The 254,449-nt window shown below is 37.3% G+C and overlaps 38 protein-coding genes, 3 long non-coding RNA genes, 1 other non-coding gene and 4 pseudogenes across 60 annotated transcripts; 27 read left to right on the top strand and 19 right to left on the bottom strand.

Moving 5' to 3' along the window:
* Positions 1 to 2,551: 2,551 nt before the first annotated feature.
* On the top strand, positions 2,552 to 5,941 carry LOC103941137 (cysteine-rich receptor-like protein kinase 15). 5 transcript variants are annotated; one of them, XR_007257668.1, is made up of 8 exons: positions 2,553 to 3,472; positions 3,852 to 4,016; positions 4,117 to 4,229; positions 4,362 to 4,572; positions 4,681 to 4,921; positions 5,085 to 5,233; positions 5,343 to 5,428; positions 5,560 to 5,652. XR_007257668.1 is itself a non-coding variant. In XM_048582405.1 (8 exons), the coding sequence occupies exons 1-8, from the start codon at positions 2,632 to 2,634 to the stop codon at positions 5,570 to 5,572; spliced, it is 1,824 nt and encodes a 607-aa protein (XP_048438362.1). In that variant the 5' UTR covers positions 2,553 to 2,631; the 3' UTR covers positions 5,573 to 5,941. The 5 variants fall into 5 exon arrangements, 4 of the variants coding, with proteins under 4 accessions (XP_009349604.2, XP_048438362.1, XP_048438361.1 ...); XM_048582405.1 differs by having other exon boundaries at positions 5,085 to 5,238; positions 5,560 to 5,941; XM_009351329.3 differs by having other exon boundaries at positions 2,552 to 3,472; positions 5,085 to 5,238; positions 5,343 to 5,941.
* A 1,491-nt stretch (positions 5,942 to 7,432) lies between these two features.
* Positions 7,433 to 15,266, top strand: LOC108865428 (cysteine-rich receptor-like protein kinase 29). The gene is made up of 17 exons (XM_018649339.2): positions 7,433 to 7,590; positions 7,687 to 7,790; positions 7,902 to 7,996; positions 8,100 to 8,238; positions 8,348 to 8,372; positions 8,669 to 8,734; positions 8,835 to 8,917; positions 9,035 to 9,097; positions 9,345 to 9,418; positions 9,966 to 10,008; positions 10,221 to 13,164; positions 13,386 to 13,520; positions 13,597 to 13,727; positions 13,809 to 14,019; positions 14,131 to 14,368; positions 14,485 to 14,635; positions 14,732 to 15,266. Exons 11-17 carry the CDS (start codon positions 12,342 to 12,344, stop codon positions 15,062 to 15,064), a joined length of 2,022 nt encoding a protein of 673 aa, XP_018504855.2. The 5' UTR covers positions 7,433 to 7,590; positions 7,687 to 7,790; positions 7,902 to 7,996; positions 8,100 to 8,238; positions 8,348 to 8,372; positions 8,669 to 8,734; positions 8,835 to 8,917; positions 9,035 to 9,097; positions 9,345 to 9,418; positions 9,966 to 10,008; positions 10,221 to 12,341; the 3' UTR covers positions 15,065 to 15,266.
* Positions 15,267 to 19,958: 4,692 nt separating this feature from the next.
* On the top strand, positions 19,959 to 22,925 carry LOC103941140 (cysteine-rich receptor-like protein kinase 44). Of its 3 annotated transcripts, XM_048582407.1 has the most exons (7): positions 19,963 to 20,911; positions 21,062 to 21,117; positions 21,194 to 21,324; positions 21,407 to 21,617; positions 21,729 to 21,966; positions 22,077 to 22,227; positions 22,327 to 22,925. In XM_048582407.1, the coding sequence occupies exons 1-7, from the start codon at positions 20,178 to 20,180 to the stop codon at positions 22,657 to 22,659; spliced, it is 1,854 nt and encodes a 617-aa protein (XP_048438364.1). In that variant the 5' UTR covers positions 19,963 to 20,177; the 3' UTR covers positions 22,660 to 22,925. The 3 variants fall into 3 exon arrangements, with proteins under 3 accessions (XP_048438365.1, XP_018501482.2, XP_048438364.1); XM_018645966.2 differs by having other exon boundaries at positions 19,962 to 21,117; XM_048582408.1 differs by lacking the exon at positions 22,077 to 22,227 and having other exon boundaries at positions 19,959 to 21,117; positions 22,327 to 22,468.
* An 18,866-nt stretch (positions 22,926 to 41,791) lies between these two features.
* On the top strand, positions 41,792 to 43,196 carry LOC103944171 (cysteine-rich repeat secretory protein 38-like). The gene is made up of 2 exons (XM_009354595.3): positions 41,792 to 42,514; positions 42,930 to 43,196. The coding sequence occupies exons 1-2, from the start codon at positions 41,980 to 41,982 to the stop codon at positions 43,037 to 43,039; spliced, it is 645 nt and encodes a 214-aa protein (XP_009352870.3). The 5' UTR covers positions 41,792 to 41,979; the 3' UTR covers positions 43,040 to 43,196.
* Positions 43,197 to 45,195: 1,999 nt separating this feature from the next.
* On the top strand, positions 45,196 to 45,690 carry LOC103944182 (AP2/ERF and B3 domain-containing transcription factor At1g51120-like). The gene has a single exon (XM_009354608.2). It carries the CDS (start codon positions 45,196 to 45,198, stop codon positions 45,688 to 45,690), a length of 495 nt encoding a protein of 164 aa, XP_009352883.2.
* A 2,856-nt stretch (positions 45,691 to 48,546) lies between these two features.
* Positions 48,547 to 51,602, top strand: LOC125468095 (annotated as a pseudogene).
* A 1,364-nt stretch (positions 51,603 to 52,966) lies between these two features.
* On the bottom strand, positions 52,967 to 53,347 carry LOC125476466. The gene has a single exon (XM_048582646.1). It carries the CDS (start codon positions 53,345 to 53,347, stop codon positions 52,967 to 52,969), a length of 381 nt encoding a protein of 126 aa, XP_048438603.1.
* A 1,614-nt stretch (positions 53,348 to 54,961) lies between these two features.
* LOC125476465 (B3 domain-containing protein At2g33720-like) lies at positions 54,962 to 55,465 on the top strand. The gene has a single exon (XM_048582645.1). It carries the CDS (start codon positions 54,962 to 54,964, stop codon positions 55,463 to 55,465), a length of 504 nt encoding a protein of 167 aa, XP_048438602.1.
* A 1,560-nt stretch (positions 55,466 to 57,025) lies between these two features.
* Positions 57,026 to 61,355, top strand: LOC103956842. Of its 6 annotated transcripts, none has more exons than XR_007257671.1 (5): positions 57,026 to 57,044; positions 57,261 to 57,327; positions 59,227 to 59,272; positions 59,441 to 59,585; positions 59,685 to 61,355. It is a non-coding gene; the product is annotated as an uncharacterized LOC103956842 (long non-coding RNA). The 6 variants fall into 6 exon arrangements; XR_007257672.1 differs by lacking the exon at positions 57,026 to 57,044 and having other exon boundaries at positions 57,051 to 57,327; positions 59,685 to 61,007; positions 61,142 to 61,355; XR_007257673.1 differs by lacking the exon at positions 57,026 to 57,044 and having other exon boundaries at positions 57,057 to 57,327; positions 59,685 to 59,814; positions 60,096 to 61,355.
* Positions 61,356 to 62,016: 661 nt separating this feature from the next.
* Positions 62,017 to 65,372, top strand: LOC103957019 (cysteine-rich receptor-like protein kinase 27). Its single transcript, XM_048582403.1, has 7 exons — positions 62,017 to 63,096; positions 63,285 to 63,422; positions 63,541 to 63,668; positions 63,896 to 64,106; positions 64,228 to 64,465; positions 64,591 to 64,741; positions 64,824 to 65,372. Exons 1-7 carry the CDS (start codon positions 62,247 to 62,249, stop codon positions 65,178 to 65,180), a joined length of 2,073 nt encoding a protein of 690 aa, XP_048438360.1. The 5' UTR covers positions 62,017 to 62,246; the 3' UTR covers positions 65,181 to 65,372.
* A 3,261-nt stretch (positions 65,373 to 68,633) lies between these two features.
* Positions 68,634 to 71,827, top strand: LOC125476380 (annotated as a pseudogene).
* Positions 71,828 to 82,244: 10,417 nt separating this feature from the next.
* On the bottom strand, positions 82,245 to 89,888 carry LOC125476381 (annotated as a pseudogene).
* A 3,720-nt stretch (positions 89,889 to 93,608) lies between these two features.
* On the top strand, positions 93,609 to 97,085 carry LOC125476379 (cysteine-rich receptor-like protein kinase 44). Its single transcript, XM_048582409.1, has 7 exons — positions 93,609 to 94,578; positions 94,766 to 94,903; positions 95,031 to 95,162; positions 95,388 to 95,594; positions 95,716 to 95,953; positions 96,083 to 96,233; positions 96,320 to 97,085. Exons 1-7 carry the CDS (start codon positions 93,735 to 93,737, stop codon positions 96,674 to 96,676), a joined length of 2,067 nt encoding a protein of 688 aa, XP_048438366.1. The 5' UTR covers positions 93,609 to 93,734; the 3' UTR covers positions 96,677 to 97,085.
* A 3,754-nt stretch (positions 97,086 to 100,839) lies between these two features.
* On the top strand, positions 100,840 to 102,919 carry LOC103956612 (sulfite exporter TauE/SafE family protein 2). Its single transcript, XM_009368666.3, has 4 exons — positions 100,840 to 101,786; positions 102,008 to 102,142; positions 102,324 to 102,470; positions 102,562 to 102,919. The coding sequence occupies exons 1-4, from the start codon at positions 101,013 to 101,015 to the stop codon at positions 102,868 to 102,870; spliced, it is 1,365 nt and encodes a 454-aa protein (XP_009366941.2). The 5' UTR covers positions 100,840 to 101,012; the 3' UTR covers positions 102,871 to 102,919.
* A 146-nt stretch (positions 102,920 to 103,065) lies between these two features.
* LOC103956530 (transcription factor ILR3) lies at positions 103,066 to 105,228 on the bottom strand. Its single transcript, XM_009368565.2, has 5 exons — positions 104,857 to 105,228; positions 104,136 to 104,198; positions 103,953 to 104,030; positions 103,695 to 103,857; positions 103,066 to 103,577 (listed from the first exon to the last, which is right to left on the bottom strand). The coding sequence occupies exons 1-5, from the start codon at positions 105,000 to 105,002 to the stop codon at positions 103,311 to 103,313; spliced, it is 717 nt and encodes a 238-aa protein (XP_009366840.2). The 5' UTR covers positions 105,003 to 105,228; the 3' UTR covers positions 103,066 to 103,310.
* Positions 105,229 to 105,761: 533 nt separating this feature from the next.
* On the bottom strand, positions 105,762 to 107,373 carry LOC103956444 (thioredoxin-like protein CXXS1). The gene is made up of 3 exons (XM_009368471.3): positions 107,071 to 107,373; positions 106,737 to 106,859; positions 105,762 to 106,231 (listed from the first exon to the last, which is right to left on the bottom strand). Exons 1-3 carry the CDS (start codon positions 107,356 to 107,358, stop codon positions 106,079 to 106,081), a joined length of 564 nt encoding a protein of 187 aa, XP_009366746.2. The 5' UTR covers positions 107,359 to 107,373; the 3' UTR covers positions 105,762 to 106,078.
* A 625-nt stretch (positions 107,374 to 107,998) lies between these two features.
* Positions 107,999 to 113,128, bottom strand: LOC103956359 (kinesin-like protein KIN-14D). The gene is made up of 17 exons (XM_009368360.3): positions 112,916 to 113,128; positions 112,460 to 112,702; positions 112,211 to 112,355; positions 111,848 to 111,957; positions 111,604 to 111,723; positions 111,287 to 111,490; positions 110,922 to 111,131; positions 110,746 to 110,820; positions 110,515 to 110,661; positions 110,306 to 110,444; positions 110,088 to 110,197; positions 109,591 to 109,752; positions 109,305 to 109,525; positions 108,967 to 109,048; positions 108,764 to 108,868; positions 108,559 to 108,663; positions 107,999 to 108,453 (listed from the first exon to the last, which is right to left on the bottom strand). The coding sequence occupies exons 1-17, from the start codon at positions 112,958 to 112,960 to the stop codon at positions 108,274 to 108,276; spliced, it is 2,403 nt and encodes an 800-aa protein (XP_009366635.2). The 5' UTR covers positions 112,961 to 113,128; the 3' UTR covers positions 107,999 to 108,273.
* A 382-nt stretch (positions 113,129 to 113,510) lies between these two features.
* On the top strand, positions 113,511 to 116,047 carry LOC125468191 (RNA polymerase II subunit A C-terminal domain phosphatase SSU72-like). 3 transcript variants are annotated; one of them, XM_048582401.1, is made up of 5 exons: positions 113,511 to 113,559; positions 113,657 to 113,900; positions 114,423 to 114,568; positions 115,525 to 115,643; positions 115,732 to 116,047. In XM_048582401.1, the coding sequence occupies exons 2-5, from the start codon at positions 113,689 to 113,691 to the stop codon at positions 115,786 to 115,788; spliced, it is 534 nt and encodes a 177-aa protein (XP_048438358.1). In that variant the 5' UTR covers positions 113,511 to 113,559; positions 113,657 to 113,688; the 3' UTR covers positions 115,789 to 116,047. The 3 variants fall into 3 exon arrangements, 2 of the variants coding, with proteins under 2 accessions (XP_048438358.1, XP_048438357.1); XR_007257667.1 differs by lacking the exon at positions 113,511 to 113,559 and adding an exon at positions 114,676 to 114,753 and having other exon boundaries at positions 113,757 to 114,360; positions 115,732 to 115,779; XM_048582400.1 differs by lacking the exon at positions 113,511 to 113,559 and having other exon boundaries at positions 113,566 to 113,900.
* Positions 116,048 to 117,781: 1,734 nt separating this feature from the next.
* On the top strand, positions 117,782 to 119,118 carry LOC103956260 (oxygen-evolving enhancer protein 3-2, chloroplastic). Its single transcript, XM_009368263.3, has 3 exons — positions 117,782 to 118,147; positions 118,511 to 118,806; positions 118,900 to 119,118. Exons 1-3 carry the CDS (start codon positions 117,844 to 117,846, stop codon positions 118,996 to 118,998), a joined length of 699 nt encoding a protein of 232 aa, XP_009366538.1. The 5' UTR covers positions 117,782 to 117,843; the 3' UTR covers positions 118,999 to 119,118.
* A 310-nt stretch (positions 119,119 to 119,428) lies between these two features.
* On the bottom strand, positions 119,429 to 121,667 carry LOC103956180 (putative F-box protein At1g50870). The gene is made up of 2 exons (XM_009368156.3): positions 121,194 to 121,667; positions 119,429 to 120,696 (listed from the first exon to the last, which is right to left on the bottom strand). The coding sequence occupies exon 2, from the start codon at positions 120,680 to 120,682 to the stop codon at positions 119,582 to 119,584; it is 1,101 nt and encodes a 366-aa protein (XP_009366431.1). The 5' UTR covers positions 120,683 to 120,696; positions 121,194 to 121,667; the 3' UTR covers positions 119,429 to 119,581.
* Positions 121,668 to 125,793: 4,126 nt separating this feature from the next.
* LOC125476426 (putative F-box protein At1g50870) lies at positions 125,794 to 126,879 on the bottom strand. The gene has a single exon (XM_048582603.1). It carries the CDS (start codon positions 126,877 to 126,879, stop codon positions 125,794 to 125,796), a length of 1,086 nt encoding a protein of 361 aa, XP_048438560.1.
* Positions 126,880 to 128,537: 1,658 nt separating this feature from the next.
* Positions 128,538 to 129,605, bottom strand: LOC103944190 (putative F-box protein At1g50870). Its single transcript, XM_009354619.2, has one exon. The coding sequence runs from the start codon at positions 129,603 to 129,605 to the stop codon at positions 128,538 to 128,540; it is 1,068 nt and encodes a 355-aa protein (XP_009352894.1).
* A 1,584-nt stretch (positions 129,606 to 131,189) lies between these two features.
* On the top strand, positions 131,190 to 132,674 carry LOC103956010 (probable transcription factor At1g61730). Its single transcript, XM_009367972.2, has one exon. It carries the CDS (start codon positions 131,287 to 131,289, stop codon positions 132,460 to 132,462), a length of 1,176 nt encoding a protein of 391 aa, XP_009366247.1. The 5' UTR covers positions 131,190 to 131,286; the 3' UTR covers positions 132,463 to 132,674.
* A 1,727-nt stretch (positions 132,675 to 134,401) lies between these two features.
* LOC103955921 (histone H2A.6) lies at positions 134,402 to 135,166 on the top strand. The gene is made up of 2 exons (XM_009367863.2): positions 134,402 to 134,698; positions 134,820 to 135,166. The coding sequence occupies exons 1-2, from the start codon at positions 134,510 to 134,512 to the stop codon at positions 135,027 to 135,029; spliced, it is 399 nt and encodes a 132-aa protein (XP_009366138.1). The 5' UTR covers positions 134,402 to 134,509; the 3' UTR covers positions 135,030 to 135,166.
* Positions 135,167 to 135,342: 176 nt separating this feature from the next.
* LOC103955838 (protein DESIGUAL 3) lies at positions 135,343 to 136,431 on the bottom strand. The gene is made up of 3 exons (XM_009367775.3): positions 136,219 to 136,431; positions 135,844 to 136,049; positions 135,343 to 135,769 (listed from the first exon to the last, which is right to left on the bottom strand). Exons 1-3 carry the CDS (start codon positions 136,315 to 136,317, stop codon positions 135,541 to 135,543), a joined length of 534 nt encoding a protein of 177 aa, XP_009366050.1. The 5' UTR covers positions 136,318 to 136,431; the 3' UTR covers positions 135,343 to 135,540.
* A 454-nt stretch (positions 136,432 to 136,885) lies between these two features.
* On the top strand, positions 136,886 to 138,355 carry LOC103944198. Its single transcript, XR_007257666.1, has 4 exons — positions 136,886 to 137,020; positions 137,104 to 137,148; positions 137,634 to 137,769; positions 137,854 to 138,355. It is a non-coding gene; the product is annotated as an uncharacterized LOC103944198 (transcript).
* Positions 138,356 to 139,624: 1,269 nt separating this feature from the next.
* LOC103957850 (anthocyanidin reductase ((2S)-flavan-3-ol-forming)) lies at positions 139,625 to 142,139 on the top strand. Its single transcript, XM_009370102.3, has 6 exons — positions 139,625 to 139,995; positions 140,460 to 140,626; positions 140,723 to 140,923; positions 141,070 to 141,229; positions 141,321 to 141,537; positions 141,800 to 142,139. Exons 1-6 carry the CDS (start codon positions 139,866 to 139,868, stop codon positions 141,942 to 141,944), a joined length of 1,020 nt encoding a protein of 339 aa, XP_009368377.2. The 5' UTR covers positions 139,625 to 139,865; the 3' UTR covers positions 141,945 to 142,139.
* A 1,691-nt stretch (positions 142,140 to 143,830) lies between these two features.
* On the top strand, positions 143,831 to 146,413 carry LOC103957769 (anthocyanidin reductase ((2S)-flavan-3-ol-forming)). The gene is made up of 6 exons (XM_009370007.3): positions 143,831 to 144,245; positions 144,706 to 144,872; positions 144,968 to 145,168; positions 145,315 to 145,474; positions 145,567 to 145,783; positions 146,044 to 146,413. The coding sequence occupies exons 1-6, from the start codon at positions 144,116 to 144,118 to the stop codon at positions 146,186 to 146,188; spliced, it is 1,020 nt and encodes a 339-aa protein (XP_009368282.2). The 5' UTR covers positions 143,831 to 144,115; the 3' UTR covers positions 146,189 to 146,413.
* A 308-nt stretch (positions 146,414 to 146,721) lies between these two features.
* On the bottom strand, positions 146,722 to 149,863 carry LOC103957676 (calcium/calmodulin-regulated receptor-like kinase 1). The gene is made up of 7 exons (XM_009369903.3): positions 149,413 to 149,863; positions 148,378 to 148,531; positions 148,049 to 148,175; positions 147,635 to 147,720; positions 147,467 to 147,538; positions 147,169 to 147,372; positions 146,722 to 147,087 (listed from the first exon to the last, which is right to left on the bottom strand). Exons 1-7 carry the CDS (start codon positions 149,772 to 149,774, stop codon positions 146,797 to 146,799), a joined length of 1,296 nt encoding a protein of 431 aa, XP_009368178.2. The 5' UTR covers positions 149,775 to 149,863; the 3' UTR covers positions 146,722 to 146,796.
* A 1,670-nt stretch (positions 149,864 to 151,533) lies between these two features.
* Positions 151,534 to 155,543, top strand: LOC125476377. The gene is made up of 6 exons (XM_048582398.1): positions 151,534 to 151,688; positions 151,894 to 152,884; positions 152,986 to 153,173; positions 154,334 to 154,370; positions 154,507 to 154,571; positions 154,667 to 155,543. The coding sequence occupies exons 1-6, from the start codon at positions 151,591 to 151,593 to the stop codon at positions 155,133 to 155,135; spliced, it is 1,848 nt and encodes a 615-aa protein (XP_048438355.1). The 5' UTR covers positions 151,534 to 151,590; the 3' UTR covers positions 155,136 to 155,543.
* An 825-nt stretch (positions 155,544 to 156,368) lies between these two features.
* Positions 156,369 to 166,782, top strand: LOC103957934. Its single transcript, XM_009370187.3, is given in 9 exon segments — positions 156,369 to 156,552; positions 157,137 to 158,243; positions 158,338 to 158,784; positions 161,727 to 161,867; positions 162,594 to 162,759; positions 162,928 to 163,671; positions 163,674 to 164,137; positions 164,181 to 164,920; positions 164,922 to 166,782. Coding segments are annotated over 9 exon segments (5,409 nt in total). The 5' UTR covers positions 156,369 to 156,489; the 3' UTR covers positions 166,459 to 166,782.
* Positions 166,783 to 170,010: 3,228 nt separating this feature from the next.
* Positions 170,011 to 173,210, top strand: LOC125476378 ((3S,6E)-nerolidol synthase 1-like). Its single transcript, XM_048582399.1, has 7 exons — positions 170,011 to 170,150; positions 170,572 to 170,827; positions 170,966 to 171,326; positions 171,416 to 171,634; positions 172,077 to 172,215; positions 172,303 to 172,557; positions 172,651 to 173,210. The coding sequence occupies exons 1-7, from the start codon at positions 170,100 to 170,102 to the stop codon at positions 172,978 to 172,980; spliced, it is 1,611 nt and encodes a 536-aa protein (XP_048438356.1). The 5' UTR covers positions 170,011 to 170,099; the 3' UTR covers positions 172,981 to 173,210.
* Positions 173,211 to 182,461: 9,251 nt separating this feature from the next.
* On the top strand, positions 182,462 to 185,453 carry LOC103958115 ((3S,6E)-nerolidol synthase 1). The gene is made up of 7 exons (XM_048582593.1): positions 182,462 to 182,622; positions 182,838 to 183,093; positions 183,232 to 183,592; positions 183,682 to 183,900; positions 184,328 to 184,466; positions 184,554 to 184,808; positions 184,897 to 185,453. Exons 1-7 carry the CDS (start codon positions 182,572 to 182,574, stop codon positions 185,224 to 185,226), a joined length of 1,611 nt encoding a protein of 536 aa, XP_048438550.1. The 5' UTR covers positions 182,462 to 182,571; the 3' UTR covers positions 185,227 to 185,453.
* A 1,875-nt stretch (positions 185,454 to 187,328) lies between these two features.
* Positions 187,329 to 189,791, top strand: LOC103958297 ((3S,6E)-nerolidol synthase 1-like). Its single transcript, XM_009370587.3, has 6 exons — positions 187,329 to 187,870; positions 187,988 to 188,375; positions 188,629 to 188,847; positions 188,923 to 189,061; positions 189,155 to 189,403; positions 189,495 to 189,791. The coding sequence occupies exons 1-6, from the start codon at positions 187,474 to 187,476 to the stop codon at positions 189,789 to 189,791; spliced, it is 1,689 nt and encodes a 562-aa protein (XP_009368862.2). The 5' UTR covers positions 187,329 to 187,473.
* Positions 189,792 to 189,810: 19 nt separating this feature from the next.
* On the bottom strand, positions 189,811 to 191,086 carry LOC103958209 (pentatricopeptide repeat-containing protein At3g13160, mitochondrial-like). The gene has a single exon (XM_009370488.3). The coding sequence runs from the start codon at positions 191,069 to 191,071 to the stop codon at positions 189,923 to 189,925; it is 1,149 nt and encodes a 382-aa protein (XP_009368763.2). The 5' UTR covers positions 191,072 to 191,086; the 3' UTR covers positions 189,811 to 189,922.
* A 964-nt stretch (positions 191,087 to 192,050) lies between these two features.
* LOC125476421 lies at positions 192,051 to 192,854 on the bottom strand. Its single transcript, XR_007257735.1, has 2 exons — positions 192,713 to 192,854; positions 192,051 to 192,603 (listed from the first exon to the last, which is right to left on the bottom strand). It is a non-coding gene; the product is annotated as an uncharacterized LOC125476421 (long non-coding RNA).
* On the top strand, positions 192,597 to 193,789 carry LOC125476420 (transcription factor DYT1-like). 2 transcript variants are annotated; one of them, XM_048582599.1, is made up of 3 exons: positions 192,597 to 192,853; positions 192,955 to 193,131; positions 193,210 to 193,789. In XM_048582599.1, the coding sequence occupies exons 1-3, from the start codon at positions 192,674 to 192,676 to the stop codon at positions 193,279 to 193,281; spliced, it is 429 nt and encodes a 142-aa protein (XP_048438556.1). In that variant the 5' UTR covers positions 192,597 to 192,673; the 3' UTR covers positions 193,282 to 193,789. The 2 variants fall into 2 exon arrangements, with proteins under 2 accessions (XP_048438556.1, XP_048438555.1); XM_048582598.1 differs by having other exon boundaries at positions 192,955 to 193,789.
* Positions 193,658 to 194,693, bottom strand: LOC103958543. Its single transcript, XM_009370852.3, is given in 3 exon segments — positions 193,658 to 193,909; positions 194,250 to 194,570; positions 194,573 to 194,693. Coding segments are annotated over 3 exon segments (483 nt in total). The 5' UTR covers positions 194,679 to 194,693; the 3' UTR covers positions 193,658 to 193,853.
* Positions 194,694 to 196,267: 1,574 nt separating this feature from the next.
* On the bottom strand, positions 196,268 to 197,699 carry LOC103958632. The gene is made up of 2 exons (XM_009370958.3): positions 197,540 to 197,699; positions 196,268 to 197,315 (listed from the first exon to the last, which is right to left on the bottom strand). Exon 2 carries the CDS (start codon positions 197,207 to 197,209, stop codon positions 196,268 to 196,270), a length of 942 nt encoding a protein of 313 aa, XP_009369233.1. The 5' UTR covers positions 197,210 to 197,315; positions 197,540 to 197,699.
* A 10,628-nt stretch (positions 197,700 to 208,327) lies between these two features.
* Positions 208,328 to 211,007, top strand: LOC103958722 (transcription factor bHLH112). 3 transcript variants are annotated; one of them, XM_048582590.1, is made up of 7 exons: positions 208,328 to 208,493; positions 208,617 to 208,677; positions 208,925 to 209,558; positions 209,682 to 209,807; positions 209,935 to 210,000; positions 210,116 to 210,181; positions 210,391 to 211,007. In XM_048582590.1, exons 1-7 carry the CDS (start codon positions 208,328 to 208,330, stop codon positions 210,592 to 210,594), a joined length of 1,323 nt encoding a protein of 440 aa, XP_048438547.1. In that variant the 3' UTR covers positions 210,595 to 211,007. The 3 variants fall into 3 exon arrangements, with proteins under 3 accessions (XP_048438547.1, XP_048438546.1, XP_048438548.1); XM_048582591.1 differs by having other exon boundaries at positions 208,338 to 208,493; positions 210,116 to 210,175; XM_048582589.1 differs by having other exon boundaries at positions 208,328 to 208,677.
* A 4,576-nt stretch (positions 211,008 to 215,583) lies between these two features.
* On the bottom strand, positions 215,584 to 218,774 carry LOC103958948 (NAD(P)H dehydrogenase (quinone) FQR1). The gene is made up of 4 exons (XM_009371303.3): positions 218,621 to 218,774; positions 216,942 to 217,035; positions 216,170 to 216,432; positions 215,584 to 215,992 (listed from the first exon to the last, which is right to left on the bottom strand). Exons 1-4 carry the CDS (start codon positions 218,641 to 218,643, stop codon positions 215,761 to 215,763), a joined length of 612 nt encoding a protein of 203 aa, XP_009369578.2. The 5' UTR covers positions 218,644 to 218,774; the 3' UTR covers positions 215,584 to 215,760.
* A 5,620-nt stretch (positions 218,775 to 224,394) lies between these two features.
* Positions 224,395 to 226,048, bottom strand: LOC103959033 (U-box domain-containing protein 8). Its single transcript, XM_009371400.3, is given in 2 exon segments — positions 224,395 to 224,738; positions 224,741 to 226,048. Coding segments are annotated over 2 exon segments (1,143 nt in total). The 5' UTR covers positions 225,840 to 226,048; the 3' UTR covers positions 224,395 to 224,694.
* Positions 226,049 to 232,531: 6,483 nt separating this feature from the next.
* Positions 232,532 to 237,447, bottom strand: LOC103944207 (G-type lectin S-receptor-like serine/threonine-protein kinase At1g11410). 3 transcript variants are annotated; one of them, XM_018650209.2, is made up of 7 exons: positions 236,027 to 237,447; positions 235,555 to 235,683; positions 235,247 to 235,443; positions 233,882 to 234,094; positions 233,434 to 233,669; positions 233,139 to 233,289; positions 232,532 to 233,056 (listed from the first exon to the last, which is right to left on the bottom strand). In XM_018650209.2, exons 1-7 carry the CDS (start codon positions 237,336 to 237,338, stop codon positions 232,748 to 232,750), a joined length of 2,547 nt encoding a protein of 848 aa, XP_018505725.2. In that variant the 5' UTR covers positions 237,339 to 237,447; the 3' UTR covers positions 232,532 to 232,747. The 3 variants fall into 3 exon arrangements, with proteins under 3 accessions (XP_018505725.2, XP_048438347.1, XP_018505796.2); XM_048582390.1 differs by having other exon boundaries at positions 233,434 to 233,659; positions 233,884 to 234,094; XM_018650280.2 differs by having other exon boundaries at positions 233,434 to 233,665; positions 233,884 to 234,094; positions 236,027 to 237,443.
* Positions 237,448 to 238,238: 791 nt separating this feature from the next.
* LOC108865432 lies at positions 238,239 to 241,186 on the bottom strand (annotated as a pseudogene).
* A 3,820-nt stretch (positions 241,187 to 245,006) lies between these two features.
* On the bottom strand, positions 245,007 to 250,153 carry LOC125467997 (G-type lectin S-receptor-like serine/threonine-protein kinase At1g11410). Its single transcript, XM_018650266.2, has 7 exons — positions 248,638 to 250,153; positions 248,053 to 248,187; positions 247,738 to 247,937; positions 246,324 to 246,534; positions 245,879 to 246,110; positions 245,634 to 245,784; positions 245,007 to 245,552 (listed from the first exon to the last, which is right to left on the bottom strand). Exons 1-7 carry the CDS (start codon positions 249,956 to 249,958, stop codon positions 245,244 to 245,246), a joined length of 2,559 nt encoding a protein of 852 aa, XP_018505782.2. The 5' UTR covers positions 249,959 to 250,153; the 3' UTR covers positions 245,007 to 245,243.
* A 2,003-nt stretch (positions 250,154 to 252,156) lies between these two features.
* LOC125476375 lies at positions 252,157 to 254,313 on the top strand. The gene is made up of 4 exons (XR_007257665.1): positions 252,157 to 252,952; positions 253,066 to 253,142; positions 253,226 to 253,381; positions 253,871 to 254,313. It is a non-coding gene; the product is annotated as an uncharacterized LOC125476375 (long non-coding RNA).
* Positions 254,314 to 254,449: the final 136 nt, after the last annotated feature.

Raw genomic sequence — 254,449 nt, 5'->3', positions numbered from 1 at the left:
TGCTAACAATGTTTGATGCCATATATTCAAACTTGGATGAAAATGTTTCTTCCTTCTTGAATAACAACTCTCTTGGTTTCATGAATTCGGTGGAATGATGCTTTCATAGAACTCATAGTATTTTTGGGACACATGAGTCTAAACACCTTCACCTGTTTGAAAAATCCTCCTCACACTATCTTCCGAGACCCATCTATAAGCCCTACAAATAACTTCATCTTCTTTTCGGGTCCAAGCTTTACCTCTCATTACAGATGAGGTCATTTGAAAATTATTGAAAAAATTGAAAGAAAGATTATTAGGAGGGGTAAGAAAATAAAATGTGAAGAATTGAAAAAGAATGAAGTGAGATAGTATAGAATAGTGAAAATTATGTGAGAAATAGTGTAGAATGACTTAGATATTTATAGGAAAAAAAAGAGGAATTTAAAAATAAAAAAAAAGGTCCAAAAAAAAATCATCCAACGGTAACTAACATCAGCTACCCATTGCTAGCTGGTTCCACGCTGATGTTAGCTAAGCGTTGTGTTTGAAATTGTGGCCTCCCACTCCTGTCAGATATAACTGACACTAAGAATTACAATGTTGTTGGATATAACCAACATGAATAATGAAAAATCTGACTCGGTCCGAGCTGGGGTTGGGAGCAAAGAAAATTGGGCATGGCGTCGAAAATAATTTATGAACAGAGGCTGCTTTTTAGGCTGCTATGGTTGTTTTCTTAATTTTATTCTTGAATATTTGGTTTATTTTTTATTATTTTAAATATTGGCAAGTTAACAGTGTTAGTTGTAGTTAGTAAAAAGACATGTGTCACTCAATTAAGCAAGGCCCAGAGGGGCACAACTGAATAACACAAGCTGTTGGATTTTGATCTAACGACTACAAATAGATGGTTCTTCCAAAGTTATAATAATTATAGCTGTTGGATCAAAATTCAACTACTTGTGTTAATGAGTCAAGAAGATCCCAAGGCTTTGCCTCAATTCCGCAAAAAATTTCAACTCCTCCAAAACGTCACAGCATTAGAGCAATTCCACCCCTAAGACTTTGCGCCAGCACCCAGCGCATTTATCCACTCAAGTGAACAGTAATCTACTCTAGTGAATAGTAATAGGCTAAAGCATCTCCATCCCTAAAATAAAATAGCCCAGTCAATTTATTAAAATATTATTTTTATTATTATAAAATAATAAAAAATAATATTTTTATTTTTATTTTCTGACTTTATAAAAAAAATATAATAATATTATTATTAAAATATTATTATTTTCCCATCTTCCACATTTCCCTTCCCCTCCATTCTTGCACGCCATCCACCCAGCACAGATAATCCATTCCCACCGCCACCTCCAAACCTCCTCTAACGCCGTTGCGCTCCTGTCCTTCAAATCCCAAGCCAACCTCAACAACAAGCTCCTCTACACCTCATGTCCTTCAACGCCGTCGCTTCATCCTCCTGCATCTCCACACCTCCGATGCCGTCGCTTCGTCCTCCCGTCCTTCTCCCTCCGTGGCTCCTTCCCTCTCGACACCCTCTCCCGCCTCGACCAGCTCCGCTCTTCACCTCCACAACAACGCCCTCTCTGGCGCAAGAAAAAAAAAAGGCTGACATCATATGCCGTCCGACGCCACGCTGACGTCAGATCGACCGGTCTCAAGGTCTGTCAATTTTGGGCTGGCCTGGAGACCAGCTTGGGCTGGGTGCCAGGCAATGGAACGGGCTGGAGTGGATTGGCTGAGTGCCAGTCTTGTTTTTTGGCTGAGTGCCGGCCTAACCACCTCCCGGTGGAACTGCTCTTACCGGCGCCTGCACCAAGAGCTCCTGGTCCTCGTCCACCTAAAGTTACCAATTGATTTTATCACTCAAATCATGTTAAAGTTTCCAATGAATCAATTTCTAAGAAGCTGCAATTTAGTAAAGCGTACATCAAAATTGATTGAAATGCATCGCGCTGTAATAGCACGTGCTTTGCGATGCATCCACATTAGCTGAAGGCTGAAGCCAAACGTGTTGGCAATCCCACATCGTTAGGGAAAAAAAGAAAATTTTAAATTTAAATATGATAACCCCACTTTAACTAATATTGAAGTTTTTTTTTGTAGTAAAACTCCACACCTGACAGATTAGGTATGTGGTAGTTATCAAATCTGGGACAGTTTCAGTGTCCTTAAAAAGGGGTTCACAAGGAGAAATTTTTAGTTGTGACAGGAACACAAGTGATACACCACATGTTTTAATAGGAATGGTGGGAAATTTTATTTTTTAAGTTATTAACTTTTTAGCACACATATCCCAATATTTGTTTAATAACACTTGATGTATCACTTTGTATGCTGATCACACTGAAAAATCTCTCGTTCACCAGGGATAAGTGTTGGCCCACATCAGTGGGGAATTTTTTTTGTGTTTAAATATGATTACCAGCGAGGACCCTTGGGCCCGTTGATCTAAATATTTCAACAAAACGTGTGCTAATTGTTTTCTCATGAATCACACGGTATAGTTGACTCGAGGGTCAACAAGCCGTGCTTGTGAATTTGCAATTGCCATCTAGTTACCTCAAACATTCACTAATTGTTAAACTTAGGAATATATGATCAACATTTGTAATTAAGAGCGAGGGGGAGATGATGAGGAATATGTCTACGATCCCTTTTCTGTTTCTCATGAGTTTGATCGCTAGAAGCGAAGCAGTTCGTTACTTCAGCCATAGGTGCCCAGACAATACCACTTTCACCCCCGCCGAAGTATACGAATCCGACCCCGACAGCTTCCAACATAATCTCCGTCAACTTCTCCAATTCCTTTCCTCGAACGCCACACGTACTGACACCGTCTTTTACACTGCTACCGCTGGCCGAAACTCAACTGAAAAGGCATATGGGATGTTTCTATGTCGCGGTGATGTCTCTACCAACGTTTGCAAAGAGTGCGTGGCCGAAGCAATCATGGAGGCACCACAACGCTGCCCAGATGGAAAAGAGGTTATCATATGGTACGACGAATGCATGGTACGCTACTCGAATGAGACATTACTTTTCTCCATGAACAGTTCGCTTGAAGCGGGCGTGTTGGACAACGTGGTTAATGAAACAGGGCAAAGCCGATATGGCCAGGTAGTGGCAACTAGTTTGCATGAGCTAACCACTGAGACTGCCAATAACAGCAAACACTTTGCAACCAAAGAAGCCAAAGTTAAAGGGTCAAATGAGACGGTGTACAGCCTTGCGCAGTGCACGCCGGACCTCTCCGCTACAGATTGCAAACTGTGTCTAGCAAATGCTACAGAAGAAGCATTATATATGTGTGAATTGGCATGCCCAGGGGCACGAATGGTATACCCGAGTTGTAATGTTTGGTACAATAATACCCTCTTTTACGCCATCAATTGGACCCACGCACAGCATCCTCCCACGCCAGAGGCTCTTCCTCCAGGTACTCTACAACCAAATTTGCGATTACCTATAGGTAAAGTACCTTGTGCGCGTAAAAAAGATTTATGCCATCAGTTGTAGTGTTCAATGATGAGAGTACCAATATCAGTTCTCTTGTTAATTCGTTTTTTATAGTTTTAAATCAAGATTTAGATTGAGAGTACCAATAACAGTTCTGTTGTTAATTCGTTTTTTATATTTTTAAATCAAGATTTAGATATACGTATGACCTCCGATCTTATCGGTCATTAGATGGATATTTTGTGGATAAGAGTAAGTATATTATAAAGGGAAAGAACACAGTATTCAGAAAACAAACATGTTCAACTAGTTAAATTAATCAATGGAAATTGTGAGTTTAAAAGCACAAAAAGAGCTTTATGACAAGAAAACTCAAACTGTTCTTACCGCAGGAAGAAAGAAACACTCCTCTGTAACTATCATTGTTGTTGTGAGTGTTGTAATTGCTCTTCTAGTTGTCTCTCTGGTCCTTGTAGCATTGGGCTACTGCCTCCCGGGCAGAAGAGAAAGAAAGAAGAACGATGAGGCTCTGCAACAAGAAAATGGCAAACAGCAAGGTAAGGGAAAACAAATGAAACCCAAAAGTTAGAACTGAAAATTTTGAATTTGTTTTGATGTGTCTGGCATAAGATCATAACTTTCTTTCCAATGCAAAAGATATGAGGACGGCTGAGTCCTTGCAATTTGATTTGGGAACTCTCGAAACTGCCACAAATAAGTTCTCCGAAGATAACAAGTTAGGCGAAGGTGGATTCGGTGCAGTTTTCAAGGTGATAACCCAACAAATATATAATGCATTAGTTCATGAGTCATTCTACTAATCCAACATTGCATAGTATATATGTTGCTTAGATCACAACAGAATTGTTGGATAAACTAAAGTACTATGTACCTTCTCACAGGGAATGCTTATTAATGGACAAGAAATAGCAGTAAAGAGGTTGTCAAAAAGCTCCGGACAAGGTGTACAAGAATTTAAGAATGAGGTTGTATTGGTAGCCAAGCTTCAACACAGAAATCTTGTCAGGCTTTTAGGATTTTGCTTGGAAGGAGAAGAAACCTTACTTGTTTATGAATATGTGCCCAACAAAAGCCTTGATTATTTTCTATTTGGTATGTGAACATCATTTGATGAATATACATTTACGTTTGTGTCTGTAAATATAATTCTTTTTAGTTCCTAACTTCAGTAAGTACTACTTGAACTTGATAAATTTACAGAAAATAAAAAACGAGAACAACTAGATTGGTTGAGCCGCACCATGATAATTGGAGGAATTGCTCGAGGAATTTTGTATCTTCATGAAGATTCGAGGCTTAGAGTTATACATCGTGATTTGAAAGCTAGCAACATTTTATTAGATAGCAACATGAATCCGAAAATATCAGATTTTGGGATGGCTAGAATGTTTGGAGTTGATGATCAAACTGAAGGAAATACCAAAAGAATTGTCGGTACTTAGTAAGTTTCAACTTATACAAATACCTCTATCTAATATTAGTAATCTTAAGTTCCAATTATTTGTTTCAATTTATGTACTTAACTCTTATCTTTAAATAGACAACAGAAAAGTATATATTTGTTAAACTCTAATATATGTCAACCATTTTTGTCCTGCAATTAGTGGTTACATGGCTCCAGAATATGCTATGGAAGGGTTGTATTCAGTAAAATCGGATGTCTTCAGCTTTGGAGTACTTCTGCTTGAGATCATAACGGGGAGAAGGAACTTTTTAGGCTTTCATCGAACAAATTGTAAACCTACTCTTATAGGTTATGTAAGTTCTTTACTTGAAATGCTTATTCAAAATATTCGTGAGCTAATTAATGTAGCTATTAAAACTGGAGTAGTACATACATCCCTGAGAGATATTGATTGCAGGCTTGGCAATTATGGAATGAAACGAAAGCGTTGGAGTTGATGGATCCCTTGTTAAAAGATTCCTGCATTCCAAATGAATTTTTGAGGTACATCCACATCGGATTATTGTGTGTTCAAGAAGATGCAAACAACAGGCCGACCATGTCCTCAGTTGTTCTTATGTTAAAAAGTGAAACTATTAGTTTTTCCAAACCTGAGAAACCAGCCTTCTTTACAGGAGGATATGTTGACCACCATGATCAAGTGCGTCCTCAAGATTGCTCAGGCAATGGTTTGACCATTTCCATCGATGTTCCTCGTTGAGACCGATGACAATAAGGTTAATATTTTGGAAGGCTCTTATGCTGCATTTAGAGACAATCCTATAATCTCTACAGCTTTTCTTTCACCTTGTCATTTGTATAGGGTAAATGTTAATTACCATGCGCTCCCTAATAATCTCGAATCTACAGAATTTTATATGACTAGCAGTATGACTTGAGTAGTGTTATTCTATGTATTTAATATGTTTCGAGTTAATTTGAATAATGGTCCATAACTTGTTACAATCTGTAACATTATTCTTTTTTGGTAATCACGTTAGAATAATTCCTTTTATATTTTTCTCTTTAAACCCTTTATTTTGGAAGGTATTATAAAATAATGTTTACTCAAAAGAACCATTACTATACGTTATGATCCGTTTAGCGACCGATGCTCTAATTTTGTCATATCTTTCAGTAGGAGTGTTATTTTTCATGTGATCTAACTATACCTCAATTTGGTGTAATTTTCTACTCAAATTAAAAAATCTATAAATTAGTGTCATATATATGCAGATAATTACTCAAGGAAATTTCAATTTTCTCGCTAGACTGTGAACCGAGTTTGATGACCAATTTGATCCATGAAACAACGGGGATTTAAAATTTTTACAACAAAAAATATCCACGACAACGATGTTTTAAGTGAGAAAATTTCTTCCTCGCTGTACGCCTGGGACAAACTCCCCAGCTCTATAAATCACACAGATCCCCTCCGGATCCATTATTTGAGGATTCTAAGATGCCCACGTATCAACCGTTCATCGTATATCGTGCAGTTAGTTTTTGTCAGATACTATTTGTGATTAATTTAAAATAATAAAAGTAAAATAATTTCTGACCGTACGATTTATGATGTACTGCTGAGATGTGGGAATTCCTAGGATCCCCATATAATGGATCCAGAGGGGATTGTGTTCTTCTGTAAAAACTATATACCGAGAGGCTGATGGTAAGAATCCCATGATACTGTTACAATCACACCTTGTATATATTTGATTAATTGTACAAACTTTAATTAAAGGAATTGTTGTTAGCACCCTTAAAATTTCATTTGGCATTTCAAAATTTTAATAATTAGAAAGAAAAATACATTTACGAAGAGTATACAATGAGATTTTTTTTAATATTAATAACAGTTCCCTTAATTAATACTAGGATAAATAGTAAAAAGGATTCTAATAACTAGTACACCTTCGACAACTCAGCTCAGCTATACCTAACTCCCTCTTGTTCTGTCTCTATTCAACTACAAGCAGAGAAAGTTGAGGTTTCATCATAACATTAATTGGTAAAATAGAGAGTAGTTTTACTTTTTATAAGCTTATGCAAGTTCCCTCCTTCCATTAAAGTGAGACATATTCTCAACACACTCCCTCATGTATGACAAATTTTCAAGCCTAACATGTGAAAAATATAACAGAATGATGCGGAGTGCGTATTACCGTTTAACTTCACACGTGAGATAACCTATTTTGATACTATAAAGAAAGTTAAAGTTCTATTACAAAACCAATTGACTAGAAAGTAGTCTCATGCAAATCCCTCCATCACACCGAAGATGTTCCCCAAGGTGATTATATAGACACTCCATTTGTATTTATAGGTGTATATGTGTTTATTTGTGGTAATTTTTGTATGAGATGTGATATCACACATTCTATTTTACTTCTCACACATCTTTTTAATTTTTCACCGTCGGATCAAATGAATTAAAGAAAATCAACAAACATAAATTATCAAGGGCTATGTGAGAAGTAAAATGAGATGGATAGATACCACATTCCTTTTTGTATATATAGGTCTCTGTGTGTGTTTGTATGTGCGCAGCCATTGGTGTTTGACAATTTGTCTCTGTAGATGTTTAGATATGGTGGATAGGAGGGTAGAGGCGGTGGCTCGCCTCAAAGCTCTGCCCTCTCTCTCCACCCCACCCCTCGCTTAAGGTTTGCTTTTGAGTCTAGACCCCTGTTTGGTTTCCGAGAAAATCACAAGCTCAAATTTTCTCGCACTTTTCTCAATTTTTGTGTTGGAATTGATAGGTTGCGTTGAAGGAGGTTATCGAGAAGGTTCTCGCTGAGCCGATACGGCTTCATTTGGTTGTGGCTAATATTGGAACTGGGTCTCGTATGACATTTGCAAGCATGTATGTGTTCTTACTCATATAAACACCTTAATCTTAATTAGTATATAATTTAGATAACTTTTTAATTAAGCAAGTTACGGATTTTCTTTTGTTGTTTGTTTGAAATTACAGATATAAAAAAAAAATTGGGGTCCAGTGTTCCATTCATCATTTCTACTTCAAGTGGAATTTTTGGAAGAGATGCTATTACCCATGAATTCAAAGAGGTTTCGTGGTTGTGTTTTTCGTGTATGCCGTGTTTTTGTTTATTAATTTGCAGCAAGTTCAAGTCTTTACTGATTTCAGATGAAATGTGATTGTTTGGGTTAGGTGGGGAGAGGTTTGTGGTGATGGAAGTGATGAAGATTGCTCTATACCAGCAAAGGATGTGACCTATGACATCCTTTTGACTGTTGGCTTTGTGCCAGGATTGAAAGTTGATGCCATCCTGCTATTACGAACAATAAAGGTGCCAAATTTTACATTTCTGTTACACTTTTCTTTGATATGCTTTCTTGGGGAATATTTACATTTCCTTGAACATTATCCTGATGCATCAAATTTTGTTTCTGTTACAGATATGGAACTGTTCATGTGATGAAGGTACTATAAATGTGTCCATCTTTGCATTAAATCACCGGATTCGTTTAGTTTAATGGTCAAATTATTAATTCAGACATTTGCTAACTGTTTGATCTGTTTTTGGATTGTTGTGTGCTATGGAATTGTGTAATATGTTGGATGTTGAGATGGCATTTAGAAACGCATGCTACAACTGATAAATGTTTTGAGATTACTGCTGAAACTTTACTTGCACTTTCTTATTTTTTCTCCTGCCATATTTTTTTTTTCTTTCTTTTAAGCATGGTCATGATTGGTTATCTACTTTGTTTTGACAGCCGATATTCGTGTTCATCAGTTCTTTAAAACATCATATTTCAAGACCGGGATTCACCCACTCCCAGGTGCTCATGAGACGATTCATAAGTTGTCAGATTTCTGTGACCTGTCTCCAGTTTGAATAATGGATTTTCTTGACACATAAATAGTTTCTAATGATATCAGGAACCTCGAGAAGTCTTGCTTGATAAATTCATCATGGATATTAAGGATTACACAGCCTCTGAAAATTGTTGCACAAGTTCTAGGTCCGTACACACACTCCTCTTTCTTTATACTTACCATTTCTTTCTCTTTAATTGGTACTATTTTTTAATATATATTTTAAAACTGTTTGAACTTGGAATTGATTTGTATGATTGCAGATAAGGAGAATCTAACCCCGAGTGGCTCCAAGCTTACAGTAACATGAAATAACAGAACTAACGGTAAGCTATGCGGTAACCTTTTTCCTTTTCTTCGCCATGACAAACTAACGGTAACTCCCTTTTTGATATAATGAATATTATATGCATATGTGGAGATATTCACATCAAAATGTCTGAACATAATTTGGGATCAAAGCATTGTGACAGAAACACTTAAGTTTACAATTCAGGTGTTGATATTGTTGTAAATTTGGTTTCTTTTCAAGAAATTTGAATTGGAATTTTCTTTTGCAAATTGTCTTTGAAGGTACTCATCTGAGATCAAATCGTTGCTTAGAAGGCTTGGTGTGGAGCCGATCGAGATTGACTTGGATGAACTGGGTACAAATTTTTTACTATCTATTACATGGCAATGGTTGGTTTGCAATTCAATATTTAGATTTAATGTAATTTGTTAATGGAGCTGCAGTTTTCTGTGTTTCACAATGTGGTAGAATAGTTGGAATGAAAATTTAATGGTAAATCAGTTGATTATGTATACAAGGTGGGAATAGTGAATAATATTTAAGAGCAACTTTTTACGTTCCTTTCACCTTTCGAAACAGAAATATTCTGGTAGTGTCCTCGCATTTTTGGGGATCTCAGAATGTTCAAAACAGTGTTTGCACAGTTAAGACTATATGTGTGCTTCAGTGCACCAAGTTCAAAGGTTTTTGTTCCCCCAATTTAACAAGTTACGCGTCTATTTAGTTTAGTTTTAATGTCGAAGTATCATTGTTTGATTACATCGTAGTATTAATATGTTATTTTAATGATTTCATATGCTTCTCATTACATTAATTGTGTTGGATTTCTACTTTTCTGGCTTTTCTTTTCTTTAATTAAAGTTTGTAATGTATCTTGACTGGTACCAATATTCTTAATGAAGATTAGAGCAATCAAATGGAGCTTCACAGGATAAGTGTGTGAGGGTGAGTTTTTTTGTTACTGTATTTTTCTCCTCCTTTGCATGCTTCTTGATGGTTTTACTTAAGTCTTCATTTCGGTTGCTTGCCCAGATTATACGGAACTCTAGTGGTGCAAACATTGCTGTGGATATATGGAGTCTTGGGTGCACTGTCTTGAAAATATCTTTAGAGTGATGGTTTTCCTAATACTGTTTTTCTCCCTCTTTGTGGTCCAGTTGTGCAGTAGAGGTTCCCATGCAGAGGAGGAAAACTGCTGCAAGTGGAGGATAGGTAACAGCTCAAGACTTGTGGTATGAGGGTGCAGGTAAACAGTACATATGCATCTGGAAAAAGTAAAAAGTAAAGGCCGGTTGGCTGTAGTTTCTCCTTCTTGCCACAATAGAAAATATTTTTGAACTGCATTAAGCTGTTAATAAATTAAGCTTAAGCTATATTTTACTTATCAAGAATGGGTAAACTGTTTTAAATAGGAAAATTAAGTGCTTATATCAAGTAAACTGTAAATTTAAAATTTTGTGGTAAATTAGATATATAGTTTAATTCGAAGAATTGAGTTGTCCTTTACTTATGTTAAATTATATAGTTTAATTGCTTTTCCTTTTTCCAATCCCTATATATCTGCTCAACTCTTCGGTCAATTATTTGCCAGTAGGAATGTTTAATTGCTTTATCAATGATGTCAATTCAATTTGAAGAAGAAATATGACTTTTGTTCAATAGGGATTGGCCTATCTCATGAGTAAGATGTCCCAATTGTTCATTTGTTCTTAGGTACTTCAATATCATTTTAGTTACTTTATGTGGAAACAATTCATGTATGTTGCGACTAATCTATCAACATCCCCGCAAAACACGGACGCATTTTTAAATCAATACAATTACAGTAATTTATGGAAATAAAAAATATCGAAAACTCTGAGTGGCTGAAAGTATGGCGGTGGGAGGGTCAAGTACGTTATTACATCATTACTTCTTTGTGGTTGGTCCAGTAGGTGCCAAAACATGAATTCCACGTATAATGATGAAAAGTTGAGAGGGACTTGGATCCTCTCCTTGAGCCCCAGGAGAGGATCCTCCTGATCAAAGTATTTGGACCGTTGGATGAAAATTCAACGATTTCAAACAGGAGGATCCTTTTAAAGTTATAATAATTATAGTCGTTGAATTTTCATCCAACAGTTCAAGTGCTTTGGTCAGGAAGATCCTTTCCTTGAGCTCAGGAGAGGATCCAAATCCATTTGAGGGGTACCCCTTAGAAAAAGTCCAGTGACACCTATGAGTTTATGTCACAAAGAAATTTAAAATACAGAATCTTTCTTTCTTCAAATGGAATTGGTCTCTTCGAGGTTTTATTATATATAAAAAATATAAAAAAAAGGGATTGGTCTATTTCTCGATTTAATACAAGATAGTGACCAACCAATGATTTGTTAAACTATGAAACACAATAGAGTCGCTAACCCTAAAACCATATTAATAGTTGAAGGCTAATCAAAAAAGAAAAATACAAAGATTAGAGAATGGCATGAAAGAAGAAGTGAGCTGAGAAAGAAGAGAGATGAATGTAATTGTTTGGATTCAATTCAATGTAATGAGAGTCATTTTACAACATGTTATTCTAACACATTTGAAAAACTAACAGACTTGTAACAAACTTAACCACTCTAAGTTGACATGGCAAGGACCAATACACATGAACCACATGCATAACTGCAATTCTACTCTGTTTATGCTTCTCAGTGATATTAGTCTCTATTTGATTGGAGGAGATCTCTAGTTATGACTGATATGAATTGTAAAAAGTGTGCATTTGTTGTGAGTTTGAAACTAAATTGTGGCTAGCATCATTGGAAGAGTAGCCGCAATTGAAGATGAGAATAGAGAAAATCGGTTAAGGTGATTTAGATATGTGAACCGAAGATCTATATGGTTAGAAAATGTGATTATGAGATAGATGCTCAGAACAAAAGAGCAAAGAAAGATATAAGAAGATTTGGAAAGAGTGTTTAAAAAAAAAACATGAAATACTTGAAACTAACAAAAAATTTAGTGCAAAATCAAGCATAATGACCTTATAAAATTATTTATATAGCCGATCATATTTAACGAGATAAAACTTGTTATTGGTGTAATGAGAGTCAAATCAAATACTATTCGCCATAATTGGTCAAGGGAACAAAACGTGCAATTCTAATTAAGGGTCAATAGTGACATTTGACTCAAGGAACAAAGGTCTTTTGTTTAATTTGATTTTTCTTAGCATCTTCCACCTCATCTAGTCTATGAAAACCAGTCATTGAAGACAGGTTGACAATTTCTGCACGGGCAAGAGAGAAATGGGATCCTCAAGATCATTGCTTATCTTCATCTTTCCAATTCTTTTCAACCTTATTCCTCCCACCGCTTCCCAAGATGACGGTATCTGCACATATAATCCTTACTACTGCTGGAAATGTTCCGATACCGGCACCTACACGCCCGGCGGCATGTACCAAAAGAACCTCAACAGCCTCCTCTCCTCCTTCACCACAAACACCGAAATCAGTTCCGGGTTTTACAATTTTTCCAAGGGACAAGACCCCAACAAAGTTAACGCCATTGCATTGTGCAGAGGAGACCTCTCTCAGGACGCTTGCCGTACACGTCTCAAAGATTCTATAAATGCTCTCTTGCAAAATTGTTCTACTCATCCAAAGGAAGCAATCATGTGGACAGAGCATGCTATGGTTCGATACTCGAACAACTTGATATTCGGAATTGAGAAAGAGGACCCTATAAAATTTGTGCCTGGCCCAAATCCTGCTAAGGATCCTGCACGGTTTGACCTGGTGCTTAACTCCTTGTTGAGTAGATTAATTGAAAAAGCTGCATCAGGGGACTCTACTAAAAAATTTGCAGCAGGTCATGCAACTGTCCCGGGAGGTGAAACTATATATGCACTTGTCCAGTGCACACCAGATATAAACGAACTAAACTGCAGCCATTGCCTTACAGAAGCAGTCGAAGATATTTCCGCATGTTGTGGTGGAAAGAAAGGAGGAAGAGTTCTTAAGCCCAGCTGTAACCTAAGGTATGAGGTTAGTCTTTTCTTTGAGTCCACAGCCGGTGTGCCAGTAAATATTCCACCTCCAGGTCCAGCAGCACCAGCACCCAAAGAAGGTACGGTGAAATTTTTTCATTTCCTGCCTTTTAGCCATATGCTCTCCAAACTGAGTAATTAGGATTTTTTTCTGCACTCACATGAGGAGCGCAAGAGGTTAAAAATAGAGGTTCTAAAATTATTAGCCTTGGTAATATTTCAGCTTAAAACGTAATAAATGTTTGATCACCGTGCAATTATACGGTGTGATTCTTCATAATCGCACCCTTGTGATTTTCAGCTGCAAAGAAGAGTAACACAAAAGTAATTATCATCATCGTGGTGGTCGTGGTTTTGATCGCTTTTGTGACCATCCTCAGCAGCATATGCGTTTACTTGAGAGTGAAGAAACGAGGGGTAAAACTTGAAGTTGAAGGTAAGTGCAACTCTTGTGTCACACTATCTCATCTGCTGTTGGAACTTTTGCCAATTTAATTAGTTTCCTTTTCCAGATAAGGATAACTCAGATGAAATCAGTTTTGTGGAATCGTTGAAATATGACTTTGACACTATAAGATCTGCAACGGATGACTTCTCTGATGCAAATAAGCTTGGAAGCGGTGGATTTGGAGCTGTTTACAAGGTAAACCAAAATAAATAAATTTTCACAAGAAAGAAGATTACCTATGAATTGTTTCCTTATTTTTCTCCTTTACACATTCAGGGAAGGCTACAAAATGGGCAACTTATAGCCGTAAAAAGGCTCGCTAAGAATTCTGAACAAGGCGATCGTGAATTTTCGAATGAGGTCATGCTACTTGCTCAACTTCAACACCGAAATTTAGTCAGGCTCCTAGGATTTTGCTTAAAAGCTGAAGAAAGACTCCTCATTTACGAATACGTGGCAAACCAAAGTCTTGATCACTTCATTTTTGGTATATTTCTTCACTTCAAATTCGGTATAATTCATAGTAACGTCTTATAGATAATATGACACACACGTGCACATGCACACACATGTATCATTCTAATGAAATAATATTTAGGCCCCAACAATCATATGCATTTGGATTGGGATACACGGTACAAGATCATAGGAGGCATTGCTCGAGGGATTCTTTACCTTCACGAAGATTCTCGTGTTCGAATTATTCATCGTGATCTCAAAGCGAGCAACATTTTGTTAGATGAAGATATGAACCCAAAAATTGCTGATTTTGGTATGGCAAGATTGTTTGCTATTGATCAAACTCAAGGAAATACAAAAGCAATTGTGGGAACCTAGTAAGTATTGTATTAACATGGCAAGCTAGCTTTTACACCTTAGTGTTCTGCTTTGTTTACACTAGAATTCAAAAGAAGAAAAACTTGAAATTTTAAATTGGAATATAATCATGCAGTGGATATATGGCTCCTGAGTATTTACATCATGGGAATTTATCTGTAAAAACGGATGTCTTCAGTTTCGGTGTCCTGATTCTTGAAATTGTTAGTGGTAAAAAGATTGGTCGCTTTCGACACAGTGAGAATGGAGAGAGCCTTCTAAGCTATGTGAGTAATAGTACAATCAAGTTAGTGGATTCCCTCTTTTTCCTACAAGGCAAAGTGGTAAAATTTATTTATTGTGTATATTTATGTACTTTTTAGGCCTGGAGAAATTGGAGGGAGTCTACAATTTCAAATGTCATAGATCCCATGTTGACAACGAGTTCAAGAATCGAAACGACGAGATGCATCCACATTGGTTTACTTTGTGTACAAGAAAATGTTGTCAACAGACCGACATCAGCTTCGGTTGTATCCATGCTTAATAGCCATTCTGTCACGCTTTCAGTACCCTCAAAACCTGCATTTCATATGCAAAACAACAGTGGATCGGACCTGACATTGGTAGAGTCTGAAGAATCCGAATTCAGAACCCCTTCGGTCTATGTGTCAACAAATGAGCCTTCAAATATTACCGAGCCTAATGCTCACTAGTTATGAACCATATGGTAACATACTTATTATTTATTTTGCAGCACAAGTCATCATTTTGTATTCTTGTTTCATGTTGCTTTAGATATGTAACTGTTTATCTCCATGGGGGAGTTATCTTTCTATTAATTAATTGATCTCTGCTTTCGAGCTGCAACCAAGTTACTCGATGAATAAAGCTGGAATTACGATTCATTTCCGAACATTCAACGTGCTGTTAAGTCATCTTTTTGTATTCTTGCTTCAAGTTGGTGTCGTTATTCTTATAACTTATTAGAAAACTTTTACGGTAAAACTAGTGGATGTCTTCCCTCTTCCAATTAAATACTATGTTTTCTGAATTAGTCATAGAAAAGAGAAAACATTGAATCTATCAACGCAAATTATGAGAGGCTTTCAGGGCCTCCTATTATTTATAGTCATGCATGCCTTTTGGACCACTAGCCTTCAACCATCGAGCAAACGGTTCGAAATATTTGTGATACGAATGCTACTTCTTCTACAACAAATCGTATCAGATAAATATTAGTAAATAGTCTTTCACATTGAAATATTAAAATAGATAAAACTAATATAATGATGACAAAATACTTATCTTTGGTAGGGTAGAAACCTCTTTTCGTCGATGCTTGATTAGAACAAGATTTTAGGTTGAGGCGTGTAATCATTGTTATTAAAAGTAGATTTTGTCCCTTGAAGACAATGCCTCGGTGTAGCATGTTAGTGCACCACTCTCCAAGATACAACAAGATCCTTGTAAGCATGCACTTGTAATACTTGGATCGAGTGAACAACTCGATTCTTTCCTTTTGTACAAAACAATTGAATGACATAGCAACACGTCAAAGTCTGAAATTCAAAGTTTTTTCAATCGGGGATGGATGTTGAAGTTTTGATTTTTTTTTAATTTTTTGATTTATTTATTTATTTTTATGACCGAATTGAATGAAAATGAAACTCATAATTTCAATTTGATATGTCCGAAAATTAGGCATGCATACATATGGAGAGCAGGCTAGGCAATGAAGTTTAATTCTAGTTGTGACCTATGGGACAATGGGACATGCTAATCTCATATGTAACATAAATAAATAAATAAAAACCCACAAAATCCAAAGCAAATGTTACTATTATTTGATGGTTTATGATGTCCAAGTCGAAATTAGTACGTTTCAAAAACCTCCACAGCCTGCTCAATTCATTGCCTTCAAAGTTCAAATCCTTCTGTTTCCAAGCTGTACAATACTTCGCTGGAAATGGACCAGATAGAGTTTATGGCCTTAATATGTGCCTTCACAATGTTAGTTCCAGTTAGTAGAAAGACAGGTGTCATTCAATTAAGCAAGTCAGAAGAGGCCATGGGCAAAAATGGTGCAAAAAATTTCAACTCGTTTTGGAGGTAAATTAAATGAGTAATAATAAGAAGATTAAATTTTGTAAATTAAATAACATTGAAGTTAATGATTTGATTATTACTTAAACGTTGATAAACGTGCTCATTTCCTATTGCTAACATATAATTTAGTTTGTAAATTTTATCTATAAATTTATTCTCTTTAACATTACCCAAATTAAATAGGTATGTATTAGTACCAAATATGATTGATATGTCTCAATTTTAAGGTGTATTAATAAATAAATAAATAAAATAATAATACTAAGTGGTCGTGTTCAAGGTGCATCGAAACATTTACCAGATATTATTTCAACACGATTATCATGCGAAGAGGAGTGAACAATAATTAGTTTGAAATGCTCAGCCAAAATTTAATGTTTGTAATTTAAACATGATTTGAATTAGAGTTGAAATTTTCTGCACCATTTTTGCCTGTGGCCCCTTTGTGCCTTGCTTAATTGAATGGCACCTGTCCTTCTACTAACCAGAACTGACACTGTTAAATTGACAATATCTAAAATAATAAAAAATAAACAAAATATTCAAGAATTTTTTGAAAAATACGTATCAGCCACTTTCATCCCCAACCCAGACGACAGCCACCACTCGACCACATCAGTCAGCCACCATACCCGCCGCCGTACTTCTTCCCCTCCACATCGCTGCCGAACAGGCCGTTTCCCACTCTCTCAAAATTGCCGCACCATATTTAAACTGTTGATGTTTACTCATTTTCCTTCTTTCAGTTCCAAAATAGTACTTTTAGCGGTACCAGTCGGCCGCCGAGGTTGATGTCGCAGCAGTCCGAAGCTATGGCCTGCGATTTTCAAACCTAATGAATACAGATTACAGAGCGACGGGGGGAGTACGAGAGGTAGGGCTTTAATTTTGCAGTGTCTCTGTTCATAAACTCACCGATAAAAATTTCGATGTGAAAGCTACGGACAATCTCGCCGGCAATGACCAGAGAAGAGGTCGACTTAAAACCAACCTAACGGTCATGAATCGCAGGAATTGCAGAACATGGAAAGAGAATTGAGCCAGAGAAAATTGCCCATGGCGTCGAAAATAATTTATGCACAGAGACTGCTTTTTAGGCTGCTAGGGTTGTTTCTTGAATATTTGGTTTATTTTTTATTATTTTAAATATTGGCAAGTTAACAGTGTTAGTTGTAGACTTGTAGTGAGTAAGAAGACAGGTGTCACTCAATTAAGCAAGGCACATAGGGACACAGGCAAAAATGGGTGCAAAAACCTTTTGTTAATTTATGTCCGTTACTCTTTTTCAATTCATCTGATCTGACGGTCAAAAATTAAAAAGATGTGTGAGAAGTAAAAAAATATGTGTGGATATCACATTCTAAAATTCAACTCCTCCAAAACGCCACATCATTACCGGCGCCTGCACCAAGAGCTCCTGGTCCTTGTCCAAGTCCTCGTCCTGGTCCTTGTCCACCTAAAGGTACCAATTGATTTTATCGCTCAAATCATGTTAAAGTTTCCAATGAATCAATTTCTAAGAAGCTGCAATTTAGTAAAGCTCAAAATTGATGGAAATGCATCGCGCTGTAATAGCACATACTTTGTGGTGCATCCACTTAGCTGAAGGCTGAAGCCAAACGTGTTGGCAATTGTCAATCCCATATCGTTAGGGGAAAAAGAAAAATTTTGATTTAAATATGATTACCCTATTCTAACTAATGTTGAAGTTTTTTTGTGGTAAAACTTCATACCTGACAGATTAGATATGTGGTAGTTATCAAATTTGGGTCAGTATCTCAAAGCTTTGTGTGGAAACTATTTATACCTGTTGTGACTAATACATTCAACACCCATACATTTACATATACATCATTATTTCCTTCTTCTTTGTGGTTGGCCCACAACTCAATATTCCTTATCAATCAGTCACACTAGGCCTAACTTCCCTTCAAAGTTCGATTAGTCCAATAGGTGCCAAAACATGAATTCCGCGTATAATGATAAAAGGTTGAGAGGTACCCCTTAGAAAAAGTCCAGTGATACCTATGAGCTTATGTCACAAAGAAATGTAAAAGACAGAACCTTTCTTTCTTCAAATGGAATTGGTCTCTTCAAGGTTTTATTAAAAAAAAAAAAAAAAATTAGGAATTGGTCTATTTCTCGATTTAATACAAGATAGTGACGAACTAGCGATTTGTTAAACTATGAAACACAACAGAGTCGCTAGTCCTGATACCATATTAACAGTTGAAGGTTAATCAAACAAGAAGAATACTAAGATCAAAGAATGGTATGAAAGAAAGAGAAGTGAGCTGAGAAAGAAGAGAGATTAATGTAATTGTTCGGATTCAATTCAATGTAATGAGAGTCATTTTACAATATGTTATTTTAACACATTTGAAAAACTAACAGACTTGTAACAAACTTAACCACTCTAAGTTGAAATGGCAAGGACCAATAGACATCAACCACATGCATAACTGCAATTCTACTCTGTTTACACTTCTCAGTGAGATTAGTCTCTATTTGATTGGAGGAGATCTCTAGTTATGACTGATATAAATTGTAAAAAGTGTGCATTTGTTGTGAGTTTGAAACTAAATTGTGGCTACCATCATTGGAAGAGAAGCCGCAATCGAATATGAGAAGAGGAAAAATCTGTTAAAGTGATTTAGAATGTAAATGAAAGATTTATATAGTTAGAAAATGTAATTATGAGATAAAGGCTCAGAATAAAAAAAGTAGAAAAAGACATAAGAAGATTTGGAAAGAATGTTTAAAGAAAAACGTGGAGTACTTAGAACAAACAGAAGACTTGGTGCAAAATCGAGCATAATGACCTTTTTAAAATTATATATATAACCAACCCTATTTAACGAAATAAAACTTGTTATTGTTGTAATGATCGTCAAACCAAATACTATACGCCATAATTGATCAAGGGAACAAAACCTGCAAATCTAATTAAGGGTCAAGAAACCAGCTGGGTCGATAGTGACATTTGAGTCGAGGAACCAAGGTCTTCTGTTTAATTTGATTTTTCTTAGCATCTTCCACCTCATCTAGTCTATGAAAATCAATAATTGAAGACAAGTTGACAATTTCTGACACGGGCAAGAGAGAAATGGGATCCTCAAGATCATTGCTTATCTTCATTGCTTAAAGTGTGCATTTGTTGTGAGTTTGAAACTTAATTGTGGCTAGCATCATTGGAAGAGTAGCCGCAATCGAAGATGAGGAGAGAGAAAATCAGTTACGATAATTTAGATATGTGAATAAAAAATCTATATGGTTAGAAAATATGATTATGAGATAGAGGTTCAAAACAAAAAAATTGAGAAAGACATAAGAAGATTTGGAAAGAGTGTTTAAGAAAAAACATGAAGTACTTAGAGCTAACAAAAAATTTAGTGCAAAATCAAGCATAGTAACATTTTAAAATTATATATATAGCCGAGCCTATTTAACGAGATAAAACTTGTAATTGTTGTTATGAGAGTCAAACCAAATGCTATTCACCACAGTTGGTCAAGGGAAAATACCTGCAAATCTAATTCAGGGTCAAGAAACCAGCTGGGTCGATAGTGACATTTGAGTCAAGGAACCAAGGTCTTCTGTTTAATTTGATTTTTCTTAGCATCTTCCACCTCATCTTTCCATTTCTTTTCAACCTTATTCCGTCTATGAAAATCAATAATTGAAGACAAGTTGATACTTTCCGACGCGGGCAAGAGAGAAATGGGATCCTCAAGATCATTGCTTATCTTCATCTTTCCAATTCTTTTCAACCTTATTCCTCCCACCACTTCCCAAAATGACGGTATCTGCACAGATAATCCAACCTACTGCTGGAAATGTTCCGATACCGGCACCTACACGCCCGGCGGCATGTACCAAAATAACCTCAACAGCCTCCTCTCCTCCTTCACCACAAACACCGAAATCAGTTCCGGGTTTTACAATTTTTCCAAGGGACAAGACCCCAACAAAGTCAACGCCATTGCATTGTGCAGAGGAGACCTCTCACAGGACGCTTGCCATACATGTCTCAATGATTCCATAAATGCTCTCTTGCAAAATTGTTCTACTCATCCAAAGGAAGCAATCATGTGGAAAGAGCCTTGCATGGTTCGATACTCGAACAACTTGATATTCGGAATTGAGAAAGAGGACCCTATAAAATTTGTGCCTGGCCCAAATCCTGCTAAGGATCCTGCACAGTTTGACCTGGTGCTTAACCCCTTGTTGAGTACATTAATTGAAAAAGCTGCATCAGGGGACTCTATTAAAAAATTTGCAGCAGGTCATGCAACTGTCCCGGGAGGTGAAACTATATATGCACTTGTCCAGTGCACTCCAGATATAAACCAACCAAACTGCAGCAATTGCCTTACAAAAGCAGTCTCAAATATTCCCGGATGTTGTGGTGGAAAGCAAGGAGGAAGAGTTCTTAAACCCAGCTGTAACCTAAGGTATGAGGTTAGTCTTTTCTACGAGTCCACAGCCGATGTAAATATTCCAATTCCACCTCCACCTCCACCTCCACCTCCAAAACTCAAAACAATAGTAATCATCATCATCGTGGTGGTCGTGGTTTTGATCGCTTTTGTGACCGTCCTCAGCAGCAGATGCGTTTACTTGAGAGTGAAGAAACGAGGGGTAAAACTTGAAGTTGAAGGTAAGTGCAACTCTTATGTCACACTATCTCATCTGCTGTTGGAACTTTTGCTAATTTAATTGGTTTCCTTTTCCAGATAAGGATAACTCAGATGAAATCAGTCTTGTGGAATCGTTGAAATATGACTTTGACACTATAAGATCTGCAACGGATGACTTCTCTGATGCAAATATGCTTGGAAGAGGTGGATTTGGAGCTGTTTACAAGGTAAACAAAAATAAATAAATTTTCACAAGAAAGAAGATTACCTATGAATTGTTTCCTTATTTTTTCTCCTTTACACATTCAGGGAAGCCTACTGAATGGGCAACTTATAGCCGTAAAAAGGCTCGCTAAGAATTCTGAACAAGGCGATCGTGAATTTTCGAATGAGGTCATGCTACTTGCTCAGCTTCAACACCGAAATTTAGTAAGGCTCCTAGGATTTTGCTTAAAAGCAGAAGAAAGACTCCTCATTTACGAATACGTGGCAAACAAAAGTCTTGATCACTTCATTTTTGGTATATTTCTTCACTTCAAATTCGGTATAATTCATAGTAACGTCTTATAGATAATATGACACACACGTGCACGCGCACACACATGTATCATTCTAATGAAATAATATTTAGGCCCCAACAATCTTATGCATTTGGATTGGGAAACACGGTACAAGATCATAGGAGGCATTGCTCGAGGGATTCTTTACCTTCACGAAGATTCTCGTGTTCGAATTATTCATCGTGATCTCAAAGCGAGCAACATTTTGTTAGATGAAGATATGAACCCAAAAATTGCTGATTTTGGTATGGCAAGATTGTTTGCTGTTGATCAAACTCAAGGAAATACAAAAGCAATTGTGGGAACCTAGTAAGTATTGTATAAACATGGCAAGCTAACTTTTACACCTTAGTTTTCTGCTTTGTTTACACTCGAATTCAAAAGAACTTGAAATTTTAAATTGAAATATAATCATGCAGTGGATATATGGCTCCGGAGTATGTATATCATGGAAATTTATCTGTAAAAACGGATGTCTTCAGTTTTGGCGTCCTGATTCTTGAAATTGTTAGTGGTAAAAAGATTGGTCGCTTTCGATACGGTGAGAATGAAGAGAGCCTTCTAAGCTATGTGAGTAATAGTATAATCAAGTTTGTGGATTCCCTCTTTTTCCCACTGTAAGGCAAAGTGGTAAAATTTATTTATTGTGTATATTTATGTACGTTTTAGGCCTGGAGAAATTGGAGGGAGTCTACAATTTCAAATGTCATAGATCCGATGTTGACAACGAGTTCAAGAATCGAAACGACGAGATGCATCCACATTGGTTTACTTTGTGTACAAGAAAATGTTGTCAACAGACCGACATCAGCTTCAGTTGTATCCATGCTTAATAGCCATTCTGTCACGCTTTCAGTACCCTCAAAACCTGGATTTCATGTGCAAAACAACAGTGGATCGGACATGACATTGGTAGAGTCTGAAGAATCCGAATCCAGAACCCCTTCGGTCTATGTGTCAAAAAATGAGCCTTCAAATATTACTGAACCCTATGCTCGCTAGTTATGAACCATATGGTAGCATACTTTTTATTTATTTTGTAGCACAAGTCATCATTTTGTATTCTTGTTTCATATTGGTGTGTATATGTTTTTAGTAAAATTGCTTGCTTCTAAAGGAGCGGAGCATGCTCAGGCTTTAGAGTTGTAACTGTTTATCTCCATGGGGGAGTTATCTTTCTATTAACTAATTGATCTCTGCTTTCGAGCTGCAACCAAGTTACTCGATGAATAAAACTGGAATTACGATTCATTTCCAGATATGCATCACTCAAAGAGATGCATGGCAGCGGGAGTCCTCTTGATTTCCATGCCCAAAATATAATGTAAATTGCCAAGAGCCTTCATTGAAAACATGTGGCCGAGTTGGGCAATAAGTTGGTTGAGGTGACGTGAACTGTTGCCCATAGCCAGGATATCATCAACATAAATAAGCAAAATAAATTATTGTGGTGCCATGGAAAATAGTAAACAATGAGGAATCTGCCAGAGATGCCTGGAAGCCCAAGTGCTCAAGATGTTGAGAAAAAGGTGAAACAAACCATATAAAGATTTATGTAAATGACAAACATGTGAGGGGTATTGAGGATCAACAAAGCCAGAGGGCTGGCGCATATACACTTCCTCCGTCAAAGAACCATGTGAAAAGGCATTTTGAACGTCAAGTTGGCGAAGGGGCCAGTTGTAGTGCAGGGCAATGGAAAGTAGTCTGATAGTGGCATGTGTGACAACGGGCTAAAAGTTTGACTGTAGTCAATTCCGATTTGTTGATGAAAACCATTTGCCACAAATCGTTGTATGGAACCATCCAAATGCCGTTTAATTTTGTACACCCATTTATTCGGAAGAACGTTCATGGATGAGTGAAATGGAACCAAGGAGAAGGGCATTAAACTTGTCTGCCATAGCCTGTCCGGCTGGGTAAAACAAGTAGGCTCAACCACATCATTAGTTGCATAGGCAAATAAATGCATATTTGGGATTAGGTTTGTGAATCCCCTCCTTGTCACGAGTAACCATGGGATGTGTAGGTAGAGTGGGCCTCTGAGATGAAGAGGTAACAGTGGATGTACTTGTATTCGCAGGGTGGAAAGAAAGAAGTGGATCAATATTAATTATGGCGTTAAGTGTGGAAGGTGGATTGTTGACTGGAACTGATACGGAGGAGGGAGTGGGGTTGGCAGAAGGGACGGTTGGAGTGGGAAGTGGGGTGTCAGGAGGGATTGATAGTAGGGTTGGCAGAAGGAGGGGTAGGAGTAGGACGTGGCGTGGGGTAGGATTAGGGATGGAAAAAGTAGGTGTAGGTGATGTCGGGGGAATGGGGGTGAAAGTGGGCATGTGGGGTCAATATTAATTATGGTGTTACGTGAGTAGGTACTAGGTAGAAGAAGAAAACTGAGTAGAGTTGGTTTCTATAAAAGTAATTTCTGATTGTAGGGTTGGCAGAAGGAGGGGGAGGAGTAGGTACTAGGTAGAAGGAGAAAACTGAGTAGAGTGGGTTTGATAGTAGGGTTGGCAGAAGTAGGTACTAGGTAGAAGAAGAAAACTGAGTAGAGTTGGTTTGATAGTAGGGTCGGCAGAAGGAGGGGTAGGAGTAGGACGTGGCGTGGGGTAGGATTAGGGATGGAAAAAGTAGGTGTAGGTGATGTCGGGGGAATGGGAGTGAAAGTGGGTATGTGGGGTCAATATTAATTATGGTGTTACGTGAGTAGGTACTAGGTAGAAGAAGAAAACTGAGTAGAGTTGGTTTCTATAAAAGTAATTTCATCAGATACAACATGACGTGACAAGAAGACGCGACCTGTTGACAAGTCTAGACGCCTATTACCTTGTAGATTTAATGAGTAGTCTAAAAAGACACAACGTGTTGAACGAAATTGTAATTTGTTGGAGTTGTATGGCTTAAGATATAGAAAACATTCACAACCGAGTACTGCAAGAACAGAAAGAGTTTTTGAATTGATGACTCATCATTCAAGACCTTAGTGGGTAAATAATTGATTAAATAATTTGCAGTATGAAAAGCATCATCCCAAAAGGATGTGGGTAAGGATGCGTGAGCAAGAAGAGTAAGACCGGTTTAAACAATATGACAATGTTTACGTTCTGAAACATCATTTTATTCGGGATGTTAAGGACATGTGAAACGATGATATATACCAAGATGGTAAAAAAGGTTTTGAAATTGTTATTAATATATTATCCGCCACCATCTGTTTGAAAGGATTTGATTGTGGTGCTAAACTTATTTTCAACTAATTTTTTAAAATTGACAAAGGTAGAAAAAAAACATCTGATTTTAGTTTTAATGGATATAACCATGAGTATCTAGAAAAATCATCAATAAACACAACATAATACTTTAAATCCAGTGATTGAGTTTGAAACGTAGTGCAAGTCTTCTCAGAATCTCTCCACTACATATGTTTTTAATTCTCCCTAATCAGAGCTTGTGGAGTTTGATGAATGGTCTTGTGAACAAGGCTGTTGGGAATACGACTCCAATTTATTTTGCAACCGGGGATGACAAGAAAGGCGACGGAGTGACGTCGATATTTTGTTTTGATGCAATGCACTCCGGACATAAATAGGGCTGACTGTCAAAGATGTTTGGGGGCGGCTGTTGGTGGGTATCACAAGACTTGTGAGGGAAGAACATGGGGTATGATTTTTTCACCAAGCTGTGAGTTGAGGTACGGGCCTGACCTTTTCTACGGAAAAGGCAAGCCAACCAAAAGTGTGGTAAGTAATGTTGACATATCTCACATCAATTGTATCTCTGAGAAAATAAGAGATTAAATATCTTAACTTTATTTCAACTAATACCAAGGTTCTTTGTGATAAATCTCACACATGTTGAATGAAGGAAGATTTGTGAAAAACAAGTTCATTTGAGCAACATCAACAACATGCAATTAACAATTAAAAGGCGGAATCATGTTTATATGCACTCAAAAACAAAACTTAACCCATGAACTTCAAAGCCTAGTAGATAGGTGAACCAAGACTCAACTCAAAACAAAGTGAGTTGAGAAATCAATACCTTTATAGATTCCTCTTTGCATAAGCAAAGGCTAATCACCCAAAGAGAGGGCCTTCATTCCTTGCATCTTAGATCTATGGATTTGGATGGATGAAAAGGTTTCTCCAAGTTCCCAAAATTGAGAACCTCTAAGTCTCCACACCAAGGCATATTGTAGAAGAAATGAGTGACCTTGAGGAAGTAAGATTACTAGATGTTTTCCTCAAGGTGGCCGGCCATTTCTAGAGAGAAAGGAGAGTTTGTGTTTCTCCAATTTCCCCAAAAAAAAACCCTTAATGAATTTTGGCTATTAAGTCACACTTATACCTTAATTCATTTTAGTGGCAAACTTGTAAATAAGTCAAAACCCACTCCTTCTCTAACATGGCCGGCCATATGGATTTATTGGGTTATTTGGGCCTTTGTGAATCATTATTCATTAAGTTGTCACACAACTTAAGTCAATGGACTTGACGTTCGAAGCCCATTGGGCCTTAATGTCCAAAACTATTCCGAGGTCTTTTAACGAACTTATTCGTTTGATTAATAATCATATTAATTAATCCTTACCATAAATAATTAAACCATTTAATTATTCTTACTCATCTCCGTTGAATCTTCAATCTCTACCTTACACGGTGTACGATCCATTAGATTCCTTTTAACGAGGCAGTGGGCGATTAAAACTCTTTCTAATCGATTGTGAATTGAAACTTACTTTCAATTCTCCCGTTAGTGATTATACACGTTTAGGGCTTCCACAAACCATGGTTGACGCCTAGCAGCATGTCATGGTTACCCAAACTAATCAGAAGAGGTGGAGAACCTATTCAGTTTTAGGATTACAAATGCAATACGGTCTTTCTCTAATACAATACTCTTGACCACATTGTTTGGTTTGATAGTTTATTCATGTCTACTATCCAATGTGAATCTTGTACTTATATGATTACCTTGAATGTGATCTGGAACGCATTTCAACATCTCATTCATACTCTGCCCAGAGATTCTAAATCATATCATAGAGTATTCTCCCTCAAACAGTTTGAAGGTTAGAGATCCCTTGTTGCGCATTCACTTGCCTCCATGGCTAAGTGGCTTAACCCCGACGATGCCGTGGACACCCTGATAGAGTGACTTTGACATAATCAAAGATCAAGTACCTAACCACAAGACAGCTGTGATGCCTCAGGTCAAAGGACTACTTTGCATTATCCCAACCATGAGTTCTCATATGACATGAATATGAGAACTCCTCGTTGATCGTGTTCAGTGAACTCATTCTCTATTGAGCACCTACATGCTTGTCTTGGTGTCACTCACACCAATGACTCGAGACTAGTCACTCTCCCTGAGAGAAGACACAGCACGTACTGATCTTAACGGACTGTCAATGCCCAATTGGCAATCTTATGATCAGGAACGTTTAGGATATGTCTACGAAAGAATGGTCTCATAAATCTAACTTCTTTAGATCGCATTCTCCCAATCACATATTTTTTGGACTTATCGTTTAAGCATAGAACATTTATATGAGACGGCTCAAACAATAATGTTTGCCCTTAATATTAAACTAGATTAGTTTAACATGTGAAATGTCCATAAAGTATCATCATATGATTGGTTTTAGGGCACATTTCCAACAATCTCCCACTTGCACTAGAGCCAATCAGCTTAGTCATCAGTGATGATACCTCTTCTGTAGTCATTTCATAAATGGCTGAGTAGTAGGCCTAGACAATGGATATCTATATGTTATCCATAGAAGCAACCTTGAGAATAACGACGTCACCATTATACATGATTCTCAATCATGTGGTTCAGTCTCTCATTTGAGTTCGAACCTTGATGAGACCTTGATTCCCTGGCTTGAGCTATCGCCCCATTAGTGTCATACACTTTCTGGTTGGAACCGAATGGAGAGTTCATAAATGAACTTTCTCATCCAAACAACAATGTTGTAAGCTTCTATATGGCAATATATTTTGCATACATGATGGAACACATTAAAGTCATTACTTTTAACGTTTCCACCCAAATATCTCTTTAGTCATAATAAAGAGATATCTCATTATCACTTCATTCATAATGAAAAGATATTCTATGATGGATTAGATTCATAATCTAATACATTTACGCTTCCATTACGTTACTCTAATTCTTCCTCATTCTTGAGGAATCCATCCCTAGTATTTCTTAAATACCTAAGGATTCACTTGACAGTTGCCATGGTTCTGATTCTGGGCTTGCACTGATATCATCTTGTACCGTTCTAGGTACAACTTATATCAATGTTGTAACAACCCGTCCCGGGATTTTCGTAAGAAAATGGGTATTTTTGTATTTTCACTAAGTTTGGGGGATACCTTTCTTTTTAAAATTGTTTTTGAGCCTTAATTGGTGAGCCCAGGGGACCCACCCTCTGTTTTGTTCCCGGTTCCCTTTTCCCTTTCCCTTTTCTTTTTTTTGAAAAGTCTCTTCTCTCTTCTCTCTTTCTTCCTCCATGCTCTCTCCTTTCCCCCCCTCTCGGTCCGACAAGAACACACCCACACACACACACACACACACCCATGCCCACGCCTATAACTCTTTTCTAACCCCGTGGAGGTGTTTTGGGACGTCAAACCACGAAGAAACCACCTCGGGAGACATTTCTCAGTTTTCCGGCGAGCACCGCCGCTTTCGAGGCGATTTCCGGCCAAACCACGGCGAGTTGGCCGGCGTGCGAGGTATCAATCTCTTCGTCTCGCTGAGTACTACAACTTTCCTTTTTGTTTCACCTAATTTCATTGAGTATTGAAGAAGTTATGCTCATTTGAATCTTACCCAGTTTCCGGCGGACACCCGTGGCTTCCAGGCTGTTTTCCGGCCAACTCCGACCACGATGACGGGAACCAAGGGTATATTTCGATTCCTTACCTTCGGGGCTTCATTTTGGTATATTGAATGACATGTTTTGGTTGAGTTTTGAGCTCCAACGGAGCTTGGGAATTCTCCGGCCGAAATCCGGCTTTCCCCCTCCTTGGAATCCGGCGACCACCAAACCCAAAGGCCTTCGGGCCTTGGTTGCAGCCCAAACCCATATTCCCTTTTTAATTAGGCCTTAGGGCCGTGTGAACCAAGCCCAAAACCCTTTTTAATTGGGCCATTGGGCCGTGAGGTTAAAGCCCAAACCCAACCCACCTAAAACCCAAACCCAATTATCCTAACCCAAACCCTTTAGGCCCAACCCGGATCCAACCCAAGTCCAAACCCAATACCCAAACCCAATTCACCTAAAACCTAAACCCATTTACCCTAACCCAAACCCGTGGACCTGACCCGTTGACCCGTTGACCCTGACCCGGACCTGACCCGTTGACCGTTGACCCGGTCAACGGGCAGCGTTGACTTTGACCGGTCAACGGTCAGCGTTGACTTTGACCTCCGGGTTGACTTTTTCGGTTTTCGTGCGGGACCCCTCCTAGGCTAATTTCGACGTCCTGAACCCGTTTCCGATGTCCGTTTTCCCAAATTCAACCGTTTGAGTAGAGTTTGACTAAATGTACCGTTTATGTGCTTAGGGGCAATTATCGATGGCGTTTCCTTCTTCGCTAGATGACGTGGCTTTTCGACGGCGAAGTACTGTGAGTGGACCCCTTCTAAAAATGCATGTTTTAATGGTAGAATTGCATACATAGAAAAGCATGACTTTACGATTATGTTTTATGAAACGTTTTGAGATAATATGCTTACTGAGGCTAGTTTGAATTATTACTATTTTTCCTATAACCCATGTTCTTATAGAATATCTGATGGATGACGATATGATATTTAGAACATGTTTAGAACACCTCTTTATAGTATAGATGATGGATGACTTTATACTATGAAGTTGATTTTCAATATATGTATGTTCACTGGTTTTGTACTTACCTAGTGGTCCTTTCCGCTACGGGACGTAGGGATAGATCCGGTCCGTCCCGGGCGACGGTTTGGTGTTGGCATAGGGCCTGGAGTGTGTTTTCCTCTGACTGTCTGCTCAGAGACGGGGAGCCGGCACGGGGCCTGAAGTGTATTTTCCTCTGACTGTGTGCTCAGAGACGGGGAGCCGGCATGGGGCCTGAAGAGTTATATCGGACATTCACTAGTGTTTATTATTTATGCGAATTATGATTTGAGACATTGCACGACATGCTAGGTTTCGGAAAACCTATGTTTATCATTATATATACGTGTTTTCATAAAACCTGGGGGTTAGTATGTTGATAACTGTTTTATTATATATATATATATCAACTTGGTCCACTCATGTTTGTTTTGCGCCCCCTTCAGGACTTAGAATCGAGGCATACAATCCCGACGTCCAGACACTTCCGCATCGGCATCTTCGAGTCCTCTCGGTGTAGGACCCACTTCTTTGTTTCATTCAATTTTATATATTATTTTCTTTTAGTGTTCTAGATTAGTGGTGTGCTCTGAACACGGTCCTTATTTGCATATTCATTATTCTTTTATATTTATAAACCTTATTTATCCTTTATTTTCAGCATTTGCACTTAATAAATGGCTTTCGTCACCCTCGGGTGTCGGCCAGCACGTGCCTATCCTGGTATTCGAGGAATATCGGGGTCGGGGCGTGTCAAATGTTTTCATACAATATGAAATACATAAATCACCTTTCTGCGTATGCATAAAGGATTCTATTTACGCATTATTTCTTTGGGAGTCAAAGGGTACATTCCCTTTGAGAAGAACAACTTCCTAGTCTCACTAGAATTGTCATTCTAATTGAAGTTTATCATCATATGAGAAACTTCCTAGCATCTCTTGTCTATTTTAGGGATTGATATAATCCAATTATATCTTGAAATCTATCATTATAGATTTCCATCCCATGTATATAGACTATGTCTCCCATATACATTCTATCATTATAGAATGTTTAAAGTCATAACTTTAATGATGAAGAATTCCTTTCATTTTCAAAATTAATATATATCATGTATATATATTCAAATTTAGGAATATGATTAACTCTTGTAAACCTAGTAAACAAAAGATTCATTTACATCTTTATGAGAAATCAAACGATTTGATCATTTTTCTCATAAGATGCTTATAGCTCCCACTAACTTGCTGAGATTCATGATGGATGGATCTCTACAACTTATATGTCTTGTGATTCTTAGTTTTAGACATATATTATCAAGACTATCTTGATAATGGTTTCGGAAACCCATATCATGTCCAAACATTGAATCACCATTTAGTTGTTTCTAGCAATCTTCGAATTAATTGAAACTAAGACTATGTCAAAGACGGTTTCTTCAAAGTCAACCATTTTCTTTGAATGTAGTCACCTTAAGCTACCGATTAGCCATTAAGGTTTCATTATTTCGATTCAAATGGTACTTTACCATTTCCTTGAGTATATATCATATATATACACTCAGTGTAGTCATAAGGATTTTCATTCTTATTTCTTTCGAATTAAGAGGTGTAACTCTATGACATAGTCATAAAATTCAAACCATTCAACTGAGACGATTTATAAATCCTTCTCGACTACCTTGGAGCTTGTGGTGTAGGAACTAGGTTGTTTGATCATATCAAACAAATATTGCTTATTAGCACACAACCCCAAATCTTAACATGTTTAAGATTTTTCTTTCTTTCCAACTACATCTTATGGAGTTATGAAAATTTTGGAAGATCTTCTAATTGACAATCATATTGATTTAGAAGTATATATATCCTATATATGGGTAATAGATAACATCCAACGAACTAAATTTTATTCAAGTTCGTTCTTCTCCTAATGGAGAAATTCATTATCTTATGATGCTATTTTCCTTGATATCTTTCAAGGAAACTCATCTAAAGTGTTATCTTTCCTTGGATCAAATCCAATGAGGTAAATACTTTAGACGTCTTACTCATCAACTTACATTTCTTGAATTCTTTGAAACCTTTTGCAAAGTATTCGGACTTGTGTTTATTCAAAATAAACTATAGTCCAACCGAGAGTGATCTTCGGTGAATGTCATACAACATGAGTAGTATTATGTTGTGGATAAGTGCCACTAACATCTAAGTGAATTAATCTCGACAACTTTGTGATTCTTTCTTCTTTCCAAAAGAATAAAGATTCGAACATTTCGCCTCTATTCAATTTTAACAAGAAGGTATTGGATCCGGATCTAACGATCCAAAGCATCCATCTATGACCAACTCGTAACTTATGTTTTAGAGGTATCACAACTCAGTTGGGATTAGTCACTACCTTGCAACCTTTTGGGTTTTAAGCATCATCGTATTCTAAACAGTTAAACTACCACATCATCTCTACTATAGAGACAACCAATTACAATAATCTAATTATTGATTAATAAAGAACAATGTTTTGTCAAACAAAACATTCATCCATCTCTACTATAGTGACGGATTTAAGTTCCTTAAAATTGGAATGTAAAGACAATCTTTAGTATTTTCCAATTTCTTTGTTAGTTCATATGAGGAAGTAAATACATTCTGCTTTCGCAAAGATCTATATTTTATTCACTTTCCGAATGTGAAGTACTTTCTCTTCTCTCATTAATCTTCTACTTCTTATTAGCACACTTTTACAATAATTGTAAAACATAGTTACTAATACAGAATCATGCATTCAAGTAGAAGAACCAACTGTTATGAACTTTTCAAGAACATTTTACAACACCTTCAAAAGGTGTGTTCTTGACACTTGCAAGACATTTCTTGCAAATACCCCTTCCAATGTCCATCCTTTCATAAAGAAAGTTTGTTCCCTTGGAGTTATTTTGCCTTCTTCATTTGACTTCCCTTTTGACTACAATAGTCATGGTCCCTAAACTCCCACTATCTCTCTTGAAACTTATTTCAAATGTGTTATACACATCAAACTATTTGGAGAGCGTGCAGTTATTGTTCACTATATAGTTTACAATAAACTTAGTGAACCATTAGGATAGGGACACAAAGGTGAAGTCCTTGCCTAGTTTCCGTCTCGTTAAGTGGTTTAACACTTCAACACTCAATGATTCAAAATCATCATAAGTCCATGTTGATGGCCTATTTTTGTCAACCAACCATTATGTTCTAAACATAATAACAAACTTTCAAGAGTTGTTCAAGGCAACTCTCATTTCTTCATACAACAATTCGTAAGTGAAGAATCATGGCACATAAAGCGTCCATGCCCTTGTGCTTACTTCAAAGTTCCTTGTTTATGTAACAAAGAAACAAGCGCTAAAGTTTGTGTTGATTAAGGGTTGTTCAAAGCAACTCTTATTTCTTCATACAACAATTTGTTTTTGAAGAATTATGACATTAAAAGTGTTGTTCTTCTCATGTTAGACTTATCTAACATATTCTTCCAATGATACATTATCAATAGGAAGATTGTGAGGATGAAACTACTTAGTTACATCTACAAGCCATTAAAGACAATCTATGGGATTGTAGAACTAAGTCCGGAAATTAAAGCATTCGGCTTTTCTTTGTCAAGTTTTGGATAGCATTTGCAAATATATTGGTAAACAAATACATAACGAATATAAATTGATTGATTTTAAGCCATTTGATTCGGGTCTTTAAATCAAATAGCACCACCCACTATTTTTGGCAAATTCCATATCCCTCATCGGAATTCGAGAGTTTTGGAGGAAACTCTTAGTAGGGTATGGGAGGCTCACTATTACCAAGCCCACCTCACGATGATACGATATCGGCTAGCATTAATAATAATGAGAGAGTACGCTTACTCATTTGCATCTCTTGCAAGTACCCATCTTATTTGGCCTATAGAGAATGTTGCCGCACAATGATATGATATCGGCGCCATTGCACTTAGTTAAGTTATTCCCACCATGCTTAGTTCATGAAGGGGTTCAAGAATAGCCTCACAATGATATGATGTTGGCCATCCTCGTTGCCTACACTCACCTCATTATATGCGTATAGACTCCTCCTGAATGTAAGCATGCACTTTGTACTCCCCCATGATAGGGTGAAGCCGGTGTACAAGTCACAAACGATTGGAGCCTACCACGGTGGAAGGCCACGAAGAGATATTCAAAGCATCTCTCGCTTATCAACTTAATATTGATTTGGTTGAGGGTTTTTAGGTCTCATCACATATAAACATACATTTTAATCCAATTAAAACATTTTGGTCCTATTACAACTATTGGTCCATATGATTGATTTAGTAGTATATAATACTCCCACTATGCTTTTAAAACGGTTTTTAAAGCAAGACTATATGGTACTACTAACACAAGATTTGCATTCATTGATGGACTATATAGTTGCCTTAGGGCCTTAGGATGACTATGAACCTTTGATTCGATTCAACACGAGCCTAGTGTTGAATCTCGGTCTAGGGATGGTGATTGATTTTAGTTACGCGTTTAATCACATTAAGGCGTGTTGTCTTATTGGGCGTTGGACCCAACTACTCCAATTTCATGCATATCGAATAAAACAAGAAAGTACTTCAAAGTAAATAAGAGCTTATGCTCTTTTACAACAATTGATCAAATCAAATTACTTTAAAGTAAAGAAGAGCTTATGCTCTTTTACAACAATTGATCATATCAAATTACAACCAAAATTTAATCTACACATTCCTATGGTTCAAACAAATTTGAAATGGCCTTTCACATAGCTCAATTATAGTAGGCTTAGGTTCATAATCACCATTTCTTTATTTAATTAACGCTTTAACTAATTAAACTTGAATGCAACATTTTCATTTGGTTTTTGTATCCATAGAATTGATTTAAATGGAGCTAAATGAAATGAAAATCCAATTCTCATTTAAAGAGACAAAACAATTTTGTTCTCTATCTAATTTGGGCCAAAATGCTATGACCTCAACTTGTTTGGGCCATAGTGCAATTAACCTCAACTTTTGGGCTATTTTGCAAAAACTTAAACTTTTGGGGTCACTTTGTAAAAACACAAAAGTCCACTACTTCATGTAATTACAACTAGAACCCAAAAATTTCCACAAAAAATAAAACTTCATTAAAGGAGGAAAACAATTTGTCCTTTTAGTGATTTTGGACCTTTACGTAAAAACGTAAACTTTTGGGTCAAAATGCAAATACACAAAAGTATCAAAACTTTATATAATTGCATAAAAGCCCCACAAGGACCCTAATTGAGTAGGGTGGTCGGCCACTTGAAACAAAGTGTATAAAAATTTCTAAGTTTTTTGTAAGTGGGGTGTGTGTAATGGAATAAATCATTACACACCAACCCACTAAAATTTCTTTAATTTTTCAAAATAAATATCTAATATATTTAAACATAAGAAATATTTCAAAACAAAAACTTTATGAAATAAATCAAAACTTTGAATCAAAACACCAAACCTTTTGTTCTTGGCAAGAACATATCAAGAACAATGAAGAACATTCATGAAAACCCATAAGAGCTCCATGAACATTCTTCACCCAAAAACATACCAAAACCACTCAAACTTAAGGGAAATAACATACAACCATACTAGGGTACATAGGGGTTCCAAAAGTCACTTTAAAACACTTTTAACAAGTCAAACAAGAACCCAAAAATCCACCCTTTGGATTTGTCCGAATTTCCCCAAAAACATGGCACCAAATTTTAGCTCCAAAATTCATGCTCATATGAACTACATCTACAACATTTGAGATGGCAAATTTTCTAACAAAATTTACATTCAAAGAAGCAAGAATAAAGCTTGTAACAATTACAACATTCAAATCACAAACTATGAACTACAAAACCCAAAAGGATTCACCAACTACTAGACTTAGGCTCTTGATACCACTTGAAGGAAGATTTGTGAAAAACAAGTTCATTTGAGCAACATCAACAACATGCAATTAACAATTAAAAGGCGGAATCATGTTTATATGCACTCAAAAACAAAACTTAACCCATGAACTTCAAAGCCTAGTAGATAGGTGAACCAAGACTCAACTCAAAACAAAGTGAGTTGAGAAATCAATACCTTTGTAGATTCCTCTTTGCATAAGCAAAGGCTAATCACCCAAAGAGAGGGCCTTCATTCCTTGCATCTTAGATCCATGGATTTGGATGGATGAAAAGGTTTCTCCAAGTTCCCAAAATTGAGAACCTCTAAGTCTCCACACCAAGGCATATTGTAGAAGAAATGAGTGACCTTGAGGAAGTAAGATTGCTAGATGTTTTTTTCAAGGTGGCCGGCCATTTCTAGAGAGAAAGGAGAGTTTGTGTTTCTCCAATTTCCCAAAAAAAAAACCGTTAATGAATTTTGGCTATTAAGTCACACTTATACCTTAATTCATTTGAGTGGCAAACTTGTAAATAAGTCAAAACCCACTCCTTCTCTAACATGGCCGGCCATATGGATTTATTGGACTATTTGGGCCTTTGTGAATCATTATTCATTAAGTTGTCACACAACTTAAGTCAATGGACTTGACGTTCGAAGCCCATTGGGCCTTAATGTCCAAAACTATTTCGAGGTCTTTTAACGAACTTATTCGTTTGATTAATAATCATATTAATTAATCCTTGCCATAAATAATTAAACCATTTAATTATTCTTACTCATCTCCGTTGAATCTTCAATCTCTACCTTACACGGTGTACGATCCATTAGGTTCCTTTTAGCGAGGCAGTGGGCGATTAAAACTCTTTCTAATCAATTGTGAATTGAAACTTACTTTCAATTCTCCCGTTAGTGATTATACACGTTTAGGGCTTCCACAAACCATGGTTGACGCCTAGCAGCATGTCATGGTTACCCAAGCTAATCAGAAGAGGTGGATAACCTATTCAGTTTTAGGATTACAAATGCAATACGGTCTTTCTCTAATACAATACTCTTGACCACATTGTTTGGTTTGATAGTTTATTCATGTCTACTATCCAATGTGAATCTTGTACTTATATGATTACCTTGAATGTGATCTGGAACGCATTCCAACATCTCATTCATACTCTGGCCAGAGATTCTAAATCATATCATAGAGTATTCTCCCTCAAACAGTTTGAAGGTTAGAGATCCCTTGTTGCGCATTCACTTGCCTCCATGGCTAAGTGGCTTAACCCCGACGATGCCGTGGACACCCTGATAGAGTGACTTTGACATAATCAAAGATCAAGTACCTAACCACAAGACAGCTGTGATGCCTCAGGTCAAAGGATTACTTTGCATTATCCCAACCATGAGTTCTCATGTGACATGAATATGAGAACTCCTCGTTGATCGTGTTCAGTGAACTCATTCTCTATTGAGCACCTACATGCTTGTCTTGGTGTCACTCACACCAATGACTCGAGACTAGTCACTCTCCCTGAGAGAAGACACAACACGTACTGATCTTAACGGACTGTCAATGCCCAATTGACAATCCTATGATTAGGAACGTTTAGGATGTGTCTACGAAAGAATGGTCTCATAAATCTAACTTCTTTAGATCGCATTCTCCCAATCACATATTCCTTGGACTTATCGTTTAAGCATATAACATTTATATGAAACGGCTCAAACAATAATGTTTGCCCTTAATATTAAACTAGATTAGTTTAACATGTGAAATGTCCATAAAGTATTATCATATGATTGGTTTTAGGGCACATTTCCAACATTGAATTGTGTAGGTGGTAATTAACAAGTTGGGGGTCTTTGGCCTATCTGAAAGTAATATGATTGTAATGAAAGCTATCAACCACCACATCATGTAATTTATAAATCATATGATATATCATCAATAAAAAATAAGTTTCTTAATCAAGAGCTTAAGTAATAACTCAATAATTAACAATTACGTCACGTGTTTTACAAAATGTATATATATATGATTTAAATAAATGGTTGACACACCCCGACCGAGATCAGGGCATGCTGGCCGTCACGTGGAAGTGACGTAGCCATGTGCACAGTGTGGAAGCTAAAAGAAGTAATATAAAAGTACGAATAATTTAAAAACTATCATACACAATGTGATAAGATAAGTGCTAGCGTAAGTGAGACGCTGAATTCAGAGCATAAATACTACAGCAGTCCAAAGAAAATGGTACGACAATAGTACACCCGAAGGTGACCCTACAATGGTGAGTGTCTGTCAGAAATGCCGAGACGCCCTCTTGGAAAACCACCGAACCCGCTAAGCTACTAGAACCTGGAGGGGCGCAAAACAAAAGCGTGAGTGGGCAAAAACAAAGCTCTTTGAAAACCATTTCATAAAATACATTCTAACCCCTCGCCGTAAAACCTGTATACTTCCCAGAAAATAAACATATATACGTATGTATAAATATGCCAATCATGCTCAAGGGTATGCCAATCATGCTCAAAGGTATGCCATCTTAAAGCCTCATAAAGATATGCAAGTGCTCAGGTATAAATCACATCAATAACATATCACTGGCAGCCGGAGTCACCTAAAGTGACCTGTTCGGCTGAATCTAGAGCTCAAATCTCAATCTCAATAACTAAACCTGCCCACGAGTCGGAACCACCTATAGTGGTCTGTACGACAGGCCTGGGTGTAATACATATAAACGCTCTAGTGCTACGATCACGTGAAGGCTGTGCGAATAATCGCGGGTCACCTAAGAGTCGGAACCACCTAAAGTGGTCTATACGACAAGACTGTGCACCTAACTTGGATTCAAGCTGAGCGTGTGGTGCGAGAGGTGAACAACACGTGAAGGACTGTGCCCTACTCTGGGCGGGAGCACTAACACCGGGGGTGCAGGTTATGAACTCTCTAAGCACCTCTAATCACTATTTAATGCAAATGTTAAACAACGCTTACCTAGCACTTACCTAGGCCTCCGCAGCACCAAATATAAATATGTATATGTATGCCACTACTAATGTATAGGATAATGCATAAACAATAAGGATATGGTGCATGGCATAAAACAAATAGCCCTTTTTAACAATTTCTGGGAATATAAATGTATATAGGTATAAACGGAAAACCAAAAGCCCACTCACTGGTATGTGGAAGGATCGTAGCCCCCCTGCCTCGAGTGAGCACGCTCGTCCTCGGGATACGTATCACCTATATGCGAAAATACTATAAAAACGTTAATTTTTAAAGCACATAACCTTCCGTTCGTAATAACTTCTCATACATTGCTCAAAATGGACAAATGAATATACCAACGTGCTCTACACAACCTCAGGAACACAACCATAATTTTAGAAAAATTTTCTTCCGCCGCACGCGCCGGCCAAAGCATGGCCACACGCGCAGGCACGTGCGGTGCACACGGACGACGTCAACTGACGCCGTTAGGAATATTCCGTCAAAACTGACAGATTCCGTTAACGGCGTCAGGAATATTCCGTCAGAATTGACGGAATATTCCATCTCCTTCTCCGTTCAGTCTCCGGTGCCGTCGCCGGCGCCGGAAAACTGGAAAACCTGCAACTCGAGTTTTCTCACTCGTTTCTCAACCATTTTTCAAGATTTTTGCACCAAATTGAAGCCCTAAGCTAGTAGAACATGTCCATACAAGTTTCAAAGGCTAAAAACCACGCGATCTTACCTGTCCAAACTAACCAAAACCGGTCAAATTCGAACCAGGCTAATCCGACGTCCAATTCCGTCCAACGATGCACTCCCAAGCTCCTTGGGACCTCACCAACACATCTACAAGCTTCAAAAGTCCAAAAACTAACTAGATTAATCTTGCATGAACAGTGACTAAAACGGACCTTGTGAAATCGACGTGAAAACAGCGATACCCTTATCTGAAAATGGTACCACTGAACTCCTCTCAACCTCACGAGCACGAAGGTGGTCTTGGTTCCCTCGATCTGCTAAGGTTTGAGTGTGTTTGTGTGTGGTCCGTACGTTTTCAAAGAAGAAGAAAGGGAATGGGGCTCAGGGAACTCACAGAGAGAGAGATAGAAGGTGGTGCAGGTGTGGGAGTGTGTGTGTGGCCCAAGGACATGCCAACACAACACAAAAACAACCAAAATACGTAACGAAAACAAACTAGGGGCAAAACAGTCTTTTCACACGTACGTTCCGATAATTCCGGGACGGGATGTCACATGGTCCTTCTAGCATTATTCATTTTAAAATAGTTGAAAGCCATTTTAGATAACCAACGATATTTTTGACAATATCTTACAACAGTTTAAAAAAAAAAAAGCTAGGATTATGGGTCCTTTTAGAGCAGTTTCACCGTGCTGTACCCGGTGGATTGGGGATGGAACAGAGCCAAATAGGTCGGGGGATAAGGTCCAGCGTATGCCAGCCCAAGGGACAGGCTAGGCCCAAGCGACAGGCCCAACAGGGATTGCCAGCCCGAGAGCCCGAAGGTCATGTGACATGGATTGACGTCAGGGCGTCGTCAACCATAATATAAAGTTAAAAAAAATTTTAAAAAATGTCAAGACTGATGATACACCCACAGATAAATGGAAGAGATCCAGTCCCTCCTCCGCCCGCAGTTGCCGCCGCACCCCACACCGCCTTCGCCTCCATGCACTCGCGATCCCCCTCCTTCCATTCTTGCGCCCATATCGCACGATTTGGAATTTGTTTTTTAGTGAGAGAGAGAGAGAGAGAGAGAGAGAGAGATTTTAACTAAGGAAAAACTGTGAATTTGAGGCCCTACCGCCGGAGCTCAAAGAAAAAAAAAAGCACACAGCTTTTAGAATGGTGCGTTGGCACCATGTGAAAAGAAGAAAAAATAATAAAAAAAAAAGGTTTTGGAATGGTGCATCGGCACCATGCGTAAAAAACAAAGGTTTTGGAATGATGTGTTGCACCACGTGAAAAAAAAGAAAAGAAAATTAATAGAAAGTGTTACAACGAAACCGATTAAAAATCTTATCTGAAATTACAAATAAAATTATTTTGTATTATTTAAAAAAATACTAATATTTTATTGCCTATTGCATGACTATTCAATGTAGGGGTGGAGATGCAATAGACAATTACTGTTTATTAAGAGCAGTTATTGTTCACTGAATGGATTAAATAATGAATAGCCCAAGGGGGCCTTAGCAACGGTGGAACTGCTCTTAGCAAAAGCGTTTCCAGTCAAGCATAAAGTTTTATAAACCCTAAGTTTTGGCTTGGCATATATTATTGAGTACAATTATTCCACGTGTGCATGCAGGAAGTGGGAACAAATCCTATGTTACTATTCCAGTCACCCTTCCGACTGTTGCAGCAGTGTTGTGCGTTCTTCTCTCTGGCTTATTGGTTAACCTACGTGCATGATAAGAAATGTTGTGGAGAGATAAAGAACTAAGTGGCTAGATGCATATACATTGGATGGCTATGTGTGAAGATAAAGCTATGAGTAATGCGTTGGGTGCTAATGAAATCACTTGTTCTCATGTTCGTGCACAATATATGTATCTCACGATCAGTGCTTGCATTTTTCTTCTATATATTGATCCGTGAAATATCTGTGAAGAAATACAATAGTTTCCAGTCAGCAAATATGAGATCAAATTTTTAGGTGCATGTAAATTGTGTGTATATATGTTTTTAATCTCCCTCATCATGTGTGAGCATGTAACTTAAACGGGATAGCCATGTCACAGAATTTCTCTTCGTATTGGAGGGGTTAGGGGAGAGGCTAAAGACTCGTAAGTCTAAGTCTTCTCTTAGAAAAGTTAGTGCCATAGAATGAAGGGGACAAAACCAATAACAAAATTGTCAAGCAACCATCTAGATTGGGGACCACAGATGGGGGTCAAGGTCTTCTCCAACGACTGTCCTACATGTTTAATTTAAGCCGCTACATTAGACCAAGAAGAAGGAAAAACACAAACCCCACTAACGTGTGACTTGTTCGCGGACTCGGATTTTCAACAGAAGCTCTAAAAATAAGTAAATAAATAATGAAGTGTACATGATTTTTTTTTTGGGTCAAATATATGTGTACATGATGAATAAATAAATATACGTGTACTTAGATGAATTAGTGATACCGCGTGGATACAATCCAAATATTGTCTACTTATTTACAGCTATGTAATGACCGATATTCACAGAGTTTTCATACAGAAAAATGGGTTACTCAAGACCATTGCTTTTCTTCATTCTTCCTATTATCTTGGGCCTTCATGCTCCAGCCATAGCCGATGACGATGATAATGGCGTATGCACTTTGACGGCCGACTACTGCTGGAGCTGTTCCCGTACTAATGAAACCTTCAACAATGGCAGCATCTACGAACGAAACCTCCACACCGTCCTCTCCTCTTTTTCTTCCAACAAAACCGAAATCAACTCCGGGTTTTACAACTATTCTCTCGGACAAGGCCCCGAAAAAGTCAATGCAATGGCACTATGCAGAGGAGACGTTCCCCTAAACGACTGTCACTCATGTTTCGATGAGTCCATTTCCATTCTCCTGCAGAACTGCACCAATAAAAAACAAGCGATCATATGGGCACAGCGCTGCACGGTACACTACTCGAACGTCTCAATTTTCGGTGTTGTGGAAGATGATCCGGTTAAGTTTGTGCCCGGCCCGACTAACGCGTCAAACGCTGAGCAGTTCAAGCTGGTGCTCAACCCCTTGTTGGAGATTTTAAGTGAGAAAGCTGCAGCAGGAAACTCCACTACAAAATTTGCAGCTGGACATGCACTTGTCCCTGCAAGTAAAACCATATATGCAATAGTCCAGTGTACACCTGATTTGGACCGACAAAATTGCAGTGATTGCCTCAAAGAGGCCACCTCGGATATCCCAAAATGCTGTGAAGGAAAGGAAGGAGGGAGAGTCCTTAGACCCAGCTGTAATTTGAGGTTTGAGAGCAATCTCTTCTATGACGCAGCATCTGATTCCCTAGTAAATCTTCCAGGCACACAAGGTACATCATTTATATGTCTTGCAATTAATTTAATTTTCAGGGAAAACTTTAGAAATGAACCTGAACTTTGAACTTTGTTACACTTTGCCGCTCGGAAAATTTTAAATTAGGAGTTTAGAGGAACTCTGAACCGAATTCGTGCCATTGTATCTCCTAACTGTACAATTTTGTCATAATTGTCTCTTAATTCCATCAGAATTTACAAAAAAGAGTAAACATAAAAATGAACTGAAACTTACACATATGCAGCAAATTCGACGACTTATAAGATTTATTATTCAGATTGACTCAAATTGAAAGTTTAGGAAATCTCAAAACTAAATTGAAAGTTCATAAAAAAGGAAAAATAGGACAATATTGTGCTCTTGATATCTGCTTATTGCTTTTTTGACTAAAAACCTTGTGATTTTTGCAGGAAATAATACAGGAAATGGTACGAGTAACATAACAACAAAAGTATCACCATCATCGTTCTTGGGATTGCTATTGTCGCTATGCTTGTTATCAGCATACGCATTTTTTTAAGAGTGTGGAAGCGATTGGTGAAAATGTATGTTCAATTTTGTTTCATTTTTTACATACATTTAGCAAGTGTAATATTTGTTGGCAAGTACTTGAATTTGTATCCATTAAGACCAATGTAATACGGCTTGCTCTAATAATATGCATTTCTTTTCAATAATCTCGGGTTAATTACATATATAACTTCATTTCAATATTTGGGTTGTTTTTAAGGTGAGGATCAAAGTGTTTGATTAAATTCCTATCGAGTTTGTCTTTATAGGATACTCTACGGTTTAATCTAATGATGGAGCAGAGTTATTATAGTCAGTTGACTTCCATAATCTGGGATTTAAGATGTATAATTTGACACAAATATTTGAGTTCTTTTAAGATAAGAGACAGTGTTTCATAAAATGTCTGACAAAACTTTATTTTTGTAAGGCCGCTCTTCATATAGAAAGAAGCATAGAATATTTGCATGTGGTTCAATATCTTAATAGATAAAGTGTTGGGTTTCTGCCTGTCCATATCGAATTCGAAACTCTCATCTCCCTTAAATTAATATAATAGTTTCGACACCTTCGTTAAAAAAAAAAAAAATAATAAATAAATTAAGGGGTTTCTCCATTTTAATCGTTGATAAAAATTGAAATTCAATTAAAACCTTATGTTAAATTATATATTCATTATAGTCCCTTGACTAAATTTCCATGTCATCATAAATATTAAAATTCATATTTTCTAGTTTTTAAATATTTAATGCGTTTTTTTTGTTCCCATAATGCCCATATTAAATATTTGGTTTTATTTTGCTCCACATTTTTTGGCATTGATTATTGCTCGACTTTCTCAGATGATAAACATACCTCATCTAGACATCCTAAAAAATATTAGTGAAAATCGAAAGCACATAAATCATAGTACCGAGTCAAATGCATCTAAATCATGATACCTACCACCATGCACCTAAATTCTAGTATCTAGTCAAATGCATCTAAATATGTAATCATAGTATCTATTTGAATGTATCTAAATCATAGTACCTACATGAATGCACCTAAATCATAGTATCTAATTGAATGCGCCTAAATATTCGTACCTCAGGTCCCATATATGATAAAAAAAAGGTGATGTCATTACAATATACTATATACATAGCGCTCTTAATTTTAGAAAATGATCTCGGGTTAAGATATATAACTTCATCTCAATATTTGAGTTCTTTTTAAGGTGAGGATCAAAGTGTTTGATGAAATTCCTATCGAGTTTGTCTTTATAGGATTACTCTACGATTTAATCTAATGGTGGAGCAGAGTTATTATGGTCAGTTGACTTCAATAATCTGCGATTTAAGATATATAATTTTACACAAATATTTGAGTTCTTTTAAGATGAGAGACAATGTTTCATAAAATGTCTGACAAAAATTTATTTTTGTAAGACCGCTCTTTATATAGCAAGGGAAATGGATCCTTTCCGGATTCATTATGTAGGGATTCTAGCGATCCTTACATCTCAACCGTTCATCGTGTATCGTGTGATCAGAAATCATTTGACTTTTTTTTATTTAAAATTAAACACAAATAGTACATGACGAAAACTAGCATCACAATATACAATAAACGGCTGAGATGTGGAAATCCTTAAGATTCCCATATAAGGATCCGAAGAGGATCCATTTCCCTTGCTATATAAAGAACGGTCTTACAAAAAATAGTTTTTGTCAGACATTTTATGAAACATTGTCTCTCATCTTAAAAGAACTCAAATATTTGTGCCAAATTATATATCTAGTTTCCTATTAAATTAAATAAGGAATTTTAACACCTAAAATGTCCATAATAAAAAATAAAATAAATAAATAAATAAAACCTAAAACTGATTCAGGCCCAAAGGAATTGGACAACTAGAAAGGAGCCCAACTGAATACCTATGCGGGCCACGCCACAAAGAGACCAACCCAGGCCCAAACGGAATTGGAAATTTAAAGCAAATTACATACCCGAACCAGGAATAATTAGAAAGGGAAAGATGAAACAAAGGAAAAGTTTCCTAATGAAATTAGGAAGCCAATACTTTCCTAATCCAAGCATGATTAAATCTTTATATATACCAACAAAGTGCTTCTCTTATCTTCCACACTTTCCAAGCATTTACGTTCAATCGAAAAATTAGCAATGAAACTAGAAGAAGAAGACCACCACCCTTCAAAAGTACGACTGTTCGGCATTGGCCTCGGCAGTAGTTTGAATGATCTTCGCGGAGGACACGAACTCTCTACCGATCTGTATCTGTGGGATCCGACCTGGGACTACAGCTCAATTTGGAAAATCAGGAAGAGGCTAGCAGCGAGCGATCTCGGAGAGCTGAGCAGGCTGTTAATGCCAAAAGAGGCAGTGCGAAAACACGTTATGTCTTACTTGGACGACAAGTTAGCCAAGATGGTCAACAGTAAAGAGGGCTTACCAGTTACAGTTGTGGACTGGGATACGTGCAACCGGCATAAGTTAACTTTTAAGCATTGGAACTCTGTCGATTTTTACATTCTGAATGGAGGTTGGAGACCTCGGAGAGGCTTAAAGGAAAATGACGAAATCGGTCTTTACCTTGACTGGGATTGGAAAACTTCCAAGTACATTTTCAGGTTTTCTGTTCTTCAAAGAACAAAGTAGTTTAATCATGATCACATGACCTGTAATTAATTAGCTAAGCTAGTTTAGTTTTTATTTTTTATTTTTGTCAAACTAAGCTAGCTTAATTCTGACTCTGAATAGTTTATGTAGTGCTTCATGTAATGCGATTAGTTTAATTACTTTTTAATTGTGATTGTGATGAGTTCTTTATGGTTAAAAGTTTTTGTTCCAGAATAATTGTTAGACTTTTTTTTATGTACTTTGAGTGTTTCACCATATGCATTAAAATGCGTCTGTTAACATAAAAAAATAATACAAGTTTTGGATCAAATGTTTAATTTTGCATGAGATATCTGTCAAGGGGGCTCGGAACACAAAAAATGTATGGGATATCAGTCGAGGATTTGATGAAAACAACATTCTATATATGGATGTGCAATGGATATATAGTTTCAGAGTATGCAATACACTTTTTTGTTAAGTCAGATGCCTATAATTTTGGTGTGTTACCCTGCTTTCATCATGGAGAAATGGGGAGGATCTTCTAAGCTTTGTTAAAATGGATAGTGTTGGAGCGAAAAAATTCAGGTACTTCAATTCTCCTCCAACAAGTAATCTTGAACATGTTGAGAAGCTTTAAACTTCATCTTCGCTCGCCATCAAGGAGGGAGGAGGGGAACCTGCAATAAAACACTCTGATGCTCAAGTTAGTGTTTGTTCAGATACTTGTAAAGTATAGAACGATCTCCTACCTCTTTCCTCCCCATGTTCTTGTGTGATTATTAGCCTTTTTATAGGCATAAAATGCTTGGACTCCAAGTTCCACACTCCTTGTATTTATCCATGTTTTACATTCCATGGAAGTGTTTGATCATGCTCCTTTATTCTAACTCCACTCCCCCAAATTTAGGATTCATGGGAAGTGGCTCATTGCTTGAACCTTTCAGGCTATTTTACGGCCATCTTCGGCAATTATGGGGCTTCCAAATAGGTATAATCTTGTTTTACACTTTCTTATTTTCATTTTGTATATTATGGGTCGAATTTGATTAAGAATCGATTGAGTTACGAAGTTTTGAAAATTGCCTAAAGAGTTTTTAACGGAATGACCAAAATTATGGATGGTGGACAATTCAGGGACCATTTCTATTGATTTTCAATTTCAGGGACCATTTCTATTGATCATGCAAATCTCAAAGACCATTTTGTATAATAACCCTAAATATCACGAACATGGTCACAATAATATTTTTATTTGTCAAAAATTAAGAAATATTTTTAAAAATTAAAAATTAATTATTATTATTTTTTATTTTAATTTTTTGGCAAAATAAATTTTTTTAAAAGAATAAAAAATTTACTTTTGTGGGCAATTAAAAATTAAAAAAAATTATCATTTTTTGTTTTAATTTTTTGAGCTGAATTAAATTTTAAACAAAAAAGAATTTATGTCGTCTTACTTGTGCAGGCTAAAAAAACTTTAAAATTCCAGCGCAGCTCCTCTTTCTTTATCTTCAACCTCAACCCCTCTGCACATTCCAAAACCCCATCCCACGTAAACAATCCCACTTCATCCCTCCGACATTGACGAGATTGAAAACTTAAGCAACACAACATCCAATCGAATCACACCAACATCCAATCGGGCCCCAATTTCAACCTAATTGGAGCTCAAGAGACTTCCACATCGCCTCCAACGAAACCAACTTTAAAAAATTGAAGGAGGTCAAACACAACCATTATGGGATTGCTTTCCTGATACCTTAATCTTCCGATTACAATCAATCTAAGCCGACCCTTGCCAGCCTTATCATCTTACATTACAAATTGACAATCGTATTCTGACCACAAAGTAGGAAGGTATATCGAACCAAACGAGTAAATAATGAGAGTGCTTTCTTTTTCTCTCTCTCTAAGAGTTTTTCTCACCTCTCTGTGTGAGTTGTTCCATCGTTGATTTTTCTCCACAGCTGCCAGCTCGAGCTCTGGCAAGGGTCGGTGGCAGTCCTCTACTTTCTTTCCTTGTTCTTCTTTCTTTTCGTTTCCTTATGCTTCAATTTTTCACTGCCTACTTTTTCTATCCCCCTTGCTCTTCCACTCTTTTTCCGCTTCGATCTATCCTCACCTCCGTTCTCCTTCCACTTCCATGGCTCTCATCTATCCCTCTCACTCTGTTTTTCCAATTTCTTCCAGTCCCACTCCGGGTTGGCTCCATCCTTCCTCGTTGCTTCCTCTTTTTCGATCTGCAATCTCCTTTCTTCACAGCACTCGGCTGTGGTTTTTTGGAAGGTGCGTAGAGTTTTTACTCGGGTGTACACACCACCACCTTCCGCTTGCTTGCCTTTATTGGCACCTGTCGTCAGTGGGTTCTCCACTAGCTTCTTTCATATTTTGGTTGCGATCGGCACGATGGATTGTTGCAAGATACTGGAGTCACCATATTCTTCGCTTCTGGGAGGTGGATGCTTGACGGCGGTCCGATGTATTGGTTTGCGCTGAGGATGCTCTGTGTAAACGATGGCGGCGTCAGCAGAAGGCTAAGGTGTTTTGTTGGTGGTGTGTTAGTTTTTGGGCTCCAACTAGCGTGTTGGGCCTTGTATTATGTAACTTTAAGTCTTTTTGTTTTTTGTTATGTATCACTTAATTGAACTTCTTGTATTTAGTTGTTTGTTAGTAATAAAATTTGCACTTTTGACCTAAAAAAAAAAAAACGAGTAAATAATTGTCAGAATTGCATAGTATAATTGATTTACTTTGTTGACTGAGAGAGTGCATGCATCCAGAAGCAAAGAGAAATTGACCCAGCCAACGACTCCTGTTCCATTTCCAATCTGTGGTTTACTTTATTTCAAAGGTTGAATAGTATAAGTCTGGTATTCCACCACCGTGTCTTGCGTAAAGTGAGATATTCATTGATACGCGTAGCAGTTTTTCCATCAGAACTATAATCCTCTTTTACAAACCAATTTTAGCAAAAATATCAAATAATGCCAGCAATGGATTCCTCAAGATTTCTATTCTGCCTCTTTCCCATTCTGTTTCTCATGATTAATCAAGCCCTTGCTCAAAATTGCATAGACGAAAAAGGAAACTATACCACCAATAGTACCTATCAGACAACCCTCAACCGCCTCCTCTCCTTCCTGCCCTCCAACGAAAACGGCAACGGGTATGGCTTTTACAATGCATCCTATCGCCTAAACTCGTCGAACGAGCGCATTTATGCAACCGGACTTTGTAGAGGAGATGCCAAGGCTGAAGATTGCCGTAGCTGCCTAAATAATTCCCGATATACTCTCCCTCAGCTTTGCCCTAATCGGAAGGAAGCATTTGGTTGGAATGAAACATGCATTTTACGCTACTCAAACCGCTCCATCTATGGCGTCATGGAAACTGAGCCTTCGCCGTATTACTGGAACATAAATAACGTATCGTCGTCCGACCTGGATGGATTCAACCAAGAGCTGAGGAAGCTACTGGACAGCATAAGAAGTGAAGCTGCAGCTGGCGGTTCTCTTCGGAAATTTGCATTCGGAAACACAAGTGCCCCATCTTTCCAAACAATATTTGCACTAGCGCAATGCACGCCAGACATATCACAGCAAAGTTGCAGTGATTGCTTAGTTGGGGCTTTTGCATATATCTCCCAATTTTACGGGAAAGTAGGTGGGGGAGTTAATAGACCTAGCTGTTACTTTAGATACGATCTTTACCCCTTCTATGACCCTACAACTGTCAAACAACTGCCATCTCCGCCACAAATACATTCTCCACCACCATCAATCAATACCACAAACACTTCACAAGGTACGTACGCACAACGTATATGTATGTACACGCCATTACATACGCCGATGACTGTATATTTGCTTGACACTGATCTCAAAATTTAATTGATCAATGGTAACTCCTCTCTCTAATAGATCGATCACTTAAACATGTTATTCAGAATCTCATGTGATTAGAGAAACTTTGCAGGATCGAAGAGCAGCAAATCTCGGACTGTCATTATTATTGTTGTGCCAATTATTGCTTCTTTGGTGTTAGTAATGTTCATGGGCATTTGTCTATAAGAGTACGGAAGGCAAAAAAAAAGCTTCTAAGTAATTATTCCAGGTACGGTACTGTAACAAAATAAACACATTAACATTAATTTAACTCAATTTGCTTCAAGTAGGAAGCCTAGTACTGTTACGTCATCTAGATCTAATTATGTTACATATGAAATTTTTGTTAAAATTGTACCACAGGTGAAGACACGGACGAAATTGGAATTGCAGAATCCTTGCAATTCAATTTTGACACCATTAGAGTTGCCACAGATGACTTTTCTGAAGCCAATAAACTAGGACAAGGGGGATTTGGTTCTGTTTACAAGGTAATATATAACACATCTATTGAAGATAAGATTCTCACATCATACCTTACTGAAATAAAATACAATATATAGTGATTGTTCCACTATTTATAACACCGAGGCGGGCTTTATTGTGAAAAAACCTAACCTGCCAATCTTAACAACATCATGATATATATGGGCAACATCACCAGTTTCATGTATATATTCCTTGAATGCAACCTTTTTGTTTTGATACTCTTTCAGGGTAGGTTATTGAATGGAGAAGAGATAGCAGTGAAAAGGCTCTCCGTAAATTCCGGACAAGGAGATTTGGAGTTTAAAAATGAGGTCATGTTAGTGGCAAAGCTTCAACACCGAAACTTAGTTAGGTTCTTGGGTTTCTGCTTGGAAGGAGTTGAAAGGCTTCTTATTTATGAGTTTGTCCCTAATGCAAGTCTAGACCGCATCATATTTGGTATTTATGCTTCAATGTTCTTTTTGTACAATTTTAGCTTTAACTTCAAAATTTTACCATAAAATATCATTCTTGTAACGTACAAGAAACATTGTAACCTTGGTTTGAATTGAACATGCAGACCCAACCAAGCGCGCACAACTGGATTGGGATAGGCGCTACAAAATCATAGTAGGCATTACTCGAGGGCTTATTTACCTTCATGAGGATTCGCAGCTTAGAATTATTCATCGTGATCTCAAAGCCAATAATGTCTTGATAGATGAAGAAATGAGTCCCAAGATATCAGATTTTGGCATGGCAAAATTGTTTGGGGTTGATCAAACACAAGGCAACACCAGTCGAATTGTGGGGACCTAGTAAGTACTCGACGAGACTACATGGCTTATATTATAATTGTGTTAGTCTATATCAATAATCCAAGGTTCTCAACTAAGTTTGATTATAAAACCAACATATATTATTCTTGTTTCGATATGCAGTGGATATATGGCTCCAGAATATGCGATGCATGGACACTTTTCTATTAAGTCGGATGTCTATAGTTTTGGTGTCTTAGTTTTGGAGATAGTGAGTGGACAGAAAAATAATTCCTTTCGTCACGGCGAGAACGTGGAGGATCTTCTAAGCTACGTAAGAATCTAAACTATATGCATAATGCAACCAAGAAAAATAATTTATCTCTAACTATATTTCTACGAATTTCACAACGCAGGCATGGAAATGTTGGAGGGAAGGGACAACTTCAAATCTAATAGATCCTGCGTTGACGAACGGTTCAAGAAATGAAGTCATGAGATGCATCCATATTGGGTTGCTATGTGTGCAAGAAAATATAGCTGATAGGCCAACAATGAATGCTATTGTTCTAATGCTTAACAGTTACTCAGTCACACTTCCAGTACCGTCACAACCATCAATTTTCGGAGATAGTAACGTTGGATTTGACATGACTTTGGGATGAAAGAATAGTTAGGAGGTGATTACAACCGGGTCCGATCGATCTAAGAGCAGCTCTGTCAAAGCACCAAAAAATGAGGTTCATTGATCACCAAAGTATATCCTAGATAGCTCTTTAAGATGGAAACTGCATTGTTTTTGAAATCATAATATGTAATTTACCATTTATTTTGTTCATTTTTCTTTTCAATGGTTTAGGTAATTGCAATAAGGCTTGTGATGTATAAGAGATAGACTAAGGCCATATCCAACCGAATGGTCCAGAGGGCCAGAAGGCTGAAAATAGCCCGAAAACCATCTCTAACCGAGGGCTAGAGGGTTGTAGAATCTGAGAGGGCCCCATAGAATCGGAGAGGGTTGGAGGGCCGCCTGCATGCAGCCAACTAACCAGCCCGGGGTTATAACTCGACAGGTAATGCTTAAGAAAAAAATTCAACGCAACGGCTAGCTGACGTCAGCTAGCCGTTGCATTTGATTTTTTTTTTTTTCTTTTTTACAGTTTTATTATTATTTTTTATTTACAAAATTTTTCCTATAACTTCTATTTTTCATATTTTTTTTTAAATTCTATTTTTTTCCTATAACTTTTATTTTACAAAAATTCCATTTTTTCCTATAACTTCTATTTCACAAAATTTGTTTCATATTTTTTTTAAATTCCATTTTTTCCTATAACTTCTATTATATTTTTTTCCTATAACTTCCTAAGTCATTATACAACATTAAATTAAATTAAGTAACATGAAACAACATTAAATAACATTAACCAACATACAAATTATACAACATAAAAAAAAAACATTTAACAACATGAAACTTAAACAATATTTTTAAAAACATTTAACAATATAAAACTTAAATGCCTACTCCATGCTTCTTTTGGCCCAAAGATGTGCAACAAGATTCTGTTGTAGGTACTTGTTTGTGGCACGAGAATGTATTATTCTATAGCACCTCATGTACTCATTTATAGAGATACTACCAGTTCTTGGATTGAAAGGCAAATTAGGCTCATCATATATTTTTGCACAAGCCCTTCTTGACCTATTTGGATCTTCTTGGTCGTCATCGGACTCTCCATCAATATACCTATCTCGCTCATCCTCCTACTATCATATTGTGTAATATGACGCAAGACATCATGATGGAGTCCAAATTTTCTCGATTCCACCCTCTTGCTGGTTCGCTAATGATCTTCCACCTTGCTTGTAGAATACCGAAAGCTCTCTCAATATCTTTCCGGTATACCTCTTGGTGTAAGGTAAATAACTTTTCTGCGTCATTCCTAGGATTTGGAATTGCTTGGACAAATGTCGCCCACTTTGGGTAATACCCCATATTGTATTGACAGTTGTTGATGTTGTAGTCAAGTTGAGGTGTTTTACCTTCCGTCAAGTTATTGAAGAGGGGTGAACGCCCAAGAACTGTATTGTCATTTTGGGATTCAGGACTCTAAAGAAAGCATGCCAGATCCATGTGTCATATGAGGCAACCGCCTTTAACACAATAGTTGGCTTTCTCGACCTTCCGCTAAAGCCTCTTTACCATCTGGTGGGACAGTTCTTCCTATCCCAATGCATGCAGTCTAATGACCTTATCATGCCCAGAAACCTACGATCTTCAGCTTTGCGAAGGAGCTGATTAAGATCTTTTTGATTTGGCTCGCGGAGGTACTCGTTTTTGTAAACCTGAACAATTGTGTCACAGAATTGTTCAAGAGTATCAAGGCATGTAGACTTAGACATATCATAGGTTTCATCTATTGAATCAACTGGGGAGCCATAAGCCATCATTCGGAGTGCAATAGTAACCTTCTGATGAGGTGATAAACCAGGGCGGCCTGCTCTATCCCACTTCTGTCGAAAGTATGGATTAACATGCTGGACATCACGAAGTAAACGCTCGAAGACATGACGCCTCATCTGGAAGCGACGTTTGAAATCCTCTTCTGTGTACACTGAGTTAGGGTTGAAGTAGTTGTTTATCAGGCATGTGACATGGCTTTGTTTCGTGGTTTGTAAGAGCGACCAGTAATAGAGCCACCCCATTGAGGTTGTTCCTTAGTTGGCTGACATACCATGGCCACAGCCATAGCTACTGCTCTGTTTTGTTTGTTGTGCCTTAGTTGAACTTCTTCATCAGACTCCTCATCTTCTCGTCTCATTTGCGCCCATTTTGGTTCCAATTTGGAATTGGATGAAGACCCCCAGTTAGAATCTTCGGATCCAAAGTTGGAATTCATTGTAAACTTGAATTGAAAGAGATTGAATTGAAATAGATTGAATTCAAAGTTGTGTGAATTATAACCCAATATCCACCCTATTTATAGCAAAAGAAAAATTCAAATCCAACGGCTAGCTAACGTAAGCATGATGTCAGCTACCAACGGCTAGCTGAAATCACTTAGTTGTTGGATTTGAATTTAAGTTGTAGTTTTTAAATAATAAATTATGTTTGGCCCTATAGCCTTTTGACCCTTGGTTGGAGACGATTTTTTGTGACAGGGCTAAAACGAGCCCTATGGCCCTAGGTTGGAGACGGAGGCAAATATGGTCTTGTACTGTTCATTAAAATATTAATTTCTTGAAGGGTCAGAAGGCTAAAATAAGCCCTCTGTCCAGCCCTCGGTTAGAGATGGTCTAAGAGTTATTTTGGGACCAGTCTACCAATCAAACAATGACTTTGATTAATTGGACTTGAATTTCCCGCCTCTTATTTCTCTCATTTCATTCCACTTTTTTATTCTAACTGTTCAAAAGAAATTATCTAACTGCCTAGAACTGAGTCACATATTTAATGAGCGTTATTTTATAAAATTGTGAACCATTTATACCACCATTCACGCCACCATTTATGTAATACCCCATCCTTTCTTTTTTACATTGAGTGTTGTTTTTCGGTATTTCACGTTTTGTCTTATTTGACCTTAAATTGTGAACCACTGGGACCTACATCTACGCTCTTGTCCCCTTACTTTTCCCCCCTATCCCGTGTGACATCCCCCCTCCCCTTTTTCTTTCTGTCACTTCTCTCTCCCTCTAAACTCTCTCATTTCACTCACATCTCTAAGCTCTCTCTCGGCTCACTCTATCTCAGCCCTCCCTTGGGTATATGTCAAAACTAAATTTTTTCAAGGATTAATACCTTAGTTTCCTATTAAATTAAATAAGGAATTTTAACACCTAAAATGTCCATAAAAATTAAAAAAAAAAAAAAAAAAATCTAAAACGGATTCATACCCAGGCCCAACGGAATTGGACAGCTCGAAAGGAGCCCAACTAAAAACGTATTGCGGGCCACGCCGCAAAGAGACCAACCGAGGCCCAAACGGAATTCGAAATTTAAAACAAAATACCTACCCGAACCAGGAATAATTAGAAAGGGAAAGATGGAACAAAAGGAAAAGTTTCCTGATGAAATTAGGAAAGCCAATACTTTCCTAATCCAAGCATGATTAAATCTTTATATATACCAACAGTGTGCTTCTCTTATCTTCCACACTTTCCAAGCATTTACGTTCAATCGAAAAATTAGCAATGAAACTAGAAGAAGACCACCACCCTTCAAAAGTACGACTGTTCGGCGTCAGCCTTGGCAGTAGTTTGAATGATCCTTGCAGAGGACACAAACCCTCTACCGATCTGTATATGTGGGATCCAACCTGGGACTACAGCTCAATTTGGAAAATCAAGAAGAGGCTAGCGGCGAGTGACCTCGGAGAGCTGAGCAGGCTATTGATGCCAAAAGAAGCAGTGCGAAAACACGTTATGTCTTACTTGGACGACAAGTTAGCCAAGATGGTCGACAGTAAAGAGGGCTTACCAGTTACAGTTGTGGATCTGGATACGTGCAACCTGCATGAGTTAACTTTTAAGCATTGGAACTCTGGTGATTTTTACGTTCTGAATGGAGGTTGGAGACCGAAGTTTGTGGTTCGGAGAGGCTTGAAGGAAAATGACGAAATCGGTCTTTACCTTGACTGGGACTGGAAAACTGCCAATTACATCTTCAAGTTTTCTGTTTTGCAAAGAGCAAAGTAGTTTAATAATTAGCTAAGCTAGTTTAGTTTTTATTTTTATTTTTGTCAAACTAAGCTAGCTTAATCCTGACTCTGAATAGTTTATGTGGTGCTTCATGTAATGGGATTAGTTTAGTTACTTTTTTAATTGTGACTGTGATGAGTTCTGTATGGTTATAAGTTTTTGTTCCAGGATAATTGTTAGACTTTTTTTGTGTACTTTGAGTGCTACACTATATGCATTAAAATGTGTCTGTTAATAGAAACAAATAATACAAGTTTTCGTTCAAATGTTTAATTTTGCATGAGACATCCGTCAGGGGTTTCGGAACACAAAAAATGTATGGGATATCCATCGAGGATTTGATGAAAAAACATTCTATTTATGGATGTGCAATGGATATATGGCTTCAGAGTATGAGATGCACTTTTTTGTTAAGTCAGATGCCTATAATTTTGGTGTGCTAGCCGCTTTCAGCATGGAGAAAATGAGGAGGATCTTCTAAGCTTTGTTAAAATAGACAGTGTTGGAGCAGAAAAATTCAGGTACTTCAATCCTCCCCCCTGTTCTTGTGTGATTATTAGCCTTTTTATAGGCATAAAATGCTTGGACTCCAAGTTCCACATTCCTTGTATTTCTCCATGTTTCAAATTCCTTGGAAGCGTTCGATCATGCTCCTTTATTCTAACTCCATTCTCCCAAATTTAGGATTCATGGGAAGTGGCTTATTGCTTGAGCCTTAATTTTTACACCCACAGATAGTAGGTGCTACATGGTGTGATTTTGATGTGGGACAGAATTGGTGTTTTTTAGGAGGGGGGAAAATTAAAATAACACTAATTTCATCCTATATCAGATTCGTTCTTCATGTAAATGGCTATGATTTGTTAAAAGAAATAACGTATACACAACATTTTCTCTTTATGCACACCTATCGCTACAAGAAACTGGGGCAACAGTCACCAAAGTAATTCGATACGAGAATACGATCGTTATGGTGAAATACATGTATCAACTTACTGTCATTATCTGTTATTGCATCTGAACCGGGTCCATCCGTTAGTTTTCATTAGGTCTCACCTCCTAAAGTTTCACATATATTCACGACTTATTGTTGATTAAAAGATGTACAAGCTGTTTAATTGTATTCGTCTGATATTCCTCGATGTATCGTTCCATTATTTTCAGTGAATGCATTGGTCTGCTTCCTCTAGACATACGGATGGCTAGGCCAAGCAAAAGAGAAATTCAATATTGGTTTGTTCTTGCTGGCTCAATCCAGAGGTTGAATTGTATTAGTCTTCCAAGCAAGAACAAATCAGAAGCTTCAAGCTAGTCTTGTTTCATTACTTCTAGGTCGGACCAATTCGAGCACATGCATGTACATTCGGGATTTCCCTTTGTTCTCAAATACTATTTATCTTTTGTGTTTTGATTATCGTTCAATAAATTCAATCTTAATATCATAAATAAACACAAATGTGCTGGAGGGTAAGGTGTGCAGCAATTACTTTAGTCTAAAGCAAGAGGGGAGGTGGCACTGTGCAATTTTGGGTACATTTCTTTTTTACTAAAATGCCACTCAACATATAAAATTGAGGTTGCTTTTCCGCTTCACATCGTTTGAATATCCCTCTGTTGCTAGATTGTTTCTCCATACTTTGTTGCTTCTGTATTTCTGTGATGAGGGTGTTGGGGAGATTAGGCTGTTTTAGTAACAGTATAGCTCCTCTGTTGGTAGATTGTTTTCCAATTCTTGGTTGCTTATGTATTTGTGTGATGCACTTTTTAATTTTTCTTCTTGACATGTATGTAGATCAAACACAAGCATACACATCAAACCATGCATTCACAGAGCAGGCGCCAAAGAGACCATCATTGAGGTATTTGTTTATCCATTCTTAATTTTGTTAGGTTTTGGACAAAAGGATTTGTAATACAAATCTCTTAACTGTGTTCGAATGCGGACTCTAGTTCTCTCTAATCTTAACTGTTAGGGTCCTCTGGTATATTCTCATATCTCTTCTGCTTGCCAGTCATGTATAGAGAAGAGTTTGTAATTTGCATGTGCCAACTACTGTAATATATATTTCAGACTGATGGATCTGTGCGTTGCCAAACAGTGATGCTTACTCTTACTATAAACTGGGCGACAGATACAAAGTCGGTTGCACCTAGGTTTTTGTCTGAGTCCCAGTGTCATAGAACCATTCATAACCCTAACCCCTACATATTTGTAACGTGACGAAATGATGTTAATTATATACAGAAGAGTAACCGTATCTTTTTGCTTTCAGCTTTCTGCAATGAATAAATTTCAAACGATGGTGTTAAAAGCCGCAGGTTTGCCCTGCTGGGCTGGCATGATATTCTTAGAGTAATACACAGAAATTTTTGGTGTTGGCAACTGAAGGTGCAGTTGCATGTGCAGATTAAATCCTTAGTTCGATCTGTTCGCCTAATTTAAGTGTCAAAATCTTTTTAATCAAAGGATGGAGTGTGATCTCAAAACCTTAAAAGTGAAATAATAATGTGTCATCTCTCTCTCATCGCATCCTTATCTTCTATATGGTACATAACGTCTACTACAACTGACCATTACTTTTGATTTACTGACATGCATGCTTTATGCTTATCTATTGAAATCTATCTGCAACGGATATTTCTCTGTGTTTGCGAGAGTATATAGCAGAGAGGAATGGATTGAACTAAAGATGCTTTGCCGGTGTACAATTGAAGTTTAGAGTTTAGGGTTGACTAACAATTGGTAGTGACCCAACCCAAAAAATCTGATGCCAAGAGCCGTGGGGAGAGAGAGCTTAGCTGGAAAGGGGATGGCAAACACCAGAATTTCAGATTAGTAATGCTTGTGGAATCAGCATATATACGGAACCATGTGCCCTATATATGTGTATACCCGAATATTGCAACCAAACTTAATTAGTTGCCTGATTTAAGTTTTTGTTAACAAAACGATATTCTAAACTAAGCTATTAATCCTCAAGGAGGGAGAGTCGAATTTGAGTACAAAAAGGACACTAAACGAACTGACCTAATGATCATATTTGCACCTGTTTGTTGGGAAATAATGGTTGCTGATTTTAGCAATGGATTGAGTCTCTCTATTTGCTATGATTATATCTCTAAACAAGCATGATATGATTATTAATCTTTGTTTTTCTTCCGTTACATTATTTGATTTATTTGTTGTTGCTGCTGTGAAATCGCTGTTCGATGCACTGTGCAACCAGCAGAAGCACGACATTCATGAACTATTTTCTTTCAATTCCTCCTTAAACATGAGAGGGCGTAGTGGCATAAGCTGTTTGGCACAAGCTTATTTAAAACTTATGTAATCGACTCTTTTTTCGTGTCATTTCATGTTGGTTGGGTGAAGTTTATTTGCGGTGTTGTGAACCTATAATTCTGTTATTCGAACTGCAATATATAAACTTGGTTATTTACTTCTCTCGCCATCGAGCCACAAAAGTTGTTCCTGCACTCAGTTCTTTGTGACAAGATCAAACAAATTTAATTTGCCTTTACTGTTCAATTATAGCCTTGGCTGAGGCCCCTTGCAGTTTACGCAACATTTCACCTAGGCCTTAAGCTTTCGTATTCTTCGTTGAACCAAATTAGTTGTGTTGGATTCAACATATTTCTAAAATCTCTTTTTTCTTTTGGTGTGCTTTTGGTCATTTAACTAAAATTTCATTAGATTTGGTCTTTAAATTTGAAAGTCTCTGAGTTGCTAATGAATTTACTTTGTTTGCAAATTTCAGAAATTTGGATCGTTGGAGGAAGAAGTTGGTTCCTTGCCATTTTGAGGTATATAATTTCATATCTATCCATCGTCTTTCATTCTCTGTCGGGCCCTAAAGATTTCTATCAAATTTTGATCCGTTCGAGTCGCTGTAGACAGCCTGACTTCACTCTTCTCTCTGTCGTCTTTCATTCTCGATCCACCGCTGCATTAATTTTTCGGCCGTATTGCAGGTACGATTTAGAATCAGAAGCATGCACAAAATCTCCATCGCCGTGGTCAGATTCACCCCTCCATCTTCGCTGCTCTTCATAAATTGAGCTCAGCCATGCAAGTCAGATGCCAAACCTCCTGATCTTGGTTTCGACACACTCACAGGTAAAATTTTCTCACCTTATGCCTTTAACTTCATCTCCGATCATAGTAGATTAGGGCAAAATGGAAGATGACTGTCTCATCTATGTATTCTCTATGTAGAAGCCTCAAGATCGAAGACGATGGTGTTTAGGTGTGAAAGAAAGCACCACAGAGTTCAGATCTGATGTTTAAAAATAAGGAGGACACGAAGTTCTCAAATCCAAGATGAACAGTTATAATCCACGCCTTTGTAACTATTTGTATCCTTGATATAATTTTGCCATTAGTTTTTTTTTTTTTTATATTTTTTTTATGGCAAGTAGAAATCTTAGAAGTTAAAGAAACGAGCGATAAAAAATGGTTGTATCAACATCACCTCTTTAGTTCTACGAGAGGAACTAAATAAAACATTTTTCTTGAATCATATAAGCCTGCAAGAAGCAAAACAAGCTTAGAGTCATTTATACAATATAAATGCATGAACTCTGTTCGAATTCTTACTCTTATTCTCTCTAATTTTTTGCTGTTTAGTTTGGACTCCCATCGCAGCATCATCATTTGCTCTTGCAGCTGCTTTTGATGCAGAGGTCCTCAGCCATGACCTTTGAATCAAAATTCTGGTATACCACTTGACCTTTGATGCAGTGCTTCCCCGTACTTTCCATTTGAGTGATTGTTATTTTTGTTCTCAGTAGTTTTTAGGTTTATGGATAAAATATCTGAGGCCTCTTTATTCTTCGATATGATTCCAATTTGGCACTGTATTATTTCTTTAAGAACATTTCAAATGAGTCTATTTGTTTCTGAGATGTGTGTTGTAAAATTCTCCTCTTTTTTTGGCTTCCTACTTTAGGGCTTATTAACTTTAGAATTTGTGCCATAACGATTAATTGTTTTTACTTTTCTGAAAAATAGAAGTCTTCTTGGTCAGTCATTTTGCACTGGAATTCTTCTTAGTCGGTCATTTTTATCTGATGCGAAGACCTTTGTATCAATCATTGTTTCAGTTTATCAGTAGAAATGAATGACTTCTTTGTTATAAAACCCCTAATGCTGCTGAAGCACTTTTACTACTTTTTGAGGTATATGTAAATTTTCAAAGAAATCGCATGATACCAATAAATCAGAGGTTTAAACATAGTAAATCTTGCAAGCAATGTGTTGGAAGAGTTTTGTGCTTCATAGAACAGTTTTGTTCTTAAAGGCTGTCAAAATTTGGAGTGTCGGTGGGATATTCAATTGGTGGTAGGTGCTGGTGAAAGGATCAGATTTTGGTAGGATTTGTTGTTGGGAATCACATCTTTGCAATCACATTTTTTGTTTTTCCCATCAACTTTGGTAAGATTTTGGTAGGACATAAATGAAGAGAACCTTCAAGACTTAAACTGCTGCCATCTTTCTGATGTGCCTGATGTTTATGTTCGGTTGAATTTCAACTTCCCGGTAAGTTTATTATAAGCAATCTCATGGTGGTTTGGAAATAGCATTGACTATTTGTATAGTACAAACTTCTGTGTAGCACCTACTCTTCTACTTATGCTACAGGAATCATGACTCAATTTTGAATCACTGTGCAGGTGCATTTTAGCCACACACTGACAGCTACTGCTGCACTTTAGGTACAATTAAACAACCATCATTCTCCAATTCATGTGAAAAACTCATATACATTGTATATAGTTGGGACTTTAAAAAATCCGCCATTTTGTTTGTACATAGGCTTTTAATGTAAATTCAATAGAATGTAGATCCAACTTAAAGACTTATTTTACCATGATGATTCAGCTGCCTTGATTGGTTTTTGAATAATTTAAAAATTGGTGTGTTAAACTATGGTTACGAATTCAAAACCCGCAGTGGAGATCGGACATTTTTGCTAGCATCAACTGTAGTAAAGAGTAAGGTGTGCAGCAATATCAACTATTGTAACATTTCTTGCTCGTTACATCGTAGTAACCACCATGTATTTGCCGATTACAATCAATCTAAGCCGAGAAGGAACTAAGAAACAATCAGTTTCAAATCGACAATTGTATTCTGACCACAAAGTAGAAAGGTGTATCGAACTAAACGAGTAAATAATTGTCAGAATTGCATATTATAATTTATTTACTTTGTTGACCGAGATAATGCCTGCACCGACAAGCAAAGAGAAGTTGGCCCAGCCAACGACTCCTGTTCCAATCTGTGGTTTACTTTATTTCAACGGTTGAATAGTATAAGTCTCGGAAGAAGCTTTCTTAAATATTTAATTTAGCACTCCCGTCTATATCAGCATCTTCAATTATAACAGTAAAAAGAATACCTACAAAGATATAATATAAAAGAGAAACTTGCTTATACAATGATGTCATTGTAACGGCATTTCAAACTAATCACGTAGTATTTGATTTGAGATTACAATGCATTTTAAATTTCAACTTACCAATATGATATTGTGTTATTGGCTTGAGACCGCCGCAATAGCATTATTTTTTCATAAGAGTTACATAGGCTTGATACATGAAAAAATTGTAAACGAAAAACTAGATAATTAGAGATCATGTAGAACACTTAAACATGCATGTATAGAGGAATGATAGCAACCATATCGTAGCTAGAGCTATTACTAAAAGTCTGGTATTCCCACTACGGCGTCTTGCGTAAAGTGAGATATTCATTGACTTCGTTCTTCATAAATAGATGTGTAGCAGGTTTTCCATCACAACTATAATGCCAGCAATGGATTCCTCAAGATTTCTATTCTGCCTCTTTCCCATTCTGTTTCTCATGATTAATCAAGCCCTTGCTCAAAATTGCATAGACGAAAAAGGAAACTATACCACCAATAGTACCTATCAGACAAACCTCAACCGCCTCCTCTCCTCCCTGCCCTCCAACGAAAACGGCAACGGGTATGGCTTTTACAATGCATCCTATCGCCTAAACTCGTCGAACGAGCGCATTTATGCAACCGGACTTTGTAGAGGAGATGCCAAGGCGGAAGATTGCCGTAGCTGCCTAAATAATTCCCGATATACTCTCCCTCAGCTTTGCCCTAATCGGAAGGAAGCATTTGGTTGGAATGAAAAATGCATTTTACGCTACTCAAACCGCTCCATCTATGGCGTCATGGAAACTGAGCCTTCGCCGTATTACTGGAACATAAATAACATATCGTCGTCCGACCTGGATGGATTCAACCAAGAGCTGAGGAAGCTACTGGACAGCATAAGAAGTGAAGCTGCAGCTGGCGGTTCTCTTCGGAAATTTGCATTCGGAAACACAAGTGGCCCAACTTTCCAAACAATATTTGCACTAGCGCAATGCACGCCAGACATATCAGAGCAAAGTTGCAGTGATTGCTTAGTTGGGGCTTTTGCATATATCTCCTATTTTTACGGGAAAGTAGGTGGGGGAGTTAATAGACCAAGCTGTTACTTTAGATTCGATCTTTACCCCTTCTATGACCCTACAACTGTCAAACAACTGCCATCTCCGCCACCAATACATTCTCCACCACCATCAACCAGTACCACAAACACTTCACAAGGTACGTACGCACAACGTATATGTATGTACACTCCATTACGTACGTCGATGACTGTATATTTGCTTGACACTGATCTCAAAATTTAATTGATCAATGGGAACTCCTCTCTTTGATAGATCAATCACTTAAACATGTTATTCAGAATGTCATGTGATTAGAGAAGATATATTTCTGATTTTACTTTGCAGGATCGAAGAGCAGCAAATCTCGGACTGTCATCATTATTGTTGTGCCAATTATTGCTTCTTTGGTACTAGTAATGTTCGTGGGCATTTGTCTAAGAGTACGGAAGGCAAAGAAAAAGCTTCAAAGCAATTTAATTCCAGGTACGTACACAGTAACATTAATTTAACTCAATTTGCTTCAAGTGGGAAGCCTAGTACTGTTACATCATCTAGATCTAATTATGTTACATATGAAATTTTTGTTAAAATTGTACCACAGGCGAAGACGTGGGCGAAATTGGAAGTGCAGAATCCTTGCAATTCGATTTTGACACCATTAGAATTGCCACAGATGACTTTTCTGAAGCCAATAAACTGGGACAAGGGGGATTTGGTTATGTTTACAAGGTAATATATAACACATCTATTGAAGATAAGATTCTCGCATCATACCTTACGAAATAAAATACAATATATAGTGCTTGTTCCACTATTGATCATAACACAGGGGCCGGCTTTATTGTGAAAAAACCTAACCTGCCAATCTTAACAACATGATGATATATATGGGCAACATCACCAATTTCATGTATATATTCCTTGAATGCAACCTTTTTCTTTTGATACTCTTTCAGGGTAGGTTATTCAATGGACAAGAAATAGCAGTGAAAAGGCTCTCCGTAAATTCTGGACAAGGAGATTTGGAGTTTAAAAATGAGGTCTTGTTAATGGCAAAGCTTCAACACCGAAACTTAGTTAGGCTCTTGGGTTTCTGCTTGGAAGGAGTTGAAAGGCTTCTTATTTATGAGTTTGTCCCTAATGCAAGTCTGGACCACATCATATTTGGTATTTATGCTTCAATGTTCTTTTTGTACAATTTTAGCTTTAACTTCAAAATTTTACCATAAAATCTCATTCTTGTGACATACAAGAAACATTGTAACCTTGGTTTGAATTGAACATGCAGACCCAATCAAGCGCGCACAATTGGATTGGGATAGGCGCTACAAAATCATAGTAGGCATTACTCGAGGGCTCATTTACCTTCATGAGGATTCGCGGCTTAGAATTATTCATCGTGATCTCAAAGCCAGTAATATCTTGATAGATGAAGAAATGACTCCCAAGATATCAGATTTTGGCATGGCAAAATTGTTTGGGGTTGATCAAACACAAGGCAACACCAGTCGAATTGTGGGGACCTAGTAAGTAGTCGACGAGGCTACATGGCTTATATTATAATTGTGTTAATCTATATCAATAATCCAAAGTTCTCATCTAAGTTAGTGATCATAAAACCAACATTTATTATTCTTGTATCGATATGCAGTGGATATATGGCTCCAGAATATGCGATGCATGGGCACTTTTCTGTTAAGTCGGATGTCTATAGTTTTGGTGTCTTAGTTTTGGAGATAGTGAGCGGACAGAAAAATAATTCCTTTCGTCATGGCGAGAATGTAGAGGATCTTCTAAGCTTCGTAAGTGCTTAAACTATATGCATAATGCAACCAAGAAAAATAATTTATCTCTAAATGTATTTCTACGCATTTCACAACGTAGGCATGGAAATGTTGGAGAGAAGGGAGAGCTTCGAATCTAATAGATCCCGCGTTGACAAACGGTTCAAGAAATGAAATAATGAGATGCATCCATATTGGGTTGCTATGTGTGCAAGAAAATATAGCCAATAGGCCAACCATGAATGCTATTGTTCTAATGCTTAACAGTTACTCAGTCACACTTCCAGTACCCTCACAACCAGCATTTTTCAAAGATAGTAACGTTGGATCTGACATGTCTTTGGGATGGAAGAATAGTTCGGAGGTGATTACAACGGGGTCGGATCGATCCAAGAGCAGCTCTGTCAAAGCACCAGAAAATGAGGTTTCATTGATCACCGAAGTATATCCTAGATAGCTCTTTAAGATGGAAACTGCATTGTTTTTTAAATCATAATGTGTAATTTACCATTTATTTGTTCATTTTTCTTTTTAATGGTTTAGGTAATTGCAATAAGGCTTGTGATGTATAAGAGATAGACTAAGAGTTGTTTTGGGACCAGTCTATCAATCAAACGACGACTTTGATTAATTGGACTTGAATTTTCTCTCTTCTTATTTCTCTTCTTTCATCCTGCTCTTGTAATCTGAACTGTTCAAAAGAAATTATCTAACTGCTTAGAACTGTGTCACATATTTAATGAGCGTTATTTTATTTTATTTTTTATCAAAATTTTTATTGTTATTGTTCAACAATCATTCCTCTTCTTCACCCCCGTTCACGCCGCCGCTTACCTTCCTCCTCTTGCAATCACCGGCCACGGTTAAACCATCTTCTCTCTCTGTCGGTGTTGAAAAGATCCAAGCATTTGATGAAAAAAATTTTGCGTTCATGGTTTGTTGATTCAATTGGGTTTGAATAAAAGCAACAAAAAAAAATAATAATAATAATGCTCATTGAACATGTGGCACAATGTCAAGCCAAAAGATTTTTTTTGAACGGTCTAAACTGAAGGGAGGGGATAGGATCCTGATTAATTTGGCATGTTGCCCACCACTCCCATCTCTATCAACCTTCTATGACTAATCTTCATCACATGCGTTGCATAAAATGAGATGTTTGTTCACTTCATATGCAACATTGTCATAAACATTTCGCCGTGTTTTTAGCCATATTGTGTCTTTGTCAAAAACGCTTTTTAATTTGGAAGAATTTTTATAAGAATGGCTGGAAAATAAATGGTTTTGACTATAAAAAAAATATTGTGGAATTAGTCCAAACGCGTAACGTCATATTAAGTTATTAACATTTTCTCGCATGAGCACTTATGTATACATTTCTTTCCTTGATTTGACTAGAGTTAGCAACTAATTAGCAGGGTGGACTGAAATATATGCTGCAAAGAAATCATGACTAGTTCAGCTAGTTAATTGTCATTTACCTTCACCATTACTTTACCCTAAAAAAAGAAAGATGAGGACGAAAATAGTGCAAACATTATAATTTGTTGCAGACTTCCACTAAACTTACTGAACGGATTCTAATTTGACGAGGATGAATATCCAGAATCAACTCTTTTCACCTTTATCTGTCTTTTATGTTGTTCTTTTCCGTGATCATTTTTTGGTAAACACAAAATTGACTATTACTGATCAAGAGAAAGAAAAATGAATGCTCCCATTACAACGACGTCTTCTGACCGCCGACTCATCAATTATATATCCAAAGAGTAAATGCTAATTAAGAAGATTAAATTTGTAAACAAAATTTTATAAGTTAAATGACATGGAAGTTGATGATTGAATTATTACTTAAGCGTTGATAATGACATTCAAAATGGTTCATGGTTTTAATTTTCTCATATTAATTATATTATAAGGTTTTTGAATCGTATTAATTTATATTTTTGTATTATTTGAACATACATTGGTTCTTTAAATTAATGACGTTGCAAGTGTGTAATTCGATACATAGGCTAATGTGTGAGCCACATTTATATTATTATGGACAGAAAAGTCTCATTAATATTGGAGCTTCGGCTTCTCCTAAATCAATCTTCAACAACTTACTAAACAATTAGAAAGTGAATTTAGAACCAATGATCCATTTCAAAGTACTTAAAATTTGAAGAGTGTAAAATGTAACTGATTCATCTTATTGTCATTTGTGGATCTGAATAAAACATTTTTCCTGAATCCCATAAGCCTGCAAGAAGCAAAACAAGCTAAGAGTCATTTATACAATATAAACACATGAACTCTGTTCGAATTCTTACTCTTATTCTCTCTAATTTTTTGCTGTTTAGTTTGGACTCCCATCGCAGCATCATCATTTGCTCTTGCAGCTGCTTTTGATGCAAAGGTTCTCAGCCATGACATTTGAATCAAAATTCTGGTATGCCACTTGACCTTTGATGCAGCGCTTCCCTGTACTTTCCATTTGAGTGATTGTTATTTTTGTTCTCAGTAGTTTTTAGGTTTACGGATAAAATATCTGAGGCCTCCTTATTCTTCGATATGATTCCAATCTGGCGCTGTATTATTTCTTTAAGAACATTTCAAATGAGTCTATTTGTTTCTGAGAGGTATGTTGTAAAATTCTCCTCTTTTTATGGCTTCCTACTCTAGGGCTTATTAACTTTAGAATTTGTGCCATAACCGACTAATTGTTTTTACTTTTCTGAAAAATAGAAGTCTTCTTGGTCAGTCATTTTGCACTTGAATTCTTCTTAGTCAATCATTTTTATCTGATGCGAAGACCTTTGTATCAATCATTGTTTCAGTTTATCAGCAGAAATAAATGACTACTTTGTTATAAAACCCTCATGCTGCTGAAGCACTTTTACTACTTTTGAGGTTTATGCAAATTTTCAAAGAAATCCCATGATACCAATAAATCAGAGGTTTAAACATAGTAAATCTTGCAAGCAATGTGTTGGAAGAGCTTTGTGTTTCATAGAACAGTTTTGTTCTTAAAGGCTGTCAAAATTTGGAGTCTTGGTGGGATATTCAATTGGTGGTAGGTACTGGTGAAAGGATCAGATTTTGGTAGGATTTGTTGTTGGGAATCACATCTTTGCAATCACATTTTTTGTTTTTCCCATGAACTAGGACATAAATGAAGAGAACCTTCAAGACTAAAACTGCTGCCATCTTTCTGATGTGCCTGATGTTTATGTTCGGTTGAATTTCAACTTCTAGGTAAGTTTATTATAAGTAATCTCATGGTGGTTTGGAAATAGCATTGACTATTTGTATAGTACAAACTTCTGTGTAGCACCTGCTCTTCTACTTATGCTACAAGTACAAGGAATCATGACTCAATTTTGAATCACTGTGCAGGTGCATTTTAGCCACACACTGACAGCTACTGCTGCACTTTAGGTACAATTAAACAACCATCATTCTCCAATTCATGTGAAAAACTCATATACATTGTATAGTTGGGACTTTAAAAAATCTGCCATTTTGTTTGCACATAGGCTTTTAATGTAAATTCAAAAGAATGTAGATCCAACTGAATGACTTATTTTACCATGTCGATTCAGCTGCTTTGATTGGTTTCTGAATAATTTAAAAATTGGTGTGTTAAACTATGATTACGAATTCAAAACCCGCAGCGGAGCTCGGACATTTTTACTAGTATCAACTATAGTAAAGAGTAAGGTGTGCAGCGATATCAACTATTGTAACTTTTCTTGCTCGTTACATCGTAGTAACCACATGTATTTTCCGATTACAATCAATCTAAGTCGAGAAGGAACTAAGAAACAATCAGTCACAAATCGACAATTGTATTCTGACCACAAAGTAGAAAGGTATATCGAACTAAACGAGTAAATAATTTTCACAAAGTGAGATATTCCCACCGCGTCCTGCGTAAAGTGAGATATTCATTGACTTCGTTCTTCATAAATAGATGTGTAGCAGGTTTTCCATCACAACTATAATGCCAGCAATGGATTCCTCAAGATTTCTATTCTGCCTCTTTCCCATTCTGTTTCTCATGATTAATCAAGCCCTTGCTCAAAATTGCATAGACGAAAAAGGAAACTATACCACCAATAGTACCTATCAGACAAACCTCAACAGCCTCCTCTCCTCCCTGCCCTCCAACGAAAACGGCAACGGGTATGGCTTTTACAATGCAACCTATCGCCTAAACTCGTCGAACGAGCGCATTTATGCAACCGGACTTTGTAGAGGAGATGCCAAGGCGGAAGATTGCCGTAGCTGCCTAAATAATTCCCGATATGCTCTCCCTCAGCTTTGCCCTAATCGGAAGGAAGCAATTGGTTGGTATGACAAATGCATTTTACGCTACTCAAACCGCTCCATCTATGGCGTCATGGAAACTGAGCCTTCGCCGTATTACTGGAACATAAATAACATATCGTCGTCCGACCTGGATGGATTCAACCAAGAGCTGAGGAAGCTACTGGACAGCATAAGAAGTGAAGCTGCAGCTGGCGGTTCTCTTCGGAAATTTGCATTCGGAAACACAAGTGCCCCATCTTTCCAAACAATATTTGCACTAGCGCAATGCACGCCAGACATATCAGAGCAAAGTTGCAGTGATTGCTTAGTTGGGGCTTTTGCATGTATCTCCTATTTTTACGGGAAAGTAGGTGGGGGAGTTAATAAACCTAGCTGTAACTTCAGATTCGATCTTTACCCCTTCTATGACCCTACAACTGTCAAACAACTGCCATCTCCGCCCCCAATAACACCACCAATACGTTCTCCAGCCACCATCAACCAATACCACAAACACTTCACAAGGTACGTACGCACAACTTATATGTATGTACACTCCATTACATATGCCAATGACTGTATATTTGCTTGACACTGATCTCAAAATTTAATTGATCAATGAGAACTCCTCTCTCTGATAGATCAATCACTTAAACATGTTATTCAGAATCTCATGTGATTAGAGAAGATATATTTCTGATTTTACTTTGCAGGATCGAAGAGTAGCAAATCTCGAACTATCATCATTATTGTTGTGTCAATTATTGCTTCTTTGGTACTAGTAATGTTCATGGGCATTTGTCTAAGAGTACGGAAGGCAAAGAAAATGCTTCATAATAATTTAATTCCAGGTACGTACACAGTAACATTAATTTAACTCAATTTGCTTCAAGTGGGAAGCCTAGTACTGTTACGTCATCTAGATCTAATTATGTTACATATGAATTTTTTGTTAAAATTGTTCCACAGGCGAAGACGTGGACGAAATTGGAAGTGCAATATCCTTGCAATTCGATTTTGACACCATTAGAATTGTCCACAGATGACTTTTCTGAAACCAATAAACTAGGACAAGGGGGATTTGGTTTTGTTTACAAGGTAATATATGACACATCTATGGAAGATAAGATTCTCACATCATACCTTACGAAATAAAATACAATATATAGTGATTGTTCCACTATTGATCATAACACAGAGGCCGGCTTTATTGTGAAAAAACCTAACCTGCCAATCTTAACAACATGATGATATATATGGGCAACATCACCAATTTCATGTATATATTCCTTGAATGCAACCTTTTTCTTTTGATACTCTTTCAGGGTAGGTTATTCAATGGACAAGAAATAGCAGTGAAAAGGCTCTCCGTAAACTCTGGACAAGGAGATTTGGAGTTTAAAAATGAGGTCTTGTTAGTGGCAAAGCTTCAACACCGAAACTTAGTTAGGCTCTTGGGTTTCTGCTTGGAAGGAGTTGAAAGGCTTCTTATTTATGAGTTTGTCCCTAATGCGAGTCTAGACCACATCATATTTGGTATTTATGCTTCAATGTTCTTTTTGTACAATTTTAGCTTTAACTTCAAAATTTTACCATAAAATCTCATTCTTGTAACATACAAGAAACATTGTAACCTTGGCTTGTATTGAACATGCAGACCCAACCAAGCGCACACAATTGGATTGGGATAGGCGCTACAAAATCATAGTAGGCATTACTCGAGGGCTCATTTACCTTCATGAGGATTCGCGGCTTAGAATTATTCATCGTAATCTCAAAGCCAGTAGTATCTTGATTGATGAAGAAATGAGTCCCAAAATATCAGATTTTGGCATGGCAAAATTGTTTGGGGTTGATCAAACACAAGGCAATACCAGTCGAATTGTGGGGACCTAGTAAGTACTCGACAAGGCTACATGGCTTATATTATAATTGTGTTAATCTATATCAATAATCCAAAGTTCTCATCTTAGTTAGTGATCATAAAACCAACATATATTATTCTTGTTTCAATATGCAGTGGATATATGGCTCCAGAATATGCGATGCATGGGCATTTTTCTGTTAAGTCGGATGTCTATAGTTTTGGTGTCTTAGTTTTGGAGATAGTGAGTGGACAGAAAAATAATTCCTTTCGTCATGGCGAGAACGTGGAGGATCTTCTAAGCTACGTAAGTACTTAAACTATATGCATAATGCAACCAAGAAAAATAATTTATCTCTAACTATATTTCTACGAATTTCACAACGCAGGCATGGAAATGTTGGAAGGAAGGGACAACTTCAAATCTAATAGATCCCGCGTTGACAAACGGTTCAAGAAATGAAATAATGAGATGCATTCATATTGGGTTGCTATGTGTGCAAGAAAATATAGCCGATAGGCCAACCATGAATGCTATTGTTCTAATGCTTAACAGTTACTCAGTCACACTTCCAGTACCCTCACAACCAGCATTTTTCAGAGATAGTAACGTTGGATCTGACATGACTTTGGGATGGAAGAATAGTTCGGAGGTGATTACAACCGGGTTGGATCGATCCAAGAGCAGCTCTGTCAAAGCATCAGAAAATGACGTTTCATTGATCACCGAAGTATATCCTAGATAGCTTCTTAAGATGAAAACTGCATTTTTTTTAAAGATTATAAATGTGTAATTTACCATTTATTTGGTCATTTTTCTTTTCAATTGTTTAGGTAATTTGCAATAAGGCTTGTAATGTATAAGAGACAGACTAAGAGTTGTTTTGGGACCAGTCTACCAATCACGGTAGAAATTTAACCAATCAAACGAGGACTTTGATTAATTGGAATTGATTCCTCTCCTATTTCTCTCTCCTTTCATTTTGATTTTTTTTTTTTCAAAAGAAATTATCTAACTGCTTGGAGCTGTGCCACATATTTAATAAGCCTAATTTTTTTTTTATTGTTTTTGTTCCACAATCATTCTTCTTCTCCACCCTTGTTCACGCCACCACTTAACCTTCCACCTCTTGCACACACCGGCCACGGTTTGACGATCTTCTCTCTCTATTGGTGTTGAAAAGATTCAAACATTTGATGAAAAAATTTGGCGTTCATGGTTTGTTGATTCAAATGGGTTTGAATAAAAGCAATAAAAAAAATAAAATAAGGCTCATTGAATATGTGGCTTAACTTCAAGCAAAAAGATTTCTTTTCAACGGTCTTAGCTGAAAGGAGGGGATAAGAGCCTGATTAATTTGGCAAGTCGCCCACCACTCCCGTCTCTATCAACCTTCTATGACTAATCTTCATCACATGCGTCGCATAAAATGAGACGTTTTTTCACTTCATATGCAACATTGACACAAACATTTTGCTGTGTTTTTAACCATACTGTGTCTTCGTCAGAAATGATTTTTAATTTGCAAGAATTTTTATAAGAATAATTGAATGAAGATCTAAAAAATAAACGGTTTTGACTATAAAATAAAATACTGTGGAATTAGTCCAAACACATAACGTCATCTTAAGCTATTGACCTTTTATCGCATGAGCGCTTGTATATACATTTTTTTCCTTTTGACTAGAGTTAGTAACTAATTGGCTGGGTGGAGTGAAATGTATGCTGCAAAGAAATCATGACTAGTTCAACTAGTTAATTGTCATTTACCTTCACCTAGGGATGGGCAACGGTTATGGCAGGCGGGTAACCGCGATTATTTACCCGTAACTGTTTATACTCATACCCACATAACCGTTTACTTGTTGGGTAATTGCCTAAACGATTATACTCATACCCATAACCGTTTATAAACAGTTAACCATACCCGTAACCGCATATTCATTTAACCGTAATCGTTTAATACCCATTAACCCGTTTATCTCTTTTTCTTACCATTACCCATTTTTCACCCATCTACATGTTTTTTAACAACTTGAAAATTAAAAAAAAAATTGTCATAATTTTCTTTTTTTTTGACAATTAAACAACGTTATACGTACATTCATCATACATTTCCGTATTTTATACCATTCTAATAATTGAAATAATTGCCGGCAAAGACTCTTACGTGGGTTATTTATATGCTCTGCAAGCACCCTCAAATGCGAGAAAAGGTTGCAATGGAAGTTCGAGAAGCAGCAAATCTGAAAGATGATTCAAGCATTGTTGAACTTGCAGACAGTCTTAATGAAGATGCCCTTAATAAAATGGAGTATCTCTTAGCAGTTTTGACTGAGACACAGAGGCTCTACCCTGCAATTCCACTGGTAATTTGACTAACATCTTAACTAAATCTAATGCATGCATACTGCAAGGGAAATGATTCAGTGCGCTCCTGTTTATTTTTCTCACTTAAATTTCTTTTGATTTATTCAATTTAAGGATAGAAATACTCCACGGATTATCGTTTGTTACTTTTTACTTAATTAAAACACTACTATATAAACCATGGACTATAGTCAATAACATTGATCTAAGTTTTGTCCGATAGAGAATATGGTTTGTGTTAATTTTACATATATAAAATAAATGGGTAAACGGTTAAACCTATAACCGTTTATTTATCTAAACGGTTACCCATAACCATAACCGTGAAGTTTAAATGGACGGAAAACCGCGATTACCCATAACCGCAGGTATTTTGCCCATCTCTACCTTCACCATTACTTTACCCTAAAAAAGAAAGATGAGGACAAAAATAGTGCAAGCATTATAATTTGTTGCACACTTCCACTAAACTGAACGGATTCTAATTTGACGGCGATGAATATTCAGAATCAACTTTTGTTTGCTCTTTTTTCACCTGTATCTGTCTTTTATGTTGTTATTTTCCATGATCACTTTTTTGGTAAACATAAAATTGACTATTACTGATCTAGAGAAAGAAAAAAGAATGCTCCCATTACAACGACGTCTTCTGACCGCCCACTCATCATTTATATATCCAAAGAGTAAATGCTAGATTAAATTTGTAAATAAAATTTTATAAGTTAAATGACATAGAAGTTGATGATTGAATTATTATACTTAAGCGTTGATAAACATGTTTATTTTCTATTGGTGACACATCATTGATTAATTTGGTTTGCAAATTTTATCTACAAAAATTTAGCCTTCCCTGCAATACTCATAACCAAAACAATTTTTTTTTCAAATGAGATCCTTGTAATGTCCTAGCAGGTTTCACCTTCTACATTATAAGAGCAACTCCAGCGTGGGCTGGTGCTCGAGGGACGGTGGACCAAATAAGGCCAGGTAGCCCGGCCTTGAAGCTCCATCATGGGCAGCCCGAGGGAGAGTGGAGACCCACGCTCCGGACCCCTAAGGAATGATAGGATTAAAAGCACACCACAAAGTAGCACACAAATGTCCTATTGATTTTCCTTATTAACACTAAGATTTGTCAATTGTAGCATATGAAAATAAGTGTCTTTCCCGCACAGGATTGTTTTATCTAATTACTTAAAATGTCACAAAAACTGGGTTATTGTTCCTACTGACTAGCCACCGAAAAATATAATTATTAGACTGACTTACACTTATCTAAAGTCTACGAAATTTTATATGCAAATACTAGACACACAGAGTTACACTCACACAAATTTTTGGAGTTAATTTGCTATTTAAATTAAATCGAACAAAAACATAACAGAAACAGATTTTAAGTGGTTCACAAATTAAGAAAAACGAGTTAGGGGAAGTGCTATCCACCACCAAATAATCATGTAAAAATATTATGTTTCATTCAAATTCCTTCTATTTCTGGATGAAGATGCTCAAGTTGGTTCAATGTTAGAACTCAACCTATTACTCTTTCTTATGTAGTATGTTAAGAGAATGACGTTTTCAACTTAACTTAGTCCCTAACATGCAATCTAAAATGGCGTGTTCATAGATTTAACAATTAGAAATCATTAAGAACGAAAATAGTTTGAGTCATCACAAGACATTGTAAGTACTAGCGTTGTCTTACTTATCCTAGAAATTGATTCACATGTTAATCACAATTAACAAGTACTACTCTAGAACATATATAGGTCCTCATTCGACAAGGACAGGCACACACACATATTCATAGCATTAGAATCCTAGATATGCTTACTAAGTATGCATCCGTAGAAAACACATAAAGAAATCATCAACGAGACAAGTAGTGAACCAATTTTCATCCATTCATAAAAGAAATTCAAATGAAATGTCATAACAAACTTGCAATCATATTCGGGGCTTCAAACAGCCCCTAACTACTAAAAATTTAGTTACACAACCCTTAAGTTAAAACAAAAGATAGACATGAGTTTGAGAAAATAGAACCGAAAGAAATCGACTGAGGACTCCCCTTTCCTTCCTTCCCTAATGCTACTTTTAAACCAATTCTTGCTGCATCATTTTCTTCTCCTTAACTCACCCACTAATAGCCATTTAGTGATGACAATAAGTGAGAGGAAATGGTAAAACAATTGTAACTCCTTGGGTAGCCTTTATGCCAATTACTTCCTCTTAATCCTCATCCTTAATTCCATTTCCTCTGATATTTGAATAGGTGTCAGCTGGTTTCTTCTTGACTGCATCAGTTTTGGCTGCTAGATTTATTGGATTTATTGCCTTTAATGCTTTATTGTCAGTTACAAACTGCTCAGCCTCTTTGGAACCTTTTAGTGTTAAAACAGCCATAACTTCTTCTAGAAAAATGATATTAACAATCCGCTAAATACGCCAGAAAATAGACATCCGTAGCTTTCCAAGCATATAAGGCTCATTATCTAATTCATTCTGAGCTGTCCGTAACTTACTTCCAAAGTTAGCTGATCTGCACAGGCAGTTTTGACGAATTTGTTACTAAAATCCCACTTGTGCTATTTTTCTTTTCTTTGCTTGACAAATCCCACAAAACACAAAAACAAAGTAAATAGCTCAAAAATATAAGGAACTAACTAAGAAAAGACAAGTGAATTTGATGTAAAATATATATAAATATGACCTTATCAAGGAATTGCCAGCCCGAGTGGATGTGACGCAAGGGCTAACGTCATCCTAGCATCAGCCCAATTTTATATTTTTTTTTGTTAGGTGCGTGCACCTTACCCGCGCATGGGAGCACGTCAGCCGACAGCTTTTCAGTGTATGGGGCCCACGTCGCAGTCTGTTAAGGTTACCGTTCAATCTCAACGGCTCTTTAAATTGGACCGTCCGATTTGCAACGGTAATAAAAACAAAAAAATCTTATTTAATATCAACCGTTGGATCTGAGATCAACAGTTGATATTATTCTGCTTTATAAATAAATAAAAAGAAAAAATAGTTTTAAAATAAAGAAAAGTTACCGTTGTGACACGTGGCACAATCTGGAGTGTTGGAATTTAATTTTTTTTTTAATCCAACGGTAGAGATTAATTAGTTCAATAAAAAAATTTTAAAAATTGTAAAAAAATCCTAAAAAAAATCTAAATTTTTTTTAGAAAAATTGTTTTTACTTTTCGGAAATCCATCACCAACGAGTACGATTAAAAATCTTATCGAAAATCCATCACCAATAATTGTCTTTTCGGATTTTATGACAAGTGGCGCGCGCAATGAGAACGATTAAAAATCTTATCCGAAATTACAAATAAAATTATTTTGTATTATTTTATAGTTTTTCGGATAATGACACGTGACACAACGAGAACGATTAAAAATCTTATCCGAAATTACAAATAAAACTATTTTGTATTATTTTATAAATAAAAAAATACTAATATTTTATTACCTATTGTCAGGGCTATTGAAGTGCAATGGTGGAGATGCAAAATGCGATTATTGTTCATTAAGGGCAGTTACGGTTCACTGGGTGGATAGCATAGTGTATTACCTGGGGGAGGGTTCCCACGCTTGAATTGCTCTAAGAATGATTGCTTAGTAAACACTTTTAAGATCACATTATGTGTGTCACTAATAGAAATAAGTATGTTAATCAGCAATTAAGTAATAATTTAATCATCAATAACCACGTTATATGATTTACAAAATGTAATTTAGATAGATTCCTTAACATTACCGTTTCCACTAATCAAGACTAGAAAAGACTAACTGGAAAGGTTCAAGTAGGCAAGGACCCAAACAGCAACAATTCACTGCTCATTCTCCGCCGCGTGCATGATATGTATTTGACAGACCAAAAACAAATCTCCTTGGGTCTGGGTCTTTCTTCATATAAAGCGTTCATGATGACGATGGATTCGGTGCTAATTAATTACGTCCTGCCAATCAAACAATACCAGGATGCATACATGACATAAGGAATTAGGGTTTATCAAATTAATCTATCAGCCATCTGGACTTCCGCTTTTGCCCATTGACAGTGACATTCAAAATGGTTCATGGTTTTGATTTTCTCATATTATATTACAAGGTTTTTGAATCATATTAATTTATATTTTGAGTTTTAATGATAAGGACAAAATAAATGATAAAGTGAATAGTATCAAGATTGACTTTTTAGTGTAAAAATGTAATTTTTCGTTAAAGTAAAAAGTACTATAGACTTTTCGTTAAAATTCCCTTAAAATAAAGTAAACCACAGATTGAAAATGGAACAGAAGTCGTTGGCTGGGTCAACTTCTCTTTGCTTCTCGGTGCATGCATTCTCTCAGTCAAGAAAGTAAATCAATTATACTATGCAATTCTGACAATTATTTACTCGTTTGGTTCGATATACCTTCCTACTTTGCGGTCTGAATACGATTAATGTAAGATGATAAGGCTGGCAAGGGTCGGGCTAGAATGATTGTTTCTTAGTTCCTTAGTTCCCTTCGGCTTGGCTTAGATTGATTGTAATCGGAAGATTAAGGTATCAGGAAAGCAACCCCGCAATGGTTGTGGTTTAGATTAATTAAAAAATTAATTAATTTTTAATTTTTAAAACTATTTCTTAATTTTTGACAAATAAAAGTATTATTGTGACCATGTTCGTGATATTTATTTTGTAACAATTAATCAGCCATCCTTGCTTGAGATGTGTCAGTTGTTGTGACGATAATGTTGCTGCACACCTTACTCTTGCATCATATTTGTGTTTATTTATGATATTAAGATTGAATTTATTGATAGATAATCAAAACACAAAAGTAAATTTATATGCGTGCATAAAAAGAAAAATAATGTGCATAAATAGTTTCCGTTAACAAATTTGAGCCATTTACGAGAAGATGAATCACACCATTTAGCACCACTAACAAGTTTGAGTCATCATGAATAATATAGAAAGGAAAAATGGAAAATTAGAAATCTTGAGGAAACGGTTGCTGGCAATTTACTTTGGCCTTTGATCTGTAAAGGGAATGGAAAGCTATAACTAGCTAGACTACTGTAGTAAGAATGAAGTCATTGAAATCGTGTTTAGATCGAGATGCGAGCACCAGATGTTTTGAATTTTAAGGACTAATTGAATAGTATCCGGAAATTCAGATATAAATCTTCACACCATGTAGCACCTATCACAGTAAGAATCAATAGCACCTTTAGAAGAAAAATGAATCCAAGGGCTAAAATACATTATAAATTCAGATATAAATTTTTCCTAAAAGAAATTCAGATATAAATCTTCAAGCACTATCGAGGATAGACTTTAGTACGTTATCATGGAAACCTCATCTTCTGGTGTTTGACACAGTTGCTCTTAGATCGATCCAACTAGCCGGATGTCACCCTGAATTATTTTCCCGTCTCAAGGACATGTCAGATCCAATTCTACCGAGCTTATAAAACGCCTATTGTGAAGGTACTGGAAGAGTGACTGAGTAACTATTAAGCATTAGGACTATAGGATTCTTGGTTGGCCTATCAGCTGTATTTTCTTGTATGCATAATAACCCAGTGTGGATGCATCTCGTCACTTCAGTTCTTGAACTAGCCCTCGTTGTGGGATCTACTAGATTTGAAGTTGTCCCTCCCCTCCAACTTTTACATGCCTGCAACCATTAATTCGTGATAATTTGTAGAAATATAATCAGTGATAAATTAATTACTTGTTTCTTGGTTGCATTACGTTTCAGTGACACCAAAACTACTATCTGTGGGTGCAAAAATTAAGGCTCAAGCAATGAGCCACTTCCCATGAATCCTAAATTTGGGGGAATGGAGCTAGAATAAAGGAGCATCATCGAACAGTTTTATGGAAATTGAAACATGGAGAAATACAAGGAGTGTGGAACTGGAGTCCAAGCATTTTATGCCCATAAAAAGGCTAATAATCAAACAAGAACGGGGGGAGGAGAGAGGTAGGAGATCATTCTCTAGTTTACAAGTATCCTGAACAAACACTAACTTGAGCGTCGGAGTGTTTTATTGCAGGTCCTCCTCCTCTCTTAGTGATGGTGAGCGAAGATGGAGTTTAAAACTTCTCAACATGTTTAAGATTACTTGTTGGAGGAGAATTGAAGTACTTGAATTTTTCCACTCAAACACAGAACACTGTCTATTTTAACAAAGCTTAGAAGATCCCCTCATTTTGTCCATGATGAAAGCGGCTACACACCAGAATTATAGACATCCGACTTAATGGAAAAGTGCATCACATACTCTGAAACCATAAACTACACCTCCATAAATAGAATGTTGTTTTCATCAAATCCTCGAAGGATATCCCGTACATTTTTTGTGTTCCGTACCCCCTTGACGGATATCTCATGCAAAATTAAAGATTTGAACGAAAACTTATATTATTTTTTTCTGTTAACAGACGCATTTTAATGCATATAGTGAAACACTCAAAGTACACAGAAAAAGTCTAACAACTATACTGGAACAAAAACTTATAACCATAAAGAACTCATCACAGTTACAATTAAAAAAGTAATTAAACTAATCCCATTACATGAAGCTGTACATAAGCTATTCAGAGTCAGGATTAAGCTAGCTTAGTCTGACAGAAATAAAAAATAAAAACTAAACTAGGGTTGCTAATTAATTACAAGTGTGATCATGATTAAACTACCTTGCTCTTTGAAGAACAGAAAACCTGAAGATGTACGTGGAAGTTTTCCAGTCCCAGTCAAGGTAAAGACCGATTTCGTCATTTTCCTTCAAGCCTCTCCGAACTACAAACTCCGGTCTTCAATCTCCATTCAGGACGTAAAAATCCCCAGAATTTCAATGCTTAAAAGTTAACTCAAGCCGGTTAGAAGTATCCCAGTCCACAACTGTAACTGATAAGCCCTCTTTACTGTCGACCATCTTAGCTAACTTGTCGTCCAAGTAAGATATAACGTGTTTTCGCATTGCCTCTTTTGGCATCAACAGTCTATTCAGCTCTCCGATGTCGCTCGCTGCTAGCCTCTTCCTGATTTTCCAAATAGAGCTGTAGTCCCAGGTCGGATCCCATAGATACAGATCGGTGGAGGATTCGTGTCCTCCGCGAGGATCATTCAAACTACTGCAAAGACCAACACCGAACAGTCATACTTTTGAAGGGTGGTGGTCTTCTTCTTCTAGTTTCATTGCTAATTTTTCGATTGAACGTAAATGCTTGGAAAGTGTGGAAGATAAGAGAAGCACACTATTGGTATATATGAAGATTTAATCATGCTTGGATTAGGAAAGTATTGGCTTCCTAATTTCATCAGGAAACTTTTCCTTTTGTTTCATCTTTCCCTTTCTAATTATTCCTGGTTCGGGTAGGTATTTTGTTTTAAATTTCGAATTCCGTTTGAGCCTGGGTTGGTCTCTTTGCGGCGTGGCCCGCAATACGTATCCAGTTGGGCTCCCTTCGAGCTGTCCAATTCCTTGGGCCTGGGTATGAATCAGATTTAGGTTTTTTTTATTTTTATTTTATTAAATTATTATGGACGTTTGAGGTGTTAAAATTCCTCACTTTTAATTTAATTTTTTTAACGAAGGTGTCGAAACTGTTATATTAATTTAAGGAAGATGAGAGTTTTGAACTTGGAATGCACGAGCAGAAACTCAATACCCTATTCACTAAGATATTGAACCATATGCAAACATTATTTGCTTCTTGCTATATGAAGAGTGGTCTTACAGAATAAATTTTTGTCAAACATTTTATAAAAGATTCTCTTATCTTAAACGAATTCAAATATTTTTGTCAAATTATATATCTTAAATTCAAGGTCGTTGAATTCAGCTGACTACAATAACCGTGGCTCCACCACTGGATTAAATCGTACAGTAATCCTTATAGACAAACTCGATAGGAATTTAATCAAACACTTTGCTTCTCACCTTAAAAGAACTCAAATATTGAGATGAAATTATATATATCTTAACCCGAGATTATTGAAAAGAAATGCATATTATTAGAGTAATCAATATAGCCAAAAATTAACTCTTAATTTCAAAAATGTTACTTTTTGTAAAAACTTTCAAATATATCCAAAATTTCACTTAAATAGGTACAAATACCCTCAAATTTAACAACTAAATAAATTAAAGGCTTTTTAGCTATTGTCGCCTCAAGCTCCGGTCCAACTTCACCTTCGCTTCTACTCTCCACCACCACAACCCTATCCTCTTCGACCCTTTCATCACCGACATTGAGTGCCACCGCAATTATCGCAAGTGGGAGCAGCAAAATTTCAATCATGCCTTCTACGCCTTTTTTGTTTTTTTTTTTTACTAATATCATTTTTAGTTTTAAATATAAAAATAGTTTTTAAAGTTAATCCATATGTCGTTAAATGATTGTATTAGTGAGACTCACATGGCGCCACATCATCACACTAACAGAGCAATTAACAGATTTTTCATGAAAAAACTAAAATGATCATGATGGACAAATTCAAATAAATACTAAAATGATTCACGATGGACTAATTCAAGAACACTACTATTGATTATCATTAATTATTAAGGACTAGATAAAGGAGTTATGTCAATGTCACAAATCAATTTCGGTAAAAAGCCTTTAATTTATTTGATTGTTAAATTTGAGGGTATTTGTGTATATTTAAGTGGAATTTTTGATATATTTGAAAGATTTTATAAAAAATGACATTTTTGAAATTAAAGGTTAATTTTTGGCTATATTTGATAAATATTCGTAATCCTTATTACATTGGTTTTAATGATTACAAATTCAAGTACTTACAAACAATTACTACACTTGCTAAATGTATGTCAAAAATGAAACAAAATTGAACATGCATTGTCACCAATCGCTTCCATACTCTTAAAAAAATATGAATGCTGATGACAAGCATAGCAACAATAGGAATCCCAAGAACGATGATGGTGATACATTTGTTGTTATGTTACTCGTATTATTTCCTGCAAAAATCACAAGGGTGTTAGTCAAAGAAGTAATTACGCAGATATAAAGAGTACATTGTCTTCTTCTTTTTTTAATTTTTTATGAACTTTCAATATAGTTTCGATATCTCCTATCGAGTTTGATTGCATTGGATAAAAGTTGTAGTTCTCATCAACCATCATAAACCATTACCTTTGTAGATTGTATGATTTTCCATTTTTGACCTGTAAATTGTTCGGGATCGAAGATTTCTGTGCTATAAAATGCAAAACTTGAAGGCATTCATGACACTCTTGGTTTATTTTTAGCAATGTTATGTATATCGTTGTTTAGCAGTATTTTGACCTTCTATTGACGATCGAGATGCTAGTGAATTTGTTCGACAGGGGGTTAAGAAAGTTCCGAAGCTTGGATTCGGAGTATAATGAAAGTAGCAACTACAAAATTTGTGTTTGATATTTTTCTTCCCTTGCTTGGGATATTGTTATTAACATGGTAGTTTGAATCCCATGTAATTTCCAGATACAAAATCTCTCCACACTTCAAGAGCCCCAAAGGTAGTCTTCAGAACAGTGCTCAAAGCCATCACTGTACTAACTGAGAACACAATTAGAGAAGCCCTTCCATACACTTTGATTGCTCTCTGCAGCACCACCAGTCCGAGAAGTGATGCAACGAAGCACACGATGGAGAAGATGAGTGCAGTATCTGCATGCTCCATGCCCAGTAACAAGTACTGAAATGCCGACATGGAAGACGAGAAGAATACCAAGAATGAACAAGTTGCCACCGTTACCTGCTTCGGAATGTGAGTTGTTTATGAGCACATTCTTGACAATTTGGAAGCTTAAAATCATAAAAATGAGATGAATTAGGGTAGACTTTACCTCAGGTGCTACCCCAACTTGAAGAAGAGGGCTTATAAGCATTCCACTTCCAATCCCAAAAACACCCCCCCAAAATCCCTGCTAGTAGTGCCATTAATGGGAAAACTAGCTTAGATGGTCCAACATTTTGCAGGTCCTGAATATCCTACATAAAAATCAGAAACAAAATTGTTTAGCTTTATCAAAATCTTCATTAAATGCAGACGTAAACATAGCCAAGTTGGTTAGGGGCATCCAAGTTCGAATCCCATTATCAGTGGTTTAGGTTAGATTAGAATATCCTTCAAACAAAAGAAAATCCTGAAAATTATACCAAATCTTTAATACCTTTTGGTTTAAAGTACGATGTTGAAGGTTCTCTTTTGTGCATAGCATCCAGACTGTATAGATTATGGCAAGAGGGATTTGGATTGATGAGAGAACCCAATAAGCCATTCCACAAGGCTCTATTTGTGTGAAACCCTGCAAGGGATCGCAGTGTCAGAGTCATAAAATTACACTTTGGAACATAATGTGCTTGAGAATCATTCCCACTTGTGCCCGATTGAAATCGACTTTTTCCGAGCATCAAACATAAAACTAATTGGCAATAGCAGGAGATGTTAGGATCATTTAAACCATTATGCAATGCTTTATTTCCGCAATATAGGATTTACACTCTCAAAACGAAAGTCTAGCGTTACCTGTCCATACCGATTACCGCGGAGAAGATAGACGAGGCAGAAAGAGCACCAAACCAGAACAAGGACCCCCATTTTTGTCCATGGAATCCCTAGTTTGCAATTTCCCTTTGTCTCCAAAAGGGGTGCCTCTATTTCCTTTTGCTCCAAATTTTCAGTCATTTCTCAACCTCAACAGCTCTTCTGACTCCATTTCCGAACGCACCAACCCATTTTTGCAGCTCCTTGAGGTACACCAAGCAAGAAATAGAGCAAAGAGAATAGTAGTCAGCCACTCTGGAAAAACAAGGTTGCAAATCACTCCAAGGCTCACTCCGAGCAACATGTATGGCTCTGACAGAAGAGCTATGTCATAATCTATCAGAGTTCTGCCTCCAAATTTGGAAATTTTGATGCACAAGTTGTACATAACATTTGCAACTGACCCTCCTGTGACCATGAAAGCTGAGAGACTCGAGGCTGTTCTGAGGTCTAGGCATGCCACTAATGCTAGTGTAGGGATGAAGAGCCCGCCACCTCCGATTCCGCCGGCACTTGATATGGAGGCTGCTATGAAGCAGGTGCTGAGAATTTGAGCTGGGTTTCTTGGAGCTATGCTCTTTGGTGGCTCAGCCGTTGGTAGGTTTGGTTGAGGAAGTTGTTGTTTGAAATGGTACCAGGCATGTTGCCTTTTTGGTTGATAAAGATTCAAACTTTGAACAATCGTTTGAAGAAAAATTTTTATGTTTGTTTTGCTAGAGAGAAAACTTGAAGAGCCAAAAGTCTTTCTGTATTTTTCTTAATCTCCAAAAACAAATTACAAAGACTATATCTTTCCACAGCCGGTCTAAAAACCAGATCCTACAACTAGGGACCTAGTACTCCTCTCCGACCATAAATGGTTATCAGAGAATATCATCCATCCACTTGGAAGAAGATGAGTAAGCTCAGTACAAATACAAGATAAAACCCAGCTGTAATCATTCTAAAACTAGGAAAAGAAACTAGCCGTTGAAATTAAAAAGTTCCTTCTAATTTTAGTAAGGTTTTCATTTCTTCACACTTTTCTGCTTCCTTTTTTTTACTTCTTCTGCAGGATTGCCTTCTGCAGGATAACTCTAAAGCTAGGAGGCAGCTTAACTCTCAACAGCCTCTCCTAAGCTGCTTACTGGCTTCACTCCTAACTTCATCCTCAAGTAATTGAACCGATCTTTAGGCAAGGCTTTAGTAAATATGTCTGCCAACTGCTCTTCACTTCTACAATACTTCACATCAATGGATCCTTGCTGCAATGCTTCTCGAATAAAATGATATTTCCTGTTTATGTGTCTAGTTCTCTGATGGAAAACTGGATTTTTGACCATTGATATTGCTGACATGTTATCACAAAACAATGGTGTTGAATCAGCTTGCATTTCACCAAAATCGTCCAACACAAGTCTTAGCCAGATGGCTTGAGCTGTTGCTCCAGCTGCTGAGACATATTCAGCTTCTGCAGTTGACAATGCAACTGTGTTTTGCTTCACTGAGGCCCATGAAAAAACACCACTTCCAAAGCTAAATGCATATCCAGATGTGCTTCTACTATCATCTTCACTTCCAGCCCAATCTGAGTCACAAAATCCAATCAAAACAGCCTCCTTGTCCCTTGTGAATTCAATACCATAGCTGAGAGTGCCTTGAATGTATCTGAGAACTCTTTTAGCTATTCCCATGTGTTTTTTCGTGGGACCATGCATGAACCTAGATAACAAACTGGCTGCATACATTATATCTGGCCTGGTTGCAGTTAAGTATAACAGGCTGCCAACAATTTTCCTAAACACACCTTCATCAGCCAGCTCACTTCCATCAACTTTCTTCAGTTTCTCACCAGTGGGTAGGGGAATTGTCACTGACTTACAATCCTCTAGGCCAAACTTTACAAGCAAGGACTTTGCATACTTGCTTTGATGGATGAACACCCCTTTTTCAGTTTGTAGAACTCCCATTCCCAAGAAATGATGTAAAAGTCCTAAATCTGTCATCTCATACTTCTGCATCATGTCTCTTTTAAACTCACTGAGCAATGTATTGCTACCTCCAGTGTATACAATATCATCAACATATATAGAGACTGATCATATTTCCTTCATCATCAGTTCTAGTATATAAGGTAGCCTCACTGATGCTTCTTTTGAAATTGCAGCTTGTGAGATAAGTGTCAATCTCACTGTACCAGGCTCTAGGAGCCTGCTTCAAACCATAGAGAGCCTTCTTTAACTTATAGACCTTGTGACTTGCATTTTCCACTTCAAAACCGTATGGTTGTTTAGTGTAAACCTCCTCTTCAAGTACTTCATTCAAGAAAGCTGACTTAACATCCAATTGGAACAACTTCCAACCCTTCTGAGCTGCAAGTGCAATTAAAGTTCGAATTGTATCTAACCTTGCCACTGGAGCAAAGGTTTCATTGTAGTCAATACCAGGTTTTTGAGCATACCCTTTTGCCACAAGCCTAGCCTTGTGTTTTTGAACTGATCCATCTAGATTCAGTTTGGTTTTGTACACCCATTTTACTCCTATGACAGGCTTGTCTGCAGGTCTTTCCACTAGCTCCCAAGTTCCATTTTTCTCAATAGTTTCAATCTCTGCATTCATTGCCTCCTTCCATGCATTGTCTTCACTAGCTTTATGATAGGTTTCAGGTTCAATAATGGTCATATGACATCTTGCATAAATGTCCTCCAAACTTTGCAACTTTACTGGTGTATTGCTTGGTGATGACTCTTGACTGGTACTGCCAGTGTTACTTTCAGAGACATGTTCAACATCCGAGACTAATTGAATGGGATTCAAATAGTCAGTGCTTTGAGTTTCATGAGAGAATTCTTCTGTTTCAGTTGACTCAGAATTTTCATTTCCAAAATTGAGAGGCATGTAAACTGTTTCATCCTGCTTGCTTTCCCAATTCCAGGATTTGTTCTCATCAAATACAACACTTCTTGAAAGTATAATCTTCTCAGTTTGAAGATTATAGATCCTGTAGCCTTTCTCACAACTGCCATAACCCATAAAGACTCATTTGCTTGCTTTGCCATCAAATTTCTGTCTCAGAGTTGATGGAATATGACTGTAACAAATGCTCCCAAACACCCTCAGGTGTTTTACACCTGGTTTTCTTCCTGTGAAAGCTTCAAATGGTGTTTTACCCTTCACTGAGATTGTAGGACACCTATTCTGCAAGTATACTGCAGTTCCAACTGCTTCAGCCCAAAAAATCACAGGAATGTTCTTCTCTGCCATCATTGATCTAGCCATTTCACAGATAGTTCTATTTCTTCTCTCAGCAACTCCATTTTGCTGAGGGGAGTATGCCACTGTTAATTGTCTTTCCATTCCAATGTTAGAACAGAAATTCAAGAATTCATGGGAGGTATATTCACCTTCTCTGTCACTTCTCAGCTTCTTAAGCTTGAAACCACTTTGTAGCTCAACAAAGGCTTTAAATTTCTTAAACACATTGAACACATCAGATTTGTTTCTCAGAAAATACACCCAACACATTCTTGAGAAATCATCTATAAATGTTATGAAATATCTGTTGCCACCAACAGATTCATTCTGCATCAGTGTATACCAGTTCCAATGGTTGACTAGCTCTCCACACTTTCTCTTTATCGAATGGTTCAATATGCATCTTTCCAGAAACACAACTCTCACACACTTCCTTCATCTCAGATAATGCAGGCAACCCAAGCACTATTCCTTCTCTCTGCATCCTTTTCAGATTGTTAAAGTTCAAGTGACCAAGCCTTTTATGCCAGATCCTTGACTCTTCTTCAATTGAAGCTTTTCTAGCTACTGCATTTATAGAATCAAAAAACAATGGAAAGCATCTGTTCCCTGTCATAACCACCTTTGCTACCACATTTTCAAGATTGCTATCATCAAATATCACAGCCATGTTACCACCAAATAGAACATAATAACCGTGTTCCATCATTTGACCAACACTTAACAAATTTTCATCTAATCCTGGAACTAGCAGCACTTCATTTATGTATCTTTTCCCTCTTCTTGTCTTAACTACAAGTGTCCCTTTTCCTGTGGCTTGAACAAGATCACCAGTACCCATTTTTACTTTGCAGGTCACTGACTTGTCAAGATTGATCAATAAGGACTCTTGCGAAGTCATGTGATTACTGCAAGCACTGTCCACAAACCACACAGACTCACTTGATGCAATTGAACTTGCATGACAAGCATAGAACATGGTTGCTGTGACTGCATCTTCTTCCTTTGCACAGTTTGCAACTTGTTTACCATTGTCACAATCCTTAGTTAAGTGACCAAATCGATTACATCTTCCACACTTGGCTTTTCCTTTGTATCTGCACACACCAAAATGGTATTTTTCACAGACTTGACACTGAGGTTTCACATTTCCTTGGCTGCCACTTGATTGCCAGTTGTGTGTAGAAAATTTGTTGTTCCAGCCACTTCCAGTGCCATTATTCCAGCTGCTATTCTGACCCCAGTTCTTTCCCTTCTTATACTGACCAAACTTTGTGTTTGATTTATACTGAGACCCTTTAAAATTTCCCGTGCCATTTCCATTTCCTCCAACTTTAAGACTACTGAAAGCCCTCTCAGTACCTGTGTATTTCTCTCTTTCCTCATGCAAGTCTTCTCTTTTATCATAGACTTTCACTGAAGCTAAGACTTCCTCAACTCTAATAGTATCCAGATCTCTGGTTTCTTCAATGATTGACACTATGGACTTATATCTCCTACCTAGACTCATCAACAGCTTTTGAACAATTCTTTTCTCTGTTACATCTTCTCCTAGAGATTTCAAGTTGTTTACTATCTCAAAGAACCGAGCCAGGTAGTCATCCAAAGATTCAACATCATTCATTCTTAGATATTCAAAGTCAGCTCTAATGGCTTGTAATTTCACAGCTCTTACCTTTTTGTCTCCTCTGAACTCTCTTCTCAGGATTTCCCAGGCACCCTTTGCAGTTTTCTCATTTCGGATTCTGGGAAAAAGTTCGTCAGTGATTGCTCCTTGAATAAGGCTTAGAGCCTTGGCATTCTTGATCTTTTCCTCCTTTGTAACAACTGGTCTTTCAACTGGAATGTGTTCTGTCTCGCTTTCTCCTTCTTCCTCAGATATCTCCTCTCTGGAAGTTTGTTGTCCAGCAAGACCAACTTCAACCACATCCCATAGATCGTAGGCTATGAGAATGGTTTCCATTTTTACAGCCCAAAAGTCGTAGTTTGAGCCATTAAATTGTGGTGTTCGTAAATCACCACCGGAGGAGCTTGATCCGGCCATCTTCTCAGGTAGCACAGCACAAATGGTTATAAAAGTACCACCTTTAACCCTTTCTGGATTTGTGTCTTCACAGAATCACGTCCCTTCTTCGAAATCAGACCAAGAGCTTTGATACCATGTTTGAAATGGTACCAGGCATGTTGCCTTTTTGGTTGATAAAGATTCAAACTTTGAACAATCGTTTGAAGAAAAAATTTTATGTTTGTTTTGCTAGAGAGAAAACTTGAAGAGCCAAAAGTCTTTCTGTATTTTTCTTAATCTCCAAAAACAAATTACAAAGACTATATCTTTCCACAGCCGGTCTAAAAACCAGATCCTACAACTAGGGACCTAGTACTCCTCTCCGACCATAAATGGTTATCAGAGAATATCATCCATCCACTTGGAAGAAGATGAGTAAGCTCAGTACAAATACAAGATAAAACCCAGCTATAATCATTCTAAAACTAGGAAAAGAAACTAGCCATTGAAATTAAAAAGTTCCTTCTAATTTTAGTAAGGTTTTCATTTCTTCACACTTTTCTGCTTCCTTTTACTTCTTCTGCAGGATTGCCTTCTGCAGGATAACTCTAAAGCTAGGAGGCAGCTTAACTCTCAACAGTTGTCGGTTCTGAGGGCATCTGAGATGGGTTCAGTTTGTTTTGCTTGTGAATGAGTGAAGGTGATGAGAAATATTGAAAGGGAAAGAGTTAAGCATGTGAGTTTTTGGTTGTCCATGAATTGTATACACGAGTCATCTTAGAGTAGAGTGGTGTTAAATTTATAAGGATACACGGATAGAGTGTTGAATGACATTTGTCGAAGAGAACAGAAGCAACAACATCCAAAATGAACAATAAGAAAAGATAGTTTGTGCTTTTTCTAATGAAATTGATGTGTTCATTTATTCGGTAAGATTGCCCAAATTTTATGAATTTAAGATAAGGTTTTTTTATGGAGGGCAAATTGATTCCACGGATAAAATTTAAGATAAGGTTTTTTTATAGAGGGCAACTTGATTCCACTGCCTGATATCTCCAAAAAAATTTCATTAAACATTGATAACTTTTATGGTTTTAATTTAGGGTATGCTAGGAAGATTAAATTTTGTAAATCAAATAACATAGAAGTTGATGATTGATGTTAACTAACGTGATTATTTCTTATCGGTGACATATCAATTTTTTGCAAATTTTGTCTACAAAATTGGTGTACCTTACATTACTCTTTTATTAACCTTTTTTTTTTTTTTTTTTTAAATCACTCTGTCAATAACTGATCCAAAATAAATAAAAAATAAAAGGATAAGATAGTTGTGCTTGTTCTATTACAATTTGATGTTTATTTAGTTGGTAAGAGTACTGTTGTTTTGAAAGGAACTTGAAACTTATCTATCTAAGAAAAAACAAGGAAAAAGGGACCTTCAACTTTACCTCACAACCATAAGAAACTATGGTGGGGCAAATTAATGGTCACAAAAAATATGTCACCACCTCCCCATCTTTCCCTATGTTCTTGCATAACCGATGGATTGTCCAAAAGATTAAATATGAGAGACATTTTGATTAGTAGTCGATTGTTTTTTTCGAAGAAAAACTTACCTATATTTCTCTCATATGTTGAAAGATATAGGTAAAAAAAAGAAGACAGGAATACAATATGTTTTATGTGAATTTCTGTCGATTTTTAGAATCGCTATAATTTCAGTTGTCATCAATTAAACAAGCTGCAATTCAAGCATTAAGCACATAAGACATAAAGTAGCTTCACGTGTTCCCTAACGGGTAGAAATTAAGCTGTATCTCTCTCTCTGTCTTGTTCTACCTGCATCATCACGATTCATGTGAGCACTTAGGATTATATATATGAACTGTAGAGAGTTTGCTTTCCGCACAAGAATCCTAAGCCTAGCTAAAGAGCAGTATTATTTTGCCTTTCAGTTGCCAGGTGAACTCATCTCATGTGTGTATGCTGTCATGAGCATATGTTCATGTGTGTGTGATTGCCAGCATCTGTCCAGAACAAATTAAAATACAGAACATGCATGAGGAATTATGTTCTACATTATCTCACTTGATATGATATTCAAAGGAAAAATAATTTGATAGGAGTGCGAAAATTATAGAAAAGATAAAAAATGATTGGATGATATATAACATTGATCACTCTAAATTAAGACCTTCCACTATATGAGAAAAATCAGATTAAGTTTCTCGTAACTTCCAGTAAAACACATAATTACAACCATTTAATCATCATATTTTCATATTTGTAGCTAGATAAAAAGACATGACGGTCATGATCTGCGGAGTCGTGGACTACTAGTTACTAGTTAGAATTTGTTTGACACGCACTTTTGCAGTGTTAGGCCTTCTCCAACCAAAGAGTCTAGAGGGTCAGAGGGTCGAAAATAGCCCGAAAACCGTCTCCAACCAAGGGCTAGGAAAGACGGCTATGGAATCTGAGAGGGGCCCCACGGAATTGAAGAGGGCTAGAGGGCTGGAGGGCTGGCTGCAACCAGCTAGCCAGCCCGAGGCTGGCCAGAAAATATAGCATTTCTGTCGGTTATAACCGACATGATTGCTTTAAAAAAAAATTGAATACAACTGCTAGCTGACTAGCCGTTGTATTCAATTTTTTTTTTTTCAGTTTTTTGGGCCAATTTTTTTTTTTTTAATTCTTAAAAATTCTAATTTTTTTTTCCTATAAATACCTAAACCATTCATTAAATTTAAGTTCTAATTTTTTTGGTTTTTTGTGCCAGTTATCGTTGTAGTTTTTAAATTTAAGTTGTTGAATTTGAATTTAAGTTGTTGTAGTTTTTAAATTTAAATAATAAATTATGTTTGGCCCTTTGGCCCTCGATTGGAGACGGTTTTTCGTGACAGGGCTAAAACTAAGCCCTATGGCCCTCGGTTGGAGACGGAGGCAAATATGGTCTTGTATGTTCATTAAAATATTAATATCTTGGAGAATCTTGGAGGGTCAGAGGGCTAAAACGAGCCTTCTGGCTAGCCCTCGGTTGGAGATGGCCATACAGTCTTGATCACTTGCAATTACTGTGCATGTCAATGTGGGTTGGTCCATATGTATTTATTGTTTCTTTTATGGAAGGTTTGTCTATGTATTATGTGTCTAGGTTTTTATTTTGTCTTATAAAAAATTAATATCAAATATTGACGTGACTTAACCGTGACCGTTCAAATAGAAGGAGAGAAAAAGGGAAGGAAAACAGAGAGGAAATAATCCTTCTCCCAAGTTCATAGCTTATCTAGTGTGTGGCAGTGCTTTTGTAGTTTTGTACCAGGATATGCTTTTCTCAGGTCCACGAATGACAATAAGATGGATTAATTACATTTTACTCTCTTCAAATTTTAAGTACTTTGAAATGGATCGTTGGGTTCTAAATTCACTTTCTAATTGTTCAATCAGTTGTTGAAGATTGATTTATCATAAATAAACACAAATGTGCTGCGACAAGAAGGTGTGCAGCAATATCAACTATAGTAACTTTTCTTGCTCATGTGTAGGCCTGGGCGGATGCCCCCACTCATTTAAAAAAAATGCATGGTTGCATTCCAATTTTCAATAACCAGCTCTAACATGATTATTTTTATATAAAGAAATATTTAATAGTATTGGTAATGATATTGTTATGCAACACTTTTAAAACATGAAAACGATTCGAAGAATAATGTAATATGTTGTATGAAAAACTTTATGAATTAAATATTAATGTTTTATTCAATAAATTCTTAAGATTTTTAATTGTGACTTTGTTATTTGAGGATGCCCTTGCTCACACAAATCTCTAGCTTCATCCTAGTAACCATCATGTATTTTCGATTACAATCAATCAAAGCCGGCCGAAGGGAACTAAGAAACAAGCGGTCACAAATTGACAATCGTATTCTGACCACAAAGTAGAAAGGTATCGAACCAAACGCGTAAATAATTGTCAGAATTGCATATTATAATTGATTTACTTTGTTGACTGAGAGAATGCATATGCATGCACCGAGAAGCAAAAGAGAAGTTGGCCCGGCCAACCACTCCTGTTCCAATCTGTGGTTTACTTTATTTCAATGGTTGAATAGTTAAACGGTCGGAAGAAGCTTCCTTAAATATTTAATTTAGCACTCTGATCTATATCAGCATCTTTAATTATAACAGTGTGAAACCTCGCTGATGAAAGAATACCTATAAAGATGTAATATAAAAGAGAAACTTGCTTATACAATGATGTCATTATAGGGTATTTCAAATTAATCACGTAGTATTTGATTTTAAATTACTATGCATTTTAAATTTCAACTTATCAATATGATAGTGTGTTACTGGCTTGAGACCGTCATAATAGCATCTTTTTTCATAAGAGCTACGTAGGCTTGATACGTAAAAAAGTTGTAAACGAAAAAAGCTAGATAATTAGAGATCATGTAGAACACTTAAACATGCATGTATAGAGGAATGGTAGCAACTACTAATACCGTATCGTAGCTAGAGCTATTATTAAAAGTCTGGTATTCCCACCACCGCGTCTTGCGAAAGTGAGGTATTCATTGACTTCGTTCTTCATATATAGACGTGTAGCAAGTTTTCCATCATAACTATAATCCTCTTTTACAAACCAATTTTAGCAAAAATATCAAATAATGCCAGCAATGGATTCCTCAAGATTTCTATTCTGCCTCCTTCCCATTCTGTTTCTCATGATTAATCAAGCCCTTGGTCAAGTTCCAGGTTTTCTATACCACTTCTGCACAAACGAAAGTGGAAACTATACCACCAATAGTACCTATCAGACAAACCTCAACCGCCTCCTCTCCTCCCTGCCCTCGAACGAAAGCGGCAACGGGTATGGCTTTTACAATGCATCCTATCGCCTAAACTTGTCGAACGAGCACATTTATGCAATCGGACTTTGTAGAGGAGATGTCAAGGCGGAAGATTGCCGTAGCTGCCTAAATAATTCCCGATATGCTCTCCCTCAGCTTTGCCCTAATCAGAAGGAAGCAATCGGTTGGTATGACAATTGCATGTTACGCTACTCAAACCGCTCCATCGATGGCGTCATGGAAACTAGTCCTTCTTTCTATATGTGGAACAATAATAACATATCGTCGTCGGGCCTGGATGGATTCAACCAAGAGCTAAGTAAGGTACTGGCCAGCATAAGAAGTGAAGCTGCAGCTGGCGGTTCTCTTCGGAAATTTGCATTCAGAAACACAAGTGCCCCAACTTTCCAAACAATATTTGCACTCGCGCAATGCACGCCAGACATATCAGAGCAAGAGTGCAGTGATTGCTTAGTTGGGGCTTTTGGAGATATCCCCAATTGTTGTGACGGGAAAGAAGGTGGGAGAGTTTATAGACCTAGCTGTTACTTTAGATTCGAGGTTTACCGCTTCATTGACCCTACAACTGTCAAACAACTGCCATCTCCGCCACCAATACATTCACCTCCACCATCAACCAATACCACAAACACTTCACAAGGTACGTACGAACAATGTATATGTATGTACACTCCATTACATACGCCGATAACTATATATTTGTTTGACACTGATCTCAAAATTTAATTGATCAATGGTAACTCCTCTCTCTGATAGATCAATCACTTAAACATGTTATTCAAATGTCATGTGATTAAAGAAGGTAAATTTCTGATTTTACTTTGCAGGATCAAAGAGAAGCAAGTCTCGGACTGTCATCATTATTGTTGTGCCAATTATTGCTTCTTTGGTACTACTAATGTTCGTGGGCATTTGTCTAAGAGTACGGAAGGCAAAGAAAAAGCTTCAAAGTAATTTAATTCCAGGTACGTACTAACAAAATAAACACAGGAACATTAATTTAACTCAATTTGCTTCAAGTGGGAAGCCTAGTACTGTTACGTTATCTAGATCTAATTATGTTATGAAACTTTTGTAAATATTGTACCACAGGTGAAGACACGGACGAAATTGGAAGTGCAGAATCCTTGCAATTCAATTTTGAGACCATTAGAGTTGCCACAGATGGCTTTTCTGAAGCCAATAAACTAGGACAAGGGGGATTTGGTTCTGTTTACAAGGTAATACATAACACATTTATTGAAGATAAGATTCTCACATCATACCTTACGAAATAAAATACAATATATAGTGATTGTTCCACCATTGCTAACACCGATGCCGGCTTTGTTGTGAAAAAACCTAACCTGCCAATCTTAACAACATGATGATATATATGGGCAACATCACCAATTTCATGTATATATTCCTTGAATGCAACCTTTTTCTTTTGATACTCTTTCAGGGTAGGGTTATTGAATGGAGAAGAAATAGCAGTGAAAAGGCTCTCCGGAAATTCTGGACAAGGAGATTTGGAGTTTAAAAATGAGGTCTTGTTAGTGGCAAAGCTTCAACACCGAAACTTAGTTAGGCTCTTGGGTTTCTGTTTGGAAGGAGTTGAAAGGCTTCTTATTTATGAGTTTGTCCCTAATGCAAGTCTAGACCATATTATATTTGGTATTTATGCTTCAATGTTCTTTTTGTAAAATTTTAGCTTTAACTTCAAAATTTTACCATAAAATCTCATTCATGTAACATACAAGAAACATTATAACCTTGTTTTGAATTGAAAATACAGATCCAATCAAGCGCGCACAACTGGATTGGGATAGACGCTACAAAATCATAGTAGGCATTACTCGAGGACTCATTTACCTTCATGAGGATTCCCGCCTTAGAATTATTCATCGTGATCTCAAAGCCAGTAATATCTTGATAGATGAAGAAATGAGTCCCAAGATATCAGATTTTGGCATGGCAAAATTGTTTGGGGTTGATCAAACACAAGGCAATACCAGTCGAATTGTGGGGACCTAGTAAGTACTTGACGAGGCTACATGGCTTATATTATAATTGTGTTAGTCGATATCAATAACCCAAAGTTCTCATCTACGTTAGTGATCAGAAAACCAACATATATTGTTTTTTCTTTTTTTTATATGCAGTGGATATATGGCTCCAGAATATGCGATGCATGGGCACTTTTCTATTAAGTCGGATGTCTATAGTTTTGGTGTCTTAGTTTTGGAGATAGTGAGCGGCCAAAAAAATAATTTCTTTCGTCATGGCGAGAACGTGGAGGATCTTCTAAGCTACGTAAGTACTTAAACTATATGCATAATGCAACCAAGAAAAATAACTTATCTCTAACTATATTACTACGAATTTCACAATCGTTGCAGGCATGGAAATGTTGGAGGGAAGGGACAGCTTCAAATCTAATAGATCCCACGTTGACAAACGGTTCAAGAAATGAAATAATGAGATGCATCCATATTGGGTTACTATGTGTGCAAGAAAATATAGTTGATCGGCCAACCATGAATGCTATTGTTCTAATGCTTAATAGTTACTCAGTCACACTTCCAATACCCTCACAACCAGCATTTTTCAGAGATAGTAACATTGGATCTGACATGTCTTTGGAATGGAAGAATAGTTCGGAGGTGATTACAACCGGATCGGATCGATCCAAGAGCAACTCTGTCAAAGCACCAGAAAATGAGGTTTCATTGATCACCGAAGTACATCCTAGATAGCTCTTGAAGATGGAAACTGCATTGTTTTTGAAATAATAATGTGTAATTTACCATTTATTTTGTTCATTTTTCTTTTCAATGGTTTAGGTAATTGCAATAAGGCTTGTGATGTATAAGAGAGAGACTAAGAGCTGTTTTGGGACCAGTCTACCAATCAAACAACGATTTTGATTAATTGGACTTGAATTTTCTCTTCTCTTATTTCCCTCCTTATGTATAAGAGAGAGACTAAGAGTTGTTTTGGGACCAGTCTACCAATCAAACAACGACTTTGATTAATTGGACTTGAATTTTCTCTTCTCTTATTTCCCTCCTTATGTATAAGAGAGAGACTAAGAGTTGTTTTGGGACCAGTCTACCAATCAAACAATGACTTTGATTAATTAGACTTGAATTTTCTCTTCTCTTATTTCCCTCCTTTCAACTGCTTTTTTAATCTGAATTGTTCAAAAAAAATTATCTAATTGCTTAGAAGTGTGTCACATATTTAATGAGCGTTATTTTATTTTATTTTTATTGTTTTTGTTTGACAATCATTCCTCTTCTTCACCCCTGTTCACGCCACCACTTACCTTCCTCCTCTTGCAATCACCGGCCACGGTTTGACGGTCTTCTCTCTCTATCGGTGTCGAAAAGATCCAACCATTTGATGAAAAAAATTTGGCGTTCATGGTTTGTTGATTCAATTGGGTTTGAATAAAAGCAATAAAAAAAATAAAATAAGGCTCATTGAACATGTAGCATAACTTCAAGCCAAAAGATTCTAAACTGAAATAAGGGGATGGGATCCTGATTAATTTGGCTTGTCGCCCACCACTCCCATCTCTATCAACCTTGTATGACTAATCTTCATCACATGCGTTGCATAAAATGAGATGTTTGTTCACTTCATATGCAACGTTGTCATAAACATTTTGCTTTGTTTTTAGCCGTACTGCGTCTTTGTCAGAAACGCTTTTTAATTTGGAAGAATTTTTATAAGAATGATTATTAAATGAAGATCTAAAAAATAAACCATGTTGAGTATAAAAAAATATTGTGGAATTAATCCAAACACGTAACATCATCTAACTTTGACCTTTTATCGTATGAGCGCTTGTATATACATTTCTTTCCTTAATTTGACTAGACTTAGTAACTAATTAGCTGGGTGGAGTGAAATATATGCTGCAAAGAAATCATGACTAGTTCAACTAGTTAATTGTCATTTACTTCACCATTACTTTACCCTAAAAAAGAAAGATGAGGACGAAAATAGTGCAACATTATAATTTGTTGCAGACTTCAACTAGACTGAACAGATTATAATTTAACGACGATGGATATCCTGAATCAACTCTTTCACCTGTATCTGTCTTTTATGCTGTTCTTTTCCATGATCACTTTTTGGTAAACATAAAGTTGACAACTACTGATCACGAGAAAGAAAAAAGAATGCTCCCGTTACAACGATGTCTTGTGACCGCCCACTCATCAATTATATATCCAAAGAGTAAATGCTAAGGATATTAAATTTGTAAATAAAATTTTATATGCTAAATGACATGAAGGTTGATATTGAATTATTATTTAAATGTTGATAAACGTGTTTATTTTCTGTTGATGTGATACATCATTTAATTTGGTTTGCAAATTTTATTTACAAAAATTTAGTTTTCCTCAGCATTACTCATATCCAAAACAATTTTCTTTCAAATGAGATCCTTGTAATGTCCTAGCAGGTTTCACCTTCTACATTATAAGGATGATTGCTTAGTAAACAACTTTTAAGATCACATTATATGTGTCATTAATAGAAATAAGCATATTAATTAGCACTTAAGTAATAATTCAATCATCAATAACCACGTCATATGATGTACAAAATATAATTTAAATAGATGATATTCCTTAACATTACCGTTTTCACTAATCAAGATTAGAAAAGACTAATTGGAAAGGTTCAAGTAGGCAAGGACCGAAACAGCAAAAATTCACTACTCATTCTCCGCCGCGTGCGTGATATATATTTGATCGATCAAAAGCAAATATCCTTAGGTCCTGGTCTTCTTCATATAAACCGTTCAAGATCTAGACGATGGATTTGGTGCTAATTAATTAAGTCCTGCCAATCAAACAATACCAGCATGCATACATGACATAAGGAATTAGGGTTTATCAAATTAATCTATCAGCCATCTGGACTTCCGCTTTTGCCCTTTGACAGTGACATTCAAAATGCTTCATAGTTTTGATTTTCTCATATTATATTATAAGGTTTTTGAATCATATTAATTTATATTTTCGTATTATTCGAACATATATAGGTTCTTTAAATTAATGATGTTGCAAGTGTATAATTCAATACATAGGCTAATATGTAAGCCACATTTATATTATTATGGATTGACAAAAAGAATTTCATTAATATTGGAGCTTCGGCTTCTCCTAAATCAATCTTCAACAACTAATTGAACAATTAGAAAGTGAATTTAGAATCCAATGATCCATTTCAAAGTACTTAAATTTGAAAAGTGTAAAATGTGATTGATCCATCTTATTATTATTCGTGGATCTGAAAAAAGAATATCCTGGTACAAAACTACAAAAGCACTACCTGCCACACACTAGATAAGCTATGGGCGTGAAGACACAGACACATAATACACAAACAAACTTTCCAGAAAAGAAAAAATAAATACATATGGACCAACCCACATTGACATGCACGGTAATTGCAGTGGTCAAGACTGTAACACTGCAAAAGCGCGTGTCAAACAAATTCTAACTAGTAGCTAGTAGTCCATGACTCCGCAGATCATGACCGTCATGTCTTTTTACGTAGCTACAAATATGAAAATATGATGATTAAATGGTTGTAATTATGTGTTTTACCGGAAGTTACGAGAAACTTAAACGAATTTTTCTCATACGGTGGAAGGTCTTAATTTAGAGTGATCAATGTTATATATCATCCAATCTTTTTTTATCTTTTTTATAATTTTCGCACTCCTATCGAAATTATTTTTCCTTTGAATATCATATCAAGTGAGATAATGTAGACATAATTCCTCATGCATGTTCTATATATTAATTTGTTCTGGACAGATGTTGGCCAATCACACACACATGAACATATGCTCATGACAGTATACACACATGAGAGTTCATCTGCATGCAACTGAAAGGCAAAATAATACGCTCTTTAGCTAGGCTTCGGATTCTTACCGGGAAAGCAAACTATCTACAGTTCATATATATGCTGCTTAGTGCTCGCATGAATCGTGATGATGCAGGTAGAACAAGACAGAGAGAGAGAGAGATACAGCTTAATTTCTACCTGTTAGGGAGCACGTGAAGCTACTTTATGTCTTATGTGCTTAATGCTTCAATTGTAGCTTGTTTAACTGATGACAACTAAAATTATAACGACTCTAAAAATTGAGAGAAGCTCACATAAAACATATTGTATTCTCGCCTTTATTTTTTACCTATATCTCTCACCAGATGAGAGAAATAGAGATATAGGTAAGTTTTTCTGGAAAAAAAAATCGACTACTAATCAAAATGTCTCTCATATTTATTCTTTTGGACAATCCATCGGTTATGCAGGAACATAGGGAAAGATGGGGAGGTGGTGACATATTTTTTGTGACCGTTAATTTGCCCCACCATAGTTTCTTATGGTTGTGAGGTAAAGTTGAAGGTCCATTTTTCTTTGTTTTTTCTTAGACAGATAAGCTTCAAGTTCCTTTCAAAACAATAGTCTTACCAACTAAATAAACATCAAATTGTAATAGAACAAGCACAACTATCTTATCTTTTTATTTTTATTTTTTATTTTGGATCAGTTATTGGCAGAGTGATTTTAAAAAAATATGGTTAATAAAAGAGTAATGTAAGGTACACCAAATTTGTAGACAAAATTTGCAAAAAACTGATGTGTCACCCATAATAAATAAGCATGTTAGTCAACACTTAAGTAATAATTCAATTATCAACTTCTATGTCATTTGATTTACAAAATTTAGTCTATAAATTTAATCTTCCTGATATACCCTAAATTAAAACCATAAAAGTTATCAATGTTTAATGATTTTTTTTTGGAGATATCAGGCAGTGGAATCAAGTTGTCCTCTATAAATAAACCTTATCTTAAATTCATAAAATTTGGGCAATCTTACCAAAGAAATGAACACATCAATTTCATTAGAAAAAGCACAAACTATCTTTTCTTATTGTTCTTTTTGGATGTTGTTGCCTCTATTCTCTTCGACAAATGTCATTCAACACTCTGTCCGTGTATCCTTATAAATTTAAAACCACTCTACTCTAAGATGACTCATGTATACAAATCATGGACAACCAAAAACTCACATGCTTAACTCTTTTCCTTTCAATATTTCTCATCACCTTCACTCATTCACAAGCAAAACAAACTGAACCCATCTCAGATGCCCTCAGAACCAACAACTTCCTCAACCAGACCTACCAATGGCTGAGCCACCAAAGAGCACAGCTCCAAGAGACCCAGCTCAAATTCTCAGCCCCCATTGTCCTTGCCGGAATATTCTGCTTCATAGCCGCCTCCATATCAAGTGCCGGCGGAATCGGAGGTGGCGGGCTCTTCATCCCTATACTAACACTAGTGGCAGGCCTAGACCTGAGAACAGCCTCGAGTCTCTCAGCTTTCATGGTCACAGGAGGGTCAGTTGCAAATGTTATGTACAACTTGTGCATCAAAAGTTCCAAATTTGGAGGCAAAACTCTAATAGATTATGACATAGCTCTTCTATCAGAGCCATGCATGTTGCTCGGAGTGAGCCTTGGAGTGATTTGCAACCTTGTTTTTCCAGAGTGGCTGACTACTATTCTCTTTGCTCTATTTCTTGCTTGGTGTACCTCAAGGAGCTGCAAAAATGGGTTGGTGCGTTGGGAAATGGAGTCAGAAGAGCTGTTGAGGATGAGAAATGATTGTGAAATTTTGGAGCAAAAGGAAATAGAGGCACCCCTTTTGGGGACAAAAGGAAATTGCAAACTAGGGATTCCATGGACAAAAATGGGGGTCTTAGTTCTGGTTTGGTGCTCTTTCTGCCTCGTCTATCTTCTCCGCGGTAATCGGTATGGACAGGTAACGCTAGCCTTTCGTTTTGAGAGTGTAAATCCTATATTGCGGAAATAAAGCATTGCATAATGGTTTAAATGATCCTAACATCTCCTGCTATTGTCAATTAGTTTTATGTTTGATGCTCGGAAAAATTCGATTTCAATCGGGCACAAGTGGGAATGATTCTCACACACATTATGTTCCAAAGTATAATCTTATGACTGTGACACTTCGATCCTTTGCAGGGTATCACACAAATAGAGCCTTGTGGAATGGCTTATTGGGCTCTCTCATCAATCCAAATCCCTCTTGCCATAATCTATACAGCCTGGATGCTATGCAAAAAAGAGAACCTTCAACCTCATACTTTAAACCAAAAGGTATTAAAGATTTGGTATAATTTTCAGGATTTTATTTTATTCAAAGGATATTCTAATCTAACCTAAACCACTAATAGTGGGATTCGAACTTGGATGCCCCTAAGTAACTTGGCTATGCCCACATCTGCATTTAACGAAGATTTTGATAAAGCTATACTTTTTGTTACATATTTTTATGTAGGATATTCAGGACCTGCAAAATGTTGGACCATCGAAGCTAGTTTTCCCATTAATGGCACTACTAGCAGGGATTTTGGGGGGTGTTTTTGGGATTGGAGGTGGAATGCTTATAAGCCCTCTTCTTCTTCAAGTTGGGGTAGCACCTGAGGTAAAATCTACCCTAATTCATCTCATTTTTATGATTTTAATCTTCCATACTGTCAAGAATAAGCTTATTAAAAACTCACATTCCGGAGCAGGTAACGGCGGCCACTTGTTCGTTCATGGTATTCTTCTCGTCTTCCATGTCGGCATTTCAGTACTTGTTACTGGGCATGGAGCACGCAGATACTGCACTCATCTTCGCCATCGTGTGCTTCGTTGCATCGCTTCTTGGACTGGTGGTGCTACAGAGAGCAATCAAAGTGTATGGAAGGGCTTCTCTAATTGTGTTCTCAGTTAGTATAGTGATGGCTTTGAGCACTGTTCTGATGACTACCTTTGGGGCTCTTGAAGTGTGGAGAGATTTTGAATCTGGAAATTATATGGGATTCAAACTACCATGTTAATAACAATATCCCAGGCAAGGGAAGAAAAATATCAAACACAAATTTTGTAGTTGCTACTTTCATTAGACTCCGAATCCAAGCTTCGGAACTTTCTTAACCCCCTGTCGTACAAATTCACAAGCATCTCAATCCTCAAGAGAAAGGTCAAATACTACCAAACAACGATACATAACATTGCTAAAAATAAACCAAGAATGTCATGAATGCCTCCAAGTTTTGCATTTTATAGCACAGAAATCTTCGATCCCGAACAATTTACAGGTCAAAAATGGAAAATCATACAATCTACAGGGGTAATGGTTGATGATGGTTGGTGAGAACTACAACTTTTATCCAAAGCAGTCAATCAAAGTCGAAAGCTGGAACAAAATAATCAATAACGAGAAATAACTTTGAAGGCTTCTATGAGCACCGGTAAGACATAATTCAAAGCTGCCAACTCAAGCAACAGGAGGGCGGAGAACATGGTCCTGTGAGGTATCAACTGCAGCTGGTGGCATGAACTGCCACATCGACATTCCAGGGTATCCGACGAAGGGCATCATTTTCCCGCCAACAACTTGGCCCGGGGCAGAAAATGGAGTTGGGATTGCAGCAGGGTGAGGAAGGAAGCTTGGTTGAGTACCCAAGGCTTTAATTTGACGCTCGATGTTGTCCTTCTCCACTTTCAGCCTCTGCTTCTCATCACGAAGTTCATTCTTCTCAGCCTGCAGAAAAGGTATATATAAAAATTATCGAAAGCAATGACTCAGCTATTCAAGCAGTTTAGATAACAAAACTTCTTACACGAACTGCATCCTCATATAATAAATAAACAGACATACCTTCAACTCATTTATCGTCTCCTGCAGATTTGCACTTGACTCCTTTAGCTGTAGGGCTTCCCCACGTAACTGAGTTACCATTCGAACAGCATCACCCAGTATAGCAACCTTGTCAGTTTTGGGTGGCCTTCCAGGTTCAAGGATAGAACTCAATTCCACGAACCTTAGGATTATGCGAAAAGTCAAGATGAGAAAGCGAGTAAGAAAGAATGAGAAAGACACGGAGAGTTCTTTGAGAATTAGAGAACTAGAGCATGCCTGTCATTCAGTCTATCCCGCCGCATTTTCTCTCTACATGCTTTAGAACCAGACACACTGCTTGATCCAGTCCTCGCCCTGCGATTGAAACAATAAGCGCAATTCAATCCCAATGAAACAGAAGGATAGTTACATAGCAAAGTTATTCCAACTAAACTCCAAAACAAACACAAAATGACATACCGTTTTCGCAACCCAGTTTCCTTCATGATGTCTGGATTTCCAAATGAGTCATCAAATTCCGTGCTGAGAAATAAAACAGCAACACGAAAATGAGTTCATGGCTGAGTTCATCGTCAAAACAAAGAAAGTTGATCTTGGTCAACATAGTACAGCCAGAAAATGTTCAAAAGGAATACTTTTAACAGTGTCTATGTCATTACTCATCAAATTACAGCATCCTCTTTTGATTAAATTAAATTCAACTAAAACGGCCAGCATTTTTCATAATTTGCAATAAAATTGAGCAGTTAATGACTATTATAAACCATCAAATTAAGTCCTGCAATATTATATATTACATCTCACTCATCAAACAAAATAGGATCCATAATTAATATACAAAATCCAGAATTATAAAATTAAACTTCACGAAGAAATTGACCAATTATAAAAGTTTCAGAGGTACCCAGCTGAAATTAAAGTTTAGGAAGAAATTGGTCAGTCATAAAAGTTCGGGTAATTGACCAAAATTAAAGCGAGAAATTGACAGCTCCTTACAAATTCGAGATGAAATCAACAAATTCCTCATTTACGATTCAAATAAAACAGTATTAAAATAAATTGGATAATCACCAGGAAAAAAAAATTAAAAAACATTGATTCCCAATTCGCATTCAACAGCAAGGAAAACCCAATTGCAGCAAAAAGATGAACTTTGTTACCAAAAATGGGGATACGCTACCTGGGAGCGGTCGGACCGGCAAATGAATGATCCGGCCAAGAGAAACCGGGCGGGTCAAGAGACGGAAGTTCACCGCCTGGCACAAGAATGTCCTCAATCACACCATAATCGAATACCCAGTTGGGATTCTGCGGCGGGGAACCCATGTTCTAATGCTTGCCGGAAATTCCGAATTTCCGGCGGTGAACCCTGCAGAGGCAGCGCCGCCGTGGTCGGCCGGGAAACGCAATGGGAAGGAATATTCCGAAATTAATTTTTTTGATTAAATTAATTTTCTGAGTGAATTTTGGTTGATGAGACCTCGGTAGTTGGAAATATATATGCGGGAGGAAAAGAAAAAGGTGGAGGGATATTATTTTATTGCAAATTATGGAAAGGCGAGCAAAAATGGAGACACCACAAAACGTGCCATTAAAAAGTTCCTTCTTTTTTTATTTTGCACCCTTGTATTTTGTTTTATTTTGTTTTTTAGTCCCTTGGTTCTTTGCATTGGGCCTTGAGTTCCAAACACTTGGGCTTTTAATTTTGGATCCAACCCATGGAAAATATGGGCTTAACGTTCTCTGAATTTCAAGGCCCACTAAAATTGGGCATGGTTCGGTCTGACACAGATATTTGGTCGAGCGAAATTCAAACACAGGATCACAGATGCAAAATCAATGCCTCTATTCGCGAGTTACAATCTCCTTGCATTCACTATGTTATCCAAGAAACGTTATCATGATTTAAATTGTGGAAAGTGATTTTCGCACTCTCATTTTCTCACGACACTCTTATTTTACTTTTGATTAAATAGTTAGAAGGAGAATCAACGAAAGTAAAGGAGAAAGCAAAAGTGTGTAAATTACTGCCCTAAATCATAAGGCGGCTATTAAAACTCAAATGAAAAGCAACTTCTTAACACATTCATCTGAATTTCCCACTGCATTTCCAAGCATAGTTTATAACTTTTGAAGTTCAAAGACACATATTTGATCACTAGCGACAGAAAGAATACAAACAATGACGACTATCTCAGTAAGTATGGTCGTCTGTATGAATCATACAACATCACTACACTCGGTTTTGCGGCAAAAGACAAAAAGAATACAAGGAACAAAAAGTTACAAACATATCATCCGTACAGCAGCCAAAGGAAAAACTTATCACCCATATATGTGTGTTAAAACCCTCCACAAGGACCACAACCACTTATTTCACAACTTCAAACTGCAATCTGCTGCTATGCAACGTCCACACGTATGGACTGAACGAAACCCTCGATCCTTTTCCTTATCTCTTCCGGATTGGCACCCACGAGCTTCTCAACCGTTCCACCTTCCCTCATCAGCAAAAACGTTGGCATCGCCTTTATCTCCAGTCGAGTCGCTACCTCCTGAGAAAACACAAGAAGGAGACGCCATTTTAAAACAACAACGAAATCCCCGTGAATAGCAGGTTTTAGTCCCTTTCTTTGATTGTCCGATTACTGCAAGTACTTGACATGTAACTCTTCCAACTTTCTTATCTTCGAAGTGAAAAGATTTGTAAAACACACATGAGTGAAAGCGATATCCGAAAAATTATAAACAAAAACTCAAGCAACATTCAAACCCCTAAACGGAAATTCCCATGAATGTGAGTTTTTAGTCCTCTTTTATCACCATTTCTTTGAATCATCTGTCTGCACCAAAAATGGTTCGTAAACTCGTGAAGTTTGCCATAACCTCGAAGCAGATATGGCCCGAAAACAGCGGACCAAAAGGTCGGAAGCTAGTTCCAGTTCAGAACAGTCATCAAATGCAAAGATGGGTCTGTCATATATCTTTACCGGATTCGATATAATACATATACATACACAAATTAGACATATACTTGTTTGAAGAAATTCGGTTAATTACCTTAACCTCGTCGACGTCAACGGTGAGAAACAGAACAACCGAATACTCTGAGGCAATCTCCTCGAAGAATGAGTTCATAGCCACCGAAGGCATGCACCACGAAGCAGTGAAATGTGCAATAATCTACAAACACATCCAACCAAAAACCAATTCAACAACTAACTCATAATTCTAAGGTTGTGTTCAAATTAATCATGTTCACGTGCAACAGCCAAGATGGCTAGAGCGGTGTGCTTCTTTTGTGCAAGTTCGAATCCCCATTTTCACGCAGTTTAGATTAGATTAGAATACCACTCGAATCAAACGGGAAATCGAGAGAGTTGAGGAGACTTACAGGGCAGCCTTGGTTGGTGGCTTGGGAAACATACAAGTCCCAAGTCTCCACAGAGTCGACTTTTATGGCTTTGGGCCTAGTGAGCTGCTTCTCTTCTTGTAGCTGACTTGCCATCTTCCTCTTCCTTCTCTTCCTTCTCTTCCTTCTCTTCCTTCTCTGCTTCTTCTCTGGCTTGGCTCGGTTGGGTGGCCTTTTGTAGTTTTTAATTCGGATATCCGTGCCTGTTTGGACAACTCTGGAATTAATATTTCTTATCCGCATCCCTTCCACCGAATCCACCAATTCCATCAATTTGAGTCTTTAAAATTTGATTTAACGGCTAAAAACAAAGACCTTTTTTAAAAGTTATAATAACATGTTGAATTAAATTTCAAGATCCCGAATTAGTAGATTTGATGGATTTGATGAAAGAGATCCGGAAATATCCCTTTCCATTTTTTGTCACATCTTGACAACAACACGCTTGATATTTTATAAAAACTGGTTGGGAAACAAACAAGATTAGGATTGATATGAATGCTGTTGCGCCCACTTTATCCTCATCGTTGACAATTACTTTGCTTTCAAGTGATATATTAATTTAGATTGATCTAGAGTGTGAGACGGGAAATTCAAACTTAGTGTAGAAGAAGAGTAAATTCGGTTTTTTTTTGTAATGTTACCAAATCTATCGATAATAAAGAAAAAGAACAGAATTATTGCATTTTCGTTTATTTATTGGGAGAATGTGAATATTGTTCTTTGTCAAAAAATTAAAAAATAAAAATATTAGAACAGCTTATAGAGAGTTGTGCTATTCTTTATAGCAAATCAATTATAGAGTGTGACATCAACTACTTTCATAACATCGGAATAATTTAATGCACATTTAAAACTAAATAACACGAAAGTAAACATGAAGATATAAAGATGATCCCACGTCAAAGAGTTAAAGAAATCTCCACGATGGAATATGTTAATCATTAATTGTGATATAAGCGTTCATCACAGCGATCAATCAAGTTACCAAGGCAATAATTCTATATGGATCTCTTAGGACAGGATACAAATTTAGAAGTACAGATTTTGTAGCACCTCGAAGCACAAGAACTACAAAAAAACAAACCTTACACACCCCAAATCCGCCTCCATTATACACACAACACACGCTTTCCCTCGTACGGACGACATAAACCGAATGAATAACGAAAATGATGACGAAAGCTAGCCGTAACTTAAACGATTATCGACAGGCTTCATGGACGTTTGCCTTCGAGGAATCCCGATTTCGCAGGCATTGACCCTAGCAGCGAATCGAAGAGAGCAAAGGGATTCCCCAACTGAAGAGGAATCTGGAGAGATGTTGACAACCATGAGCGTTTTCGAATCTCCTCCCAGACAAGGCTGTTTATACATTCAGATGTCATCCAACGATGAAACTATTCCAATTCCTTGAGAATAAAGCAAGCTGCCATAATGGTAAAACAATCAAAGATAGTTAAACTATACCTGTAGAAGATATGTCAGCTTGGAGTTCCTAAAAGGAACATGGTCCTCCTTTTTCGCCAAAGCAAATATGACGTCGCTCAACGATGACAAACTTTTGTTAATGGCCTAATTATTAATGACATTGTTAGCTAACCGATGATAAAAACTGAGAACATTTCACATGTATCCGGGAGAAAAAGATTGGGGATTTTAAAGAAGAAAGAACCTGAGTTTCCTTCAACCGCTCTCCAGTTGCGCCACTCCTTGACAATCTTTCACTTCCAGCTAGGTCAATAAGATTTAAGACTCCCTGGACTTGTTGTTCAGTGTTCTAACAAGGTTAAAAAGCATATCAGTAATTAAACTTAGAACAAGCCAATGAAAGATTGCTTAAAAGTAAGAACAAATCAGCGCATGTGGAAAACAAACCTCATTAATCCCAGATATACGCAAGGTAAACACGAAATGGCTTCTCGAAGATTGCTCATTCATATGAGTCTTGCCTACAGACCTAAGAGATCAAGAGATCATATATGACGGCATCAAAAAAGTACATAATCATATATCAAAAGTTGCATACAAGAATATCATTGATAGTACTGCAAATTCGATGTAACGCTAAAATGACACCAAAGAAATAGCATTCAAGAATGAAAAGCCACATCAGTTTTGATGTTTTGAAAACTTGACATTAACATTGCTAAGTGCAGCCTTTCAAATAAAATATCACAAGGCCAATATGGATACTCTCGAATTTTAATGTATACCTGCTATGTGCAGCCTGTTCCAGAAGAGATGAAATTTGGTTTATGCTACAAACGTCAATGATCGTCAGGTCAGAAACGTAAGTGTTTCCATTTGCATCATGCTTTATCGTGTACTGCTTTCCGCAAACACCATTTTCTGTCTTTAACAAGTCTGCACTGCTTGAACGACTAGTGGATAATAAGTCACGAATGTTCTCATTATATATTTCGAGCATTGAGACCTGCATATTATTAGAAGGGCATTATAATTTGCAAAACTAAACAAACAAAAAACAAGTTATAGTACCTGCATTTTGTATTTCCAACCCTGGGCCTGAAGAGCTTGACTCGTTTGGAATATTTGCTCGAGTGAACGAGGTATTAAACCTTTCTGCTCTGGAGCATCTGGTTTGCCCATCATAGTATAAGTTTTTCCGGAACCTGTTTGACCATAAGCAAATATGCAGACCTGAAAAAAGACAATCAGAATTCTATTTAGTACATGTCTTTAACTGTATGAAACGTAGAAGAATTCACCAAAAGGTTAGAAGCTGTTCTAATTCTAAAAACATAATCCAAAAATATACTTAAAATGAGAGAAAAAGGATCGATACATAACCAAAATACCCAATATTAAAGCCTGACAGCCAATTGATAAAGGCAAAAGTTATGCTAGATTATGGACTTAGAAACCAAAATAATGGGGGAAATAAGTGTCACCGTTTAAAATGCCGAGAAAAAAAAAAATCAGCCTAATGAACATGTAATTCCTTTAAAAGCATATAAACAAGATTCAACATGTACCTTGTAGCCATCAAGTGCACTTTGTACAAGTTGCGATATTTCCACAAAAACGTCTTGTTGGGAAGTCTCGTGGTGAAACACTTTGTCAAATGTAAAATTAAATTTTTGGCCTACAAGTTCAAACATTTTTAGTGTAATTAGATCCAAAGTGGTGTATACTTCTATATGATTTTAAACTAGATTAAATTGAAGCCAAAAAACATTAGACATGCTCATACCATTTTGTACCAAGTCAACGCCTCTGCCAAGAGATTCGGTTGCTGTAGGATAAGAAACCACAGGAGTTTCTGTTGCATTAGCATCATCAGGCAGCAATGGGCGGACTCGACAGAATACCCTGATATTACCTTTTAATTCCTATTAAAGAAGAATATTAGTACCCAGAAATCTTGCTGATTATATAACATTTTAAGCATTGAAAAATTACCAGAATGGTGTTATGTAATTTTTTCCTTAACTTCTCTCCTTCTAGTATTTGCAACTCTGATTCAGCCAGGCGGTCTTGTAGCTCCTGCACAATTCTCTTATGTTCTTCAAATTCTGTCAATGTTTCTGAAGCGGATCGACTGACCATCTAAAAGAAAATAAACAGTATAGGTTAACTAATGAATTGACAGGTATAAGAAACGTTTTGAAACTCGTATTAAATTAATATTACCTTAAGTTTATCATTTGCAGCAAATAACTCATGCTTTAATGTATCTATCTCCTGTTTTTGAGATGAATCTCTTTCCTGGAAAAGCATGCCCACCACAATATTAAAAACTTGATACATGAGGAAATCATAAATTAAAAAATTAAAACAAAATAAAATAAAAAGAATGTAACACAAACCTCCAAGGCTTTTGATTTTCTCATCAACCTATCCAACTCTTCACACGACAATTCAGTGTTTTCCTTGTACTTCACCACTTGATCCTTCAAATCTTGAATCTCTCTTGCATGCCGATCGCGGTCATCTCTAACTTGTTGCAGTTCCCCACGAAGGCATTTGATTTCATTATCTAATAGTTCCTTCTGCTTTAATGTTTCTTCCAATGAAGCCTACACACAAATGTGCATACAATAAAGAGACGTGATATATTCTTAAATTCCAGATGAATAAATGGATTATTCCCAATAAACCATCTCTCAGTTAACAAAAAATTTGAACTAAAAATAAATATCATCAACGCAAGGAATGCTGCACAGATACTTACTGTTACTTTAGCCAACTCATCTTGCAATGCCTTATTGTGAACCCTCAAATTGCTAAGGGTCTCCAGAACAGTCCTTTTCTCATCTTCAACTCTTTTAAGAGACTCAGTGGCAGTTTCAAGATCTTTTTGGAGTTTGCTATTGTACTGTTGTAGACTCTTGTTGTACTCTTGTGCTCGATTGTACAAATCCTGATACGAAGAAACCTGCAGCGACACAATTTTAGAAATATACCAATTGCAAATTTTGATAAACCGGAGGGGAATTGGGAAAAGAAAAGTAATATGCAGAAAGAAGAGAAAAAAACTGACTGTACTACCTTCTGGTCTGCAACTAATTTCTCCTCCCGCACTATTTCAAGCTTCTGTGAGAGAGAAGCTTGCAACTTCTCAGCTACATCCCTTGCTTCCTTTTCACTTCTATGACTAGCAATTGCATCCTGTATGCCAAGCAAGGGGATGAAAATAAAACATGTGACGAGAATACCACGAGCCAAAAACAAAAGCAGGGGTAACAATTATATCACCGAAATTAGTGTGTAACCACATGACTGGAAACCTTACCAACTTCTCTGATTCTTCCTTTGCAAGTTTCTCTTCCAAAGCAGCCATACTTTCCCTCAGCTTTGAGTTTATGGCATTGAGCTCATCGACCTTGTTTTTCATTTCCACCTCTTAAGAAATAAAAAAATTGAACACATATTACAAACCTGTTCCTCTGAACAAAAACTTTTAAATATCAAGCACAACAGAACCACATAGGTTCATTTGTAGCAGAAGCACAATACTACTTGACGAATGACTTGAGATTTCCAACTAAAAACTCTATATTATTAAGATACCACCACGTACAAGCAATTTATTGGTCCGGTTATGAAATTATGCCACTCCAACAGACAATGGAATGAATAAAGAGCAAACAACTACCAGTATCCGAGCATTTTTTTTCAGCAGAAGCCAATGCATTCCGAAGCTTTTCCTCCTCGAGAATATGCCCTTCCTCAACCTGCTGCAACCATCTGATGCATAGCTTCAGCCTCTTACTATAATCAGCTAACTGCTCAGCTTTCCCCTGCCATAAAATCAAATAGAAAACGTCAGAACAAACCATCAATTCATGGTTCAAAATAAGCACACAAAAAAGCCCTATTTAAAACAATTGAGTGAGAAATAAACCTTATGATCAAATTTCTTCACTTTTAACTTCTCAACCAACAATGCCTCGACTTCTTCCTTCGTAAACTCAACATTGCCACACTCTGATCCCTCCACACTGCCTATATCGCTGGTACCTGCTGCATCTTGCTTAACAACAGCAAGTGGCGGTCGTTGCCGGCCCATGCTACTCGGTACCTCCGGTTTTCTTGTTTCGATTCTTCGCCGCTTGTCTAAGGGAACTTCATCAAGACTACTCTTTTTCTACACAAAACAAAAGCCCACAATTAAAATCCACCATTTGAAATCCTTCTGTACACACTCCTACTCAAACATTAATTTTCAACCAAACCCCAACATTGATTTCCTATATTTTCCATCAATTTCGAACCCAAACCAAACCAAAACTGTCAAGTTTAAATTTTTTATTCTGTTTTTCAAAACATCAAAGTTATGAAATGAAAATGTAAAACTTACCGAAAACGGACTCCGAGGAGCCCTGTTCTGGTTGCGAGAAGCCATGAATCAGGTCCCGTTCTTGGCCGTCGATCTGGTTGAGCCGAGGCTCGGATTTGCACAAACTGGGGTTTGGATTGGTGAGATCGAATTAGGGATTTTGGCAGAAAGGAGAAAGAAGACGGAGGAGAGTGAAAATTTTGAAATTGGATCTGGCGGTACAAACATTAACACGCTCCTCCGAAAAGACTATGGTGATTATTTGGGCCGGGTCGGGTTTTTGTGGGTCCAAGGATCCAGGTTAATTGATTTATTTAGGGCCTGTTTGGGATTGAGGTGCTTAAAAAAAAAAGCTACTATGAAAAAAAGCTATGAAAATTTTTGATGTTTGGTAAACTTTGAAAAACAGCTTTGTTTCAAAGTTGAGGGTGAAAAAAAGCCCAAAACTAGGAGATGACAAGAAGCTGCAATTTGCAGCTTCCAAAAACAGCTTATTTTCACCCACACACGGGTGAACAGTGTACACATTAATGAAATATGAATAACCCAAAACTACCCTCCCTTTCCCTTCACCTACGCTCTCACCTTTCCAGAACTCTCTCGCACGCTCTTCACCTCAGAGCTCTCTCGCATAACCCGAACCTCAGGCTCTCTCTCGTTCTCTCGTTCCAAAAACTAGCGAACTCGTTCTCTCGTTCTCCAGGTTTCTCCAGGTAAGCTTCTCATTTATTTGTTTGGATTTTTCAAATTAGGGATGGGGAGATTAGGGAAAGAGGGGTGGGAAGAGCAAAGGGATGAGGGTATGGAGCATGGTGTGTTCGTCGAACCAGAATCGGAGCATGGAGGCTCACTCGCTCCTCAAGCGGCAGGGCTTCGACGTCGCGTCGTACGGCACCGGAGCCCACGTCAAGCTCCCTGGTCCCTCCCTCAGAGAACCCAATGTTTACGACTTTGGCACACCTTACAAGCAGATGTTCGACGATCTCCGGCGAAAAGACCCCGAACTGTATCCTCCTCCTCTAAACTTGTTCTTCTCTCGATTTTGTTCAATTGGGGTTTTCAAATTATGTATCTTTCTTGTTTCAATTGGGTTTTTCGAATTCTGGGTTTTGGGGAATATGATATTTTGGTGATGAAATAGATTCGTATAAATATCCAGAAAATAGTACGAACAAAAAGTTTTGGTAGGAGCAAATTGGTTAACAGGAAAGAAAAAGGACTTTAAGACTGTTGATATATGCAACTGAGATTGTAGGTTCAAAGCTTCAATATTTGGAAATTAAGTGGGCAGTCTGATAGATTTTGTGTATGAACTTACCCTTGAGGCTTTTAAGAGTAAATTCGATATTTGTGGTTCGAGGTGTTTAGCGAAGAGTATAGAATAGTTGATGACGACGACTATTGATTGGTAGCTCTGTGTAGCAATGCTCGAGTATTGTGGGATGTATGAATTGGAATTTATGTGCGTACTTTACGTTATGAACTGTGTTGTTTTTTATGCAAAGTGTAACCTTGACGATAAGTACAGGTACAAGCGTAATGGCATCTTGCCTATGCTTAAAAGAAACTTGGGAGTTAAACTGGCACCTCAGCGATGGCAGGACAATGCTGCCGACGGTTCCTTTGATGTGGTGTTAACATTCGAAGAAAAGGTTTTTGACATGGTTATTGAAGGTTGGTTTTAACTCCCTTCTCCTAGTTTTGGCTTGTATCTTCTAGATTTCAATAGTCCATAGTCATTCGATAATCAATTAATCAAATGCTCTTCTTTGTGTTGGTAGTGTTGTTTCTTGGCAATCTCTTTCTGTTGAGCTGTTGGAATATGACTTGCTGGTAGAGTTTGAGCTCTTAAGTTATAGGTATGCAATTTCTTTCAGCTTAACGTAATCATTGGAGATGGTAACAAACAACGATTGATATTTGAAATGGATTCTTTTTCCATTTGGGAAATGTAAGAAAGTAAGAAACCTTGAGTTTATAGGTTCCTAGGATTATTAGAACTTATACATACAACAGAGATGCTGGTTCTAGGAACTTGTGGTTAATGAATCTCAAGGAAAAGATAAAGTTTAAACCTCAAGAGAGTTTTTGATTTTTTTTTTTTAAAAAAAAAAAAAAAAAAAAAAAAACATACTGGATGGTTGAAAGTTTCTGTTTAGTTGAGCATGTGGAAGAATTTATGTTGAACAGGAAAATTTTGAACTTTTAGGACACTATTAAAACCTGAGTTGGACGGTAGGAGAGAATGCCAAAATTTGTTGGCTTGAGTCTGCCTGCTTTATACGTGGTGATATTTTTCACAGAGAAGACTGTAGGTGGGAGAGACTCTTCTAATGCCTAAAAAACAGAATTTGAATAACTTAACTGGGTTTTGATCAGATTTCTCTATGGATTTGATTTCATAATCGTTTGCTTGATATAACTCGCAAAACCAAATGGATCATACGGACTTATATTTGAACTTTGAACTTATAGTCCAAACTCTAACAGAAGCTTCAAAAGTATTGGCACCATCTACTTTTGTTCATCTTTTAGTTTTATGAAAACTAAAAGAAGATTTGTGCAGTTAATCTGTAACTTGAAGATACCATCCTTGTTTGCTTGTCTGACCCGTGTGCAACAATGTATAGATCTCAACAACCGGGACCATGCTCTTAGGAAATGTGTGCTGATAATCAACTTGGAGGTGAAAGATAACCACGAGGAGGCGGCTGTAGGAGCTCGTCTTGCTTTAGATCTTTGCCAAGAGGTCTGTATTTATGGTTGCGTCGACACCCCATAATCTGTAATGCAAAACAGTAATGCTGACGGGTACATTATCGTTAATTGTTTTCCAGATTGAAGCAGCCGATTCGTGGGAGGAATCAATTGATGATATTGTATCTGGTTTTTAGAAACAGCAGCGACGGAAGTTAATGTATAGCATCTCATTTTATTGAAACTGTAATAATAGTCTGTTAGGGAGATTTCGAAAAACCAAGACTCGGTGTTGCTGATAACTTATGTGCATCGACTGTTCTCCCCAAATGTAATTCTTGCTTAAGCACCAGTTTCGATAATATCTTGATTAGAGCGACTCTCCTACCGTACATTAACAATATTAACAATATTGTACTACTTTCAAGTTTGATGAATGCAAGTTTGATGAATGCATCTAATTAGACTACTTTCAAGTACATTAACAATATTGTACTGATGAATCCTAGCTATTCACTCTAAAATATTTCTATTAAAGTAGTTTGTCATACTAATTAATATTTAAGATAAAGTTTATAAATATTTTTCTTCTAAAAATAAAATATATTTAGTAATTCACTTTTATTTGTTAAGAAAATTAAATTAATAGCACATCTAGTATTATACCCTTTTTGGTCATTTCACATAGTCACAGCTGTTTTACAAAAAAATTTACCAAACACTATAATACTGCTTTTTTTTTTTCCAAAAGTACTTTTACAAAAAAGTTTACCAAACACTTTGCTGCTTTATTTCACAGCCGCTTATTCTCACAGCACAGCCGCTTATTCTCACAGCAGCTTTTTTTCAAAGCACAGCAATACCAAACCAGCCCTTAATACGATCGTTTTCCACACATATGAAGAATTTTATGAGATGGTGTTATTTTCACATCTCTTTTTACGTTTCACATACAGTTTTTAATTTTTTTTCTTTTGGTTTTCTTTAAATCATTTGATCCGACAGCTAAAAATTAAGAAGAATATGTGTAGGGTAAAAAAGATTTCTAAATAGTACCACTATTCTTATACCATCTCACGATTCCAAGTCGAAAACGCTACCATAAAATTGAAATTTATAAAGTTTCAAAGTAGATAAGCAACACCTGAAGATTAAAACAACACGGAAACAATCAAAGATTAAAAAGTACGAAGTACTTGATGTTCACTTTTCGTGTATTGCAATTCAAGACTTTCAATGACATGAAATAAAAATAGTAAAATTTGGAGGCTTCAATCGATTTTTGAGAGAGAAACGTAAATAGGTTGCATTTGAATATCGCTATTTGAAAACCAAAACTCAATGGAGAATTTTCATAAATTGTTTATGAACTTTTTTCTTCCTTTTTTTTTTTGTTCGAATAGGATTCAATATTCCGACATAACAACCTAGATTTGTATCACTATAAATTCATTGAATCCGTTTTCAAAGTTCAATTATTTTGGCAGACATTAAATTTGGCTTTAACACATGAATGGAAAATAACTCATGTGCTTTAGCAAGGGTGCTTCAGTATAACATTTTAGTGGGTCTCTGAAGGTATAAGTTGATTGGTGCTCGGTAATTTCCAGATTGATGAAATATGTATAAACAGAATTCATCCTCTAACCATTGATCAAATAGATGTAGATAATCCTTTGTACATAATTCCATCTAGATAAACAAAAATAGAACAAGAACTAAGAAGTGACTTTGATTGTAAAGAATTTTTGAAAAAAAAAAAAAATCATGTTACGAGTATATGTAAGTACAACAAACCAAATATGCATAACATTGTGTGAGAATTTAAAATGCGTAAAAACTGCACAATTGATTCAAAATATTGTCGTAATCACATCATGAAAGTAGGGGAGTTTCTCAAATTTTCACTTGAACAAAATCTCATAGTTGACGGTTGTGATGAGGCTCAGATGGATGCTATTATGCTAGAGACTAATAACATCATTGTCATAATCTCATGGAGTCCACGTGTACAAATAATACAATCCTAGTTGGAACATTATCCAGCTTGTCAAATAGAAAATGCAACAAGGAACACTTGTCAACCTCCCATTGGCTAAAGCCATATCCAGCTTATCCAACCAGAAAATGGCAGATAAGGTCGTTACAAATCATCCACCCAAAACAATATAATTTCCACATTTCTGCCACTGAAAACTGGTCGTTGTTAAAAAGCAAATAAAACTACTCAGAAAGTTAGGAAGGTTCGGGAAATGGCACAAGCTATGGCTTCAATGGCTGGCATGCACGGCTCCTCCCAGGCAGTTTTGGAGGGCAGCCTCCACCTAAGTGGCTTGTCACGCTTGAACACGGTCAGCAGCACCAGCAGGCTAGCCGTGGCGAGGTCCGGGCTCACCATCAGAGCCCAGCAAGTGCCTTCGGAGCCTGAAACTAGCCGTAGGGCCGTGCTTGGTCTCGTCGCGGTTGGTTTGGCCTCCGGGTCATTTGTCCAAGCTGTGCTTGCTGAGGCTAAGCCCATCAAAGTCGGTCCCCCTCCACCACCCTCCGGGGGATTGGGTAAGCCCTTCACTCTTGACCTTGTCACTACTTTTCAGTCTTAGCATGGCAATTGCATTAGAATACTAAAACATAATACAGAAACTTTTTACGAAGCTGAATAAAGGTATAATATATTAGGACTCTTTTGAGACTGTTTCTGGAAGAAGCACTTTTGCTCATGAGTCTTGTTTTTATTAGAACATAAAATTTCAAGTGCTTATTGAAAAAACACTTAATTTAATTGCATTATTAATCATTGGAATTGGATTTGCCACGCATTATATTTAGTTTGATCAGAAACATTGAGACTATGAAATGCATGAATTGTTAATTGGGTGTGTTGAGGAACTTATGGAGGTGAATTTGTTATCGTTGTGGCAGCTGGAACCCTAAACTCGGATGAGGCAAGAGACCTTGACCTGCCATTGAAGGAGAGGTTCTTCATCCAACCACTCACTCCGGCTCAGGCAGCCGCGAGGGCGAAGGAGTCGGCCAAGGAGATTTTAGCTGTCAAGGAGTACATTGACAAAAAGGCATGGCCTTACGTCCAGAACGATCTTCGTCTCAGAGCCTCATATCTCCGTTATGACCTCAAGACCGTCATTTCTGCCAAATCTAAAGCCGAGAAGGAGCCCCTCAAGGAACTCACCGGAAAGCTCTTCAAGGACATTGACGGCGTAAGTTCATAATGACACATGCACGACTTTTACTTGACATAGATTTTGGTTTGCATTGATTCATATACTTTTGTTTTTTGTGTCTGGGGACAGTTGGACTACGCAGCAAAGATCAAGAGCACCCCGGAAGCAGAGAAGTACTACGCCGCAACCGTATCTTCCCTCAATGATGTTCTTGCAAAGCTTGGCTAAAACCCTAAAATGGATTAATGTATTTGATGTATAAGGCTTTTTAAGAGCTTTGTTTGACTGTTTATGAGATCAAATCGTTTGGACGCTATTTGGAGGAAATCTAGTGATATTTAAGCATCATTATTTTTGCGCATTAATCGTGAACATAATTGTTTGTTTCCGCAAAAAAAGATGCGTGAAAACACTGGTTCTTAAGATGAACGTATATAACGTTGTAATTTTGTAAACAAGAACAATGTACCTGAAATTTCGATTGCTCTTGATCGAGATCATAAACACATTCCATTACGTACACTCATCAGCGAGTGAATTGAAACAACGTCCATTTGTACAACGCCTTCATGTTCAAAAGATATAAACTTTGGGATCAATGTAGCAATTGGCACAAGTAAAAGGTTCAAATATTTCGTCTAGAACAAAAAAGAAAAAAAAAAAAAAAAAGATTCAAATTGCTCTTGAAAGAGAGAAGTTTAACAAAAATCTTGAAGATCAACATGAACAGCTTCAATATACAAAACAACAAGGGAAACTTTGAAAACAAAAACCCATGTGGACTGAAGTCGTAATTGCTCTAGCTAGTAGTCTACTCCCCTAGTCTCATTCCCTTTAGAGTCACGAGGGTTGATTTGCGTAGAGCAAGTCGTTTCCTGAGGAATTCTGAACGTTCCAAAACCTCAAGGTCCTCAGTTTCCATGTCATAGGAAAGAACTTGCCCTCGGCCATTTCGAAATCTGAGTGAGCTAGAATGAGCTTGTGTGAGAACTAAATGATCCGTCCAAACTGTGTGGTCGACCTTTAAATTTTTCAAAGGAATGATGATCTTGTTTCGACTCCATTTGTGTTCCTTGAAGTCTTCTAACACCAAGATGTGAATGGCTCCCCCTACTGTTTCAGCAACGCCTAGACAGAGATCCCAAGGAAAAGCCCGAACATTCTTCAAATTTAGGAAAACTCCCTGGGGCAAAGTAGTTGTGGTGAGACATTCACTCCACAGATCAAGAGACTGAATTTGTAGGCACGAATGATCATCATGTTCATCTTTTACAATTTTGGAGATATAAATAGCCCAGATAACCTTATCTTCCTCACAACAATTTGGCTTTACCACCCATCTGCCTTGTTCCAGAAAATTCAGCTTTTGGCGGAGCAAGGGTCTCCACATTTCATCCTTTCCAATTGTTATAACATCAACACCTACTAAACTGTCCTCTCGGCGATAAGCACAGGCCACTTTACACTCACCAGTAAGGGAATTAAAACCGAGGTCCAGAACTACTCTGGTACCCTCGGGTGCCTTGGGCAAGTAGAGCACTTTGTGGGTTGCAGGATTTCTAATACGGCAAACTTGAGAAGTTTTACTCTTCTCCAAAAACAAGCCACTACAATCACACTGAAGCTCGAAATCCCCATAGGAAGCAACTCCCTTCATTCTCTCCTTATCCCATTGGCATTGATAACAAGGTGGCAAACTGTAACGTGTTTGAGCCCTATGCTTTTCTATGAACTTGTAGCCCTCAATTAACAGACACCATTGCTTGCAAACACACTTGAATCTCACCAAAGACACCACAGGCAGCCACAATAAAATCTGAGCAACAATATCAAAGGGGAGCTCTCGTGATTGTTGCCGCGGCACTTCTTCTTCTTTGGTACCGACACGTTGGACTCCCATAGTATCGAACATGGGATTAATCAAAGCTGCAATGAAAAAACAAAATTAACAAATCCAAAACAGAACTGGAAGACCTTCATATGCGACTCCGATACTCATTAAGATAATATATTGTTTACGGACTTTGGATTACAAGAAAGCGATGCTCGAGCTGGATTAATTTGCCAGAAACATGTAAAAAATTGAACCGGTGACAACCCTTCAAGGTTTTAATTAAAATAAAAAATAAAAACAATTGAAACCCTAGACACTAAAGAGGCAATCAAGGGTCTTGAACAAAGTTGAACAGAAATTTTCCAATGCCCGGAAGCTCGCTCAGAAGCTGACAGCCGCATAGCATGGCGGATAACCACATGCCCCACCACGTGCTCGACGAAATGCATCAGTTAAAATTCGCATTATTTTCTTGTTAAAAAAAGTTTGATCTTTTACAATGCCCCGAGATTAAAATCCTGAATCCGGCACAATAAGATTGCAATAAGAAAAACTTAGAGCAATTAAATTAAAGAGATCAGATATTTACCATGATCGGAAATTCACAAACTTGTTGACAAGATTAGTGGATCCGAGAAAGCGAAAGCGATGCTGAAACCAAACGGAGAAGAACTTGTTCGTATCAAACACCTGTCATTCAGTCGGTCAGTGGTTCAAATAAGCTCCGCTGCCTGCCGATATTTAAGTTCCACATCCACTCTAACCTACACAAAACATTCGCTTGAGTTGTTGGGTTTCTGGCTGGCTTTGTTTTGTTGGGCCGGGCCCTCGTTGAATTTTAGTTAAGGTTAACTAGTTGATTCGGTTCGGTTCGGTAATTTTTTTTGTTCTTATTTACAAAAATGTTATTCTTACCATCTATTTGTAATATGACACTTATAAAGATGAGACTCACATGTATTGGTGGGATCATACTTCTACTAGAAAGAGGTTACAAGTGATGATACAAATAGATGGTAAGTGTAGCATTACTCTTGTTCTTATTATTTAGTTTTGGTTCAATTATAGAACCGGACTGAATAATCTAGTTTGGATGATGGTTTTGAATTTTTTTTTTCTGAACTACAGTTCAACCAAATTGAGCTCAGTTGCATTTTAGATTTCATACAGACAACCCCACTTAGTGAGATAATGTTTGGTTGTTGTTATTGTTGTTGTACAGTTTAACCATAATGGACCGATCACGAAAAAAATAGTAATGCTAGGGAGATCAATTATGTAGACCAAATTTTGTAAATCATATGATATGATTGTTGATAATTGAATTATTATTTAAGTGTTTATTAACGTGCCCATTTTTTATTGGTGACACACCACATGATTTGCAAATTTGGTCTAAAAAATTAATCTACCTATCATTAGTCCGAATTTTTTTTTATGAACTTGGTGGCTAAATGATCAATCAGCTCCCACAAGTTTTGGTCCCTAACTACATTTGGGATTTTTTTTGTTAGGAAAACTAATTAAAAGGGCTTGAAAACTTTGAGTTTTAACGATAAGGACAAAATAAAGGGTAAATTAAATAGAACCATAATTGACTTTTTAGTGTAAAAATGTGATTTTTCGTTAAATTAAATAGTATCGGAAGATTTTCGTTAAAGTTCCTTATTTGTTTATGACTCAGGCCACCAGCCCCTAATGCTTTAAGGATTCTAACTCAAAACATATTGGGAGGCCTTTGGTCCAGTTACTGATTTAGGCTTACGTTTATTTATTTTCAAGGACACCAAAACAATACAATTTATAACTTTTCATGAATTTAAAGAAGTAATCGAAAACTTTACACTTATGAGCGAGTGAACTGAAAACAACCATTTGTATGACACCCTCCTGTGCATCGGGCAAGTAAAAGTATTTGGCGGTTGCAGAATTTCTGATTCGACAAACTTGAGAAGAACCACCCTTCTCCATAAATAAGCCAGCATAACGGCTTACAATGTTGAAATTCTCATCGGTAGGAAGGCACTCTTAATTCGTTTGGCAGACTGGCTTTCGTGATGAACTCATTGTCTTGACCAATTAACAAACACCATTGCTTGCACGCACACTTGAAATCTAACCAAATTCTCATCGGTAGTGAATTCATAATTGCTCAAACTTCTCTTCAAAGAGAGAAGCGCAACAAAATTCTTTAAGACCAGACCATGTAATTCCAATCGAACGACAAAGAAAAATGAAAATAAACACAACAATGTAATCTTGTGTACTGGAGAAATCATGGGTTTTACTTCAAAAGTGCACCGACGTTTAAGAAGTTCAAGGGAAAATTTAAGGGTCTCTAGCTATGTTTCCACAAAATTCAGCAAAACAAGTAGTGAAATCTTAGCATGTTAAAGAAATCAACCCCATCTCATTAAAGGACCTACACAAATCTAGAATAAAGAATTCTAGAACATTCACTAAGGTTGGTTAGCTAGATTATCCAAGTTAAAGTAGTACTTTGTAGAAACGCTAGAATGTTGTTTCTCAAGTTGGTGGAAGAGTCTAGAAGAATAGTAAGGCTTCCACCAACATGCAAGATTAGTGTACATAATTCTAGCTTAGGAAGTTAGTGGAATTATCTAGATATCTCTAGCATGGTGTGTCCATGCTTCTCCAAGATTCCATCCATGCCTATAAAAGGAGAAGGACATCCACACCATTTGTATCAACAAATCAACAAGCAACCAATCAATTAAGAAGAGCTAAGTAAGAGAGTGGGAAGCCTTGTAAGTAGTCTTGTAAGAGTGTGAGTGCTCTAGAGTTTGTCTTTAGAAAGTGAGTGAGTGTCATAACTTCCTAAGAGTGTCCTTTGAGAATGTTGTAATATTTTGTGAGTTAATACAAGTAATTTGTTTACTTGTGTTGTCTTTCCAACACTTGTGCTAGAGTTGTGTACTCTAAGGTTTTCCCCCAACAATTGGTATCAGAGCGGTACGATCAAGGATCGTCTCTATTGAAGCTTCCGACAATTGTGAGAAGTTTAGTACTTCGCAAGATTATTCGTTAATCTTGTTTGGCTTATCGAAGCTCTGCCGACACGATGGGAGATCTTCAAGTTGTTGGAGCAATTAAGAAGTTGAACAACAAAAATTACAACACGTGGGCGACGTGTATGGAGTCTTACCTACAAGGCCAAGATCTTTAAGATGTCGTCGGCGGTAATGAAGTTACGCAGCCAGAAGAAGACACCAGTGGCGCTTTGAGGAAGTGGAAGATCAAGGTAGGTAAGGCCATGTTTGCCTTAAAAACTACAGTTGAAGATGACATATTAGAACACATACGGAAGGCCAAGACACTAAAAGAAGCATGGGCCACCTTTGCAACACTCTTTTCAAAGAGGAACGATACAAGACTGCAGCTTCTCGAGAACGAGTTGTTATCAGTGGCCCAAAGGGACATGACGATTGCGCAGTATTTCCACAAGGTAAAGTCTATTTGCCGTGAAATTTCTGAATTAGATCCTAGTGCTGCCATTGTAGAATCCAGGATAAAAAGAATAATTATCCATGGATTGAGACCCGAATATCGAGGCTTCGTTGCCGCTGTACAAGGATGGCCGACCCAACCATCACTTGTTGAGTTCGAGAATTTGCTTGCCGATCAAGAAGCTTTGGCAAAGCAAATGGGAGGGGTCTCGTTAAAAGATGAGAAGGAAAGGCTCTACACCAAAAGTAAAGGCAGCTTTAAGCAGCGTGCTGGTGGTGGATCTAAAAGAAATGGTGACAAGGAAAAAGGTCATCAATGAGGAGGGAGTTCTCGGCCAGGGGGAGCTTCGAAGTATCACGGCAACCGTGGTCAGTCCCAGAATAATAAAAGATTTGAGGGCAAGTATTACAATTATGGAAAGAATGGCCACATGGCGAAGGATTGCTGGTTCAAAAAGCCTGTAGAAAGTAATGTTGCCAACTCAGAGAAGAAAAGTGAAGATGATTAGAATGCCATAGCATATCTAGCTATGGATGAAGAATGGGATGCTGAAGCATCTTCTTGGTGGTGCTCAGAAAATGAAGTGTTGCTTGACTCAAGAGAGATTGAAGATATGTTGCAGGAGGAAATGGGAGACCAAGTTGCCCAAATCCAATCAAGTCCAGATGAGCCTGAAGATTTGCTTGCTGGAGACGATGTCGAGCAAGAAGTACCTAAGAGTCCTTGGCAAACAGGTGTGTACCAACAACCACAAGAAGTTAGACCTAGTGAAGTGGAATTATCAACTCCACAACTGATGGAGCACCAAAAGAACCTGAGGCGTTTGAAGAAGCATCACAGAATTCTGAATGGTATAAAGCTAAGACAAGAGGTCGATGCGTTAAAGAAATATCAAATTTGGGATCCAGTGGCAAGGCTAAGAAATGTGAAACCCATCTCATACAAATGGGTGTTCAAGATGAAGCGTTGTCAACCCAGTGTAGAGAGAAGAATGAGATGGTGTTGAGGGGGAGTGTTAAAGAAATCAACCCCATCTCATTAAAGGACCTACACAAATCTAGAATAAAGAATTCTAGAACATTCATTAAGGTTGGTTAGCTAGATTATCCAAGTTAAAGTAGTACCTTGTAGAAATGACTAGAATGTTGTTTCTTAAGTTGGTGGAAGAGTCTAGAAGAATGGTAAGGTTTCCACCAACATGCAAGATTAGTGTACATAATTCTAGCTTAGGAAGTTAGTGGAATTATCTAGATATCTCTGGCATGGTGTGTCCATGCTTCTCCAAGGTTCCATCCATGCCTATAAAAGGAGAAGGCATCCACACCATTTGTATCAACAAATCAACAAGCAACCAATCAATTAAGAAGAGCTAAGTAAGAGAGTGGGAAGCCTTGTAAGTAGTCTTGTAAGAGTGTGAGTGCTCTAGAGTTTGTCTCTAGAAAGTGAGTGAGTGTCATAACTTCCTAAGAGTGTCCTTTGAGAGTGTTGTAATATTTCGTGAGTTAATACAAGTAATTTGTTTACTTGTGTTGTCTCTCCAACACTTGTGCTAGAGTTGTGTACTCTAAGTTTTTCCCCCAACATAGCATTGAGTGCTATGTCACAACTGGTGACTAAAAAGTTCAAACTTACTGTAACAAATTAGAACAATATAAAAAGATGAACAGAAAAAATGAAATTTTGCAAAACAAGGAGCCCATGCGCAGTGAAATTATAAGCCTCTAGTCTTGTACTCCGTTAACCTCTGATCTCATTTCCTTGAGAGACACGAGGGTTGACTTAAGTAGAGCTATTCGTTTCTTCAAGAGCTCTAAACTGTCAAAAACCATAACAGTCTTCTTTTCCATGTCATAGGAAACAAGTTGTGCTCCACTTTGAAACTCTAGTGTATTTGAACAAACTCGTTTAAGAACAATTTCATCCGTCAAAATTGTGTCGTCGACCTTTAAATTTTTCATGGGAACGATGATCTTGTTTTGACTCCATTTGTGTTCCTTGAAGTCTACCAACACCAAGATGTGAAGGTCTCCCCCTACTATATCAGCAACGGCTGGACGATTATCCCAAAGAAACGTCCGGAGATTCTCCAAATCTACGAAAACTCCTTGAGGAAGAGTAGTAGTGGTGAGACATTCACTCCACAGATCAAGAGAATGAATTTGTAAGCACATATCATGCCCCTCGGTTATAATTTCGGGTAAATGAAGAGCCCATTCAACCTTATCTTCCCCACAACAAGATTGAGTCAGCACTGCTTTGCCTCGTCGCAGCCAGTTCTGGTTTTGTTTGTGCAAAGGTCTCCATGTTTCGTCCTTTCCAACTGTTATCACTTCAACACCTACCTCTTTCTGTGCCCTATTGAAATAAACACATGACACTTTACACTCACCAGTTAGTGAATTGAAACCGAGGTCCATAAATTCTGCGTCACACACCTGTGCATCAGGCAAGTAGAGCATTTTGCGGGTCGCAGGATTTCTAATACGGCAAACTTGAGATGTTGTACTCTTCTCCAAAGACAGGCCAGAACAACAACATTTAAGCATGAAATTTTCATCACAAACAGTCGCAAACGGTTTTTTATCCCATTCGCAATGATAAGAAGGTGGGAGGGTGTAACAGGTCCGATCTCTGTGTTTTGCAATGAACTTGTAGTCTTGAAGCAACAAAAACCATTGCTTGCACACGCACTTGAATCTCAGCAAAGACAGCACAGGAAGCCAACTCAAAATCTCAACGATAATTTCAAGGGGAAGCTCTGACGAAACTTGTGTCGGCCTTTGTCTTCGTTGGTAGTAACGCATCATTGTCTCCGTATATTATTCTAAGGACACTAGGAGAGCACGAGCACGAGAGATACAAAGCTACAGTGATAGAGAAAAAAAATTCCAAATCAGAATAGAACAAAAAGGTTCATTCTAAGCTAGCTAATCGAATAAAGCACAACGTTTTTATATTTATGCAAGCCCTAGCTTTAAAACCAAAACCCTAATTCCTAGGGTTTAAGAATAACCTTCTGATCCGATCGACTCTAAATAAGGTACGACTTTGAATCAAAAGACTGTAAATAGCAAGAGCTTATAAAAGTTGAGATAAGAACTTACCTGAATTCAAATATGACGAGGTTTGCATTACAATCTATGGGAAATTTGGAATGTCCTTGAAGGAATTATATCAAAGATATGGGTTTGCGGCTCACTACCAATTATACCGGACCTCGTATAATGAGTGAAACCATTTAATACAAGTTGCAATTACTTTGAAATTAAGCTGGTTGATGTGGGACTTTCATATTATACAACGTATACAAGGCTAGTAAAATCAAGAAAATGACACTCAAATGATGAATATACGAGAAATATGTAGAACCAACTACAATCTTTTTGTAGAAATTGATTTTCCTTGAATTGATTTGTGTAATAGTAGAATATATATAGCAAACAGAGGTTGACTTGAACAGCAAGTCTTTACAAGCAATTACAATTAACGAGAGATCAATCTAGACGAATCTGGAGGGATTTGCGATGGTGAGATCTGGTGAGAGATTATAACCTAGACCTAGGTGATACCATGTAGAATTGATTTTCCTTGAATTGATTTGTACAAACATATATAGCATACAGAGATTGACTTGAATAACAAGTCTAAATAATTACAATTAATAAGAAATCAATTTAATTAGACAAATGAGGCGAGATTTGCGATCGCAAGGGAATCTCGCTGACAAAATTAATAATAAATAAAACTGAAACCCTAACACCAAAAATGCAATAGAGGGCACCAAACTATGGGGTTTCTTGAAAAGGTTAAAAAAAATGTCTAATGCGACTTTGAAATTCGTCTAAAAAGAAAATAATACACAACTAAGAGTTACAAGAGTACTTGTCATAAGATTAGCCGAGAATAATAAAACTAATGAGATAAGAAATGCACCATGATCGCAGTTTCACAAACTTATGGAGGTTGGGTGGACAAGAATGGAGATAAAAAATTCACCATGATCGCAATTTCACAAACCTTTGAAAGTTGGTAACTTGGTGGACAAGACTAATTATTTGATTCACTGTTTCTATTAACTTATCCCCTCGTAACAGAAATTCAAAACAAGCTAGAGTGGCGCTCCCAAACCATAACAAAAATTCTAACAAGCTAAAAGGACGCTCTTAAACCAACAAGGCTCTTTGTTTTACAAGAGTCGGGAGAACATCTATCGTAAAAATAACGTAACAAGCTACGTACAACCATAAAATAAGTGGTAATAAAGCAACTCAAGATTTTTGATTTATAGAAGATGCAAATTAATGTAACAACTGGCATAGCTAATTAACAAGTTCAAACTTATTTGTTAAAAAAAAAGGGTTCAACTTCCCTTGGAAGACTGATATAATAAGAATTAAGACTATCTAAGATGAACAGAAAAATGCAAAGTTTCTCATTGTACATGAAATTATAATTACTCTATCAGTTAACTGCTCCTTTCCGGTTTCATTCCCTTGAGAGTCATCAGGTTTGACGAATGACGAGCTAATTGCTCCTCCGCTATCTGTGAATATTCGATATCCTCAATACTCCTTCTCCTCAAATTGTAAGTATAAAGTTGATCTCCCCCCGCATAAAATCGGAGTTGATCTGCAGAACAACTTTTGACGAAATGAATTTGATCCTTCAAATGTCGGTTGTCCTTTAAAAAATTAAAGGGAACAGTAATGTTTGGAGTCCATTTGTGTTCCTTGAAGTCTTCTAACACCATGATATTAAGGGCTTCGTCTGCTACCTCAACAACCGCCGGACAGTTAATCCAAAGAAAAAATGAAACTTTGGTCAAATCCGAGAAAACACCTCTGGGAAGAACAGTGTTAGTGATGCGTTCACTCCACGGCTCAAGAGATTGAATTTGAACACACAGATCTTGTCCATGTTTTATAATTTCAGGTAAATGAACAATCCATTCAACCTTATCTTTAACGCAACAACTTTGTTGAAGCAACCATTGGCCATACTCGAGTAAATTAGGGCTTGAATATTTCAAGGGTCTCCATTTCTCATCCCTTCCAATAGTTATAACTTCAAGCCCTACTAAATAACCCGTCTTCTTTGCCTTTCTCCGGTAAATAGATGCCACTTTACACTCGCCAGTAAGCGAATTAAAAGCGAGGTCCAGAGTTCTCGTACCCTTGGGAGCATCAGGCAAGTAAAGTACTTGGCGGGTTGCAGGATTTCTAATACGGCAAACTTGAGAAGTGACACTCAACTCCACATAAAAACCAGCACAAAGACAACTAAGCTTGAAATCTTCTTTAGAAAGAGCGACTGTCTTGTGACTTTTCTGGTTGTATCGATAAGAAAGTGGCAGTACATAATTGGTCCGATCCCTGTGTTTAACAAAGAACTTGCAGTCTTGAATCAACAAACGCCATTGTTTGCACACACACTTGAATCTCAGCAAAGACTCCACAGTCAACAAGCTCAAAATCTCTATGATAATTTCAAAGGGGAGCACTACTTGTTGAGGCGCCACGCTTTTACTATACATGAAGAAACTTAGTTAAATTCGTCTTCAGAAGATATAAGTTTTTATTTTATGATATTACAGTGGAAGAGATGATAAAAAGCAAAATTAAAATACCATGGGAAGAACATAAACTTTTCAAATTCAAAGCTTAGGGTCTGCTTGGAATTGCTTATGCAAGAAATACTTCTCCTAACTAGAGTTGCTTATGTAGGAAATACTTCTCCTAATTAGAGCTTTCAGTACAAATGCTTTTATCAGAAGGATGATGGATTTTTCTTAAAATTTTGAGTGCATCGTAGTTTCCCAGAAAACGCTTGGTCAGAAGCACTTTTGGTTTTCAGAAACAATCCCAAACAACCTTGGAAGGTTTGAGGTATCTGCTTAGTTCCGAAACAACCTTGGAAGCTAATACATGAGTTATGAAGTCGATACATATATATCTATACTATAATTTGTATAAAAACCCTAGCTAGTTTTGAATTCTTGAGAAGATTCAAGAAAAGTATTCTAAAATAAAACAAATATAGCACACAACTTTGAATACAAGACTGAAAATAAGGAAATTAAGCAGAAATAAAAAGTTGAAACAGTTTCAAGTTTACCATGTTCTTGTTTCCATGATGACCTTGACAAAAGTGAGCCAACAAAGCGATGCTCAAGACGATTAAGCATATATATATATATATGTTTATGTACATACAGTGATTTACATGAACTAAAAGACTAGATAATCATGAATACAACCAAACAGGATAATTCTAACGTTTATCAAACTCAATTATCTATGTTAGGTTTTTAAATAAAAGTTATCTCTTGTGTAAGCAGCCTATCAGCGAAGAGAAACTCTTATATACAATCATCTCTTTATCCCGCAAAAAAAACGTGTTGATTCTAAAGTAATAAAGATTGCTTCATAACTTGTATGATTTGCCCTTTGGTTACAATGTTCATCACCCAGAGGTACTCTCTTGTGTTGGGCATCATACAATCCAAGGGTCGGGAGTAGCACACAACTTTGAATACAAGACTGAAAATAAAGAAATTAAGTAGAAATAAAAAGTTGAAACAGTTTCAAGTTTACCATGTTCTTGTTTCCATGATGACCTTGACAAAAGTGAGCCAACAAAGCGATGCTTAAGACGATTAAGCATATATATATATATATATATGTATATACATGTTTACGTACAGTGATTTACATGAAATAAAAGACTAGATAATCATGAATACAACTAAACAGGATAATCCTAACGTTTATCAAAATCAATAATTTAATTTAGATTTTTAGATAAAAAGTTATCTCTTGTGTAAGCAGCCTATCAACGAAGAGAAACTCTTATATACAACCATCTCTCTATCCCGCAAAAAATACATGTTGATTCTAAATCAATAAAGATTGCTTCATAACTTGTATGATTTGCCCTTTGATTACAATGTTCATCACCCTAAGATTCTCTCTTGTGTAGGGCATCATACAATCCGAGTAGAAAATGTAACGGAACAGCTAAAATCCAACGGTCACGATATCTATCACACAGTGGTACTTTCCAAAGTCCTTTCGTTGACCCCCCCAGCTTTCCGCGCAGTGACTTTTATTTGCTGTTTCGCGCACACAAAATTACCCAAAAAAAATCACTCTCTCCCTCACTTACCCAGTCCGAATCCCTAATTCCCAAAAAATCCCAAATCTCCATCTCCTTCCATGGCTCCCAAGCGCCCATCTCCGCTGGACGAACCGCCGGCAGCTTCTTCGTCGGGAGGTGAGGAAGTCTCGTCGGAGGAAGAAGAAGGGGAAGAAGAGGAATCCGGATCTGGGTCAGATTCCGAACCCGAAGAGCCTCTGCCTCCGAAGACCTCGTCTTCAGCACCGGTTGCCGAGAAGAAGCCACCACCCAAGAAGCCGGACTCCTCTGCCGCCAATTCGAAGCCGCAGTTTTCATCCTCTGGTTCCGAGGACGATTCCGGTTCCGACGTGGATAAGGATTTGGTGGTGAAGCCGATTGCTTCGAAGCCAATGGAAGAGACGCCGAAGACAAAGAGGCCCAGATCAAAGCCCGCGGCTACTGCTACGCCGGCGGCGAAATCCGGGTCCAAACGGCCCAGCGAGACCGAGCCTAAGGATTCAAAGCGGCCAAAGAAGAAGGGAGCTGCGGTGGAGCAGGAACCGGACCAGGTCGAGGAGGAAGCGAAGAAGTCCAAGCTGTTCCAGAGGATTTGGAGCGATGAGGATGAGGTAATTATCTTGAAAGGCATGGTTGATTATACCACCAAGAAAGGGGCGGACCCGTATTCCGATATGGGTGCGTTCCATGACTTTATCAAGAAATCGCTGAAGGTGGATGTGAACAAATCCCAATTGCAAGCTAAGATTCGTCGGCTGAAGAAGAAGTATGCGACTAATGTGAAGAAGAAGAAGTATAATCTTACTAAAGCTCATGACCAGAAGGTGTTTGACTTGTCGAAAAAGGTATGGGGCGGCAGCGGCGAAGGGTCGAGTGGTGTCAACGAGCCGTCTGAACAGCCAAAGTCTAATGGGAAGGCTAGGAATACCAAGACTTTGGCTTCGATAAAAGCTGATATTTTGAGCTCACCGGAGCGTTCAAAAGAGGCCACGAAGGTGGATTTGGGTCTGAATCCGTGCTCTTCGGAAGGTTTGAGTGAGGTGATTGGGTTTGACAAGTGTTTCAGGGAGCTGGGATTACCGGAGGGTGTGGTGAAACAAGGTTTGGAGTTGATTGGAGAGTCCAAGCGAGCTGACTTGAAGGAGAAGTGGAGGAAGCTGCACGTTGCTGAATTGGAGCTTTTTGTGAAGCGGAGCGAGTTAATGAGAGATCAGACGAAGGTGATTCTGGAGGCTTTAAAGTCATCCGGCCATTAGAATGTTGGATCAGGTATAGCAAGTCGAGATGTTTGTGTTGATGTCTAGAAAGATCATGTTTAAGGTTTTAGTAAATGTTAATTAAGAATTCTGTAGCGTTTAACTGCTTAGTTTGTCTATTCGATCTTTCCATGGATAATGACTGGCCATCGGTGTGCTCCTATGTGTTTATTTGAGGTTATTATTGTGGCAGAGTGTTATCTTCTGTTTTACTTCGAGTATTTATTGTTCCGCGGTGTTATTGTTGCCGTCTCTGATGATGTTAAGCAGGGGTATATAATGCTGCAGCGATATTGCTGAGTGTCATTGAAATCTTAGGTACATTACGTCGTTTGTACTTGTTTTGGTTATTCGAACATTTGAAAACAAATGTTGTGGCACTTTTGAGTTTGTTGAATAGCTGCATTTGTTTTCGGTTACTAATCTTAGCGTAGAAGAGAATGATCAAATAAGATCGTTCAAATCATATTCATATTTTAATTCGTTAGACGTGCTTCATTATCCTTATAGTTGTAGTTGATTCAGTCATTTGATTGAGTCTTTCATATGATCTTCCGGGGTAGTATGGTACTTGACATGCTTGGTGGTCTTACGTTATCTCCAAAATGTTTGCACCGGTGGCCAGGCAGTGGATCTATTGATTCTATTTTCCCTTGTAGTACCAAGTACCGGCTGAATTGGTACTTGACATGCTTAGGAGATGCTGCCTGGTACAAACAGCCAAACTCTTTCATCTTTCTCCCTTACCTCACACCTTCACTCTCCTCCTCTGCCTCGTCATCTTCAGAAGCGAGAAATCAAAATGGATCAATTCATCCCCAAGAAAAAATCCCACAATATTGTCACTTATATTTTCCAGTCCCGTTATCTAATCCCGAGCGAAAGCTCGGTATTTAGCGGTATGTTAAGCGATGCTAGCAAGAAAAGGCAAGCGAGTAGTCTGGGGTTTGCATGTTCTTGAAGATCTGTGCATAACAGGTGCTGGGTTTGTGAGTTTAATTGATTTGTGCATGTCGAAAGGTTGAGGTTGATGCTGTGGCCGCGGTGGCTGGTGGATTTGGATTCCCGGTGGGAGCCATGGGAGAGCAGCAAATCTATAAAAATGTGTTGCCTTTTGTATCTGAAGGTAAAAGGTAGAAGTGCAAATAGGGATTTTGTTTCAAATTCGAAATGGATTTGAGAGAGGAATGGCGAAGGAATGTGGGACTTGGAGCAGCGAAGGTGGATAACGAAATTCGCTCAAAATACTCTCCACTGTCTCATCTTTTTGGCACAAAATTTTATAATGGTGCCATAGGAATTGTGACACAAAGATGAGATGCCAGAGAGTTTATGAAGAGTTTCACTTTTGAGAGAGGGAGACTAGTTCCATTATATTTTGAGTAATGCTAGGGAAACTAAATTTGTAAATTAAATAATGTGTTACAAATAAAAAATAAGCATGTTTATCAACGTTTAAATAATAATTAAATCTTTAACTTCTATGTCATGTAGTTGACAAAATTTAGTATCCATAACGTTACTTTTATATTTTTTGTTTAACTTCAAGTGGGAGGGGCTGGGTTGGACTAGTAACAATGTGATTTAAATTTGTCACTTAACGAGAATTGAATCTTAGACTTCTTATTTACAGATGAAGAGGAATACTAATACAATATAAAATTGTGTGGAATATTTCCTTCATGGAAAGAAAAACAAATTTGAAATGCACATGGTCAAAATTGGTCAATCCATATTTAATACCAGTGAAAATTTGCATTTCCCGCTCCACACAAATAGAGAAGCACAACCGAACCACCTGAATCTAAACATAACCATCCAACCGTCCAAATATTTTAAAACAAGCGGCCACAGATTGCGATCCGCGTGACTCCCTCTCATTGGCTCTAGTTCTCCCAAAGCGGCGAACCCCCCTATATAACCTAGAAACTCCCCAATCCTCTCATCCCGCTAAATCATTACTTCATTCACTTCGCAAATACTTTAGACTCTCTCTCTCTCTCTCTCTCTCTCTCTCTCTCGTCTGAATCCTCCGCTCTCTGAATCCATGGCTGGAAGAGGAAAATCAATCGGCTCCGGTGCCGCCAAGAAGGCCACATCTCGGAGCAGCAAGGCCGGTCTCCAGTTCCCCGTCGGCCGTATCGCCCGGTTCTTGAAAGCCGGCAAGTACGCCGAGCGTGTGGGCGCCGGCGCCCCTGTCTACCTCGCCGCCGTCCTTGAATACCTCGCCGCCGAGGTCAATTTCTCAATCTAAACCTTAATTGCTCTTCAATTTTGCATCTTTATCTCTTTTTCTTTTTTAAAAACTTTGATTTGTAGGATAAAAGTTGATTTTTCTTAAATTTTTATTTGTTTAGGTTTTGGAATTGGCTGGAAACGCGGCACGTGACAACAAGAAGACGAGGATTGTGCCGAGGCACATCCAGCTGGCCGTCAGGAACGACGAGGAGCTCAGCAAGCTGCTTGGCTCCGTCACCATCGCCAACGGCGGCGTTATGCCCAACATCCACAACACGCTCCTCCCCAAGAAAACTGGCACCGGCAAGTCTGGCCCCGCCGAAGACTAGAATTTGAGCTTCGATTAATTCCCTTTTGTAAAAATAGAGATTAGTGTGGTTTAGATTAGGTTAGCTTTGCACTTTTTCGGTTGTTTTTGCGATTTAAATATTCAATCTACTTGAAAGCAATGAAATTCTGGGTCCAATTTGTTGTTCATTAAATTCAATCTCCACTTTGAAATTTTAAATTTAATGGTTGCAAATCAAGAAACAAAATTGACATGAATTTCGAATTGGTGTTTTGGGAAATTTGAAAACTTCTGGTTGATTGAGCAGTTTTTCAAGTGGATCTGTGCTTTTATAATCTATCTACTGGATAAGATTTTCTAGTCCAATCTGTTCTTCATATAATTTGTAACTTTGAAAAATATTACAAGTTGGAGGGTTCAGAATCGGATTTGTAGTGTAGATGGAGAATGCAGAATCGGATTTGTGTAGGATAACTGGAATGATTCGACGAAGAAGAAAATGAGAGTGCGAAAATCAATTTCTGTTTGGAAATTCATGAGCTTTTTGACAATTAAGCTGGATGTCCAGTTGGGTTGCTGTGTATTTGTGGTTTGGGTTTCCCTTCTTTGATGTAGGCTTTGGCAGAGACGTAATATGCAATGATGAACAATCCATGGAAGAAGCATAAGATCCCTCCTATCGACAGAATCCGGCGGTGCGATAACCCGCACGATTTTCTGGACTTTGAGTTTAACATCGTCCCGGCAATCAGCAGTGAAAGTGCTGCCGCCAATGTTATCCTGAAGAATATAGATTTTAGACTTGTGCTGAATTGCTAATCATGATTAGAAAGTTAATTAATGTTTGTAATTACCATGATAAGATGAGGAAAGCAATTGCTAGTTGCTTATTTGCTGTGGTTTCTTGGTTATCTCGTCTGGACCTTATGCAGATGCATCCGCCAAGCAAGTTGCCTACTATGTGTGCGACTGCTAGGATCACAACAGCGGCTAACCCTAGTTTGAAGGCTTGGTAACTTGCGTCTTTGCACTCAAATATCCCCATCTTCAAATGGTGCACCTGTTTTTTACATGCCAAGAAATTTCCATCTATAGATTAGTTATTGAAATCTAGGTCATTGTTCGGCTCGTTACATGTGCCATCGTTAACTCGTTATAATCAAGGAAACGGAAGTTTATGCATACGTGTCAAAGAGTGATTTGTCTGCAATGAAGAATGACTGGATTACCTTGTTTTGAGCAATCTCAGCTTGAATCCCAAGTATTCCGGCCACGACGTCCATAATCAAGAGCGGGACGCAGACGAGAGGAGTCATGTTTTTAACCATCTTTGCCGGGTTGGTTGAAGGAGGAGGAGGAGAAGGAGGACGAGAGGCTGTCTATCTGACAGATTAGGAGGGGAAATTAGGTGTGGTTTTTGGGTAAAAGCTTCTTGTCTTGACAGTTCTTACTTATGCCTGTTGTTATTCTTTGCTTTTTGAATATCGGCTTCCTTCCATGGGGAGCAAGGAAAGCAGAGTATCATTCCAATGCAATTCGGTTCGGGAATGGGAATGGGAGATTAACTTTGATGCTTACGTGTATGACAGCTGAGAAGAATCACATTCTTCAAATTATTCCTTCAAATCCATAAGCTCCTTTGTCCAGGAATCATATGGTCATTTTTTGGGAGATTAGAGTGGCTAGGCTAGTGCTTTTGCGTTTTTGCACCCAAGTTTGATCCAATTTTTCCGAAGATTCGAGCGACTAGGGCAGTGCAATCACCTGTTTTGAATTGATGTCGATCTCCTTTCTTGTACATTAGAGTGGCCAGGGCAGTGTTTATGCCTTGGATACCTTCTTTTGTAGATTAGAGTGGCTCCGCGAGTTTTTGTATCTGAGTAATTTCCATGTATATGTATTTGTATGGTGTTATTAGTGGCATTGACTCACTGTCCTGTTATGATTTCCTCAGGAATGTAAGAGCTTGGGGTTTGACACGATCGAGCTGAATGAGGGATCTCTTGAACTTCCCGAAGAAACTCTTCTGAGGTTCGTTTGCTTGATTAAGATAGGTGGTCTGAAAGTGAAGTCACAGTTTGCGATCAGGTTTAACAAGTCTGACATACCTGTAGGTGACAGAGCATTTGGAGCCTATGCTATCTCGAGCCCACGATATGGTATGCTGTGCAATCTTTCCTGAAACAATTAGTGATTGATATGTTCGCCTTGATAGCTAGATATTGTCGGAAGAGCCGCATAGAAATTGTGGATTTTCTTATTGGGGCATTTAATAGCTCCAAGCTTAAAGAACTTAATCGCCACTCTTCGTTCTTTTGTTCCGCTGTTATGCGAAGGTAGGTTCGTTTTTGCAAACAAATAGCATAGCATGATAGCACAAAGGACTAAATAGGAGGAAGAAAGGGGCTTCAACCTTAAGTAAAGAAATGTGGAATGTCAGTTTAATGGCATGAAATCATCAAATCTGTCTGGTGTATGTAACTTCGATATGTGTTTCGCTTTGATCACTAGGCTGCATGATACCATGAATAAGAATTGACCAAGTTGTGAAAGGATAACCATGTTGGTCCAATGTTTGTGATGACCCTGTGCCCCCAAGTGTGTGTTTACTGATATTACTCCGCTTCGATGAAAATTTGTGCAGTCATTTTCTGAGACTGATGATTTTTTCTTCTTGCATTCATCTTTCCGACTATTGCTCTTCGACTGTGATGGTAACATCTTCTTGCCACGTGCTCTGATCATATTACACGAAAGATGGTGCTGCAGTAGGAGCACCTGTAAGTTTACTGGTTATATACTTATGAACAAGATTGTTGTCTTTGTTTAGAATACGTTGAAGACGTTGATCTTCTGATTACAAGGGCTGAGAGATGCTTAGAAGCTGGGGCCGTTACGAGAACGAACGACGCTGATGATGTCTGTAAACACGCTGGCTCGATGCATGCAGACATAATCGCAAAGGTCATTGGGCGCGTTGGTGCGGAGAAGACCGTGTTCGAAGCATCAAATCCGAGAACATCAGAGTGGTTCATTAAACAATATGGTCTTCTCCAAGAAAAACTACACAGTGTTGAGTTGATTTTTAAAATAGACCATGAAGTTCTAATTTCTCGCATTGTAAGACAAAACAAGATCTTCTTAATCTTTTCCATCAAGGCCAACGGATCAAGTGATTCGAGCTTTTCAAATTTCTTTCAACGGTCCACCTGTTATGACTCTTAAAAGCTGAGATAATTTTTTGCCGTTGGATGAAATTTTGAAGATTAGGATCACTTGATCCGATAACCTTGGTGGAAGAGATCCAGAGATTATCTCTTTCCTTGTAAGACGAAGTTTTAAAATTGTACACATTAGCCCATTTAAGAGTATTTTCAAAAGAGATGTCAAAATTTAAACATAAAATTTGGATTTGACAGCATATGTTTTTCTTTCCATCTGATACATCAATTAAATTATTATAATAAATGTTTTAAAACACTCTCCAAAAATATAATTAATTAAATTCATTTATAATTAATTAAAAAAATTTGAAGCTACTGTCAATTTTGGCCGTAAGTGAGGGCTAACAATCTATGTCATATTACATCAAATTTGGTTTTTTGATTGAAAATATTGGTGCTACTACTTTTTACATCTCATTTGAAAATCCTCCAAGAATTTTAAGTTCACCATGTTATCAATTTAATAAAATATTATACAATCAATCAGGTCAAAAACATAAATTAATACAATTTTAATACTTTAAGGTTGAATACGAGAAAAATGAAACCCTGTGACATTTTGTTAATCATTCTGAATTTAAAAGGTGTAAAACATAATTATATTTTTTCTTAAGAGAAAAAAAGTATAAAAACATTATTTCACCTGCCCTTTTGGGGTAGGTGCGATACTTTGAGTGGAAGATGGACTGCTAGTGTGATTGCACGTTTCAGAATGTTAGTTCATCTCAACCTGGAAGATGGAAAAACGGCGAGAAATTTTCTTCAGTGATCAGAATACGGGATGGTGTATCATGTATTTTTATGTAAATGATGGAAAATTTTATTTTTTAAGTTATTAACTTTTTAACACATATATCTTATAATTTATATAATAACACATGATGTACCACTTTATATGCCATGACATTGAAAAATCTCTCACAAACGACCGAGTCACAGACAGTGTTTAGCCTGGGACATGACCACTCACAGTTTCCATGTTTCGTTGAACTCTAGGTTTTCCCGTACGTTGTGGGAAATTTTTAATTGTGACCGGTACACAAGTGGTATATTCTGAGTTTCAATAGAAGTGGTGATAAATTTTATTTTTAAGTTATTAACTTTTTAGCACACATATCCCATAATTTGTATAATAACACGTGATGTATCATTTCGTCTACTAGTCACACTGAAAAATCTATGGTACATTGTTGAGAGATTTTTCAATGTAATCGGTACACGAGTTGTTACATCATGTGTCACTATACAAATAGTAAAATATATGTGTTAAAAAGTTAATAACCTAAAAAGTGAAATTTTTTACCACTTACATACAAACATTTGATGTACCCGTGTTTCCATCCCAATTAAAATTTTCTCGTTGTTTGTCATTGTTATGTCGAAAAACTCCTTTGACCTCTTCACCGAAAAAAAAAAAAACTCCTGGGGCGATATTTACGACGGAAGGACCGAAATTGTTGGTGGTGCCTAGATCATCACGTGCTCACCTTCTTCCTCTTCCGATCGGATTAGATGAACTTCTGCAAAAACAGCGAAAACTCCTCCGCGGTCTATTTAACCAGTAAAGCCCCCATTACACAAAACAGAAAACACCATTCCCATAATTCCGAGCCACCTTTCCAGTTCAAACTTTGATAGAGGAAGTGGAAGCCATGGCCACCCAACAACCCATCTCAAAGAAGACGGCTTGCGTCGTCGGCGGCACCGGGTTCGTGGCGTCTCTGCTGGTCAAGCTGCTGCTCCAGAAGGGCTACGCCGTCAGAACCACCGTCAGAGACCCAGGTCAGACTCCCTCTTCCCCTTTTTTTCTCCGACGATATTTTACACTACTTCAGTACAAGCTGCTGCCCCACTTTCAGACTTTCAGTCCTCCTGCATAGGCTGTTCTGTGTAGCTATGACCTAGCTTCCTTCCATCTCCATGCGTTGACCGTCACACTGAAAAATTTCTACTTTTTCTCATTTCTGAAGAAAAAGAATTCAAACTTCAAAACGCCGTACTTGTGATGTAATGACTGACTCCAATATGACCATTAGGCTATAGGTGTTAGTAACAAGATAAGGTAAAAGTTCACAGAATGATCTGATTACCGATCTGAATTTACTGTTGGACTACAAAGAGGCCTAGGTAATTTTGTAGGTTATCAGTAAATTTTGGGAACAATCTGAACTTTCGTATCAGTAAAATTCTTGTTTTACTGTGCTGGCCATGAATTGGTTTTTATTTTTTGATACAATTTGGTGCAGACAATCACAAGAAGGTCTCTCACCTCACAGCACTACAAGAGTTGGGTGAGCTAGAGATTTTAGCAGGAGATCTAACTGATGAAGGGAGCTTCGATGCTCCGATAGCAGGTTGTGATCTTGTTTTCCACGTTGCAACCCCTGTCAACTTTGCCTCAGAGGACCCTGAGGTACGGATTTATGATAATTTCTTGATTAAATGTTGCATTCTATATAGCTGATGTAGCTTTAAGTATTGTGCTAATAATGTCATTGTCAATGAGCAGAACGACATGATCAAACCGGCAGTCCAAGGGGTACTAAACGTTCTGAAATCGTGTGTGAAAGCCCAAACAGTTAAGCGCGTTGTTTTGACATCATCAGCTGCTACAGTTTCGATCAATACACTTGAGGGAACAGGTTTGGTCATGGACGAAAAAGATTGGAGTGATTTGGAATTCTTGACTACTGTAAAGCCACCCACTTGGGTAAATCACCAAATCCTTTGTGTCTAAGCTTTTGTCTTCTGCATGTAATGCTCAAGCTAAGACAATGGGGCTATTCTATAGAAATTCGCCAAGGAAAGCAACATTGATTAAACGAGAGTTTTTTCTCAAATTTCTCAACTTTTCAGGGGTACCCTGCCTCCAAGACACTAGCTGAGAAGGAAGCTTGGAAATTCGCTGAAGAGAACAATATTGACCTCATCACTGTGATCCCTTCTCTTATGGCTGGTCCTTCTCTCACTCCAGACGTCCCCAGCAGTATTGGCCTTGCCATGTCTTTAATCACAGGTTGAAGCCGGAAACTAGAACAATGAACTACTACTAGTACTATATCTCCGATACACATGGTGTTCTGATGGTTTCTCTTACTGTATTACAGGAAATGATTTCCTCATAAATATGGCCTTGAAAGGTATGCAAATGCTATCAGGTTCGATATCCATTTCACATGTGGAGGATGTCTGCCGGGCGCATATATTTTTGGCTGAGAAGGAATCTGCTTCTGGTCGGTACATTTGCTGTGCTGCCAACACCAGCGTTCCTGAGCTTGCTAAGTTCCTCAACAAAAGATACCCCCAGTACAATGTCCCCACCGAGTAAGCCCGTAATCCTAGTATTCAAAAACCTAGATTTCTTAATTCCTCTTTTTGATGATGAGTAGTGTGTTTAGATTTATCTACCCCGAGTTTTTTTTGTTCCATAGTTTTAAGTACTAGTACTTCTACCAAGAAGATTCTGATTAAGGTTTGGAACTTAAAGTAGGCAAGTTGCATTGATTGTTTAAAGGGTTTAGACCACCAGCTCAACTGGCTAGTGTACAATTTTGGATGGTTTTCTGATTCTCCGTTGCAATTGCAGGTTTGGAGATTTTCCATCCAAGGCCAAATTGATCATCTCTTCAGAGAAGCTTATCAAGGAGGGGTTCGATTTTAAGTATGGCATCGAAGAAATATATGACCAAACTGTGGAGTACTTCAAGGCCAAGGGGTTGCTGCATGACTAGAAAAACTGAGTCTCACTGGCTCATGATCCTCCTGCTATATGGATCACAACATGTGTCTAATCCGCATGTATCTAGCTATCTAGCTATCTATCTATCGTCTGGCTTACCATATGTTCTTTGTTCTCGTGTTAAAAAGCATCTTAATTTGCTGAGTTTGGTAAATGGTAATAAAATCGAGCAGCGCCAACAAAGTAACTGCGGCTTCTTGTTGCTTTCTGATGAGAATTAGATGCTTGCCTTTCTGCTGAACCACAAGAATGGTATACAATTATCATCTCTGACCGTCGAGATGATGATGTATCAAACACATGTGGTTCCCTTTATACCGGCAAACTCGTGTTTTCCTTTTTCAATCCTGCACTATGGAAAAGGTGCTCCCACCGAGTAATTACGACATGTTTACTTATGTGGAATGATAAAGTTAATCTACAGGATTGTTCTCCGAAAAGAAAATAAAATCTCAAAGTACTTATGTGGAATGATAATGTTAATCTACAAGATTAACTTTCACGCTTACGTGAAGAATCACATTCTTCAAATTATTCTTTCAAATCCATAAGCTCCTTTGTCCAGGAATCAAATGGTTATTTTTTGGGAGATTAGAGTGGCCAGGGCAGTGCTTTTGCGTTTTTGGGAGATTCGAGCGACTAGGGCAGTGCAATCACCTGTTTTGAATTGATGTCGATCTCCTTTCTTGTAGATTAGATTGGCCAGGGCAGTGGTTATGCCTTGGATCCCTTCTTTTGTAGATTAGAGTGGCTCCGCGACTTTTTGTATCCAAGTAATTTCCATGTGTATGTATTTGTATGGTGTTATTAGTGGCATTGATTCACTGTCCTGTTATGATTTCCTCAGGAATGTAAGAGCTTGGGGTTTGACACAATCGAGCTGAATGAGGGATTCTCTTGAACTTCCCGAAGAAACTCTTCTGAGATTCGTTCGCTTGATATTACCTATCATTTTCCTTGGGTGAACTCGTTGGAAAGAAAACATATATATATATATATATGTATGTGTGTGTGTGTGTCATTAGATTTTCAAGTTCCACCTGTCATACATGCAAGACGGCTATACTTGTGAATAAGCCACCTAACGTGCATTGGTTCCAGGGAGTTCCCTCATTTCCGCAAACTCTCTCTCTAGCACAGTGGCAAACTAGCCACCATCACCACCATTTCCTTGAGTAATTTAACCTCAAAACCTTATATGTCGAATCAATGGAGCATGTGGAACGCAACTATGGTCTTGCATGCACCATCGGTGCATTGTGAGACATAGTGCCGTCGAAGCAGACAATCCAAGCTTTCAAATCCAATCTTGGCGACAAACTCCGATGAGAAACCGTTGAATTCAAAGTCCGAGAGAAAGAAGAAGAAGACGCGCAGGAGGTGGAGTGGTCGAAGGTCGGGGATCGAGTGTGGTGGGGTGGTAGTGGAGACAAAGCTTGGGAATGAAACGTCCGAATTGATTTTTTTTCTTTTTTAATTTTATAAATTTTTTATTAGTTTTTTTTTAATTTTAATTTTTTTTTGGATTTTTTATTAATTTTTTACATTTTTTTTTATTGATATTTTATATTTTTATTAATTTTGTAACGTGACCAATGTTAGTGTTACCAAAACGTCAGTCTTGCATCACTTGATCCTTGAGCTCTCGGGCCACCAATTCGAGCTGGGCCTCTCACTCGCCCCCCCCCCCCCCCCCCCAAAAAAATCTGCCCAATCACCCTCTGCGCTGAAGCATGCAGCTCTGTCTATAGGGTTGGTGAAGTCGCCAGTCCATGGGAATAATTGTCCCGATGGAGTTGCTCTTACGTCGACATACTCCTTTGACCTCTTCACCAAAAAACAAAAACTCCATTGACCTAATAATTGTCCCGATGGAGTTGCTCTTACGTCGACATACTCCTTTGACCTCTTCACCAAAAAACAAAAACTCCATTGACCTGGGCCGATATTTACGACGGAAGGACCCAAATTGTGGTGCCTAGATCACCACGTGCTCACCTTCGTCCTCTTCCGATCGGATTAGATGAACTTCTGCAACAACAGCGACAACGCGTCCACGGTCTATTTAACCAGTAAAGCCCCCATTACACAAAACAGAAAACACCATTCCCATAATTCCGAGCCACCTTTCCAGTTCAAACTTTGATAGAGGAAGTGGAAGCCATGGCCACCCAACAACCCATCTCAAAGAAGACGGCTTGCGTCGTCGGCGGCACCGGGTTCGTGGCGTCTCTGCTGGTCAAGCTGCTGCTCCAGAAGGGCTACGCCGTCAGAACCACCGTCAGAGACCCAGGTCAGACTCCCTCTCTTCCTCTTTTTTTTCTCCGACGATATTTTAAACTACTTCAGTACAAGCTGCTGCCCCACTTTCAGTCCGCCTGTTTAGGCTGTTCTGTGTAACTATGACCTAGCTTCATTCCATCTCCATGCGTAGGACCGTCACGCTAAAAAATTTCTCATTTTTCTCGTTTCTGAAGAAAAAGAATTCAAACTTCAAAACGCCGTACTTGTGATGTAATGACTGACTCCAATATGACCATTAGGCTAGAGGTGTTAGTAACAAGATAAGGTAAAAGTTCATAGAATGATCTAATTACCTATCTGAATTTACTGTTGGACTACAAAGAGGCCTAGGTAATTTTGTAGGTTATCGGTAAATTTTTAGAACAACCTGAACTTTGGTATCAGTAAAATTCTTGTTTTACTGTGCTGGCCATGAATTGGTTTTCATTTTTTGATACAATTGGGTGCAGACAATCAGAAGAAGGTCTCCCACGTCACAGCACTACAAGAGTTGGGTGAGCTAGAGATTTTAGCAGGAGATCTGACTGATGAAGGGAGCTTCGACGCTCCGATAGCAGGTTGTGATCTTGTTTTCCATGTTGCAACCCCTGTCAACTTTGCCTCAGAGGACCCGGAGGTACGGATTTATGATAATTTCTTGATTAAATGTTGCATTCTGTAGAGCTCATGTAGCTTAAGTATTGTGCTAATAATGTCACCGTCAATGAGCAGAACGACATGATCAAACCGGCGATCCAAGGGGTACTAAACGTTCTGAAATCGTGTGTGAAAGCCCAAACAGTTAAGCGTGTTGTTTTGACATCATCAGTTGCTACAGTTTCGATCAATACACTTGAGGGAACAGGTTTGGTCATGGACGAAAAGGATTGGAGTGATTTGGAGTTCTTGACTACTGTAAAGCCACCCACTTGGGTAAATCATCAAATCCTCTGTGTCTAAGCTTTTATCTTCTGTATGTAGTGCTCAAGCTAAGACAATGAGGCTATTGCTTAGAAATTCGCCAAGGAAAGCAACATTGATTAAACGAGAGTCTTTTCTCAAATTTCTCGACTTTTCAGGGGTACCTTGCCTCCAAGACACAAGCTGAGAAGACAGCTTGGAAATTCGCCGAAGAGAACAACATTGATCTCATCACTGTGATCCCTTCTCTTATGGCCGGTCCTTCTCTCACTCCAGACGTCCCTCACAGTAACATCCTTGCCATGTCCTTAATCACAGGTTTGAAGTGGGAACAATGAACTATGAACTACTACTTGCACTATATCTCCGATACACATGGTGTTCTGATGGTATCTCTTACTGTTTTACAGGAAATGATTTCCTCATAAATATGGCCTTGAAAGGTGTGCAAATGCTATCAGGTTCAATACCCATTTCACATGTGGAGGATGTCTGCCGGGCGCATATATTTTTAGCTGAGAAGGAGTCTGCTTCTGGTCGGTACATTTGCTGTGCTGCCAACACCAGCGTTCCTGAGCTTGCTCAGTTCCTCAACAAAAGATACCCCCAGTACAAAGTCCCCACTGAGTAAGCCCGTAATCCTAGTATTCGAAAACCTAGATTTCTTAATTCCTGTTTTTGATGATGAGTAGTGTTTAGATTTATCTACCCCGAGTTTTTTTTGTTTCATAGTTTTAAGTACTAGTACTTCTACCAAGAAGATTCAGATTAAGGTTTGGAACTTAAAGTTGGGAAGTTGCATTGATTGTTCAAAGGGTTTAGACCACCAGCTCAACTAGCTAGTGTACAATTTTGGATGGTTTTCTTATTCTCCATTGCAATTGCAGGTTTGGAGATTTTCCGTCCAAGGCCAAATTGATCATCTCTTCGGAGAAGCTTATCAAGGAGGGGTTCGTTTTTAAGTATGGCATCGAAGAAATATATGACCAAACTGTGGAGTACTTCAAGGCCAAGGGGTTGCTGCATAACTAGAAAAACTGAGTCTCACTGGCTCATGATCCTCCTGTTATATGGATCACAACATGTGTCTAATCGGCATGTATCTAGCTAGCTATCTATCTATCTATCGTCTGGCTTACCATATGTTTTTTGTTATCTTGTTAAAAAGCATCTTAATTTTCTGAGTTCGGTAAATGGTAATAAAATCGAGCAGCGACAACAAAGTAACTGCGGCTTCTTGTTGCTTTCTGATGAGAATTAGATGCTTGCTTTTCTGCTAAACCACAAGAATGGTGTACAATTATCATCTCTGACCATCGAGATGATGATGTATCAAATACATGTGGTTCCCTTTATACTGGCAAACTTGTGTTTTCCTTTTTCAATCCTTTTCTATGGAAAAGGTGCTCCCACTGAGTAATTACGACATGTTTACTTACGTGGAATGATAAAGTTATTCTACAGGATTGTTCTTCGAAAGGAAAACAAAATCTCAAAGTAATTAACAACGAAAATTAAAATCACAAAGTAAGCAGATTGAAAGCGAAAAGAAAATAAAAGACAAAGAAGAATAAGCATGAACAAGTTCGATGTACAATTTTAAGACTTGAGGTTATGAGTTTGGTAACAACTTGTCCCCCTCAACGTTCAATCAAAACATCTTCATTCTCCAGCAGATCTATTTCAATGAAAGTTTCTTCGGTTGCAGGAGTTGAGCAATGCGTGTAGTTCCCCGTGTTATGCCTCTTCGTCAAAATCAACGATAATGTCTGTACAGTGTCCCTCATCGAAGGCCGGTTCCTGGAGACACTAATCACGCATTTGTACGCAAGGTCAGAAACGTTAGAGAGTTGTTCTGCGTTGAAATTTCCATCAAGGCGGGGATCCACAATCTCTTGCCACCGCAGTTTATCCTCCGTGTCAATAGCAGCCTAGAAATCGGCATGAATAGTCATACAATGCGAATCTTATATCGTTACTTATAGTTTTTGAAAAGGAGAGAGAATTCTTACAAGTTCCACATATTCCATGAGACCTTGCTGCGGATTCCTGCCCGTAATAAGTTCAAAGAGCAGCACTCCAAAACTATAAACATCGCATTTCTTCGTATACATCTTCGTCAACACATACTCAGGATCGACATATCCCAATGTCCCCCTGATATTTGACGAACGAGTTTCGTTATTTTCTTGTCTTGAAAGCCCGAAATCAGCAACCTGTTTAATTGTTAAGAGTGATTAACCTCATCGGCACACTTCCAAAAACAGGAGAGATTTCAGAAACCAAAAACGTTCTGCGCGAGTCACATACCCTAGCCCTCATCAACCGATCAAGCAGTATGTTCGAAGACTTGATGTCGCGATGCACAACGGGAGGAACGGCCTGTAATAAGAAGGAGAATGGAGATGGATAAGTACTTAAGTAGGCAGTTCCAAATCAGTGGTGTTGATTTGCAGGAAACTGATATGAAAAGCAAACCCCATAATGCAGGTATTCCAATCCCCTTGCAATGTCAAGAGCTATGTCAACTCTCAAATCCCAGCTCAATGGCTTCTGATTCTCATCTGCATTTCCAAACAGATGAATCTTAAACCGAGATATGAACAAATAGAGCCGGTTATGAACTTTTAATTAAAATTATGACTTGAAGGTGAAGGATCGATACTAAACCAAGTGAGCACTAAACTCTGGTTTATGTACAGTTACCGCGTGTTTAGTGTCCCATCGGTTTTTATTTTCTATTTGCGGTTAGTAATCGGTTATACTTGGGCATATTTCTTGAAATTATTCAAGAGGCTCTAAACGATAAAGGATGTGTCTATTCGTGTTAGGAAATCAAATAAACCGGTGCGTTACGGGATGGAAAATCTAGGGTTTTGTGAGAGTTGTTACCATGCAAATGAGAAAACAGACTGCCGTTGCTCATGTACTTATAAAGAAGCATATGTTGCTCAACTTCTGCAATATATCCGACCAAGTTGACAAGGTTCTTGTGGTGTAGTCTTCCAAGCAACAGAACCTGAACGCACATGTGTGCACATGCGTAATGAATGTTAGAAGATTTTACAATGCAATTAATCGAAGTATGGATACGCCGATATATTTGACTGCTAGATTTACATAGTTGGATTTTAACGGCTTAATATAACCATTCAAACACCGATGCATCTTGCACCAATGCATCCCATCAATATCTTGGTGTTATGAATGTATGAATTTACCTCAGTCAAAAACTCGCTCTGGCCTTGGGTGGAATTTGAAGCAAGAACTTTGACGGCAAAAGTGTCACCAGTGCTCATTTGGGCTTTGTAAACCGGTCCAAAAGCTCCTTGCCCAATCGTTGTTGTGAAGTTAGAAGTTGCCTCTTGTATATCTCTGCCAAAACAAACAAAAAAATCTGATAAATAATTTTCCACAAATAAAAGGTAAATTGTGAGATTGGCTTCTGAATTTATACTCATGTTTCACGTTGGTTTTTCGATTCAGTTACTTGTTAGGTACTAAAAAAAAGTCGGAAATCATATAAATAAGCAATTGGCGAAGGATGAAAATGTAGATCAACTTGGGGAGGGGAGTGTAATCGGTCCAGCTCATGGTTTAGAACCACTAAATATTTCGGTCTAATTATGTTCTTCTCTGCTTATAAGTAATTAAGTTCAAATCTCATAGATGACGAGTGCAATACTAAATTATTATGACATATTTTTCTCATATTTGTACATGTTGAATAATGTCCATCAAATTCTATGGTTTATAATTGCCTCACATAGGGCTATTTTGAATGCAAACACTTATACTGATTGAGATGTTATTAATCACGACGCAGCAAATTGGCTACCATGCGTTTGCCTGGTGCAGGAGAAATTTTTAGTTGTGATGAGAACACGAATGATATACCATATGTTTTTATGTGAGCAGTGGAAAATTTTAGTTTTTAAGTTATTAACCTTTTAACACACATAACTCACCATTTATATAGGAACGTGTACCACCTCGTGTGACGATCACATTGAAAAATCTCTCGCAGTGAAGTAAGGCACCACCTCGTTGTGCTAGTAGCCATTTCCGACGTGTAAGCTTAGTGTTGAGACACGTGACACAATTGGAGTGTACTCTTAAAATAAATTATAAAGAAAAACTTAATTGAAGGACCAAAGTGAAACATGCGTGCAAATTCAGGACCCACTTCCGTAAATAACCAGACATACAAAAATTCAGAATACATACAGAATATACGTGTTTACAAACATACATACCTAAAAGAATACTTGGGAATACCGCAAGCGGACACGAGGCTCTTCCGCCGGAGTCCCTCCAGCCACATGGGCATGTTGTTCCACTCCGAATTCCTGGGGGAGTCCTGTCCGAACTTCGAGAGCTCGGAGACGGTGGGGGTGCTGCTGGAGGAGTCAGCGCCACCGTTACTCACTCCTTTGCCTGCGACTGCGGCTGCCGCCGTGTCTTTCTGGGCCGAAATGGACTTCTGTGATTGTATCCGCCTACACCTCCTCCGACGGATTCTGGCGCAGCAGAGCGCGACCATTCCCACCAACAATCCCAATGCGAACCCCGTCGCAATGCCGATCACCAAATCCCACGTGATCGACTTCGACTCCATTGTTTGATCAAACGACCCGCAAAACCACGGCGTGCCGGTGGGTGAGTGAGTGGCTGGAGTACGAAGACGAAAGCTCAGCAAGTTTTTAATTTTTTGACGTCGTTTTAAAGAGGAAGAATGTGTGGTCGTTTAATGGTGGACATCGAGGGTAAAACCCAGAAGGGGTAAGTTTGGTGTCTGATTGTGAATGGCTCTCTAATAGATTGCAAATCTATTTAAATTAGAATCTAATTATTATTATCACATTTACTAATTAACCACATTATTTAAATTTTTGGGAGCGACAATCACATTGTTACTGAGCGCATTATCTATATATAATTAAGAAAAATGCAAGAACTTTTTGAAAAAAAAAATTTAATGTGCTTCATCTTAAAACACTTTTAACTTTTTTTTTTTTTCTGCTAAACATGTTCATAATCGCTTTAACAAAATACTCTTAATTATATAAACACACCGCAAAAGGACTAAAAATCATGTTCATGGGATGTGGATTGTGATTTTAATTTATTCTGCTTTTGGATGAATACCATATAAACGGAGATATTCTCATAAAAATCTAGTTGATGGAGGCATTCTTTTCATTTTATATTAAATACCATGCTTGAAGAGCATTCTCAAAGTTTTGCATACATGCAAATCGCAAGGGGCTAGGATTTAAGAATTTTGGCTATAATTTAATTTACTGGAAATATGACTTTATCTTCTGAATTTTTTTTTCTCCAATTAGAATTCAGCATAATTAATTTTTCTGACTAAAATCCAAGGACTAGATCTAACCAAGCAAAATACTTTTAACAAATTGATATTCAAGATATGAGGAGGAGGATCAAAATTGAGTGCAAAGAGACGATATGCAAACAAAACTAACTTACCTAATTTATATAGAATAATACTTGCATTCTTCCATGTGGGGATTAGAGGTGCCAAACAGGCCACGTGGGCTTGAGCAGTGTTAGGATTGGCTCACTTAATAAACGAATTGTATTTGGGGTAACTCACTTAATAGAACATTAAGGCCAATCCCGCTCGTGATCCTGGCCTATAAAAACCTGAGCTGTGATGGGCTGGGTCACTGAACAGACCAACTTAAGCAAAACAAACTTTAATTATTTTAAATTTGAAAAAACTTATTTGACCATGTTATTAAGATAAATATAACTAATATTAAGTCACATTAATTTTAAAATGCATGTTTACAACAAAAATGCTATTCTTACTATCTAATTGTACCATCTTTAATAGAGATGAGACCCATATATATTAGTAGAGTCAACCTTTATTACAAAATGATGTAATTAATAGTACAATTAGATGATAAGTATAACATTATGAGCATCGCCGCATGCTCGGGCCATGACGGGCCCAACCAATGTTAACTGTTTACAACTTTAACATCTCTCCAACTTCATTAGTTTTGTTGTCTTGTTTGTATATTTAAATATAATTTGCTATTTATACATTTTAAAAACATTTTGAGGGAAAAAAAAAAAAAAAAGAGGGAATATCTTATAGTAGATTGCATAGGTCGGTCAATGATCGGACGGCCAGGACCAGCATCAGGGGAAAGACACTATCATCATCAAATAGTGAGCCCAATGAGCACTACGGACGGGAAAGAACGCAAGTGGTGAAATAGTTGTTCCGAGAGAAGCAGAGAGGCGATTTCAAGGTTCCCAAGCTTTTTCCCTCTGCTTCTTCTCCTCCAATCCAATCTCTGTCCTCGTCAATCCCAATCTCCCTATCAAAATCTACAAATTGAATCAAAGGGAAGATCTTGAGAGAGAAAGTAGAGAGAGAGGAGGGGGAGAGAAAGATGTCGAAGAAGAAAGTAAGTGGGAATACCATGACGCTCAAGGACTTCCATGGCGGTTCGATTCCCTCTGATCTCCCTCTCCCTTCTGCTCCTGGGGTGTAAGTCCTGTTTACCCTTTTCCCTGATTTTTATATATTTTGTTTTATCGGAAATTATGGAATTGAAAAAGCTTATTGCTTTTGATTCATATCTGTAAATCTCCGATTTTTGGATCTGGGTTTTGTAATTGCTTTGATTTTCGAGCGATGGATTGAAAAACCCTAGTTGATTTTCGCACCAATTTTGGATTTTTTTGATCTGCAGAGTTGTTAGGCCTACAGATCGTTCAACTTACGACCGACCCACCGCGTGGGGAAATCCTACGGGGCGGGCCGACCATCGTTCTCGACCCCACACGTCTCCAGCCACGAGGCATTTCGATGACAAGACTCCGTTTCTCACTCACCCCGTGCACATTGGCCGGAACTTTGATGAGGACGAGCGCAAGCCACTCGATGGTGGGTCGATGCCACGCCGGACCATCAGCGATGATAGCATTCGGGTTCCCCTGACCCGTGCCGAGCCCAAGCAGGCGTTTGTATCTGCAGGGGTGTCATCCGGCATGCAGGGGCGGGCTTCAGCACCGAAATCACCGAGGGTGGCCGTGAGTTCTTACTCAGAGAGGGTTAGCGAGACAGCTCATGTTGGAGGTAATTCGCAGAGCTCAGGTGGCAATGGCGGGCGTGGTGTTGGTGGGCCTTATCCAAATGCATGGACAATGAGGAAGGAGATGGCGGGTATATCTGAGCCGGTGCAATCTTCTGGGTCTGGACAAAGTGCTGTTCAAAAGTTGGCCCATGCCAGTGCACTCGATAAGGTGTCCTCGGGTAGATGGCAATCAAAGCCTTTAATCAATTATCAGACAAATATCGAGGTTGTTAGATCTCCCGAAACAGAGAGTGGATTGCATTCCAAGAGTTCTGGTAGTGATACTTACAAGAGGCCAGATGCGATTGTTGAAAAGGAATATTATGATGCAGCCATGGCAAGACACGCAGAAAGGGGTCTTCAAATTCATGATGGTGTTCAGCTACCTGTTTACGAGAGTTCTAGGGCTCCGATTAATTCAGATCTTAGAGAAAGGAGGCCAACTGTTTATAACAACAGGGTTCAACCTGCTCCATCTGATGGAAAATTTGGCCTGGCTGACGTGCAGGCCGCAGCGTCTTCAGAACCTGTAGAGCGACCCAAGTTGAAGTTACTTCCAAGAACAAAGCCACTGGAGGGTTTGGAAGCTCCAGTTGTTAATGCACAGGTATTGACATGGTTGTCAAAGTGTGTTATAGAGATTCTTGGGTCTATGGGGTTCCACCTTGCACTGAATGCACTAAATTCTCATTGTTTGGTTGATTATAGGAGTCCCAGAGGGTGACTGAGTCCGTCCAGGTGGAAACTGTCAATGAAGCGTATGGATATATGAATGCTCCAAAACCAGAGTCAGCAGGCTCTGATGGTGGCAAACTGGCAGTGGACCATCTAAAATTGAATTTAAAGCCCCGATCTCAGCCTCCTGAACACTTGGAACTAAATGCCAAAAGAGACAGGTATGCAATGGTTTTGATTGTGGTTTCCTTTCTAGTCTATCTCTTTTCTTGCTAAAAAAAAAAAAAAAAAATTTAGAGGATGAATGCAGTGGCTTGAATATGTGTGAAAAAGTAGAGATCTTTTCTCCATAACAATTCAAAAATTTATCTGCTCAAAATAATTGGAGGCTTCATGGCAATTTTTGTATGTTGTATCACTATGTTAATTCAAAAGGTTTTAGTTGTTAATTTTGGGCTGGGAATTTGGTTTGAGGTCTGGGAGCTTGGTTAGGTTCAATTCGTCGTCGTCTGAAATTTGAGCATATTTTGGAAGAGTTGGATAGTTTTGAGACTTTCTCGACTTTGGGTCGTATTTCTGGTCCTTTTGCCGTTGTTTTGCTTGTTGTAGGCGTAGGGCCTTTGGCCCCTTTCTGGTTCTGTTCTATGGAAATTATGATATTTAGCCCAACAATTAAAAACTAAATGAAATTCTTGGCACAGTATAAAAAGTAAAATTGTTTCAATTTGCTTGTTTAGTTAACCACTAGATATCATATACTCTACTTTGATTACACTTTTGCTTCATAGAAGTGAATATATTTTCGCGGTTGTTGCTCCAAAAAAGGTTGGCTTGATTTGAGGCCATAATTATTGCTTTTTAGAACTCTTTAGGCCATTGAAACAATCCCATGGGTTGGTTATGTTACGTACATTTTCTGGATACAGCATAAGTAATGTTTTAACTGTGTTGTGTATATATTTTTATTTAGGGAAAAATTTAAAATCTTGTTTTCCACTTTTGTTCCACAGAATTTGCAATGAAGTCAATATTGTCTCTTATATATGTTTTATTTTCCTGACTTCTAGATGAAGATGTGCACAATTGTTGCTCTCAGAATCTAGTAATTCTGTTTTGTTTTATGGTTACATGAATATTTGAACCTAAATCTACTATCCCCGAACCCACCTCCTCTCGCACTATTCTGCTTATGCAATTTGGGTTTGGAGTCCAGCAGCTATTAGAGAAGCATCGATTGCATTTGTAGCATGACAGAAACATTACCCTTCCACTCTTACTTCTTGGTGGCGTTTGCAATAGAATATGCGCTTGTTGTTCTTAATATTGGGTCTATACATTGATACTTGCAAGTAACATAAAATGAAATCCGTGATTGATGCAGAGTTGCATTATTTGGTGGTGCTCGCCCACGAGAACTGGTGAGTTTTTAATCCAAGATTTGATATTTCAGTTCCATTTGGTCATGACCATTGCCTAATAGTACTATTGTCTTGATTTAATGCTGGTGGTGGTTTCGTGTCCCATTCCTGAAACCTTTTTCTGTCCGTATATCAGGTATTGAAGGAGCGAGGGGTTGATGATGTGATCAACAATCCTGACACAGCTCAGCATTCTGACAAGTAGTGACTTATTCTCTATCTCAGAAATTTTCTGTTATATAAGTTTGGAAATTTGGGTATTTTTACTTACGAACAAAAATAACTGTTGTTTGAAGGGTTGAACATCAAGTTACCAGGCCTGATAGAGTTACTGTGCACGCAAATCCTTCTCGCCACAGTGAGAAAGCTGAGCATCATCCTTTTGATCAGAGGACTGGAAAGAAATTTGATAGGAGGGATAATCGGGTAGATGTTGAGAAAATCGATATGCAGAAGAAGAACTGGCGTAATGACAGTAGGAGGAACAATAGAGAGCCTGAGAGACCGCAGCAACAGTCAGAGAGGCCGCCATCACCAGAGACCTGGCGGAAGCCTGAACAGCCAACACCATCTTCCCCTGATGCTGTTGGCCTGATGCATGGGAAAGCGGCTTCAGCCCTTGAGCTTGCCCAAGCATTTTCCAGATCAGTCTCCGATCCAAAATTAGCTGATCGATTTGCCGGCCAAAGGGGCATTCCTGGCCGCGCCCAGCCTTTTTCTCGGCTGATGGGCCCAACTCCAAGGCCTCAGATAAATGGTTACTAAATGCTCGAGTGTTTCCTGCTCCCATTTCGACATCACTTCGTGGTATAGAGATTCAGAGTTTTGCTGGCGAACTTGCTTGTTTCAAGTAGCTGGGACAACAAGCAGGCCGACCAAGCCACATACGCTTGTGAGTCCCTGCGTTCACCAGAATTGTTCCAGTTTCCTGAGAATAGTTATTGCCATACAAAATTGGTTGCAATCATCTAGCCCGAGAGGTGTCTTATCCCTACAACTCATCTCATTGTGTTCTCTATTTGTCTTTTCATTTTCGTGGTTCCGATGGCACCATTGTAGAACTGTATTTTCCTCCCCTTAAGTGGAAAAAGAGTGTTCTGTTGCCTACGAGGCCAGTTGTAGCAAGAGTTTACGATACGGATTCTTGGTTTAAGGAGTGTTCTTTTAATTTCATTCCTTCCCTTCCTTTTCCCCTAAAAAGGGTTCGGAGAAGTGTTCATCGACTCTCGTTAGTTTGATAATTTTCAGAAAGTTACTCTGTTAAGCATGTTCTTCTCCTGATTGTAGTCCCGATTTAAAGTAAAAATCGACATCAAAGAACTCGTTAACTGTTAGCTTTACACTCGGAGACAATCTGCGATATCTCTTTTTGTATACACACTTGTCTCAATCTCGCTCGTCAAGTGATTAAAAAGTTGATTTACGTTGCATTCTCTTGGTTTAACCTTCCAAGTTGTCTGAAATAACAGCTGAGAACATCGTTTTTGACCAGAGACCAAGTCTTCACTTGCCCGAATTTGTTTTGTGGGCTCCCAGCATCCACTAAAAGAGAGAATTGATGGCGATTTAGGGTAGAAAAAGAAAAGGGCGTAGGACAAGAACAGTGACGAAATTAGCTGCATGAGTCACGGAGAATAAAATAATCAGACTTTGGATCATAAACTTCTACTGCTTTACTTATTAAAAAGTATGCTTAGTTTGAGAAAATATATCTTGTAACTGGTTGTATATTTTATTATATTTATCTCGCTTATTAGGTGCGGAAAATATACAGAAGAAAATTTACCTTGTAACTGATATTTAAATATATATATATATATATATATATATATATATATTATTGTGTTTATCTCGCTTGTCTCAGGAGAGATCGAAACAGTGGACAAAGGTGGATAATTATTCGTTTTCTTGGAAGATTCTCTTGCTTCTTATTATTCCCTCCATTGTCTTTTCACTTCTCTATGATCATTGATGTCATGTGCCAAAAAAAACAGCAGCTTCAAACCCAGCACTTTCAACTATTCTATTTTTTGGGTCAATCTGAAGAGTGAAATGTTTCCCAGACTCCATATGTAATGCTTTGAGTCAAGATTCTCATTTTCCTGTGTGTTTCTGAAAAATGGGAGGTTGCTGCGATCTTCAAGTAGACGTCAATGGCGAAGAAGTTTTCATGGTGGACAAGGTAAATCTTCTTTTCTCCGGCTGTTTGCTCCGTAATCATTCATATCTGCTCAAGTTTGTGAACGAAGACAATCGAGATTTTGTAACTACTTTCAGTTCTTCATTTTTTGTTGGTAATTTTGCTGTTTTAGTTTTATCAATCCTATTTTTCTCCTCCTTTGCAACATGTTCTTAAATTTTGTCGAGTAGTATTCATATCGTCACGCCTGTCACGCTTCGTTATCTTGTTTCCATTCATTTTATCCTCAATAATTTTCACCCGGGTAGTAGTCATGCAGGCCTCGTGAAACGGATATTTCTAATTTCCGCCATTGAATCGCATCGTCTATAGGACCACCCAAAAATTTAAATCTCGACAGCGAACGACCTCTCACAAAATGTTCTTCTGGGTTCCATCAGTTTTTGTTCTCGAAATATCTGACAAAGTTTTCTTGTCTTGTTCATTAATGAAGAAATGATAGTATGCATGCGTTTCTTGTCTTTCCCTTACTATTCTCTCTCTTGTCTCTTTTCGAGAGAGACACTAGTTTGCAACAACTTGATATTCTGATAAAATTTTCTCTGAATTCGTGTACACGTTTGCAGAAAACATTGGCGTCTTACTCTGGTAGATTTAGAAAATTGTTTGGTAAACTGACTGGAGCGTCGAGGTGCCTAAAAGTGATATTCCATGACTTTCCTGGAGGCGCAGAGGGTTTTGAGCTCATGGCAAGGTTTTGTTACAACAATGGAAGAATTGAGATAACTCCCTCGAACATTGTCCTACTGTTCTGCGTCGCGCATTTCATGGAGATGGGAGGCGATGGTGATGGCTCTGGAAGACCGAACATACTGTCTCAAACCGAAAAATCTCTTGAAGGGATCAGCTTTTGGACATGGTCTAACCTTGTGGTAGCTCTAAAGCAATGCCAAGATTTACTTCCCGCCTTAAATTTATCGTCAGTATTGCACAAGCTCCTAGACTCCATCATAGCCAAGCTTTTTTCGCCGTATGTTACAAGCACTTATGCTTCTTCGTCAGAAGATTTAAGTTTTCGGTTTTCAAGTGGAAGGAGCAGTTATAGTCCGAAAACTGACTGCTCAAGAAAAACATGGTGGGTGGAAGACCTTATGTTCTTGAACACCGATTTACTCGAGAAGGTGGTAAGAAGGATGATATTCCAGGAGCTCGACCATACCACAATTTTCAAGTTTCTCTTCCATTATCACCAATCTAAGTCTATCGGTGCCACGCGAGGTGAGAAGCGTAAAATCACAGAAGTAGTTATCGGTCTGCTTTTTCTGCTAGACCGAAGCTTTCTTTCTGTCAAAGGCTTATTCAAGATATACCAAGCGGCTATGTGCCTGAGAGTTAGCAAAAAGTCTGTAAACAAGTTAGTGAACTTGATAGGTTGTCAGCTGGATCAAGCAACAATTGATTTTCTACTCGTTCCATCTCCGCGCACCAAGAAGTATGTATACGATGTGAGTTTGGTTTTGAAGTTAGTGAAGTCATTTCTACTTGAAGGGGGAGACCGTGTATCTCAAAGTCGCTTAAAAAGTGTCGCGAAGTTGATGGATTCATACCTTGCAGAAGTAGCACCAGATTCTCACCTGAATCCTTCAAAATTCGAAGCATTAGCCACGATGCTGCCACATTCTGCACGAGAATCTCACGACAGACTTTACCAAGCAATTGATGCATATTTTAAGGTATGCTACTTTAAAAAAAAAAAAAAATGCATGAAGCATGATCTGCATTGTTTTAATATTGCGAAATCGAGTACTGATTTAGTATTCTATGCAGCGTCGTGCTGATTTGTTCAGGGAGGAGAAGATGAGTATCTGTTGTGCACTGAACTACGAAAGGCTCTCAACGGAAACTTTAAAACATCTCGCTCAAAATTCGAAGTTTCCTCCAAGAAAAGCAGTTGAAGCTTTCGCTACGGAGCAATTAAAACTCCGAAGCTTATTTCATGAAGCTTACAATCTCAAGACTTTAGACTCCTTGTTCATTGACGCAGGTAAAGAAATTAGGGACGAGAAAGAGGAGAGTGAGCAGATGATTCCATTTTCCACGAAGAAACTCGATCTCCCAACAGAGACTCGGAAGCGTAGAGCAGATTTGCAGAGCATGCAATGGAAGGCATCGGAGTTCGGCGTTTGTGGCACGATGGAGATGAAGATGACTGGTGCATTGAACTTAAGATTGTCCTTTAGGGGAAGTACTCGATACTTGCCTACACTCTTTCCATAATGCAAGTCGAAAACTTTAGTTGTTTTTATGGAATCTGTTATTGGCATTCCAAATACCCATTATGCGTTATATCTTCTTCTAAAAACAAAGAAGGTAAGAGTGTTGACGACTATTTTAGAGTGCTAACAACAATTTTTTTTTTTTAAATTGTTATTGTTACTTCAAAAATCTCATTGTTCTCTTCACAAAAGTATTTTTTTTTTCCTAAATATAGAAAAATTGGAGTACACAATGAGAACTTTGAAGTACCAATAACATTTTTTTTTAATTTCTACTGTATATATACTCTGGCAAAAAGGGTTTATGTCAAAGCAAAATTATGTAAATTCTTCAGCTTCTTCCAAAAGTACCAAATAGCTAAAAAGGTTTATTCAAAGTCAAAGCAAAATTATGCAAATTCTTCAGCTTCTTCTAAAAGTTCCAAGAGTTTGGCATGTGTTGAACTTTTTAACACATTAAAATATCCCATGATTCAAAGGGCATAACAATAGCTTGTTGGACAAGGGTAATAGTCAAAATTAAATTTGTAAATCATATGACATGACTGTTGATTGAATTAATAGTATTGGTTACTGTGCTTATTTTTTATCATTAAATTTCGAGTCTAGTCGTAGCAAAAGCGCGGAATCAGAGTCTAGTCGTAGCAAAAGCGCGGAATCAGCGAACAATTTAGCAAGGGAACGGATGTTGGGGGGCTCATTAACCCAACTTTACAACCATAAACCATTCTATTATACTCGTAGAGACAAGTAACTGAGGTTGTAGAAACCAAAGCATTTTAAAAAAAAAAATTAAAAGGGGACCAACAGATAATGAAGTCACGATAATTCATTTTTGCGAGACTAATGAATCGAACTTAAGACCAACCGTGTTGAATACAGATCTAGAATTCGTCTTAACCACTAGACCACTTTATGGTGGTTGAAACCAAAGCATTTTTTACCATGACTATTTGTTTATGGAAAAGGCAGCAAATTAGTTTTCTAATCACTTTATTAGTCAATGATTAACAACGTCTTCTCCTCAGCCAGTCATAGCGGTAAAAAAGTAGGAAAAATGGAATGGGGTTGCGTGAGCCATATAAATGCAGGCCTTGCAACCAAGAAAACTGGTGCTTTTTTGAATCAAGTAAGAACTCCAAGGACCAACATTTTTGAGACGATCACTGCATCTTTGTTTTTGGAGAGCCAGAAACAAAAAACATTTTTGATTAATGTGAGATTAGTGTTGTAGTCTTCCAACTTGTTGGATGAAGTGTGCATTTAATGAATGCTTAAGCCAAGAAGCTTTTACTTTGAGGAGATCATGTAGTTTTGTATGTTTTCAAATTTACATTGTCTAGCTTTTCTTATAGCATTTTTTTAGTTTTAAATCGGCCTAAGCGGCTGCTTAGGCGGTGCTAAACGCTGCAAGGTGGAGTTTCGTTGCGTTTTGTGCAAAATGGTCACTAAAATTGAGGAGCGACTAGACGGTCTAGGTGGCATGCTAGGCCGTTTCAAGTTGTTTTTATTCACTAATTAAATTAAAGTGGGTAAGAGCATCTCCAAAGGAGATGTCAAATATAATATGTCAAAATTTTATTTGATGGCTGATGTGGCAAATTGAATACAAGTGCTAAATTCTCTTATTTTCCAATATGTCAAATATTTATTTTATTATTTTATTGGGCTTAGAGTTACATTAACTATTAAAAAATAATCAAAATTAGTTGTAATTTTTATTCTATTGTTTGTTAATGGGATCCATGTATTAAAAAATTCAATTAAATATATTTGACTCTTTCTTTGTTTGCTGTAAAAAAAGGCAGCTATAAAGTAAGGAGTCAAATGACATATCTATTGGAGAACACCTAAATGTCTTTTAATCCTATTTGGCATATTTGACATCTCCTTTAGAGATGTTCCAACGCGTAACATACAGAATTTGTTAAATTAATTCAGTTGTGAAAACTGTTCTTATATTTGTAATTTGCTAATTTGCTTACTAAGCTTATTGGCTTTAGTGCATTTCATCCTTATTTTATTCCCAATACAAGTATAGGTTTTTTTTATTTTATTTTAATTTTTATTTTTTTGTAATCTAAATAGACACTTATTTATCCGATATGATAATAAACTTATATAAATCTTCTTAGACCTCGCCTAAGCACAAGATCCTAACCTACTGTCCAACTAGTGTCTAACATATATAGAACTTTGAGTATTTTGCACTCATAGTCTCCTAGTCTCCTAAGTCCAAATACTCTTTTCCATGGAACAAACCCACCACCTCCACCCGCCACAGTGCCACCACCTCCTCTCCCACTTCTTAGGGGACAATACAATACCAGTCAACTAATTCTGCCACCTTCGCTTCCACCTGGCGGCTGCTATAGCCACACCGCTTCGACTATAATATGAGTAGACAAAATAATTGAGATCAATAGGCCTAAGATATAATATTAACAAATGCACGTGTTAAACCCTCTGTGGACCTAGATAAGTTGCTGGGCTTTGTGTCCTCACCATGGGCCTCAAATGAATGGTAAACCAAAAATCTATAATGGGCCTCATGAAAGCCCAATTAGACCTAAAGACCGGGCTGTTACATTTGCACCGAGTCTCTTCCTCCGACGTCGTTTCATAAAAAAAAACTAAAAATTTGTCCAACTCCCACCGAACGAGTCCTCGTCGTCATCGTCGAGGCCTCAAACTGTCGCTGTCAGATTACCCGCGTTGCAAACGCTGTTTTGATGCGTCTTCTAACCCAACGTGACATCGTCGTCGTCGTCAAATCAGTTTTCCTTTCCCTTCTTGATTCATCAAACCCATCAGATTGATTAATTATTTATTATTTGTGGGTATCAAAGCTTAAGATCCGTGAGAAAGTTAAAGCTGGGAAAAAAAAATTCAGAGAAATTCGATTTTTTTTTTTATAATGGTTTTTCGGTTATTAATTGATTGATTCGGAAAAATCGGAGCGGAAAGATGTTGGAGAAGATCGGGCTGCCGCCGAAGCCGTCACTGAGAGGGAATACTTGGGTGGTTGACGCCTCACACTGCCAGGGATGTTCCTCTCAGTTCACCTTCATCAATCGCAAGGTTCACTTCTTCTTCTGCCCCTCTCGATCCAATGAGCCATCTGTGAATTCTTTACTAATTTTTGTATTTCTTCAGTTTTCGATTTTTGGGTGCCGAAAGATTGCTGCTTTCTTTGTTTTATATGTGGATTCGACCAAGATTGGGATTCTTCGATTCTTGGCCTTCCGTTTTGAACGTTGTGGGGAATCATAGGCTGTCTGTTTTCAATGTTTTGGAAAGAATGGTGATTGTATTTTTGTGTTGTAAAGATACAGGATTGTTTAGTAAAAGATTGGAATGGGGATTTACGGTTTGTGTTGTGCTAAAAATTGGTTTAATGATGTACACTTAGGACTCTTTTTAGGATTGTTTCTGTAGGAAGCACTTTTGCTCATAAGTACTATTGCTAGAAGTGGTTTTATTTGAAGTGCATCGAAGTTCCAAGTGCTTCCTAGGGGTGTTTCTACATTTAAGTTTTTCTCGCAAACATAGTGAGAACCGCTTTTTGATTTGCCAGAATGTGCTGTTTTGCCGCTCTTGAAGGAGTTGCAAACAGGCACATAAGTCTCTTTGCCTAGTGGTACAAAACTGTAGTAGAGGACTGTCTATGAAACTTAATCTTATTTAGTGTTCTGATATGATTCGATGTGATAATCTTATTTAATGTTCTGATATGATTCGATCTAATATTTCTTATGTAGTCTCTTATCAGTCCCGTACTTGACAATATACATTTTGGAATTTCAGCATCATTGTAGGAGGTGTGGTGGCTTGTTTTGCAACAGTTGCACCCAGCAAAGAATGCTCTTACGTGGGCAAGGTGATTCGCCTGTGCGTATATGTGACCCTTGTAAAAAGCTAGAAGAAGCAGCACGCTTTGAGAGATATGGACACAAGAGTAGAGCTGTGAGAGGTACCATCTTTGACTTCTTCTAAGGTTGTCAGTAGTTCAGTTGTGCATTGAACATTTTTGTTCAGTCACTGGTTGTGCTAGTTATGTCTTTCTGCCACATGCTTTTTTGTTTAACTACTCTGCCCTATAATTTTACCTTGTGTATCAAACGTATAACCTTCTGTGCAGGCAGTTCAAAGTTGACATCAAATCATGAGGATGAAGTTTTGGACGAGATTCTCGGTAGTGACAGAAAGGAATTAGGACAAGAGTCAAATAGTAATGTGGTTTCCAGTATGCAGAGAGCCGCTAGTAGTGCATCATGTTCAAATATTCAACAAAATTCCAGCCACGAGGGGGTGGGAGAAATACATAGAAGTCTTTCTGTTGATGAGCCTAATTTACAGAGTGGTGGTGGATCTGCTTCTCCTGAGGAATTGCGTCAGCAAGCTTTGGATGAGAAAAAGAAGTATAAAGCCCTTAAAGGAGAAGGGAAGTCTGCGGAAGCATTAAGAGCCTTTAAGAGAGGGAAGGAGCTTGAGAGGCAGGCTGATGCATTGGAAATATCTTTGAGAAAAGAGCGTAGAAAGGTTTTACTCTCTGCTAATGTGGTGGAGAGCCAGATTAAAGATGGGCCTTCCGAATCTGGAAGAAGAAATAAGGTCACTCCTTCAGTGGGTAAAGAAAAAGATGATCTTTCTGCTGAGCTTAAAGAACTAGGATGGTCCGATATGGATCTCCTTGATGAAAACAAAAAGCAAGCAAGTCTGAGTTTGGATGGTGAACTTTCTTCTCTTTTGGGAGAGGTCTTACAAAAGACCAATAAAAACAAAGGTACTAGGGCCATTGACAAAACCCAGGTTGTTGCACTTAAAAAGAAGGCTCTCATGCTGAAGCGTGAGGGGAAACTTACAGAAGCTAAGGAGGAACTAAAAGAGCTAAAGTCCTAGAGAAGGAACTTGAGGAACAGGAATTCTTGGCTGAGGCTGAAGAATCTGATGATGAGATATCTGTGTTGATTCGTGGTATGGATGATGACAAACAGGAAGAATTTTCAATTCAGTGTGAGCAGGAGGATGGCTTTAATTTTGATCATCTTATTAGTGCTTCTGATGATCTGGATGGTCATTTCGAAGTGACAGATGAGGATATGGAGGACCCAGAAATAGCTGCTGCTTTACAATCTTTAGGATGGTCTCAAGATTCTAATAATGCGGAAACTTCTCCCCAGATTGCTGCCGTTGACAGGGAAGCTCTATTAAGCGAAATTCAATCATTAAAAAGAGAGGCGGTTAATCATAAACGGGCTGGTAATGTTCAAGAGGCAATGGCGCAGCTAAAGAGGGCAAAACTACTTGAAAGGGACCTTGAAAGCCTTGAGTCTCAAGAGGGCAATGTTGCAAATGATCGTGCGGACAATGCATAAACAAACTGCTGATAAGTCGTCCAAGTCATTTATGGTGGATGATGGAAATATTAGTACAATGGAACGTACGGACTCCAAACCTGCAAGGAAGAGTAAATTAATGATTCAGAAAGAGCTTCTGGGCTTAAAAAAGAAAGCCCTTTCTCTAAGAAGGGAAGGACGATTAAATGAGGCTGACGAAGAATTGAAGAAGGGCAGGGTTCTTGAACAGCAGCTTGAAGAGCTAGAGAATGGTTCTGTACAGAAGGCAATGCCTGGGACTGTTGGCAATAAAGTCCCAGATTTGGCACATGAGCTTCCCAATGTCTCTGAAAGTCTGCCAGTTGCAGACGAGGAAGGAGAAAATGTAACAGATCAGGATATGCATGATCCAGCATATCTTTCTATGCTAAAGAATTTGGGTTGGAATGATGATGATAATGAAGGGACCAACTCGTCGTTGGAACCTTCTAAGCAAACAGATAATCTCTCCATGAAGGTCAGTGCACCCTCTGCACCTCAAGCCCCGGCTAATGTCCCAGCTGGAGGATCAAGGAGAAGCAAAGCTGAGATTCAGAGGGAACTCTTAGGGTTGAAAAGGAAAGCTCTTGCTCTGAGGCGCCAGGGAGAGACCGAGGATGCAGAAGAACTGCTAAAAAAGGCGAAAGCACTAGAGGGCCAGATGATGGAGATGGAAGCACCCAAGGAAGATATCACTGAACCTCCTCCTAATAGTGTTGAGGAGGAAGGAGATGGAGGTAATGTAACAGGGAAATAGTATGCAGGACCCAGAACTTTCCTCAGAGGGAACTTCCTTTTCCAAGCCAGCCGTTTCTGCACCAAGAAATAAGGGTGCAATCCAAAGGGAACTTCTGGATTTAAAAAGAAAGGCTCTTGTCTTTAGACGGAAGGGAGAAACCAAAGAAGCTGAGGAAGTTTTGAGAATGGCAAAAGTGCTAGAGATTCAAATTGAAGAGATGGAAGCCCCAAAGGATTTGAGTCTGCATGATGATTCAAGGGAAGAGAAATCTGAGAATTTCGGATTACTAATTAACACTGAAAAGCCAGGGAATTTGAAGCATGATACAGATGTTAGAAGGTTTACTGAGGCGGCAATGGGTCCAATTGACAGAGTAGTTATGTTGTCAGCAAGGAATTCTGAGTCTGTTCCTCTATCCTCACAGTTAGCTAAAGGAAACCAACCATTACCAGTGGAATTGGGTACTTCGGGCGAAAATTATTTTCCAGATGACCAAAGAGCAGCCAAAGGCGTTAGTCATATTTCTGCACCTGTCCAATCTGGAAACTTAGTGGATTTGTTGACGGGGGATGACTGGAGAAGTTCTCAAAGGCCTGCTGAAAAACAAGATGACGGCCTAAAATTTGATTCTGTTGATTCGCTTACTGCCAGTCCTCCCGTTCAGTTGGGATCCCAGACATGTTCGAATATAAATGTAGGAAGCCAAAATAATAAATTTGATAAACAGGAAGATAAGCGAGATGTTAATGAAGCAACTTTGGTTCAGGAATCTGCTTCTCAGAGCAACCAAAGTGCCATTCGGCAAGAAATCCTGGGTTTCAAGAGGAGAGCATTAGCTTTAAAGAGAGAAGGGAAACTGACCGAAGCTCGTGAGGAACTAAAGCAGGCAAAGTTATTGGAGAAGCGTCTTGATGAAGGCAGTCCTCAGTCCAAAACTACTTCAAGTGAGGCGTCCAGTGCCACACAAAATACAACTGGCGAGCAGAGCCAACCCCAACCATTAGTGTCACGAGACATCCCATCTTCTAGCCAAAAGCATCACGGTTCACCATCCTCGGACCCAAAACCTTTGTCCAGTCGTGATCGCTTCAAGTTGCAACAGGAGTCTCTTGGCCACAAACGTCAGGCTATGAAGTTACGTAGGGAGGGTCGGATGGAAGAAGCAGAAGCCGAGTTTGAATTAGCCAAGGCACTTGAGAATCAGTTGGATGCGTCAGCTGCTCATGATTCCACAACCGTTGACAAAGTAGAATCAGTGGATAATGTCTCTGTTGAGGGGCTTCTTGATCCTCAACTACTGGCTGCCTTGAAAGAAATTGGAATTGAAAGTGCTAGTAATTTATCTCAAGGCCCGGAAAGACCAGAGCCTTCAAAAGTTAATGTTGGTAAGAACAATAACATAATCCAAGATAGAAGTCAGCTGGAAGAACAGATCAAGGCTGAGAAGGTAAAGGCGGTAAATTTGAAACGTGCTGGAAAACAAGCTGAGGCCTTGGATGCTCTTCGAAAGGCCAAGCTACTCGAAAAGAAGCTCAATTCTCCCTCCTCGAAGTGAACAAAATAAAAACCATCACCTTGGTAAGTTAGAAGATGAAGTTATTATATTGCTTACGAGCTATGGAACTCGATAGCTCTGTAAATGTTGTTGGTACGCAGAATTAGCCACGAAGCAGGATGCATGAGACATGTTTCGTTATGCTAGTTTGTACTCACTGGATAGGAACCGAAAATGTATCGTCTGTGTTGTAAAGGCACCTTTCCTGCCTGCTTAATTTCTTTCTTTTTGCCTTCTGTATGAGTTATCTCTGGAAGTTGTAAGAGGGTGAGGTTGACGAATGCTTTATCTGATCTTTTAGGTCATGATAAAATTGCTCGAGCAGGATCATCTTATTTATTCCATCAAAAAAAAAAAAAAAAAAAAAAGGTTTTTATCATAAATGATTCCTGAAAATTGACATACTCAATCAACAGTCTTTGAATTTAGAAATCAATTAATGTAGTTTCTGAATATGAGTGTTGTAAATCAATGTTGTTCTTCTGTTATATTTTCATCAAAACTTCGGTTAATGTGCTGACATGGCACACTTAGGGTCCCACATAAATTAAAATTTTGATAAATAATTAATTTTATATTCTGAAAATAATAACAAATGAATAAATTAAAAAAAAAAAAAAAAACGCTTCGTGAGAGGCTGTGACCTGTGAGCACCCAACCCAAGCACCAAGCCACCATCTTCCCCACCATGTTTTGCAGAAAGACACAATCTTTGAGACACCAGGAGGAGGGAAAGAGAGAGGTCGAAATCATGGGTTGGTTTCTTGCATGTTTTGGTTCTTCCAAAGACAGAAAAAAAAAAAAAAACGTAGGAGTAATCAGAGGGAGTAATGAGGAGAGTAGGGTGGTGTGCGGAAGGGATTACCGGATTGGGTCGGAGGGGGAAGTAGATCGTTCGATCTCCTCTGTTCTTTTTTTAATTTTCAAATTTGTTTAAAAGGAAGTGGTTGTTTGGATTTGCAGGAATTTGGATGGTGGTGGTTTGGATTTGCACGAATTTGGATTTGGATTTGCAAGGAGAGAGGAAGGGTGCATGAATTTGGATTTGCAGGGAGGAAGGAAGGGTGCAGGGATTTGGATTTACAGGGAGAGAGGAAGGGTCCAGGGAGGGAGGAAGGAAGGGTGCAGTGGAGTAGCGTGCTGACTCTATCTCGGGAGACCCTAACGACACCACGACTGCGCTCGACGTCGTGGACAGGGCAGCAGCTGCGCTGCAGACGGAGGGAGGAATCGGACCTCGCAATAGTGGACGTGGTTTGGCAAGAACAAGCTGGAGTAACTGGGAATATTTAATTCTACTAGGTCCCACATGTGCCATGTCAGCCATTAAGAGAAGTTTTGACGAAAATTTAACGGAAAGACCACTTCAGCAGTTATATTCAGAAATTACATTAATCGATTTTCAATTTAAAATATCATTTTGATTTGATAGATCAATTTCAATGATTATTTATGATAAAAATCCAAAAAAAAAAAAAACTATGAACTATAACTCATGTTTTCTCGTGTACTATCCCCGCATCGTTAACTTTTTTAAATATTGATAATAATACACGTATTTGACTCAATAAATAGTATGACCTGTAACATTTTCCTCGTTTCGCACGGAAAGGATTTCAGACACGTTCAATAAATGGTATGAGTTAACACTCACGACACGAGGACGAGGTTTACTCGGTTTTTGAAACTCATACAAATCTCATGGGAAAGATGTCGCAAAAATTCATCTCATTTTTACAAAAGGAACACTTGATTTTTTATTGTTTTAGCAAATTTTCGCAGCACCGTAAATTTCTAATTAAAGTTCATATAGAATATTTTGGTAATGTTTCTGGCTAGAATTTTTTATTAGGTTACGTATTTTTTGTTTAAAAAAAATGATTATATTTACATATCCCAAATTACTTCTCTCATATTTACATATCCCAAATTACTTCTCTCATATTTTTTTTTAATTTTTTAAATATTTTTTATCAAGTATTAGTTGTGTGTAGAAAATATTAAAAAATTAAAAAGATGTGGAAGAAATAAATTGGGGTATGTGAATATAATCTCTCTAAAATAAAAATACTTTTCGAACCTCATGAAATGGTTCGAACAGTTTCAAATGGCATATTTATTCAATACTTGGTTATTTTTGCTTGAAAAATGATAGTCATTTTTTTTTGGTTGAAAAAACTGCAGTTACATCGATGATCCTGTAGGGGACGCCTGAAGCCCGATTTAAACACAATCGAAAACGATAGCCTAACCCAACTCAAGGATATACAACGCATCTATTAGCATCATAATACTACGTTCTGCATGAAGTCTAACTAGTAGCAGATGCCTTAGAAATAACAACAACCTGCTTAATTATCGGGAATCCAGTTCAGTATACCAAGTGTTATAATATAAATAGTGATAAATTTGTTTTTTCAAGTATTCAACCACTTATATTTTGATAACCACTTATATTTTGACACATAATAGACTGGATCATGCTCCCGGAACACTCCTAAGTTGGATTTTACTTGATTTAAAAAAAAAAATAGTTACATAGATATTGAAAAAAACGAAAAAAATAATATTTATTATCTAAACCCACTGACCACGTTTTTCTTAATTAAGTTTCGTCAGCTTTTAGCCCAAAAATGTGCGGTGGATAGGGTTTTGGTTTATGTGGCTATCCTCTGCTAGAATGAGAAGAGTGACCACGTTTTTCTGAATTAAGGTTTCGTCAGCTTTTAGCCCAAAAATGTGGGAGATGGATTGTGTGCCATTTTATTTTCATACTCTTTTTATATCCTCTTGTGATATGAGAGATTACAGTAAAGTCAAGTTAACATTTTATATTAATTTTTTTATAGAAATAATAAAACAAAAAGTAATAAGAATATGAAATGTTGACGTGATTTAACCGTGACCATACAAATAAGAGGGCATAAAGAGAGTATGGAAATAGGAGGACAGACAATCCACCTCCAAAATGTGCGGTAGATAGGGTTTCGGTTTATGTGGCTATCCTCTGCTAGAATGAGAAGAGTTTTATAGGGTTTTGGTTTATGAAATTTTTAAGATTATTTTTTCGCTACTCCCTCAAAAAGGAGTATGCGAGATTTGAGTTTTATAAGGTAAAATTAAAATTGCAATGAAATTTCAGGGGGAATGATAAAAGAAATATCACTGGGAGGTTAGATGCATTCTTGCCCACCAAAATCTGATGACATCCCCATCCCCAAAGCGCGGTTAAAAATGGGAGCCACAATAGTTAAGCATATAACTAAGGTGGTTGACTAAATTTTACAGCAAATACACGCAGATCCTTAAAACGGTCTAAACTATGTTGGTCCTTATAACTAAGGTGATTTGGATTCTTCAACTTCCTTCTTTTCCCAACAAAAAAATCGTGAAAAACGATGCGTATTAGGCACGGACCGAGCTCAAGTACTTAGCGCCACTCATACATATTGATCCCACCACGTTAAAGTTATGTTAAACGCGTTCTGGATGCTTTCGCCATCTTGCCTGGGATGCCAAGGGATATTTGTCCTATAAATTGACTAGGAATCACCATGAGCTGATCACCTCACTTAACTCCCGACAAGAATATTCTCTCATACAGAACTCGAATTTCCTTCTTTCTTTCTTTCTTGTAGAACATGGCACACTTTCTCCAAGCTCACCCTATTTCCTCCAACGAACAACTTACTGTAAGTTCCAAAACTAATAACCCAACTTGTACATATATATACACACATATATATATACATATACATATTGCTTAAAGAGAGGGATCCCCATTTTTTCACGCTCCCCACCGTTAAATTGGTTTTAATGAAATTGTGTGGTTAAGATTCAAACACAAGCCATACAATCTCAACCACACAATTTCATTAAAATTAAATCCAATGGTGGAGAGCGTGTTCCCATTTTTTTTAGAAAAATGGGGATCCCTCCCCTTAAGTAATCTGTATACATGTCAAGTATCCAAATTGCTCCACGGTTCACCCACAGATGTACCAAAACTAACCCTACTTACTCCACACAGTATCTTCTCTCTCTTTTTTTTTTTTCTTAATATGTAATTAATTCAATCTGTTGTCTTATTAAGTTCAATGTTTCCCCTTTTAGGGCGACCTTCAGGTTCGCTATGCAGAAAAATTGAAGGAATTGAAGGATGCACTCGCAAATATCGGAGAAGATGAACAATTGATTGCGGTCGACGCGGTGCAACGCCTCGGCGTTGATTATCATTTCCAAGAGGAGATTGAAGCAATAATGAAAACGCAATGTACGAGAGCTTATAACGATGAATGCAGTGATGAGCTTCGTGTGGTTTCACTTCGTTTTCGACTACTGAGACAGCAAGGTTATCATGTAACCACAGGTTGGTCTCAATTCTCTTTTTTGTGCTAACTTTACAGCAAAATGTTATTTTACTAAAACGACCAGTTAAGTGAAGCATATATTTTCAGTTAATGTCACCATTGCTAGTATAGTAATTAATTTTTCTTGTGAATAACAGATGTGTTTAATAAGTTCAAGAACAATGAGAAATTCAAAGTCGACATAAACGGACTAGTGGAATTATATGAAGCTTCTCATATGAGTTTCCAAGGAGAAGAGGCACTTGTTGAAGAGGGAAGACGAAGCCACCAGCTTCTTACCGCTTGGATGCATAACAATCTCGATGATCATCGAGCTTCAGCGGTCGCGTACTCATTGGAGCATCCTTATCACAAGAGCTTGACAAGATTCATGGCTAAAAACTTCTTGCTTAGTTTCGAAGGAAAGGAGAATTGGGTCAATGATTTGAAGGAGCTAGGAAAACTAGAGTTCAACATGGTCGAATCTCTAATCCGAAATGAAATTCAACAAGTATCCAAGTGAGTTCAGATCAAAGACACTGATTTAAGTACTTCATTTTGAATTAGTACTCCGTTTAATTGATAACAATATTTTTCATCCTAATTAGGTGGTGGAAAGCACTAGGATTGACTGAGGAGTTGAAGTTTGTGAGAGACCAGCCAATTAAATGGTATACCTGGCCGATGGCATGCCTTGCAGATCCAAACTTATCAGAGGAAAGGGTTGAACTCACAAAATCGATCTCTCTTGTCTACATAATTGACGATATTTTTGATGTTCATGGGACCCTCGATGAACTCATTCTCTTCACAGCTGCAGTTGAGAGGTACGTGTTGCGTGTTTTTATGATATCCTACATGTTACACCAGTGTGCAAATAAAATGAGATTATATTGCTAAACTGTGAATTTGAGTCATGCATGAGTATAATCAGCAGTCTAAATTCATAGTCATGCGCTTACATCATGCATGTAATTAATCTATCTATAATATTATGAGAACCCTCATTGTCAACTCTTTTTTTTCCTTTTTGCCCTCACTTTTGATATACACTATTGACAAAATGAGGGCAAAATGGTAATTTTGTAACTTTTGACAAAATGACAATCATATCCCTATTTTTCCTATTTTACTCTCTTTTTTTTAGAAAATGACAATCATGTACTTATTTTTTTCAATTTTACCCTCACTTTTGATACACAATATTTACATAAGTAGGACAAAACAATAATTATGTAATATTAATTATGTAATTAATTATATATGCAGATGGGACATTGACGCAACCGGTGAACTACCAAATTACATGAAGATATGTTTTAAGGCTCTTTATGACATTACCAATGAAACCAGCCACACTGTGCACAAAAAGCATGGATGGAACCCTATAGAGTCCCTTAAAAAATCGGTATATAAATTAACTTTTGATTCAAGGACTTAATCGTTGCAGCTCGGATCTTGAATTATTGTTAATATTATTACTGTATCCATGCAGTGGGCAACGTTATGCAAAGCGTTCCTACTAGAAGCGCGATGGTTTAGTTGCGGGCACTTGCCAAACACGGAAGAGTACTTGAACAATGGGTTCATCAGTTCAGGGGTGCCTGTGGTTTTAACGCATGGATTCTTCTTACTGGGTCAAGGTATAACCAAGGAAACTGTACATATTCTGGACAACCTCAACATATCTAGCCTTATATCCTCAACCGCAACGATTCTTCGGCTATGGGATGACTTCGGAAGTGCCAAGGTTCGTACTTAATTTACTTAGTTTGAGTTACGTTTAGCACCTGTTAAAAAAAAGAAGATATAGTATTAATTATATTTTCTTGATTAATTGAAGGATGAGGGCCAAGATGGATATGATGGTTCATACATAAAGTGTTACGTGAATGAAAACCAAGGTTGTTCAGACGAAGATGCACGAGCATTCGTTGTCCATAGGATTTCGGAAGAATGGAAGTTTCTCAACCAAGAATGTTTCTCTGCAGCAAATCCATTTTCAGCATCTTTTACAAAACTTGCTCTTAATGTTGCTAGAATGGTCCCATTGATGTATGATTATAATTCTCAACATCGCCTTCCAAGCCTTGAGGAGAATATGAAGTCGCTGCTTTATGATAGTTTTCTTGCACAAGGCCAAGTAACCAGCGCAGCCATTAGCCAAGCATAGATTGATCAAATTTGAGAAAGGAAAAGGTCACCAGAGACCTCATGCAAGCTTTGTTTAATCGCGTTGCTCTAATTATATATAGTTTGGATTCAAGAGTGGCTTGGTTTTGGCTCTCCTTGTTAGTTTTGGAAGATAGTGACATTGTGCTTTTTTTTTTTTTTTTTTTTTTTTTTACCTTCTTTGGCTGTCCTCTTATTAAAAGAAAAAAAAATAGAAACTTATGATTCTCATACGAGTCTTTTTATTTTATTTTTTACCTTCTTTGGCTGTCCTCTTATTAAAAAAAAACAAAAAAAGAATAGAAACTTATGATTCTCATACCAGTCTTTTATTACAAAATCTCGCTAATAAGAATTTCACAAAGTTATTGTCATGTTAGAATGTGATTAATTAGTCACTGAAAAATCAAATTAGTAATGAATAAAATTCACTCTCTCAACACAAAAAGTACTGGCTCGATTCGTCCCCACCTTTCAGTAGTTCTATGATGATGTATGGTTGTCTTTGTTTTCTTTTGATGAGGGACCCCAACCATTACATTCGGCAAGAAATCCTGGATTTCAAGAGGAGAGCATTAGCTTTAAAGAGAGAAGGGGAACTGACCGAAGCTCGTGAGGCAGGCAAAGTTGTCGGAGAAGCGTCTTGATGAAGGTAGTCCTCAGTCCAAAACTACTTCAAGTGAGGCGTCCAGTGCCGCACAAAATACAACTGGCGAGCAGAGCCAACCCCAACCATTACAGTCACGAGACATCCCATCTTCTAGCCAAAAGCATCACGGTTCACCATCCTCGGACCCAAAACCTTTGTCCAGTCGTGATCGCTTCAAGTTGCAACAGGAGTCTCTTGGCCACAAACGTCAGGCTATGAAGTTGCGTAGGGAGGGTCGGATGGAAGAAGCAGAAGCCGAGTTTGAATTAGCCAAGGCACTTGAGAATCAGTTGGAGGCGTCAGCTGCTCATGATTCCACAACCGTTGACAAAGTAGAATCAGTGGATGATGTCCGTGTTGAGGGTTTTCTTGATCCTCAACTACTGGCTGCCTTGAAAGAAATTGGAATTGAAAGTGCTAGTAATTTATCTCAAGGCCCGGAAAGACCACAGCCTTCAAAAGTTAATGTTGGTAAGAGCAATAACATAATCCAAGATAGAAGTCAGCTGGAAGAACAGATCAAGGCTGAGAAGGTAAAGGCGGTAAATTTGAAACGTGCTGGAAAACAAGCTGAGGCCTTGGATGCTCTTCGAAAGGCCAAGCTACTCGAAAAGAAGCTCAATTCTCCCTCTTCGAAGTGAACAAAATAAAAACCATCACCTTGGTAAGTTAGAAGTTGAAGATATTATATTGCTTACGAGCTATGGAACTCGATAGCTCTGTAAATGTTGTTGGTACGCAGAATTAGCCACGAAGCAGGATGCATGAGACATGTTTCGTTATGCTAGTCTGTACTCACTGGATAGGAACCGAAAATGTGTCATTTGTGTTGTAAAGGCACCTTTCCTGCCTGCTTAATTTCTTTCTTTTTGCCTTCTGTATGAGTTATCTCTGGAAGTTGTAAGAGGGTGAGGTTGACGAATGCTTTATATTATCTTTTAGGTCATGATAAAATTGCTCGAGCAAGATTAGGGATGACAATTCTAACCGTTAAACCCGATAACCGTGGATAATCGTCCGAATAAATTGATGCATGTTGTAAGCTCAATAAGTAATCTTTCATTCTTTTTCATGTTATTTGATTTATGCAAATTATCAATTAGCTTCAGTTTTTCAATTTATTACATATGTTATGAGCCCATAGAATTATGCAAAATTAAATCAATAATTGTCTTCTTGTTTGTTGTCATATATTTAGTTTACATGTTTTATCTTCCCTTCATATTTGTTTTTGTCCTCTTTTTCTTGTTTATTGGACCAATTTATCATATTGGCTTATCATGAACAACTTCAAATATATATTGTTATGTTTTTTGTAATTGGATGTGGCTATTTAATGGCAAAATTAGTATCTACTAAAATTTATAGTGCGTCAATTGGATGAATATAATTTTTTTTTTTGATCCAGATGGATATAACCGATAACCGATTGAAAATTCGTTACCCGGTGGATATGGTTATGGATAATCCTCGATAGTTATTTTGCGGTTATGGGTATGGTTAATTTTCATGGTTATGGAGATGGATATAGCATTTCCGTCCCCAAACCGAACCGTTGCCATCCCTAAGCAGGATCATCTTATTTATTCCATATAAAAATTAAAAAAAAATTAAAAAATTAAAAAAAAAAAAAAAAAACAAGGGTTTTCATCACGAATGATTCCTGAAATTGACCTACTCAATCAATAGTTCCTGAATTTGAAAATCAATCAATCAATCAATCAATGCAGTTCCTGAATATGAGTGTTGTAAATCAATGTCGTACTTCCGTTATATTTTCGTCAAAACTTCAGTTAATCTGCTGACGTGGCACACGTAGGATCTCACATAAATTAAAAAATTGAAAAATAATTAATTTTATATTCTGAAAATAATAACAAATAAATAAATTTAAAAAAAAAAAAAAACACTTCGTGAGAGGTTGTGACCTGTGAGCACCCAACCCAAGCACCAAGCCACCATCTTCCCTGCCATGTTTTGCAGAAAGACACAATCTTTCAGGGACCAGGAGGAGGGAAAGAGAGAGAGGTCGAAATTGGGTTGGTTTCTTGCATGTTTTGGTTCTTCCAAAGACAAAAAAAACGGAGGAGTAATCAGAGGGAGTAATCAGGAGAGTAGGGTGTGTGGAAGGGATTAACGGATTGGGTCGGAGGGGGAAGGAATTTGGATGGTGGTGGTTTGGATTTGCACGAATTTGGATTTGGATTTGCAAGGAGGGAGGAAGGGTGCATGAATTTGGATTTGCAGGGAGGAAGGAAGGGTGCAGGGATTTGGATTTACAGGGAGAGAGGAAGGGTCCAGGGAGGGACGAAGGAAGGGTGCGGTGGAGTAGCGTGCTGACTCTATCTCAGGAGACCCTAACGAGACCACGACTGCGCTCGACGTCGTGGACATGGCAGCAGCTGCGCTGCAGACGGAGGGAGGAACCGGACCAGCTGGAGTAACTGTGAATATTTAATTCTACTGGGTCCCACATGTGCCATGTCAGCCTTTAACAGAAGTTTTGACGGAAATTTGATGGAAGTTCCACTTCAGCAGTCATATTCATAGACTACATTGATCAATTTTCAATTTAAAAATACCATTTTGATTGGATGAATCAATTTCAATGATCATTTGTGATAAAAATCCAAAATTAAAAAAAATCTATGAGCTATAACTCATGTTTTCTCGTATATTATCGTTGCATCGTTAACTTTTTTAAATATTGATAATAATACACGTATTTGACACAATAAATAGTATGACCTGTGACATTTTCCTCGTTTCGCACGGAAAAGATTCCATACACGTTCAATAAATAGTATGAGCTAACACTCACGACACGAGGACGAGGTTTACTCGGTTTTTGAAACTCATACAAAACCATCACACAACCTACTTTTGCATCATGTTTTGAAGCACCGTAAGCTTCTTAAAATTCATCTACAACATTCTGGGGATGTTCCAGTCGACCAATTCTGTTTGGGCCATACAAGTAATAAACATTGATTTTTCTCTATTTCGGCTTAAATTTTATTAATAAGTATACTTACTTCACTTAATTACTTCACTTAATAAATAGTAGACCGCTTACAAATGGCTTATAATATTTTCTTAAAGCTCATGGGAAAGATGTCGCAAAAATTCATCTCATTTTTACAAAAGGAACACATGATTTTTTTTTATCATTTTAGCAAATTTTCGAAGCATCGTAAATTTCTAATTAAAGTTCATATAGAATATTTTGGTAATGTTTTTGGCTAGAATTTTCGATTGGGTTACATATTTTTTAGTTTAAAAAAAGGGAGATTATATTCACATACCTCAAATTACTTCTCTTACACATTTTTAATATTTTTAATATTTTTTTTATCAAGTATTAGTGGGGTGTAGAAAATATTAAAAAATTAAAAAGGCATGGAAGAAGTAAATTGAGGTGTGTGAATATAATCTCTCTAAAAAAAAAAAAAAAAAAACTTTTCAGACCTCATGAAATGGTTCGAACAGTTTCAAATGGCATATTTATTCAATACTTGGTTATTTTTGCTTGAAAAATGATAGTCATTTTTTTTGGTTGAAAAACTGCAGTTACATCGATGATCCTGTAGGGGACGCCTGAAGCCCTATTTCAACACAATCGAAAATGATAGTCTAACCGAACTCAAGGATATACAACGCATCTATTAGCATCATAATATTCATTCCTACGTTCTGCATGAAGTCTAGCTAGTAGCAGATGCCTTAGAAATAACAAAAACTTGCTTGTCGGGAACACAGTTTGGTATACCAAATGTTATAATATAAGTGGTGAGAAATTTGTTTTTTCAAGTATTCAACCACTTGTATTTTGACACATCGTAGATTGGATCATGCTTCTGACACACTCCTAAGTTGGATTTTATATGCCATTGTTTAGGCCCAAAATAATATGGTTGGGCCGAGCAGCAAGATGTGCTCGGCCCAAGGTAATGACAAATGTTATGGGCCGAATAATAGAACCCGGGCCAGCTGGCAGGGTCGGCCGAATCTCATCCTAAGAAGTCCAGGTGAGTAGAAAGGGTCGAGGAAGTCCTGGTGCGACCAGGATTCTTGACCAGCAAGAAATAAAGCTTCAAAAGGAGGAAAATTCAGAATCCCAGAAGGGGTAGGATTGTTCGAGCTAGAGGTAAAATGGGACAAGGACTCCCAATCCAAATCCGAATGGGTTTCAGGGAACGAGGTGCTATAAATACAAGAAATTACGCAATAGAAAGGACCTTCAGAACTGAGCATACAATTGCCCTGCGCAAAACCTCTCAAACACCTTGAGATTTTTTCCTTTTCTTTTCCCTGCCGACACACCTTCAGTTTGGATAAACAACACTGTGGAAGCACCCGGCGAGCACCTTCAGTTTGGATAAACAGCACTGCTGCGGCAGAATCAGCCGACCGAGGAGCACCTTCAGTTTGGATAAACAGCACTGCGTCGAGGTCGACCGATTATCTATCTAAGTCTCGGCCGAGAAGGGTTTTCGAGCCCTTGTTGGTAGAGGTCATCTTACTAAGCCTTTCCGGCATAGTAGGGTGTTACGAATTGCATTGCTCGGCGTATTGGACGCCGAGTGGTTTTATGATTGGATACTCGCAAGTAAGCTTCAGGGTTCGGCATTCCGACGGCCGAACTACGTTTACCATCAAGACATATATCACATTCGAGTACCTGTGCCCATATAGTTTGGTCTCGATTCGGCGTGCTTATACTCTTACGAATATAATCACAGTGACCGAATCAGGTTCCGACGACTTGTGAACTCCGTAGAATTAGTAGCCTTGTCTTCAGGCTATAGAACCTAGAGGCCGAGAGCATTCATTCCTCGGTCGCAATCGCAAGATACAGAAGTCAACAGCGCACCCAACGCGACATCAAATTTTACTCCTCGGCCGAGCTCGGCCGACGAGTTGGCACGCCCCGCATTCAACTGAAGGACGTAGTTAGCTCATTAGTTACTCGGCCTGCGCGCCACGTAGGTTTTGTAATTTTTAGAGTCAACAGCCATATAAGCAAAACTCAACTCCAACAGCCTAGATGAATATCTAGGCAAAAATACTTAAGGGTTTCATGAGGCAAAATTAACCTATTAGAGATCAGATGGTTCGCATATGATTTGCAAAATGTGATTTATGTAACACCACTCTTAAAATTTTGTTTAATCCCTTGGTTATGCATGCTCTATAGAGCTATCGTGATTGAAAAATCTACAAGTAGGTATGTGAAAAAGGAAGATGCATCGAATATCATGTTTACAAAAGCAATGAAAAGTTTCACAAAGTTAAGGTTTAAGGTGGTTGTGCTATTCTTTTGGCCGATGATCAGTAATGAGATTCCATTCTATAATTATAAGGAAAAAACAATGAAAATTACAAAAGTTGTACACTCGTTTTTGTTGAAAGTCTACAAGGACGAGTTTCCCGTGACATGCAAGAAAACAGCAAAAGTGTTATTCTTATTATATTTTCATTCTTATTATATTTTCATATCACATATATAATATCTTTCTGATAGAGATGAAACCTACTTGTAATGGTCAGCTCTATCTCTATTAGAAAGGTGGTAAAAACGTGGTTTGAAAAATATTATAAGTGTTACTAAAAAAAAAAAAAAACAGTGTGGAAAATAGGATCAAGTGGCCACATAGATTTAGGGTTTCAGGTCTGTCTTGTACACATACATCATGATAATGGAGAAATTAAACACTGATACTGTATCACCAACTGGCTTTACTGAGTGGTGATACTACCCAATCAAACCTGGCCATGTGTGAGACCTGGTCTGTAACCGGAGAAAGAAATAACAAGGGGTCGCTATTGTTTGCGAAAAATCCTTGCGATGTCGTTCGCGTCGACCTTGAGAACTCTCAGCCTTCTGCCATTTACATTCTCCTTAAAAAAAACAGAACTCATGGGTTTAATTATCAATGAAAATGTTCAGACGTCTTCACTGAATCACTATTCACACGGCAACACGAATACAGCACCAAAGGGACCAAAAGGAAGCGCGAGGTGACTTGATGGCGGTGGTCGATAAATTCATTACATATCAGCCGATTCCGAGGTCGGAGGTCCTAGTGGCGCCGCCAGTGGTGGCCCTGGTGTTGGTGGGGTATCATCAGTCAGCAAAACGCAGCTGGTAGTATTGTTTCATGATATAATTTCTCGTGATAATGTATGAGGACCACAGCCATATGAACATGACTTGTTCCACAATTAGGTTTGGTTCCACAATGGTATAATTTCTCGTGATAATGCATGAGGACCAACCATATGAATATGACATGTTCCACAATTAGGTTTGGTAGTACTCGCACGATGTTGGAACTACATAAGTTGTGGTATATGTTTTGTTCAGGATATTTCTTCGAACCTTCTTCTCCTCCTTACGAACGTCAGTCACAAATCAAATAGTTCATTTGTTGCTGCTTACGAAACTTTAGTACTTTAAAGTACATACTGCTAAGAAATTTTATTCTACTCGCTTTAACGGAGGGGAGTATGACTAGGAAATGTAGTTCAACAATCATACCTTTAAATGTGGTTCAACTTGCCTAATTCATCATTTTCAATCCAATTCGGCTTCCAGTACTATAAACTGGGCGTATGCTTTCATTATTCTCATATGTATTATCCTTTCAGCTAAGAAAAGGGGAATCTGCTAATTAATGAACAACCACCTCAGCTAACTAACTAAAATGCTAATGATCTTCCGTCTTTAATAATTTTTAACTAGACAAAAAAGGGACACTGCACATAAACAAAGGGAAGAAACGAAGAATCATCGAAATGGAGCATTGAAACGTTTTTTTGGGTAGATAATTAGGGAACTATAAGTAGAAAGAGAGATGATGATAATTGATGTGTAACTGTATTGATTGAACGTTATTGCGGACGGTCTTGCCAATTAGATTTATAATATGAATTATTGGTATTATTATTTTGAGAATCCACTTGAATGGATTGGAGCTCATTTATTTGATGATATGATCATAGTATCTAGAACTCGAACTATTTGTAATAATTTACTAAATTAGTTTTGAATGATCTACCCCCTTGTGTTACCAAACCAAAAAAAAAAAACCCTATTTTTTCTTTGCCTCCTCAAACTTGATTTTAATTTTATTTTCTCTTTGAACTTCAAACTTTTCTATTTAATACTTTAGAACTCAATTTTTGTTCCACGTTTGTCTGATTTTTATCATGCCTATTACATATTCGTTTAATTTACTTATGTGACATGTTTTTCTATGCCTTCTCACACTTGATTTTAACCTTATTTTCTCTTTGAACTTCAAAATTTTCGATTTTAATACCTTAGAACTAAATTCTCGTTCCACTTTTGTTTGATTTTTATCATGCCTGTTACATATCCGTTTAATTTACTTATGTGACATGAGTGAAACCCACTTATTGCTAACATGACAAAAGTATAAGACCAATATATTCAATTAGATGGTTACATATACTCTCTCTCTCTCTCTCTCTCTCTCTCTCTATGAACTCTATATCCCGTTGTATCTTGAATTGCTGTTTTCATTTTGCTTGGACCTTTTACTTTATGTGTAGTTGTTTATCCGATTCTTTTTGAGTCTTGTACTAGTTTTTAATGGAATGAAAGATGTCTTACTTGATTTAAAAAAAAAATGGTTACATATATATTTAAAAAAAACGAAAAAATTAATATTTATTATCTAAACCCACTGACCACGTTTTTCTGAATTAAGGTTTCGTCAGCTTTTAGCCCAAAAATGTGCGGTGGATAGGGTTTTGGTTTATGTGGCTATGCTCTGCCAGCGTGAGAAGAGTGACCACGTTTTTCTGAATTAAGGTTTCGTAAGCTTTTAGCCCACAAATGTGCGGTAGTCAAGGTTTCGGTTTTTGTGGCTATCCTCTCCTAGAACGAGAAGAGTTTTATAGGGTCTTGGTTTATGTGGATATGGTTCTGGCTTTAAGTTTTGAAAATTTTAAGATTATTTTTCGATACTCTTTAGACTATTTTTAATAGTTGGGCTAAAAGCTAAATATTTTAACTCGAAAATAACTTTTCTATTCCAACCGTTCTAACCTAAAATTTTACCCGAAATTATTAAAGAATGAAATTAGGCTATTTTTTTTGTTAAATTAATTTTTTTTAAAATAAATATGTAAACTATCGTAAATTAATTTTATGAACATTTTAATCTAAAAAAATTTAAATTCCGATAAATATTGGATGGAGTTCACTCCGATTTCTGGGCTAAATTTTGGAGGGAATTTGGCCTTGGTTTACCATTTAGCATTTAGCCCAAATTGTCCCCTTAGGTTGGAGTGGGTTTGAAAGGAAATTTTTGGAGGTAATTTGGCTTTTAGCCCACCATTGGAGTTAATCTTAAAAAGGAGTGGGCGAGATTTGAGTTTTATAAGGTAAAATTAAAATTGAAATGTAATGTCAGATGGAGTGTTAAAAAAAAATATCACCGGGAGGTTAGATGCATTCTTGCCCACCAAAATCTGATGACACCCCCATCCCCAAAGCGCGGTTAAAAATGGGAGCTACAATAGTTAAGCATATAACTAAGGGGGTTGACTAAATTTTACAGCAAATACATGCAGATCCTTAAACGGTCTAAACTATGTTAATCCTTATAACTAAGGTGATTTGGATTCTTAAACTTCCTTCTTTTCCCAACAAAAAAATTGTGAAAAACGATGTGTATTAGGCACCGACTGAGCCCAAGTACTCAGCGCCACTCATGCATATTGATCCCACCACGTTAAAGTTATGTTAAACGCGTTCTGGATGCTTTCGCCATCTTGCCTGGGATGCCAAGGGATATTTGTCCTATAAATTGACTAGGAATCACCATGAGCTGATCACCTCACTTAACTCCCAACAAGAATATTCTCTCATCCAGAACTGGGATTTCCTTCTTTCTTTCTTTCTTGTAGAACATGGCACACTTTCTCCAAGCTCACCCTACTTCCTCCAACGAACAACTTACTGTAAGTTCCGAAACTAATAACCCAACTTGTACATATATATACACACATATATATACATATATATGTTAAGTATCCAAATTGCTCCACAGTTCACCCCACAGATGTACCAAAACTAACCCTACTTACTCCACACAATATCTTCTCTCTCTTTTTTTCCCTTAATATGTAATTAATTCAATCTGGTGTCATATTAAGTTCAATGTTTCTCCTTTTAGGGCGACCTTCAGGTTCGCTATGCAAAAAAATTGAAGGAATTGAAGGATGCACTCGCAAATATCGGAGAAGATGAACAATTGATTGCGGTCGACGCGGTGCAACGCCTCGGCGTTGATTATCATTTCCAAGAGGAGATTGAAGCAATAATGAAAACGCAATGTACGAGAGCTTATAACGATGAATGCAGTGATGAGCTTCGTGTGGTTTCACTTCGTTTTCGACTACTGAGACAGCAAGGTTATCATGTAACCACAGGTTGGTCTCAATTCTCTTTTTTGTGCTAACTTTACAGCAAAATGTTATTTTACTAAAACGAACAGTTAAGTGAAGCATATATTTTCAGTTAATGTCACCATTGCTAGTATAGTAATTAATTTTTCTTGTGAATAACAGATGTGTTTAATAAGTTCAAGAACAATGAGAAACTCAAAGTCGACATAAACGGACTAGTGGAATTATATGAAGCTTCTCATATGAGTTTCCAAGGAGAAGAGGCACTTGTTGAAGAGGGAAGACGAAGCCACCAGCTTCTTACCGCTTGGATGCATAACAATCTCGATGATCATCGAGCTTCAGCGGTCGCGTACTCATTGGAGCATCCTTATCACAAGAGCTTGACAAGATTCATGGCTAAAAACTTCTTGCTTAGTTTCGAAGGAAAGGAGAATTGGGTCAAGGATTTGAAGGAGCTAGGAAAACTAGAGTTCAACATGGTCGAATCTCTAATCCGAAATGAAATTCAACAAGTATCCAAGTGAGTTCAGATCAAAGACACTGATTTAAGTACTTCATTTTGAATTAGTACTCCGTTTAATTGATAACAATATTTTTCATCCTAATTAGGTGGTGGAAAGAACTAGGATTGACTGAGGAGTTGAAGTTTGTGAGAGACCAGCCAATTAAATGGTATACCTGGCCGATGGCATGCCTTGCAGATCCAAACTTCTCAGAGGAAAGGGTTGAACTCACAAAATCGATCTCTCTTGTCTACATAATTGACGATATTTTTGATGTTCATGGGACCCTCGATGAACTCATTCTCTTCACAGCTGCAGTTGAGAGGTACGTGTTGCGTGTTTTTATGATATCCTACATGTTACACCAGTGTGCAAATAAAATGAGATTATATTGCCAAACTGTGAATTTGAGTCATGCATGAGTATAATCAGCAGTCTAAATTCATAGTCATGCGCTGATATCATGCATGTAATTAAAATATCTATAATATTATGAGAACCCTCCTTGTCAACTCTTTTTTTTTTTCTTTTTGCCCTCAATTTTGATACACACTATTGACAAAATAAGAGCAAAATAGTAATTTTGTAACTTTTGACAAAATGACAATCATATCCTTATTTTTCCTATTACCCTCTTTTTTGAGAAAATGACAATTATGTACTTATTTTTTTCAATTTTACCTTCACTTTTGACATACAATATTTACATAAGTAGGACAAAACAATAATTATGTAATTAATTATATATGCAGATGGGACATTGACGCAACCGGTGAACTACCAAATTACATGAAGATATGTTTTAAGGCTCTTTATGACATTACCAATGAAACCAGCCACACTGTGCACAAAAAGCATGGATGGAACCCTATAGAGTCCCTTAAAAAATCGGTATATAAATTAACTTTTGATTCAAGGACTTAATCGTTGCAGCTCAGATCTTGAATTATTGTTAATATTATTACTGTATCCATGCAGTGGGCAACGTTATGCAAAGCGTTCCTACTAGAAGCGCGATGGTTTAGTTGCGGGCACTTGCCAAACACGGAAGAGTACTTGAACAATGGGTTCATCAGTTCAGGGGTGCCTGTGGTTTTAACGCATGGATTCTTCTTACTGGGTCAAGGTATAACCAAGGAAACTGTACATATTCTGGACAACCTCAACATATCTAGCCTTATATCCTCAACTGCAACGATTCTTCGGCTATGGGATGACTTCGGAAGTGCCAAGGTTCGTACTTAATTTACTTAGTTTGAGTTACGTTTAGCACCTGTTAAAAAAAGAAGATGATTAATTATATTTTCTTGATTAATTGAAGGATGAGGGCCAAGATGGATATGATGGTTCATACATAAAGTGTTACGTGAATGAAAACCAAGGTTGTTCAGACGAAGATGCACGAGCATTCGTTGTCCATAGGATTTCGGAAGAATGGAAGTTTCTCAACCAAGAATGTTTCTCTGCATCAAATCCATTTTCAGCATCTTTTACAAAACTTGCTCTCAATGTTACTAGAATGGTCCCATTGATGTATGATTATAATTCTCAACATCGCCTTCCAAGCCTTGAGGAGAATATGAAGTCGCTGCTTTATGATAGTTTTCTTGCACAAGGCCAAATAACCAGGGCAGCCATTAGCCAAGCATAGATTGATCAAGTCTGAGAAAGGAAAAGGTCACCAGAGACCTCATGCAAGCTTTGTTTAATCGCGTTGCTCTAATTATATATAGTTTGGATTCAAGAGTGGCTTGGTTTTGGCTCTCCTTGCTAGTTTTGGAATATAGTGATATTGTGCTTTTTTTTTCTTTTTTCTTTTTACCTTCTTTGGCTGTACTCTTATTAAAAGAAAAAAAGAATAGAAACTTATGATTCTCATGCCAGTCTTTACAAAAATCTCGCAAATAAGAATTTCACAATGTTATTATCATGTTAGAATGTGATTAATTAGTCAATGAAAAATCAAATTGATAATGAATAAAATTCACTCTCTCAACACAATAAGTACTGGCTCGATTCATCCCTACCTTTTAGTAGTTCTATGATGATGTATGGTTGTCTTTGTTTTCTTCCTTTTTGACGAGGGACCATCACTTAATTCATTGATCAATGAATTACTTATTCATGATGATGTATCGTTGTAGTACATTACTTTACCACATGATGTGATAAAACGATACATAAAACCAACTTTTAATAAGATGAACTTATTAAATTGACATATAAGAATTATTCTCTTGTACCGTCAAGATTTTCTGAAAAAAAAAAGAATAAAATTGTTTCCAAAGGAAAACTCATCATTCATTCACTCTCCCTAATCTTCTCAAGGATTAAATAAATAAACAAATAAATAAAAACCTAATCTTGTCGCCTACCAACCCAAACCCTAGATCCGGTGCCTCCAACCTCCAGCCCTTGTTCCGGCTTGGGTCCGCGGCAACCTTTTCTCCTCAGTTCCTCAAACCCCCATCTCTCCTCTCCTCCTCCATTTTCATCGCCCAACCCACCCCCGTTTTGTCCCTCCGCAATCCTCCCTCCCCTAACCACCTGCTCTCATTTTTTTTTTTTTTTTTTGTTTCCTTTTCCTCTATCTCCTGCCTCAGCATCGACCAACAGCGCCCATCTTTCCATTTCTTCCCCACCATTTTCCAAGCAACCATTCACAAAACTCGCTCTTAATGTTGCTAGAGTGGTCCCATTGATGTATAATTATTATTGAAAATGAATCATAGGGATTCCGGATTCATATGTTTATAAGTAAGTTGGATTACTCCTTATATTACTAATTAGTTTTATGATAGAACCTCAAATTCTTTCATGATATCAAATTAAGTTGTCTCGCGTGTGAAATTCAACGGTCACATAACCCCGTATGTGTTATTCATATATTAGGCTTGAAAATTCGCCACACGAGCATTTTAATAATGAATTCCAAATTGATAAGAAGAGGGATTTTAGATATGTTATGTGGTACAAATATCACGAAGATATTTATTAAAAAGAAAACTAATGAAAATGACTTGAAAACTTTGATATTTAACAATAACGACAAAATAAAGAGTAAACTGAATAGCACCAAGTTTGATTTTTTAGTGTAAAAATATAATTTTTCGTTAAAGTGAACAGATCGAACTACAGAATCTCATAACTTATCAGGTAATTTTGTTCTTTCGAACCTCGTAAAAATATGACATAATGAGGGATTTTTTCGTACCGTCGAGATTTTTTGCCCATGGGATTTCGTCGTATAGCCTGTTGTACTGGTAGACTTGTAGTCCACAAAAATAAATCAAATACAAAAACACCACAATAGTACATTTGGAATGGACAACACATTCTAGCGCGAAAAAAAAAAAAAAAAGGTTTTCATCTAAAATTTATTATATTGAGAGTATGAGCAAATTAAGTGATGTGAAGCATGTATGTTCGTTAAGCTTCACACATAAATTAATTTATCAAAAATAACCTAATTTCTTATAAACACATTCGAAGTCCTTTATATTCCTTTTGAACACATGCAAGGTTGCTCAAGTGATGCGGGAGGGCCAAGGCCACCTACAATCTATGCATGGCTCCACTCCTAGTTAGAAAGAGTGTTTCACATTTTTTTCGTTATCAAATTTCTCTTATATGGTCGAGATTTTCTTTAAAAAAAAAAAAAAAAAAAAAAAAAAAAAAAAAAACCCTAGTTAGAAAGAGTGTTTCACATTTTTTTTTCGTTATCAAATTTCTCTTATATGGTCGAGATTTTCTTAAAAAAATAAAAAATAATAAAAAAAGGAGTGTTTCACATGACTGGTGATTTACACACCATCTTTCCATTATAAATATAATCCAAGACTCTTTGGGTTTGTCATTCTCATTCACTTTGGGTTTGCTCCATTTCTCTCTTCCTACCATGGCATTTTCTTCTCAGGCCATCTTTGCTATGTCTACTCCTCCAAATATTGCTCAAAAAATGAACCTACATCTTGGGCACTCTAATCTCATTCAGCTAAATATATCCAAACCTATGTCCACTATTCCATTAACTCCACCTTGTTTGCAGGATGACATTCGTTCCCAACATGAACAAAAGTTGGAGGTATTCAGGAATCTATTGAGCAGAGTAGGAGAAGAAAGTTTGAACATGATCGATGCCATTCAACGTCTAGGTATCGATTACCACTTCGAAGAACAAATTGACCTAATCGTATCTAGTCATGCTAATGCCCTTTCTCATCAACAAAATGACCTTCATGAAGTTTCCCTTCGATTCCGGCTACTCAGACAACATGGTCACTTCGTGCCCGAGGGTGAGTAGTATAATAAAATTTCGGTAACAATTTGTTTCATATATGTACATAGTTTTGTAGATTGATACCCGTTACCAATCAATCACTCTCAAGCATAACTTTTGTTATTAATTACAGATGTGCTTAACCTTTTCAAGGAAAAAGAAGGAAAGTATTTTAAGCAAATGTTAAACAGTGAAGAGGTCAAGGGATTGATGAGTGTGTATGAAGCTTCACAACTAAGCATGGAAGGAGAAGATGCACTTGATGAAGCTGGAAAATTGAGCGGTCATCTCCTAAATAGATCACTGTCATATCTTGGTCCTCATGAGGCCAGACTTGTGGAGAACACACTGGGGTGCCCCCACCACCGAAGCTTGGCCGCATTCATGGCCAAGAACTTTTTTCTTTCTAATTCCCAAGCTGGCATGAATAATAGATGGCTAAATATGCTACAAGAAGTGGCAAAAACGGATTTTAATTTGGTTCAGTCCCTACACCACAAGGAGATTGTTCAAATTTCCAAGTAAGTTAATTGACAATGACTTTAGAAGTAGCAGAGATATACATATACTGGTCTTTTTCTGTCGTGCGTTTAACTGCAACTTTTAAAATACGGTTAAACTTATCAGCGGTCATGTTAGATACATATCTACGAGGTTGAAATACCACAATATCAGCAATATTGAGAATATATCCGCATTGAAAAAGTATATGTTTAACTGCAGTACCTTAGAAACCCTAATTTGTCTGTTTATTTCATCCAACAAATTAATTAGGTGGTGGAAAGAGCTGGGATTGACAAGGGAGCTGAAGTTTGCAAGAGACGAGCCAGTTAAATGGTACATTTGGTCCATGGCATGCCTAACAGATCCAAACTTGTCAGAGGAGAGGATTCAGCTCACAAAACCTATCTCATTCATCTATTTGATTGATGACATTTTCGATGTTTATGGGACGCTTGATGAACTCACTCTCTTCACTGAGGCTGTCAATAGGTAAAATGTCCTGTAATTTCTTAACTTGCTTCACCAGTTTTCACCACAAATTGGTCGCTAAATGTTATGCTGCAGATGGGAAATTGGTGCTATAGAGCACTTGCCGGACTACATGAAGATATGTTTCGAGGCTCTCTACAATATAACGAATGAAATCAGCTGCGAGGTCTATCAAAAGCACGGGTGGAACCCGTTACATTCGTTGAAGAAAGCGGTGATATATTAAACCGGATTAGTGTCATGAAATTTAACTACTAGTTTGCTCAAGAAAGGTTTAACAGATATTTCGTTCTACGATTACGTGCAGTGGGGGAGTCTGTGCAATGCATTTTTAGTAGAAGCAAAATGGTTCAAATCGGGGCACTTGCCGAAGGCAGAAGACTACTTAAAGAATGGTATTGTTTCTTCTGGTGTCAATGTGGTGATGATGCATATCTTCTTTCTCTTGGGTCAAGGTATAACCAAACAAAGTGTGGAGCTGTTGAATGAAACTCCAGCAATTGTGTCTTCCACAGCAGCAATTCTTCGGCTTTGGGACGATTTTGGAAGCGCAGAGGTGGTTATATATAATTAGATTCATATCAAACACTGCAAATAGAGTAAATGTCTTGTTCATATCTCTCAAAATGTGCTTATTTTGGCTGAAGGATGAGAATCAAAGTGGGCACGACGGGTCATATGTAAGGTGCTACTTACAAGAACATCCAGGTTCTTCCATGGAGGAAGCACAAGAAAATACTGTGAATATGATTTCAAAAGAATGGAAGAACCTGAACAAGGAACTGGTCTCTCCAAATTACCCTTTTCCAGCGACGTTCACCAAGGCTTCCCTTAATCTTGCAAGAATGGTCCCGTTGATGTATAATTACGACGACAACCAGCACCTTCCATCTCTTGAGGTGTATATGAAATCCATGCTGTATGAAACTGAATCTGTGTACTAATTATTCAAGGCTATAAAAGTGAAGAAATTATTGAAGCTTTCACGAATTTAAATAGTAAAATTTAAAGGGTCTAGCAATAAAACCACAAACGTTTCAACACGCAAAACAGAACAAAGAACAACAGAAATACATTAGTCCTCCGAAGGCAACTGCAAATTGTAACGCCGGTAAGTATTTGTGTTCCCAAGCTTCACAATCTTCTTTGCTTCATTGATTCTGGAAGCCTTAGCCAGCCCGTCCACCACAACCTGCAATAGTTCCACATCGACAAGGAGGCGCCTTTTGAAAATTTCCTCGCTGAGTTCAAAGGCAAAGTCCAAATCACCCTTCTCGCAAACAAAGGGAACAAGCATCTGGAAAGTCCATTTTTGCAGAGCACAACTACTCTTCACCAGTTCACGGTACCACTGTTTAGCTTCTTCCAATTTCCCCTCATTAACAAATCCCTTGATCAAGGCATTGAAGCTAAAAACATCAGGTTTCACTTCCTTGTTCCTCATTTCCTCGAATAACTCAACCGCCTCGTTAGTTTTCTTCTCCGAAGCCAATCCCAGCAACCTGGCATTGTAGCTCCTAACATCAGGCACAACATTCTTCTCCACCATTCGACTCCATATTTTTTCGGCTGCCAAAAACTGATTATTCACATACAACCCATTCATGATCGTGTTGAATGTGATCACATCCGGCTCAACACCCTTATTCTCCATCTCAACAAGCATTGAAACGGCCGATTCCAACGAACCCATTTCACAAAACGCTTTGACCACAGTATTATACGACACCACATCCGGCTCAATTGACAACTTCTGCGAGACCCCTCTAAAAACCTCATCAACCTTGTCGAATTTCTTGGAGTTAACACAAGCACCCAAGAGGGCATTAAAGGACAAGACGGTGCGCTCACAGCTTTTCTCAGGCATTTCGTCGAACACCTTCTCGGCATTTTCGAACATGCCAGCTTTCCCGTAAAGCGTAACCAGTCGGACAGCGAATCCCTCCGTGGAAAAGTCCGGGTACTGCTTCTGGTCCTCCAGGATCTCCTCGATCCATTTGAAACGTTTGGCGGCTGCGAGACGGCGGACGGTGTTCTCGTAAATGGGGGTTTTGGTACGGAAGCGGTAGAGCTCGGAGGACTTCTTAAACTTCTCGACGAGGCGTTTCAGGTTGCGCTCTTTGTAGAGGTCGGTGGAAATGGCGCCAATGCTGTTGGTGGTGGTGGCGGCGTTGGATTGGGTGGCGGTGCAGAAGGCGCGCTGGAGGAGGCGAGAGAACGACATCGTCTCGGAAGTGGTGGCCGCCGGGTTGTGGTTCTTTTTGTTTATACTCTTAACTCTTTGGGTTTGGGCTTGACCGCAGCCCAAAAGAAATTGAACCCGTTAAGCATATTGGACTAGGTCAAGTGATGGTTTAAGGTCAACGAACACAAAGAGAAGCCCAGTCTTTAGCCATAGAAGTTTTGGGGAAAAAGATGAACTACGAAAAAATTAGGGCTCACTTGGAATTGTTTTTGATATAGCTAAAAGCGTTTTTTTGTAAAAGAAATTTTGAAACTAATATTTAGTAAAAAGTCTGTTAATCCTAGAAAATTACTTGAAATACTTCCTACAAAAAACACATAACTAGTGTTTCTTGCATGAAACACTTTAAGTGCTTTTGAAACCTATAAATATTTTCTCTAAAAAGTTTTTCAATTATTTTAAAAACAGTTCCAAACGATCCTTTATTTGAAGATATGTACAATTTGGTTTGAATCCCGCCCCCTCTTAGTGGGCGATTTATAAAAATAAAAAAAATAGACTACAACCCCCTCTACAAGTCTTCAGAGCATTGCAGATTAACTTGCTTGGTTTTTACCTTTCCTCTGTTGGTAAAAGTAATGTGACATGAATAAGTACACGGAGCACAGCTGAGTTGCTAGACAGTATTTAGAAAGAAGGGCCTTACAAAGTAAGTGTACTCTACACTCTACAAGAAAGGAATATTGTCTGCCCTAACAAACCATCAAACGTTTATGTACTTTTTCCGGTCAACAAGACCAGCAGGCATGACATGAATATATTCAAAAACAAAAACAATCGTCTTGATTTTTGCACTCTATTTCTCATTATCCACTTTTACTCGTTTATTTAAATTTTTGGATATGATCAATTAAGGGAGAAATAAGAGTTAGAAAACAAGATAGAAGCGCATAAAGAGAAAATCAGTGTAAAAATTTCCTTCCAAAAGCAAACCTTATACACGTGTGAATGCTAAATCTTGAAATCAAGCTACTTCTTGTTCCTCTCTTTAAACTCATCCGACGGATTAAATTGAGCGATCAAGATTACTACAGTAAAAGTATATTATAAGTGTACATATTAGAACAACCCCTAACCAATTGGACGTACTACACTGAATGTCTAGGACATTTCTCTCTCCCTCTCTCTCTCTCTAGTTAGTTAGACTCTAAAAAATTCCTCTCCCTCACACACAATGGAACGATACCCTTGTGAGGACCATCTGTATGATTTCGTAACAGAAACTACTCTCTCTCTCTCTCTCTCTCTCTCACTTGTTAAAACTAACTTTGATCAAAACATATCCAGAAATATGAACTCTGTGAGTTGTGTCTTGGATGAATTATGCTTAGCAGAAGAAGAGGGCAGCGGAGGGGGAAGGATGACCTTCAAATCCAAAACTGACGGTGAATTCAAATCCAAAAATCTGTTCGCCGAGAGGAGGAGAAGGGAGAAGCTAAGTGGAAGGCTACTTGCACTACGCGCATTGGTCCCGAATATCACAAATGCAAGTACTCAAAGCCCTTGATTGCCTGCCTTAAATTGTACCAGTTTCCATTATTAACATGAGTATCTCATCTATGGTTTTTCGCCGTGTTTCAGATGAACAAAGCAACCATTGTTGAGGATGCCATCACTTACATCCAGGAGCTGCAGCAGAAAGTAAACCTCCTCAAGGACCAGATTTTTGAGATGGAAACATCACCAGAAGAAACACTGGAGCCGAACACAGAAGAAACTCATTCTGATGCAGCAGAAGAGATGAAGAAATTCGGGATTCAGGTTTCAACAACCAGCTAACAACCAAGCATATTCAATCTCTTAGGACAATTTAGGAGTTTTTTTCTGCTCATATATTTTCAATGTTGTTGCTGGTTTGGCAGACAGAGGTGAATGTGACCAAGATTGATGGGAACAAACTTTGGGTGAAGGCAGTCCTCGAGAAGAAACGAGGAGGGTTCACAAAACTGATGGGAGCCATGACCGCCTTTGGCTTCGAACTCACTGACACCAGCATCACTACCTCCAGCGGAGCAATGATGGTTTCATCCTGTGTAACGGTAAGTCCCAGCAAAAACAAAGAAAGCTGTGAAATTTTATCTGCACCAGAAGTTAATATAAATTCTAATGATTTTCAGAGATTCTCCTGCGAAACACTCGAAGCTGAGCAAACCCGGGAATTGATGCTGGAGATCATCAATGACATATAGAGCAAAATGGAGGGATCAGATCATACAATCACTTTCAAACTACAACACAACACAACTTGAAAAACAACTAACATTGTTTTCTGTTTTGATTACTTGTTAATTTCACTTGGCATATGGCAATCCAGAAGGTTCTGGAACATCATGTTTTGATCCGAGCGATATTCTAATTTAAACTAAATGAAGGTATTAATTAAAGAAATGGAAAATTGTTTGGCTGTAGCTTGACAACATAAAAGAACATAAGGGACTGCACCATCCCACGAACGTGTCAACAAAAACAAACACAAGCAAATACCACAAGACAGCCAACCAATATTGCAGGCTTGGGGACCAAGCAACTACTGAGACAAAAATATAAAGACACCAAAATTTCCAATTGAGCAAAATTCCAAAATTGCACCATTTGATTCCAAATCTTAGCCTCACTTTTCCATTCCCTTTGTTTACAATCCTAACAAGCTTCTATGAACATTCAATCTTTTTTGCGCAAAATTAAAAGAGAAAAATACCCACAAAACAAAAGGAGGAGAAAGATTAAGTGATTAACCGTCAAGTGACAAAAGATCAAATCTTCATCTCTGGGCCTGAAATCCAATCTTCCTTCCTCCTTCACTCTTCAGTGAAATGCCTGAATTGCATGGTTCTAATGTCAATTTTACCAACCTTAATGCTAAAAATTGCAATAATGCATAGGAAACAATTTCCATATACTCATTTTCTCGTTCAACGCACCCTCCTAAGATTTATTCAATTAAAACGCCACATAAAAACCGGGATGTACTTAGGAGAAAAGGGTGTGCGAAAATTACTTCCCTTCACTAATACATTGGATCAAAATATCAAATAGACAATTGGAATTCAATTGTGGGGAATAAGAATTCCCAAAGTCACATTTCATTTCAAAGATCTGTACAATTTACTGAATTTGTAGAGAGAGGAGAGAGAAAAAAGATGGGATTTTTTTGTACCTTGAGATTGAGGCTTGCAGACAGGGGGGTCTTCAAAGAGAGAGAGAGAAAGCTGCTTATGGGCAACACCAATGTCAAACAAAATCAGCCCAGAAGACGGATCGCTCACTGAGATTCCCTTCACCGGCAGCCAAAGAAAAAGCTCCTCCTGAGTCAAACCCTCCAAGCCTCTGAGCACGCCATAGCTGAGATTAGCTCTGACTATGCTTTCAAAGTAGACTCTGGTCTCAAACTTGGTCATGCACGAGCGGTCCAGATGCACCTCCAGGCGGCCCGTCTGGTCGAGATTGTATGACTTCACATTGTCCGGGAAGAGCCCGCGGGGAGGCCTTGGCTTTGGAGGAGGTTGTGGAGGGTTGATGTGGCGGTGGGAGGAAGAAGGAAGAGAAGGAGACAGAGAGTGAGCAAAGATACTGGTGTCAGAGACATTGTGCGAAGGAAGGACAGACAAAAGCTGAATGTCTAAGGTTTCACAGAAGGTTTTTATACTGAAATTTTATCGAAAATTTTTTAGTACTGTTTATTTTAACGAAAATTATATTTTTTACATCAAAATGTCAATCTCGATACTAGTTCACTTTACTCTTTATTTTATCCTTACCATTAAAATTCAAAGTTTTCAAATTCTTTTTAATAATTTTTCTTTTTATTTAAGGTTTCATTTTGGGGAAAGCTACCATGTGAAGATGTTAATGTACAAACTGAAAAAAAGGTACAATTTATTTACTAGTTTTTTCAATAAGATTTATTTACTAGTTTTTTCATTTCTTTATTTATAAGTAATATTTTACAGTAATTTATTACACAAAGTAAATGGACAGACATACCAAAAATGTGACGTGGTAAGAGTAATATTTTTTATATATTAATATTTTATTATATACATTTCGAATCATGTGATTGTCCAACCACACATACAAAATATCCTTATTCTCTCCGTATTTTGATTACACTCAACTCTCCTAGTTAGGAGAACTTTTTCAGTGTGTTAGGAACATAGCCCGGTACCAAGTGTCATAATACAAGTGATTGGAAATTATTTGATCAAGTATCCAACTATTTATATTATGACACTTGTTGTACATGAACGTATTCTCGACATACTAAAAAATCCATCCCTTGCTAGTTGTGCGTCCTTGTGTCTAGTGTCGTATACTTCCGTCAAAGACAAATAGACAAGAATCTCTCATGTTTAAGAGAGTAAAATGTGATACTTCAAGGAGGTGCACACTAGTTAATAATTTAGCGATACTTCTTTTTCTAATTAGACAAGAATATGTCATGTTTAAGAAAATTGGTGTACGTAATCATATTTCCGTACATAAACTTCATTATTCTTGTCAAAATTTTAAGGAAGATTATTTTGTTGATGCATCAAGCTGCATGATCGTTTATAAATCTTCAAATCCGACGTATGCTTTCTTGATGAACCTTTTATCATTATGTCTTCATAAGGCACACATGCTTCCATTCGATGATTTTGATCCATGCATGCTAATGGTCCTTTCCCTCCTAAGTTTGCCTGCTGATGCCTTAACTGCTGTTATTTATGTCGCCTTAACAGAGAATGTAATTAGTAACAATAATTTACTCCAAGAATTGATTAAGAACAAACACAGATTTGGAGAGTGTTTTGGAGTGCTTTTACTCCTTCGAAACGTTTTTGATATTGTTTGAAAGAAAAACTTAAAAGTATTTTTGGATTGTTAATTAAAGTCATTTATAGTGCTTTTTGGATGACACCTACCAAATGTTTTTTCATGAAACACTATTTTTTAGTAAAAATTTCTTTGTGCTAGCTTCTAACAAAAACGCTTTCATTAAAAACACTTCCAAAAACAAAAGTGCGTACCACTTCACAAATAAGCACTTCCAAATAAGCTTTTATTAAGAATGCTTTGTCCAACATCATTATTCATTCTTACAAGCAAAGATTCTGACTTGAAAAAGTTGTGGGTAACAAGAAGACAGAGTTATTACAATCTCCAAATTAATATCTTCAGTTTATCCAATCCTGCCTATTGTAAATAGTTGCTTCCTTCATCCCTTATTTCTCCATACGGATTTGAGCTTCCGAAAAGATAATCTGCAGTTCCTTTCCATGGATTCCTATATCTTCCTTGACCACTACCAAATTCATAGCAAGAATCAGCATTTCCATTGCCTCTCTTAAAATCACGAGCCAGGCAAGGCCAATACCCAAACAAACTCTCACAAATATCCATGGCCTCCAGTCCATATCCACTAGGAACTTGATTATACACTTGCTGCTCATGTTCATAACTACCCTGCACAACTTCTTCACTTTCCTCAACTTGATTTGGCTGATCTTCTATCCTCTCTTGGTGCTGCTTCTCTTCTTCAACCGCCTGCATCGGTTGGCTTCCGTTGATGGGTTTTGGTGCTTGCTCAGAGGGTTCTTGCTTACCACTCCACGGCACGATAGAGCCATCAGTGACACCTTCTAAAGAGGTGGGACTTAGGGCAGCAGGCCCAGAAGAACGAGGATAACAAGTTTCAAGTGAAGGCGAAAGGGGCTTTCCGTAAGTTTGAGCAATATCAAATCCCCCACCATAAGGCGTAGGATCATACTCTTCAAATTCAAGCTCATTAGACTTGGATGAAACGGAATAAGATATCATAAACTGAGTCGCTTCAGCATCATAACTCGGGTTATAAACATTTGGGTAGTAATTGATGGATAGAGGTTTTGTGTAAGAATTTTGACAAGCATAATAATATTGAGATGGAGTTGGATCATACTGAAACAAGTTTTGGGTGGGGGGCTCATGGCTAGAATAATAATACGAGTTTTGGGTGGGGGGCTCATGGCTTGAATAATAATAAGATGTTGGTCCTTGATCTAGAGAAGCATGATGATCATGAATATCAGCATAAGGGGTTAAACTATACTCACCAAGATCACCAGCCTCATAGTAGTTGGAGCTGTAGAATGCCATTTATGAATCAATCGACACGATCCGCAGACGATTTTCTCTCCCTTGATGGATTCCAGATGTTCTAGGATTCGTGTTTTCCGCAACTTCAGAGGAATTACACTGAATTCTACAACATCAAAGTGAACCCTAATATTACAATTGCTTGTGATTCCTATCTATCTTCTAACTGAATTCCCATACACACAAATCTTATCCAGTTGTGAAGAAAATGTGCGCCTCACCGACTCATGTGCAAGAAAAAGGAAAGGTGGGTTCACTTATGAGAGAGATCAACATGTGAAGAGGACGAAGGATTAAGGATTTCATAAACATATGATTAGAGAGGATTACCTTTGCCAGAAAGTGGATTGAGATGTGACTGAAAAGGAATCCCGAGAAATTTCGCTTGAAAGATGATGAGATTCAACAAATTTTCTGCCCTTTTTATATTTTTTATATTTGTTCGGTTGCATAATTTCCTTTGCTTAGGAAGGTGGCAAGTGTATAAAGTCATGGCAGCATGTGCCGATTGCACTCTGGTCTAGAGCTGTTGGCTTGTCAATGTCATATTGGTCCCAACTAGAAGAATTGGGCACATTAGACGCTACTTGTGCTTGACGTTTGACACCGAAACCCTTGGATTGGATAATGGCATGGTTGCCACTTGTCAGAATAGTGCAAGTGCAAGTGCAATTAATTAGGGAACGATTTTATTAAGAGAAATTATATTTGAACCGTATATCTTATCTTTACACCCAACTTAAAAACTTATTTAATAAAATTTCAAATGTGCCCTGAAATAAATAGAAAGAATTTCAAAACATTAGAACTTGTATATGCTCCAGCCAACCCCGTCGGGAAAACACAAAGGGAGGCTTTCACGCTCCCCGACAAGCCACGACATCCCTTTTTTTCCTAGTTTTGATTTACTTTTCAGTGCATATTCCAAATAGATAATGATTTTGTTTTCAACATAATGTATCGAATAGCTGACTATTGATTTAGGGATGTTCTTTTCTCAGTTGTGATTTTGAATCTCACACAATCAGCAACTATAAGAAAGAAAAAGCATCGGTCGAACATTAGAGAGAGGGAGGTGGTGGAAGATGTCGTTTGAACTATCACCCACATGTCATTTGGCTAATGTTGAGTTTTTTTAATTAACTAATTAAGGCTCATTGTGTTCTTTTTTCATTTATCGAAAAACTAATAACATGTTTACCAACTTAGAACGAGAAATGTATTGGATTAAAAAATAGATGTAAAATTGCATGCTTTCTCATTCCTTATATCAGGAAAATTTCCAAGTAAACGTGTCATATCAAATAATTTTTGCTGAATATAATCTCTAGTCTTTGATTTGTTATGGTTATGGGAAGAATTAAGATATTGTCCAATTTTTTGCGAGATCGACAGGACAATGGGCCTACAGAAAAACCATCAACCCATATATAATATAAACTGGGTCAGAAAAAGGAAAATGCAACTCAAACCAACTAAAAAACCCCCAACTTCTTTTGGGTTGAACCAAACCAGGTTCCAAATTGTGGCCTAAACCCCAAGGGGAGCCCAAGGCATTGAATTCAACCATGCAAGGTCTGACCTTGGTTGCTTGACTTCTTCCTCACAATTGACTTAATATAATAGGTTCCAAATCTGAGAGGATCTTTGTGAAGGAAACAAGTATGAATTATCAACTATTGCAACTGCCTTTACGTATTTGGTACATGATTTTCTGAGTACTTACAAGATTAGGTGCATATTACATCACTAATGTTGTCGAATACAGTTGAAGAAAAAGCCTAACCGAATACGTCAATGACATTTTTATCTCCCAGACTTACGAGTCTAAGGGATGTATTTTGTGATATTTAAAATTAAAACAAATGGCCTCTAATTTTATTGATTATTATTTTTCCAAATCTTATAAGTAATAGTAGGTTCAACAAAACTTGTTTATTTTAATGCAAGGACAAGAACATAGGAAGGTACGTAAAACAGATAAACCTTTGTTTATAAGATTGGGTTGTTTTTCTAGTTTATGTATACATTTAAGTAAAGAAATTGGTTAATTTTGAACCTTTATGGAGATGTTGATTCGGATTTATGACCTAATTTAAAAGTGAAAAGAGAAGTCCCACGAAACTAATATCACTTTGTGTTGAGAATCTCACGTTTGATCAAAATTGACAAAACAAATTTCAATATATTATACAAGTCTATTCCTAAATACATCGAGGTTTATTAGGATAAAATCTCACTCTTGATGGGCTAACGGGTGATTAAGTGTTGAATCATACATATGGTATGAAATTTGGCAATTCGTCTATAAAAAAAAATACTGATCCGTCTAGGACAAGGGGTTTATCACATATTTTAATTTCCTTAATAAAACTAGCATAAATGACAATGTTGTCTCGTCTTATTCCCCATGCATAATTGTCTCTTAGCTGTTGTATATATGTGTAACCCTCTTGATATTTAGTACTTTTATATCATGATATGTATAGGGCAATTGACTTAACCATCCAACTTCTTCTGTTCTCCACCAGCTACGTACAGAAGCGGCAACTTTTGCCATAATTATATGTGAATCTTCTGTACTGTTAGTTTTAGAGCAACCTAATCTTGAGATCAATTGTCAGCTCTCTCACGGTCATGCTTGTGATGTGGGTTACACATTTTATACATAAAACTTAGATTTGAGAAACCATGCATGACCTCAGATAAGGGACAAGAAAGAGAAAATCAAGAAGAAATGTATATATTTTTGTTACTTTTGAAGAAAGAAAAGAGAGTGAGAAAATGTTCATTCGTTGTGCCAAAATATTTCTTTAACAATTATGACATTAGAGAAAGAAACAGAAAGAGCAGGTCCAACCCATCTCTCAACTCCAATTTAATTACCACCATGAAAGCAACAAAAACTACTTCCTCATGTAACTTTTAAGTCCATTGAGATATATTCCAAGTCCTTTGATAAATTACAAGAAAGTTGACTAGTTTAAGAATTTTATGTATCATGCACAATCACAATCACAATCACAATGTACATGTATGATATCATATGTACGAGACGGTCATCTATTGACCCACATCTTGTAATCAGCCCTATAAATTTAGAATCATGTATTATTTGGACACATATACCTTATTCAGAGATTACTTCTACTCATAAGTACTTTTGCTAGAATTTTTATTAAAAATACGTTGAAAGTTTACTGAAATTCCAACTACTAGTAATCTAAGACACACTACTTGAAAGTGCTTCTTGAAGAAAAGCAATCAAAATTGAGAAAGATCTAAAGGCTAGTAAAAGGAACTATATAGGATACATTTTGTCATTTGAGAAACCTAGGATACATTATTACAAACATGAATGATGAGCTCTACTCTACATCTACATGAAATGGACTCTACATGCTTTTAATCAGTTTAAGACGTAAAAAAGAGCATAATGAGCTGGGGATATTGAAAGATTTGCTTGAAGAGCATGGGACAGGGTATGACACATATTTCAATCAATGTCCCAGTTAATTAAACCAAGCGAGGATCCTCACCAAATCCTCTTTGTGAGGATCCCGGGAATCCTTCAATCACATCCGTTCATTGTATATCGTGCAGCCAGTTTTTGTCAGATACTGTTTATATTCAATTTTAAATAAAAAAATTTACAATAGTTTATGACCGTGCGATGTACGATAAACGGATATGATTGAAGGATCCAATAAGAATCCTCCTGGAATTAAACCTACATATTAGATTAGACTTAAGAATTTTTCTTAATTAAAGGGTTTAGTAGATGTGGGACCTAATGATCGATGACTAAAGGAATGTTTTTATCTAACATATCCATGTCAACCTCATCACACCACACGAAGGAGGGCCGAAGGGGGAGGACTAACTTGGTAACGTTTCATATATTGGAGGTCAACAAAGCTAATGATTAATGACTTGTCATTCTTTGGAGTGTAGGAGCCTCCTCTTTGGTGGAAAATGTAGTAGAAATTAGTTGAATTAGACTCGTGGAAGTCAATCTTGAGAGAGATGGCTATTGAGAGGGAACAAAACCTTATTTAGAATATAATTGCATTTTGGGTAATTAGAGAGAGAGAGAGAGAGAGAGTAGGTGAAGACAAAAAAGATTAGAACAAGTAGACACAACAGCTGTCCGATTAATCAAAATGATAAATTAAAGAAGTAGTAGGACTGCACGAAAAAGCAAATTTTAGAGCTTTAATTTTGCACTTTAATCATTTTTCAGTTGAACATGCCTTATCCCCATAGATGAATACAAATTAATATGCTTAGTTGCTCACTAAGATAAACATAATGTATTATTGCCTGTCTATAAATACCATTAGCTCATCCAATTCCCATTAAACTACCATAACCACTGCTATTGCCTTGCTTTTTCATATCATATTTAATAGGATTTCTTGTTAGTAATAACGGCAATCAAAACTAGATTAACTGACAGGATACGATACAAAAACACCATTATATGTGGACAAATTTATCTGCTCCTGGGCCGTCACTCTGCTGCGTCTGGCCCGTCTTTAGGCACCACAGCCTTCGACCACTCATTGCAAGGGCAAGAGAGGCAAAGGTACTAGGGTTCATGCTCGAAACAAAGTTTAAGTCCCTCACTTTCATTATATCGATGTGGACTGCCTCATGAAATAGGAATAGAGCTTTTCTACAGACATTTGAAACAAGAAAATAAAATAAATGCAAACAAGAAAAAAGAAAGAATGGACGGCTCTCACTATGGTGCGTGTTTAACTTAGTTTGGGGTTGACTATAAGGATACTTAGCTAGACAAACACGTTTGATTTACAACACATATGGTCCACTACCTTAGATTGGACATAAAAATCACATGGTCAACTGGTGGCTACTCGAACTCGTATTGTTTTTTTTTAATTAAAAAAACAAAACAGAAAAACCATCACTGATCAATTTCTCATTTTTCCATCTTGTTCTCATTTGTCTTGTTAATATCATTTTTATTAGGCATGCCACTTAATGGCGACTATTCCAAGGACCGTGCAATTTGGGTTGTTCAAGAGAGAGAGAGAGAGAGATATTTGGACATTGGAGAAAGAGATTGTGTGTAAGGTGGGTCAGTGGAATGGATTAATAAGAATTGCATGATTTAGATTGAACAATTTGGATTATTCGGTTCACGAACTCCGGAGTGTGAGTTCTTGAGAGGATCTCAATCTGCTATTCTTACTACATGTGAATTCATTTTGTGCACACCTCAAGACTTGCTCAGCATGACATCATTAATTTCGTTATACAATTGCATAGTCGATACCAATATGAAATAGTAAATTATCACCAGTGCTAGCTAAGGTTAAATAATCACTTAATTTCATATTATTGCATGTATGAGAGAATGTTGAAGATCATACACGCATTATGATTATAATAAACTTAGGAACATATCGAAATAATTACGGTCCTCTTTTTATGTTTGAGATAACCCAATTAGTGCACGCGCCTATAATAATAGATGCAACTTAGTGCAATGATCGCAATTAATTGCATAACATATATAATTAATTAATATTAAGCAATTAGTTATAAGAACAAAGATGAACAAAACCATTCGGCGGTGTGGTAGGGAGTCACAAGGCGTGACATGAGCATGAGGGTCCAACCAAAGTGGTCAGTTTTTGGGAGGAACATTTCTGAATGCATAAAAATACAAGAAGAAGATCCAAAAGTTGGATGGCTGTGACCTAATTTCCTTTTCTTTATCAAGACAAAAAAGAAAGCGAGTATATCGTGTCTTTCTCTCAAGTGCAGAGGCGACTCTTCTCTTATCCCATGCCATTAATTAGGGTAATGACTTTTAAGGTATAAGAGAAAGTATTTTTAATGCAACATCTTGTGCCAAAAAACACGTAAGAAAGTAAACATTTTGTAATTAGTACTCGGTAAAAATTTGACATAACTATCAAGACTAGTGGTCGATACTATTTGACATAATTAACTTCTAATAGTAGCAAAAGATTTAAGACTCGTTTGAAAGTTATTTTAAAAACACCAAAAATTGATTCTAAAAATATTTTTAACAAAATTTTTTTCGATCATTTTAAAAGCTTCCAAACAAGCTCTTATAATTTAACTATAGAATGTTTATCTTTATACTTGTAATACTGTGTTCAAATCTTCTCTCCCTAGATCGCTTAATCTGGCCTCCTAATTAATTCACATTTCTAATTGTCCTGCGGGATTACCATGGTTTTTCTTCTACTTTTCCCTCTATTTTGCAGGACGACCACGTTTTGGATAATGGATTATTTAATGAACAAGGATGCCGCCCATGATTTGGTTATGAGATTGGACGGCTGTGATTGGATGAGAGGTGGGCGGTCTGGCTGGCTTCGTCGTGTTAGCTACGAGAAATGACAAAAATTGAAGGAAAACCCGTCCCTCAAATCTCAGGGCCATTTGACTGTTGTCGAGCTTAGCCAAAGTTTGAGAGGCCCCAGTGTCGACGCACGCGTGCCTGCCCCAATGGGCCCCCGGTTGACTCATTTTGCTTCTCAAAGGATAAGTCATAATCATGCTTTACAAGTTAAATACTCTCTAATTTAAATCAAACAAGTCATATCTGTAATTCACTTGAATCCTTTTTTTTCTGCTGGAGTTTTTTATTAGCAGTTCGAAGATATTCTTTTATATCCTCTTTTTCGGATCCCTTTATTAATTCTTTTGGTCGATTTTTTAAAAAGTTTTTTTGAGAATATTTCATTGAGCATAGTAATCTTGGTAGGTTAAATAGTTAGTTGGGGGAGAGTAATTGGTAGAGTTCAAACCAGAAGCTTTTTTGAGAATATTTTTTTAGTACAATGATAGTGTTAATGTGTTAAATAGTTAGTTGGAGAAGAGTAATCGGTAAAGTTCGAACCCGAACCAAAATGCATATGCATGATTAATTTTCACCACTGCTATACACAAATTGGGATGCACATTTTTGTATCATTTCATTAAAAAAAACAAATTATTCCACACGTGTGCCGAAGCTGACAATTTTGTATGATCAGTATGTGTCAAAATATATTTGCTAATTCCTTACATCATTATTAAGGAAAGCAGTTGCAGAAACTCATGGATCTGACCTAACACTCCTTTTAAGCTCCATGTATAATTGCAGTCAACCATTTTCTTATTATTTTTTGTGAAGAATTAGGTGAACATACATAGTCACTAACATCTGAATGAAATGTCAAAAAATATGGGCTGTAAGAACGCGTTTTGCTTAGTTGAGAATGAAAACTCGTCCCTGCACGCCCATTTGCCCTAATTGACCGCCATCAAGAATATTTATGGGGTTTCTTTATTTTAATCCTTGATAAAGATTGAAATTCAATTAAAACCTTATGTTAGGTTATATATTCATTATATTCCCTTGACTATATTTCCATGTCAGCATAAATACTAAAATTCATATATTTTTTTTAAAGATTTAATCTTTTTTTTGTTCCCATAATGCCCATATTAAATATTTGGTTTTATTTTGCTCCATATTGTTTGGCATTGATTATTGTTTGACTTTCTCAAACAATAAATATACCTCATCTAGACGTCCAAAAAACTATTAGTGATACGTTACAAGAATTAAACAAATACCTAATTCAAATTATTCATTATCATCATCCAAAGCATAGAGGAAATAAAAATACCCAAATCATATATTATACAAAATCGAATGCACTTAAATCATGTCCTAATGTACTTAAATCATAGTACGTAGTCGAATGTACATAAATCATAGTACCAAGTTGAATGCACGTAAACTATGGTACCTACTACAATGCACCTAAATCACAGTATCTAGTTGAATGCACCTAAATATGTTATCTATTTGAATGCACCTACATCATAGTACCTACACGAATGCACTCAAATCATAGTACCTACATGAATGCAGTAAACGAATGCACCTAAATATGTAATCATAGTAGGTGCATTCGACTAAATCATAGTATGATTACATATTTAGGTGCATATGTAAATATTTAATCATAGTAGGTGCACCTACATATATGTAATCATACTAGATACTGTAATCATAGTACCGCATATGTAAATATGTAATCATAGTGGGTGCACCTTAAATCATAGGATCTAGTCAAATGCGCTTAAATATTTGTAACTTAGGTTCCATGGTAAAAAAATAGTGATGGCATTACAAATACTATATACATAGCCCTCTTAATTTTAGAAAATGAATTACTAATTTCTAAAATATAAACTAAAATCAGTTTGAAATTGGAATGAGAATAAAAAAAACTACTGCAAAGTATCATGATATACATTATACATCCTAAAAAAAAAAAGCTATAATAAATGACGTCCTATGATTGTTAACAAAAAAAAAAAAAAAAAAAAAACATCTTCGTTACAAACATTCACAAAAGGGTATAATTGGAAGAATAAAACATAAACCAACAAAGAAATAAATGACAACCTAATGTGAAATTATGTAGGCTGACGTGGTTATTTGGTCAAGGACTTAATTCAATTATTAATCTTGCATACGGTATTATTCTAAACTAAATCTTTTTCAAAGATTAATATCTAGTTTCCTAAATATTTATTCATTCTATATAAATGTGGTCCTTGCTAATCGGTTCTAGTCTAAAAGCCCAAGTGTTTCTTTCTCCTTGTACTGTACATGCATGGTGACGATCAGCCACAAATTTGATGCTCTTCTTACTTAAATTTTCAAAGGGATCCGAATTTAGAAATATCAGACTCCTACTGTGGAAAATTGGAGCAGCAGCTAGATTATTTGTCAAGTCAACTGCGCTTACTGAATTAACCACCACAGTATAAAGAGTAGCTAGTGTTGTAGAGCTAGCCTTCTTGAGGTGCTAGTGTTATAGAGCTAGCCTTCTTCTCCCGTAACTTCCCAAAGTCCCCAACTTGCTGGCTTAAAATCCTAACCCTTTTGATCTTTGTGGTGAGATAAGCATGCATGATTGCATTCGGTATTTTTGGTGGTTACATAAACTTCTGATTCAACATTGTTGGAGCTATCTAATACAGCGTTAGAATGACAAATTTACCATCGAAATTTAAGAGATAAGATTGATGATCATTTGGCCTAGTGATATTCAGTACTAAAAGAGGTCTTGAAGTTTGTTAGAATAGGAAAAAAGATTTGATGAAAGGAAGAAGCCTAAATTTTAAAGATTTCATACCATGAAAATATTAAGTTATTTTGAAAATAAGCATACACAACACACCATTTTCCTACACAAGGCGCTAGGCAAATATGGTGTGCTGCGCAAATTACAGTCGCTAGGTTTGCTTTGTCATATGTCAATTTCTTCGAGCCTTTTTATATTAGCATTCTACAAAATGTTGAATGCACCACATATTAAAATTTAATATTAAATAACTTATTTACCCTATTATGCAATGATAATTTTGACCTTATCAAGTAAAAAAAAAAAAAAATCTAATTACACTTCAAATCACTTTTAACGTATTATTTATCTAATTTAATGATCAAAATCTCTCTGACACTCCATTGTTGAACAAAACCCTAACCAATGAAACTACAAATATGTTGATTGAGAAAAATTATTTTTGATGAATGAAACACGAAATCGATGTTTCGGAAGTTTCAAATGAGGTAAGACTTCAAATTTTTTATTGTTTTAGTGATTTTGACAACATCGATAATTATTTAATCTTACTTTTGCTACGTTATTCAAGCTTCTATGTTCGTATTCATGTTTTAGGGATCACAAGGATTACATGAAGAATTAAACATCTAAAATGACCACCAAATATTAAAAACAGACGACATTAATTTTAATGGTGAATTGAAAACAATCCACATATGCTTTAAATCCTAGGCGGCATATTTTGTCAAAATTCCAGTTGGCATTTTTTGTCCAAATCAAAAGCTTTATAAGATTTGAGAAATGTGGGATTATAGAAAATATGGGGTGCATGTAGAAAATGTAAGGTGTATATTGAGAATGTGAGGTGTGAGGGTATTATGGGGAATTATGTGGGGTGTATTAAGATAATTTTTCATTGAAAAAGCAAATATGGGATGTATTAAGTATGTAGAGTTTATTCAACAATTTGTGGAATGTTAATATAATAAGCCTTCTTTAGATTGAAGTAGTTTGAGATGTCCCTGATCATCATTTTAAACGCTCTTTTATATGGAGATTATAATCAAGTCAAGCAAGTACTTTGTTTTGAATTTAGTTAAACAGTAAACTACTCATCATCCTACATTGAAGATGCGAATAAAAATGCAAAATTACAAGTGCCACATTACATTTGTTGAGGATCAAATAGTATATGAAGACTCTGAACGTCACTCGCCCCTTGCGATGTCGTGGGATTAGAAATTCGAAACATAGAAGCGTAACCTAATAACCCATAATCATTTATACGTGGTCCGGTAGTCCCCCATGGGTCCTAATCTTGAGATTTTAATACTAGGGCTTGGACTTTTCCATTATTATTCTAAGACCCTGATCTGAATTCAACCGTCTGATTTCAACACAGACCATTTAAAAAGAAGCAAGTTATTCGTCTAAAACAGTGAGGTGGTGGTCAGATCAAACCCCATCATCATCATCATCATTCATCCCTTTATTCACAAGCATCACCATAAGAATTTTCCACACAAAAATAATATATAAAATATAGAATAAAATAACTCTAAAAAAATGAAAGGCAAGAGACGAGGGCATAAAAAACATATGGATACAATATAATAAATAACAATAAATTCAAAGCTAAAAGAAAAAGCAAAGAAAATTCGATTCAGAACGCTCTCTCTCATTTGTCCAATCATCTCCCTTCAAAAAATGTCAACCGGATTCCCGTAAAATAATTTGCATCTACTATCCCCTAAGGCCCTAACCGTATGAGATATATACTTTTACAAATTGCAACTTTGCAAAGCTCACATAACCATATTTCATATTTCCTTACTGTGTGTGTGTGTGTGTGTATATTTATAGCCCCTCCCTCTCACTCTTATATGATCAATACTTCTACTTCATGAGACCTCAAACCAAGAGGCAAATTAAGAACAAGGGACAAAGGTGACCGAAGCGTTATACTTTTGAGCTGAATACTACTATGGCGGAGGAGTTTCAGGCCAGGATTTGTGGCGGCAACTCATGGTGGAGTTCATCGAGACACGTGCTGGCGGCATCACCGTGTTCTGTGGGTTTTAATGATCATATGGGGGGCTTCGGCTACCCCAACGACATGGTGGACATCAAGGCAACAAGGTCTTCCTGCGGTGAGATTAATAACTTGGTTTCTGATGACCATGACGGTGGTGATCATAGTAATTCTATTGCTAATTTTGATCAATATCAAGATGTTCAAAAGCCTGATCATGATTCCACCTTGCAAATGATAGGTTTTGGTCTTTCATCATCGTTATCTTCAACACCCTCAGATTTCAACCAAGCTTTGCTCCTGTAAGTTCGTTTAATTCATTTGCTAGCTAAATAGCTACTTTTCTTAATTAGTTGAAATCCATGCATGAGAAAACCCTTAATTATTTAGTCTTAGTTCTATTCATTGATTTAGGGAAAAAAAATCAATATGATATGAACTTTAATGATTGGGAAATTGAATTCATATATAGTACTAATTAGCTTTATGTGGAAATTGAATTTTATATCAACATCACTGACTTTTATCATCTTAATTATCTTGCTGTAGTCGCAGTGGTAGTGGAAGAGGTGAGAGCAATTTTCATAATTCTATGCTCCAAGAAGATATGGGTATGAACACCAAGTTGAACACCGGCGCCCTAGGCGATGAAGAATCATCTTCTCTCATAAATGTTTTCAAGCCCATGAATCAAGATTTCTCTTTAGACCAATTAGGTTCACCATCGTCTTCTGGCTTTCCTATAAGCTCATCGTCATCAGCTGCTAATTCTTACGGCTTCTCCTCAGCCTTAATGTTGCAAACTCTATTTGATTCTGAACCAGTACCTCAAACCCAACCCCAACAATCAGTTTTCAACAACAATCAGTTTTCAAATGGCTCGTTATTATCATCTTCTCCTACTAGTAATTGTTGGCCGCCGAGATACTCTCCAAACAGTTGCCTAAGACCCTCAGCGCTTCCAAAGCAGTTACAACCTGTTGTTGGTGGTGGCAGTAGCTTGCACTTTTCCAATAACATTAGTACACCCTTCTGGAACGCCCCCGCTCCTGCGGCTTTAAATCAAGACAATACTATTCGATCTAGTAATGATCTGTTTTCCTCCTCACAAGCACAGTATACAACACCTTCTCTGTCACCTTTTCATGAAAAGAAACCCAATTCCAACAACTTTACCACCAAGGTAAGTAATGAACCTTACAGTTTACCTATTCAACATATAGCTAGCTAGCTAGGGTTTATGACCATATGTATGACAAAAGGGTTTGAGACTAACAATTTAGATGTTGAAATTTCGAAATTTCAGGCCAATACTAATGGAGGTGTCCAAGATTCAAGCTCCTCTGTTGTAAAGAAAAGTAGCAGCAGCGCCTGTGAACCTGTATTCAAAAGAGCTCGAATTGAAACACCTTCACCCTTACCGACTTTTAAGGTACGACACACATATCTAATCAAAAGTTTTTGGCAGCAGCCATCGATTGATGAGCTAGCAAGCTTTTTCTTTGTCAAAGTGATTTTTAAAATTTTAATTAAAGCTTGATTAATTTGTTATTGATTAGGTTCGGAAAGAGAAGCTTGGGGATCGGATCACCGCCCTCCAGCAATTGGTTTCACCTTTCGGAAAGGTAGAGTTTTGTTGTTTTCTTCTTTACTTTTTCAAGAAAAAAAACACTTTACTAATTTACTAAATAGAGGAATTCATCAAACTTACCTTGAATCCTTTTTATTTTTCTTTTTCAGACTGATACAGCTTCTGTCCTCCACGAAGCTATTGAGTACATCAAATTCCTCCACGATCAAGTCAGTGTACGTTCCTTTTAGTAACTCTATTTTTTTTTTTTTCGGGTTTAGACTTGTTAAATTAAGAAACCCTAGTTGCCTACAGAAACAAAATAAGTAATTGATTAATTTGTTTTCTGGGTTGTTCTTCAAAAAGAAGGTAGACCTAATGAAATTCTTTATACAAGTCTGGACTTAGTTCTGATATATAAGATTTTCTTTATGTAATATTTCAGGTTTTAAGTACTCCATATATGAAAAATGGAGCTCCCATGCAACAGCAACAGGGTACTGATAAAATGGAGGAGGCCTCGGAAGGAGCACAACAAGATCTACAAAGCCTAGGACTCTGTTTGGTTCCAATTTCAAGCACATTCCCGGTTGCTAATGAGACCACAGCTGATTTTTGGACACCATCATTTGGAGCAACTTTCAGGTGATCAGAAGAGAAGAGCTGAGGAAGCCAAGGCCTAATAATATAATAGAAGCCAAATTGGTAAGGGTCGACAGACTAAAGTCCATACTGAGCCAACTGCTAGCAGGACTAATGATCGATGTACGGCTAGCAAGCGATTAAATATTATAGACCATTTCAATTTTTATGTAAAACTAATTAATATAAGTTATTAGTTAGGAGATGGGTTTGGAACAGGAACAGGTGCTAAATTTAGCGGAAGTTGATATTATATTAGGGTTTAGGGATATTAAGTTGTTGACAACAGCTGAATTTAGCAGATGGGGTGTAAAGAGCTGCCTTTTGTTCCTGTTCATGTATGTTGAGGGTTGGCACCACCACCTTTCCATTATCTCAGAGAAGAGAAAACTAAATAGATTTAAAGCGATTTGAATTGTAGTTAATTGATTTATATAATGTATATATATATATGTATATATTGTTGATTGTTGTAAGAACAGGAGGGAAAGATGTGTGAGTGGAGGTTATTGGATTGGCGTTTTCGCTTTTTCAATTTGTTTAATTTATATGTTTGGAATGTGGTAGTGGGAAGTCAGAGGGCGGCCCACTGTGCCTGTTTTTAGGGTTTCTGGTGAATCTGGTCATGGGTCATGAGAAAGAGAGAGTGAGAAAGATAGAAAGATAGTGCATGCGCGAGTGCATGTATTTGCGCGTGTAAAACATCAACCCTAACAATTTATTTATTTTGGGTGAAAATCAACCCTAACATTAATATATGTTTTTATCCTTCAATTTCTTCCTATGGAATGGCCAAGCAATTATAAGGTTCGTCCATTAAACATGTAAAGAAAAATTAGTTGAAATGATGAATTTATAAATTTTAATAGTTGGCATAATCAGTTTGTTTTTTCGTATTTGACCTATATGTTTTTAATATTTTGATAGATATGATGTTTGTATTTAATCCATATATCATCAATATGATCTATAAGTCATCAATATTTGATTTTGATGAGTTTATCAATTAAAATTTGTAAAATAATTATTTCAGTTAATTTTCTTATATTATATGTAGCGTAACACCTCATACATGCATGCATGCATGTTTGTGAAGAAATACATTATGTGTTGATTAGGTTGTGAACCTGAATCATCAATTATTTGCTTGGCAATATAAACGTATGTTTGGTAAAATAACGTTATCCTCTAGTGTTGATTATTATTATTATTATTATTATTATTTTTTGAAAAAAATGCTGATTATCTTTTAACTTCTACGATTCCATAATCTATACTAGCATTTACCTACACAATTGTGTGTATGAACACATTTTTGTAGCAAATGAGAAGGAGAGGGAGAGAGAGAGAACGTGGGGGAGTGGGAGGTTTTTTTTTTTTTTTTTGGGTTTTTTATTTTTATTTTTAATATTGGAAATATTTTAACATCATCAGTAAGTGAGGCTTCAATAAAAAGCAGTAAAATTTAGACCTGTAAAATTAAATTATTGTCCATAATTTTTTTTTTGTGTAATAGAAGACTAATTTGTCTTTTCATCATCTTTTTGTTGACAAAGAGAATTTTATTAATTAGTAAATTAGTAGATATAATATTAATTATATCCTTGGTGGCAACTAGAACCAGCAGCTTCCCTTTGATTTAATTATTCTTTTTTTTCTTTTTCTTTTTTTTTTTTTTTTTTTGGTGTTTGTTTATGTATTGGAACTTTTGTCATAGCATGGCTGCATGGGGTTAAAGTTTTCCACACTTTTCCCAACACGAACAGTGCAGATGTAACACTATATATGTGCTGTTACTTTCAGAATTATGGCTCATCATTTGCAATCTAAACGACATATTTGATAATATCAAATATTAACCTAATATGTACAAAACTCCTGATCAACTATAGTCAATAGAGCTTACAAACTTGTGCTGTCCAGTAAACACGAATTATATTGGTTAACTCCATATATATATATATATATAGTGGCGAAGTAACATAGAGACGAAGAGAGGCGTTTGCCCCCTCCTCTTGTCAGAAATTAAGCCTAAAAACGGTGATTCTGCCCCTCTAGTTATGTCGGAAGTTATGGTTGTTTGACCTGCTTTGTAGTTTTTGGATTCCTGCTGCACTTTACTTTTTTTTTTTCCTGAAAAATCCTTAACCATACGGTGCGTTTCAATTAGTCGATTAAAAGAAAATAATTGAAGTGGGGACCAATGGTCCCCGTTACCTCTGCCTTCACACGTCCCCCATTCCCTTTTTAAAACCAATAAAAAAGTAAAGGTTTTCATGTTTTATTTTTTCTTAATTTCTTAATTTATATTATAACGAACACAAATTGATTAGTTAATACAAAATTTTGTTTCATTAATATAGAATCATAGAGTAATACACTACTATAGTTATTGATTATTGATTATAGATATGAATCGTATAAATGATTATTGATGAATGAAATTGTTTTTTAAGGTAAAAATTGAATTCTTGATTCTTGATTAATTGAATTGAATTTTGGTATATTGAATAATTCATATGATTATTGGTATTGATTAATTGAATTTTTGGTTTAATTAGTTAGTAGTCATATGGTATATTTGACTCTAGGATTAAGAATCTAAGACTAGGAGGAATTAGTGATCTTGCAAAGGAGTTGATAAATATCGGGAGGTGTGCAAGCTATATGATAGCGTATAAGCTTCTTACATTGGTTTCGGTGTTACCGGCTGCAACTGCTTCAGTTGAGAGAGTTTTTTCTGCCATAATGTTGTGAAAACACCATTGCGTACAAAATGGGAGATCAATGATTGAGTAATAGCATGATTGTTTATATTGAGAGAGATGTATTTGCTTTTATTGATAACAAGTTTATTATGTGACATTTTTATGACATGAAATCTCGCTGGCAACAATTGAAATTTGTTTGTATTGATAAATTATGGAAGACAATACTATTTAAAAGGATTTGGTTGTTGCCATTTTTTTAACCTTACACTCTTTTAAGTTCGCCCCTCCTCCCAACAATTCCTAGTTTCGTCACTGTATATATATGCTATAACTTCCAAAAAGATCCATACCATGTAAGAGCTTTTGTTTTGTTAAATGTCAAAATATCCAAATCAACATTAACAGTAAAAAAAGACAGCAACAATGTTTTTTTATCAAAAAGTCAAATCTAATGTGACATGACATGAATTCCCTCACCCTTGTTGCCAAGATTGACAACAGGTTCAAATTTTCTTAATTGATTATTAAATGTATTTTATTAATTTTATTATTGTTTTTTGTTTAAAATATTTATTATAATAGTTTAATTTGACATATCGGGTGGATAACAAAACTCTAAAAAATGTCAAAGTGCCATATAGGCTGTCAAATTTAAGATTTATATCTAAAATTTGACATCTTAAGTACTAAAAAAAATGACATCTTATTTAGAGATGCTCTAAGATGCATGCATGTATGTATGTATGTATGTATGTATGTATATACTAGTCTTTGTTTGTTGAAAGTTGCTTTGAACAAATTTTGAAACAAAGAGCCTAATCAAGAAGAAGCTTAAATTGAAGAATCCCTATCGAAGATGACTAATCATGAGAGAAAGCACAAGGAAGGTACTTTAATGGTTCAAAATCTGTTGGGGACTGGTATCTCTTGGCGCCCACTCTTTTCGTGACTTGTGAAATTGATCGGCGAAAGGGTGTGATACCGAACACTTTGAAGCATCGGGATCAATACCATTTGCTATAGCTACCTCCTCTCTCTCTCTCTCGATGGAAGAATGGAATTCTTTAATTATTTTTACTAGATTGAGATCCTATCCTGATTTCACACTCAAGAGTCTGCGTATTGAGCAATTTGAACCGTTCAATTTAAATCTTGCAGTCTCTATTAGTAGATTCTACTAACCCACCTCACACACAATCTCTCTCTAACGTTCAAATATCTCTCTCTCTTAAATGTTCCAAGTTGCTCGGTCCGTAAGCTCTGGAGTGTGAGATCTAAAGAGGATCTTAATCCCTTGCTATGGTTTACTTATTTGAAAAGAAGAAGCATAAAACGAATACTTAAAAGGAAAGCATCTTGGCATCATTGTGTTGTGTTGTTATAAATAAAGCAAAATCTACGACTTCCGGCAATTACAAATCTTTACTTTAATGGATCAATACTTCTTTTTCTTGTTTTGGCTAATCAATGTAAAACTCTATTTTTGTCTTCTCCTTGACGTTTTCCAGCTTCTAAAGAGTTTCGTTTTAAACGTTAAGAGTAATTTAGAGAATTACGTTGTTAAAAAAAACACAGCAAAATTTGAAATACATCTACTTATGTTTGAGCCCAAGTGATACCTCGTTAGCAGCCATTGGCTATGGGCTCACCATTTTATGTGGGTGCCTAATTTACTCTTTTAGATGAACATCCCATGAGATAGAATGAAAAGCCCTGTGAAAGTAACCCTTTGAGCTCAATATTCGATTCCTCCAATGTAACCAAAAAAAAAAAAAATTCCTGTAAACGTGAGACAACAAACGCCTTCTGCGTATTATGAACTCCATGACCATAACTAGAATATCCTGGACCTGAAGTGAATGTGATAAGATCGTATGGACCACACTCAATAACCCATCATGTAGATATTCAGCAACATAAGGTGCACGATGATGAAGCTATGGGAAGCCACTCGTGCCTTTGATAATTGTGGCTCGTAGGCCATGTTTGGTGCATATGATTGGATAGCTTACAAGGTTCTGAGTTACGTTGTTTGGAATGCTGAGGCTTAGGCCATGATTGTGTATTGGATTGGATAGCTCACCAAATTCAAAGCTATGTTGCATCACCTTAGCGTTCGTGGGATAACTTCTGTTTTACATGGGAGGACTGGCCTCATTTGATATCCGAATGTGAAACTTCCCACAGCCAATGCTATATCCAAGTTAAAATGAAAGGTGTAACAACTGGTAAGAGACCTAGTCTCCAGTAAATTTTACATTGTATAAGGTATACAAACTTTAATCTTCAGTAATAGGCACAGTTTATTCGACATAAAACTTGTTACAACAAATACATTCGACACAGCCAATTATTCTTTACGAAAACATGAAAATTCAAATTGAAAACTGGACTCAGAATCAAGAACAAAAGAAATGCAAGTATCAAATGCTAAACAGCGATTGTGTAATATATCATCATAATCAGGCAGATGCTTTAAGCTTCTTTGCGATGCCAGCAAAGTACTTTCCCTGGTGGCAAGCAATTTCTAGTTCTAGATCAGAAGGTTGTCTTGTGCCATCCCCAGCAAAAGTTCCTGCACCATAGGGGCTGCCACCCTTGACCTGCTCCATCTCGAACATGCCAGCTCCGGCCGTGTATCCGATTGGGACAAAGATCATTCCATGGTGAGTAAACTGAGTAATGGCTGTCAAGCTGCACAGTTTCAAATAAATCAAAAACAGGTCAAGAAAAATCACATGGCAAGTATTTCAGTAAAGTGCAGCGCAATAGCTATAGAACGAGAAACAGTTCAAGAAATCCCTTTTCGTTTTATTCTTGTACATCAAGACACCTAACGGAAAGAAATACTCATGTTAGCTGAAAACTTACGGGGTAGTCTCTTGTCCACCACCTTGAGATCCAGTGCAGTAGAAAAGTCCAGCAGGCTTGCCTGCAAGTGCACCTTTGTGCCATAAACCTCCAGTTGCATCAAAAAATGCTTTAAATTGTGCAGCCATCATTCCAAATCTGGTAGGGAAACCGAAGATTATCCCATCAGCCTCAGCAAGTTGCTCAGGTGAAATAACAGGCACTTCACTCTTTGGTGGTGCACCCATCTTTGCAAGAATTTCTGCTGGCAGAGTTTCTGGTACCTGTTAAGGGGCCAAGTATATTGAACCGGGTTAATTACGTTGAAATTTTGCAGGGGAGAAATCAATATCCCTTTAAAAGACAAATCCCCAAATCATCATGAAGAGTACACACTCGAGTCAGCTTAATCTTTATCCAAAACTACATGATTCCCCGACTTCTAAACTGCGCAAACCAAAATGTGAGGTTTAAGTAAGCTAGCGATTCTGGACATCTAAGTATTCTAGAACCTTAGTTTCCATATATCAAAGATCAAACTAGACATTTTGAAAGAACGCGCCGCTTTGGGATAAACTACAAGTCTACAATTGCTTGTTGCCAAAATGTGAAAGGAACGTTTATGTTTCTCAAAGGGGTAAAAAGAAAAAGAACAAAAAAAAACCATTTCCTGAGACAACTTGCTAAGAACAAAATTAATGTAGCCCAAAATAGTACTCTGGCTAACAAATGTTTTCTGTAGCTGTAATAATTTAGCATGTTCATTCGATGAAAGAGAGTGACAATTTTGTACCTGCCATAGTTTGGCCTCTACTCCTTCGACAGATTGAGCTCCTTTCAGTATCTCTTGTGCCAACTTGGCAACGTGTCCGTATGTAGAATAGTACCTGTAAAATGCACAGCATGATTTTAAAATTAACTCAAATTTGTAACAGCAGTTAACATTTGGTGCTAAATTGTAACAATCTTCTTCGAAAACAAAAGCAAAACATGATTTTGCCCTTGAAGTTGCTGGCGCATTCTTTCATTACATGATATAATCGAATGAATGTGGTGTAAAATGAAAGTTCTGTAGTACTACAACAGAAAATGATTTTATTCAACTGGCCAAAAGAATATGGTAGGACAATGACCAATGGGAGACGAAGCTCTGAACCAAGCTTGCCAATGACAAAACATGATTACACTACCTTCAAAGAGCCATAAACTTCACCCGTATGATTAAGTGTTCGATCATTTCACAAGAGTGTAAAATAGAAGAAATGTAAAACAGTTCAGAAGCAAATGTATATGTTGAAAGGAACTAATATGCATAATTGCATATCAATATGAACAGAAAGAAAGATGCATAACAATGATGCATTCTGGGACCATGGAAAGCAGGAAAGCAGAGGCCTTGCATCTCTCTCTCTCTCTCTCTCTCTCTCTCGATTTATGATTTCAAAAGGTAGGTCAGATATCACAATCACTTTCCGGTTGTTACTGGACATTAGCACAGTATCCTTTAAACCTCAAGTCTTTCAATCTATTCCAATTACTAATCCCTCCTTTTCTAGTTATTGACCGATACACACGGTAGCGTAAAGTTCACTTTCATGCATCGATCATGAAAATTGAAGAAAAACAGGCCTCTGTCTCCCGCTACCCTCACCCCACTCGAGACCAGGATCAAGAACACAAATAATTGGAAATTTAAAACATTAAAAATACCTAGAAGAATACAAGCTAGACACTTAAGGCCATTAGCCGCAACCTCACTTTTCTTTGAGAGCAGATAAATTTCCCCTAATCTTTTTAGAACTGGATGATAAACTGAAATCGATGGGACGATACAAAAATTGCAATACTTTCTACCCCGATTCTTTAAGTTTGATTTTGATTAAACAAGAGGAAATTCTCCCAGAAAGTTGTATTTTCTTTTCCTAAGGAAGATTGAGGAAACAAATTAGCACTCCCAAAGTAAATTAATTAACAATAAATTGATTAACCTTAGCAGATGTTAAGGAGTGATCATTTACAACTAAATCTTCCAATATACGTTCATCCCAAAAACAAGTCAACAAAAAATACCAATGCAAATTCCCCACCAACCATCTCAATCAAAATGCCAATCTTTTTAATTACTTAACTCACAACAACTCAATCCATCACCTCCCAAGAAGCAAACTTGATCAACACAGAAAAAAAAGATTTCACCTTTATTCATCAAAGACCATACATAGTTATTAATTTAATGAAATAAACAAAACCCAGAAATCACAATATGGGAGGAAATAAAAACACTGATCAACCCAGAAAAGGTTTCATCTTTGTTCATATATAAGTCAATGAAAAAAACTCAGAAAGCCTAAAATGGACCAGAAACACCAGTATCTTCCACTCTTGGCACTAAAACATGTTAATGAATCACTCAGCACCAACATGCAGAGAGACAGAGAGAGAGAGGGAGAGAGAGCGGAGAGAGAAACTTACACAATGTAGATTTTGGTGGCCATTGATGGAAGAGTCTCTCTTTCTCTTTGTTTCTCTTTTGTGCGTGCGCTGGCGTTTGTGAGCGAATGATAGTGCACCAACCATTGGGAGGGGGACCCCTATTTATAACGCATCCTAGGCCGAAGCTTTGTGAGTCCAAAGACTTGGATTAATCCTTAATTTTATTTTTGTATTTAGTAAAATCCTTATTTTATTTTAAATGGAATTTATTTGACTTTGTTAGTAAAGAGCTTACTCCATCAATTAGTGGATCCGTGTTTCTTGATACGTAATGTATATGGTATTGTTGATGTCATACTTAATACTTATCTACCCCATAAGATTCTTCGTATTCTCCAATATACACCTCAGAAATGATTTTTGTATACATTTTTTCTCCTTATATTCATATATATTTTATTTTTGTCACTTGATTTTTATTTTTATTTTTTAATTTGCTCACTCCAAAGATAAAAAAATATAAGAAATTGAGCACGGGAGAGAAAAAAGGTGTAACGAAAATCAATTCCCCACCTTAATGTATCACATGCTTGATTTTTTATTTTCTTCAATTTTTTTTCTTATAGCGCATTTCAAGTTCAGATGCAATATAAATAGATACTTAATACACTCACATGGAAATACAATCCTCATGATGTAAGTCATATGTCATTCATATGTCATCATACTTAACTTGTATTCATACTATAGAAAATCAATATATTTCACTCAAAATTTCATTTTCAAAATAATTTTTTTTTCTAGATTGAAAACATATTGATCAAAACACATGGCTTGACTTAGACAATATCAAGAATTCTAGCATAAATCCATCCCATAGTTGATTATTGGGTGAATTCTAGCATTAATCCATCCCATAGTTGATTATTGGGTGTAATAACTAAGTAAGATTGAATATTAATTTAGGATGCTGTTAATTTGCTATCCACACATCTCTTTTCTATTTTCCACACATCATTTGTTACTTTATCTCTTTTCATCATCTTTAATTCATTCGATCAGGTGATAAAAATTGAGATATATATATATATATATACACACACACGTGAAAGATAAAAAAAAGATGGATGGATAGCTCTACCCTTAATTTAAAAATAGTTTAGTGGTGTATTAGTATTGTTATTATTTTAAAGATAGAGTGTAATGTGCTTAAACATAATTTGCAGGAAAAGTCAGGTGCGTACGGCCAAACGATGAGGTATCCACATCCCCATTAGGGATATTTGACTTTGTCGATGCCTCCAGAAACTCGTAAAATAAAAAATAAAAAAAAAGAAGAAAAATATATTTCAAGTAATTAACTATTTCAATTTCTAAATAAAAAAATGGATATTTCCCGAAATGTGCGACCAATACTTTTGCAAATTGGAAGAAGAGCAGCCCACAAGAAGAAGAAGCTGCCGGGATTCAAAGGTTACAAAAAGTCTGAGCCGCCCAACCATCTTGGTCTAAATTAATACTCTCCTCGTTCCCTTGTTATCCATATAGTTTGGAACGTTATCGAATTGCGTGTACTTTATGTATTGTTCAACTTTCAGCTTTGCTCATTGATGACGCAATGTCTGGTGGAGGGCTGGAGGAGAAGAGTTTGGAGGCTTCTTTATGATGTGTTGTGATTATAACTTTATAAATTAATGGCTCGTTTGAAAGTATTTTTAAAATAATTAAAAACGTTTTTGATAAAAATATTTTTAAATAAACTTTTAGTAAAAATGCAAATGAGTCATGAAAAAACAATTGAAGTGCTTTTTGAAACTTAAAAATAATTTCTTTAAAAGCGCTTTTTATAATTAAAAGCACTTGCAAAGAAGCACTAACATTGATTCCTCTGTTCTATATATAGTTTTCAAAAAACTTTTGTTAGACAGAAGAAAATAAAAATGAAAAAAATGGAAAAGAAAATTATTAAATGGTCTTTAGTTGTCACAAGATCTTCCAGTCTAATAAAACAAAGGAGTATACACTCTCATGGAGAAATTCTTTCATCCAACACTTAGATTATATGGAGTGTCTCTCTATCCTTAAATAAAATCACCGCTCTATATTTACATGTCACCTAATTTATTTATGTTAAAACTAACTCAATATAAGAGTAACCTTCTTTTATAAGTTGGTCTGATAATCCACTTAGTCTGGTCGTTTGAGAACATAAGACTTTGCAAGTTTCTCCCTTTCACGAGGGTTTATGGAGAAATTTTTTATTGTGATCATAATCATTTGTAGAGTGACACGTAGTTTACCATTATATGTTCCGATTACATTGAAAAATGTCTTCACGATATGCTTGTTTCATGTGGTCAAACCAGATATCATGACAGTGGAGTGTTTGAATGCCCTAAACGCAAATTTTGACAGGAAAAATGTTTCTTCATCTTACGTCTCAAGAAAGTTAACTACCTTAAAGATTTATGGTCAAATCACAGATTAGATGCGAGAAATAAGTGGCCCCAAATTGTCAACATGATAGAATTATGAGAATGCAGGATGCTTAATCTTAATTAATTAACTATAATCCTTTTTAAAACGAAATGATTTTGGCCTGAAAAATGTGGCAAAGGTTAAATGATGAGAGTGTCTTTGCTGTAAAATTCTCTCTCTCTCTCTCTCTCTCTCTCTCTCTCTCTCTCTCTGTGAAGAATGAATACGGAGAGGGAACCATCTGAAGAAACAGAGGGCATCATCGATGGCTCCTTGTCTTTAAGCGTGCTTCTCTTCTTATTTCCAATCTTCCATGATTCATGATTCCTTCCATGCCCTCATCAATTTCATACAGTTTACGCATTATTCTTAATTTGAGTGTACACATGTCTCTCAATTTTCAGTCGTCTGATATAATGAATTGAAGATAATCTAAATAGCAAAAATTTACAGAGGGTGCATGAGAGGTAAAAGTAGGGTTGTGGATAGCACCACCCTAATTTGAACTCCAAACCAAAATGACATGGCCCTTTCATCGTGTAATATCCAAGAGAAGAGAAGAGCATTGCTTGTTAGAGTATAGAGAACTTTAGATAAGACAATATGATCAGCTGGATGGTCGGATACTAGACCCTATTGTCTTTGGGCACTATCCAACTTCATGTAGTACAATCTGATCAGGATGTTTTACCGAAATTTTTCTTCTTCTTGAAAAGAAAACTAGAGAGAGACAATGACTCATCTCATACTTTTGAATTTAAAAACTCCATTTCAACTTTCTAATGCATAAATGCCACCTGAATCTTCTACCCCATAATTATGGCTGTGGTTTTGGCTTTTGTTGGTGCTTGCTCACTGTTCACAAGTCACGACCACAGGAGATAATTCGGTAATGTGGGTTAGTTTTTTTGTCATCGTAATGTGGGTTAGTTGGGACCAAAATCAGAGAGTTTCCTATTTTGCGATAGTCAGACGACTGATACGATCCAAGCGTTCAATGATGCAATCCTTCATTTTGAATCGTTTGATCAGCAACATTCTACGGTGGTGTAAGCAGGTATGTCTCCTCCTCAGTAACTCTCTTGTCACGTTACATGAAGAAAGGGATATGAATGGGGAAATACACCTCTTCTTGTAAATTTGAGGTTTTCCTCGTAATGTATACTCACAAGTTCAAATCCACATAAATGGCACTTTACTAAATAAGCAAAAACAAAACAAGAACACGAGAAGGCAGTATACGTAAATCTCCAACACGAACAGACATCTTCCATCAATTTCATATATTAATTTCGCATAGTATCGTCTGGTACTAATTTCATACAATGTCAACTTCACACTAAATTTTGCACAACGCGTGGTCTTCTAAATTACAAACCCTACAAAGAGGTAGTTGCACAAATTCCACAATCCATACATTACATACATTTATTTGGATAAGTGGAAGGCCGGCAATAGCGACTGCCCCCACCAAAGAAGATAGATCTGTCATGCGTGACGTAGTGGTTGGGGACGAATTCCATACTTATCGATTCTTGACGTTGGTGAATCATATGATGATGATCAAGAAGAGACTGAAATGCTTACATGAGTCTTTCCAGCCCTTGAAATGGTGGACTGCTGTGGCAAAGCCACAAGCTGGTTCATTTTTATAAAAAGGAAAAAATAAAAAATCATTCGTCAAATATTGACGGCCCCTGGACAAATATAAAACAAGGTCAACTTTGCGAAGGAGATAGAGGCGGCTGTCCATGAATTCAATTATTTCACAAGCTCCTATTTTTATATATGTTGCTTCAAATGCCAGAAGAAGAAGAAGAAGAAGAACATTTATCCGGAAAAGAATACGAAAAAGTTAGAAGAATGAAACTTTAAACAACCTACCAGGTTTAGGTCCCGAAAAGGAATGCCCCTCTGGGTGCTGACCAAACAGGGGCCGAGGGATGCCACCTTGTATCAGATAAACCAACATCATAAGCAACGCCGGAAACTCAGTTAGCTTATCCCCTCATCCACAGACTGTATTGCAGAAGAACGAAATACAGTGGAATGTATCCATTTCAGCATCCCTGACTTCATGCTGAAGACACATATGCAAGGCGCCTTCGTAACATACCCTAAAATACTGAACACAGTTCAAGTAATGACATTTATTAACTTGCTAGCGACTCCCATGAAAGATATGAATTACTTGAGCAAACCGCCATAGTAGCGGCCATCAGAAACATGCACGAGAGGCCAACACAGAAAGATCATTGCCTATGCCTGAAAACTCTGTTAGTCCTCCCTATCAAACGAGGCCTAAAGGATAATAATTAAGAAAACAACAGTTACATTACAATAAAAGGACCAAATACAAAATTTCTAACAAGAAATACCCTCAACTTTAGAAGAAACTGCAGCAGACGGAATTCCTAATATTCAAAATGCGGTAGCTTTAAATTACGTCATCTACACACCAAAATTAAAGTCAACTGGTGGTATTCTTCAGAATGAATATGAAAGCAGTGGTTAATGATACATAGCTGAGCTGCCTTGGGACACAGACTACCCATATAAGCATAGGAATCCCAAATAAAAAACTGACGATATTAAAAGTTTGTCTAACAAAATAACTAGGAAAGGAGAATCCAATAAACACCTATAAGAAATTAAGGATCATGTGAGACGTAAAGTATACAAAGACCCAAGTCTTGAGTTTCTTCATTTATGCATTAGTAAGAAGCTAGGATTTCATCATATATCAATAGTTACTCCACAAATGAAACTGAGCTTAGGTAAGAAGCATCTTAAGAGAAACAACTTCTCGGCCATTTATGCTCCCCAGAGTAAAGGCAGCAGAACAATCAGAAGCGCCTTTGATTGGAAGTATGAAAGCATTCTTACATAAAGACATATGAGAAACATAAATGTTTCTGATCACCACAACTACCACCTATACATACCCAAAGAAGGTAGCATGGAAAAAACTTGTAAAATACTTTCCCTTTGCAACCTTCTTGATCTCGTCATTACTAAAAATATGTCACTGACCGCACTTTCCTTAACTTTCTACAATCCTAATCATTTATTGATTTATGGAAAATCCAACAGTAGAGATTCATCATTCATATCCCATACGAACACTTACGTAACTGTTGATTGACTGATTTACTATTTTAAACACTAGGGTTCACATCCGAGAATCACCGTTGAATCTATTCATTTGGATATGATTTCATACTATAAACTGAATCTCGAGCTATAAGTTCATAGCACAAAAGATACATAAGTAGACAGTATTCGGAAACTATGAGCTGGCACGGAAGTATCTAAGATAGGACAGAGGAATCCACTTCTTGGAAGCCAATAAAATTCTATACGCTGAGGCAACTTACAATTCAGATTACCAATGTAAAACTTTCATAATACAAACTTCAATAACAGAAATCCATCTCATCTGTGTACATTTTCTTATTCAGAATGTACAAGAAACAAAGAACGATATCCCAACAAAAATCTAAAGCCTTTTTCTTTTGTACATAATACTATCCCAACAGAAGGAGAAACAATAAACCAAAAACGCAACTCACCTCCCCTCACGCTGATCATTCTAACCCGCAAAATCGACCATTTCTTGGACTTCCATTCACAATTCACCTCATGGATTGGTTCCCACTGAGAATCTGAACCAAATTGAAGCATTTTTTCCAATCCTTTCATTATCATCTTCAACCAAACCTACACAAATTGCCAAAGCCCCTTCATTTTTCGCTTCCACACGCATTCGTTCGCTATAAGAACAAAGCAAATTCAAAGTAAGCAGGGCATACTGAACTCCCCTGGAGCTCCCATTTTCTAAAACCCTCACTAAAATCCCCACACAACCATTAAACCTCTCCATCTCTTCTCTACCTTCCTTGCACTTTGCCAAAAGACCCAGAACTTCAACCGCCCGTTCGAGGTCCGATTCAGCAATTCGGATCAAAATCGACACCACCCCACATTCCACAGCCCGCCGCCGGTTATCCGGGAACAAACAGATGGTGTAAAGCGCCGTGGCCGCCTCTTTCTGCTCTCGACTTTTGCCGTCCCCGAGAAGCGAAACTAGAGCCCGAATTGCACACGGGTATGCCCCGATTGTGGCCTTGTTGACCTCCACCACTGCCAAGCTCGTCAACATCGTCGCTGCCACGGCACGGCTGTTGGGGGACCCACCTTGGAGCACCTCCACGATTCGAGCGATTGCTCCCTCGGCGACAAGACCCACTTTGTTATCGTCGTCCAAGCTGACATTGAGCAGCAAAGTCAGCGCCTTTTCTTGGAGGCGGGGCTCCTCCGAGTCGACGCACTTGAGGACGGTGGAGACGGCGCCGGACTCAGTGAGCTTGGCGCGAAAGGCGGCGTCGCGCTTGGAGAGGCGAGTGAGCTGGTCGAGCGATTCGAGCTTGGACTCGAGGGTGGAAGCTGGAGAGGTAAGCGTCGATATTGGGTTTTGGGGCTGGGAGTGGCGCTGCTGGCAGTGGTGATGGTATTGGTGGTGGTGGTGATACTGGTGTTGTAATTTGGCAGGGGAGAGAAGGGTATAAGTGGAAATCAGGCTGCGGAGGGCGTGGTTGGGGATGAGGGAAGGGTGTTCGGGGAGGGGCAGTTTGGTAATTGGGCAGGTACGGTGGCCGGCGTCGAGCCAGCGTTGGATGGAGGCCCGATCAAAGGTGTGACCCGAGGAGAGTATAACAGGGTCGGACATTATTTCGAGGGAAATCGGGCACTTGAAATCGTCCGGGAACTGCGTCGCCATTTCTCAACTCGCTCGCTCGCTCGCGTCACAAGGTAAGGTAAAGAAACTGAAATGGAAGAAAAAGGGTTTACGAGGTTTTCGGGTGCTACTGGTGGAGTGTCTTTGAGAGAGACTTCGAGACTTCGAGACTTCGAGCTAGAGGAGAGAGGAGTGAGGAGAGAGGAGAGAGGAGAGAATTTCACCACCAAATCCTACACTCACAACACATTAGTACGCATTTTCATGCCAAAAAAGAACACACAATTGTAATACACCTATCGGATTATTCGAAATTTGGAATGCTATAAGTTTATAATTATTGTATTTTAAGTCAATTGCGTATCTTTACATAATTAAATTTTAAAACGCATAATGTTGGATAATTATTTGCATAATTAGAATTTAAATCGTATAACGATAGGTAATTATTTTAGATTACTCAACAATTATAACAGTAAGTAAGTTTTTGCCCTTAAGGGCGTCTCTCAAAATACTTAGAAATTAACATTTTATATCTTTTCTTTGCTGAAAAATTATCCAATGACGAAATATAAATTATCCATATTCATCGAAAGATGTAAACAAGAACCTAAATTTAGTATTTTTTTTTTTACATGAGTCCTCACTAATCAAAGAGAAAAAAATTAAATAGGATCTCAAATTTTTACAATTCTCATTGGAGTATAGCTTCATGTACAACTATGAGAAATGTAAATATGATTTTTCCATCTCAAAACTTGTATTTTCTCATTGGAAATCCCCTAAACGTGGATTCAGATTTGTTGCATCTATAGTATTTTGTGACATATTTGGATTAAGGATTTTACTCTTGTGTGTTTTTGTGCAAACTCTATCCAAGTTAATTGCTTGGTCACTGAAATGATCTATCCAGTTAGCATCTCTATTTATTGGAGAAAGAAAGTCATCATTCACTCGTCTTTTCAACTTCAGGACACAAAAAGGTCCCGTCTTTGGCCAATACTACACAGGGGTGTTTTCGTAACTTTGATTTTTCCTTTCGCTTCTAACGGTTGTCTGCTTTTAATCACTGTCACGGAAAATCCTCAACAGTTACCCTACAGTTGAAGCATGGAATCAATCACGACCTTTACTTTGATTTTTAATTTACTTAAATGCCCCTAGTAGAGTCAACATTGCCAGCCATAAACATTTGCCTCCTTGGAGTACACGTGTTTCCTCCCTTTATCATCACGTAACCAATTATCCACGCCATTTTCACATCATAATTAAAGACACGACAGATTTTTTTAATGTATTTAGAACATTAATTGTACGTCATACGTTATTATTTAATTGAAATGACATAAAAAAACCCTGTCTTCCGATCACAAATTAAAGTCACACTGAAATTTTTTGAAAGCCCAAATCTCACATTAAGTTTGACAAGTCTTCTAATCAAGTTGGGGAAGGATTTTGGGACACAATGATCCCCGACCTAGTAATATAAATAAGATAGCTTATTTTTATTTCTCGTACATTTTTTTTTAATTTTTAATTTTAAATTAAATGAATTAAAGAAAATTAATGATAGAAAAATTAGCAAATATATATAAGAAGTAAAAAAATAAGTATATGAATATATCACCTTCATCTTCATATAATGCGCGAGTTGATTTAAGAATTTTTTATTAATTAGAGACGAAATATCGTAAGACTAACTTATCACATAGTTAAAAAATCTCAAACTCTGCTAAACTTTGATCAAATCATTCCAAGTCAACGTGATTCGATGGACCTTAAGTTCTCCGTCCAAATTTGTTTTGAAAACACAAACGATATCAACACATGCATCATGAAATGTGTACACTCTGATTCAAGCGTGATTAATAACTTGGTTATATGGTCACGGATGACAAAAGAGCAAAGTTTATTATTTTGTAGGTTGAATGAGACTCAATCGTGCTTAATTTTTCAGTTGTTAGGATTATCGTCGAATGTTTTCCTCCATATTTATAATGCAACTACGCAAGGTCTGCCTCATAAAGTTTATACCTGATCGTTATTAAATCAATTTCTTAATTACAACTTTTCTTTTTTGTTGTCAAAAGATTAAATAAAGACATTTAATTGATAAGATTATAAACTTCATTAGGAGTGGTTTTGATGTGGCCTAGAGAGAGATGTGGCCTAGTGACTAATGTGGCCCCGCGCGTGATCGGTAGTTTTGATTTAGCTTTGTTTGTTAGCGATACTTGATGTGGTCTCGTTTACAGGGCAGTGACTTTACGGGTGAGTTGGTATAAGTCTGTTGTATTTGCCGTCTTTGTGGCAGATTTGTACTAAGAATGCTTGTGTTAGTGTGCGCACGCTTGTGGTAGCCAATAGAGGATTATTTTTATTGCTCGTTTGTGCGAATTACCTCCTGACCATATTTTGGTCACTACAAATTGTATCCATGGGATAGCCATAACCCTAGTAATTGCTACTGTGCACTAATAGAAAATTTGTCACATCCCAACCCAGGCTCCATCATATCTCGGGCCCGACTCCACCGTAGCACGATATTGTCCGCTTTGGGTCCCGACCACGCCCTCATGGTTTTGTTTCTGGGAACTCACACTAGAACTTCCCAGTGGGTCACCCATCATGGGATTGCTCTCGCTCGCTACTCGCTTGACTTCGGAGTTCCAATGGAACCCGAAGCCAGTGAGCTCCCAAAAGGTCTCGTGTTAGGTAGAGATGAGAATATACATATAAGGCTTACAGGATCCACTCCCCTGGGCGAAGTGGGATGTTACAAAATTGCTATCATTTCTTAAAAAAAAAAAAAAAAAAAAAAGGAACCCTTCATGTGAATATGACGTGCATGTATAATTAAATCTCGTGACGACACTCAGCCTTTGAATATTAACGCACAAAAAACGGTGGATGGTGTGACTTATATAAAAGACACATAAGATAAAAGCCTAATTTGATCAAGAATTTCATAGATAGGCAATAAGGATAGATTGTTCAATTTATCGATTTATCGTTATAAAAAAAAAAAAAAAAAAAAAAAAAAAAAAAAACATTATCTGTTTATTGTTAAAGAGGAATTGTTCATCTTTAGTTTAAACATTACTTTTGGATAAGACCTTATGTGGGAGCTGGAAAATACGTTTTAATACATATTATACATGTATGAGTGATTCTATTTCGACGCAGAAATCTGGTACATTATATGTGAGTTTTAATATGATGAAACCGTCATATATTAAAAAGTACCTCACTAAGTAAATTAATTTTGTATTTCTAAATAGCTTGATTGTATATCTAAATATACATCAAAGAGTAACGACTAAAATTGATCCATGGAACTAAGAATGGCCCCACTGGAAATGGATCGTTCAACTGTGTATATCGTGGCTAGCTACCTTATTCTATGTCTGTTTTGTATGAATAGAAGATAATGATCATATATTAATTTAAGAATATATTTATATTTATGTTTATAATCAACTATGAGCTTGTTTGGAAGTGCATTTTAAAATGACAGAAAGTATTTTTAGAGAAAAAATTATGGGTCGAAAAATACTTGAAGTGCTTCCTACAGAAGCACCACATAACTAGTAATTCTTGTAGGAGGCACTTTAAATACTATTTCAGTATTTATTTGCATTTTTACAAAGATTGGTTTCAAAAATGTTTTTATAAAAAACGTTTTAAGTAGTTTTAAAAGTACTTGCAAAAATGCCTTATAGCTTTTTCTTTTGATCAACGAGATAGAAGATATGAATTTAGTACCATCTTCCCAAATTAATGAGAAAAATGTCACCAAACCAACTTGGTGACGGTCAATTTTAGTTAATTCATGCTATTTTACTTCAATATTCAGTAGCTCATGTAGATAAAAACAATTCTCAACCTCCTTCGTGTTATAATAATTTATTTAACTCTTTTGCTTTCTTTTGTCAAAGTTTAAATTCATGGTATACCTCTTCTTCACGTTACCAAAGTGGATAAGTAAATTATGTTGGAACTAGAACAATGCCACCCTTTGAATACAATTTTTTGGTGTGCGTGTTAACCGAAATGCTCATCTTATTACGTAGTTTTGTTTTAATTTTTAGTGTTTTTATTGTACGTTTAGAAGTGTTTTAAAATAATTAAAAACGTTTTTGATAAGAATGTTTTGAAACCAATCCTTAATAAAAATGCAAGTGAATTTCAGATAAGCACTTAAAATATTTTCCCCAAGAAGCATATAAGTGATGCTTCTTGTAAAAAAATACTTGAAACACTTTTAGAACTCAAAAACAATTTAACCAAAAACACTTTAAAAGAACTTCCAAATGAGCCTTATTTAGTTTGAAAAACCATGTGATAATATACAAGATTTATGCTAGACCACTATAATTCTATTGGTTGGTCAATATTATACGCTTTTCTCTTGCAAGAAACAATTTTATAGAAAAGAATTAACGAGCAAATCCCAACAAATAAATAACCGTAGGACTGCAAACTAGTCTAGCGGAACGGAACACTATTGTGCTCAAATTTGACTTGTTTAATTAGTTTTGAACTTGCGACCAGGCTTGATTTGATTCTCATGGAAGATGAGCTAGAGTGAGCTTAAGAAAATGGGGATAACTTGGTTCCAAATTGGGATAGCTTTTCCCCTCATTTTGACAGCACCTACTAGTAATAACACTAGTCACATCCACTTGTCGGCTGTATGTAAAACTTGTGACACCTCCCCTTTTAATCCCCTCCAATCCAATAGTTTAGTCACGGTGGTTACTAGAAAATGTGTTTACGTTTTGCTGCGGACGTTGAATGTATTATCCATGATAAACATGAATAATTTTCACACAAAGTAGCTAAAAAGATGGTGTAGTAGCTAAGAACCAATGACGTTAAACTTTGCTTGCTATGTATGGATATGCATGCTATAAGAAACCATCCATTTGTAGATCATATTGCGTCACTAGTACTATACTCATTGTTTCAAGTAATCAGCCTACTACATGGGGGGAAACATAGAAAAGGGAAAGTAGAAAAGTAGAAGACATAACCATCGACGATCCGACCGTTGGATCTTCACCAAACTTTAATGCGTTATAGCACGTAATATTTGAGGACATTAGAAACTGACGGATCGGAAATCTGACATACGGATCTTGATGAATTGAATTTTTTAATTTGTAAAACTAATTGTTAACCTCCACCTAATTCTAGCAATTGGCGGAGATCCGACTGTTCGTTTCGAAATTTTAGGATATTGTTCTAGAAGATAAATGAGACTCTTGAGAAATTACAGATCATAAATCCGTGGATGGATATTCCAAATCAAATTACGTAGGGTTGTGGACCCCATTGTGATTGCAAGTCTGCGAGTTGACTTTTGATCAACATGTCTCGAATCGTTTTAAATACTAAAATTAGTACTACTGGAGATTAAGTGAAGTTTAGTGGGCCTACATTGTTTAGTGAGTGACTTTAATAAATGTGACATGATTATTACCCTGGTTTCGTATATAATATCATTTGTGGATATGACTTGGTTTAATAAATGTGATTTCTATTAAAATGGATTTTTATATTTGGCCATCGATATATTGTTATGAAATGTGATTCGATTGTGGATTGGAAATATTTGTGAAATGTGATTTGAAATGCATGTTGAATTGTTTGTGAAATGCGAGGGCTAATGGTGGACCGTTAACCCATTGTCATAGGGATTTGTTTGCTTCGATATTGTTTCATTCTCACTTTGTTGACCCATTCTAAATTTAGTACTTGTGATTTGTTTCATTTTGTTAAGCCTTTGTAAATTGAGCACTTGATTCACGTTTTGTTTCTTTGAGCCGTTGTTATGTTAGACTTCCACTCGGTTTTGTTGAGTGGTCCGGAACTGGGTTTTGTTGCGGTTCTGTTGAGTAGTCTAGTTCCTTGCTCCATCTGAATTTCGTTGAGTGGTCTCCAAATGCTCTGCAATTTCGTTGAGTGATCCGGAATTGCATCATGCCTTGGATTTCGTTGAGTGGTCTGATATCTATTGTACTTCGCGATTTAGTTGAGTGGTCCAGAATCCTATCCAGTCAGATTCTGTTAAGAGGTTTGGAATCCCTTATACTTTGTGATTCCGTTGAGTAGTCCGGAATCCCGCTTGGTATTTTGGTTCTATTGAGTGGTCCGAAATATGATGTTGTTGGATTTCGTTGAGTGGTCCAAAATCATATTCTTCAGAGATGTAGGCTTCGGTCAAACTATGTCTCTCTAACCCTACATTTTGGTGTATTGTATGAGTTATTAATTGACGTGATTGTGGAATGGTGTTGGAAAGCATATGTGTGTGTGAATGGCAAGATGACAACTCTTGTTTGGCTTATGGTTGTAGTGTGGTACTCTATGTTTTCTGCTAGGAAATGTTTTACGAAATGTTCAGAGTTAAACAAATGATGAACTACGAATGGCTTGATCCCATCAGAGGGTATGTAGGCAGTCTAACAAAGAGGTTAGATGTAGCATATAGTAAACGAAAAATTATTACACAATTCGAATCTTGAGTTGTGCTTTGTCCATATCTTGAAGGCTGGGTAGATATACGGATACTTGGTGACGTTACGTGTTGATCCTTGATGTACATCGGAATCAGGGTGTGACATTGGCGGTCGGGAAGTACTTTTATGTAGCCTGGTCAGACTGATGATGAGTGTTGCAAATAATTTATATCTTGTATTTACAACAAGATAGAGGATGAGTATTGCAAATATAGAACTTAGATCCCTAGTTATAAGGCACACAATTTATAGATGTATTTACAACAAGACAAATGATGAGTGTTGTAGATATAGAATTTAGATCCCTAGTTAAAAGGTAAATTATTGAGTGAAATTGGAGTATATCCTTTATTCTTATCTCACTTATCACGTGACCATACTCTCAATTCAATGATGGTCTTTCCGAGTATACGTCTGGTTCTCTTCTTAGCGACCTTCTACTCTTGTATGGGTTATGTCATTTATAGAGTAAGTTCCTTCAGTATTGGCTGATGGGTCTCCACCAGTATGATAACTTCTCTTCAACAAAAATCCAGGTCGCTTTGGTGAAGGAATTGCTGCATCATTACCCAACATGGAAACCACTGCTGACATCAGTGGACGATCATTCGCTTGCTCTTGCACGCACAAGAGAGCTATGTGAATACATCTTAGAACTTCATCGACAGGGTATGACTCTCCCAGAAATGAATCAATGATTTCCAAGGCTCTACTTTCCTTCCACAAGTCCCAAACCTAAAAACCATTTACAAATTAATCATCAAGTTATAAAAAGCAGACGGAGAGAAGTTTGGTAATGTCTTAATGTTATGCTTACATGTCCAACTAAATTTGAGTAAGGACTATCGTGGTAGTAGCTGGTGTTCTTTCTGCCAGTAACAATTTCTAGTAGTAGAACGCCGAAGCTATATACGTCAGACTTCACTGAAAAAAGTCCTTCCATTGCATACTCTGGTGACATATAACCGCTGAAGCAACAAAATAAAATTGATTAATTATCACAGCTTCTTTCTGTATTATTCAACAAAAGTTGTACTCACATTTGTGGCACTGTGACGTAGGAATGAAAATTGTAAAAAACAGGTGTACTTTCAGTGTTGAATGAAACTTACTATGTCCCAACCACACGGTTTGTATTTGCTTCAATTTGTTCAGCTCCAAATATCCTAGCCATACCAAAATCTGAAATCTTGGGGTTCATATAAGAATCCAACAGAACATTGCTGGCCTTTAGATCTCTATGGATGATTCTTAATCTCGAATCCTGATGAAGATATAAGATCCCTCTAGCAATCCCACAAATTATCTCAAAGCGTCTTGTCCAGTCCAAGAACGCCCCTTTTGCTTCGTATGGGAAAAAAATAAGCAAAGTAAATTAGATTGTATTCTTGCTTGGTTCAAGGTTTCTAACTGACAATTTTAGATACACAAATGAAAAGAAAGGTGCTTGTAACTGAGTTGAGTTAAGAGCATTCAATCCTGCACCTGAGGTCCTGAGCTCGATTTCCCCTCCACAATATTGCTTGTATAAAAAGAAGAACAAAAGTAAAAGAAAGACATACCGAAAATGAAAAAGTCAAGACTTTTGTTTGGCAAGTATTCATAGATCAGCATCTTCTCTTCATCTTGAACGCAGCAACCTATGATCCTCACAAGGTTCCTGTGTTGGAGCTTTGAAAGCAGCACAACTTCATTCTTAAACTCTCCAATTCCTTGGCCAGAATTCTTGGCTAGTCTTTTCACTGCTATCTCCTTTCCATTATCAAGCACACCCTGAATTTATAATCCAAATTCAACTTATAATGCACTCATCTTTCAAGAAACTTACCAACATATTCCTAGCTCTGTATATATCTTCCCCTCGAAATTGCATTTATACATTAACAAAGGAGTAAAACTCAATGCATATACATAAAAATGCTTTGACTAGCTCTTCAGTATCCATTTTGAAATCAGCATTGTTTACTTTCATATTGATTCACCATCACCTAACAAGATTTCTTTGGACCCAAAATAAATCATAATTAACAATTCGCTAATCTATTCACTAATCTGCTGCTTTACTGTCATTGACTCTTTAGATTGGGAAGCACCATACTGTTTCCAATCAATTAGTTTGATAGGTGCTTAACAATTTCCTAGGGTGGGAAACGCTTGCTTTTTTTGTGTGTAGAAGATTAATACCATGCAACCATCACTTATATATAAGTATTATGGCTTCACAATAGGTTTGTGAATAGATTTCCACATGTATATAAGTAGTATGGCTTAACAATAGGCTTGTGAATAGATTTGCACATATATATAAGTAGTATGGTTTATCATATATAGATTTAAAACTTTCTACGTGTTTTATATAGTTTCCAAACCTGCAGCACCGTGTGGGACAATTGTGAAAAGTAGAAACAAGATTGTTCCCATCACTTATCGATTGTTGATTGGGTTTGAATTTTAATGCAATATATTTTTGAGTCAGCCTTTCCAGTCTTGAGTGGACGGGTCTCTTGATTTTTGTTAACTGTAATGGTCTTGTAATCCTATGGTTTGCAAGTATCAATAACCTGTGAGCTAAATGTTAGCTTAGCTTGTAAGCAATATAGTTTGGAAATATATCCTTAAGGAACACTACGTTGTATTTTTTCTGAAACCATTAACAAAGATTCACCTTTTCTGTCTAAAATCTCTCTCTCTCTCTCTCTCTCTCTCTCTCTCTCTCTCAATCTTGCTCTCTCTCTCTTCTTGATTCTCTTTCTTTCTCTGCAAGATTTATTCATTATGTTCTTCTGTTTAAACTACAAGGGTGAGTAGAGGAAAAAATAATAAAATAATTGATTTGGAGTGCAAATGGCTAAAAAATAAATCTAAAAAATGTCTATTCAAAGTCTGATTAATGATTTAAGACATTATCTCAGGGCAACTACTTACCTTATAAACGGAGCCGAAACCACCTCTTCCAAGCTTGTTGTTGGAAGCGAAATTATTTGTGGCTTTAACTATGGTACTTAGTTCAAAGAATGGTAATTCAGAGTTTATTCCACTTTCATCAATATTTGTTCTAGCAAAAGAATCTTCAGAGGTTGATGCTATGGTCACATTGAAAAGTTTATCCTGACTTCTCTTACCTGTGATAAAAGTACATAAACAGATAATATTGTGTTCTTAATTAAAACCAATATCCAGTGACATAATTGTGAATGATTAGAGGGCAACCTAGTAAAAGGAAATTTGTTTACCTTTTCTCTTCCTCTTTACCAACCAACATGCAAGGGAAAACAAGAGGAAGAACAGTAGACCACATGCTACTGAAACTTCCAGCTTCCTCTTCTTGCCAAAAGAACTGTTTGACTTCTTTGCGTATTGAGCTGCAGATATACAAGCATTTAATTCCATGTTTAAAAAAACCTTGTAAAAATTCGGGAAAAAAAACCTCTTAAAAAGCTCCAATGAACATAAAAACTAAATTTTTAGTATTAATTTATGGAACAACAAACATACAACAAACGATTTTTTGACAAGAGACTAGTGCCAAATGATTTTTTTTAGAATGACAACAAACGTACAACCACCAAACTAAATAATAATTCCTCAATTTTTTTAATGAAATAAAGAAAGAAGATTTTTTTCTTTCACGGAACCTCAGCGTTACGAGGACACTTACGAATAAGGAAAAGAGAAGCAAGAAGATAAATTGATAAGGAAATATACCTAAAACAGTTGCATCAACTCGCACACTTAAATCTTGACCCGTATCCAAATAAGTCCTTGTGTCCATCAAGTCCCCATGCCATGTTATACAGCCACTCCCTCCCTGCCTTTCATCTGCATTTGCGTATGCCGTGCAAGAACAATTTCTCAGGCATTCTTCTGTACATGCTTCCCGACTCCTATTCATGTTCACACGTGCCGTAGAAGTGTCTGGCACCTTCACACGTTCCAAGTTCACGAACCCTTCCCCGTTTTGGCAAACGGATGATCCTTTTTGCCTCACGCACCCGCCTGACCAATGTCTCAAATACCACTCATGTTGCAACTTGGGTTCGAATCCAGGTAGGCATTTGCACTCAAATTTATCCGCAAAGTTTGAGAATGGGTAACAAATGCTATTCGGACCACACACCCCGTAAAAATCACACTGCCAATCCGGCGACCAATGCCGGACCCATTTTTGCACTTCAGCGTCCCATGCGGACCGTTCAATGTTTCCTGATTCATCGATCACCAATTTTACGAAGTTTGATTCATAAAGAATTTCCATGATGGATACCTCATCTTGATTGTTCACAAAAGTAACGTTGGTGAAGAATAGTTTTGCCGTTTCAGGTACCCCGGACCATCTTTCACTGGTCAAAGGTCCAGTCCTATACAATGGAGTCTGACCCATGTATAAGAACTCCTGTGGACTCCCACTTGGCTCCATCCGCAACGAACAGTTGCCCATTCCCGGGTCATCTCGGGACTTCCAAGATGTGAGGAACCGGTTCAACCCGGACCGCCTGTCCAGCCCAATTTTCATAAAAGGAAGCACCGTATCTGTGGGATAATCAAAACCTTGCCACACCTTTTCACCATTAATTTCAACAACAAGATTTCCCTTATCCGAAAGCTTGGCTATCACGGAATTGTTTGGAGAAGAGACGGTGAGATTAGCGGACCAGATAGGGTTATTTTGGTCCTCCCCATAAATAACAAGGCCACCATGACCTCCATGAATGGCTAGAAGTCCAGTTCCAGCAGTAGGAACTATGGGGTTTTCTCTGTTTGCAATCCAGACAATGGTTTTGATTGGAATTTTGTTGTACCAAACTCCGATGTAACGGTTACGAGAATTGCCTGGCTTAAAAAACCCTAGTGCAAAGATTTTAGTGGGGGAGAGAAGAACGTCGTCCTCTCTTAGGGGTTGGTTTGGTGTAATGGCGTCTAGGGTAACCGAAATGGAAGAGGGAAGATGAGCAAGGAAGATGAGCAATACAGTACTGACAAAAAAGAATTCAGTAGAATTCATTGTTAGCTTTCTCATGGACGAGTTTAAGTGCTAAAATGGCTGCTGCTTTTGACATGCAGAAACAAAAAGCCGGAAAGGTTGGATTTTCTTTTTCTTTGATTGAGTTTCAGTAACGCTAATTTAAGGGCATACGCTTGACTTCCAGTCGTTGATGCAACGTGAACTTACATGTGGACGAGGCATAACAATTCCCTCAAACTGATCCTAGCTAGAAAGCTCCACTTCATCAATTCTAACCACACCAGTTGTATTCAGTAGATTGATAAGATAAATTGGCTCCGAATGGGGCCGAGTACGACCCATAGTGGCTAGGGAGAGAGATGTTCACGCTGTTGAAGAATGCAAATATATATGTCGGAAAATTGATAAATAAATTACAATATATAATGAATGATTTTACCTTTCATTTTTTTGAGGCTTAGCCTACTCTCTAATCCCCTTAGTGTAGATAATATCGTTTGTTCAAAAAAAAAAAAAAAAAAAAACCAATTCATCCGCCCATAATGATGTCAGTAGGACTCGTTATTGTACAAGGAAATAATCTACCAAATCTGAATCAAAATAGGATAATATCAGGAGCTCTTATTCTCCAAGAATAACTAGAATATTATCTTTACATGGAGCCCAAGTTATAGCTTATAACTAAACCCTAATCCTACTTACATTGCATAACAATCCTTATTAATTATAGTGACCCATTAGCCGTTGGATTAAAGTCCAATATCCAACATACTCTTGCACACATAAGAGGGCAATTTAGATGCATCTCACAACTTCGTTGACAGGGTATGATTCGCCCAGAGATGAATCGACAATTTCAAAGGCATTGCCTTTTCTCTCCACAAGGAATTCGATTTGAGTGCAAATACTTGAGAAGTAATGCAAAATCTCTACAAGAGCAGGCAAAGTGCGAACTCAACGAGCTTCAATAACTTTTATTGTTACATCATTTACAGAAGAAGCACCTTTAGACGTTGAAGGATCTGGACCACTGTTTTTCAAGCTAAACATTGCCTTTTTCAGATGTTGAAGAGTTGTTTAATTCCCCAACATGAACACAACATCTAGCATGGTTGGTCGGTCTGTTGGGTATTCTTGCATGCACAAAAGCCCAATCTGAATGTATCTCATAACTTCAAGAGTTGAATACGACTGGTTCAGTGATGAATCAATTATGTCCAAGACTGTTCCTTTTGTCCACAAGTCTCATATCTGAAACAATTTTGAGCACAATATTTAGATCATTGGACTACTCGAAAGTTAGATTCATTGGCTAAAAAATTATTTGTTTACTTACTATTCCAACCAAATTAAGAGATGAGTTTTCGAATTGGAAGTTGTTCTTCCTTCCACTAATGATCTCTAGTGCCAAGACTCCAAAGCTAACCACATCGGATTTTGTGGAATACGACCCATCCATAACATACTCTGATGACATGTAACCGCTGCAATCACACAATATCAATAAAAAAAAATATCGGTTCTACTTAATTTTTTTTTGAGCGAGAGGAGACAATTACTAGGTGCCAACAACTTTGTTCGTGTTTGCTTCAATTTGGTCATCCCCAAACATTCTTGCTATGCCAAAATTTGATATTTTTGGGTTCATTGAACCATCCAATAAAACATTGCTCGCTTTCAAATCCCTGTGGATTATTTTTAGTCTCGAATCTTGATGAAGATATAGGAGGCCTCGAGCAATCCCAATGATAATTTGAAACCTTTTTCTCCAATCTAACAACAAATTTCCGTTTTTACCTGAACACCACACATAAAAGCTTCTATTATCTACAAGTTTATGATTTCTTAATTTCAGGGTTAATGTCAGAAACTGATAGTATTTATTAGCAGTGTGTAAAGATGGCACACCAAAAATGCATCAAGTCCAAGCTACGATTTGGAATGTATTCATAGATTAGCATCCTCACTTCTTTATGTATGTAGAAACCCAAAAGCCTCACAAGATTTCTATGCTGAAGCTTTGCTATAAGCATTACTTCGTTCTTGAATTCGTCTATGCCTTGTCCTGAATTTCTCGATAATCTTTTAACAGCTATTTCCCGTCCATCAGCTAGACATCCTTGAAATCATGGTGCAGACTGGAAAATCTTAATGACAACACAGATGCCGAAGCCACACAATGCTGAGATACTCAAAATGTTCTAGGGGAAATACCTTATATACCATGTCGAAGCTGCCATGTCCAAGCATGTTAGCAGAAGAGAAGTTTTCTGTGGCTGCAACCATGGTGGTTAAATCGAAAAGAGGTAAATCTGTTTCTCCTCTGTGTTCATCATCTTTTATTGTCAAATCTTCGAAGCTTCTTACACCAGAAGCAGTGGGATCATTCAGAAATTTGAGTTGTCCTCCTCTCCCTGTTTCAGTTCCATTGAAATTTCAGGGTATAAAATTTTCCAAGACGAAAGAAAATGAAACTTGAGTCGAAATAAAGCTGCAAAACAAATTTAAGACAAAAGAAGAGGAAACTTTTCGTATACCTTTCATGCTCCTTTTCCTGAACCAACATAGAACTGCGAGGATGAGCAATGAAGCGACAGAAATTGACACTACCAATATAATAGCCAGTCGCCTTTTCCCGGAAAAATACCCTCCTGACTTGTTTTTATACTGAGCTGAAAAAAAGAGTAAAAATATATGCACCATTGCCATGAATGGTATGAAGTTGAAACATGTAGTTGAGGCAATTTCTTGGAAAATAAGGTACCTAAAACTACTGCATCTGCACGAACGTACAAATCTTGCCCGCCTTCTGTTAACTGCTTAGTATCCATCAAATCTCTATACCATGTCATGCATCCAGTCCTTCCATTCGTCACATCTTCAATCGCATATGCCAGGCACGTGCAGTTCTTCAAGCACTCCTCCTCGCACGCTTCCAAGCTCAAATTCTTCTCCAATTTTTTGGAGGACGTGTCTGGAACCTTTACATTTTCCATCTTCACAAACCCCTCGCCATTCCTGCACATGGACCGCGAGCCCTGCTGCCTCTTGCACCCGCCTCTCCCATCTTTCAAATCCCAATCCTGTGGTGATATTGGTTCATATCCGAGGTAGCATGTGCAGTTGAATCCATTGATAGTAGGATTGCAATTGCCGAATTTACCACACTTGCCATAGCTGTCACAGGCATCCAATGGCGCCAACCAAAGCAAATCCCACTGGTGCTTCTGCCTCTGCTATACTAGGAGTTTGAATGTTCCCGAACCATCTATTGTGTATACTGAGTGAACTGAAGGGTCGAGAACAGTCCACTGATAAGTAATTTCATCTTTGTTGTTCACAAAATTGATCTTAAACACATCGTTCGGCTGCGCGGTAGGTGTCCCGCTCCATTTAATCCCGTTCCACTATCCTGACCTCCACAATTTAGCCTCAATCTTGTACAAGATCATCTCAGGTGATCCATTCGGGTCAATTCTCAACAAAACATTCCCCGTCCCAGGATCATTTTCCGAGTTCCAACTCGTGAGGAACTGGTTTATGCCACTTCGGGCTTATTTGATATTGTTGTGCTTTGAAAAAAAGTTGCTTCTGCTGTGCTGTGAGATTAAGCAGCTGTGAAATAAAGCAACAGAGTGTTTGATAAACTTTTTTGAAAAAAAAAAGGAATATTATAGTGTTTGGTAAACTTTTATGTAAAACAAATGTGAAAAAAAAAAACCGGTTTTTCAAAGCTGGGTTTTGCAACTTCTTGTTTTTGGCTTTTTTCACCCAAAACTGTGAAAAAAAAAACTGAAGCTAAATGTTTACCGAACACAAAAACAGCTCCCAGCTTTTTTGGATACCAACGTTTTTCAGAATCACCTCAGTACCAAACCAGGTCTTCTTCTGTCCAACCCCATTTTTATATTCTGAAGAAGAATATTTGTAGGGTGATCAGTGCTCTGCCAAAAAAATCCTGGCTGCCTTGTTGAGCCAAAACAAGGTTCCCTGAATCAAGAATTTGCGCAAAAATATTATCGTTGCTCGCTGATGATATCGAAACATTTGTTGACCACAGAGGAAGAAGGCCTTGGCTAGTATTGATTTGCAGCACTAGGTTTCCATCAGAACCTATTGAAAGAACTGCTGAGCTACTGTTGATGGGATTATCTCTATTAGCCACCCACACAACCATGTCTTCCGAAAACTTGTACCAAATTCCAACATAGCGGTTGGTCGATATTTTGGGACGAAAGAATCCCAGGACAAAGGTCTCATTCTTGGACACCAAGAAATCACCGTCTCGGACTGGTTGAACAAATTTTATGGTGTCCAAGGAAGAGCATAGCTGGAGAAGGAGGGGCTGAAGAACTAAAACATTCAGCAGACCTTTCACAAAATGCATTATTGCAGAACAAAGGTTTGCCAAGCACTACTGATTGCTTACTAGATGTATTAATATATTGATTAAGTAATCTTGTAAGTTGTAATTATTATTTGGGTTCTTTAGATATAGATATAGACCCTTGTAACTTTTATTTCCTAGACAAAAACCCACCTAGTTATAAACATCTAAACAAAACCCAAATTTAAAAATGAATGCCAAGTATAGTAGTAATTGACCTATTATTACAAAATATTTACAATTTGCACCACAATATTCAAAATAAAATCAATAAATGTTATTACTCACCTTAATTACAATAAAAAAATATAATTATTGCACATATTATTACCCCTAACACACACATATATACTTCAAATGTATATATTACTACCATAAGCTTAATATATACATATATATATATATATGTGCACATATATAGTTTACCTATCTGAACGTATAATAGTATTATATATATAATACTACTATATGTTCACATATATATATATATACATATACATGCACAGTACTACATATATGATCAAACATATTAAACTAATTAATCTACCTATATTTAAATTTATGATGAGCAAATAACATATATTTTGTAGGTAATTTATTTTCCATGTATTATTACATATATATATTTGGCACATTTTATTGTTATAAGATATATGTACAAATAATAGGTAAATTAATCTTGAATAAAATACAATTGCTTTATTTTGCAAGTAAATTAATTTTGAATCAAATAACATTTCTTCATTATGTAGGTATTTTATTTTGTATGTATCATCATATATATTGGGTTTTATTATTATATGTACAAATAATAGGTAAACTAGTAACGAATAAAATAATAACATTTTTTTATGTAGGTATATTATTTTGCATATATTTAGGTTTGCTTTATTAGGTAGGTAAATTATTTTGCATGAATTTTTATGTATATCATGCATGTTTTTTTTTTTTTTTGTTATATATATGTGTGTGTGTGAAATGTAAAATATAATTTTATTGACTTAACTGAGCATGTATTACTACATTTATTAGGCATGTTTTATTGTTATTATATATAATGCAATGAATTTATTTATTTTTTTAATTTTTGTAATATCATTAATTCTCCCTTACAATTTGTGTGGAATTAATTGTGTAAATCAAACATTTAAATAGGGGTGTTTTGGGCATCGAAATTTTTAAATGTGTAAAGTCAAATATAATTAATGAATTGCTGATGTGGAATCTAGTCAATAGGTTTTATTCCAGTAAAAAAACATATATCGAATTTTATGTAGAGAAAAATAAGTTTCAGGAACTAAAGTTATATTTTCAGTTATTATTATTATTTTTTTTCATTGATGCAACGTGAACTCACCTGCGACTCCCAATCATACACCGCAGTTTGAAATTTCCACTTCATTAATTATTACCACACCCCCGTTGTATCAAGTAGATCGATAGACATTGTGAATGTGTCACACATCATTTGCGGAATTTTCTCCTTCAGCATTGGCTGATGGGTCTCCTCTGCAATAACATGCTGGTTGTTTTGGTGAAGGTTGCTTCATTAACTAGCATGAAAACAACCGTCGACATTGTTGGCCGGTCAGTGGCATACTCTTGCACACATAAGATAGCAATTTGGATGCATCTCACAACTTCTTTGACGGGTATGATTCACCCAGGGATGAATCAATTTTTTCTAGGGCATCGCATTCTCTCCACAAGTTCCATACCTAAAAGAATTTACATGCCGGATTTTTATCACAAATAGTCTTTGAAATTGACTCATCCAATCAAGATGGTCGTTGAAATTGAAAATCGATAAATACAACCCTTCAAAAGGAAAAGAAAGAGAAAAAAAGGCTCTCCAGTCTTTCTACTTTCTCTCTGGCAATCCTGTGATAATATCAAAAAGTAAAAAGCCAATAAGGAATTCATGCTTCCTTAGTTCCAAGTGACAAGTAAAGAAATTAGAAGCAAAAATAAGACAGTGCCAAAAATGAAAGAGTAGTCCAAACTTTTTTTCGGAAAGTATTCATAGATTATAGCATCTTTTCTTCGTCTCGAACGCAGCAACCAAAAATCTTGACAGAGAGTGGTATTTTGATCATTTACATAGATGGCAAGGCCTTTATGATCTCTGTTAATGGCTAATATGGTTGTCCCCGTTTGCAACCCAAACGATGGTTTGCTCTGGAATTTTGTTATGCCAAACTCCAACATAGCAGTTTGAAGAACTTCTGGGGCTGAAGAACCCGATTGCGAAGATTTTCCGGCTAGAGACTAATACCTCACCGTCTTATGGGTTGGTTTTGGGTAATTGTGTCTAGGGTAAAAATGCAAGATGGGAAAAGTACATGAAAGATAAAGCAACATAATACTGACTTCATTAGCTGCCACAGTAGAACTCATAGTTTTATTTACTTCATGAGAATTCTAAACTTGTTAATTAGCCAATGGATGATCTTAAAACGAAGCTGCTTGATTTTTCTAAACTAGTTGCACACGGCCATTTAGACATTGTTTATTTTTTCATTCCAATAATTTATGACTAGTTGATTTTTGTACGTAGACACACGACCATTTATACACCGTTTATTGTTTCATTCTAAGTAATAATTTATGGCTAGTTGAACTTCTTTTCAGAGCATTGATTTCTGTACGTAGACACATGGCCAAATATACACCGTTTATTGTTTCATTCCAATAATTTATGGCTAGTACTTCATTTCAGAGAATTGATTTATGTACGTAGACATGCACATTGCTCCATCTCCACCTTTTATATACACGCCTAAGATTGACCGTAGACATGCACATTGCTCAATCACCTTCAGTACTTGTTGATTGATCTCCACTAGTACAATTCATCCTCAATAAAAATGCAGGTTGTTTTGGAAAACAACCGACGACATGGTTGGCCGGTTAGTAGCATACTCTTGAGCACACAAGAGGGCAATTGTATGCATCTCACAATTTCGTTTATGACATAATCCTTTATATCATTCATACATAATGTTTCATATAATTTGTATTCCTGCAACAGTGCCCAGGCAACATTCTAGTAACATCCAAAGGTCTAATGTGTTCCCAACATCCCACTCGGTCTTGATTAATTAACCACGTCACTCAGAACAGGTCGGACCACCTTTGTGTCCCGTCCTAGACTTTTTCTTTTGATTGCGGGTTGACATGTGGCATGATTAGTGTTTGAGTAGGCTTGCTCCTAAAACCTTGTGTCATAAAGTTGTCAACCTTCCTACATGTCTTTGGCGGTCGAAAAGTACTTTTATGTAGCCTGGTCGGACTAATGATGAATGTTGCAAATAATTTATAGCTTGTATTTACAACAAGACATATGATGAGTATAGCAGATATAGAACTTAGATCCCCAATTATAGGGCATATATTTTATAACGTGTATTTACAACAAGACAAAGTGTTGCAAATTCATTTTGAACTTAGATCCCTAGTTATAAGGCAAATTATTGAGGGAAATAGGGTTATATCCTCTCTTCTTATCTCACTCATTATGTGATTCTCAATTGAATAATATAGTCTGCCCAATTATACGTTTGGTTCTCTCCTTAGCGACCTTCTGCTTCTGTATAGGTCATGCCATTTACAGAGTAAGCTCCATCAGTATTGGATGATGGGTCTCCATTAGTATGATAACCTCTGTTCAACAAAAATCCAGGTTGCTTTGGTGAAGGAATTGTTGCATCATTACCCAACATGAAAACCACTGTTGACATGAGTGGACGATCCTTCGCTTGCTCTTGTATGCACAAGAGGGCAATGTGAAAACATCTTAGAACTTCATTGACAGGGTATGATTCTCCCAGAGATGAATCAATGAGTTCCAAGGCTCTATTTTCCTTCCACAAGTCCCAAACCTAAAATCCATTTACAAATTAATCATCAAGTTATAAAAGCAAACGAAGAGAAGTTTGGTAATGTCTTAATGTTATGCTTACATGTCCAACTAAATTTGAGTAAGGACTATCATGGTAGTAGCCAGTGTTCTTTCTGCCAGTAACAATTTCTAGTAGCAAAACACCGAAGCTATATACGTCAGACTTTACTGAAAAAAGTCCTTCCATTGCGTACTCTGGTGACATATAACCGCTAAAGCAACAAAATAAAATTGATTAATTATCACAGCTTCTTTCTGTATTATTCAACAAAAACAGGTGTACTTTCAGTTTTGAATGAAACTTACTATGTCCCAACCACACGGTTTGTATTTGCTTCAATTTGTTCAGCTCCAAATATCCTAGCCATACCAAAATCTGAAATCTTGGGGTTCATAGCAGAATCCAACAGAACATTGCTAGCCTTTAGATCTCTATGGATGATTCTTAATCTCGAATCCTGATGAAGATATAAGATCCCTCTAGCAATCCCACAGATTATCTCAAAGCGTCTTATCCAATCCAAGAATGCCTCTTTTGCTTTGTAAGGGAAAAAAGTAAGCAAAGTAAATTAGATTGTATTCTTGCTTGTTTCCAGGTTTTTAACCTACAATTTTAGATACACAAGTGAAAAGAAAGGGGCTTGTAACTGAGTTGAGTTAAGAGCATTTTGCACCTGAGGTCTTGAGCTCAATTTCCCCTCCACAATATTGCTTGTATAAAAAGAAGAACAAAAGTAAAAGAAAGACATACCGAAAATGAAAAAGTCAAGACTTTTGTTTGGCAAGTATTCATAGATCAACATCTTCTCTTCATCTTGAACGCAGCAACCTATGATCCTCACAAGGTTCCTGTGTTGAAGCTTTGAAAGCAGCACAACTTCATTCTTAAACTCTCCAATTCCTTGGCCAGAATTCTTGGCTAGTCTTTTCACTGCTATCTCCTTTCCATTATCAAGCACACCCTGAATTTATAATCCAAATTCAACTTATAGTGCACTCATCTTTCAAGAAACTTACCAACATATTCCTAGCTCTGTATATATCCTCCCCTTGAAATTGCATTTATACATTAACAAAGGAGTAAAACTCAATGCATATACATAAAAATGCTTTGACTACTTCTCCTACTTTTTGGTTGGTATATATTTACTTATGCGGCTTTCTGTATATGTTAGACTTCTCCTGCTGTAATTTAACAGATTTAGTTGTTACTTCATTCAATGAATAGCTCTTCAGTATCCATTTTGAAATCAGCATTGTTTACTTTCATACTAATTCACCATCACCTAACAAGGTTTCTTTGGACCCAAAACAAATCATAATTAACTATTCGCTAACGTGTTCACTAATCTGCTGCTTTAGTGTCATTGACTCTTTAGATTGGGAAGCACCATACTGTTTCCAATCAATTAGTTCGATAGGTGCTTAACAATTTCATAGGGTGGGAAACACTTGCGCTTTTTTGTGTAGAAGATTAATACCATGCAACCATCACTTGTATATAAGTAGTATGGCTTAACAATAGGTTTGTGAATAGATTTCCACGTATATATAAGTAGTATGGCTTATCATATATAGATTTAAAACTCTCTACGTGTTTTATATAGTTTCATAACCCGCATCACCGTGTGGAATAATTATGAAAAGTAGAAACAAGATAGTTCCCATCACTTATCGATTATTGATTGGGTTTGAAATTTAATGAAATATATTTTTGAGTCAGCCTTTCCAGTCTTTATTGGACGGGTCCCTTGATTTTTGATAACTGTAATGGTCTTGTTATCCTATGGTTTGCAAGTGTCAATAGCCTGTGAGCTAAATGTTAGCTTAGCTTGTAAGCAATATAGTTTGGATATATATCCTTATGGATCACTACCTTGTATTTTTTCTGAAACCATTAACAAAGATTCACTTTTTCTGTCTAAGATCTCTCTCTCTCTCTCTCTCTCTCTCTCTCTCTCTCTAAATCTTGCTCCCTCTCTCTTCTTGATTCTTTTTCTTTCTCTGCAAGATTTATTCATTATGTTCTTCTGTTTAAATTACAAGGGTGAGTAGAGGAAGAAATAATTGATATGGAGCGCAAATGGCTAAAAAATAAATCTAAAAAAATGTCTATTCAAAGTTTGATTTATGATTTGAGACATTATCTGAGGGCAACAATGTACCTTATAAACGGAGCCGAAACCACCTGTTCCAAGCTTGTTGTTAGAAGCGAAATTATTTGTGGCCTTAACTATGGTACTTAGTTCAAAGAATGGTAATTCAGAGTTTATTCCACTTTCATCAATATTTGTTCTAGCAGAAGAATCTTCCCAAGACGTTGACGCTATGGTCACATTGAAAAATTTATCTTGACTTCTCTTACCTGTGATAAAAGTACATAAACAAAAAATATTGTGTTCTTAAATAATTAAAACCAATATCCAGTTACATAATTGTGAATGATTAGAGGGCACCCAAGTAAAAGGAAATTTGTTTACCTTTTCTCTTCCTCTTTAGCAACCAACATCCAAGGGAAAACAAGAGGAAGAACAATAGACCACATGCTACTGAAACTTCCAGCTTCCTCTTCTTGCCAAAAGAACTGTTTGACTTCTTTGCGTATTCGTATTGAGCTGCAGACATACAAGCATTTATTTCCAAGATTCAAAAACCTTGTAAAAAGCTAAATTTTTAGTATTAATTTATAGAAATTTCTGAACTTTTTATTTAAAAAATTCATCTTACACTCCTGACGGAACAATCACTGGTTTTTTTTTTTGAACGAGAACTTTTCAATAGGTCATCCATCTTATGATTATTCTTGTCCGAACTCGCTTAACTTTGGAGTTCTGATAGAACCCGAAGTCAGTGAGTTCCCAAAAGGCCTCGTGCTATATAGAGGTGATAGAACCCCCTCTCTCCGTTGATCGATGTGGGATGTTACAACCAAACTAAATAATAATTCCTTGATTTTTAATGAAACAAAGAAAGAAGATTTTTTTTTCATGGAACCTCGGCGTTATGGGGGGAATTATTGATAAGGAAGAGAGAAGAAAGAAGATAAATTGATAATGGAAATATACCTGAAACATTTGCATGAACTCGCACATATAAATCTTGACCCGTACCCAAATAAGTCCTTGTGTCCATCAAGTCCCCATGCCATGTTATACAGCCACTCCCTCCCTGCCTTTCATCTGCATTTGCGTATGCCATGCAAGAACAATTTCTCAGGCATTCTTCTTTACATGCTTCCCGACTCCTACTCATGTTCACACGTGCCGTAGAAGTGTCCGGCACCTTCACACGTTCCAACTTCACGAACCCTTCCCCGTTTTGGCAAACGGATGATCCTTTTTGCCTCACGCACCCGCCTGACCAATCTCTCGAATACCACTCATGTTGCAACTTGGGTTCGAATCCAGGTAGGCAATGGCACTCAAATTTATCAGTGAAGTTTGGGTATGGGTCACAAATGCTATTCGGACCACACTTCCCGTAAAAATCACACTGCTCAACCGGGGCGGACCAAAACTTGTCCCATTGATGCTCTTTATCCTTCCATGCGGACCGTTCAACGTTTCCTGATTCATCGATCACCAATTTTACGAAGATTGATTCATAAACATTACCATCCACAATGGATACCTCATCTTGATTGTTCACAAAAGTGACGTTGGAGAAGAAAGTTTTTACCATTTCAGGCACCCCGGACCATCTTTCACCGGTCCAAGGTCCAGTTCGCCACAATGGAGTCTGACCCATGTATAAAAACTCCTGTGGACTCTCAGTTGGCTCTAAACGGTATGAACAGTTGCCCGTTCCCGGGTCATCTTGGGACTTCCAAGATGTGAGGAACCGGTTCAACCCGGACCGCCTGTCCAGCCCAAGTTTCATAAAAGGAAGCATCGTATTTGTGGGATAATCAAAACCTTGCCACAACACCTTTTCACCATTAATTTCAACAACAAGATTTCCCGTATCCCAAAGCTTGGCTATCACGGAATTGTTTGGAGAAGAAACAGTGAGATTAGCGGACCAGAAAGGGGTATTTTGGTCCTCCCCATAAATAACAAGGCCACCATGATCTGCATGAACGGCTAGAAGTCCAGTTCCAGCGGTAGGAACTATGGGGTTATCTCTATTTGCAATCCAGACAATGGTTTGGATTGGAATTTTGTTGTACCAAACTCCGATGTAACGGTTATGAGAATTGCCTGGCTTAAAAAACCCTAGTGCAAAGATTTTAGTGGTGGAGAGAAGAACGTCGCCCTCTCTTAGGGGTTGGTTTGGTGTAATGGCGTCTAGGGTAACCGAAATGGAAGAGGGAAGAATCACAAGGAAGATGAGCAATACAGTACCGACAAAAAAGAATACAGTAGAATTCATTGTTACCTTTCTCATGGAGGAGTTTAAGTGCAGAAACAAAAAGCCGGAAAGGTTGGATTTTTTTTATTTGATTGAGTTTCAGAAACTCTAAGGGCATACGGGCGACTTACAGCCGTTGATGCAACGGGGAACGCACCCTCGATTTCCAGTCGTTGATGCAACGTGAACTTACCCGCGACTTCCCGGCATACATGTGAGACGGGACATAACAATTCCCTCAGACAGATCCTAGCTAGAAAATTCCACTTCATCAATTCTGAACGCACTAGTTGTATTCAATAGATTGATAAGACAAATCGAAAATTGACATTTTCTGACCACACCAGTTGTATTCAGTAGATTGATAAAGCAAATCGAAAATTGACATTTTTACTCTAAAAAGTTCCTCTTAGTACTATTCACTTACAATACATTTTTGTCATTTTCGTTAAGACTTAAAGTTCTTAAACCATTTTTATTAATTTTCTTTTCATTTATTTGGCAATCAAAGCATCACAGATCAACATCTTCGCTCCTGTACATGAAGTTTGACTAACACAAATCTCTAATTCTTAAACTCTAATAAATGTGAATGTGTCATATGTAGTGGACGGATTTACATTTCAAATCCAAGGCTGTTAGCGACCAAGCATCCACCATAGTATAAACAATAACAACAATAAAGTCTTATCTTATTAAGAGAAGTCGGTTGTATGAATTCTAGAACGTCACTGTGCTCAATTTTGCGCTAAATTTTCTGTTAGCTAAGCCCCCACCATAGTACATGTCACATAATTTACAGAATTAGCTAACTAGACTAGTATAATTTCTCTTCAATTACGTCGTAATCGAGACCAATAATTCTGACATGCCCTACATGTCAATGCACTAGAAAGAAAATTGGGACCTACTTATTTGAAGCAAAATTTTTGTGGTTAATAACCTTTTACAAGCTACCAATGGTTGCTTAACATACAACATTTCGGAATATCTTAAGAGTTTTAGCGAGGTTCCACGCTACTACATGTCACATCATTTACAGAATTTAATGTGGTGATGGGGCTCCACTGTTATATATAACTCCAATAAGAATGCTAGTTGTTTTGGTGAAGGAGCTTCTGCTTCATTACCTAGCATGAAAACAACCACCGACATTGTTGGCAGCTCAGTGGCATACTCTGTTAAACTTAATATGTTCATGTGAATCAAAACACCATGAAAACACTAACCTTGAGAAGCCATTCTCAATAGCACAGCAAGCACACGAGCACACTAAGAACACAAGGAAGGCCTTCTGCACGCTCACCACCATTTTATAACTCAAACCTATGGGGAATTCTTTTGGGTTGTGATTCAGTGGTATGTGCAGGGACTTATATTTAGTATTTATACTAACTCAATCCTAATGCATCCTCCCGCTACTTAGTACTACAATCTAGTGGTATTCTTCTTCACTGGAAAGTGAGAGGTTTAGGTTCAATTCTTGCCAAAGGCGAATTTGAACCCTATTATGAGGCTTAGCTCACCCCCCCACTCCTTTAGTGTAGATAATATCGTTTGTTAAAAAAAAAAATAAAAAAAAAATAAAAACCTAATTCATCCTCCCATAATGATGTCAGTAGGACTTGTTATTGTATGAGGAAATAATCTACCAAATCTGAATCAAAATAAGATAATATCACGAGCTCTTATTCTCCAAGAATAATTAGAATATTATCTTTACATGAAGCCCAAGTTATGGCTTATAACTAAACCCTAATCCTACTTACATTCCATAACAATCCTTATTAATTATAGTGACCTATTAGCTGTTGGATTAAACCTTTTACAAGCTGCTACCAATAGTTGCTTAACATACAACGTTTAGGAATATCTCAGGAGTTTTAAGTTTAGCGAGGTTCTACGCTACTACATGTCACATCATTTACGGAAATTTCTCCTTCAGTACTGTGGTTCCCCACTGTTATAACTCCAATAAAAATGCTGGTTGTTTTATTGAAGAAGCTACTGCTTCATTACAGAAATTTGTCCTTCAGTACTGTGGTTATGGGTCCCCACTGTTATAACTCGAATAAAAATGCTGGTTGTTTTATTGAAGAAGCTACTGCTTCATTAATTAGCATGAAAATGACAGCCCGACATTGTAGGCCGCTAAGTGGCATACTCTGTAAATCCTAATATGTTCATGTGAATAAAAACACCATGAAAATACTAACTTGAAAAACCATTTTCGATAGCAGAGCAAGCCACGAACTGCAGTAAGCACACGAACACACTAAGAACACAAGCAAGGCCTTTTGCACACTCACTACCATTGTATACGTAACAACCCACTGTAAAAATTTAATTGTAAAATTACGAATTTACCCGTGTGTTGGGTTTTTTTCAAATTGGTCCAGTTCTTTGGGCTGTGTGTCAACAAGCCCAAAACCCAACCCATTATTCCTTCCCTCTCCCGTGATCCCCCACCATCTGAACACTCTCTCTTCTTCCTAATTCTTTTTTGCATTCACTCTCTATCTCCGAGAATGTAGATTTTCTGGTTTAAAGTTTCAATGTGTATTTCATGTATTTTTGTACAAGAGTGAGTTCGGGTATATATGAGAAGAGAGAGGAAAAAGAGATGGAAAAGATGGTTGCAGCAAGCAGACGACAAGAAAGAAGAAGGCATGTTGCCTACCTAATCTAAACCTTACACAAAGACATTACCTCAATCAATCTCCTCCCTTAAATCAAGGGAAAGGTGATTTACATACCCTTACCCTAAAGATTACAATGAATCTTACCCTAGAGATTTACCCTAGAGTCACCTTGGTAGTAAACTCCATATGCAGCATCAGTAGATGCAACATGCTGCATCAGTCATATGCAGCATCACAACAGAGAAGGACCAAACCAACTTCTAGAAACTTGAACTTCGAATCTTTAGGACCTAGGGAACTCACCTGTGAGGTTACATGTGGCATTTGAGCACTTTTACGTACTCTGCCATTGACACCGAGCTCGAACTCTCTTGAATTGTCATCGCAGGTATGAACTATTTTTCCTTCTTGGTTGTGTTGATTTCTAATCTATCTAGACGAGTATTATGTCGAAAAATCTGGGGTTTAACTCTTTGCATGCACCTACTCTTTTGGTCTCAGATTTCGACGGTGAACCCGTGGTTTTTCCGGCGAGTTTAAGGGTGTTGACAATCGAAATCAATTGGACACGACCCTAGGTAACTAGATACATTGTTGCATGTGAATTTTGGTGGAAGAACATTGAGATTTATTATGCATGCACTCTGTTTCCTTTTTCCAGAATCCGGCGAGGAAACCCAACGGGTTCCAATTCACGCATTACGTATCGCAAAAAGGTTTCCGATTAGAGCGGAGGAACGGAGTTCCTATTTGCATGGTTTCGTGACGAATCCCCGCCAATTCTGACACGCTCAATCTCGTTCGTGTTCTAAAATTGGTATAACCTTGTTCCAGCATCATTGTTTAATGTTTGAATTGTGATTTTTCAGCAAGTTTAACCCCAAATCGGAGTTGGGAGAATTTCCGGCCAAAAGCCGGTGTTATTTTTCGATGGTTCCGGTGACATACGAGTAACTCGGGTCGACCCGACTAGCATGCCAACTCAGCCCAGACCCCAAATGATTTAGCCCAACGGGCTAAGCCCGCCCTTTTATTTTATAGCATAAGCCCAAAACTTAAAATTAAAATAGGCCCAAGTTCTTTTAATTAACCAGGCCCAATGACCCTCGGCCCAACCCAACCAATCCGATCCAACCCATTTGACCCGACCCATTGATTTTGACCCATTGACCATTGACTTTTTCGAGTTTTTCTACTGTGACCCTTCTAGACTAATTTCGACATTCTGATTCCAAATCTACACTCCGTTTTCAAAAATTCAATCGCCTTAGTAGCATTTTATTAAATAGTCTCTATTTGTGTATAGGTGCACCGGTGGAAGGTGATCCAGTCTTCCCTAGTTCGAGCGGTTCCCTAAGAGTGAAGTACTTGTGAGTATTTTATAATTAACCATCTAGCATGCAAATTCATATTACCTAATTTGAATACGTTTTATATTATACTTTGCTTTACGGATTTCTATATTATGATTTAGGGTAAAGTACAAAAAATTACCTCAATTATTGGTGTCACGATTTTTTCATACCTCATCTTTTCATACCTCATCTTTTAAAATTGACTATGTTATACCTCATCTTACGAATTTGTGTCAATGTTACACATTCCGTTAGTTTGGCGTTCTCAGTTAAATATTGACGTGGCTTGATTCAGGGCTCACTTTCTATTAAAAAAATTATTAAAAACTAAAAAAAATTTATTTAATAATTTTTAAATATTAAAAAAAAAAAAAAAAAAAAAAAAAAACCCCTCACTTCGTCCCTTCCCCCCCCTCTCTCTTTCTCTCTCTCTCTCTCTTCTCCCCCATCTTCATCTTCTTGCTTAATCTTTAACCAAAATAAAAAAAATATTTGAAAACCCATCAACCCACCAGAAAAAAGAACCCTCT

This window comes from the organism of the source record quoted next, unplaced genomic scaffold, assembly GCF_019419815.1.
Source record: "Pyrus x bretschneideri cultivar Hongxiangsu unplaced genomic scaffold, Pyrus_bretschneideri_v1 Contig19, whole genome shotgun sequence".
NCBI classification, from domain to species: Eukaryota; Viridiplantae; Streptophyta; class Magnoliopsida; order Rosales; family Rosaceae; genus Pyrus; species Pyrus x bretschneideri.
The sequence above is the reverse complement of the archived record's forward strand: the minus strand, read 5'-3'. Positions and strand labels throughout refer to the sequence as shown.

Bases quoted from the DNA above. Each gene is read 5' to 3' on its own strand.
- LOC103941137 (XM_009351329.3), top strand. From the start codon at position 2,632: ATGATGAGGAATATGTCTACGATCCCTTTTCTGTTTCTCATGAGTTTG. The intron at 4,573-4,680 runs GTATGTGAACAT...ATAAATTTACAG, and splicing joins CCTTGATTATTTTCTATTTG to AAAATAAAAAACGAGAACAA. The intron at 4,922-5,084 runs GTAAGTTTCAAC...TCCTGCAATTAG, and splicing joins AAAAGAATTGTCGGTACTTA to TGGTTACATGGCTCCAGAAT.
- LOC108865428 (XM_018649339.2), top strand. From the start codon at position 12,342: ATGGGATCCTCAAGATCATTGCTTATCTTCATCTTTCCAATTCTTTTC. The intron at 13,521-13,596 runs GTAAGTGCAACT...TTCCTTTTCCAG, and splicing joins GGTAAAACTTGAAGTTGAAG to ATAAGGATAACTCAGATGAA. The intron at 14,369-14,484 runs GTAAGTATTGTA...ATAATCATGCAG, and splicing joins AAAGCAATTGTGGGAACCTA to TGGATATATGGCTCCTGAGT.
- LOC103941140 (XM_018645966.2), top strand. From the start codon at position 20,178: ATGGGATCCTCAAGATCATTGCTTATCTTCATCTTTCCAATTCTTTTC. The intron at 21,118-21,193 runs GTAAGTGCAACT...TTCCTTTTCCAG, and splicing joins GGTAAAACTTGAAGTTGAAG to ATAAGGATAACTCAGATGAA. The intron at 21,618-21,728 runs GTATATTTCTTC...AATAATATTTAG, and splicing joins TCTTGATCACTTCATTTTTG to GCCCCAACAATCTTATGCAT.
- LOC103944171 (XM_009354595.3), top strand. From the start codon at position 41,980: ATGGCACTATGCAGAGGAGACGTTCCCCTAAACGACTGTCACTCATGT. The intron at 42,515-42,929 runs GTACATCATTTA...TGATTTTTGCAG, and splicing joins AAATCTTCCAGGCACACAAG to GAAATAATACAGGAAATGGT.
- LOC103944182 (XM_009354608.2), top strand. From the start codon at position 45,196: ATGAAACTAGAAGAAGAAGACCACCACCCTTCAAAAGTACGACTGTTC.
- LOC125476466 (XM_048582646.1), bottom strand. From the start codon at position 53,347: ATGAGGCGTCATGTCTTCGAGCGTTTACTTCGTGATGTCCAGCATGTT.
- LOC125476465 (XM_048582645.1), top strand. From the start codon at position 54,962: ATGAAACTAGAAGAAGACCACCACCCTTCAAAAGTACGACTGTTCGGC.
- LOC103957019 (XM_048582403.1), top strand. From the start codon at position 62,247: ATGTGTAGCAGGTTTTCCATCACAACTATAATGCCAGCAATGGATTCC. The intron at 63,423-63,540 runs GTACGTACACAG...ATTGTACCACAG, and splicing joins TCAAAGCAATTTAATTCCAG to GCGAAGACGTGGGCGAAATT. The intron at 64,466-64,590 runs GTAAGTAGTCGA...ATCGATATGCAG, and splicing joins AGTCGAATTGTGGGGACCTA to TGGATATATGGCTCCAGAAT.
- LOC125476379 (XM_048582409.1), top strand. From the start codon at position 93,735: ATGCCAGCAATGGATTCCTCAAGATTTCTATTCTGCCTCCTTCCCATT. The intron at 94,904-95,030 runs GTACGTACTAAC...ATTGTACCACAG, and splicing joins TCAAAGTAATTTAATTCCAG to GTGAAGACACGGACGAAATT. The intron at 96,234-96,319 runs GTAAGTACTTAA...CAATCGTTGCAG, and splicing joins TGGAGGATCTTCTAAGCTAC to GCATGGAAATGTTGGAGGGA.
- LOC103956612 (XM_009368666.3), top strand. From the start codon at position 101,013: ATGGACAACCAAAAACTCACATGCTTAACTCTTTTCCTTTCAATATTT. The intron at 101,787-102,007 runs GTAACGCTAGCC...GATCCTTTGCAG, and splicing joins GCGGTAATCGGTATGGACAG to GGTATCACACAAATAGAGCC. The intron at 102,471-102,561 runs GTAAAATCTACC...ATTCCGGAGCAG, and splicing joins AAGTTGGGGTAGCACCTGAG to GTAACGGCGGCCACTTGTTC.
- LOC103956530 (XM_009368565.2), bottom strand. From the start codon at position 105,002: ATGGGTTCCCCGCCGCAGAATCCCAACTGGGTATTCGATTATGGTGTG. The intron at 104,199-104,856 runs GTAGCGTATCCC...TTTATTTCTCAG, and splicing joins GCCGGTCCGACCGCTCCCAG to CACGGAATTTGATGACTCAT. The intron at 103,858-103,952 runs GCATGCTCTAGT...CATAATCCTAAG, and splicing joins CGGGATAGACTGAATGACAG to GTTCGTGGAATTGAGTTCTA.
- LOC103956444 (XM_009368471.3), bottom strand. From the start codon at position 107,358: ATGGAATTGGTGGATTCGGTGGAAGGGATGCGGATAAGAAATATTAAT. The intron at 106,860-107,070 runs GTAAGTCTCCTC...ATGTGTTTGTAG, and splicing joins CCACCAACCAAGGCTGCCCT to ATTATTGCACATTTCACTGC. The intron at 106,232-106,736 runs GTAATTAACCGA...GTGTTTTCTCAG, and splicing joins TTGACGTCGACGAGGTTAAG to GAGGTAGCGACTCGACTGGA.
- LOC103956359 (XM_009368360.3), bottom strand. From the start codon at position 112,960: ATGGCTTCTCGCAACCAGAACAGGGCTCCTCGGAGTCCGTTTTCG. The intron at 110,662-110,745 runs GTAATATTAATT...ATTTTCTTTTAG, and splicing joins CTGCAAATGATAAACTTAAG to ATGGTCAGTCGATCCGCTTC. The intron at 108,869-108,966 runs GTTTGTTTTCCA...TAACCTTGTTAG, and splicing joins GTATATCTGGGATTAATGAG to AACACTGAACAACAAGTCCA.
- LOC125468191 (XM_048582401.1), top strand. From the start codon at position 113,689: ATGAGGGTATGGAGCATGGTGTGTTCGTCGAACCAGAATCGGAGCATG. The intron at 114,569-115,524 runs GTTGGTTTTAAC...AACAATGTATAG, and splicing joins TTTTGACATGGTTATTGAAG to ATCTCAACAACCGGGACCAT. The intron at 115,644-115,731 runs GTCTGTATTTAT...ATTGTTTTCCAG, and splicing joins CTTTAGATCTTTGCCAAGAG to ATTGAAGCAGCCGATTCGTG.
- LOC103956260 (XM_009368263.3), top strand. From the start codon at position 117,844: ATGGCACAAGCTATGGCTTCAATGGCTGGCATGCACGGCTCCTCCCAG. The intron at 118,148-118,510 runs GTAAGCCCTTCA...TCGTTGTGGCAG, and splicing joins ACCACCCTCCGGGGGATTGG to CTGGAACCCTAAACTCGGAT. The intron at 118,807-118,899 runs GTAAGTTCATAA...GTCTGGGGACAG, and splicing joins TCTTCAAGGACATTGACGGC to TTGGACTACGCAGCAAAGAT.
- LOC103956180 (XM_009368156.3), bottom strand. From the start codon at position 120,682: ATGTTCGATACTATGGGAGTCCAACGTGTCGGTACCAAAGAAGAAGAA.
- LOC125476426 (XM_048582603.1), bottom strand. From the start codon at position 126,879: ATGATGCGTTACTACCAACGAAGACAAAGGCCGACACAAGTTTCGTCA.
- LOC103944190 (XM_009354619.2), bottom strand. From the start codon at position 129,605: ATGTATAGTAAAAGCGTGGCGCCTCAACAAGTAGTGCTCCCCTTTGAA.
- LOC103956010 (XM_009367972.2), top strand. From the start codon at position 131,287: ATGGCTCCCAAGCGCCCATCTCCGCTGGACGAACCGCCGGCAGCTTCT.
- LOC103955921 (XM_009367863.2), top strand. From the start codon at position 134,510: ATGGCTGGAAGAGGAAAATCAATCGGCTCCGGTGCCGCCAAGAAGGCC. The intron at 134,699-134,819 runs GTCAATTTCTCA...TTATTTGTTTAG, and splicing joins TTGAATACCTCGCCGCCGAG to GTTTTGGAATTGGCTGGAAA.
- LOC103955838 (XM_009367775.3), bottom strand. From the start codon at position 136,317: ATGGTTAAAAACATGACTCCTCTCGTCTGCGTCCCGCTCTTGATTATG. The intron at 136,050-136,218 runs GTAATCCAGTCA...TGTAAAAAACAG, and splicing joins CTGAGATTGCTCAAAACAAG to GTGCACCATTTGAAGATGGG. The intron at 135,770-135,843 runs GTAATTACAAAC...TATATTCTTCAG, and splicing joins GCTTTCCTCATCTTATCATG to GATAACATTGGCGGCAGCAC.
- LOC103957850 (XM_009370102.3), top strand. From the start codon at position 139,866: ATGGCCACCCAACAACCCATCTCAAAGAAGACGGCTTGCGTCGTCGGC. The intron at 140,627-140,722 runs GTACGGATTTAT...GTCAATGAGCAG, and splicing joins TTGCCTCAGAGGACCCTGAG to AACGACATGATCAAACCGGC. The intron at 141,230-141,320 runs GTTGAAGCCGGA...ACTGTATTACAG, and splicing joins TGCCATGTCTTTAATCACAG to GAAATGATTTCCTCATAAAT.
- LOC103957769 (XM_009370007.3), top strand. From the start codon at position 144,116: ATGGCCACCCAACAACCCATCTCAAAGAAGACGGCTTGCGTCGTCGGC. The intron at 144,873-144,967 runs GTACGGATTTAT...GTCAATGAGCAG, and splicing joins TTGCCTCAGAGGACCCGGAG to AACGACATGATCAAACCGGC. The intron at 145,169-145,314 runs GTAAATCATCAA...TCGACTTTTCAG, and splicing joins CTGTAAAGCCACCCACTTGG to GGGTACCTTGCCTCCAAGAC.
- LOC103957676 (XM_009369903.3), bottom strand. From the start codon at position 149,774: ATGGAGTCGAAGTCGATCACGTGGGATTTGGTGATCGGCATTGCGACG. The intron at 148,532-149,412 runs GTATGTATGTTT...TTGTTTTGGCAG, and splicing joins ATTCCCAAGTATTCTTTTAG to AGATATACAAGAGGCAACTT. The intron at 147,373-147,466 runs GTATGTGACTCG...ACAATTAAACAG, and splicing joins ATCGGTTGATGAGGGCTAGG to GTTGCTGATTTCGGGCTTTC.
- LOC125476377 (XM_048582398.1), top strand. From the start codon at position 151,591: ATGTCGAAGAAGAAAGTAAGTGGGAATACCATGACGCTCAAGGACTTC. The intron at 153,174-154,333 runs GTATGCAATGGT...TGATTGATGCAG, and splicing joins CTAAATGCCAAAAGAGACAG to AGTTGCATTATTTGGTGGTG. The intron at 154,371-154,506 runs GTGAGTTTTTAA...TCCGTATATCAG, and splicing joins GTGCTCGCCCACGAGAACTG to GTATTGAAGGAGCGAGGGGT.
- LOC125476378 (XM_048582399.1), top strand. From the start codon at position 170,100: ATGGCACACTTTCTCCAAGCTCACCCTATTTCCTCCAACGAACAACTT. The intron at 170,151-170,571 runs GTAAGTTCCAAA...TTCCCCTTTTAG, and splicing joins CCTCCAACGAACAACTTACT to GGCGACCTTCAGGTTCGCTA. The intron at 171,327-171,415 runs GTGAGTTCAGAT...CATCCTAATTAG, and splicing joins GAAATTCAACAAGTATCCAA to GTGGTGGAAAGCACTAGGAT.
- LOC103958115 (XM_048582593.1), top strand. From the start codon at position 182,572: ATGGCACACTTTCTCCAAGCTCACCCTACTTCCTCCAACGAACAACTT. The intron at 182,623-182,837 runs GTAAGTTCCGAA...TTCTCCTTTTAG, and splicing joins CCTCCAACGAACAACTTACT to GGCGACCTTCAGGTTCGCTA. The intron at 184,467-184,553 runs GTATATAAATTA...GTATCCATGCAG, and splicing joins TAGAGTCCCTTAAAAAATCG to TGGGCAACGTTATGCAAAGC.
- LOC103958297 (XM_009370587.3), top strand. From the start codon at position 187,474: ATGGCATTTTCTTCTCAGGCCATCTTTGCTATGTCTACTCCTCCAAAT. The intron at 187,871-187,987 runs GTGAGTAGTATA...TATTAATTACAG, and splicing joins TGGTCACTTCGTGCCCGAGG to ATGTGCTTAACCTTTTCAAG. The intron at 188,848-188,922 runs GTAAAATGTCCT...GTTATGCTGCAG, and splicing joins TTCACTGAGGCTGTCAATAG to ATGGGAAATTGGTGCTATAG.
- LOC103958209 (XM_009370488.3), bottom strand. From the start codon at position 191,071: ATGTCGTTCTCTCGCCTCCTCCAGCGCGCCTTCTGCACCGCCACCCAA.
- LOC125476420 (XM_048582598.1), top strand. From the start codon at position 192,674: ATGAACAAAGCAACCATTGTTGAGGATGCCATCACTTACATCCAGGAG. The intron at 192,854-192,954 runs GTTTCAACAACC...CTGGTTTGGCAG, and splicing joins TGAAGAAATTCGGGATTCAG to ACAGAGGTGAATGTGACCAA.
- LOC103958632 (XM_009370958.3), bottom strand. From the start codon at position 197,209: ATGGCATTCTACAGCTCCAACTACTATGAGGCTGGTGATCTTGGTGAG.
- LOC103958722 (XM_048582589.1), top strand. From the start codon at position 208,328: ATGGCGGAGGAGTTTCAGGCCAGGATTTGTGGCGGCAACTCATGGTGG. The intron at 209,559-209,681 runs GTAAGTAATGAA...TCGAAATTTCAG, and splicing joins CCAACAACTTTACCACCAAG to GCCAATACTAATGGAGGTGT. The intron at 210,182-210,390 runs GTACGTTCCTTT...GTAATATTTCAG, and splicing joins TCCTCCACGATCAAGTCAGT to GTTTTAAGTACTCCATATAT.
- LOC103958948 (XM_009371303.3), bottom strand. From the start codon at position 218,643: ATGGCCACCAAAATCTACATTGT. The intron at 217,036-218,620 runs GTAAGTTTCTCT...TGCATTTTACAG, and splicing joins GCCACCAAAATCTACATTGT to GTACTATTCTACATACGGAC. The intron at 216,433-216,941 runs GTACAAAATTGT...GCCCCTTAACAG, and splicing joins TAGAGGCCAAACTATGGCAG to GTACCAGAAACTCTGCCAGC.
- LOC103944207 (XM_018650209.2), bottom strand. From the start codon at position 237,338: ATGAGAAAGCTAACAATGAATTCTACTGAATTCTTTTTTGTCAGTACT. The intron at 235,684-236,026 runs GTATATTTCCTT...GTATATCTGCAG, and splicing joins AGTTGATGCAACTGTTTTAG to CTCAATACGCAAAGAAGTCA. The intron at 233,057-233,138 runs GTAAGCATAACA...AATGGTTTTTAG, and splicing joins ACTCAAATTTAGTTGGACAT to GTTTGGGACTTGTGGAAGGA.
- LOC125467997 (XM_018650266.2), bottom strand. From the start codon at position 249,958: ATGAGAAAGGTAACAATGAATTCTACTGTATTCTTTTTTGTCGGTACT. The intron at 246,535-247,737 runs GTACATTGTTGC...TTATAAATTCAG, and splicing joins GTTTCGGCTCCGTTTATAAG to GGTGTGCTTGATAATGGAAA. The intron at 245,785-245,878 runs GTAAGTTTCATT...TTGTTGCTTTAG, and splicing joins AACCGTGTGGTTGGGACATA to CGGTTATATGTCACCAGAGT.